This window comes from Panicum hallii, chromosome 1 (assembly GCF_002211085.1).
Source record: "Panicum hallii strain FIL2 chromosome 1, PHallii_v3.1, whole genome shotgun sequence".
NCBI classification, from domain to species: domain Eukaryota; kingdom Viridiplantae; phylum Streptophyta; class Magnoliopsida; order Poales; family Poaceae; genus Panicum; species Panicum hallii.
The window spans coordinates 1,231,022-1,471,789 of NC_038042.1; the positions used below are offsets into that span (position 1 = coordinate 1,231,022).

The 240,768-nt window shown below is 48.2% G+C and overlaps 38 protein-coding genes and 3 non-coding genes across 62 annotated transcripts; 19 read left to right on the top strand and 22 right to left on the bottom strand.

Moving 5' to 3' along the window:
• The first annotated feature begins 10,341 nt into the window (after nt 1–10,341).
• Nucleotides 10,342–13,620, top strand: LOC112883791 (phospholipase D delta-like). Its single transcript, XM_025949020.1, has 5 exons — nt 10,342–11,352; nt 11,468–11,584; nt 11,691–11,885; nt 11,964–12,812; nt 12,909–13,620. Exons 1-5 carry the CDS (start codon nt 10,342–10,344, stop codon nt 13,410–13,412), a joined length of 2,676 nt encoding a protein of 891 aa, XP_025804805.1. The 3' UTR covers nt 13,413–13,620.
• A 33-nt stretch (nt 13,621–13,653) lies between these two features.
• TRNAA-AGC lies at nt 13,654–13,726 on the bottom strand. Its single transcript has one exon. It is a non-coding gene; the product is annotated as a tRNA-Ala (tRNA).
• Nucleotides 13,727–13,825: 99 nt separating this feature from the next.
• On the top strand, nt 13,826–15,916 carry LOC112894450 (methyltransferase-like protein 23). The gene is made up of 7 exons (XM_025962175.1): nt 13,826–13,945; nt 14,385–14,489; nt 14,603–14,689; nt 14,777–14,827; nt 14,915–15,008; nt 15,164–15,248; nt 15,340–15,916. Exons 1-7 carry the CDS (start codon nt 13,838–13,840, stop codon nt 15,494–15,496), a joined length of 687 nt encoding a protein of 228 aa, XP_025817960.1. The 5' UTR covers nt 13,826–13,837; the 3' UTR covers nt 15,497–15,916.
• A 171-nt stretch (nt 15,917–16,087) lies between these two features.
• Nucleotides 16,088–18,636, bottom strand: LOC112894458 (FAM206 family protein). The gene is made up of 7 exons (XM_025962187.1): nt 18,317–18,636; nt 17,630–17,678; nt 17,228–17,354; nt 17,078–17,148; nt 16,913–16,985; nt 16,575–16,705; nt 16,088–16,413 (listed from the first exon to the last, which is right to left on the bottom strand). Exons 1-6 carry the CDS (start codon nt 18,483–18,485, stop codon nt 16,592–16,594), a joined length of 603 nt encoding a protein of 200 aa, XP_025817972.1. The 5' UTR covers nt 18,486–18,636; the 3' UTR covers nt 16,088–16,413; nt 16,575–16,591.
• Nucleotides 18,637–20,153: 1,517 nt separating this feature from the next.
• LOC112900947 (transcription factor TDR-like) lies at nt 20,154–24,228 on the bottom strand. Of its 7 annotated transcripts, none has more exons than XM_025969775.1 (10): nt 24,011–24,228; nt 23,546–23,840; nt 23,255–23,460; nt 22,546–22,977; nt 22,337–22,441; nt 22,148–22,229; nt 21,972–22,052; nt 21,099–21,674; nt 20,527–21,003; nt 20,154–20,443 (listed from the first exon to the last, which is right to left on the bottom strand). In XM_025969775.1, exons 4-10 carry the CDS (start codon nt 22,692–22,694, stop codon nt 20,234–20,236), a joined length of 1,680 nt encoding a protein of 559 aa, XP_025825560.1. In that variant the 5' UTR covers nt 22,695–22,977; nt 23,255–23,460; nt 23,546–23,840; nt 24,011–24,228; the 3' UTR covers nt 20,154–20,233. The 7 variants fall into 7 exon arrangements, with proteins under 7 accessions (XP_025825560.1, XP_025825551.1, XP_025825544.1 ...); XM_025969766.1 differs by having other exon boundaries at nt 23,546–23,669; nt 23,832–24,228; XM_025969759.1 differs by having other exon boundaries at nt 22,546–22,722; nt 23,255–23,281; nt 23,410–23,460; nt 23,546–24,228.
• A 6,140-nt stretch (nt 24,229–30,368) lies between these two features.
• Nucleotides 30,369–33,350, bottom strand: LOC112883831 (probable alpha,alpha-trehalose-phosphate synthase [UDP-forming] 9). Its single transcript, XM_025949080.1, has 3 exons — nt 31,450–33,350; nt 30,728–31,013; nt 30,369–30,647 (listed from the first exon to the last, which is right to left on the bottom strand). Exons 1-3 carry the CDS (start codon nt 33,348–33,350, stop codon nt 30,369–30,371), a joined length of 2,466 nt encoding a protein of 821 aa, XP_025804865.1.
• A 3,521-nt stretch (nt 33,351–36,871) lies between these two features.
• LOC112883624 (ubiquitin-conjugating enzyme E2 28-like) lies at nt 36,872–37,916 on the top strand. Its single transcript, XM_025948965.1, has 3 exons — nt 36,872–37,082; nt 37,204–37,331; nt 37,455–37,916. The coding sequence occupies exons 1-3, from the start codon at nt 37,013–37,015 to the stop codon at nt 37,701–37,703; spliced, it is 447 nt and encodes a 148-aa protein (XP_025804750.1). The 5' UTR covers nt 36,872–37,012; the 3' UTR covers nt 37,704–37,916.
• Nucleotides 37,917–37,982: 66 nt separating this feature from the next.
• TRNAS-GCU lies at nt 37,983–38,064 on the top strand. Its single transcript has one exon. It is a non-coding gene; the product is annotated as a tRNA-Ser (tRNA).
• Nucleotides 38,065–38,133: 69 nt separating this feature from the next.
• Nucleotides 38,134–38,206, top strand: TRNAE-CUC. Its single transcript has one exon. It is a non-coding gene; the product is annotated as a tRNA-Glu (tRNA).
• A 1,048-nt stretch (nt 38,207–39,254) lies between these two features.
• On the bottom strand, nt 39,255–42,695 carry LOC112883617 (rac-like GTP-binding protein 6). Its single transcript, XM_025948953.1, has 8 exons — nt 42,465–42,695; nt 42,216–42,386; nt 41,118–41,205; nt 40,909–41,018; nt 40,512–40,575; nt 39,998–40,062; nt 39,791–39,856; nt 39,255–39,703 (listed from the first exon to the last, which is right to left on the bottom strand). The coding sequence occupies exons 2-8, from the start codon at nt 42,312–42,314 to the stop codon at nt 39,602–39,604; spliced, it is 594 nt and encodes a 197-aa protein (XP_025804738.1). The 5' UTR covers nt 42,315–42,386; nt 42,465–42,695; the 3' UTR covers nt 39,255–39,601.
• An 836-nt stretch (nt 42,696–43,531) lies between these two features.
• LOC112879004 (bifunctional protein FolD 4, chloroplastic) lies at nt 43,532–47,178 on the bottom strand. The gene is made up of 5 exons (XM_025943318.1): nt 46,840–47,178; nt 46,189–46,514; nt 45,431–45,667; nt 45,177–45,344; nt 43,532–44,272 (listed from the first exon to the last, which is right to left on the bottom strand). Exons 1-5 carry the CDS (start codon nt 47,045–47,047, stop codon nt 44,102–44,104), a joined length of 1,110 nt encoding a protein of 369 aa, XP_025799103.1. The 5' UTR covers nt 47,048–47,178; the 3' UTR covers nt 43,532–44,101.
• A 604-nt stretch (nt 47,179–47,782) lies between these two features.
• Nucleotides 47,783–52,105, bottom strand: LOC112874169 (glutamate--tRNA ligase, chloroplastic/mitochondrial). The gene is made up of 12 exons (XM_025937362.1): nt 51,752–52,105; nt 51,184–51,305; nt 50,907–51,089; nt 50,677–50,795; nt 50,541–50,589; nt 50,330–50,431; nt 50,027–50,129; nt 49,848–49,911; nt 49,192–49,306; nt 48,838–48,938; nt 48,516–48,672; nt 47,783–48,261 (listed from the first exon to the last, which is right to left on the bottom strand). The coding sequence occupies exons 1-12, from the start codon at nt 52,086–52,088 to the stop codon at nt 48,028–48,030; spliced, it is 1,686 nt and encodes a 561-aa protein (XP_025793147.1). The 5' UTR covers nt 52,089–52,105; the 3' UTR covers nt 47,783–48,027.
• Nucleotides 52,106–60,151: 8,046 nt separating this feature from the next.
• LOC112875094 (glycine-rich protein 2-like) lies at nt 60,152–61,390 on the bottom strand. Its single transcript, XM_025938804.1, has one exon. The coding sequence runs from the start codon at nt 61,288–61,290 to the stop codon at nt 60,556–60,558; it is 735 nt and encodes a 244-aa protein (XP_025794589.1). The 5' UTR covers nt 61,291–61,390; the 3' UTR covers nt 60,152–60,555.
• Nucleotides 61,391–62,240: 850 nt separating this feature from the next.
• On the bottom strand, nt 62,241–67,430 carry LOC112877496 (U6 small nuclear RNA (adenine-(43)-N(6))-methyltransferase). 2 transcript variants are annotated; one of them, XM_025941814.1, is made up of 8 exons: nt 67,100–67,430; nt 66,184–66,389; nt 65,685–66,075; nt 65,390–65,597; nt 64,801–64,908; nt 64,542–64,664; nt 64,390–64,453; nt 62,241–62,967 (listed from the first exon to the last, which is right to left on the bottom strand). In XM_025941814.1, exons 1-8 carry the CDS (start codon nt 67,330–67,332, stop codon nt 62,897–62,899), a joined length of 1,404 nt encoding a protein of 467 aa, XP_025797599.1. In that variant the 5' UTR covers nt 67,333–67,430; the 3' UTR covers nt 62,241–62,896. The 2 variants fall into 2 exon arrangements, with proteins under 2 accessions (XP_025797599.1, XP_025797607.1); XM_025941822.1 differs by having other exon boundaries at nt 66,184–66,378; nt 67,100–67,246.
• A 1,664-nt stretch (nt 67,431–69,094) lies between these two features.
• LOC112903598 (peptidyl-prolyl cis-trans isomerase-like) lies at nt 69,095–69,988 on the top strand. The gene has a single exon (XM_025972847.1). The coding sequence runs from the start codon at nt 69,186–69,188 to the stop codon at nt 69,702–69,704; it is 519 nt and encodes a 172-aa protein (XP_025828632.1). The 5' UTR covers nt 69,095–69,185; the 3' UTR covers nt 69,705–69,988.
• A 1,520-nt stretch (nt 69,989–71,508) lies between these two features.
• On the bottom strand, nt 71,509–73,857 carry LOC112888429 (uncharacterized abhydrolase domain-containing protein DDB_G0269086-like). 2 transcript variants are annotated; one of them, XM_025954643.1, is made up of 4 exons: nt 73,056–73,848; nt 72,857–72,919; nt 72,614–72,685; nt 71,509–72,198 (listed from the first exon to the last, which is right to left on the bottom strand). In XM_025954643.1, exons 1-4 carry the CDS (start codon nt 73,389–73,391, stop codon nt 71,860–71,862), a joined length of 810 nt encoding a protein of 269 aa, XP_025810428.1. In that variant the 5' UTR covers nt 73,392–73,848; the 3' UTR covers nt 71,509–71,859. The 2 variants fall into 2 exon arrangements, with proteins under 2 accessions (XP_025810428.1, XP_025810434.1); XM_025954649.1 differs by lacking the exon at nt 72,614–72,685 and having other exon boundaries at nt 73,056–73,857.
• Nucleotides 73,858–74,828: 971 nt separating this feature from the next.
• LOC112888392 lies at nt 74,829–81,111 on the bottom strand. 5 transcript variants are annotated; one of them, XM_025954633.1, is made up of 13 exons: nt 80,702–81,111; nt 78,171–78,391; nt 78,023–78,077; nt 77,492–77,619; nt 77,262–77,400; nt 76,927–77,176; nt 76,770–76,848; nt 76,613–76,679; nt 76,458–76,515; nt 76,288–76,369; nt 75,769–76,068; nt 75,507–75,671; nt 74,829–75,360 (listed from the first exon to the last, which is right to left on the bottom strand). In XM_025954633.1, exons 1-13 carry the CDS (start codon nt 80,715–80,717, stop codon nt 75,034–75,036), a joined length of 1,887 nt encoding a protein of 628 aa, XP_025810418.1. In that variant the 5' UTR covers nt 80,718–81,111; the 3' UTR covers nt 74,829–75,033. The 5 variants fall into 5 exon arrangements, with proteins under 5 accessions (XP_025810418.1, XP_025810410.1, XP_025810404.1 ...); XM_025954625.1 differs by lacking the exon at nt 80,702–81,111 and adding an exon at nt 79,529–79,751; XM_025954619.1 differs by lacking the exon at nt 80,702–81,111 and adding an exon at nt 78,617–78,737.
• Nucleotides 81,112–82,248: 1,137 nt separating this feature from the next.
• LOC112903549 (putative HVA22-like protein g) lies at nt 82,249–87,107 on the top strand. The gene is made up of 7 exons (XM_025972810.1): nt 82,249–82,447; nt 83,101–83,140; nt 83,241–83,339; nt 83,418–83,474; nt 83,584–83,647; nt 83,723–83,932; nt 86,286–87,107. The coding sequence occupies exons 2-7, from the start codon at nt 83,109–83,111 to the stop codon at nt 86,673–86,675; spliced, it is 852 nt and encodes a 283-aa protein (XP_025828595.1). The 5' UTR covers nt 82,249–82,447; nt 83,101–83,108; the 3' UTR covers nt 86,676–87,107.
• Nucleotides 87,108–90,441: 3,334 nt separating this feature from the next.
• Nucleotides 90,442–93,425, top strand: LOC112877011 (terpene synthase 2, chloroplastic-like). Of its 2 annotated transcripts, none has more exons than XM_025941211.1 (7): nt 90,442–90,756; nt 90,955–91,180; nt 91,334–91,712; nt 91,939–92,157; nt 92,337–92,475; nt 92,570–92,824; nt 92,977–93,425. In XM_025941211.1, exons 1-7 carry the CDS (start codon nt 90,586–90,588, stop codon nt 93,250–93,252), a joined length of 1,665 nt encoding a protein of 554 aa, XP_025796996.1. In that variant the 5' UTR covers nt 90,442–90,585; the 3' UTR covers nt 93,253–93,425. The 2 variants fall into 2 exon arrangements, with proteins under 2 accessions (XP_025796996.1, XP_025797005.1); XM_025941220.1 differs by having other exon boundaries at nt 90,443–90,756; nt 91,337–91,712.
• Nucleotides 93,426–97,360: 3,935 nt separating this feature from the next.
• On the top strand, nt 97,361–100,527 carry LOC112877004 (terpene synthase 2, chloroplastic-like). The gene is made up of 7 exons (XM_025941200.1): nt 97,361–97,811; nt 98,026–98,257; nt 98,356–98,731; nt 98,880–99,098; nt 99,370–99,508; nt 99,608–99,871; nt 100,006–100,527. Exons 1-7 carry the CDS (start codon nt 97,644–97,646, stop codon nt 100,282–100,284), a joined length of 1,677 nt encoding a protein of 558 aa, XP_025796985.1. The 5' UTR covers nt 97,361–97,643; the 3' UTR covers nt 100,285–100,527.
• Nucleotides 100,528–110,131: 9,604 nt separating this feature from the next.
• LOC112878844 (pentatricopeptide repeat-containing protein At1g02060, chloroplastic) lies at nt 110,132–113,250 on the top strand. 2 transcript variants are annotated; one of them, XM_025943077.1, is made up of 2 exons: nt 110,132–112,310; nt 113,035–113,250. In XM_025943077.1, the coding sequence occupies exon 1, from the start codon at nt 110,175–110,177 to the stop codon at nt 112,044–112,046; it is 1,872 nt and encodes a 623-aa protein (XP_025798862.1). In that variant the 5' UTR covers nt 110,132–110,174; the 3' UTR covers nt 112,047–112,310; nt 113,035–113,250. The 2 variants fall into 2 exon arrangements, with proteins under 2 accessions (XP_025798862.1, XP_025798861.1); XM_025943076.1 differs by lacking the exon at nt 113,035–113,250 and adding an exon at nt 112,415–112,940.
• Nucleotides 113,251–115,911: 2,661 nt separating this feature from the next.
• LOC112888119 (histone deacetylase complex subunit SAP18) lies at nt 115,912–119,530 on the bottom strand. Its single transcript, XM_025954510.1, has 6 exons — nt 119,287–119,530; nt 119,072–119,104; nt 117,305–117,415; nt 117,011–117,106; nt 116,239–116,310; nt 115,912–116,150 (listed from the first exon to the last, which is right to left on the bottom strand). The coding sequence occupies exons 1-6, from the start codon at nt 119,398–119,400 to the stop codon at nt 116,118–116,120; spliced, it is 459 nt and encodes a 152-aa protein (XP_025810295.1). The 5' UTR covers nt 119,401–119,530; the 3' UTR covers nt 115,912–116,117.
• A 992-nt stretch (nt 119,531–120,522) lies between these two features.
• On the top strand, nt 120,523–123,574 carry LOC112880191 (UTP:RNA uridylyltransferase 1). 2 transcript variants are annotated; one of them, XM_025944700.1, is made up of 6 exons: nt 120,523–121,259; nt 121,381–121,743; nt 121,953–122,176; nt 122,248–122,311; nt 122,793–122,989; nt 123,111–123,574. In XM_025944700.1, the coding sequence occupies exons 1-6, from the start codon at nt 120,543–120,545 to the stop codon at nt 123,322–123,324; spliced, it is 1,779 nt and encodes a 592-aa protein (XP_025800485.1). In that variant the 5' UTR covers nt 120,523–120,542; the 3' UTR covers nt 123,325–123,574. The 2 variants fall into 2 exon arrangements, with proteins under 2 accessions (XP_025800485.1, XP_025800493.1); XM_025944708.1 differs by having other exon boundaries at nt 121,384–121,743.
• A 137-nt stretch (nt 123,575–123,711) lies between these two features.
• LOC112880206 (protein DETOXIFICATION 46, chloroplastic-like) lies at nt 123,712–130,731 on the bottom strand. The gene is made up of 14 exons (XM_025944714.1): nt 130,141–130,731; nt 129,761–129,855; nt 129,176–129,284; nt 128,694–128,749; nt 127,916–127,971; nt 127,207–127,345; nt 126,446–126,583; nt 126,302–126,370; nt 126,095–126,205; nt 125,552–125,680; nt 125,309–125,386; nt 124,676–124,747; nt 124,347–124,409; nt 123,712–124,242 (listed from the first exon to the last, which is right to left on the bottom strand). Exons 1-14 carry the CDS (start codon nt 130,493–130,495, stop codon nt 124,141–124,143), a joined length of 1,572 nt encoding a protein of 523 aa, XP_025800499.1. The 5' UTR covers nt 130,496–130,731; the 3' UTR covers nt 123,712–124,140.
• Nucleotides 130,732–130,883: 152 nt separating this feature from the next.
• Nucleotides 130,884–134,077, bottom strand: LOC112880264 (eukaryotic translation initiation factor 3 subunit J-A-like). Its single transcript, XM_025944798.1, has 6 exons — nt 133,761–134,077; nt 132,798–132,919; nt 131,968–132,116; nt 131,681–131,831; nt 131,430–131,589; nt 130,884–131,313 (listed from the first exon to the last, which is right to left on the bottom strand). The coding sequence occupies exons 1-6, from the start codon at nt 133,771–133,773 to the stop codon at nt 131,213–131,215; spliced, it is 696 nt and encodes a 231-aa protein (XP_025800583.1). The 5' UTR covers nt 133,774–134,077; the 3' UTR covers nt 130,884–131,212.
• A 208-nt stretch (nt 134,078–134,285) lies between these two features.
• On the bottom strand, nt 134,286–139,275 carry LOC112880180 (protein ACCUMULATION AND REPLICATION OF CHLOROPLASTS 6, chloroplastic). The gene is made up of 7 exons (XM_025944690.1): nt 138,841–139,275; nt 137,889–138,119; nt 137,554–137,778; nt 136,632–136,892; nt 135,662–136,526; nt 135,293–135,426; nt 134,286–134,811 (listed from the first exon to the last, which is right to left on the bottom strand). The coding sequence occupies exons 1-7, from the start codon at nt 139,117–139,119 to the stop codon at nt 134,518–134,520; spliced, it is 2,289 nt and encodes a 762-aa protein (XP_025800475.1). The 5' UTR covers nt 139,120–139,275; the 3' UTR covers nt 134,286–134,517.
• Nucleotides 139,276–139,678: 403 nt separating this feature from the next.
• On the bottom strand, nt 139,679–141,171 carry LOC112880257. Its single transcript, XM_025944787.1, has 3 exons — nt 140,501–141,171; nt 140,248–140,407; nt 139,679–140,153 (listed from the first exon to the last, which is right to left on the bottom strand). The coding sequence occupies exons 1-3, from the start codon at nt 141,011–141,013 to the stop codon at nt 139,975–139,977; spliced, it is 852 nt and encodes a 283-aa protein (XP_025800572.1). The 5' UTR covers nt 141,014–141,171; the 3' UTR covers nt 139,679–139,974.
• A 3,968-nt stretch (nt 141,172–145,139) lies between these two features.
• LOC112880270 (calcium-binding protein KIC-like) lies at nt 145,140–145,982 on the bottom strand. Its single transcript, XM_025944809.1, has one exon. The coding sequence runs from the start codon at nt 145,746–145,748 to the stop codon at nt 145,299–145,301; it is 450 nt and encodes a 149-aa protein (XP_025800594.1). The 5' UTR covers nt 145,749–145,982; the 3' UTR covers nt 145,140–145,298.
• A 1,130-nt stretch (nt 145,983–147,112) lies between these two features.
• LOC112880216 (histone-lysine N-methyltransferase ATXR6-like) lies at nt 147,113–148,677 on the top strand. The gene is made up of 3 exons (XM_025944724.1): nt 147,113–147,412; nt 147,512–147,828; nt 147,924–148,677. Exons 1-3 carry the CDS (start codon nt 147,121–147,123, stop codon nt 148,395–148,397), a joined length of 1,083 nt encoding a protein of 360 aa, XP_025800509.1. The 5' UTR covers nt 147,113–147,120; the 3' UTR covers nt 148,398–148,677.
• Nucleotides 148,678–149,563: 886 nt separating this feature from the next.
• On the bottom strand, nt 149,564–153,449 carry LOC112880242 (serine/arginine-rich splicing factor RS41-like). Of its 3 annotated transcripts, none has more exons than XM_025944756.1 (6): nt 153,298–153,449; nt 152,074–152,207; nt 150,783–150,895; nt 150,459–150,694; nt 149,933–150,319; nt 149,564–149,846 (listed from the first exon to the last, which is right to left on the bottom strand). In XM_025944756.1, the coding sequence occupies exons 2-6, from the start codon at nt 152,177–152,179 to the stop codon at nt 149,816–149,818; spliced, it is 873 nt and encodes a 290-aa protein (XP_025800541.1). In that variant the 5' UTR covers nt 152,180–152,207; nt 153,298–153,449; the 3' UTR covers nt 149,564–149,815. The 3 variants fall into 3 exon arrangements, with proteins under 3 accessions (XP_025800541.1, XP_025800551.1, XP_025800560.1); XM_025944766.1 differs by having other exon boundaries at nt 153,291–153,395; XM_025944775.1 differs by lacking the exon at nt 153,298–153,449 and adding an exon at nt 151,063–151,400 and having other exon boundaries at nt 152,074–152,211.
• A 320-nt stretch (nt 153,450–153,769) lies between these two features.
• On the bottom strand, nt 153,770–158,028 carry LOC112880224 (ribosomal RNA small subunit methyltransferase, chloroplastic). Of its 3 annotated transcripts, none has more exons than XM_025944745.1 (11): nt 157,773–158,028; nt 157,535–157,684; nt 156,997–157,053; nt 156,674–156,766; nt 156,475–156,570; nt 156,108–156,192; nt 155,239–155,291; nt 155,046–155,129; nt 154,810–154,920; nt 154,576–154,733; nt 153,770–154,422 (listed from the first exon to the last, which is right to left on the bottom strand). In XM_025944745.1, the coding sequence occupies exons 1-10, from the start codon at nt 157,995–157,997 to the stop codon at nt 154,668–154,670; spliced, it is 1,020 nt and encodes a 339-aa protein (XP_025800530.1). In that variant the 5' UTR covers nt 157,998–158,028; the 3' UTR covers nt 153,770–154,422; nt 154,576–154,667. The 3 variants fall into 3 exon arrangements, with proteins under 3 accessions (XP_025800530.1, XP_025800519.1, XP_025800525.1); XM_025944734.1 differs by having other exon boundaries at nt 155,040–155,129; XM_025944740.1 differs by having other exon boundaries at nt 153,770–154,446; nt 155,040–155,129.
• A 703-nt stretch (nt 158,029–158,731) lies between these two features.
• On the top strand, nt 158,732–161,982 carry LOC112897494 (cyclin-dependent kinase A-2). 2 transcript variants are annotated; one of them, XM_025966707.1, is made up of 8 exons: nt 158,737–158,837; nt 158,969–159,153; nt 159,299–159,416; nt 159,596–159,769; nt 160,436–160,599; nt 160,696–160,783; nt 160,956–161,009; nt 161,656–161,982. In XM_025966707.1, the coding sequence occupies exons 1-8, from the start codon at nt 158,829–158,831 to the stop codon at nt 161,740–161,742; spliced, it is 879 nt and encodes a 292-aa protein (XP_025822492.1). In that variant the 5' UTR covers nt 158,737–158,828; the 3' UTR covers nt 161,743–161,982. The 2 variants fall into 2 exon arrangements, with proteins under 2 accessions (XP_025821944.1, XP_025822492.1); XM_025966159.1 differs by having other exon boundaries at nt 158,732–159,153.
• Nucleotides 161,983–164,169: 2,187 nt separating this feature from the next.
• Nucleotides 164,170–168,015, top strand: LOC112896672 (peroxisome biogenesis protein 16). The gene is made up of 8 exons (XM_025965082.1): nt 164,170–164,494; nt 164,916–164,973; nt 166,255–166,468; nt 166,535–166,860; nt 166,981–167,246; nt 167,340–167,407; nt 167,491–167,552; nt 167,637–168,015. The coding sequence occupies exons 1-8, from the start codon at nt 164,426–164,428 to the stop codon at nt 167,696–167,698; spliced, it is 1,125 nt and encodes a 374-aa protein (XP_025820867.1). The 5' UTR covers nt 164,170–164,425; the 3' UTR covers nt 167,699–168,015.
• A 243-nt stretch (nt 168,016–168,258) lies between these two features.
• LOC112895787 lies at nt 168,259–171,401 on the bottom strand. Its single transcript, XM_025964075.1, has 5 exons — nt 169,743–171,401; nt 169,501–169,651; nt 169,251–169,398; nt 168,925–169,170; nt 168,259–168,642 (listed from the first exon to the last, which is right to left on the bottom strand). Exons 1-5 carry the CDS (start codon nt 171,346–171,348, stop codon nt 168,379–168,381), a joined length of 2,415 nt encoding a protein of 804 aa, XP_025819860.1. The 5' UTR covers nt 171,349–171,401; the 3' UTR covers nt 168,259–168,378.
• Nucleotides 171,402–172,934: 1,533 nt separating this feature from the next.
• Nucleotides 172,935–176,164, top strand: LOC112873057. The gene is made up of 3 exons (XM_025936090.1): nt 172,935–173,174; nt 175,423–175,625; nt 175,730–176,164. Exons 1-3 carry the CDS (start codon nt 173,070–173,072, stop codon nt 175,992–175,994), a joined length of 573 nt encoding a protein of 190 aa, XP_025791875.1. The 5' UTR covers nt 172,935–173,069; the 3' UTR covers nt 175,995–176,164.
• A 474-nt stretch (nt 176,165–176,638) lies between these two features.
• Nucleotides 176,639–180,645, bottom strand: LOC112893747 (NADP-dependent D-sorbitol-6-phosphate dehydrogenase-like). The gene is made up of 6 exons (XM_025961217.1): nt 180,251–180,645; nt 178,679–178,773; nt 178,055–178,172; nt 177,830–177,962; nt 177,262–177,481; nt 176,639–177,106 (listed from the first exon to the last, which is right to left on the bottom strand). The coding sequence occupies exons 1-6, from the start codon at nt 180,549–180,551 to the stop codon at nt 176,876–176,878; spliced, it is 1,098 nt and encodes a 365-aa protein (XP_025817002.1). The 5' UTR covers nt 180,552–180,645; the 3' UTR covers nt 176,639–176,875.
• An 825-nt stretch (nt 180,646–181,470) lies between these two features.
• Nucleotides 181,471–185,041, bottom strand: LOC112876637 (NADP-dependent D-sorbitol-6-phosphate dehydrogenase-like). The gene is made up of 6 exons (XM_025940791.1): nt 184,746–185,041; nt 183,488–183,582; nt 183,243–183,360; nt 183,026–183,158; nt 182,031–182,250; nt 181,471–181,896 (listed from the first exon to the last, which is right to left on the bottom strand). Exons 1-6 carry the CDS (start codon nt 184,897–184,899, stop codon nt 181,666–181,668), a joined length of 951 nt encoding a protein of 316 aa, XP_025796576.1. The 5' UTR covers nt 184,900–185,041; the 3' UTR covers nt 181,471–181,665.
• Nucleotides 185,042–186,736: 1,695 nt separating this feature from the next.
• Nucleotides 186,737–188,959, top strand: LOC112902201 (endoglucanase 4-like). The gene is made up of 3 exons (XM_025971143.1): nt 186,737–187,390; nt 187,500–187,592; nt 187,929–188,959. Exons 1-3 carry the CDS (start codon nt 186,737–186,739, stop codon nt 188,769–188,771), a joined length of 1,590 nt encoding a protein of 529 aa, XP_025826928.1. The 3' UTR covers nt 188,772–188,959.
• Nucleotides 188,960–209,602: 20,643 nt separating this feature from the next.
• LOC112903726 (transcription factor bHLH144-like) lies at nt 209,603–212,239 on the top strand. The gene is made up of 3 exons (XM_025972949.1): nt 209,603–209,899; nt 209,988–210,119; nt 211,097–212,239. Exon 3 carries the CDS (start codon nt 211,342–211,344, stop codon nt 212,077–212,079), a length of 738 nt encoding a protein of 245 aa, XP_025828734.1. The 5' UTR covers nt 209,603–209,899; nt 209,988–210,119; nt 211,097–211,341; the 3' UTR covers nt 212,080–212,239.
• Nucleotides 212,240–215,467: 3,228 nt separating this feature from the next.
• Nucleotides 215,468–217,454, top strand: LOC112874212 (transcription factor bHLH144-like). Of its 2 annotated transcripts, none has more exons than XM_025937419.1 (2): nt 215,468–215,589; nt 216,192–217,454. In XM_025937419.1, exon 2 carries the CDS (start codon nt 216,216–216,218, stop codon nt 216,894–216,896), a length of 681 nt encoding a protein of 226 aa, XP_025793204.1. In that variant the 5' UTR covers nt 215,468–215,589; nt 216,192–216,215; the 3' UTR covers nt 216,897–217,454. The 2 variants fall into 2 exon arrangements, with proteins under 2 accessions (XP_025793204.1, XP_025793210.1); XM_025937425.1 differs by lacking the exon at nt 215,468–215,589 and adding an exon at nt 216,006–216,025.
• Nucleotides 217,455–224,776: 7,322 nt separating this feature from the next.
• Nucleotides 224,777–226,653, top strand: LOC112883861. The gene is made up of 2 exons (XM_025949119.1): nt 224,777–224,861; nt 226,364–226,653. Exons 1-2 carry the CDS (start codon nt 224,777–224,779, stop codon nt 226,651–226,653), a joined length of 375 nt encoding a protein of 124 aa, XP_025804904.1.
• Nucleotides 226,654–240,768: the final 14,115 nt, after the last annotated feature.

A 240,768-nucleotide genomic window follows, 5' to 3' on the forward strand; every position in this document is an offset into this window, starting at 1 on the left:
GCAAAATCAAATCATCATGTGCTCCCTAAATAAGTTGCTTTAGGTGTAGAAATTATGACATTTAAAATCAGTAGTTTTTATTTTCTCTCCTCCTTTTCTGGGAGATTCTTGTTTGACTTTTTGTTCTATGCTTATAATAAATTTCACGGCAAAGCTCTTGCCGTCTACTATAAAAAAAAGCTATCTAAATTACAGGCGTGATTCATTAGCTAGACAGCTTGCATGCAAGAACTTCAATTTTCCTTCCTTACAAAGCTTTTGCCCATCCATCTTCTTTTTGTAGACAACAAACAAACCAAAATTTCAAAATAGGAAATGAACTTTTCATATTGAGATTTAAAACCTCATCATAGCACCTATGAAGCATGACTTTTTTACAAGAATTTCGACTAGCACGTTATGTTTCTCAGACAATGGCCCTGACACTTTAAATGCACTTTCTAACTTTTAGAATAAACATAAAGACAAGAAGATCTTCCATGGTGGTCAGCCTAATAAGAAAAGCATAGTCATCAGTTCATGACTTATACATGCTCCATTCTAGAGGTATAAACTCACAAGAGTTTGGAAAAAAATGAGATAAAGCTCTAATAAAGCTGATTGAAGAGGGGAAAAACAGAAAACACAAGAAGAGCGTAAACTATTAGATACAGTTGGGTGACTTTAAAAAACAAATAGCCCACCCTGTAGAGGTAAAATATGAATGAAATCAAATGGAGTCAAATTAGATATTAGGGTTATTGTCATGCACGGATGACTCTACACAACCGCTACTTCAATATGGATAAACATGTGTCCGCTATCAAAAACCCTAGAGGAGGATATGCCCGTATCGATCCGCCGCATCACAGCATATCCACCAATATATGAATTAAGAATGTGATTAGTTAATTCATTAATAATAATTTATTCGAGGATAAGCATTGCTACGTGCGCCCACATGATGACATGAGAGTGTGTCGAGGCGGATCATACGGTTCTCCGCGTCTCAAATAGCTTGTACTTTAATTGAATTAGTTCAGCAATGAGGTGTTGGATGAGCACTCCAGCCCAGCACCGGATCCGCTGGTTTATCGTTGTAGAGGGCACGCGGATACAGTACCAAACCAGCTAGGAAATCGGACATAAAAAATGAGGACATCTATTCCTCGCTGCATGCGAATTAGGGTGGAAGTATCGCAGAAGATTTTTCTGAGGCGGGGCAGACGGAAACGCTAGTGGACCATAACTGGAGGCCTCTATTACTGGAGCGCAGAAACCGGACATGTACTCTTGCACCCAAACACAAGATCTGAACTATTTTATTGATTTTAAACATTTATTGATGTTTAGAAATATTTGTAATTTATTCTAAAATGTTCTGAGTCATTTCAAAATGTTGAATACAGTTCCGAATGTTCCAAATTTTCAAATTTCCTATTTTTCTAGAAACATTCGTAGTTGTTCTGAAAGATTTTGAGACAATTCGAAAAGTTGAAAACAATTTAGAATGTTCTGAATTTTAAAATTTTCTAGTGTTTTGGAAACAATTCTTAATGTTTCGAATAATTAAGACAAAGTTTCAAAGAAAAATGGCCCATAAAATAAACTTAAATGTTCCAAAGAATAAAAACAAAATGTTCTAGAATGAAAAAATCTTTCAAAAAAATATCGTTCAAATATAGTCATACGTGAGTGATCTAGTTTCGAAGATTTTATCGTAAAGAACTCAATGGTATAATCAAAATTCTATTTAGATATCTAATTTGTGAGCTATAGAAGTTGTTTGTGTTCTAATTCAAGCGTTGCACGTACCTCGAGGCATCCAGCTGCAGCAGCCGCGCTTCTGCGAGACGTCAGCGCCCCTTCGGGCGCGCGATGAATAGACATTGCGCCAAAAATGGTTAGACTCTAAAGGATATTGCTAAGTGCGCACCTATTTAAACAATAATTGTCTTATATAATAATTTAACAAATAACTTTTATTTAACGAAACTGTTGGTCAAAAAAATTTCTGTAGATTTGCAATCTTCCCTGTAGTTAATTATTTGGCCAACGACTGTTATTGTTTCTTTCATAGTTCAGTTAGGATATCTCTATCCGGAGTGAAAAATTGATTGGCTATGAAGCAAGTACAAACCAGATGATTATACCATAGGACCACAGGCACACCAAAACAGGTAATACTACAAAATTACCGCATCATAGTGGAAAGGACAAAGTAACCACCGGCTAAATTTTGAAAACATGAATACCCTCTTACAAATCATACCAAGTACCCGGTGCAGATACCTTGAAAAAGGAATCGCCGTATATGATTTGCAGAGAAAGGTTTCAAAATTTCCTCTTAGTTTGGTTTTCACACCTTATTTGTCTCAAATGCTTTTGAGACCTATATATTTGACTGCTACTAGTAGCTATATCATGTGAACAATTATTGTACTATAGCATGCACGCATGAGATAAGCACCAAAGTTATTCTGAATATGGAAGGTGAAGGTTACATGACACGTGGCGTGACGATCTTTGGTGGCCCTACGAGATGCCGACATGAAGATACTTGTGGTTGCCTAGAATAGTTTTTTTTTTCAGACAGAAACACACTAGCTACTGCAAAGTCTCAATTCGCTAACACTACGGGAAACGGTGACTTTGCCGAGTGTAAAAAACACTCGGCAAAACTCAAAAAACACTCGGCAAAGGCTTTGCCGAGTGTCGCACTCGGCAAAGGGCACACGGAAGAGAGATTGTCGGCAAAGGGTTCTTTGCCGAGTGCATTTCGTCGGGCACTCGGCAAAGTCTTTGCCGAGTGCAAAGCGCCACGCTCGGCAAAGTTTAAACGCCGTGACGGAACAGGGATATGACGGCTGGTTTGCCGAGTGCCGAGCGTTTGACACTCGGCAAAGGATGTCACTTTGCCGAGTGTCAGATGAACGGCTCTCGGCAAAGGAGGTCCCTTTGCCGAGTGTCAGATGCTAAGCACTCGGCAAAGATTCTTCACTCTTTGCCGAGTGTTTACACGCGGCAAAGATTCTTTACTCTTTGCCGAGTGTTTACACTCGGCAAAGATTCTTCAGATTTCCCATTTTAATCTGTTTTTTCGATTTCATCCACACATATACATATATATCAGAAAATATTATATCATCACAAAGAACACCAATATCACATCTATATCACAAATATCACATATATACTACAAACACAATTGATTCACATACATATCCCAAAGTTCACACACGTACTATTATTACAGATCATAAATATGCATGTCTCACAATATAGTCCACAGTTGTCCAAAAACATAAAAAGTCTATTGAAACAGGATTAGTGGTAAGAATCATGATCAAGACCTCCAATCCGGCGACCTCCATACCGGCGTAGTTGGAGAAACATGAGGGTCATTTGAGGCCGCCGATTGATTCTGCAAAGAGGAGAAGCGATCACATGTATGAGACAAAATAAGTAAAGGTCAGACATGGCTAAAACTTATCCATACTCACAGGAGTAGAAAACTCCGCAGGAGCTCGAGGTGGTGTAGCGAACAACGAAGGTGGTGGAGCTACACCCGTTGCGGCACCAAGAGTCTGCATGTAGGCAAACATATCCCTCATCCTATGCTCGTTCTCCAGACGTAGCCTCCTCTCTTCTTCTAATTCGGCCTACAAAATTTTCACTCCAATGTTATGATAATACAAAGAAATGGTATACAATAATCAGCGAACGACGAATAAGAAATGACCTGGAGTGCCTGTATGCGGTACTGTGAAGTGTCTTGCCGAGGTCGTATGCCTGGGCTCGCACTCGTGCTCCTTGCTCTAATCTGAGATAGAGTAGGAGTAGAGGACGAGTCGATTGCGCTGTCGGCAATCCAATACCGCCCATGATTCTTACCTCCTCCAACCCTCATGACGACTTCTCCGTCAAGGTCCTCGGTGGCCGGATCAAACTCTGGACCATGGACCTCCCTTGCCATTGTTGTGTACGCATTGAGGCGGGTATGGACCATGGGGTTGCTGTATGCCTCGGGCCCGTCCTCCGGATTGTAGTTGACGTCAGACGTCGCCTTGCCCTTATGGGACATAGCATATGCCTTCAAGAGGCCGCAAGGCTGACCACCATGTGACGACGACTGCAACAAAACAAGCAAGATGATTAAAAATCATGCATAATTGAGTGTTACATTAAATAAATTCATTCGCGTACCCATGCTTCTGCGTATCCGCTGAGGCTGCGACTGCCTTGATGGTGTGTTGCACCTGGCATCAACAAACGTCGCTCCCGACAAGCGTTGTGTGACTCCTCCCACTCGTCGGAGCACCACTTCTGCACCATCTGTCGCCAGCACTCTTGATGCCCGAGGCACCAATAAGGAGTCGTCTACAGGGCATCAAGTATTTGAAATATTCGAAGATGAAATTAAGCCTGCTTAATGTAAACCAGAATGCATATTAATTTTCTTTATTTACCTGCAAATACTGCTCCTCAGTCAAAGACATGGTTCTTGCTTCCGTTTTGGTGACCCTCTGCCCAAGAACGTTGCCGTGAAAACTAATAATGGCCTGGATACGCGCCTCATAGTGCATATCCACGACTCGCTTCTTACGTACTTTGGTGGCCACCACATCAGCTTTGTCCTCAAATCCATGCTCACATCTGAAGAAATCCTGCATGGAAACATGGAAACACGATGTATACCATTCATTTTTTTAAGAATGTGAAATGAATGCAATGTATTTAGCACTTACCCACAGCTCTTGTTTCACCCGCTCCGCCTTGTTGTTGAATACCCTGCCATCCCGATCTTCAGCATCAGGGGCGGCGGCGTAGTGGTCGAACGTATAGGCCGGCTCTGTCACTCCACCGTACTCAACCAGGCCAGGGAAGTGTTCCCTGCACAGAAGACCGAGGATGCCATTGACGGAGCGTTTGTGAGCAGCACTTGCACTCTGCACAATCGTCCAGGACCTGCACAAATGATTAAGACCTCTTAATAGTTTCAAATTTGAATTTGAACATATAACAAGAAGAAGAAATGAAAATATGAAAAGTTACTTACTTTTCCCCTTCGGGTCGAATCAACGGGCGCCTCTCACGAGGTATCGGTCGTCTAGGGAGACTGGCGGGACCTGTACATGTGATTAAGAAAAATTGTTAGTTTCAACTTTGATTATGAACGTATAACATAAAGAAGCAATGAAAACATATAAAGATTCTTACCTCGCAAGTAGACGCTCGACGAACCAGAGGCACCAGAAGCAGAGGCGGTCTGCTGCGCCTCGTCCTCCTCCTGCACCTCCTCCTCCTCCTCCTCCTGCACATGCCCCTCCTCCTCCGTAGCGTCTTGCTGCCCCACCTGCGCCTCCTCCTCCTCCGCCTCCTGTGGGGGCACCTGCGGCGTCCCCCTCCTCCCCCTCCTCCTCTCAGACGGCCCAGATGTAGCTGACCTAGCCCTCTGGTAAAGCGACCTAACGGTCCTCAACCCACTGCCTACCATCTTTGTTCAATCACCTGCAATTAAGAAGAGTAAAGTAATTAGTACATATAAACAAGAAGTACTTAGAAAGAGATGCAAAATAAATTAAACATAAATGCATAATAATATAGTATTACATTGATTAAAAATAATCTTCATAATCGGGATTAGCTGGATCATAAGTCTCATCATCACTATCAATCAAATCATAATCAACAGTATCCGAAGGATCAACGTCATCATTGGCATTGCCTAAATATAATCGTTCTAGCATTTGTAGTTCTTTCACATTTTGGACCTCATCCTCCTCCTCATCAACAACCGTTTCAACATCCATTCTGTCCGCTTCGGTTAAGTCTATCTCAAATCGCCCTTCTAGCCCCTCTTCTTGAAAGAATTCTCCGTCATATGTGTTTGGGTCTAAATTGTAGTCTTCATCGTTTGGAACAGGTACTTTACCGTGTGGTGATACCTTGTGCACAATATACCAACCCTTAAGATGCTCTTTGGTTTGGCACGCATATGGGAGATAATAAACTTGTCTAGCCTGTTGGGCCACAATATACACATCGTCTCCAGGGAAGACGGAATCCTGTCGAATTTCCACTAGTCCAAGATTAGAATATGTCCATCTCGTTACTTCAGGATCAAACCAATGACATTTGAATATGACAGGATTAAGAGGTTTGCAACCATAAAAACTGAGTTCGTATATTTCTTCAATTCTTCCATAATACTCGATCCCATCAAGGCCAGGAGTAAAAACTCCAGTATTTGTGGTCTTTCGATTAGGTCGACTTGCCTCGTAGCTTGCTGTACAAAAACGATATCCATTCACGTCATAAACAGAATATGACCTGACTCTAAGGGCAAAGCCATCGGCTACCTATCTCAACTCAGCATTCATCGTATGGCCCTGCATGTTCAAGCACATTTGATCATTGTATGCCTCGTATATGGGACCAACTTCAAATGACAAACTAAGTACAAGCTAGATTGCATGGTTACCTGCTGTTTGAACCAATGAATGAAATCGGGCGCTCCATTTCCAGCACCCTGGCTAAAAAGGGTATCACATTCCTGTTGGGTAGGTTCCCTTGATCGATACCAGAATTCATGAATAAATTGCTTCATGTACGGCACCACCTCGTCAAGGTTGGTCAACACATATAGCATTATCTGGCGCCACTCTTGATGTGTCAATGTCTTGGTGGTCGAACCACTTGCACTTCCGAGTTGCCCTAGGAAAAGGCTGAGGTTCGAGTCATTTTCACTAGCATTGTAACGAGGGGGTGGATTGTGCACACTAGGGAGGTTGTCACCATAGTATGTTGTTGTGAAGTTTGACACCTCCTCCAGAATGTATGCCTCTGCAATGGAGGCCTCGATTTTACATTTATTTCCACATTTCTTCCGAAGAACCTTTAGAGACCTCTCGATTGGATAGCACCAACGACCCTGAACGGGCCCCCCCATTCGTGCCTCATACGGGAGGTGCAATATCATATGCTCCATCGGATTGAAGAAGCCGGGTGGAAAGATCTTCTCCAACTTACAGAGCAACACCGGTGCAACTTTCTCCAAGTCTGCCACCACGGTCCGAGATAACTCCTTGGCACAAAGCAGGCCGGGGGCGCAGCCGGCGGCGGGGCGCGCGGGGCCGGGGGCGGGCGCGGGGCGGGGGCGCGGCCGGCGGCGGGGCGCGCGGGGCCGGGGGCGGGCGCGGGGCGGGGGCGCGGCCGGCGGCGGGGCCGGGGGCGGCGGCGGGGGCGCAGGCCGGGGGCGGGGGCGGGGGCGCAGCCGGCGGCGGGGCGCGCGGGGCGGGGGCGCGCGGGGCCGGGTGCGGCGGCGGGGGCGCCGCCGGGGCGCGGGCCGGGGGCGGGGGCGGGGGCGCAGCCGGTGGCGGGGCGCGCGGGGCCGGGGGCGGCGGCGGGGGCGGGGCCGGGGGGGCGGCGGCGGGGGCGGGCGCGCGGAGCAGGCGGCGGGGCGCGCGGGGCCTTCTCCGAAATTTTCGTTAAGTGCTGTGCGTGGGAGCGAGCTAGGAGCGGGCCGCGTATATTGAATAGCTTTGCCGAGTGCCAGATCGGCGGCACTCGGCAAAGTCAGCTCTTTGCCGAGTGCCGGATCAGAAGCACTCGGCAAATTGATGTCTTTGCCGAGTGTCAGACGTGGCGGCACTCGGCAAATAAGGAAAATAATGAAAAAAATTTTGTATTTATTGAAAATTAAGCTACAAGTCACTCGAAAAAAGGAAAATAATAAATGAAAAAATTATATTCACGTTATTGAAGGATGCGTTGAGAGGTTATCGAGGAAAAAATCAGAAATTTCAAACTTGTGGTCCACAAAATATGACGACGAATTTCATATCCAGTTATTTTAAAAATGTATAAAAAGCAAATATGGTCGGAAAATTATAAAATTTGTCGAGATTTAATGATATCATATGGGGAAGCTATGATAAAAATATGACGAGGTTTCGTGAAAGTTAAAACATACGATGCTTATAAATTGAAAGTTCTTCAAAGAGATATATGATTTCATGTGACATCCGATTAAGTGTTAAGCATCATAGATGTCAAACTTTCACGAAATTTTATACAAATTTTATCACAATGTTCTCACATGATAACATGACATCTCGACAAGTTTCAAAATTTACCGACCTAATTTATCTTTTATACAATTTAAACACGACTTGAACATAATTTAGTTGCCATGTTTTGTGAATAGTAGGTTTGAAATTTGTGGTCCTTTCTTCGTTGAGGCCTCAAAGCATGCTCGTTAACATGAATAACAATTTTTCATACATTTTTTCCACTATTCAAATGACCACGCAGTTCAAATTTGAATTATTCAGAAAATTCACTACAATGAAATAAATTATCGAAATATACCAAACAATTGGATAAAAGAACCTAAATTACATATATTGTTCAGGAGACTGTAGGAATACAATAGAAAAAATTTTAGACAAATTAAAGAAAAAAAATTTGTATATTTTGCCGAGTGTCTGGAAAAGGCACTCGGCAAAATCTCTCTTTGCCGAGTGTCTTGGACGAGACACTCGGCAAACAGTCACGGCGTGACCTACCGTTACTTCCTGGCGCCTGTTTGCCGAGTGTCATCCTTTGCCGAGTGCATGACACTCGGCAAAGGATGAGTTCACCGTGTGTTGTCCTTTGCCGAGCGCCCGACACTCGGTAAAGGATGAGTTCACCGTGTGTTTGACTTTGCCGAGTGCGGCACTCGGCAAAGGGTCTCTTTGCCGAGTGCCCGATATTTTGCACTCGGCAAAGCGTTCGGCACTCGGTATAGTGCTGGTTTCGGGTAGTGTAACGTTGGTTTAGGTACTGATGATCGTTAATTGACTCCTCCAGTTAACACTAGAGACTGATGGAGAATGTACTCTGATCGAGCTAGCTAGGATATCATAGAAAGACTTTGAGATACACGATGAGGAGGGCAGGAGGCAGCTAGCTCAGGGTGGTAGCAACTGGACGGGCTCGACTGGCCGCGCGCAACCTCGACTCGACTCGACAAGCATGTGTGGACCATCACGGCTCCATGCGTGTGTGTCAGCATACGATGATAGAGATATGCTAGCAATCGGGTAACTAATTGTGGTTTAATTTTAGACTAGCAGTTAATTGTGTTGTGTGGCATGCCACTTTAGTTTAATCTTCTCCCCTGAATTAACCATATATCGTAGTTCGTTTTAGAACATTTTGAATAATCGACCCAATAACCCAAAACAAATTCAGTGAAATTTGCATCCATAAGTACGTTGCATATTGGTAGCATGAAAACCTTCTTCTATTTCGTTATGCCTAGCAGCCATATTGGTACAGAAAGATATTAATATTCTAGTATCTTTGCAATAATTTTAGGGGCATGTATGACCATTTGCTTTTTTTTCTCAATCAAAACTCATATTTTCTAATACCTGGTTGTTAGCGTGCATAGTGTGCTAGCTATGGATAAAACATAGTGAAAGGAATCATTCATCGAGACAGTGAGGGTTTATTTGTTACTTTTAATGTTTTAAATTGCGGCCTATATAATTTAGCGGTAAATTCCAAAAAACGCTATTAGCATCGCTACAGCCGTATACTTTTCTACTGTAGTGGGCATAGCGGCAGCTCTCCGAAACCGCTATAGTGCCGCTATAGCACCACTGTAGCACTGCTATTTTAAACATTGGCTACTTTCATTAGCATCATAAGCTGATTGTAAAAATAAAGGTCTCTTAACCGCATAAGGAAAAGGGCGAGAGAGAAAAAATAGTGCTCTTCATTATTTGCTCCATGATGCTACCTCCAGATCGATGAACGATGGCAGCGCCACCATCACTGTTTTTTTTTTTGGCATGTGGTTCAAGTGCGCTGATATTTGGGCCGTACCGCGGGCCCAAATCTGGAGTAAAATGCTGAGGCCCAGCTCCAGATCGTATGAAGCGGTATAAGGCCTGTGGGCCTGGCGACCTACATCTTCGAGCCCAAAAAAAGATGATCTGCCACAAAAACAAGTGACGTGTTGGGTTACGTGTTTGAGTTTCTACTTGCTTTTTTACGTGTTTGAGTTTGAATTTGAGCTTTACAAAAATGAAAAATTTGAGCTGTTTCAGGAACTCCTAGCTCTAACTCTGTATGAAGCCTGGGCCCCACGCACGCACAAGTTGCCATTACCGGAAAGCACAATCCACCACTCATGTGTTGTTGTCAAAGCCGGCACGCTAAGAATCGCATTCCCCCCTCATTCACACAGCCACACGCCACCTCGTCGTCTTCTATTCTCCAAGCCCTCGCGCGCATGCATGCTCCAGAGAGCCTCTGCTTCCCGCCACGCACCAGAGAGCGCACTCGCTCCGGCCGGCATCCAATCCAATGTACAGCAGCTCCGGCGCCGGCGGGGCGCTGCTTCTCCACGGCGACCTCGACCTCACCATCCACGAGGCGCGGGGCCTCCCCAACATGGACGTGCTCTCCACGCTCCTCCGCCGCCTCTGCCTCTGCCCACCGGCGGCGCGCCCCAGCCGCTCCGCGCCGGACGACGAGAGCGCCCACCACCACCGCCACCGCCACCACCACCGCCTCCGCCGCCGCCGCAAACCACGCCAGCCGCACGGCCACCGCGTGCTCCCGGCGTCCGACCCCTACGCCGCCGTCGTGGTGCCCGGGGCCCCCGCCGCGACGCTGGCGCGCACGTACGTGTTCCGCAACTCCGAGGCGCCGAGGTGGGAGGCCAGCTTCCTGCTCCCGCTCGCGCACCGCGCCGCCCGCCTCGACCTCCACGTCCGGGACGCCGACCCCTTCGGCTCCGACCTCATCGGCACCGCCTCCCTCCCCGCCGCCGCCGTCCTCGCCGCGGCCGACAGGCCCATCCGCTCCGAGTGGCTCGCGCTCCTCCGCCCCGACGGCCGCGGCCCGCCCAAGCCGGGCTCGGCCATTCGCATCTCCGCCAGGTTCGTCCCGGCGGGCCGGACCCCGGCGCCCTGGCGCCCCGGCGGCGGCGGCGGCGTCCCGGCGTTCTTCCCGCCGCGGCGCGGGTGCGACGTGAGGCTGTACCAGGACGCTCACGTGGGGGCCGGCGAGGTGGGCGGCGTGCCCGGGGCGTTCGAGCCCGGGCGGTGCTGGGAGGACCTGTGCCTGGCGGTGCTGGGCGCGCAGCACCTCGTCTACGTGGCGGGCTGGTCGGTGTTCACCAGGGTCAGGCTGCTGCGGGACGCCATGTCGCCGGAGATGGCGGCGAAGGCGGCCGAGGTCAAGGAGCTGGGCGGCGTGGCGGTTGAGGACATGAGCCTGGGCGAGCTGCTCAAGTACAAGTCCCAGGAGGGCGTCCGGGTCCTGCTCCTCGTCTGGGACGACAAGACCTCACACAACTTCTTCCTGAGGACGGTTCGTCATCGTCGTCTACATCAATCTCAACGAAAATTGAAGCAGTTTGATTTCCAGATGAAGAGAGGAAGAAAAAACTGTTGCTTGTTTTGTGTGTTTGTGTGCATTTTTGCAGAGGGGCGTGATGCACACGCACGACGAGGAGACGAAGAAGTTCTTCAGGCACTCGTCGGTGATCTGCTTACTGTCGCCGCGGTACCCCAGCAGCAAGCTCGGCATGGTCAAGCAGAAGGCAAGCGACCCTGCAGCTTTTTCTTCTAGAGGAAAGTTCCTACCACTCGCATTGCAAATGCGAGCTGAGAATGCTGAGTGCGACGTGTCCAGCTGCGGCCGTGCAGGTGGTGGGGACGCTGTACACGCACCACCAGAAGTGCGTGCTCGTGGACACGCCGGCGTCGGAGACGACGCGCCGGGTCACGGCGTTCCTCGGCGGCCTCGACCTCTGCGCCGGCCGCTACGACACGCCCGGCCACACGCTCTTCCGCGGCCTCCACACCGTCTTCCACGGCGACGTCTACAACCCCACATTCGGTGTACGTCACCAATCTACCAGATGTAGTGTATCTTTGGGTGATCGATCACTGTTCCTATGAATTGATTTGTAGGGGGAGGACGCGGCGAAGCTGGGTCCCCGGCAGCCGTGGCACGACATGCACTGCCGGCTGGACGGGCCGGCGGCGTACGACGTCCTCGACAACTTCGAGCAGCGCTGGAGGAAGACGAAGAAGCTGCGGAGGGTGCTACGATTCGGCAAGAAGGCGCACTGGAAGGAGGACGCCCTGCTCAAGCTCGAGCGCATCCCCTGGATCGTCAGCCCAGCCAAGGCTGATGCCGACGACGAGCAGCAAGCCCTGCAAGTCCTGCCGGAGCACGACCCCGAGCGCTGGCACGCCCAGGTGTTCCGGTCGGTGGACGCCGGGTCCCTGAAGCGGTTCCCGCGCCCCTGGGACGGAGAAGCGATGGCGCGGCACCACCTGCTGTGCGACAAGAACCTGGCGGTGGAGCAGAGCATCCACACGGCGTACGTCCGGGCGATCCGGTCGGCGGAGCGCTTCGTCTACGTCGAGAACCAGTACTTCATCGGCTCGTCGCACGCGTGGCCGTCGTACCGGCACCCCGGCGCCGGCAACCTGGTGCCCATGGAGGTCGCGCTCCGGGTGGCCGCCAAGATCCGCGCCGGCGAGCCGTTCGCCGCGTACGTCGTGATCCCGATGTGGCCGGAGGGGGACCCCGGCTCCGGCCCCGCCCAGGAGATCCTCTTCTGGCAGAGCCAGACGATGGAGATGATGTACGGGGTGATCGCGGGGGAGATCGAGCGCGCGGGGCTCAGGGGCGCGCACCCGCAGCAATACCTCAACTTCTACTGCCTCGGCAACCGGGAGCCGGAGGAGGAGGCCGCCGGCGACGGCCACTGCCGGTGGCCGCCGGACGATCGCCGCCCCGACGCCACGAGCCACGCGGTAACCATCATCGCCGTCCACACATATGATCACTGAGCTGCTGTTCGTTTATCCGCTCTGATTTGGCGCTCTCACTCACCTTGCTGACGACACAAGGCCATGGCGCGGAGGCACCGGCGGTTCATGGTGTACGTGCACTCCAAGGGCATGATCGTCGACGACGAGTACGTCATCGTCGGCTCCGCCAACATCAACCAGCGCTCCCTGGCCGGGTCGCGCGACACGGAGCTCGCCGTCGGCGCCTACCAGCCGCACCACACCGGCACACGCCGCCCGCGCGGCAAGGTGTTCGGGTACAGGATGTCGCTGTGGGAGGAGCACCTGGGCAGGGAGGCCGTCCGGCGGTGGTCGGAGGTGGTGCGGCGGCCGGAGTCGCGGGAGTGCGTCGCGCTGGTGAACGGCATCTCGCGGGACAACTGGGAGAGGTACGCGGCCGACGACGGGCGGGCGGGCGCGCTGCGGGGCCACCTCATGAGATACCCGGTGCTCGTCGGCGCCGACGGCAAGGTTGGGGCGCTGCCGGGGCACGAAACGTTCCCCGACGTTGGAGGGAGGGTCCTCGGATCCCCCAACAACCTGCCGGATTACCTGACAATGTAGGCTGTAGCCCTTCCATGGACAGATTACAGAGTGTTTGACAGATCAGTGTGATGGCTAAGAGGAGAAGAGTCACAATGCAAGTAGTAGTGGTGTATCCTTTGATCATTCTTTCGCATCCATTACGATTCAACTGCAAGCGGTTGAAATCATTAGATTCCAAATCAGTTCTTGCCCACCCGGCACGAGATGATCGAGATTTGTAAGAAAAAACTGAAGCCAAAAAAAAGTAAAAAAAAAGAAATGGAGATGCGGGGTATCGATCCCCGTACCTCTCGCATGCTAAGCGAGCGCTCTACCATCTGAGCTACATCCCCAATGATGTGTAGAGATGAAACTAGAAATTACTAGTCGTATTCAGCGCAACGGCTTTTTTGCTTGGCTACCTGGACACCCCTCGCGTCGAGCCACAATCAGAAGCCGTCGCGATGGAAGGTGGCGCTCCCGCTCCCGCGCGTATGACTACGGTGTCGCGGCACTACTTCGGCGGCGGCGCGTCCGAGCGCGATCACGACCTCCGCGTCGACATCATCGAGGTACGCGCGCCGTGCGAGGCTTCGAGCTCGTCCCTCCCATTCCCAACGCGCGCCTCCGATCGCTAGCTAAGAACCACTGCTCAGCCGGCGCCGGACGTTTTCTCCGGATTGGCGCCGCAGCGTGTTTACTGGTTGTCCATCATCGAGCAGCAGTACTGTGACGACGGTTTCTGGCGATTGATGCAGTGCCGGTCAAGTGTTCGGCGAAATGCCGCAAGGGCCTTTGGTGCCTTGGGGTGCTAGATGATGGGCAATTGTCTCACTTGGATTCTTCTTAGTTCTACCCATCGGTTCTGTTGATATTTAAGACGTTCTAGTACTGTCTATGGCTGCATTTCTCTACATGGCTCACTATTGCTAGTATTGCTGACTGGTGCCTTGCTGTGTTCTATATGCTGTGTCCAGTGTCCTGATGAGTTGCCTTTGGTTGGGTTTACAGAATATTGAAGAGGACTACGGCATGTTTGTCTGGCCATGCAGTGTCATTCTGGCAGAGTACGTGTGGCAACAGAGGGCACGATTCTCTGGTTGCAAAGTTGTTGAGGTACTAATCTTTCTTTGGCCTACCCTGAATGTTGGTAGCTCAATAACTCGGAAGTCCCAATTCATGTGGTTAGTATATTTTACGCTTGTTTCTAACTTGCATATGTCTTACAGCTTGGCGCTGGAACCTCACTACCGGGATTAGTAGCGGCAAAGGTTGGAGCAGATGTGACTCTGACAGACATTGCGCATAATACAGAAGTTAGTTCCAATCCATCTTGGAAATCCTTATTATTTGATCCTTGTCAGTGTCTTAGTGATTTTTCCTCTTTGTTTTACACTGACTAGGTGCTGAACAACATCAGAAGAATATGCGCTCTCAATAATGCCAGCTGCACGGTATGGTTTGATTTGGAGGATAGAATTTTACATGTCTGGCGTCTTATCAGAATTCAGAGAGCTTACAGTTAGCCCATAACCATGCAGGTTTCAGGACTTACCTGGGGAGACTGGGACGAACCAATATTTGATTTTCATTCTGACATTATTCTGGGAGCTGATGTACTTTACGATTCAGCAAGTGAGCTACTGCTCTACTCTACTATGTTCATTGAATTACTGTATTTCTTAAATGTCGATAATTGTTTGGTGCCCATTCATTCATTGGCTGCCTGTTTCCACTTTTATTCTCGTCATTTGGGCTGTCTGACACACCACTGTCATCAATTTGGCAAGCTTTTGACAATCTCTTCGCAACGGTTACTTTCCTTCTGGAAAATTCTCCTGGGTCAGTGTTCATAACCACGTACCACAACCGCAGGTACCAAGTTACCATTTCATATCAGTTTCACTTGGATGGAGTGTGTCAAGCTACATTTCTGATAAATCAGTGGATTCTTCTATATATGCAGTGGTCATCATTTGATTGAGTTTTTGATGGTCAAGTGGGGTTTGAAATGTTTGAAACTGCTGGATGGTTTCTCCTTCCTTCCGTCATGCAAGGCTGCTTCACTACAGGGGAACATTCAGCTTGTTGAAATTGTGCTTGACAAGGAAAAACATAAATGACACTCAGATGAGCTAACTATATCTCAATGATCAGAGATTCTGCAACTCAGATTCAGAATGTCTTATGTTTCATAGGCTACAAATTTACAGGAGCTGACTGACAGCAGAGAAACACGACTGACATTTTTCAGTCCTCTGCATACTAATATGTAGTTCTTGGAGCGACACCGCGCCAAGCCAATCGAAAGAAGATTTTAATAAAAGAATAACTTCTGCAAAGCTATGCACTGTGAATTATGAATAGTTTGTTATGTTCAAACTTGTGCCTAAGTAAATTTGCAGGTGTTGACTGTTGACTGACAACACCATGTAGAGCCATCCATACGAACTTGAAAACGTGCGGTAGTGTGTGGTCCAATATTTTGTCTACTATTTGCCTCTTTGGTCCCAACTATTACTACGCACAGATGTACCGTTTGTTTATTCATTGGAAGAAATGCCCCTATCGCAAGAGCATGAATCATTCGATTTCAAAACTCATGTCATCTGTGTACATCAACCAAAACAAAAATCGTTTCGGTTTCACAGGATATTGATCGTATAACAGTTTTGTATTACTTAAAGCTGGAGGACATTGCTAACTTTGATAAATTGGAGCAAAAGCATCTGTTGATACATTGGGAAGTAATGTGGAGGCACAAATGACCGATTCATTGTACATCAATTTTCCAACATAAGAAACAAAGCAACCATTGTCAGTGGCTCTTCACCAAATGAGCTGACATATGAGTCGACTGATAAGTTGAGTAACACCAGTCCAGTTCAGATTCCTTGAGAGGTCAACATGGTCCAAGTTTCCATGTTTTGTGGGCTGAGAAGCATTGAGTAACAGTATCAGTAGCTAACTGAAACTTATAAAGATATCATCACGCCGTATGGTTGAATCACACCTAAGCACTGGTTTATCTTCAAAACTCCTGCATTGATAAAAAAAGAATTATATTGAACACTGCCAAAAAAAATGATGCAATAAAGACAGTACGTATGAAAGTTTCAGATTGTCAATGTTGGAATACATGTTCCTCCAAGTTCATTGCTGGTAGGCAAGCATAAAGGTGAAAAATATGCCACTAGATACCTTTCAGGTGTCTGGGGTCAGCATGCTCCTCTCAAGTTCCTGTAGTCCTTGTAACTAAGAAATTTATCCTTAATCTTGAGCCAATCAGCTGGTTTCGGCTGGAAGATTGCTATATATCCTTCTCTGTCAGCCTAAATGTGAAAAGGGATAGAAGGGTAAGGATGTATGATGCTTGGTATATGGTACACAAAAAATACCGATATAAAAGAACAGAAAGAGTCTCATATTAAATTATTAATATTCAATCTCAAATACATCTAAAAGGGAAAATGAGACTGGACAACAAAGTGCACAAAGAGTCAAATAAATACAATGCCAGACTAACATGATGTACTCACGGCGGTATTAAGAAGATCTGGTTGTTTGATCAATCTATCATTGATCTCCAAAAGGGAGCCTTTAACACAGCACCTGTAAAAGTTTGGCGTAAGCAACACTCCGATGAAGAAAAGAAAAATGATGCCATACATACTTCCTTGGTTTGTAAGGTCAAGGGGAGCAACCTCACGACAAAAGATTTATCATTTACACAAACTTTGCACAGCGCTGAGTTTTCTTGCAAATGTTGTGCATTCTGCAATGTAAAATCAACATCAATTTATGCTGCCATTTACTAAACCAAACAGGAAACATGATTCAAGCATTCTAGTTACCCTCTTGCGTTTGCCCGTGACTTTCATCTCACTGCGATCTGACTTGCCAACATTGAAGTCAACAGCGGTTATACCTCCTTCCTCTTTAAACGCAACGTGGGCTGGAGCTAAACCAACCACACACAATCTAAGTTTTTTAACAAAAAGGAAGCAACCATAAGAATATGCCAAGGCTTGTTCGAAACTTCAGTATGCACTATATCAGGAAACAGGAAGGTATTGGCACTTATCAATCGAAGTTACTGAAGAAAATAAATAAGAACAGATAAATTATTCACAGAAAGAGCAATACCGCCATTATGTAATTAAGCACACATTTGGCATTCTTGGTATCTGCAAACAATTTACTACTTTTTTTTTGGCTAAAAAGCTAATATTGACTTCATGAAATCGAAAACCTACCCGTTTGGATGGCGGTACACATACTGATCATGCCCTGGATTCATAAAATCTGCCAAAGAAAGTGGTGGAGTTGAATTAGAGGACTCGAAGGCTCAAAGCAGACTTCTTCAAAGCATAAAAACATTTTGTTCTTATGGCTCAACATAACAGCTTAAAGTTCTCAACTTCTCAAACATTCCATTCTGTTAACAAACTAAAGTAATAGAACCACACTACCACGGCGCAAATACAACAGGATATTATATTATTCCCTACTTACAATGGGTTACATGAGTAAGTTCCTTCAAAGATTAAGTTGGATGGTGAATTGATGATATGAATACTCCCACAGTGATGCGCTTAAGTGATTAGGCACTTAAATTTGGATCGAAACGAAGATATCAAACTCCAATTACAAAAATGAAACAATATTTCAAGAATACACTGAAAAATGACATAAGAACCGAATTATCAAGCAGTGGGGTTTCAAAGATCAAATGCTCATCTGAAACACTTCGATCCTCTTTATTCTTAATTCCACAGCATTGCAAGGACAACGAATTTTACTCTCTAAAACAAGCATACCTCAGACTATAGCATTGCAAGGACAACGAATTTTACTCTCTAAAACAACAAGCATACCTGAAACTCAAAATAAAAGCTGAAAGCTTTCACACCAATCAAGTATGACAAAGTCAAGCCTTTTACCAGCGATGAAGTAGCGCGCGAAGTTAGCCTCGACGGCAGAGGGGGGAGACGCCGGGAGGTCAGCGGCATCGGGGACGACGAGGGCCCGGGTCTCGTCGTCGAGGGTGGCCTCCCCCAGCGAGGGCCTCTCGAGTGGCGGCGCCTCTAGCGCTGCAGCATCTGCCGCCATCAGTGAGGTTCTCGTGCGTTGCTGTCGATGGTCGATCCGGCGCGGAGCTCGCCGTCTCGGTGGCGGCGGCGAGGGCGCTAGGCGTTGGCAACTCAGAGGGAGGGTCCGGTGTCAAGGTGAGCACCCGTTCAGGGATGCAAAGCACTCAGGCCGTTGGATCGGCTGATCCAACGATCAGGTAAGCTGTAAGCACGCCGGGGCGGGATGGGCTTCGGTGAAATATTTTGCTTGGTCCTGGACTCCTGGTCTCAACGAGCTTGATTCTGTAAAATACAAAGATAATCATAATTAAAAATATTTAATCTAAAAAATTAACTATTTAAACATCAAGTTGTGGTGGCTGTAATGAATTAGTCCCTAATTGCCACATGCATTTAAATTTTGGCAAAATAGCCAAATATGTTCCCTCAACTTTAGTCCAAGAGTCACTTTGGTCCTTGAAGTATTGAATAGTCCACCTAAGTCCTTTAACTTTTCACATTGGATCAAAATGGTCCTTAGGCTGATGTGGCATGCCATGCCATGTCAGTTTTAGTTGTCCTTGGATAGTCAATATGTTATAATGCCTCATTTAACCCTTGTTTCATCCAATTATACATAATACTTTGCATGGATTTGATAGTTTACAAGAAACCTGGGTTAGTGAGTCACCACAAAATCTTATGCCCAATAATAAATAATACCTAGTACACAACCATTATAGTAGGTATAGTGAATCAAAGGGGGAAAATCTACCATTTTATCATGCTGGCTTATTTAAAAGATGTCCTTGATGACATGGCAAGAGCACATGGTATGCCAAGTCAGCTTAGGGACCATTTTGATCCAAAATGGAAACTTGAGGGACTTAAGTGGCCTATTTGATAGTTTAGGGACTAAATTGACCTTTGGAGCAAAGTTCAAGGATGTATTTGGCAATTATGCCTTAAATTTTAGAGCATATCCGGTGAAAACGGCTATAAATTTGTAACTTCAAAGCTCTGTAAGATATCTTTAGAAAATTATAAATTATTTTAAAATCTTACCATCAACCATCGCCTTTGTGAGATAGGAGTACTAACTACAACATTCACAGTTTTCGAATACAAATGCACAAAAGGACAAAACTAACATGTTTTTATCCTTGTGTCCATTTAACATTGAATTGTAAGTTTTATATCCGATAAGTAGGATAGAGTTTACTCTTGAAATTTTGTGCGGAGTCATTATTTGACACCAACTACGGATGGCTGATTTTTTTCATAAAATTTTAAAATCAAACTTACAAATATTTATCGCCGGCGGTTCATATCACGAGCCTTCATGGATAATGATTTCTCCGATAGTGTAGTTAAATTGTTTTAACTTACTAATTCATACCATATACGATATATTTATGGTTCAAATCAAACGTACAACACGCACATATAGTCTTGGTTGTTGCAGCTTCTCCTCCATCTTATCGATCTTGAGACAGAGAGCTGCTTGGTTCGTCATGGCTACAGTGGTCCGAACGAGACTATCCGTATACATATGGACGTTGAAGATGAAGAGATTCTTCCGCGTCCGTGCCCATTATTCGGTATTTTCCGGATAAAAGCCATACTACTCATTTGAATTAGTGTCGGAACTGCTCCGTATCAGTGTCGGAGCAGAAAATTAAGCTTCGTTTAATAACTCATTTAATCAACAGTGTTAATTATACGGAGCCCGTTTATTGATTGATCCCCTTGGGTGAACATGAACAATGGATTGGTAGAGAAAAATGATCAAGCGAGGTATTGGAGGAGATGGTTGTAGCCGCCGTAGTGGTCCTCTGCCGCGGCCTGCGCCTGCTCATCGATGCCGTCGAGCTTGGCGTCGATGCCGCCGCTCCCCACCGGCGGCGCCGACGACCACACGCCGTAGGACTCCCGCGTCACCTCCAGCAGCAAGTCCCTCACCCTGTCCGCCTGCACCGCCACCTCGTTGTCCCGCTTCTGCAACCAACAAGCCAACGTTAGTTCTTGAGCTCGTACGAGCTGCGGCATCAATGGCGGGGTGGTAGGTAGGTTATACGTACGGCGACGCGGAGGACGTTGAGGACGAGGGTCTTGTAGGAGGTGACGTTGACGTTGGTGACCTCGAGGCCCAGCGCGCTGACGGCGTCCATGAGCCGGACGAAGCGCCCGGGCTTGTGCTCGCACAGCACCTGCAGGAAGAACTCGTTTGCCTCCACCTGCCGCACCTCCACCTGCGGCTCCATGTCGTGCCCCTTCTCCTCCTCCGCCGCAGCCCGGGGCCTCTTGCTCCCGGCCTTCTCCTCCTCCGCCGCCCGGGGCCTCTTGCTCCCGGCCAGCGGCGCCGCCGGCTGGTGCAGGCTCGTGCGCGGCGAGTCGTCGTTCTCCAGCCCCACCAGGCTCGCCGGTGGCGGGTGGTCCAGGAGCACGTCGGGGGCGCCGTCCGCCGGGTCCTCCAGCTCGTCCTGCAGCGCCTTCACCTGATTCTGCAGCCCCACGATGTAGTCGATCGCGTCCCCAAGAATCGACGCGCGGTCCATCTGCACAATGCCCAAGGATCAATTCCTCACAGCCAATGATCCATCAAAGAAGCATTTATCCACGGCGATCGATTTGGATATCTCAAGACACGAACCTTGGTGATGTTGGGGACGAGCGACCTGAGCTTGTAGAGCCGGTCGTTGAGCTTCTTCCTCCGCCTCCGCTCCGCCACCAGGTTCTTGCACTGCTGCCGCTTGCCGCCGCCCTTGCCTCCGCCGCCCCGCCCCTGCGCGTCGCCGTCGCCGTCGTCCTCGGGGTCCCCCTGCATGTCGCTCCCTTCGGACCCCGAGTCCGCGCCTCCAGCGCGCGCGGCGCCGTGCAGCTGATGCGGCTGCTCCTGCTGCACCGCCACCACCGACGGCTCGCTCCCGGCCGCCGTGGCGTACTGCCACCCCGCCGCCGCCGCGTCGTCGACCACCCCGGGCGCCGCCGCCAGGAACGGGTCCGCCGAGACGTTGCCCGCGGCGTCGAACAGGTTGAGCGACGGCACCGCCCCGTACATCCGCTGCGGGTCCGCGCCCGCGCCCGCCGCGGCGCCGTCCCACGCGAAGCCCGGCGCCTCCGGCCACGCGTGCACGACGCCGCCGTCGTTCCCCTCGCCGTCGCCCGCCGTCGCCGGCACCCCGCACTGCGCCATGACCAGCTCCGCCATCTGCTCCTCCTCCGCCATCTGCGCACGCACGCACGCACGCCGCGGCGCACCGGCATTATAAGAAGAGTGTCAGCTGTGTCATGTGTTTGGGTGCGCCTGCGCATCCAAATGCAAAGGCTGTGGCTGTTGCGTGCGGTTCACCGCGACATCTCGGGGCGGCGTCGCCGGCTCACGCTGAAGCTGTGTGCTCTTACAACTCTCTAACTACCTTTAGCCTAACTGAAAGTCTGAAACTAATCGCCCCCACACAAAAAAAAAAACCTGAACTTTCTGACGGCGGCAAGAAACCAAGGTCTATGTTCAGTCGTCGCTTACATATCTGGCGGCGAAGAGCTCGACGAGGCCGCCGGCGACCGGCACCAGCAGCCGTGTCCTCGGGCCGCCGGATGTGTGCTCCTGCATCATGTCAAGGGTTCAATGGTTGATCAGGCAGTTCGATGCTTACATGCTTAGGCCTTAGGCAGTGGCGGTTGAAGACGAGCTGTGCTTACACTGGAGTAACTTGCTGGGAGCTCTGACACGCAGCTGGTCTGCCAGATCGGCTGGTTGGACAGCATTGCCTCGGCATGCATCCTGATCGATGTAAAAAAAAAGAACTTGCAATCTATCCTGATTCCTGGCTTCCTGAGTAAGAATTGATTTGGGAAGTAGAACAGCTAGAAAGGCTGTGTGTGAATTACCCTGCAGATGAGGAATCCAGAGGGATTGATGAAGGCAGCTCACCAAGTGCAGAAATCTGTGCCTCAAACTCGCTGCTGCAGCAGAACCCAGTCATCTCCAAGAACCTGCATACAGTTCGTGTCACAGGGGACGACGATGTATCAGCACAGTTCCAGGAAATGTCCGAGTACAGGGAGCATGATCACAGTCAGATCATGAAGCTAGCTACCTCTGGTCAGGAGAGAGCCTCCAGTAGATGCAGTAGTCCCAGGCGTCTGCACCAACAAGGGGCCTCAACGCAGACTCCACGCTGGCGCCTCCATCGCCGGCAGCCGCGGCCGCGGCGGCAGCCATGCACTGGTGATCTCCACCTCCCATAGCACTGAGCAGCAGTGATCACTTGGTCCTAGGAGTGGCTGCAGGCACATCGAAGCAAGAAACCATGTAAATGTAAGCGTCAGTTGCAGCATGCGCGAGGAGTGTCGCTTTCATGCTGTCAGGAATCAGGATTTTTTATTTTTTTGAACGACGGACAGTCAGGAATCAGGATAGGATCTGTTGATGTCATGGTGTGAAGAAAGGCTGCAAGAAACTTCAGACTATGGATGAAGGATGATTCATGCAAGGGTACAATCTGACCCGATGGACCTGTTCATGTGCTCTGTGTCATGTATCATCACTACTTTATGTTAGTACATATATGAACACAAACAGAATCCTACTTGGGAAATGAAATCAGCCCAGTCATCTGAACCTTCATATCTGAACTCTAAACCCTATTTCTCTAAAAAAACTCTAAACTGAAGCAGTCTATAAGTAACTGTAACTTTAATGTACAAGCAAAGGTGAGTAATTCCTTGTGATTCACCAGGATGATGATGTCTAGTGTCCTGCCTAGGTGATCTGTGGCAACAATAAGCAGAGAGAAGAAAAGCTACCTTTCTGGCTTCCAGGTGACCTCCCCTCTGAAGGCAGTGACGAAATCCGGTAATGATTCAGCAGAGGGGGAGAAGTGAATCAGCTGAAAGCTATTGCTAACTGAAGAATCATTTCTATTGCAGGACTGTTGCATCATGAATGCCAGTGCGAGTACCGTATATATAGTCACTCACAGCCCCACCTGCGTCTCTCTTCTCTGAATTACCTGTACCCTCATCCGTAAAGCAGATTTGTTCACTGAAACCGTGGGATTAACTGAAAGCAAACCATGTTTTACTCCATTAGCACACCTGTATTGCTGTGAAGGTTGTTATGGGTAGGTCAGTTGCAAGAAAGGCGTGACCGCGTTTTTCTGAATTGTTCCCCTAATCCCACGGATTTGGCTATACAAATGTACATATCCTGGTGTCTAACCTGTTAAGAAATAAGAACACGCAAATCTGCGATGTTGATGACAGATGAGTTATCTGTCCTTTTTTTTTACAAACAGATTTTTTTTTTAGGTTAAGGAAATAATTCCGGCCTCAGCATTAGCAGTGATGAATGGTAGGTATAATCGTACAAAGAGTGATGAACCTGCAAGATCTGAGGCAAACGTTAGCAGAAACGAAATTGCAGTAGCATCATCCTCCGTCAGGTACAGATAGCACAAAGGGCGAGAGCACAGGGATTTGTTTGGGCAAGGGACCATCATCTTCGCGGACGTGCTCACGCGTAGGATCACAGGGCAAGACGAGAGCGCATCATCGACCAACCTGCCAAGCCCGGCTGCGTGAGCTCAAGCGTGCGCGCGGTTGCTCTCCTCGGCGAGCTCGCTTGGCTCCGATGGCCGCCATGTCGGGGACTTGCTGGGGGGAGGAGAGAGTCAAGGCCGACATCCTAGGGCTTGAGTGCTTCGGATGGTGATGGGGCTTCGCGCTCCCGGCTGGCACGGAAGGTCAGGAGGGCAGCGGCGGCGAGGGGCCGGCGGCGGACGAGCGGGAGGTGGTATTTGTAAATTTAAGGGGGTAAAATGTAAATATCCGGATCGCGATTAGTAGTCACGATCCGAGTTAGGGGTGTATTTGTAAATAACGGGGACTTTTCCGTAAATAATCTGGAACGCGACATGGGAGCCGGCGAGGTCGCACTGCCGCCGGCGACCACCGCTCGCCCCTTCGCGCTGCATCCCCGGCGAGCTTCCTTCAGGTTTGCGCCGCCATCCGCTGCCTCCATCCACCCTCGCAGGTGACAATCGACCCTAAAATCCCCCAAGCCAGATCCTCATGTGCGTGCGTTCGCCATGGGCCATGACTGGCGGGAAGAGGTGCTCAGGCAGTCAACCTACGTTGATCTGGTTCATCGGCAGCAGTGGCAGCCATTTCGGTCTGCAGATTGAGATGCAAGTTGATCGCCGCTCGGAACCAAGAATTCCAGCGGCCCGGGCTTTTCAGCTTCCACCCTCATTTCAGTTTGCAGTTCTTGGAACTTTTGTGTGTCCACTAGGTTATACCGAAGGTTCGATACTTATTACACGGTTTTTGATTTGTCTCGTTGGACCAGCCCTTCAACGATGGTCGAAGGTTTGCGCCTAGCTGATCGCATGAAGGTTACATCGTGACCTTTACGCAAGGATGAACCATCCGTTTGGACCTGTGATTAGCACGTTGGAGGTTAAGGCCGACTCCCTGACGGTGAAAGAATCAGTTGTGCAACCTTTGATGATGTCAAGATCCGAAGGTTTCATGGATCCTTCGATGTCATATGTGTGGCGTGACCATCGTGTCGTGAATAATTTATACACACCAATATCAGGAAATGGCCCAAAAACCAGAATATATGTCGGATATTCCGGGTAGGTAGAGGCATTACCGAAATTACGTAACGAAGGTAAAGAGTATAAATACCCTATCTTTTACTGTAACTGGATGACTTTTTAAATTTTAAGAGTACATATAAGGTTATCCCGTTAAGTTAGAATACCATTTTCACTTTTCTATTTGGAGAAATATTCTTTGGATCCCAACAGCCATCACAACAGATGCAAGAGGTTGTTGGAATGAGAACCGGGAAGTTTGAAGAAAAAAACAAGAGGAGCTTAGCTGGTGAAATCTTTGGTGATGCAAATATGCAATGTCCATGCTTCAGAGCTCTCAACCCAACAGGGACGAAAAAGTGTTAGGTTGATCCCCACTTGGATCGTCCAACAACCAAGCCGGACTCAGTCTCGCGCTCGGATCGGGGGGCGCCCAACCCAAGCATGGTTGGTGGACCCCGTCGCGCAGCGCTATAAATAGAGGTGGGGACCGGCGGCACATAGTACGAGGTTCACCGTACGCCACCAACACCTCACCGAAAATTATAGTCCCGATCCGACCCATGGCAGCGCTGAAGCGGTGGGAAGCGCTGCCACCTCTGCACCGCGCCGCCGTCATTGTCGACTACATCCCCGACCTCGGCCACCGCCCCTGCGCCGCCATTGATCTCGGCCTCACCACCGCCAGATCGACATTGCCGCTATGCACTCCAACACCTTGAAGCCCGTGGTCTCTCTCTCCCTGTCTCACTATCTCCCTCTGTATCTTGGTGTAATCCAAGAACCATGTTGTTTATATTCACGAATTGATGTAAAAGCTCCACTGATCTATTCCTAGATGGTACTGTGTGATCTAACAAAAAGGACAGGCACAGCATACAAGGATGTCTACAGCTTACAGTTAGAAAAAAAAAACTGTTATGATTGTATATTTTCAAACAAGCTCTTGTTAGCAGGTACAAATAGCAAAGAACATGCTGAAACTTTTTTCCAGTTAGCTCACAGTTGAAGAGGCTGGTAAGAGCAACAACCTGCTGTCTACAATGCACAAGGTTTGATCCAAACATATACATGGGCACGTACAATAAAACTAATTCGTTCAATGAAGAACTCGTTAGCTAGCGCTATGGAAAGACTCAGGAATATGCTTAAGCAAAATTGCAAAGTGAGACGATGAAAAATAATTTCAGAGAAACAAAGGCATTCATTCCAATTGTAGTTCTTTCTGAAATTTGTACATGTTGAAGCCTGAATGTACTCTGAAGAAACTGTAAAAAAATAAATGCCAAACTGAATTCTGAGATTTTCCATGGAACGGGCCTCAATAAACTGATTCAGAAGTGTTGTGATACACTGATACATCTGAAGTTCTGAACAATATGCAGATTTGTCAGAGTTGATATGAATCTTGAGTGATACCACAATTTGTCTGTGGACGTACTGTAATTGTTACTTGCCCATGGTAACAAGGTAACCTGAATAATCTAAGGGCAAACGTTGAAAGAAATGAAATTGCAGCAGCATGTTGTGTTAGTTGAAAACTCCGTCAGGTACGCGAGAACAGAGAAATTTGTTTGGACACCAGGACAGGGATCAACTTCTTCACGGACGTTCTCTTGCATGAGATCACAGGAGGAGGAGGTACTCGAAAACCTGCAATGGATGGCTGCATGTGCTTAAGCGAAGGGCGCCGCTGCTCGGTGTACGCGCTCGGCTCCGATGGCCGCCAAACGGCCATGATGAGGACTTGCTGCGTGAGCAGCAGAGAGTGAAGGACTGAGATCCCAGGGCTTGAGTGCATCAGATGGAGATGGGGCCTCGCACTCTCTGCGAGGAAGGAAGGTGGGGAGGGCCGCGACGGCGAGGGGCTGGCGGCGGACAAGCCGGAGGTGGAGCGGAGGGACGGAGAACCAAATTCGAGTTCGCCACCAGGGGGCATTTTGCATATTTTCGGATCGCGATTATTAATCACCATCCAATTCAGGGGTCTATATGTAAATATTAGGGGTAGAATGAAAATATTTGGATCGCGATTAATCCAAATCAGGGGTCTAAATGTAAATAGTAGGGGTCTTATTATAAATATTTGGATGGGGCGTTTCGTAATATTTTGGACGACGCCATCGGAGCCCGCAAGGTCGCCTTGCCGCCGGTGACCACCGCTCGCCCCTTCGCGCTGCATCCCCCGCGAGCGAGCTTCCTCAGTCGCGACCTCCGGCCACCCTTGCAAGCGACGGGGTGCCCTAAAAACCCCCAAGACCAGAAGATCCCACAACGGCCGCTGTCGCCATGAAGGACGATGAGGACGAATCGCACTAATAGTAATACGGCTTATAGGCTACAGCTCGGTGGCGAGATCTGGATTTTGACTCGTTGCTGCACCCATCGTTACAGAGTGAGTGTGGACCGGCCGGAGATCGACGGCAGGGCAGTAGGACACGAAAACTGCTCGTGTTGTCCTCCCGCGTGCGTGATGCATGCATCCGCCATGGCCGCTGGAAGAAGCGCTCAGGCAGCAGTGTGACCGTTGGCCTGATTCAACGTCACCTGTGGCCGCCATTGCAGTTGACAGGTCAGGCCTTTTCGTTCCGTAGACTGCACACGGCAGGTCAGAACTTGGGGCACCAAAAATTTTCCCCGGACGAACAGCTAATTTCAGTTGGCGGTTCTTGGTTCTGAATAGAACAGGCCAGCAATTCAAGATCGAACTAAGGATCTGAGAGGGGAGGGATATGAATGTGAATCTTTTGTTTTGGTCCACCTAGTTGGTTGAAATGGGCAGGGGGGCCTTCTGGTCCCTTCTCAGTGGGAGCACAGCAAACGCAAGAGGTTGTTGGATCGAAGAAGAGATCGATTAGCTGGTGGGATCTTTGGTGATGCAATGCCCATGCGTCAGAGCTCTCAGCCCAACAGTGACGAAAAAGAAGAGCACAACAGAAAGTGATGGCTGAACTTGAGGTTTTGTTACAAAACAACAGCATTCTGTAACTGTTTGTCCCTCCTCTCATTTTAAGTTCGCTCACAATTGAAGATGCTGACAATAGCAGCAATCTACAGCGTACAATGCAACATTTGGTCAAAACAAGTACATGGGCGCGTAAGAGAGAACTCGTCAGCTAGCGCTATATATGAAAAGATTGACGAAGAATATGCTTATGCAAATTTTGAGCACGATGATGGCAAAACAACTTCAGAGAAGCAAAGCCATTCTCCAGGTGGTTATATATGTTAGTATGTTCTTTCTGAAATTTTCCTTTGAAGTTAGAACAGCCTGCAGGCTACAACTACAACCTGATGGGCTGCGTCATTGTTGCTAGGCCGCCGGTCACGGCCTTCTGGATTTGGGCTGAATCCTCAGCACCGCACAGGGAGGGAAAAACTTCAGAGGCCATAACTCTATCTACAACTCTACCTAGATTATTCACAAAAAAAAAAACTAGATACGAGTAGTAGATAGAGGCACACCTACTTGTATCTATCTAGTATTTGTCTGTCTGCATTCAGTCGCGTACGTCTCTGAACGCTATTATCCCAGCTGAATTGTCTGTCCGTGCCTGCGTGTCACGCCCAAGAGATACTTAGCTTTGTCATGGGCTGCGCGCGCACAGGGAACCCTATGCAGTCTGCACGGATCCATCCAGCTACTCAAGGTGTAGTACTCGCCGTCGTCCGTCCGGGCGGTCGCCGGCGCCGGCGGTGGTGATCAATCGACGGCAACAAGGACACGGATCGGAGCCGCCAGTCGGCCGGTTGCTCATCATCATTATCGGTACATGCGGACAGGGGTACCTCCTGCTATTATGTCCAACCCGAAGAGCGTGAGGTTATACGTAACCTGGTACTAAGCCTTTGGGTGACGGAGCGTACGGCCCGGACCTGACAGCTGGGGTCACGGTCTCCTGACCTTATCCCGTGCTCTAGCAGGTCCGGCGCCAGCATTGCTCCCATAAAGATAAGGTGCTCAGGAACGGCCACCGCGGGCCCGAACCGCCGCGGGGTGGTCCGGTGCCGCCACGTGTGGAAACCGGACCCCTAGGGGGCCTGTGCACCTGGGCCGACCTCGGGGTCCCAGACCTCCATTCCCTCCGGGGAGGAGGTCCGGTGCTGCCACGTGCCCCTGAAAAATCGGCTGCTAACCTAGTTCTGCCACGTGTCCGGTGGCGGCCAGCCTTCAGCGGGACGCCAGCCCAACTACCGCATTAAATGCAGGTAGGTGAGATGCGCATGCCCAAGGCAGAGCATGGGTTGCCCACTGACACGTTGGGCAGGTATGCTGATACCACGGTAAGCACGCCTGTTACCGAGGTGGCGCGTCGCATCACCGCGCTGCGCGCGGGCGGGCGGCGTGTAGTCACGTCACAGCGCCGCACACGTGAGCAAAGGGTAATTACGATCTGCTGCTGGAGGGCTGCGGCATGCGCTGCTACAATGTGCGCGGAGGCTACAGCACGGCAGGTCAACGTAGCCCCTTCGCCCTTCAGCGTACTACTACTAATCCGCTCCCCATCTCCTTGTGGTCGGTTTCTCGGTCCGATCGAGACCCGGGAGTCATCGTCATCCTATCCTGGCTGAACACAGATCGATCGAGATCGATTACGGCGTGCTGATCTGTTGTTGCACATCGATCGATCTCCTTCCTAGTGCATGGTCGGTCGCCGATGGGCGTGACTGCGTAGCTAGCGTCATCGCCCCCCTTCTGGTCGCCTGCTGCTTTGCATTGTCAGCTACCGACGACGACGACTTCGGGCGCCGCATATGTAATGTACCTGCGGACAGACAGACAAGACAGATATCTCTAGTCTAGATGCAGGCAAGGCACTCCACTGTCCACTCTTCAGTTCAGATTCATATATATATATATATATGTGTGTGTTCATTGTTCGTTGTTCGTTGTTGTTGCTGTTGGTGTGCTCCCAATCCATCTATCCATGGAAGCCATCGCCATTGATCACGTACACCACCAACTTTCCTGCGTCAGCTACAATGGCATGCAGCCCATAACTGGCATCATCAGACCTCTCCTATCCTGAATTCCTGATGCTTACATATACTCCATATACATACAACAAATTAGCACAAACAAAACATTTATATCATTATATAGTATATTATTGGATGATATATGTCTCTAGTAGCTAGTATATGGAGATTGTTTTTTTGTATATATTATTGTTCTTGCACACCGGTAACAACAAACGAACTGTTCTTAGTTTCTCGATTGAGATCTACTCATGCAATGCCGGTGAGCCACATGTGAGATCGACCTTGATCTCAGCACACGGCCGTCGCTCACTCTCCCACAGCCGGCGAGCAGCTAGCTAGCGGGCCACCAGGGCGGCGAGCAGGCCGACCACGTCCGCGGGCTCGTCCACGTAGAACGCCGCCTTGCTCGCCTTCCTCCCGACGGTGCACGCGAACACGCTCGCGCCCGCGGGGAGGAGCGCGCCTGCGCAGCCGCCGCCGGCGGCCCTCGCCGCCTTTGCGAGGGCCGCGAACATGGCCTCGCCGTCCCCCGCGCACAGCACCATGTCCGGCGCATTCCCGCGGCGCGCCATGGCGCCGAGCAGGCCCTCCACCGCCACGCCCCTGCTCACGCCCTGCTGAGGGTTCACTTGCCGATGAGCCCAAGAAATTCAACGATCAACAGAGAGATGAAACTGGTCGAGACCATCACCACCTGAGGGTTCACTTCCACGGTCTGGCTGCCGATGGCCATGGACGCCGGCTCGTTGGCGAGCACGCCCACCAGGTGGTCGTGGAGCTCCTTGGCCTGGCACGGGCCCAGGACCGGGTCCGCGTTCTGGTAGTGCCACGCCATCGCGGTCTCCTTCATCTCCATGTACGAGCCATGGGTTGCCTCCGAGTACTGCCTCGTCGCTCGCTCGGCCACCGCCTCCCATCCAGTGCCAGACGCCACCTCCTGATGCTTGTCGCTCACCTCCCATGGATCGTCCCTGCTCCACCTGATAGATGGATGCAGATCAAACGCACAAAGAGATCGAGTTAATCAGGTCTCTAGCAAATTGTGAGGATCAATACGAAGCATGTAAGATTAAGATGTGTATATTCTAGTGTGCTTGCGTGTACGCAAGCCTCTGCGTTTGTATTGTGTTTTCTTTATAAAAGAAAAGTATCAGCCTTACATCGGTCAAACCGTCAAAGTTACAAGTGGTTACTAGTTACTAGATCTGGCAAGTTCAGAACATCCTTGTACTTGTGCTCTGATAGCATACAGTATCTTGTACGGTTGTACCAGGTCGATCAGTTTTCCCCAAATCCCAGCGGATATGATAATCAATCAATGTCACAATGCAGGCAGGCTATATCTCGATCTCAAATCTTGACTGATCAGTAACTGAACGCAATGCAGGCAGTGAGTTCATTAAATTGTTGCTTTACCTTGTGAAGTAGCCATGCTCCGCGCAGATGCCGAGCTTCTCGCATGGAGCAAACCACGCCGCCAGTTGATCCTTGCGGCGGCCGCTGACGAGGAAGACGACGTTCTTTGGATCAGCGCACAGTTCATTCAGGAGGCAAAGCACTCCGCCGCTTGGCGCCCTCTTCCCCTCGTCCAGCAGTTCGGGCACCATGGTCCCGTCGTAGCCCAGCAGGATCAGCCTGCGCGCTGCGCGGCGGTAAGCCGGCCGGACGTGCTCCGCCGTGAGCATCTGGAAGCTCGGCCGCACCGCCACGGCGCGGTAGCTCATCCCGAGCCCGAGCCCGACGAACCCCATCGCCGGGTGGTCCCTGCAGGCGACCTGCAGGGCCTCGTCGAACGACCGCGCCCAGGCGGCGGCGTCGTGCGCGCTCAGGTAGCTGTAGTTCGTCCGGTGCCGCGCCTGCTTCTCCTCGGCGCCCATGGTGACCGCGGCGCGCATGGCGTCGGCCAGGGCCTCCGGGTTCCACGGGTTCACGCGGATCGCGCCTCCCAGCGACGCCGAGCAGCCGGCGAACTCGGACAGGACGACGGCGCCGCTCTTCCGCGCGCCGGGGGCCTCCTCCCGGCACACCGTGTAGAAGTAGGGGATCCGGTTGAGCCCGTCGCGCACGGCGCTGACGACGCAGCAGTCGGCGGCGGCGTAGTAGGCCACCTTCTCGGACATGGGCACCAGGCCGTCGATGGTGACGATTCGGGCGGACCCTCCTGCCCCGTCGACCCCGAAGCGCCTGTTGATGCGCTGCTCGATGCGCTGCGTCTCGACGCGGACGGCGTCGACGTCGCGGCCGCGGCTGCGCGCGGGGTTGTTGATCTGCACGAGCACCACCTGCCGGATCATGTCCTTATGCGCGTCCAACATCTTCTCCAGGGCGAGGAACTTCAGGCCCACGCCCTTGAAGAGGTCGACGTCGTCGACGCCCACCATGATCACGCGGCCGCGGTATGCCTCGGCGATCTCCTTGGCCTTGGCGGCGGCCTCCGGCGAGGCCAGCGCAGCCCGGAGCTGGCCCATGTCGACGCCGACGGAGAAGATCTTGACCGGCACGGTCCGGCCGTGGTAGTTGATGCCCATGTGGCCGTGAAGGGAGGTGTTGGAGATGCCGAGGAGGCGCGAACAGCAGGACACGAACTGGTGCGCGTAGTCAAAGGTGTGGAACCCGACGAGGTCGGCGTTGAGGAGCCCGCGGAGGAGTTCGTTGCGGACGGGGACGGAGCGGAAGATCTCGGCGGAGGGGAACGGCGAGTGGAGGAAGAACCCGACGCCGGCGCGTGGGCACTTGCGGCGGAGGAAGGTGGGGAGCGCCCAGAGGTGGTAGTCGTGGACGATGACGAGGTCGCCGGCGTCCGGGGAGATCACCTGGATCACGCGGTCCGCGAACTGCCTGTTCGCCGCGATGAACGCTCTGTACGAGGCGGCGTCGAAGCGCAGCCTCCCGACGACGTCGGCCGGCGTGAACGGTAGCATGTAGTGGAGCAGCGGCCACAGGTAGTGCTTGCAGAAGCCGTCGTAGAACTCGGCGTGGCGGTCGCCGTCGAGGTGCACAGGGAGGCAGGAGAAGTTCTCCAAGAGGTAGCAGTCGAGCTCGTCGGAGGGGACGATCTTGGATTCGGCCGAGGCGGGCAGGGTGCCGATGTAGGTGACCGGCGCCGGGAGGCCGCGCGAAAGCTGGAGCGAGAGCGCGTCGGGGTCGAGGGAGAAGGCGAAGCCGAAGGGCGAGTTCTGGTCCGGCGACGCGCGGAGGGGGAGCCGGTGGGCCACCACGATGCGGCGCGCCGGCGGGCCGTCGGCTCCTGCGACGGGCGGCCGCGGCGCCACCGCCAAGGAGGGGTTGACGCACGCGGAGCTTGAGCTTCCTTGCATGGGACGAGAGAGTGAGGTGGCTGGCGGTGGGGCCTTGCTTCCTTCCGGTGGTGGTGGGGTTGGAATGCCTGTGGGCTGCATGCTCACCAGGGGGGGAGGGGGGATATACCAGTGGCAGGGGCGGCTGGAGGTGCACAGTTGTCAGTGAATTTGCAAACTCGGACCTGGATTTTGTAGAAATTTTAACGAAAGGCTCTTCTCAAGAAGTAGAAGAACAGGATTGGGGGAAGGGATGGGGAATGGAGGGTTTCGAGGGCTCTTATGCGTAAAGGAACACCACGATGGAGAATGTGGTGTTCATGGATTAGGGGTGATCGAGCAACGATCGTCTCATCAGAGAAGTTATCCGGTCGGGTTGTAGAGCTATATACGCATGATTCTTGTTCGTTGATGCTTGGCGTCACGTTTGTTGTCCGATGTGTTTCTGGCGTATTCGGGGCGAGTTGGACCTAATTTGGACGTATTCAGAAGCCGTTCTTTTGGTTGGTACGTGGGAATGCCAGCTAGATCGAGCATAGCAACTAAATGTGTTCGTCGCACTATCAACCAATATGATCGTGAATGGCATGGCGGCTTTGTAAGGTTCTTGCATTATGTTGCGTTTTGGCGTTTGCAAAGATGATGACGCAATGGTGACGCTTTGCGCCATCCAGAAAGCATGTGACATGCTTGGAATACATTGGTTACAGTTTCTTCTGCCAATTATAGATGCTACCATCCAATATATCTACTAATTACTGATGATATGGCCGTTGATCATTGTATGCTAATTTGGACCTTTCAGGATAATAGTAATTGAGTTATATGTATTAGGATTTAGGAATTTACTTAGGAAGAAAATACTCAACCATATTACATAGGTTGAATTTTGAATATGTGTCCCATTCTTTTGACATGAGAATGTACATGTCATAGGGACTAAAATAGAAACTTTAAATTTTATATTAGCTTGGGTGGGAAATGTAAAGTGAACAAACATATGCTTGGAGCTTATTAAATACAAACCTTCCAAAAAGAATCGAAAAGATAAGCTAATTCCACCACAATTAATGCGAGGATCCTTCTTCTTTGCAGGTTTGGTATTAATGAAAAAGGATAGTTACGTGGCTGCAATAACAAATATGATATAGCATTTTGTTGTACCTGGACTGATTGTTTTGGATCGTTCATTTATGCAGGCTCTATGACGTAGCCAACTTATCTTTTATTCGATTGGGGACTCAGTGATATATGCATTTTTACGCTATAATATTAATGATCGTAGACAAAAGATTGGGGAAACTTTGTCATTGTAGATATCCTTTTCATGCAAAATAGGGGGAGATGGTATTAATCCAAAGGATAAGAGGCAATGGTACAGTGTGTCTCTTGAAACGTATTCACCTTTTTCTTTTTTTTGCTTGCTGTTCTCTTTATGTCTGACGAGTCTTCCTCCATTGCCTTTGATAACTTCTTTTATAAAACATAATGCTTAAACCTATGTTATTTACAAAAAAATATTACCTGCAAATCTTGTGATACAATAATTTTCATATGGAAATAGATAGCTTTGAGAGCACTAATGGTTAGATCCAATTGTACAAATATTTGACAGCATAGATTCTAAAATTCATACATGTACAAGTCTTAGAAGTAAACAATACAAGGTGTTGTATTTGTCATTGTGGTTATCTCTGCACTTGTCATTTTAGACATCAGCATAATAGCTAAAAAAAAACAAGCTATTGAGTCCATGTTTCTTAAAAGGTGAAGGCACGACATGTCCATTACATTTTTTTCGGTGGTATGTTAGTTTATCTTGAAGCAGTTTCTTATGACATGTTAGTAGTGCTGAAGCTATTGACGTTCATCCCATAAAGATATCAAATAGATAAAAAGAAAAACTGCACAGCCTGCTTGCCATCGTATACTATCCTATCTCTACATACCATTCTCACACGTCCCTCATCACCTTCTTCCTCCAGATTAGAGAGCTAGGATTCACCGGCAGCGCTGCCTTGTTATTTCCTGAAGATTGTTTGAGGATGGGTATCCATCCCTATCTCCCAAAGTCCCAACTCCCAGGTCTTCTGGTGACGAGGAATCTAGCTAGACAACTTTCTTGAAGATCGATGTTCTAATAATGCAGACATGATAGCTCATACATGCATGGCCAGTAAGATCGCCAGTTGCACAAAAGATCTGGAAGCCATGGCGACCCCGGCGAGCAACGCCGCCCTTCACTTGTCGCTGCTCTCTCGTACCAAAGATCTGGCGCCACTCCTCTCGTCTCCCATGGCGCCGCCGTACGTCGTCAGCTCCGATCCCTGCAGCGTCGGCCGTGCGCACATGTCCCGGGACGGCCGGACGAGGTTGGCCGGGATTTGTGGTGAAGGTGACCATGATCTCGACGGGGTGAAGGTGACCTGGTGGAGCACCTCGTTGCGTTATTGCATCACGCCAGGTTGAGGTCCCGACACCGACACCGCCGGCGGCACGTGAAGGAGGCGGCCGGAGAGGAGATGAGGCAGCCGTGGGTGCAAATTTGGATGGAGTTTGGGTGCTTGTGGGCCATGTAGCCACCATAGAGGCCCAAAGCACGGCAAGCCCACACGCCGCCAGCCCAGGTGCTGCAAGTTCTGGAATCTTGGCGGATGCATCGTCCATGCATCAGAGTTCTCAGCTGACAGTTTCAGAGAATGATAGAGTCAGAGAGCAGCAGCCTCACTTTGTGCATCTGAACAACAAAGTTTCATCCGGTGAAGGACAAGACGGTGGCAAAAAGAATCAGAGAAATACAAAAAAACATATCGTCAAGGTGATTATGTTAAGTTTGACAACTACTACTTCAGCAGAGGGGACTACTACACCCTGAACTTAGTTTCATGAACAACTATATTCCAAATTAAATTATGAGATCCATGTCAGTTTGCATCAACGAGGCCGTGACAGCTACCGTTCGGTACTTCTAGAACATACCGAGGAACCACACCAACAGGGAGCTCGCACTATATGATTTGGCCTCATAACAGCGAAGATGCTACTCGCGATAAGCTAGAACATTTTCGACAGTTCAGGCTACCAAGAACAGGCACCGACCGGATGTCTGACGATATTAGATGCAAAGATGATTTTTTTTTCTTCCAGTGGAAAATCTTCTCTTCGCTTTTTGTTGCCTCTGAAATGTACATGGAGGGATCAAGTTCAACGAACCAGAGCTGTCAGTGGTACAAGTTATGGCACTGCTTTTTCCCACTTGCAATTTCCCTTTTCGTCAGAATCTCACCTCTGTACTAGCTTCATGGTGAATACATCCTTTTGGAGCCCTAAATTCATTCCAGGCACAAGCGCAAATGTGCGACCGCTTATTCAATCTTTGCAGAGAATATTAGGTTTGATATTGTCATTGTTTATTATCATCGTCCTAGCCTTTTGCTTTCTTCTTCCATCTCATTCAAGAATCTAATGCCATTTGACCGTGCCCAAAAGGTATTTTCAGCGGGCAAGAACAAAATTCTTTCTTTGTGTGGGTGTATATATAGAGAGGCCCGGCGATCCTCGGTTCCCGGGCACCGAAACAAACAGGTTTGCTTCATTAGTTGTGTGCAGTTTGAGGCGTTCAGATCAGTAAGGCACACTTCATCTCAAGAACTATCAGGAACTAGTGCAAGGACCCGAGATCGATGGCGCTGCGGAGAATCATCAAGGAGCTCAAGGACCTGCAGAGGGATCCGCCGACGTCCTGCAGCGCAGGTATCGATCGATTTGATCTAGTAGACATGTTCAATCAGAAATACAAGTTCAGACAAACAAAGAAAGTTCGAATTTGATTTTTTTTTTTATGAATTCTGGTTGAGCTGTTCATTACGATCAGGGCCCGTGTCTGATGACATGTTCCACTGGCAAGCGACGATCATGGGCCCGAGCGACAGCCCCTACTCTGGAGGAGTGTTCCTGGTCACCATCCACTTCCCACCAGACTACCCGTTCAAGCCGCCCAAGGTACTTGCTTGCTCTTCTTCATCCGGTCATCCCTGACTGAAGAAAAAAAATCCAAAATTTTGCTGAATGCAATGCTAAGTCTGAGACGACGGCGAACTGAACGAATCTGAAAAAAAAAATCAGGTGGTGTTCAAGACGAAGGTGTTCCACCCGAACATCAACAGCAACGGCAACATCTGCCTGGACATCCTCAAGGACCAGTGGAGCCCGGCGCTGACCATCTCCAAGGTGCTGCTCTCCATCTGCTCGCTGCTGACGGACCCAAACCCGGACGACCCGCTGGTGCCGGAGATCGCGCACATGTGCAAGACCGACCGCCTCAGGTACGAGTCCACGGCAAGGGGGTGGACGCACAAGTACGCCATGGGCTAGGCAGGCAAGCTTTTAGTAGGCAGCAGGGGCCAAGAAGATCGTGAATGTACCCAACATCCATGAACAATAAGATTTTGCTTTAGTTCATCACGATATAACAGGCCTAGAGCTGGGAGATGCTCGGCGGCGCATCCTTCCTCACGAAGGATGATACATAGGATTGAACAATCATAAATTCAATTTTGATCGATCAATGGACGTTTTGTGTCTGAATCCATTGTTAATAAACAAACCGGTTAATCTGTAAAATACGATCTTATTCTTTGGGTATCCAAGAACGACGCTTTGGCCGAGTGGTTAAGGCGTGTGCCTGCTAAGTACATGGGGTTTCCCCGCGAGAGTTCGAATCTCTCAGGCGTCGTATTTGGTTTTTGCCTTTCCCTCTCTCTTTCCTTAATCTTATTCATAAACCATACCTTGGCATCCAACATCCGTTGTAGTCTAGCTGGTTAGGATACTCGGCTCTCACCCGAGAGACCCGGGTTCGAGTCCCGGCAACGGAAATCTTTTGCCAGTCCGTCCTTCCCTTCGCACGAAATTACCATAACACCTCTGCGCTCACTGCATTGGTTTGGGACTGTACACAGCAATAGGATTTATATTGTTTCCGTGAAATCATTTTTTGGTTCTTATAGCTCTGGGCCTGGGTTTGCATTCTGCCTCACTTTTTGCTGGTGTGAATTAAACATTATTGAGAGCTAATTGGTGTCCCCAATGAAATGCGAAACATTTAACACTTCTTTTCAGAAAGTTGATACAGATTCTTTCAACACAATGACGCGTGACAAAACAAAACTGAAAGAGTGAAATTGTTCACTCAAATCAATTGGTTCCAGTCTACTGCTGCGGTGGAAAGAACTAAGGGGGTGTTTTGGTTATATGGACTAAAGTTTAGTCTTTGTTATATCGAATCTTCGGATGCAAATTAGGAGAACTAAATATGAGGTAATTATAAAACTAATAATACAGATGGACGCTAATTCGCGAGATAAATCTATTAAGCCTAATTAATGCATCATTAGCACATATTTATTGTAGCATCATATTATCAAATTATGGACTAATTATCCTTAACAGATTCGTCTTGCAAATTAGCCTCTATTTGTACAATTAGTTTTATAATTAATCTATATTTAATACTCCCTTGGAGAAGCAGCAGTCAAGCACAATTTGTATGGACCACCCGATCCTACGCACATCTTTGGAACCTGGACGTGTGCACCACCACATTCCCCAGCCTAGGAGGAAGTTGTTGCCCTGCCCACATGGCTGTCTAAACATAAGCCGGGCCCTTTAAGGTCTGTTACCTTCTGATATCGTATCAGACGATGAATATTCTTCTGTTGCAACTGCAACTTCCAAACATGCTCTCCATGATCTACACAGTACCATACTATAATTCTGGTGCAAGCTGTAAACCATGGGATCATTGTTGTATCCAAATGAGCAAGTCAAACCGCTATGGATGCTCCATTTGCCAAACAAAATGCATTAAACATGACAGGAGGGCATTCTTTAGGAATGCATTGGCATAGAAGCACGGCCATCATGTAAAGGGAAATATAATTTTCCATTGAAGTGAAATAAGTAAAAATAAACTTAGTACGATTACATCATGTCTACTTATGGAACAGAGATAACAAGATATTTTTTTGCTCAAACACGGGAAATACCTTCTAAGCAAGTCACCTAATTGCCACGACTTGTCAGTCACACCCACATAATCACAAGGCAGGAAGGAGGAAATGAAACAAACGGATCGCTCAATGCCTCGACAAAGAGAAGAACTTGCTGCAGCTGCCAGTAAACCTAGGGGGACCCACCAATGCTGTTTCGCTGGAGCAAGATGCAACGATAATAAACCATGGCAACTTCGCCCTTGTTTCTTTGTCTACTGATCACAAAATGGAGCACGCCCCCCTCTGCGCCTTTTTCTTCTTCTTTGCCTTGGGTGGCTGCAGCACAACCTTTATCGCCGCATCGAAGACACCCTTTACGTTCTGCAATTCAGGTGGGAACAAAAAAAAAGCTGTTAGTAGCTCTCACAATATTGCATGTTTAGCAGACGATTGAGTAGATAGCAATACTAGTTGGGTCTTTGAGCTGCATTCGATGTAGTATGGTGCGCCTATTTGCTTTCTTAGCTCCTCTCCCTACAGGTGGCAAGGTAACCATGTGAGACAACAGACAATGGGTAAGAAGAAAATCAGCACAAGCTTAAAATTCACTAGATCTCAAAGCATTTATGTAATACTCCTATAGCAAACAGGGCAGTAGACCACACATAACCATACCTGAGCAGTAGTGATAGGAACAGCACCAGGGTGGTCCACAAAGAACTGCTTGTCATCTCGAAGATCTGTTAGGGGCAATGCACAATGTGAAAATGTGAGACACAGTGCAGCTGGCAATCTGAAGCTTTATGCCCTATGTGGGTTTATCTAGAAGTTATGCCACTAGTTAAATATTGTAACCACTACAAGAACAGTAGAAGAAGAAGCACTGAACCCAACAGGACAATAGCTAACTGAGGGACAGCTAACGATTACCTGTTGCAATGTTTTTTTTAACAAACAAAGAACAGAAATTAAACAATCAATTCAGACAGTGCTTTTATAGTGTACAGACTCTCATCACATGATATTATAGTAACATTGCCAAATTCATGCACTGTTATCAAAACAACCACCAGACATAATCCTGTCTAACCAGAAACTACAATGATTACTTCCCTCAAAAACTAACATAATGAACCTTACAAGCACAGAAGGATGGATTTCTCAAAGTTTAGAACTGCATCATTCTTACCAAGCTTTGTCCCCACGAGAATTATTGGCACACCGGGTGCATAATGCTTCAGTTCAGGTATCCACTGAAAAATAGAAGGGGTTCAGAGTCAGCAGACGAGAGTCAAGATACTCTGCAACAGAAGTTTGGGAGCCATCTCTGTATTAAATCTTATCCGGAAATTGATTTTGGAATGTGTTTCCAGTACAATTTAGTAGAATTTCTATTACTAAGAAAAAGTAATCACTCAGAATGTGATGGACAAACCAGAGCAACTAATATTATCACAAAATCAGCTAAATAAAGACTATCATGTAAATCATATAAAACATGCATGTCGAGAGAACACCAGGATAAAGTAACATGTAGTTTGTAGTCAAACAAAAATAAATAGAGAAAATAAGAATCAGTGTCTTGCCTTCTTCGAAACATTCTCATAGCTAGCCTTACTGATCAGTGAGAAGGCCAGAAGGAAAACATCAGCTCCACGATAACTCAGTGGTCTCAATCTGTTGTAATCCTCTTGACCTGTTGTAGTTGCAAAGATGGAAGTTTAACCACCTTGAATCCCGGGGGGGGGGGGGGGGGTAGCCATAAGTAGCAAAACAAGACGGAATAGCTAGTCACCTGCAGTGTCCCATAGCCCGAGGTTGACAGTGTTACCATCAACCACGACGTTAGCACTGAAGTTGTCAAACACCGTCGGAACATAGTCCTGGCAAAGCAATGGTGACAACAGTAAGTACACATGACTTATCACTAAAGGCACAAGCCCATGGAAGAAGACAAGACGGAATGAAGGCACAAAGCATCGACAAAGTAAACGTAAAGCAACTAGAAAAGTTTGTCATTAGACCCTCCATGAACATGGAGGGCGGCCCAGAGTGGTCCTGTTCATATACTGGTACGTGGTCACACTTACTCAGGGCTCCAAGCTAATCTACCGCAAAGCAAGCGTGAAAATAAAAATCGCATCTCTCGGAAAAATCAATAGTGCTATGGATATGCTACTACATGGTCAAAAGAATTTGGTAAGAGGAATACTATATTTGCTGTTGGAAAAGGAAGCATGCGTGAAAAGCTAGCGATGCTTTTGTTACAACAACCGGTGTGGAATTGCGTGAAGTGAGACAATGGCATTATGGCAATCCATTTCACCAACCACACGGAAGGCGTGAGTAGCGGAGGAGGGTACAGGCAGGCAGGGTAACTAAAAAGTCGGGAAAGTGATCCTGGTCTGGTCGAAAAGGATCAAGAGGCACGCAGATATTGGGAAGGAAATCTACATTTCCCCCCATTATTTTAGCAACTCCCTCCTACAAATGTAATTTGTACACAAATTCGAAACTCGCCGGGGGGGCGACGCCTCCACCAACCCTAGCGTGCTAAAGATGCCGATTTGGGGGTAGCACAGAAAAGATCCCCTTTCTCCGTGACCAACGGGTAGCTGCTGCGGTATGCGACCCAACCCTAAACATGAAAAGATTGCAGCAATTCGCAGCCGCATTGTCCAGACCGGGGACGAATTAGCAAGCGCGGGGCAAATCAGGCACAGAGGAGTTTAATTCCCCCCAATTCGTCCCCCAAATCCAGCACCCAGATCAAGAATGCCGCCGGAATTCCACATTATCTTTCCCCCAACCAAAACCAGAATCCCGGGACATGGAAATCTTCGCAGACAAGTAAAAAAAAAAAAAGGAGAGGAACGGGGGAGGGGAGGCGTACGGTGGGGAAGGTGTTGGAGGTGTAGGAGATGAGCATGCAGGTCTTGCCGACGGCGCCGTCCCCGACCGTGACACACTTTATGAACCTGGACGCGCTCATCCTCTTCCGCCCTCCCTCTCGCTACCGGTGCAGGGGGGGAGAGGCCTCCTTCTTCTTCCTCCTCCTCGTCCTCTGGGGGAACAAGAAGAGAGATGGAAAGTGGTGGGGGAGCCGAGCGTTTTGGCTTGAGGGGGGGGAAGGAGGGCGGACCAGGGGAAGCCGGGTGGCGGGAGCGCGCGGCGGGTGGTTAAGATCGGGAGGGAGGGGGCCGCGGACAAATGGAGGGAAGCGCGGAGGAGGCGGGGGAGGAGAGGGTTGCGGGCGTGGGGGAAGGGAAGCGGTCTCCGCGCCGGAATGGTGGGTGGTGGAGGTGGAGGAGGGCTTGAGGAGAGAGGAGAGAGAGAGAGTGGGTGGCCCGGCCCGGCGCGGCGCGGCGGTGGGTGGGGAGGGGTGGCCACGGTGTGCGCGCGCATCATTTCCTTCTTTATTGCCCCCGCCGTGACCGTGAGGATATTATTACCGCCCTGCACCTCCCCATTCTCTGCTGTTATTAGTAATCGGAATTACTGGTCAGTTAGTAATTAACATTACGAGAATTTGTACTCTGGGCGGTCAAGATTGTTCTTCTCCTCCCTACAGGAGATCTGGGATTAGGATTTCTGAAATCTACACAAAGAGACCCTCCCCTCTCTTCCCTCCAGCAATACTTTGGCATGAAAGGCTAGAATGCATGCTTCCAAATGACGTCAATTCAGCAACGAAACCCACAACCATTCCCATAATGTTACTTAAGGGCATTCTCCAACTGCCCTACTGTCTCCTCCTCCTCTTGATGATGTCTTTTCCCTAATCATCCTAATCTTTTCCTTTTATATGTGCCTACCAACTGCCCACGCAATACATATATTCTATTTCATTTGGGGTCACCTAGGCACTAGGCATTCTTGCTTCCTTTTCCAGTGAACGGCCTAACTGCCATTGCGTTTAGGTAAACGCTTCTGCACCTTAAAAGATGCTACCACGTACTGTATCCAACAACCAGCAGGTAACACCATCGAGAATGTCCAGAGAAACAGGTAAAGTAAGATTTGTTTGTTGCCACAGAACACAAGGTTCAGTGCTTTCACATCCATCTGATGTGATGTATGAACTACAACTAGATGCATACATACAAGATAAAAATAGCATGCATTTGGTTGTTGCATTGATGAACAGACCAAGCGCTACTACCCACAATTCGTACATGCCATTTGATCCCAAAATTGTAGTACTAGCAATTCACATGACAAACATTTCTCATAACAAACAGCAAACTCCATCCAGCTGTGAAGAGGGAGCAGTTGGGAAGAACCAAATACACCATCATGTGTGTGCAGTGCAGTGTACCACACATAAAAAAATTGGTGCAGACAGCTAATAAAATACAGGATCCAACTGGACAGATTAGATTGGAGCGCTTGTCAGCATTATCCCACATCGACAATGGCACCCACCAGTCACAGTCACAGGTACCCAATCAAGGCATGGAAACAAATTTTGCTGATCTGGTCTGATGCATGCAGCAGCAATATTCATCCCAGCTTACTGACACCTCAACTTACTGACATCTCAGATTCACCTGAATTCCACTGGTGACAAAAATACGGTTCCATGTCACATTATCAAATACAATACTGTATCAGGCCAGGATACAATCTCGTCTGTGTCAAAATTTATTTTTTTAGGGCTCCTGTTGCACTTTTCTGGTCCAACAGAAGGCACATAAAACAGTTGAGCAAAACCTTAGCTTTTAGTCTACATCAAATGTTAGGTGCCCATCCCCAACTTCTTTCTGTTGGATTCTGCAGTTATTTGAATTTGTGGATTCTTTTAGCCGACTCAAGTGTGTTTGACAAAAGCATTGCAATAGTCATCGGCCCAACACCACCAGGAACCGGTGTGATAGCTCCAGCAACCTTGGAGGCCTCCTCGTAACAGACATCTCCGACGAGCCTATAACCCCGAGGGCTCTCTGGGTCCTGCAGCATTCCAAATCACTAAGCATATCAAGCAAGAAAAGCAATATGAAGCCACAAAGGGCTAGGAAAAGAGCAATAGCCACTGAAAGATGCAGATGACATTTAGGATACGACAACATACAGAACCAAGCTCGTGGATAGGACAAATCAATATAAAGAGTAATAATTGATTGATCACCACATGCTGCACAGCATATAATACAATGTGAAGAAATGTCACCTGGAACACTCTAACATGGGGCTCATAAATTTAAGAAGCTAATTTCAGTATTAATAAATGAATTCTGAATGGGGGACCGCAAAGGTAAGTAGGCCCTTTCTGGATTTGATCGATGACAGGAAGAGGGTGGAAAACCACCTTCGCCCTGCCCTCCCCGCTTTCCCCACGAAAAAAACAACCTAGAACTATTGCTGTTCTACGACTGTAAAAGTTCTGCATATCTTCTGAACCAAATGTAATACAAACAAGGGTACCAAGTGCAACCAGTAACTTGCTAGAAATTAGGTGTAACAAGGATGCCAAGTGCAACCAGTAACTTGCTAGAAATTTTCTTTAAAAGAAAATAGCAGGTACACCGGCAGTCGTGTAGGTCACACTAATATAGTGAAATTCAAGGGGGCCAACTAGAATTGGGATTTGCAGTTGAACGTGGCTGATACAGGCTTGTGCTTCCATTTAGAAATACGCATCCAGTTAAAGCCAATGGATTTCTTTAGCATTAAATGAACAGGCACAGAGAAAAGGTATTTGGAACAACAGAAAGTCTTTTAGTCCCCCAAGTAAGTAGGGGTAAACTAGACTACTAGAGATAAAACCCAAAAAGAGTCACACAGACCATAAAAAACATAGAAATAACATAAAATAGAAATATGGTACTAGTAATTATTAAAAAGGGTGTCTTACATCAACTGGGTTGATGCCAACATCAATAATAGCTGCTCCAGATTTTATCCAATTCCCTCTGACCAAGTTCGCAACTCCAACAGCTGCGATGACTATGTCCGCCTGTCTTGTTATTTCCTCAGGGTTCTTAGTTTGTGAATGTACAATGCTGACAGTTGCATTTGCTTTCTGATAATCATATAAAGATGAATTAATCAAACACCACAAAAAAAAGTTGCTCCAACTATTAGAAATAAAGAAGAACCAGTTCATACTTGCAACAATAACGCAGCAGGCATTCCAACAATATTGCTTCTTCCGATTACGACAGCTCTCTTCCCTTTTATTTCGACTCCATATCTGTGCAGCAACTCCATGCATCCTTTTGGGGTGCAAGGAACAAAGAACGGATCTCGACCTTGCATTGCAAGTCGTCCAATGTTCAGGGGATGAAAGCCATCGACGTCCTTTTCAATACTGACAGCATTCAAAATGTTCTCATCGTTCATATGCTGCACAACAGAAATGTCGATTGTTGATGAAATCCATGTACTTATTGATACTACAGGCATTCAGAATGTTCTCACATTTGCAACTGCAACTAATGTAGCATCTAATAGCACTCAAGTACACAACAAAATCCAAGCATCTGCCCAGAGTAAATTTTACTAAGAATGATAACAGCCTGCTTACACCATCACAGAATGCATATTCCAGTTTTAACACTTCCTAAGTTTTTTTACAGAATAATAAGAGGGCTTCCTTTTAACACCTTCCAAGACAAGAAATGGAAACATTTGGGGCTCCGTTACAAAACTCTACCATTGAAGAAGCTTAACAAGATATAGTATGCATAAAACATGTTACCCTGTCATGCCATATAATGTCTAGGCAGGTAATCATTAACAAGCAAAATAAAGTAAACCCGAATATTCCAGTTGGCAGTTGCTAGGAGGCAAAAGGCAATTCTTGACTCCTATTTTGTCGGTTATAGTTACACTAGCCAATAGAGTAGCGACAATCACAAACTCACCCGAGGTAAGGGCAGCTGAACCAAGATGCCATGCACAGATGGGTCACTGTTAAAGCTCGCTATGTGCTTGATAACCTCCTCCTCAGAACTGTCCTCTGGCAAGTTGACCTCATACGACTTTATACCAACCGCCTCACATGCTTTCTTCTTGTTTCGCACATACGTTTGAGAATCCTTCCTCGACCCAACAAGAATGACTGCCAGGCCAGGCACTATGCCGATCGCATCCTTCATCCTGCTGACCTCAACAGCTATTTCTTCTCTTACTTGCTTCGCCACTAACTTCCCATCAATCACTTTGGCAGATGCATCGGCTGAGACAGTTACTATACGTGGAGATGAATAAAAAAAATATTGTCAGTGTGGCACAAAGCAGAGTACAAGACTTAAAAGTTACAAATGTCAAAACAATATTGATCACTTCACTTGTCGCTACATTTAAACCAATAAATAACCATTCCTTCCAGGGAAAACATTCTATGTTTCATTTTAGCATCACCTAAATTTCTTCACACTAGCAAACATTCTATGTTTCATTTTAGCATCACCTAAATTTTAGCCCTAAATTCGACAGAAGACAATACACACGAGCATGTCAAGTGCATGGGGGTGGAAACATCATCCGATGTGAGCATGACTGAGGGCGCGCACCTGACTCGGCGGAAGAAGCGGCGGCGGCGGGGACCGAATCCATGCGGGGCGGGCGCGGGAGCAGCTGGGGTCGGGCGGCGGCGAGGAGGCGCCTGGGGGAAGCTAGAGCCGGGCAGGGGCGGATGCGGGGCAGCCGCTGCGGGAGGAGCGCGCGGCGGAGAGGGAGGAGGCGAGCGGAGGAGCAGTCGGAGAGTATCGAGGACGCCATGCCTAGGGTTTAGGGCCCCGAGGCTGCAGTGGAGGTGGAGGCGGCGGCGAGGAACCCGTGTGAGAGCGGAAAAAGGTTCCCTGCGGAAAGAGAGCGCACAAATTGTGTAGCGTGGCACGCTTCTCCAAGCACTACCATAACCAAGGGTTTACGAGGGTTTAAGGCCGCATCAAGAAAAGAAAGAAACTGAAATCCAACGAAGCCTCCATTCTACTCTTCCCTTCTCCCGGAGAGATTTGAGATCGGGATATTAATTGTTCATGAAGATAATTAGGGGGCAGGGTGATGAGATGGTGGAGGGCGGCGAGGTGGCGGTGAATAATATTAGTTAAGAGTGGAGGTGGTCGAATCTTGACCTGGCGCTACATGATAAGAGGAAGAAAAAGGCCGTGAGAAGGGAGAAGCTAGATCGCTGGGATGAAAATAAATAAATAAATAAATATGAATGGATTAGACGGCCAAAATTCGCATACTTTGGGACACTATTTTCTCGCGTCCAGCATTTTGATTTTTGCCCCTCAGTATAACATTTTAACCATCTGATGCAAAGTTTGGTTTCATAGGCATGGTGCACCAAGATCGAGATGAGAGAGACAATGCTCAGCTCTTGCGACGAACACGGTAACTATATGAAGTAATTTGATTTGGAACTAAACAACTTCCGATCCGAATCCCAGGAGTTCTCATGCCATGTTTAAGAACAGCACGCAAAAAAAGGTTTTGCTTAGGAACATCTGGATTCAGAAAGCAAGATCCTCGTCACCAAATCATTCGATATTGTCCATTACAGCATCAAACTAATAAGATCAAAATTCTGTTATTAACCACTGAACTGCTGCCACTGGCTGGAGCCTCTAGGCAGCCAAAATACAAAAAAAAAAAAGAGGCGTCAAAAAAAGGGCAAAATTCCTCTGGCTCGACATTACACAAACAAAACCCCCCAGTGATTGATACGAACACCTACAAGCACGATCTATCGTCTATGAAGCAGCGGGGACAGCTGATTCAGAAGGGGACTCCTGCTCCTTCACCAACGACTCCCAGTCAACCTCCTTGAGCATCCTGAACCGTTCATCTACAGTTACGAAATTCGACTGAGGCGTCACTGCTCCACAGATGCCAGCTTTGTGTATAAGGGTTATGCTGGCACCCATGTCAGGCCCATGAAGCTTCCCCGTCAACAGTACTCGGAGCGGCATAAAGAGCCCTTTGCCCTGGTCACAAATGGAAAGAAGAAAAGATAAAGCGTGTCAAACATTTGCTATTAATAAGTTTGCTGCTAAATACAAAAGCTTGCTACAACTGTCTGCCAAGGTTTGCATCAAATGATTCTCCTGCAATTCCATGATTCTTGGCATCATTGTTCAGGTGAGACAGGTCACTTGCAGAAGAAGTCACTAATCCAGTGCTAACAAAATCAAAAGCACAACAGAAGAAAAAAAAAAGACATAATAGAGTCACAACGGACCTTTCTTTTGAGAGACTTGCCAAAACTTTTCACCCACTTCTGCCAACCATCACGGCCCTCAGCTAGTGCTTGAGTAAGCTCACCGCTATCATACGCAGAAATAAGACCCAAAGCAACCTCAGAAATCTTGTCTTGCACCACAGGTTTAGCTTCATCACTGAAGAATACAAGTACATAATTAGTGAAGCTGGCCAAGCACAACAAATAACTCATCATAGGAATTTACCAAAGATGACAACATTGCCAACCATGTGCAAGTTGTAGGGAATAAAATAGGAACCACAAGTCAATAAATTTAATCCAGTATATTGTTTTTACGGACCTGCTTAAAGTAGCGTGAAGGGGATACGACAACAAATTTGTAAGAGCTGCATCAGCCTCTGTGATCAAATCAATACCATCCTTCAAAAGCTCGGCAGCTTCCTGAATATAATTGTGTATATCAAAAATAGTGTTTCCCTAAGAAGTAATTTTTCAGATATCATATAATCCTAATTACCCTCTTCTTTGTAGCTTTATTGTGCTTACCATTGCAATTGCCAAAAAGAACTGCTACTGGTATCAAACAGTGTGTTGGATGCTTTGGCATATGTGACCCTTTAATATGTACTTCCAATATAGAGAGACCCCAGGTGCACAGGAGAGCCAAAACGACAAAAAAAGACAACACTTTTACCTTCGCAAAACCACTTTCAGACTCCTGGAGAACGCCGGTATCCTTCCACCGATCTTCAAAAGCCTTGATGAGTTCATCTGTTGGAAATGATCTGAGATGCTGTCCATTCATCCATCTAGAAAAGTACAGAAGTTCAGTATCAAAATATACTGGTGAAGCAGAAAGAGAGTGCATCTTTTAAGGGAATACTGAACAGAAAGATAAAAAAAATGTAGCAAAAGGTGAAGGCCATGGGTCAGTATTAGTGTATGGTTCGATGTGTTGTGCTTCAACACACAACAGAAAAGAGACAACAAAATGTGCTTCGGGCATATCATTAATCTCATACTATTCAACCAGCTTATGAATCAACTGGTTCAATATCTTGAAAGTGACTCTAGAATTTTGCTGCTTTCTTGGTCAACTGTCCAGTGAAACTCATTTGACATCCAGTTTTTTGGAGGTACTCTCAGGAAGTGTCCATGAGCTCCAAGCAAGTTTGTCATGATTATAGTTCTCATATAATCAACCGAAGTGTATGACTTAGTTACAAAAGATTAAGTGCAGCAAACTCCTAGGTTAAATCAGTTTCACTAAAAATATCAAGTAAGCTTAGGATCCTGACATCTCTGTCGCAAAATCTTCCACAAATAGAAACTTGGCAAATAGTATCTTACTTTAATTTTGTTGCATCAAATACGGCTCCGCTCTTATTGACACGATTGATAGTGAATTTTTCAACTGCAAATGGAAAAAAGCAGCGAAAATTAAGAATGAATTACTGAACAAGTGATCATTGACCCTTTTGGAAGGGGCAAAAAAAGAAAAATGATAGAATGAATTATTGAGAACTAACCTAGATCATCAATAGTGAAGAACTCATTTTCAGTACCATCACCCCAGCCCAGTAGTGCTAAATAATTTACCATTGCCTGAGGTAGATAGCCCATCTCTTTATACTGTCCAAAGAAAAAGAAGCTTTGTGTTTTGTTATATACCATTTAAAAGGAGTCATTGTTGGCAAATATGCGAGATTGGAAATAATCACAACCAGCAGCAATAAAGACAAATGAATAGAGAAGAAAACAAAGAGCACGGCCGTTAATCAAAAAATCTGATGCAGATAAACAAGTAGCCTTGTAAATGATCAGGTAGTTACCTGACCCACAGAAGTAGCTCCATGACGTTTCGATAGTTTGCTTTTGTCAGGAGCCAGAATAAGTGACACATGGGCAAATGAAGGCATTGGGAATCCAAGAGCCTGTAGTAGATCATAACGTTACAGCATGCATATTTATGTTGAGATTGCTTTTAAAGAGTCAAGACTACAGATCATGATATACAAGATAAAAACAGATAGAGGAAATTACTTTGTAAATTAGAGCTTGCCGCAGTGTGTTTGGTAAATGCTCTTCAGCTCTGTAAGAAAATACGGTAAAGAAGTCATTACAAGTCTGCTAGACCATTCGAAAGAAATATTGCAACAAGATTGCTTTTCCTTCTTACCTAATAACATGAGAGATTTGCATGGTAGCATCATCAACTGTCACACAGAAGTTATACACAGGTTGTCCATTGCTTCTCATAATCACAAAATCACCAAGCGTGTCTAGGTTCCAACTGACCTTTATGAAACTATCCGCTGATCAGTTCATGTATATCACTTTTTGACAATATGCAATTATCAGTGATGCAATGTAGAGCCAGAGCTTTATGTTCTGGAACTTGACTATTACCTCGCCACGAATAAGGTCATTAATTTTCAATGACCCTTCCTTTGGCACACGGAACCGATAAGTGTAAGGTGTCCCTTTCTCTAGCTCCTGCTCCACTTCAACATCTGAAGCAGTTGCCCACTTGCCCATGTACACAGGAGGAAGTTGCCTCTGCTTTGCGACTTCCTTCATTTGCTCAAGTTCCTGAAGTAAAGACAACAATTATGAAATGGAAGCTGAGGTCATGGAAATCAGCTGCGCTTTGTAACACCTGTATCATGCAAGAGGAGAACGATACCTCGTTGGAGCAAAAGCAGCGGTAAACCGCACCAGAGTCCAAAAGCTTCTCGGCGTACTCCTTGTACAGTGAATTCCGCTCTGACTGGCGATAGGGCCCAAACTCCCCGCCAACATCCGGACCTAACCAAATACACAGAGGAGCAGTCATTTCCTCTACCATTGTAGTACATAGCACCGTTTTGCAGTCAAATTAGCATATCTAGCTTTTCTATCATACGCTTTGCAACCAATGGTTCTTAAAAGCTTCCAAGTCATCGAGTGCGACCAATATACCAATTACCGAACAAATTACCCCTCTGCGCCTACAGAATTCAATTTTAAGGTTGACTCCTGGAGCCACAGCACCAGCCGTAGCTAGCAGCAGGTAAATGAGACAGCAGCATTAAGAGTCGCTGCACGAGGCACTGACTAAATCTACGAAGTAGGAGTACTGATCAAGTTAAGTCAGCGCCCCAACCGCAGGCCGCCAGGCCTAGGAGGTCGAAATGAATCACCACAGAGCTAGGCTCCTAACGAGACGAGAAGCGATTCGGAGTCGTGGAAGTGCGGTGAAGAAGCGGTGCGACCTTCGTCCCACTGGAGTCCGAGCCACGCGAGGTCGGCGAGGACGGCCTCCTCGGACTTCCTGGTGGATCGCTCGAGGTCGGTGTCCTCGACGCGGAGCACGAACCGCCCGCCGTTGGAGCGCGCGAAGAGGTAGTTGAAGAGCGCGGTGCGGGCGCCGCCGACGTGGAGGTTGCCCGTGGGCGAGGGCGCGAAGCGGACGCGGACGGGGCCGGCGGGGTCGGAGGCGGAGGCGCGGGCGCGGGAGGAGAGGGCCCGGCGGAGGCGGCGCGCGGGCCCGTCCGGGCGGAGGCGGAGGCGCAGCCACGGCGAGCCCGCCAGCAGCGCGGTCGCCGCCATCCCTGACGACGGAGAAGATTGAGGGGAGCAGGATGGTAGGTAGGTCTGGTGGATTGGATAGAGGCAGGCGGAGGGGCCCAGACGGGCCGGGGCGAGACGGCGGGCGGGCTCCAATGTAGCCCACGACCGACCGAGGCGGACGAGGCCCAGCTATTGGCAGCCGGGCCGGGCAGAGCAATTGGTAGGGGACGGGAGAGTTTTTTTATAAAAGGGTTAAAAAAATTTAAATTCGAAAAAGGTGTGCCCGTTTGAAAGAATTTGAAAAATGGGTGCCTCCGGCCCGATCAACGGGCGTGAGGCGACATCCTGCCCACCCAACGGGCGGGGGGTTGAAAAAAAGTGAACAGGCCTCCGGGGAGGGGCCTCTTCGCGAAAGAAAACTTTTCTTATTAGCAAAGAGGCCCCTGACGCGGCATCCCGCCCACCCAACGGGCGGGAGGTTCCCCCGAGGGGCATCCCGCCCTCCCAACGGGCTGGACGTCCCCCCCACTATTTAAGCCCCCCACCCACCCCTAATTCTCATAATATTCAGCAAAAATCAACAAAAAAAAGAAAGGGAGGAGAGGAAGAGAGGAGAGGAGAGGAAGCGGCGAAGCCCTGTCGACACATCGGTTTGGAGGTATATTCTCGTTATAGTCGTATAATTATCAATTATTTTTACGAATATTTGTTAGGGTAGTTATACGTAGAATAGTTTTCAGTATTTTCAATAGCTTTTAGAAATATTTGTTTTTTAGAAATATTTGTTAGGATAGTTCTATTTTAAATAGTTCTTAGTATTTTCAATAGTTTGTAAATATATTTCTTAGGGTAGTTATATTTTGAATAGTTTTTATAGTTTCAGTAGTTTTCAGATATATTTCTTCGGGTAGTTATATTTTGAATAGTTTTAAGTATTTTCAATAGCTTTTAGAAATATTTGTTAGGGTAGTTATATTTTGAATAGTTTTTTAGTAATTTTAATAGTTTTTATATACATTTCTTAGGATAGTTGTGTTTTGAATAGTTTTTAGTATTTTTAATAGTTTTTAGGAATATTTCTTAGGGTAGTTATATTTTGAATAGTTTTTAGTAATTCAATAGTTTTTAGTAATTCAATAGTAGATATATTTCTTAGGCTAGTTATATTTTGAATAGTTTTTAGTATTTTCAATAGTTTTTAGGAATATTTCTTAGGGTAGTTATATTTTGAATAGTTTTTAGTAATTCAATTGTTTTTTAGTAATTCAATAGTTTTTAGATATATTTGGTAGGGTAGTTATATTTCGAATAGTTTTTAGTATTTTCAATTGTTTGTACGAATATGTGTTATGGTACTTATATTTTTCATGTAGATATGGCGTAGACACCGGAGCTTCTTGACGCAAACACCGACGAACGGCACAGATCGTACCTAGCAGCGGTGGAGGGGCAGGAGCTTCACGAGTTGCGCCCTCGTGTAGCAAAGGAGTTGTTGCACCTGGATAACCGTTGGCTTGAGAGGTGATACTTTGTATTTTTTTTACGGAACTAATGTATAGCTTGTACGACAATTGTAACAACAATGCAAAATATACAGGTTACGTGAGGCTGGTTTGCTGCCACTCGCACGTATGCTTCAGGCCGGCGACGGCCAAGACGGTGGCGCCAAGAAGCGGATGCAGCTGGACCGCTCTCTACTTGCAGCGTTGGCGGACAGGTGGCGTACGGAGACGCACACGTTCCACTTGCCATGCGGGGAGATGGCCCCCACGGTGCAGGACGTGTCGTACCTGATCGGGCTTCCCATTGCGGGTGAAGCTGTTGGCCCGGTTGCCGTGCCACCTTTCTGGAGGGCGGAGCTTCAGGAGCGGTTTGCTCCAGCGAACCCGCCACTTGTTGTGAACGTACATGATTTGCCCGGCCCCGCCAAGAGTTGGGTAATACAATTTAGGGTACGTGTAATTATTTTTTAATTAATTTAATTGAATCATATGTGACTACCTCTAAGAGCTGAACAAATATATTTTAGACTCAGGATCTGCACCCTCTGGCTGGGCCGTACGAGGTGTCGCGATGCCTGGAGGCATATCTGTTGTGGTTGTTCGGCTGGACTCTTTTCTGCAACTCTACCGGTAAGTATGTGGACAAGGTGCTCATGCAATACGCGCGCGCGCGATTGCGGATACCGAGCCGAGCCAGGTACCTGGGTGGACCTGGGGATCGGCAGTGCTTGCTGCCACGTACCGAGACCTTTGCCAGGTCTGTTTGAAGACGGAGAGGACCGCCGTCATCACAGGCTGCCCACTTCTGCTGCAGCTATGGTCGTACGAGCGATTCGCCATAGCACGCCCCCTAATCAGGGAGGAGCCTTATCCGCCCGAGATGTATGGGATGTGGGACGAGAATAGCCCCACGATGGGTTCGCTTTGGACCGATCGACAGGTAAGCTCTTTAATTTACTGTTGTACGTTTCTGTATATACAAAGTACCGATGCAGTTTTGTAATTTTGCAGATGAGCTGGGCACATCGGCAGGTCCGGAAAGCATACCCGCAGTTCGTGTCCGAATTTGATCGGATGCGGCCATAGGATGTCATCTGAACCCTGTACACCGCTGCGACTATCCAGACACGTGCGCCGCACGGGTTGTCTTCCCTCTGCATGCGTGACGATGAGTACTGGCTCACGAAGGCGAACCTAGTGTTCGATATTCTCGTCGAGCCGTACTGCGTCGAGCGAGTGATGAGGCAGTTTGGGCGATGACAGTACTTCCCTCTTCTACCTCGAGCGTTCCAAGCCGTGCCGCGCAACGTACACGAGTAATGTTGTCTTTCAAATGTTTGCAACGGATATTCGCGCAGGGGATATCATGCCAACAAGATCAACTGGGTCGTCAAGCTGCAACCGTACATAGAAGGGTGGCTTGACGCACGTGACGATGTGTGGGACGAGCCGCAGCCACACACGGAGGCGTCATACGGCGCATACCTCCGCTGGTACCTCCCTCGCACGCGTCCGTACGTCACACTTTCACATATTGATGACGCGGAGCATCAGCACCAGCCGACCATCTCGACACGTATCCCTCATACCGTGATCAGACGCAGCGTGGCGCGGTACGTCTTTCGCAACTTGAATTATTAAATCTTTTTTTACAAAAGATTGATAACAATATTACTCTGCTTCCCATTACGTATGCAGATCGATCTGATCAACTTCGCGGAGGTCGAAGCTTCATCTCAGATCATGTTGCTTGAACGTGGAGTACGTGTGCCGGAGGCACAGTACAAAGACAGCTTGCGTAAGATTCAAGACAACTTTATGCGAGCGTTACGTGCACTTACGTGTCGCGGCAGAGACGACGTGGGGGCCTCCAGTTCATCTCATGCGTCCGCCCACGTGTACACAGCTGGCCCGTCGACCTCTGCAGCACCGCACGCAGCGTCCAGCGGTACTGTCTCTAGTTCAAGCTGTAAGTCCTTTATAATTGCCATTTCAATCACTTTTGATTTACACGACTAATTTCGTTTGTTTTTATAGTCATGCACTCGACGGCAATGGGACCTCCTCCCGCAAGAATGGAGCCTCAGACGTTTGGCGCCTATGCTCCAGGAACGTCTCTCCCGTCGGGTTCGACGCCTATGCTCCAGGAACGTCTCTCCCGTCGAGTTCAATGCCAGCTGCACCAGCTGCACCGTACACTCAGGGCTATCCTTAGCATGCGTGGTCGACGGGAGCTCCTGCATACGGTGGTCCATTCGGTGTGCCGGACTGGGACGACTGGGAGGGCGGCTCCGCCACTTGGTCGGAGTTGGTGGGCGGCGGCGCCGAGCCTGACATCATTGGTCCCTCCCAGACGTATGACGCTCCAGGTGCACAGTCCCAGGATGACCCGTTCACGCCTGCACCTCCTCCGCCTCGTCCTCACCGTGCTCCAGATGCATTTACGTACTCGGAGGACCACATACGCCGACGGGCTAGGACTAGGGGGGTGGACCAAGAGAGCGCGAGGTCCAGGACAGGCGGGGTAGATACTCCTCATTCGGTGGACTTTTCATATTTAAACTATTTTTGTATAATACTATTTTGTTTTTAATTGGTTGATGTATCGTACTATCGTAATATTTGGATTCTACGTTGCAAAACGTTATCGTTTAACCATCTTCATACGAGTTTTACATACAGCAATCTTCTTCGTAAAATTGAATTAAAATTTTATATGTGTACAAAAGAGTATGGCGAATAAATATTGTATTAGAAAAAAGTCTGAATTTCAAATAGTTTGTAAATCATAAATTCCAACAAAAAATTACAAAAAAAATGAGCAGGGAACATCGCGCCCACTGGCCGGGCGGGATGCCTCCCGCCCTCTGGCCGGGCGGGATCCCGCCCTATTCACGAAGAGGCCCCTCAAGAAACTTTCCTATTCGCGAAGAGGCCCTTGGGAGGGGTCTGGAAATATTTTTGGAACCCGATGGATGGGCGGGGTGTCCCCGGCCCCACGCATCCCGCCCGATCAACGGGCGGGAGGCATCCATTTTTCGAATTATTTCCAACCGGCACCCCTTTTTCGAATTTTAATTTTTTTAAACCCTTTTTTAAAAAATTTCGGGGATGGGAGGACTCCGAATATATAAAAAAAATCATGTAGATATATATACACAAGATGAAGATGCGCATGCGATGCGCCTCGGTGCGTGAGAAGAAAAGAAAAGGAAAAGGCATATTTGCTCCAGCTAGTAGGAGAAGAATCATATCTCTCCGGACAAACGAGTGATCCGATCCGATCCACTTGGCAACCAGCGCCATGCCCAAGTTACTACTATCACTGCAAGGCTGATCAGCAAGCAAGCCGGCGGCAGCGGCAGCAGCGCTCGTCCTCGGCTCCCAAGACGACGGGGTCACGGCGAGGCAGGGGAGGGGACAGCGTCGCCAGGTCGTGGGAGGGGAAAGCTGGGACGGCCCACGGGACACATGACTGTCGCCATCGCCGCCGCCTGCAGTGGCCTCCGGCGTCAGGTACCGGCACATGGCCGCGCCTGGCACGCGGCCCTCCCCCCTCCGGTCTCCCCTCCTGCTGAGCAGAGCAGCTGCTGCCCGGCGCCGACGGCCTCTGCTCGCTCGCCGGCACCACCCCCATTTATAGCAAGCCAGGCTGCTGGCCAACCCAACCCGCCTTTACCGAGTACCCCCTCCATCCAGATTTTTCTTTTGTTTTACGAGAAACCGGTCCAGGTTTACAAGGTAGCGTAACGGTGGCACTCCCTTCCTTGGGCGAGTCTTCCGTGCATTGCAGTCCCTTGGTATGGTGGCTGAACCGCCCTAAGGTCGTTTTACTTTCTTATTCTCACCTCTAATCCTCTACCTCCACTACCTGTCCAACCTCATTCTCGCCACGTCGTCTTTGTACGCCAACCCTCCGTTCCCACCTCTTCTCCGACGTGAGTAACCTAGCCCCGAAAGCTTAACCCCACCGGCCTCCATTCTTTGTAGTGGTATTTTGATAAGATCACGACAAATCATGTGCAGAGATGCCGCCTCGACGGCGTCATAAAAAGTCAAGCTCGTGGTGGAAAACGCTCCGGGACGTTGCCAAGTACATTGCAACCGTCAAAACGTAATGCACGTCGCATGCAAGAAATAACCACCTAGCAAACAAGGGTTGGGCCTCTAGTGTTGGATAGTCTCACTAAAGAAAGACGACCTCTATATCAGAAGAAGAGAGGGCATACTAATTCTACCACCGAATAATATAGCTTACCATTTCACCTTGACGGGTGTATGGGTCCCCACCGGGTCTACATTCTGCTGGAACTCTATATAGTATAATGCCACGGCAGGATCAAACGGACCTCCTCCTAGATCGTGACTTTCTCCAGGCCGTCCAGACCCACGATCCCGATCGGTCAGGGACGGTCGGCTGGAGCCTCCGCCCACATCCCCAACTGAGGGGACGACCAATGCCTAAGATCCGTACTATGGTCCTGACGTAAGACACCAAATTCCACCGCGCACGTGTCACTTTCCTCGACTGACGAGGTCGGGAGCTGGCTGAATCTCGCACACTGACCGTCCCCAGAGGCGGTTGCTGAAAATAAGGACGGATGCACCAGAGCCAACCGCTGTACAAGGCCAACCACTCCCCCACAGGGGTTACAGTCCCTCTTACTGCCGCTGCAGAGGAACACTATTTCACTGCCCGTCCTTGCGAAGGGACGGGACGCAACGTCATCACGACGAGGCAGACACACCTCCATCACAACGGAATGATAGGGTGTAGCGCCAGGGACGGAGCGTGACCACCGTACCATACTTATCATCACACGCTCGCCCCCCGACCGACGGAGTATGGCGCACAGGGACAAAATAAGATGGCCACCCCACGATGCAGGATTTGGACGGTAGTCATTGGAAGGCCCCAACTGACAGAGTTGGTGGCCTCAACTGATAGAGCTGGCGACCCCGACCAGCGAAGCAAGGAACACTCTCTCTTTCTATCTCACTTTTTCCAATTTAGGTTCCCCTGTAACTGAGACCTTCCTGTACTATAAAAAGGAGGGAAAACAAGAGAGGGAAAACAAGAGATCCTAACTCCCGATAGATCTCAACCTACTGGATCATCCACTCGCAAGCTTGTAACTTCCCAAACCCTGACCCCGACTGGACGTAGAACACGATTGCTCGAACCAGTATAAATCCTGAGTTATTATGTGCTAAACCTCCTCCGATCACGACGCGCTATACACAATTCGAGTAGGTTTAGTTGTCGGCCATTTCCGAAACCTGACACACCTCTAGCTTGTTTCTAGACTATCTATTACGTTTCATTTGTGGTTTTGTATTATAAGAGTATTATGTCGCTACTATCTATTACGTTTCATTTGTGGTTTTGTATTATAAGAGTATTATGTCGCTATAATAGTACTACCAAATTAACGCGTAGAAGCATGAGCAATAGAAGAGTACAAAATTAATGCATACAAACATGAACAATGTCAAGTAGAAGAGTACTACAAAATAGAAACATGTACAAAGATAAGTGTTTTATGTGTTTACACGTCTTTAAAAGCCATGCCGTGAGAGAGGAAGCCTTCATTCTCTCAATAGCATGTAAAAGAAAGAAAAAGAAATAAATCCTATGTGAATTTATTCAAATTTAAAGATACAATGTACCGGGAATAACATGAGTGGTTGGTAGGCACCGTTTGCTCTATAGATGCGCTTAAGGTCTTATCAACCATCCGTGGTGCATAGAGAGCGTGATAAAGAAAAACTGTGAACAGGATAGACAGGCATCTGACAACTTAATTTTGAAGTGTAAATCGTATGTCCACTACCGTTTGGAGCCACCTGACAAAGCAGTGGAAATATACACATCTAAGCCGGCATCCGGCAATTGGTTAATCCTGAAATGAACTCAAATATCTGTGCAACTAGGCACACCTCTTGTGCTTTAGCAAAAGGAGGCATCTCAAGAGCACCATTTGACAAATCCATATGGCCATTGACAGTGGAGCATGGTCCCTAAGATCCAAACTGGGCTGAGCCTCAAGAACAGAGCTCATGCAGCTGATGGCACCGTGGAATGGAAGGATCATGCAGCAGATGGTACCGTGGAATGGATCATGCAGGGCAACAAGCCAAAACTAGTACCAGTAGTAAGCAGAGAGGGTCAAGAGGTAAGCCCCCCAGACAGAAGACACAAGAGAACATGACAGCAGGCAGGCAGCCATGGCTGAACTGACACCCGTGTCACCCAGATTCCAAGATTGCAGCAAAAAGCTAAACCGCACGCACGACACGAGCAGCGGCAGTGTCGTTGCACCCTACTCATCATCTTTCTCCAGCACTGGAACCACAAGGAAACAAAACAACCTCTTGTTGTTGCAAAGGCACAGCATCATCAGTTCATCACAATCACTCACATCCATCTCCAGGCAGATGAATGAGTAGCAGCAATTCCGTACCACACAAGAACAGGAGCAAAATGTTACTCCCTGTGATCTAACCACCCACCAGATTACCAGTGCCACAGACAATGCCCATGCATATCACAAATCATGCAAGCAACTGAAGCAAATCATAAACACAGTGCAGCAAGGGTAGGATTAATCGAGGATAATAATAATAATAATAATAATCTTTTCCATCAGGTGCAGCAAACCACAAAAAAAGAGGCAGATTTTGTCATCTCCTCAAGCAACACAAAACCAATCCATCTCACTTCATTCTTCTTAACCTTAACGACAACGAACGACGAGACTCACAGCAAAAGCACCAAGCACACGATGATAACCTGAGCGGCAGTTCCCCTACGAACCAAATCCGAGAACAAAAGCGAAACGAAAGAAAAAAAGGCGGCTGGGCTCCTCTATAGCAAGGAGGCGGGCGCTCGGGCCCAGATCGGCAAAACTAAAGCGATACTCCGACGAACGAGACACAGTGAGAGGCTTAGGCGAGATCTATAAGGAGGGCACCACCGGGTAGTGGCGCGATCCGATCCGATCTCACGCGTGGCAGTCGCGGGCGATGTGGCCGGCCTCGCCGCAGTTGTAGCAGGAGCGGTCGCCGCCGCCGCCACCTCCGAACCGGCCGCCGCCGCCGCCGCCGCCGGTGGCGCAGTCCCTCGCCATGTGGCCGGTCTGGCCGCAGTTGTAGCAGGCGCCGCCACCGCCGCCGCCGCCGTAGCCGCCTCCTCCGTAGCCGCCTCCGCCGCTGGAGCAGTCCCTGGCCATGTGGCCAGGCTCCCCGCACTTGAAGCAGCCGCCGCCACCGCCGCCGCCGTAGCCGCCACCGCCGCCGTAGCCGCCGCCGCCGTCGGCGCTGGGGCAGTCCCTGGCCATGTGGCCGGGCTCCCCGCACTTGTAGCACGCGCCGGCGCCGCCCCCGGCGCCGGATCTCCTCCCGCCGCCCCAGCTGCCGCCGTAGCTGCGGCCGCCGCCGCCAGATCCGGCCCCTCCGCGGGAGCCGAAGCCTCCCCCGCCCCCGCCGCCGCCGGAGCCGCCCTTGACGAAGGATCCGTCGGGGCCGGTGACGTCGACGGCCTTGGTGCGGCCGTCGTCGCCCTCCGAGACGGAGAACTCGACCTCCTCGCCCTCGGCAAGGGAGCGGAAGCCCTCGGACTTGATCGATGACTGGTGGACGAAGAGGTCCTCGCTGCCGTCCTCGGGCGAGATGAAGCCGAAGCCCTTGGTGTCATTGAACCACTTCACCGTGCCGCGCTGCCTCGCCGCCGCCGCCATCTCGCCCGAAACCCTAACCGCCGGCTGCTGCTAGGGTTAGTTCGATTGGAGGATGATTTTTTTTCTCTCCCCAACCTCCCCGAGCTCGATCTTATCTACTCGATCCGTGGACTCGGCAAGGGGAGGGGATATTTATAGGGGAGGGCGGCGCATACGAGGAGGGCGGGCGGATCGGACGGCTGGGATGGATTCCGGGGGTGGGCGCGGACGGTCGTGGCGGGGAGGCGGGAACTGGCGCGGTGGGCCCGGGGCGCGCGTGTCACGTGCGGTGTGGCCCGCTGGGCAGGGGCGCGGTCGGGTGGAGTCGATGGATGGACAAGGCCGCGCCAGGGAGGCAGGCGCCGGCCGGTGTTGGTGAGTTGCTGGGGATTATGACGCGTGGGGCCAGCGCGGATGGACGGTTGGATCCGGTATACACGGGCGTGAATGGCCCTCGCGATTGGCATTTCGTCGTCTACCTGGGCTGTTTGCTGTGGCCTGCCCTGGAGAGGGAGAAAGAAATACCCACAGCTCCATTGTGAATGTAGGCGAGTTCATTGCTACAAAAAGAACAACCGCAATGTGTCGAAGGAAGCATGGGTATGAGATCTGCTAGGCAAATGTAAATAGCCAGAGAGTGAAACAGAAAAATCATCCAGGACATACAATGTGTGAAAACTGATAGCACCGACCAGAGAAATGGGTAACAAAAGCGACGTGCAACAAACATCAAACTGCATCTCCTGTGGTTGCGGAGGTGGTGAAGATGGTATTTTTGTTTCCCTTCCAAACGATTGAGACTATTTTCTTCAAAGAAATGAGATAATTTTCCAACTTTTGACGTCTCATAAACCATCTAAACGTAGGTGATCTGAGCCAACAGATCACGCTGCCTTCGTGCTCACAACCCACAATCACGGGTCTGAAATCCGGAGACACACAAAACCACACAGAACATCAGCAAAAAGGGATCAAGGTACCATACAGTTGAACAATGCCGCGCCTCTGAGGTAGGGACAATTACATTAAACTCTGCTGCCGGCAGCAGGTATACAAGCGTTGTACTACAAACATGTTTCACAAACTCATCAATTTCATAGCAGCAGTTTCTTGCACTGTTCCGTTCACTGAAGTTCAGATCATTGACCAGGGAAGCCGTGCAACAAATGAAGGGGGAACAAAATTCCACAGGCAATGCAGTGTATAAGATATCTGGTTTGTACTAATCATCGGTGTTCTATTTTGTCATTCACTCGATGCGTTCAGAGGGTTTATTGTGCGTGATGCTGAAGGATCTTGAAAGCAAGACTCTCATTGTTGACGTTGTCAAGTCATTCTCCAAATCCAGATAAGAAATGAGGCCAGCACACCAGTCACTGTTGCTGGTATTTTCACAACCTTGCTATCAGCGCAGAGCGCACATCAAGAAAAGATGTAAGCAGCAATGACTCCCTGCAGTGCAAGTGCGAGTTTCAATCACAGCTCAGCATCTCTGTCTGTGGCTTCTAGTTAAGCTGTTGTTGTCTCATGATTTCCTCTCGCACGTTCCTTGGCATCCAAAAGACTTATCCGTGCAGAGGCAGCTGATACATCCGTCTGATTAAAGCTCATAACTAAGGACCTTCAACTATCGCGCCTTACTGGGACATTCCATCCTTAATGTATCCTCCAGCTGAGAGAATAATGATGAGAAGGTACCTGCAGAAAAAAGAAAGGAAAACCAGTGTCCTTGTCACCACACAAAACCAACCTAACCCTTGTGTGCCTTACTAATAAGAAACAGAGCCATCGGAAAACACATCCAAAATATCATAGTAGTGTTGTTCGGCTCAGAATTTCTGAGTGCTTGTTTAGGTTCTTAAGAGAGTCCAATGGCATAACAGTTATGAGCTCAATGTAAGCTATGTGAGTGTCTCTGTGCATATGCATATAGTACACAGGAACAGTGCATTCTGTAGCAGTTTCAGCTTCCTGAAACAAATACTCCCTCCATTTTTATTTACATGTCGTATTAGGTTTATTCTAAGTCAAACGTGACTAACTTTGACCAAATCTATAGAAAAATAGAGAAAAACAATACTAACCAACCTATGCACTATCAATATATATTTCATGGCGAATTCAATGAAACAAATTTAATTTTGTAAATGTTATTATTTTTTTCTATAAATTTGGTCAAAGTTGGACAAGTTTGACTTAGGACAAACCTAATATGACATGTAAATAAAAACAGAGGGAGTATAGAAGAATAATTACAAAAGCAAAAAAGAAAAAAATGATGTCCTATTCAACCATAATAGAGAACTTAGCTGGCTTGTCCTATTATCTAGATTTGTTAACTTCATTCTGCAACCTGAATAATTGCACCCTCAAAAGCAAAGACAGTCGATAACAAAAGGACTTGAAAAACCAAATGTCATATGATCCGGATCTACAGGCTCTGCCTCCTACAGACCAACAGCTCAAATTGGTCCCTAAGGCACCCTAGTGACATTTATGTCTCCATTGTGGGATTAGCCACTAGCGTCTGTCTAGAGCCAGTGACAAGCCATATGCAAGAGCCAGCCAGACATCAGTACCACTGCCACTCCCTCTTTACTGGATAGGGAACTATTCCGCAGGACCATTTCATGACTATCGGCCCAGCACAGCTTGGCAAAGTTGTACCAGACATACTACAGTATTTTCATATGCCAGCCTGTACATTTGGCATCTTATTGGTGCATCGAACTTTCAGCCTCTATGATTTCATTATAATAGAGGGCACATGGAGTAGTAAAAGCATCAATTACAAATACAAAAGCAAGACATGATTCTAGACATCCAAGAGTTAATATCATTAACAGAATAAATTCCAGATCTCATGTGTCATGAATTACGCATATCAGATTGTTCATTTGATTCCACTGTTCTATACAGTAGATGGGGAGGACATAAACAGCTCAACATGGAGGCACCATGCTATTTGAGCTGGATTAGATAGGTGTATACCTACACATGAAACTACATGAAGGCCAAGAGCATAAATACATGTCATATCTAAAAGCAATCAGCTAGAGGTGTTTCAGTATGTTTGGATCATGATGTATGCCAACAGTCACATAGAGACCATGGGACTACCTGATAAAGCTTTATTCAATAATGAACCTTTAATTAGGAGGGTCCCAGGAATTTGTTCAAACACCTACACGAGTAGAAAAAAGTTCACTGATAAATTATTTTTGACAAGAAATTTATCCAAGTATAAGGCACGTAATTTGCAGCCAACATACCGTAATACGAAAGGATACTCCCTTAACAACACTTTGTAACTTTGCAGAGCTCTCTTCTAGAGATCCGGCATAATCATCACCATGCAATATTGCAGCTTCAGTCTGCTCATCTGACAACGTGACCTAAACAAATATTTCATGCAAGTATTACCAGGAGAACAACATGCAAAAATACACAGATCTCTCAAGGAGGTCAGTGTATACATCTCTGTTCAGATAAAAGAAACTAAATTGGTGTCATATTAACAAAGAAACTTACATCGACAGAAAAAGACAATGTATCAATTTTGCATGATAGCTTAGAAGCTAGAAAAAAAGCCTCAGTTGACTTCAGAACTTGGAATGCACCATGTTCACGTCGAAGACCCTGATTTCATTACGCCAAATAGAGATTTGAAAACAGAGGGTTAGATAAAGTGCAAATATAGTAATAGAGTAGCAATAATTCTGACATAAAGATAGCCACTCAAGAAATAGGGGAAGTAAACAGGAAGGTTTTTTTGAATGAGCTTAGTCAATAAGTTTACCTCAACCTTATTGCAATGCTAACTATGCAAGGAAGTAATAAAACAATAACGAAACAATCTAAACATCTCAAGCATGCAAAAGTGTGGATACCTGGAGCTTCGTAGAACAGATAATGTGATGGTTAATTATCTAAAAAAAAATGCCCTACATGATGGGGCTAGGGAGAAACTAGGCACTTATGGCTGTACCAGTTGTAGCCAAAATACAGAGCAAATTTGAGCTGAAGTTTTTTTTCTTTGGTTAACGAGTGTTAGTTGGGCAATTTATTAATCTGAACAATAGACACATGGTAAAGGGACAAAAGATGACATGACGCCAACCTGAAGCATGAAGGAATGATGGTTTTTTGCTGGTGTACTAGATCTGAGGACCTTATTTCTTGGAGCAATGAATGACCAAGCAAGACCCCATCTAGCTGTTTGACCTTGCACAAATTCAGTAGTTTTCACGACCGAGGCCCCAACCTTACGAGCTTTTGACACTAATAACTTTAAGTTTGCTTTTCTGCCAACCATCGATGTGAACCACCTAAATAATAAAATAGCAAAACCGTCATAAATAGATGAACACAAAAACATAACATGCATTGCCATTGTAGAGAAAGCTTTGAATCACCTGAAAGAGTTCTTAAGGGAAACACTGTCTTCAATAATATGTGTTACAAAGGCCAGCTCGCCACCAGGGCAAACCATCTCTTCAGCAGTCCCACCACACGATGTTTTTGGGTTAAGACCAGCTTCTTCTATGCTCTCAAAGAATGGAGGATTGCACATACAGAAGTCAAAGCTCTCACTCTCCTTTACAACACCCACAAGGACAGGTGGCTTTGGCATCGCTACATCCTCCGCGGGCTCTAAAACGTTCTCCCTGATAGGTTCCCTGACAATAGCTTCAGATTCAGAGGATAAGGATGCTGCATCTGCATTTCTGATCTCAATTAGCTCTGTTAGGTGCGGGTTGTTCTCCGCATTCTTCTTAGCCCATTCAAGAGCAACATCAGTCACGTCTACAAACAAAAGGCAGTTGCACACTTATACATCTTTCAAATTAACTAGTCAATGACTCCTTGGCCAATGGTTAACAGAACTCGTAGTGCAGAAGCTCAAAAACATACCGGACCCAACAAAGCTCCATCCCAGCAAAGATGCTCCAAGGAGAGGGTAGATGCAATTGGCACCAGTTCCTATGTCAAAGCCCCTCACCCTCCCACTTGAGCTGGATATTGGTGGTATCAGATTGGAGGAGAGAAGATCCTCGATCCAGTGAATGTAGTTGGACCTGTTTGGAACAGTAGGGCAAAGCTGTCCATCTGGAATCCACCTAAAAGTAGATAATATTAAAAAACCTGTTTAAACAATGGTCTGGCACAAACCATATTGCATGCCAAGTACCTCCATAGAGCAAACAGTGTTCCCAGCATACACACTTTTAAACAAACCTTTCTTAATTTTACCTAATAATTTCTGCAAGCAAGGTTACTTGCACTTTGGTCATACAAGTATTTCTATATCAAACAGTCTACCCTTTAAGAGCAGCGAGAAAAATTTACTGAAATGTTTAAGCGCAGAAAATGTGCACAAGAAGAAGAATGAAATATAGCAGAATGCAGCAAGCATGGATAACATGGTGAAGGCAGTTTATTCATATCTGGCAGCTATGAAAATTTTCAAACAATAGCATCAGGATCTATTGTTTTGTTGTGGGCACCTTAGCAGGACAGCCCAGAAAATCTCTTCCACTTTTGTTTAGTGGTAACCAATATTGAATTTTAACAAAAACATTAAAAAAAATCTCGCCCTATATTATCACTTCATCATAGCGTAACATCGGTAGTTTGTAAACCAGAATTGGGCACAAGTATTGGAAGAAGACGAAACTGAAGCAATTCAGACTTCATGCACCACGATGGTTGTTGGTTTCAGGGAGTTCATGAGCAAATTGGAGTGAAGAATTACAATCAGCAGCAAATTCGGCATGGGAATAGGTTAGGGTTCAGTTAAAGGGCTGAAAGAGGAGCCAGTGACACCCACCAGTTGACGCCATGGTCGTGGAGGAGGAGCACGCGCGTGAGCTCCCGCGTGGCGGAGAAGTCGGTGAAATCGACGGACGCGCGGCCGCGCTCGGAGACGGAGACGAAGGGGCGGAAGGACGGGTAGAGCTCCGCCAGCGCGGCGAAGTCCGGCGCGGCGGCGGCGTACCGGTTCCGCGGGTGGATGGAAGGCGCTTCCGAGCCGTCTCGCCGCCGCTTCCGTCCGCCGCCCATCGAGATTGGTGGAGAGTGCCGGACGCCGGCGAGGAGCGGGCTCGAGGAAGCGAGAGGCGCAGCCGCTGACGTCGTCGGACGCGCGGGCGAATGGGGAGCAGCAGCACTCGGTTTTCTGGGCCTTTCAACTTGCACTCGGCCCTTACATCCCCTTTGGGCTTCGTCTGATCATGGGCCGTGCATACTGGGACGGAATCAAGATTGCAGATGGCCCATTCTTCTCATTTCCATGCAATTCCGTCGCCCTCGCCGTTGATTCCGGTATCCTACAAAATCTGTTCCAACTCCCAAAGATTGAAACTATCTTTTATCTATAGTTTAGTCAGATTAAATTTTGAGAATTCATTTAGAAACGAATTGACCCTGAGCTGATCAACCGCTAATACTACTCAACTCACCACTTGTACGTGATTCTATGCAAAGAATTCGTCCTGCCGTCATCATCTCCATGTTCTTCTCATGATGAAGATTGGCATTTTCAAAGGCATCTTTTCTTTTCTAGCCTGAAAAGATGGCAATTGGAATCACAGGGAGCTCTCTATCTTACCACATATATGAACGTAGCTTGCTAGACTATATTATATTATGTATGTAGGAGTACATCAAAAGAAAATAAGTAAAGGCACGTTACGCCATTGCCACACCTTTAGCACCCCTCGATTCCATTCGGTTGAACAGCCAGGCAAGTTATTCTTGTTCCGGGGATATGGACATGAAAAAAGAAATTTGGAGATATGGGTTGCGGAAATTTTCCGACTCCGTGAGCGAGAGAGAGAGAGAGAGAGAGAGGGGGGAATTGACAACGCCAAATGCCCGTTATAGTGAGGAAGATTGGTTCGAGCAAACGAGATGGGAACACGAGCAAAGGGAAGGTAATTGGAATCATACAAATTTGCGATGCAGTTATAGTGAGGAAGAATGGTTCGACCGAAATAGAAGCTCAATGAAAATCTTTGTTGATGCTAAATGTGGCCACATATATACATATTTTCTTTTCGAAAACTTCAGAAAATATGTTGCATGCAAAGAGAGGCTTCATGTTGCTTGGGCCGGCGCGGCGCCAGTAACCGAACCGGTTGGGCGGGTGTTCCCGATCCCGATCCAAGTCGCGTGGATTCCAAGCGGAGCGCCACATGCCGCCCGCCCCTCCCCTCCGGGAATATCTCGCCCACTGGCACGCGGCATATCCCTCTCTCTCCTCCCCCGCTCACTATCATGCAGACACGCGGACCCCGTCCATGCACCGCGCGCCGCTACCCGGGCGGCGCCGCGCCGCGCCCCCCTGGACCACGTCCACCGACCAGCCCCAGACAAATATCCGTTGCCCAGCCGAACCAACCAACCACCACGGTCCTTAACCCAACCCGAGTTACCCCACAGGCCACAGCCCGAAGGAAGAAGAATCCAAAGCCCTCTCCTCTCGCACGCAGCGCGCCGCTACCAGAGCCGGCTGACAATCCTGACCCACCAGAACCGGGGCCCACGCTCGCGTCACCCGGCTCGCCTCCAGCCGCGAGCGCCGAACCGGACCGGACCGGACCGGAGCTGCCCGGCCCGGCCCGTCAGCGGCGGGGCACGTCACGTGCTCCTCGCGGTCAGTCACCGAAGGACCTAACCCCGGTTCGCCTAACCCCACCCACCGCCTTACCACCCCGGGGTTAGCCCTCCCACCGCCGGATCGCGCCGCGCGTCCGCATCCGACGGCCGAGCCGCCCCCCGCCATGGATTTCCGACCTTCGAGCCGGCTATTTAACCGCGCCGGGACTCCCCTCCCCAGATCACCCAGCAGCCGAGCCAGCCATCGGATTTCCTTTCTTCCTCCCCAACCCAAATCCCTAAACCCCCTCCGAGCCATGGCGAACCCCCGCGTGTTCTTCGACATGACCATCGGCGGCGCCCCCGCGGGGCGCATCGTGATGGAGCTGTACGCGAACGAGGTGCCCCGCACGGCGGAGAACTTCCGCGCGCTGTGCACGGGCGAGAAGGGCACGGGCAAGAGGGGGAAGCCGCTCCACTACAAGGACTCGGTCTTCCACCGCGTCATCCCCGACTTCATGTGCCAGGGCGGCGACTTCACCGACGGCAACGGCACCGGCGGCGAGTCCATCTACGGCGCCAAGTTCGCCGACGAGAAGTTCGTGCGCAAGCACACGGGCCCCGGGGTGCTCTCCATGGCCAACGCCGGGCCCAACACCAACGGCTCCCAGTTCTTCATCTGCACCGTGCCCTGCCCCTGGCTCGACGGCAAGCACGTCGTCTTCGGCCAGGTCGTCGAGGGGCTCGACGTCGTCAAGGCCATCGAGAAGGTGGGCTCCCGCGGCGGGTCCACCGCCAAGGTGGTCAAGATCGCCGACTGCGGCCAGCTCGCCTAGATCCGCGCCGATCTGGCCCCGGCCGCCCTCCACCCGCCTTTGTCGAGCCCCCATCGTCCCCTTCCATCCGCTCCGATTCGCGCTGAATAAGATGACGGTGATCTGAGAGGTGCTTCTTCTGAATTGAGTCGTGTCGTTTGTCGTGTGTTGTGCTGGCGGTGTCTAGGGTTTTAGGTGGCGGATCTGCGAATCCGATGGGTCATGGATGGATGGTGTGTCTGCCTAATCTGTGGTATGATGAATTGATGATGATGCTACGAGAACGGAAACTTGTTTCGGAATTTCTTCTCTGCGATGCTTCTTTTCCGGTTTTCCCTACCGTCTGGTGAGTTGTTTGGTTGGGGGAATAAAGAAAGAACTAAAACTCTGTTCATCATTAGCCGGAATGCGTGATTTATCCGGTTGTTGGCGATCAAGCCAGCAGGTAAAAAACTTCCGATTGGATTCAGACTTTGGAGAGAGGCGCGCGATGCTAGCGATCCTGAATGCTGGTGTTGATCTTACGAAAGCAGCAGCCTTATATCTGCCTGAAGGAACTGTAAATCGTACCGAGGAAAGTGACTGACCCCTTATCCGTTGCTGTTCCTTCTGAAAGTACGTGCGGCGCCTGTTTGTTATTTCATCGCAGAGTTAGTACAAACCAACAGGTCCTTCAAAAAAAAGTAGAAACAGGCAGTCGCAGAGTTGGTAATTCTTCTTCAGGCCATGTCTTCACCTTGGGTTTATCAGGTTTCCAACGTACTCCAAGATTGGTTTCGTCCTAGATTCTCGGGGAGGCTGTGCCATTGTTTATTGAGGAAATTCCCAGGATGTCATTAAAAATTTAGCTCATTTCTTACTGGGAAAGGGAGGGCGTGGACGGCTCGAGGCAGGCAGCGCCTCCTCCATTCAGAGCCCCCTGTGTGGGGCGGGGCGGGGCCGGGCCGGCTGCAGGGTCGCGTTGGGGCTACGCAGCTTTGACTGGGCCCTGCCTGCACGGTCGACGATGCCCGTGCCGGACGGGGAAAATGATTGGCCTCCTCGGCGCCATGCTCCCCTCTACGGCTCCACGGCTGCTCAGAGCTCAGAAATGGATGGGAAAAGGATTTTCTTACTAACCTGGCACGCCAATCATCAAGGGGGGAATCCTTCCTTCTTCTTTTCCGAACAAAAGGATGCTGGGCTGTTGGCCACGTGTCGCGTCGCCGGTTGAGCTGCGGCACCCCTTGTTTTCCAGGCTGCAAGCCTGCTCGGTCCGGCGGCCATCGGAGTGCAAAAGTAGATGGATTTGCTGGTCGTTTTCCTGACGCGCCTGTTGCAGTGGCGACCACGACCCAGGCGGCAAGCCTGTTTGGCAGCGACACGCAGAACATGCGTCGGGGTGCCACGGGTGCGAGTGTGCCCCCAACTGAGCTAGTGGGCCTGCCGCAGCCCAGGGTGGGTGGCCTCCTCCAACGAACCGAAACAACAAAAGCAGAAAGGAGATTGGGCCAGTTGTTTCCTCTCTGGCGCACGGAGGAGTAGTTTGTTGTGGTTTGGACCACCACCTTCCTTCTGCCGCCTGCCTGGGCCGGGTATGTATAGTGGGCCGATGTAGGCCCAACCAAACGTGCAGCCGGCGCCGACTTCCGGGCTTGCTTGGTTCCTGAGGCCTAAATACTTCGCGGCCCATACAAGGCGTCCGGTAGCACAGCACAATAGAGAGAGGGCGGGAGGAATGCCGAACGCAGACCAGCCCAGCCCAAGGCCCGCCCCATCGCCCAGCAAATGAGCCAACTGTTACTGTTTGCAGAATCAGGCTGATGAAAAAGAAAAGCAAAGAAAATCAGAACCATTTCTGCTACTGCTCTGGTGAACGGGCTGTGCTGCATTGCCAACCTTACATACAGTTAATAATCAATACTGTCTACTAGTAACACCGATCAAAAATCTCACAATGTTCCAGGACGATCCGCATCGACCTGGCAATGAATACGAATGGGCTTCGACTCCTCCCTCCTACACTCTTCTTCTTCTTCGCCAAAACAGTTTTGATTGCACTACTATACCACTACTACTATAACAAATACTACTACTACAAGCTAGTGCCGGTCCAATTCGACCAGCCTGCTACGCTCAAAACTTGCACACGCGTCAATGGCGCCGCCGCCGCCGCCGGCTGGCCCTCGGCCAGCGCTCACCCCGCCCGCCGCGGCCTGCTCGACACCAGCGGGCAGGCCACCTTGGCCCGCAGGATCTCCAGCCGCCGCCGCCGCGCCCCCGCCGACACCGCGGCCTTCTCCATCGCGGCCCGCACCCGCGCGTGCCGGTACCACTCGGCGGCGGCGGCGGCGGCCACCGCCGCCGCCTGGGCCTGCGCCCTCGCCTTCTCGTCCTCCTCCGGCGCCCGCGCCGGCTCGTTCAGGTCGAGCCCCAGCGCCGCCGCTGCCGCCGCCCGGGGATCCGCTGCGCCCGGCGCCTGCGCCGCCACGCGCGGCCGTTTCCGCGCCTGCTCCTCCTCCTCCTCCCGCTTCACCTGCAAGAGCGACACGTAGCATCCCCGCGTCAGTCTTCCCCCCTTTTCATCTCGCTCAGGTACGCGTCGTCCGTCCATGACGACATGGCGTCGGGCCTAAATCGGGAAACCCATCGCCCAAAAGGGCAAGGACAATCACCACAAGGGAAAGGGAGATTTTTTACTACTCGTGCTATCTATCTATGGTCGATGGCGATGGGAAATTTCCTCTCTGATTTCTCTTCCCTCTGTAGCAATGGAAAAACATTGGATCGGAAAGGTGCCGTCTTTCTCGGGGGAGCAGAGTTGGAGTGGTTGCCGTGCGGCCAGCACGCAAGCGCCCGAGGATTGAGCAGCAAGAAACCACCGTGGCAATCACTGTTTCCTCTAGTGCAGGATGTGGATGGAAAGAACTGAGAGAGAGAGAACACCGCACCTTGTGCAACTGCTTCAAGCTCTCGTTCGTGCTTCTCGAGCTCTGCAGCCGAGCTCTGTACTCCTCGATTTGCTGTTTTTTTGTTGGGCAGGTGAACATAATTAGTAACCAGGGATAAGTGTTTGCAGTTGAAACAGACCGTCACGAATCCTAATCGCTCCAGCTCACTAATCGCGAGGCTAATTACGCAGGCTATCGAAATCTGATCTCGCGAGGAAGAAGATGAGGGGTGCTGGTGCTCACCATGAGGAGATGCGCGTTCTCCTGCGACAAGCTCGCGACCACGCCGTGCTGCTGCTGCACCCACTGCGAGCGGAGACAGATGGATTAGAGTACGGTTTTTTTTCAAAAAAGGAATCGGAAAGCGAAGCGACGACGAAGACTAGCAGCAGCAGCCGCGGCGGCGGCGGCGGCGCGCGCGCAGATCTCGCGGCCGGCTCACCTGTTCGTTCGAGGTGGGCTTCTTGGCGTCGTCCTCCTCCATCGGCGCGTCGTCCCCGCCGCTCTCCGGGTAGGCGAGCGGCGTGTCCGGGCTGGCGGCGCCGTCCTTCTCCGCGACCCCGGAAGCGGGGACGGGAGCAGGAGTGGCGGGCTTCTCCTCCGGCATCGACCGCGGCCGGCGCCGCCCCCACGAGGGGATCTCCGGGGCCGCCTGGAGGCGCTGCATCCGCCGCCGCCGCCGCCGGTCCCGCGCGCGCAGGGTCTTCTTCAGGTCGCACAGAATGGCGGCCACCTCCAGCTCCGCGTCCGTGAACTCCTCCTCCTTCGCCGCCGCCATGGGGATTGGGGATCTTATCCGCCCGGAGGCGAGGCGGCTGCCGAATCGGGCGAGGCGAGGCGGCGGCAGCTGCTGCAGCGCGATGGGAGCGGAAGGAGATGGCTTGCTCGGCTCAGGCCGTGTGGTTTAATAGGGGCGGGCGCGCGGCGTGGCGCCACGTGGCAGGGGCGTCGTGGGGATTGGGTGGCCGCCGGGGCCGCGCGCGCAGAATGACATGTGGGGCCGGGAGGTCGGGGGCACGGGAGTGGCGGGGTGGCCGCGCGGGCTGCGTGTGGGGCCCGCTCAGGTCGGCTGGCTCTCGGTTTCCTTGGCTCTCCCGGTCCCCGCTGGATTTTCGGCTCCGAATTCCGGTAGTGGCAGCGTACAGCCCCCGGTTTTTTAGGTTTCCTTTACGTGTCTGTTGGCTTTCCATTTCCTTACTAATGGATTCATCCGGCTGCAAAGCTGCTTTTCCCTGAGGCACGTACTCGTGAATCTTGTTTCCTGACGATTGCAACGCTACAGTGATACATTATTAATAATAGTAGGTTACTCCAATAACAGCATGACACTCTAAGAATAACGCATTATCAATAGTATATGGCTTCGAGCGACACATAATGTAAGAATATAGTTAGCGGTGTTTAATACGTACTAGGAACCGGTCTACTATAAAATATAGCGTTAGAATGCTACTATAAAAATGAACTAAGGTGTGGCAAGTGATAAATTGAAGTGTTGCAGGCTGAAGTTGTTTCTCCGGTCAATATGATTACAACTGAAAGCACTGTGTTCACTCTTCACACATATTTTAAAGAAACGTTCGAACTCTAGAGGATGTTTTATGTCTCTGAAACTCTCTGCGTACTTTTGAAGCTTCGGCGGTCGGTTTCAATATTCTCGTACTCATAAGTTTTGTTCTATAGCAGTCCAGTCCAGTGCTTTTAGAATGATCCGCTGTCAAAGATATTCTCGGCGTGCACAATTATCTTGACATATCTTTTTATGATCTTATATATAATAGACGAAGGTATATGTAAAATTTGCGTGAAGGAGGCGTAGGTACATTGCCGAACCGTATGGTATCTACAGATGAATCCCATGTCGATCATGGATCATCCATCGATCTTGATCACTGGGACAGTGGGACGGTGTGGCGTCCCAATTGCACTTGTCCCAGCTTGAACACACACGGTACACCGCACTCGCTCCTGCCCCTTGCACCCTGCGCGTGCATGTCACGTGACCCCGGTCGCGCGGCCGTGCGGCCCAGCAACGACCTCGGCCAGCCGAGACGGAGGAGGCGCCCGACCGCCGCGACGTGTACGTGCAAGCAATGCTCGACTACCGAAGCACGCCGCCGGCGAGAGCTCCTGGCGACAAGTGCCCATGTTAATTTGCGCCGTCGATTTCACCCTTTTCTCCTGTACGTGTAAACTGACAGAGAGCCTTGTATCGTTTTGTGCAAATGGGCATGGCAGATTTTGTTAACTACAGTTCAGCCCCCGGTTCAGCTCTAGCACAACCCTTCTTCAGTTCTTCTTCACCAAGTTAATTACTTAAACACTGTAGCATGGATTCCTCTTTGTTTTTTTTTGTGAGATTAACCTTAGCAGCATCCCAGCTATATATAAATTAGTAGTGTATATCTAACACTAGAAGGCTAGATCAACCTGAGCTGCTGTGGCTGCCGGCCGCCGCCGCCGCCCTGGTACGGCGCGCAGAAGAGCTCCATCTGCGGCGGCATCGCCGGGGGAGGGAGCATGGCCATTGTCGGGCGCAGCGAGGGCATGTTGTGCCACGCTGCCGGCGGCGGCGTAGCGTCCGGCCTCGGCTGGTACTGAGAAACATGGTACTGCCACATTTGCTGCTGCTGCTGCTGCTGCTGGGTTGGTATCAGCTGATGGAGCGTCTTCATCATGGCCGACGAGCTCGCCGGGAGGCCGGGGCGCGGAGCGTAGCCCATGCTGCCCATGTACTGCTGCGGCATCTGTCAAGTTCATCCCGAGAAGGAAGATGGAACAAATCAGACGACCCCCATCTTGAAGCATGCAACAAACTACGATTGCTTCTCTGCTTCCCTGCTTTTGTGAGATCCTGACATGTTCAGAAGCGATGTGCAGAGGAAGAGCCTACCTGTTGCAGTGCTGCAGCAGGCGCCAAGTTCCCTCTGCTGTAAGGAAGATGGGGAAACGGGTACGGCATCGCTCCCCGTGGCGCGATCTGGGGGTGCAGGTACTGAAGGTGCTGCGTGCCCGGTAGCGCCGTCGAAGTGGGCAGGTTCATGAAATTACCACCGACCTGAAAGATGCAGCGTAACAGCTTCAGTTCAAAAGTTCAGAGAAATTCAGATAGAGTTTTAGCAGCACCCCGCCGCAGTGAAACTAGCCACGCTCACAATCTTCTGCCGACCAGCACTCGTGTCGCCCATGCCGGCAGATGGCTGAACCGGGACCTGCACGTCGAAGTGCACGGTGTAGAACTTCTCATCCTGTGGGCTGTTCTTGGGTATGGCGGAGCCGTTTGGAGACCTCGAGGGGCGGGCGAGTGGGGTTTCCTCCGGTTTTGCTTGGTTTTGGGATGCCTTCTCCTTGTTCATATGCATCTGGATCACGTGGCTCACATAGACATGGGTGATACTCCTCTTCCATGCCTTTGTTGAGCCCACATTTTTAACCAGTGAAGGCTGCAGATAAGACTGTTACATCCATCAGTTAAATATTCAGAGCCAGTTCGTAGATTTTGTTTTTCAGAGCTAGCTCGACCAAAACATTTGTACAATAGGAAATTATGAAAGCGTCCACAAGTCAATCCTTGACGATGAATTTTAGGTAGGAATCAACCAAGGTCATTCCTATCAAATTTGTTGAATAAGAAAATGAAAGTGTGTAAGCCTAGTATCGGAGATGACACGTACTTTGTCCTGATTTACACGCGCTGTAAATTTGGAGGCTTCAGAAGTAGTATTTTTGTGAGCTGTCAATTTGCATGAAGATGGCCTGAAAAACAGACATACATTTATCATCTCCTTAACAACCCAACTAAAATCTCTGGGAAAAGATGTTATTGGCTTAAACAGAAAATTACTTTATTAAGCACCCATCTGGGGTGAGAGGCAGTGGAGTCTGGACCATAGGCACAATTTCTGATACAGTAGCAGCAAATTTGCAAATAAGTAATAACAATAACAACCAGTATTTAGTAACATGTAGTTCAGCTGTTATGGTATCCTATAATTGTACCTTGTGCGCTGCTATTCTTGGCCTTTTCTCTCTCATGTGGCGAGATATCGGATTTATTAGAATTTACCTGTATAAAAACCGTATTTGAGGAGACCATGAAGCATTAGGACCAAATGAAAAGTACATCATTACTTTCAGACAGATAACAGTGCAGTACCAGCCAAAGAGGAGCCTCTGGTTTCCGTGCTGCATAACTTTGGCTATCATCAAACCGCACTTTCTGCTGCTTTAGCGTGCTACAAACAGAAATAGACATGAGAACGCAGTTTACATAAGGACAAGGGACCAGACAGCATCCGCGAGCAGTTCTCTACCTGTTATTGGAGGAGTCTTTAGACGGGCTTGGCAAATTCACAACAGTTTCCAAAGAAAGATCCTGTATTTGCTCGTTTTCTGACGAAGGTGAGTTAATGTTGCTGGATTGATCTCCAGCACCAGGCACAGGATTTGCATGTGGAACGCTGTTGGTGTGTCCTACTACTTTATCTATGCAGGTAGCTTGGCTAGCCAAATCATTAGCAGGACTTGGCAGTATGACAATTTCGTCAACCCCCCTAGTAGCTCCTGCAGGGGCGATCACACAAAAACTATGAACATTTTATAAAATTGTAATATTTAGCATGATAATAAGAAAAGAGTGAAGACAGACCTTCTGAATAAGAAGTTGAAGCAACATTTGGATTTGAGCTATCTGCTGTAGCCTTGTCAACCGTGAGCTCACTAAGAGAGGATATTTGGGATAGGGACAGCAAAACATCGGCGATTACTTCCTCCTCTTCCGTAAATAACTGTGAAACAAGAATGTTTATCTCTCACATTCAGTTTTCAGTCTTGCTTCCTTAATGAACGATGAAATCATTGCAGCAGGATTCTGTTTACCGAGTTTCCATTGAATCTTGTTTTCTGGTCCACAAAAGAAATTTGAGCACTGATAGCCGAAAGATGGCGCCTCTTTTTGACATGCCGAGATGATGCAGAAACAAATCGATCGACTCGCTTCTTTATGGCTGAAAGTAGGAGGGTAAAACTGTAAAAGTTGAAATATTATCTTAGACCTTAAAAACCTACAACTGAAAGTACCCATGGCATTGTCGCAATTTGCAACCAATTACACCAAAACACTTGGAAAGAAACTTCAGTCGAATATTTAGGTACCCCCAAAACACATAACCAGCTAGGCTAGATTTTAGGTAATAACTAGCAATTGTTCCCTGCCTGACAATACATGGTAGAAATCAATTAACATATTAACAACAATGCTGTTTGTTCACTTAAACTTAAGCCACCGTTCAATCAAAAGTTACAGTATTATTTGTTGAGCATACTGTAAATAAAAAAAATGACAGATGAGGCAGCCAAAATCCCTTTGTCTGGTCATGTAAAAGAAGAAATATAGTTGCTAATTGGTACCTGATCTTAACTTTCTTGGAACTGGAGGATCCACAGCATCACACTGCTCAGCCACCTTTGAGACAGCAAAATGAACACAACGATTAAACATAAAGAACAGAAAGCAAATGACTGAACACGGACAGGGTACAAAGCCAAACAAAAATACCTTCCCAAGGTTCCTCACTCTTTTCCGACTAACCAGGCTGCTGAAGCTTGCTGTAGACAGAGAGCAGAGGACTGTATCATTGTAGACTTCATCAGACCCCCCTGCCTCTACCTTGTTCATGTCGCTGTTGCTTGATCTCCACTTGAACGACTTAGCCTTCAATTTGTTCTGCATCAATGCCACCTTGTGATCTCCGCCTTCACTCTCCTTTCCGGTACAACCTGGAGACAATATGAAATGACAATTAACATTACGAATCACACGAGGATTTAGCAGTTAGAACAGCTAAGCACAGTTTTCAAAGAGCCTTCCTAGCTATTAGGAAAACAGAAAGGAACTTTTGATGCCATCCAGCCTTTTCGAAATAATCCAGGATTATAAAACTTCTATACTAAAAAACAAGACAGCAATACAGTGGATCATACAATTTTTCTTAAAAGAATTACATGATTGCATTACAAAAATCTGAAGAACTGGAGAGAAAAACTCTGAAAGTTGCATGTGTTCACGTTTCATCAGGCTGTGTGGATCCATATATTCCATAAGGAACATCTGTGAAAAGGACAGGAAGCTGAAGCTAATGCCTTGAAGGCTTGCGTGGATATCTATCTACACGTAGGCAGTAGGTGCCAAGCGTTACGACCCAGGCCAACATCACCATATCTCGGAAATTTCTTCACGAAAACTTCACCCAACTGAGCCATCCGAAACCAGAAAAATCTGGAACAGCCCCACAGGAAAGAAAGGTTTCTTGTGGCCAGGGATCACTAGGAACTCAACTAACCACGTCAGAGCAAAAGAAGCACTACAGCCCATCGAGCCAAGATGGCAAAATTCACCGTATGGTTTACAGCTACTGTCGATTTGAGATTCTTTTTGGAGCAATGAAATTTGAGAAGAATACGAGCCACTGTATGATCATCTAGTACTAGTAGATAATTGCTGTTGTGGTCTCTACCCAACACCTAGTACTACATGGTAGTACTTGCTCTAGGCTCGAGCCAATGCTCTTGAGTCATATCGTACTATAGATAGATTAGCTTACTCCTGTAGTCCTGTCCAAACCAATAATAAAATGGGCCAATTTTCCAAGGGGAAAAAAAGAGCGAGAGGAAACCTTAAAACCAATTAACCAATCACAAAGCACACAATACTATATCAAGGTGAGCAGTGGGGCCCAGCGCCCCCACCAGGTGAAGAAAAGACCAAAAAAGTTTTGATCTTTCGAGGGCGCATTAGGAAAAGATAAGGGACATTTTGGAGACGACAGGGATAGAAAGCCCCAGAGTTAGTTCCCTGTGTGTGACCATCTGCTCTGGACATCGGAGAGAAGCACCAATGGAACAGCACGCACATACCACCACCAGCCGTTGGAGGAGACGAAGAGGAGCAGCCACTCATTATCGTGTGTCTCCTTGCGAGCTGCCCAGCCCAACCGCCAGCTTGCCCCTCGTCTCCATATCCACCATCCAATCCAAAAAGGGTTCACTACTAGCTGCAAAAAGATCTCACAGCTCTCTCTCTATCTTTCTCTGGTCTCTTCTATCTTCTCCTATCTCTCTCTACACAGTACACACAAGAAATGCTGGGAGAGAAGAGGAGATGAGGCATGGACGGATAGACATAGTTAGGGCAAAGTGAACAGCTGGGGCTGCTGTGACTGGGACAAGGGGACAGCATCCAGAGGCCAGCAGTATATTGGAAGCAAAGGCGGCAGCAGGAAAAGATAGGATAAATAAAGAGGAAAAAAAAACCAAGCTGCTGCTTGGTCCTATGAATGCAGAGGAATCAGATGTCGGGAAAGGCTGATGAGGGGGATGATGGAAAAGGTGGTGAGATGAAAAAAAAAAGACGGAATTCCTTTTCTGGTGGTCTTTTGTTGCCTGAAAATGATTCAGGGATCTTTAGACCCCATACTTTTAAAAAAAAAAATTTGACCCCCACCCTCCAAGAATCTAAAAAGGAGAGTGCATTTCCAAATCTTTATCCAGATCCAACATATAAAATCTTTTCTGAACCTCTTGAGAGGAAAAAAAAAGAAATCAGATTTTGCTCCTGAGAGAAATAAAGCAGATGATGATAAACTTTCGCTGACAGGCATGTTCATGTCTTACCCAAACAGAAGAAAGGAGATGATGATAACTTTACTCTTTGGGAGCAAGTCCATATCATCATCATAGGGATCGAATTAAGCCCCTTTGTCCATCATTACATTTGACCCCAAATGCTCGGTTCTTTTTCAAGCGGTAGATTTCATAGTAACTGCCGAATTAACCCCGACAGATAGATACCTGAGGTCCCCATCTCGCGATGGGCCGGCATGCAAAGTTCATCGAGCAAAAAGGGCAGCAAGAGAAGAGAAAAATCGAAGTAGTACTAGGGGAAGCTGCAACCGTCGCTTGAAATCCGCGCACGATTCCAGCCGAAATCGCAAGAACAGTGCACGCGATGAGTCCAAAAAATCGAAGCTTTGTCCCCCAATCCGAAACTGAAAAAAAAAACAAGCGTGCGAGCACACGAAGAACACTGACCTCCTCCTATCTGCATCTCCTCGAGTCGTCCTTGCAGCGGCAGCAACAGGGGTCGGCGAGGATGACGCCGCCGGGCAGGGGTGGAAGAACGCGGCCGGCTGCAGGGGAAAGGGAAAGCGGAAGCGGCATGCGAACGAGGGGTGCCTGCTGCTGCTGCTGCTTTGGGTGGTTGCTTGCCTGTGTTCTTCTCCTCCCTCACCTCACCCCCGGTGTTGATGAGCAGCAGCAGGGAGGAGGAGGAGGAGGAGGAATTGAGGGAGGAAGAGGGTGAGTGAGTGGTAAATGCTTGGCAAGGACGGCGGGCAGCAGCAGCAGGCGCCGCGGTGCGGGGACGTGGCCCTTTTTGTTGGCCGCCTTGGCGATGGCGTGGGCACAAACGGAAAGCTGCAAGCCCTTGCACTTGCCTAGTTGCCTTGTCCTGGAGCACCCCTCTCTCTTTATCTCTCTGGGAGGTCTCTCACTCTAGAGAGAGGGGGAGAGAGATGAGTCGGGACATGGTGTAGGACTGACATGGGGATGGTGATTGGTGCGTGGTGATCTGCCGATGCTGGCGCTTTTCCCATTCATCTCACCTGTTAAATAAATATCCCTTTCTTTCTTGCCTGCCTCTGATTAATAATAATCTGCTGCAATCAAGAGAGGCAGGCTATGAACATGAATTCCATGCCTCCACCTTCCATCTGCAAAAGCAAAACCTTCCTTTTTTTTTCGAGATGCATCTGAAAGCTCTTGATCGGCCTGCCTGAACCTGACAGAGAAACAAGCAGCAGCAGTACCAGGCAGGCAGAGTGATCTTGCTCTCGTCTCACCTCATCGCTGCACTGTACCGCGATCTTGCCATTGAAGACGAACATGCAGTGCCGGGTTGGGTTCCTCCCTCAGTTTCTCCTCGTGAGAGCGTTAACGCCTCGTCAGCTTCACCACTTCACGCGTCGTCGTTTCCGGTTGGTAGCTCCTGCAGTCCTGCACATGCGCCATGCTGCTGCTTGCTGTCTGTCTGGAACAAGAAGAGATCATCAGAGCTCCTCCAAAATCAGGGCGCAAATGCAGACACTCGACTTCTTGATGGAGTTAGCCAAAGCTAAACTACCAGTATTTGCTTCTGCACAAACAGGCTCTTCTCGTTTATCTGCTGAGCGAATCAAATCTCCTAGGTGTCCATGCATGCTGTCTGTAATGTTCAGTCGTCAGCAAAAGGAAAAGTGGGATGGGTTACGCGCGCTCCAGCAGTACAAAACAAAAGCGTTGCGGTAGTTCTCCGGTCAAACAGGAAAAAAAGTTGCTGATGCACAAGCACAATCAGGCAGGACACACGGCTCCTTCCTCATGGGCCGGGCCGTGTCAGTGATGGGACCAGGCATCGAGTAGTACAGAGGGGTCCTCTCTGCTGCGCTGCTGCTCCTTCCACGACGCATTTTTCTCTCGGGCCGGCCTAGCCCAATGACGACCCAACCCGTCAACCCCCAGCCCAGAATGGATGGCGCCTCGCCAACTTGAAAGAACTCATCAGCGCAACGGAGAAAAGGATATGCTTGCCCTCCCCGTGTCGGCTCGCCCTCTCTCGCTGGCGGCTGGGCCCGGCTCCTTCCCGAGCACGCCGCCTCCAATTCTTCCCTTCTCCCTCCCCCTCTCCTCGTCCTCCTCGCCTCTGTCGTCTGCTGCTCGGGTGCCGTGGAGCGGCGGGGGTTCCATCTCCGCGCCGCTGCCTGCTCCCCCCACCTGCCGCGCCGGTTCCGTCTCCTCCCGGTAAGGAACCCTAGCTTCCTTGCGTGGGTGCGGATTCGCTCGCTCTTAGTTAAGACTGCCTCCTCCGCCTGTTGCTTTGAATGCGAGCAACCGATTCAAATGTTTCCTCCTCCCCATCCGCTTCGTCGCGGCTCCTCTGCTGCGCGGTACGGCACTAGTCTTATCTAATCTAACCCATCGGTCCGTCGTCGCTGTTCTTCCTCTACTGCGGTTGCTTCTTCAGCGCGCGCGCGCGAGATCGGTTTCAGTTGACCATGTACAGGATAGGATGCATTTCGTAGGATGGCTTCTACCCTAAGCTAGTGCTTCCGCGAGCATTTGTTTTTTGCCAAAAAAAATTGAGGGTTCAAGCCCCACGTGAACTGCCGTGCCCCTATCTAGGTGCTAAAGGGGGCCCCGTCAAGTATGTATGGGTGACTACAAGCATGATTGGGTGATGATTTTTACATGTGTGGTGGTTGCAGTACTGAGTTTGTGGATAGAGGCCTCAATATGAGCTATCAGTTACTAGCCTATTAGCCTCATTCAGTTTATCTGCGTTTCGTGTTGTTGGGGGATTTTGCGGAGCCATGTCACGTTATCTCTGCTTTCAGTTCATTGATGCTGCTTTTTGTCCATTTCTAGTAATCTAACGGGTGTTTAATACAATACAGGTCTCAAGATGATCGGTTCACTCGTTACCGGAGTTCTAACGTAAGCAGTGGGCTGACCTTTTTTTTACCCTCATTCGTTGCAATGGCACAATGTTCTTTGTCAGACCTGTTTGATCTATTTTTATTTTTCTGTCTTGCAGCCTTGTTCTTGGATATGCATACCCTGCCTATGACTGCTACAAGACGGTGGAGCTAAACAGGCCTGAGGTCGAGCAGTTGCGGTTCTGGTGTCAGTACTGGTTCGTTAATCGTGCACCCTTCTGTTTGGGAAATTGCATATGCATTTCACTTCACCTTATAGGCCATGATTTTTGCAGGATTTTACTTGCAGTTCTCACTGTACTGGAGAGAGTTGGGGAAAATTTCGTGTCATGGTAATGCTATCCATGCTCCTTTTGGACTTGCCATTTTTGTTAACCTTTTAAGATGGTTGAAATTGGGGGGATAGCTTACCTGCTTGCCCTTTATTCTATTCTTAAACAGGTTACCAATGTATAGTGAAGCAAAGCTGGCATTTATTGTGTACTTGTGGTATCCAAAGACACGTGTACGATATTCTGTCCCTTTTAATTGTTAAGATATACTTTTCTCATGGTCTGTTTGTAACACAGTCTTGTTTCAGGGGACTGCCTATGTGTACGAGACTTTCTTCAAGCCATACATCGCAAAGCATGAAACTGAGATTGACCGAAATCTGCTTGAGTTGAGGACAAGAGCTGGTGACATGGCAGTTGTTTACTTCCAGAGGGTTGCAAACTATGTCCAGACAAGGTCCTATGAAATCTTGCAGTATATTGCCTCACAGTCACCGTCTCAAAGACCTCGCCCTCAGGTACTGCTTCCTTGATTGCCATTTCTCTTTGCAATTAGAACTATTTAGCGACTAGAGTTGTAACTCATGCAATACAGTTGATGTATGTACCTAAGTGTTCCCTTCCCAGTGCATGAGGCATCAGATATCTGTCCTCTTGTTCTATCTAGCATTCTTTCACTCGCATGAGTGACACCATGTTTTTGACAGTTATAGTACTATCAGGTCGGTTTTCTTGAGATTGCACTCAGATGTCTTAGTCTCATTATGTCACCTGGAATTTAGCTTGTCTTTCTACAAGCATTCACATATGTTGAATTTATAAAATCCACCTGCCCCAGCATACTCTAATTATGTTGCTGGTGCATCTAGTTGCTGATGGAGGATAGAAGAGATACCATTTTCAGATCATTGGTTTATCCAGAACTTTAAAACGTGCTGAAAGTACTTAAATTAACAGAACCGGCTACTTGTTAAATAGCCATGCATGCAGCACGCCTTCTCCAAGAAATTTCACCACATGTCATGTTTACCATTAGGTTTTCCCAATTCCACCATGCTCAACAAACTTTTTCAACCAATGCAAATTATTATGTACCTACAATGAGATTTAACTAATAATATTTTACCAAGCTAACTGATCATTTATTATGGAAAGTTTTGACACATGCATGTCTCAATGTAGGATTTCCCCCTCATTGCTTGAAGAATTTGTGCTACTGATTGATATATTATGAACTTATTCTGGTCTTGTGAGTCTTTTTAATACTAGCAACGAAGCTGAGCTTCACAGCATACTGCATGGTTTCAGAAAGATCTTTAACCTAGTATCTGGTAGGATGTTCACTCAATGGTACCCTTTAGAATAACTTATGTCCAAATCATCTAGGAGCTAGGCTTGAGTTTGTTATTTGTCATGCTCCTAACGTTACATTGATGGCATATTATTTATTTCACTAACTAGGCTGCAAAATAACAGACATTCAGTTCTATGAAATAAAATTAGCTAAATTTTTCAAGATTTTGGACATGGATCTATTGTCGGTTTCTATTGATGGGTGATGGCCCTTGGTATGGTTTATGGTGTCATTTGCCTGTGATTTTGTGTCACTCTCCTATCTTGCGCCTAATTGCTGCAGCTGCCTGGCCCCGTAATCTGCCTAGGCAGTGATTAAGTGCTACGTGTTATGCAGCCACCCGTCTAGTGCCTAGCACATCTTAGAATACTGTGGTTCTGTTGTGCCTGTAAGATACTTTACTGTTATACTTTATCTATTGTGTAAAATCTGCACTAGGACCTTCTATCTGCTTTACTGTTTTAATTCTTCAGTATGAGGTTTCTCTTGGCTCCCATACTGTTGCATCTCATTGCTTGCATGGACATCCCGAAAGTCCAAATGTTTTGGATATTTGGATTGCTTTGTGTAAGCTTTAAGAGGAGGATATCAGATTTCCATATTATTCTTCCTTAAGAAAACTAACTTTTATTGATGCCATTTAGGAGCTTTCATGCTGTAGGGCCTAATATGTGCAGGAAAAAGGTCTTTTCAATGAACCATTCTGGAAATGAATGCTGCTTAATCTAGTTTGTCAGATAGCAAATTCTTTATGGAGTTCAGCGCTTCTGTAGTTCCTAGCATGAGGTGATGGAAAGTTCATGAGATTAAAAACCAAGTGGAGTCATTATTCATCTAGGATGCGCGGTATGATTGTGACATGTCAGTTGACATTTTGTCTTTTTTCCCCAAATGTGCAGTAGTTGACATTTTATCCTTTCTGGTGACTAGTCCCTGTTAAGGGAGGTTCTTTTGTATCTTCTGTTTTTCCGTTTTATGTGTTTCCTTGATTAAGTCTGAGTCTGGCTCTATGACCGACGAGAGGTTTTTTTTTTTGAGCCTTTAGTGGTAGGCTGTGAATCTTCTTTTATGTAGATAAATGAACGATTAATTGATACTTTGCTCTGTGCTGGTTTGGTCTCTACATGGTTTGATCATCCATGAATAATTGTAACAATTTTAGCGTGTAACATTTTCTAGAGTTAGTGACTCGATAAACACAGATTATCTCTCTATTGGATTGTGATGTAACTGATATCTGTTTTACCAATTCATCATGCCTTTTTCTGTTCATTCTAATGACAAATGATGTGTTTCATGATTGTTGTCGCATTATCGGTTGTCCTGTAAGCACGTAGTCATGCTTCCTGGTGTCTGTACTGGATAATAATTTACTCGTTGCAAAATTAACATGATTGTTCAACTCAACTGATGTTTGTAAAGGAGAACCAAACAATTTATTAGAGATGTGTGAGGGTGCCAGTTTACATATTTGCACAGCATACTGAATTGTCTTCACTGTCACTTCCTTTCTGCAGGGACAGCAACAGCAGCAGCGCCCACCTCCACCACGGACTCGGCAGGTGAACCCTGGACCTCCACCTGTTCCTGCGCCATCAGCTCCTCCGATGCCACCACAGCCTGCCCAAGCCCAAGTTCCTCCCGCACCACCAAGGCCCCCAGTTCCAGTTGCCCCTCCTGGTGCAGTGCCTCCCACCCAGCCACAGCCACCACCTGCTCCTGGAGCTGCCGCCACCAATGGTCCTCAGAACACCGAAGCCATGCAAGTCGACCCCCCCCGTGCGTCCACGAGCAGCGCACCGCCACCACTACCATCTGAGGAGACGCTCATTGAGGAGGCGATCCGGCTGACTCGGGGCCGACTCAGGAGGCGCATGGCTGCAGGATCTGGACCACCGCCAAATTAGCATCGACCAAGGTTCATCTCATGCAGGTCACTCTACACTGGGCTGGTTCTGTTGCTCAACTGAAAAGACATTGGGGAATGCTGAGTTGGTTAAACAGATTTCAGTTTCCAAGCATTCATTCCTACCGTACAAACTGGAACCGGTTTGGTGTTGTTTCACGACTCAAATGTGAATAGATTCCCAGGAACAGAAGTGGATTTCGTGATGCTCATAGATCAGTCTGCAGGATAGCACTAGGAAATACGACTGGGCTGCAAACATATGTGAAGTGGGCGGATGCTGCAGGTGCAGCATGTCTGAATACGTCTGGTCTGATCTGGTCTTTGAAGAACAAAAAGAGTGCCTGTACTCTATGCATTAGCATTTAGCAACGATGATAGCACTGAATACAGTAGCTTGGAATCCAAATCTGAAGGAGCTGTTGCAGCACCAGCGAGTGGCTACGTTTGCATGCCTGGTTCAGTGTGGTGTGTCTCAGCATGTGAATCACGTGCTGGCCTGGTATTGCAGGGAACTGGAACTGGAACCCACTGTTCTTCTAGCATCGTAGAATTTGTTATTTCTATGCGAAATAAACGAAGATAATAGATTAAAAAGTCGTGGCTGGGAAGGATATGATAGCAAAAGCCACTGGAATATCATCCGCTTTGTTACTAATTGGACGCCCTGCGCTGGAACCTAAGCACGAAACTATTCAAAACATAGGCACTATGCTGCTGCCTGCTAGGCATCATTTTTTTTAGCTGATGCGTTTTCCCCCCCATACTTCATGGTTGTCAACTGTTCCTTTCTTGTTGCTTTTGTTGGAAATGGACGGTGGCACCCGCCTGTTCCCGGAGGACGCGCTCCAAAGGAGACCGCTGGCTGCTATAGCCAAGGAGAGGAGGATGGGACCAGCTACGGTCTACAAAAGGCATAGGTTTAATGTATAGATCACCATACCATTTTTGCAAGAGATGAAAGTTGTAGCAATGGTGACAATCTCTTGGTTCTATCCGGAGAAAAAAAAAGGGCAAAAATGACATGCACAAAGGGAAGATGCAATGATGTGCCAACCACACCATTCGTGTTTTATGCAAACTAGAGCTAATAGTTCCGATAGGGCAAAGTGAGATCGAGCTTTCTTCTCCATGAAAAACGTGCTTAGACACGTTCTCGGAAAAAGATGTGACACCTACACCATTCAATTAATGATGAACAAGCATCAATGCTATGGCCGGATATATGGATACTGAAGCATTCTGCTTGTATTATTTTGACTTAAAGATATTAGAAATAATATTTCCGTAAAGGGGAGGAAGAATAAATTGCCCCATTTTGGACACGAGAATGAAGCTATTTCGTGTAAAGTCGAGACGTGCTGATTCACACACTAAAACCAAAACAAAAGAAGAGAGAAACAAAAGAAAAATGCACAGGTTGCTGCACCACAGCAAGGCTATTCTCTCCCCATTGTTTGGAGGGTCTGCATGCACCCTATATATATAAGCTAGCGCATACCAATCAGCCAGATCGACACCAAATTGGCCTCACAAGCTAGCGACATGGCTGCTGCAACCGAGTGCGTCTTCTCCTTCCTGCTGCCGCTTCGTCGTTCAGCTTCTCCTTCGCAGGCGTCAAAAAGCTTGCTGTTCAGTGACGATCTTCATCTCCAGGTAGTTTAGCCAGCATATATATATCTATATATATATATAATTGTTTTATTATCTATTTTATGATTACCAAATGGGAAGCCTTTATGTGATCCTCACGAGATGCAGCACTTGAAAAAAAGAGAAACCCTAAAATTTCATATAAAAAAGGAAAACATTATGAAACAAACTAAAGGCAAATTTGTGAGGTTACTTTAGTTTATTCTTCGTACTGTCTTTGAAGCCAGAGGCTGTGTTTCCGTATTTGAGACCTTCCACCATCCCGTGGATCATATAAAAGAATTAATGGCCTGTCTTTTTTTGGCCCTTTTGGTTTCATCTGAAATTCCCACTAGGAGCCAAGCTAAAATTTGGTCACCAAATTGGTGGCCAAGATCATCTTAGCCAACATTAGCATCGTAAATGAACTATGTGGCCGAATGAGAAGAATGGCAAGCCAGATTTTGGCACCTAACTAAACGGTGGCCAAACTTGGTTAAAATAAAGTAGCCAAATTTAGGCTGGCGTCCTTAGACTAGCTGTCTAGCGTACCAAACCAAACACACCTTTTGGCTGTCGAAAGCTGGCCTCTACGAGGCGCTGGAAATATTTTCCAAGCATGCCCTAGGGCACCATGTGTGCCACGTTGTAGGGGCATGCATGCACTCAGAGCTGACTGTGCAGCTGGCTCGGCTAGCGGGCTGGTCGTCGTCGCGTGTCGCTTACTAATTAGCTTGCTCCTGAACTAGTACAATGGATCCGGCCCCCTGATCCAATCAATCCCTCTCTCTTGTTGGTGGCCGGCCACACCCGCATGCATGATGCATCCATCGTTCCGGCCATGGATATCCTGCACAACAGCAGCTAGTGATGTCATCCTACGTACGTAAGCGATGAAGGTAGCAGCAATGGCGACCCCTGTGCTCTGCAACCGTGACGTAACATGCCCAGCCAGGAAAGCCACAAGCAGAGATCACTTTATTTCTGTTCTAAATCAAACTTCTGTAATTTTAACTGAATTTCTAAACACATAATGACATTTTTAGAGATCGACGACCCTACGATCGATGAATCTTTTGATAGGGTTTGTTGGGAGGGCTTTATTTGTGTTGGCAACCTGGTTAGTATACCAAAAATATAAAAAAGATCTTCAAACTTGACCATAAAAAAAAATCTTCTCTGTAGACAGCTCCTTCTCATGTAATAAACGTGTGGGCATCTCACACTGGCCACATATAACTGCTATCACAGTCCTAGACACACATGGGCCTCTAGCTAGTTGCGTTGCATCCACATGCTGTGCTTGCACCAGTCATACATAGGACACATACCAGAAGCAATTATTTTTCTTTCTTTGTTTATAGAAAAAGATACTAGTAACAATTTTAGAAAGGAAAAAGCAAAGAGATAGAAGAATTAACACGTTTGCATCTGTGTCAATTATTATTTGTGGACAAACACGTAATTTCGACTGATCTCGGCCGCATTTGAAATAATGCGGTGGAATAATTGGACTGTGTTTCGTGGAAAATTCATGCGTTCCAAATGAACATGCGATTTATTTGAACAAGGATTGGTAGCTTCTACATCTATGCTATCTATTAGAATATATATAAATGACATCTAGAATGGAGAGTTTAATTGGAAGCCAACCAAACACGACAAATAAGACATCAAAAGGGAACGAGTAATCTCCCCTCCCTCTCCTTGAAAGCGATGGATTACGGGGCCAGCCAATAATCAGCATTTTCATTTTTACCAAAGATATCAGTATGGTGCGAATTTGAGTGGGCCTAATCGCTCGACGTTGCATTCCAGCTGCGTTCCGTTTTTCACATGGGCCTCACCGGTACAGAGAAGAAAAAGTATGAGACAGTGATGTACATGATTTGGACTGCAGTTTGATGCTGGCATTCATTCATCAGAAGCTGATTGCATGGTGTAACACCACAGCAATGCAAATTAACACGGCATCTAGCTCACAGCATAACAATCTTTTTTTAAAAAAAAATTTGTCTCCGGCCTCTGCGTCCGCACACAGCCCACATGCATAGTATCTGCAGAGTGGAGACGAGCGAGACCTAGATACTCAGCCCGCCTCGCTCTCTACCTCCCTATAAATTGGAGGCCCTGCGTTCACCTCGATGCATATCGCTCACAAGCTGCAATTTCACACTGCAATAGGCATCAAAGTTTAGAGCCTTGCTCGCATTATTGTTTTCCGGCTAAGGTTGTCTAGTTTCGAGTCGCGTTATACTACTTGCTACCTAGAGCTAACAATGGCTGCGACACCTGCACGCACCTTCTCCATGCCCTCCGTGGAGCCTCTTCTCCTTTCAGCTTCGCCGGCGGCAACCAGAAACGACCAGCGAGGCCGCTCCCATGGCGGTTCCATCCGCCCTTCAGTGGCGGTGTCCGAAACGCTGCTGCCCAGTGATTTTGATCTCCAGGTAGCTCAATAAGCGAGCTACACATCTCTTTTTCCATGCTTGTGTTCCTCTACCTTAACCCTAATTTGATGTCATTTAATTATTGACGATATATGTGATGGCTTTAATTTGTTACCAAAAAGTGTGAAGTGTTCTGAAAAATATACTACGTCATGTCATGTGTGCTCACTCTCCATGAAACACATACATCTGCTGCAGGAGGGCCTGACGAGCATGCAAAAGATTCTGCAGCAACGCCGGAGCAGCGGCCGGGAGATGATGGCCACCGTCGACAACCTCAAGCGCCTCTGCATCGACCACTACTTCGAGGAAGAGATCGAGAGCGCCATGGGCGCGTGCATGGACCTCCTCCACAGCGATGATCTCTTCGATGCAACGCTTGCATTCAGGCTCGTCAGAGAGGCCGGCCATGATGTTTCACCAGGTCAGTAAAACTAACGTAGAGAAATAATTGGTCGTCTATCTGAAGCATATATGTGAAACCAGAAACTACATTTCAGGACAAATCTAATAATATAAAAGAGAGGGACAAAGTTGTTTAAATTGTTTCTACTGTTACCCACCAATGAATGTGTAGCAGATGATGTTCTACGGAGGTTCACTGACGACACCGGTGAGTTCAAGCTTGCTCTTAGCAAGGACATCAGAGGGCTCCTGAGCCTCCACGACATGTCACACCTGGACATGGGAGGAGAGGCATCACTCCACAAGGCAAAGGAGTTCTCAAGCAAGCACCTCGCATCTGCCATCAGGTACCTGGAGCCAGGCCTGGCAAGGTACGTGAGGCAGTCCCTGGACCACCCCTACCACCTGAGCCTGATGCAGTACAAGGCCAGGCACCACCTCAGCTACCTGCAGAGCCTACCCACTAGGGACACTGCAATGGAGGGGCTAGCAGTTGCAGAGTTCCAGCTCAGCAAGCAGCTGCATCAGGAAGAAATACAGGAGGTTAAAAGGTACCTATATAACAAATAAGCTAAATACTATATCTATGGTGTAATTACTCACATGTACAAATATATATATATGGTCTTGTGCTAGTTCAATTGACATGAGTATTTCATCAGTAATTTACGTAAAAGTGTGTAAAAAATTAAATTATACTCTAGCTTTGTTTTGCTAAGATTGAGTGGTAAATAGAATTACCATTTATGCATTGTAATTGTGAGATGTGTGATGTAGATGGTGGACGGATCTTGGATTGTCTGATGAGATACCAGTGGTGCGGGACCAGGTGCTCAAGTGGTACATGTGGGCCATGACAAGCCTCCAGGGATCTTCCTTCTCCAGATACCGGATTGAGATCACAAAGATAATCGCACTCGTCTATGTTGTGGATGACATATTTGACCTTGTTGGCACACCAGAGGAGCTCTCTCTCTTCACCCAGGCAATCAGAATGTAAGTTTGGATGTAACAGTCTCAAATCTGTACATATATGATAAATGGTTTATAGTAGCTGCTGACAACAGTGCAAGTTCATACAATTGCTGCCATATTTAAAAATAATTGATCACATATTGATATGAATAATTGTTTCATACACTGACACGTTGTCCAAAATTAAATACAATTTGCAGGTGGAACACTGCGGCTGCTGATTCACTCCCCAGCGGCATGAGACCATGCTACAAGGCTATTTACACCACTACGAATGAGATCGCTGATATGGTCGAAGAGGAGCATGGATTCAACCCTGTCAATCATCTCAGGAACGCAGTATGTTATTACAGACTTGTTTTCCCCTTACAATTCTTGCTGATGTCCTATTATTGCTGAGCTTACAAGAATTTCTACCCTTTTTTGCATGCAGTGGGCGGTGCTGTTTGATGGGTTCATGGTTGAGGCAAGATGGCTGGCAACCGATCAGGCTCCTACCGCAGAGGACTACCTGAGAAATGGTGCTGTCACCTCAGGAGTGCCACTTACTTTTGCACACATATTCTCCATGCTAGGGTATGACAAAAGTAACGAAGCTGCAGCAAACCTCGCTGATGACCACATCCCTTCCGTCATCTCTTGCCCGGCTAAGATCCTCAGACTTTGGGATGACATGGGCAGTGCCGAGGTCAGCAGAACATACATATGACGAATTGTCAAGTTAAATAATGTTTTGTTAAGATTTTCAAATCCAATCTGATTTCAGAAAAAAAAATCTACATACAGCAAGTTAAACCCTGATGATCAGTGTTTTTTTCCATGCATGCATGGATTTTGCAGGATGAGGCTCAGGAAGGACTGGACGGATCCTACAGGGATTTCTACCTGATGGAGAACCCTAGCTGCACCCCCGGGGACGCGGAAGCACACATGCGGAGGCTGATCGCGAGGGAGTGGGAGGAGCTCAACAGGGAGTGCTTCTCCAGGAGGACCTTCTCCTCTAGGCTCACGCAGGCTTGCTTGAACGCCGCCAGGATGGTCAGCGTCATGTACTCGTACGACAAGGAGCAGAGGCTCCTTGTACTGGAGGACTACGCGACGATGCTGCTGCTTTGAAACTGTGTGCTCGATGAGAAATTGAGAATAACCCACCTGCTCTGTCGTGGATGATTTATCTTTGCTCTTTATAGTGTAGAAATAATTTCACCGTGTGTGCTAGAATTGCTTGGGCGAGGAAGATAATTAATCGTTCAAAGCTGCAATATTGAGAAGGATAGTTTTTTCTAAAAGTAAAAGGTAGGAGCACCGCCATATCATTTAAGAAGAAGAAGCATGTAAAGATGGGATAGACTTAATACCAGAGAATCTATCTATCTATTATTAATATATTAATAAGGGAGTGTTAAAAGAAGCCACCACGCTATAAATTCCCACGATAATCTAAAAAAGAGAAGAATTTGCACCATTGGATTTTATGAAGATCTAATGGTCTAAATTAATTCAAGAGTCCATATCAAATACAATTAGTAAATAGTTAATTTCGGAATTAAAAAATTATAAAAATAAGGATATGAGCAAAGAATCCATGCCGAATACGATTAGTAGATAGGTAAATTCGAAATAAAAAAATAGGACTTAACCAAAGAGTCCATGTCGAATACCATTAGTAAATAGCTAAACTCGAAATAAAAAGGCAACTTATCCGATCATGGCTCTGTTAGGCCATGATGCTATATCGACTGCTTGGTCTATCAGTGTACGTTCGTGTTGCATCCTTGGCGGCCGGTATACGTGGGTAAAATTTAGTTGCTTGCTGTGTGGATTTGCTGCTTGGCAAGGCGCTACCGGGATCAGAGCATGCATATCGCGCTAGGTGAAAGGAGGGAAACCAAGGCTCAAGGGGAAGGTAACCGTTGATTGTCATCACTAACGACTACATAATTAAACTGGCTGCTATAAATATTTGATCCTCCTATATTGATTCTAAAAAGTCGAGCACGCCAGTTTCGTAAGGACGTTGCATATATCCATATCTGTCCTAAGCGAAGCACGTAGTAATAAAGAGAAAAGATTTGCATCGTTAGATTTGATGAAGATCTAATGGTCCAAACTAGCACAAGAGTCTATATCGAATATGACTAATAAATAGCTAATTTTAAAATAAAAAATAAAAAATTAGGATATGACTAAAGAGTCCATGCCGAATATGATAAATAGATATCTAAATTCGAAATTAAAAAATAGGACCTAACCAAAGAGTACATATCAAATAAGATTAGGAAATATCTAAATTTAGAATTTAAGAAATAAGAAAATTAGCACTTCATAAGAGAGTACATGCTAAACACAATTCGTACATACTTTAACAAAATTAGCAATTAACCAAAATGCTCAAATTGGATATGACTAATAAATAGATAAATAAAAAATTTAAGAACAAAGAAGCAAATTAGGAAGGAAAATATCTAAATAAATAGAAAGTATGTGTCAAATATAATTAATAAAGAACTAAATTTGAAAATAAAATAATAAAAATAGATGGACTGATTTCTATTGAGTTGGCAAGCAAATTACTTATCTAAATAGCCTATGTAAAATAAATTTATTTAAACTATTTTTAAAAGTGTGGCTTGAATCCCACGCTAATAGAAATTGATTTTGACAATAATCTAATGGTTTAGTTTAATTAAAAGAGTTTGGTAAATATAATTAAAGATATATTATAGCTTGAAATTATAATAATACAAAATTTGTATTATCTTGTGTGAATTTGGAAGGAAATAAAAATAAAACGTCCATAAATTAGCATGTGTACAAACACTAAATTACAAGAAAGGTAATGAAAATGATATTTAAGTTTCCATAGATATTTGGAAGAAAATACTTAAATAAAGAATAGAGGTATCTAATTTTTTTTTATATTAGCACCACTATAGGTACGGCTTCTTTCATTGGTTGCCCGGCAATGAAAAGTACACCAACTACATCACGTCAATTGTTACCTTCTAGCTTTTCAGATTTACTACAATTTTAATTTGGAAATCACTAAAATGATAAACGGTCTACGATAAACAAACATTAAACATTATATATCAATTCTCATGGATCCATAGCTAAATAGTGGTTTGACTATAAGATTCATCGAGTCTTGACATGCCCTTCATCTTATTGTTAGAAATAGAGAGGACCAGCCAAAAAAGTGGTTTCACTTGCTTCTCCTCCCTCCTCGGAATCTAAAATATTCTTAGAATTGCCAAAATTATCATTAAAAAGGTGCTTTACCAATTTTTTTAAAAAAATAGCTTCGGTCAAAAAGAATGGTTTCACCAACGAAGTTAATGGTAAAATATTTTTAGAAGGAGCTGAAACCTTACCGGTAAGATCAGGCAGCATGACAACAACATGAAAAATAATTGGAATGGCCATGTAGAAGCACAACTTAATAGCAATAGCTTACGGGAACAACTATGATCAAAAGAAATGTGAGAAAAAAGTTAACATGAGTCAAATTATGAGAGGGTGATGATGACCATAGAGGGTGGTAAGTATGTAGGAGAAGATTGTACTTTATGAGATGTAATAGTGAATTTGTAAACTACGTACGCAGTACGTGATGGAAAAAGGTGCAACAACAGTAAGAAAATATGGGTGTATATATGCATGGAGCTTTAGAAATTAGATATTGGAGAATGAAGAAAAGAAAGAAGATTATTTACTTCTGTCGGTATACATTGAATAATTATTGAGATCTTCTTCTAAAAATTTAAGGATATTTTCATGCACAGTGACAAGTAAAAAAGTGCATCACAAGTTAAAAACTAAAATAATATTTATGGCAAAAATATTTCAATATAATATAAGCTTGAGGTGTCATGAAAATATAAAAATATATATTTATGTAGAAGATTCAATTTTCTTCTAGATGTATATTCCAAAAAATATTTCACAAGATATGATTGGTGTAGAAAATATAGATGATCTCTCAGTTTAGATCATCTGATAAACTACAATAACACCATTTGGAAAAAAATATAAAGATTGAAAAAAAACTAGCTACCCACGTTATTTGCGCGGGTCACACTCGCTAGTTGCTAAGAAGGAAAGGAATATAATAAATCTGCAAAATTACTCTTGCATCCTTTGTCATGATGATATTGAGGAGACAGTTCAACACCTCTTCATGTGGTTGTCGTTTCGGTCGTATAAACAGATATATACATCAGTGAAAGTGAAATGCCTAATTAACCATTGACGGGTTTAACCACGAGAAGTGTGTACACGACCTAAATTTGCACAAGAGGCTTCACAATAAGGAAGTGCGTTGATACATATGCATGGCTGAAAAGGGAAACAAAAGGAGGCAAAGGACACGGGAGGCTATCGCACAATGCAAGCGGGTTGCCATGAACCAAAGAAATGGCGGTTGTCGTATATACCTAGGAATGTGAAATCTAGGCATACGGTATCACTACTCTATTTTTGAGGTCATATAATATGATCTGGTCACAAACTTTAATGCCTAGGAAAGGAGATGATGGCCCCACCCACTTTGCTAGCTCCTCAATTTTGGGAGGATGTTTGCTTCTTCATACGGTTGGGAGGATACATGTCAACATGTGATAGATACAATGGAAAATACAAACCCTCCATGAGAGAGGACGGCATAATGTACATGTATGTGGTTCGCCGGTCCCAAAGCCAGTTATATATATGAAACTATGTGTTTTTCTTGTCACATGATATTTTTTCCTCACTCTTACAGTTTGGGAACCAACTGCTACTGTCACGGTCCCCATCCTATATTATATATGGAGCTTAGGATCTGTTTGAATGTATTAAACTTTAGCATCTATTAGCACTCATCGTACTCTTGCTAAAATTTTTGAATCTTGGTTAAAGTTTAGCCCACCCCATTATTAGCACTCCTGTTTGGAGAAACTAGTGCTAAAATTTAACACTTTTGGGTATTAGCACTTAGATCCAAACACCCCCTTGTAGTTCCATGATATTTATAGGTTATATATAACAGTTTCACTACTTATGTGCACGTGAACACCACGTGTCACCAAACTGCTGTGACGTCCCACAGGATGCTGCTCTGAGTCAATCAGCTCTTGTTTCCCACATGGGAAAGCTGTTATTCACTGGATACAAATTGGATCGAGACACAGTAGCGCTGCAGATTCGCACGGCACGCGGTCCAGAGGAAGAAACACCGAAGGCGGCGTGGTATGTCCTGAAGAATAGCGACACCAGGGGACTTCTTGCATGCCCTCTGCAGCTGTTGATGATGCTTCGATGCAGAACCTGCAGAACCACACCACAGCAGACAGACACTGCAGCGAGCCTAGCTCCTCCTCCTCCTGTCTCTCCGATCCCTATAAATTTGAGGGCCGGCGTGCAAGAGCGAATGCAAGCTAAGAGCACACCGCACAAAGCAAAGCAGTTCGATCGAGTAGTTCTACATAGTAGTAATTGACCACTTAGCTGCAGATCCAGCAATAATAATGGCGGCTGAACTTGCACGCATCTTCTCCTTCTCCTCCGTGGAGCCTCTTCTCCTTCCCGCTCCGCCGGTGGCGGGGAACGGCCGGCGAGGCCGCCTACGTGGCGGTTGCATCCGCTCCTCGCTGGCGTCCAGAACGCTGCTGCCCACTGATGACTTTGACCTCCAGGTAGCTTAGCGCGTGGGCCATCCCTTTTTTCCTTTCATTTCTCAATGAACCCTAATAGCCCTATCTTAGTGATGATTCGCTCTCTTGATGAAAAAGCTTGGCGCGTGTGTGTGTGTGTATATATATATGATGTTCTTAGCACGTCCATAAGTTTCAAGTTTTTTTGAAAAAGAAATGCATTTGGTAACTCTCCATGGAACACACCTGCATGCAGGAGGGCCTGACGACCAACATACAAAAGATTCTGCGTCAACGTCGTCGGCAGAGCGGCAGGGAGATGATGGCCACCATCGACAACCTCAAGCGCCTCTGCATCGACCACTACTTCGAGGAAGAGATCGAGAGCGCCATGGGCGCGTGCATGGACCTCATCCACAGCGATGATCTCTTCGATGCAACCCTTGCATTCAGGCTCATGAGAGAGGCCGGCCATGATGTTTCAGCAGGTCAGTAGACGCAACATGTAAAAGGATACTGATAATGTCCAAAGTTTAAATAAATGGTTTCCATGATTGACGATACTTGTCGGTCCACGATGTGGCAGATGACGTTCTCCGGAGGTTCATCGACGGCAACGGCGAGTTCGCCCTAGCTCTCAGCAAGGACGTCAGGGGGCTCCTGAGCCTGCACAACATGTCACACCTGGACATGGGAGTTGAAGCATCGCTGCCCAAGGCAAAGGAGTTCTCAAGCAAGCACCTCGCATCTGCCATCAGGTACCTGGAGCCAGGCCTTGCAAGGTACGTGAGGCAGTCCCTGGACCACCCCTACCACCTGAACCTGATGCAGTACAAGGCCAGGCACCACCTCAGCTACCTCCAGAGCCTGCCCACCAGAAACATTGCAATGGAGGAGTTGGCAGTTGCAGAGTTCCAGCTCAACAAACTGCAGCATCAGCAAGAAATGCAAGAGATTAAAAGGTAAACAAACAATTGACATGTATGAGGCTTTATGTAGTGATAATTTGCATGTATAGGTGACGTGGAGATAATTATATTATTGTTTTTTATTATTTGTAAAATCGTAACTGTGACAGATTCGATTCATATATTTGGATCGATGCATCAGATGGTGGATGGACCTAGGATTGGCTCAAGAAATACCGGTGGCCCGGGACCAGGTGCTCAAGTGGTACATGTGGCCCATGGCGGTCCTGCAGGGATCTTCCTTCTCCAGATACCGAATTGAGATCACAAAGATAATCTCACTTGTCTATGTTGTGGATGACATATTTGACCTTGTTGGCACACTAGAGGAGCTCTCTCTCTTCACCGAGGCAATCAGAATGTAAGCTTGGTCTTCTTTCTTTCTTTCTTTCTTTCTTTCTTTCTTTTTTGACATAATATATAGGAAGTTCTCTCCTGCTTCTTTTTAATAATTTCAAAACAAATCTATCAAACTTGTATAATATATGTATAAATATATATAGTAGTTGCCAACTTTAAATGCAAAATAACAATAATTTTATCATATTACAAATAACTGATTTAAAGTTTTAGACCTTAATGTATATCAATGATTGTTTCATGTGCTAGCTGATACATGTTGCAATTTGCAGGTGGAACACTGCGGCTCCTGATTCACTCCCCAGTTGCATGAGATCTTGCTACAACGCTCTTCACACCATTACAAATGAGATTGCAGACATGGCCGAAAAGGAGCATGGATTCAACCCTGTCAATCATCTCAGGAAAGCAGTATGTTACTAACTGACTTGTTTTTTTCCCCCTTACATACACTCCTCCATCACTTTGATCTCAGGAAAAACTTAGTAAGATATTTCGTTCACACTGCAGTGGGCAGTGCTGTTTGATGGATTCATGGTGGAGTCAAAGTGGCTGGCAACCGGTCAGGCTCCTGCCGCAGAGGACTATCTGAGAAATGGCGTTGTCACTTCAGGAGTGCCGCTTACATTTGCGCACTTTTTCTTCCTTCTAGGGCAAGATCACATAGCATGCATCGATGAGGATGATGCAAAGCTCAGTGATCACATCCCTCCTGCTGCCGTCTCTTGCCCGGCTAAGATCCTCAGACTTTGGGATGACTTGGGCAGTGCCAAGGTCAGCAGAACGCATACTACTGCTTGTTAAATGTTTTTTTTACCATATAAATCCATAGTAAAATTTTCAGTACAGATCTAGCATGCATAAAACCCCCTTTAACAGTTTTAATTGTTGATGGATTTTATTTGCAGGATGAAGCACAGGAAGGACTTGATGGTTCCTACAGGGACTTCTACTTGATTGAGAACCCTAGCTGCACCCCAGCTGACGCCGAAGAACACATGCGGAGGCTGATCGCGAGGGAGTGGGAGCAGCTCAACAGGGAGTGCTTCTCCCGGAGGACCTTCTCCGGCAGCTTCGCGCGCGCCTGCTTCAACGCCGCCAGGATGGTGAGCGTCATGTACTCGTACGACGAGGAGCAGAGGCTCCCAGTCCTGGAGGACTACATGAGGATGCTGCTGCGGCTTTGAAGCTTTATGGTCAGTTTGCTCCATCTATCTTCATGAGAGCCCATGTGACATGCGTGATTTATCTGCTCCATGAGAATCACGCCTTGCTTGTAAATTAAATCGCTAGTAGTAGAATATAATTATCTGAGTGTCGAAAAGGTGATGACACGCTTAGGGTCAGTTTTTTTTCCTTTTTTTTTAAACATTTCTCTTCTTCTTCTTCTTAATGAAATGCTTGCACGCACGGCGTATGATATTATTCTCTCTTCTTGAAAAGTGAGCTGCTATATATGATGTGTCTGATGTCTTCCTACTACCTAGTTGAAACTAACAATGGATATAATATCGTATATTACATGGTTGGAAAGCTTGGTAGTTACAAGGATAATGACGTGTCTGGTTTGGGAGTGCATTGGCCACTGGACCGAGATGGAGGATGTGATTGTCGGCTAGACACGGAAAGAAGAATATAGATTAGTAGGGAGGGAGCAGCGGCCAGACCTACCCAATGATAGGGGACCCTGTCGGAGATAGGAGGTCCACTGGAAGATGCTAATGCAAGTTTGCTCAAAAGATGCTCTCTCCGTTTCAAATTATTAATCGTTTTAGTTTTTCTAGATTTAGATTTTATTATGCGTCTAGATATAATATATATATATATATTATGTAGATGCATACGAAATCGGGGAATAATCTGAAACCGGCGAAGTAGTTAGCATATTGCTCTCGGTCCGTCTCTCTGTAGAAGTTCGTTCAATGCAGACAAAAAGATTGAATCCACACTGACGTATGAACCAATGATCGATGAAAGCTCCAGCACTTGACACTGACCAGCAGATTTGTATGCGAGGACGACGGCGACATGACTGCCCACCAGAGATATCAAACAGGGGGGTCACATCATCAGAACGTTCGCACCTGAATCTGAATCTAAAAAAATAGAATTCCAAGTCAATAGTTTGGTCATCAGCCTGTGCTACGTACGTTGTGTGGCTAGCAATGCAAATTAACCCCAGGTCAGATGATCAAACACCTTAGCTTCTCCGTAGGATCAAGTTGAACAACATTTTCTTTTCTTTTCTTTTTTTTTTTTGCTATACGATGCTCCTGACAGACAGACAGACGTGTTAGGAATGAAACACATGTCACTGTTATGTGTGAAACCAGTAGCTGGTTGCGGCTTCAGTCACGGTCAGCAAAATGTATGCATCGATAAGTACTACTAGAGGTCTAACACACAGTCTGAATGGACCCTCATGTCTGCAGGCACAAGCAAGTCCAAACTACTAGCTGGCAGCGCGCACACACACACACATCCAAATTGACTTGACCAATTGAAAGAAACCTCGGCTAGCTGATCACCTGAATGGGAATACCCGGATGGAATCTGTCAGGCAGGCTGCGACGCGACATGCATCGCCAGAGAATTGAACCAGCACCCAGATCAAATCTGACTGGCTGCTCTTGCTCGCAATCCATCACAACACTGACGCTGTCGGTGAGGCGGAGTCACACACACACACGCCGGCGGGATAGTTTTCCTTTATCATACGGAGATCACATCTTTATAATTGGCTGCTGGCGCGGAGGCTTAAAAAAAACTAGTAATTAGTAATAGTAAGATGCCTTTTCAGTTTTCGTTCTTCTTCAGTTTTTCCCATTAGGCAGATGGATGTATCCCCGCCTTTTTTACATTTTAACCCTTTTCACGAAAAAAATTTATACCCCTGGTAGACTTATTCCCACTTTTGGACCCTGGGGTCGGCGCCATGCATGGCCATAGTTCATAATAGTCCATACGCGCGGAATAGTCTATACAAGCTGAACGGTCCATAGTATACGTGAACTAACCCTCACTACCTCCTAGTCTTATCCTTGCCCTTACCAAGAGCGTCGGTGCCTGGAGTGTAAGAGTCACGTGGACGGCGCTGCCTACTGTGAAGGCTGTGTGAAAGGAGCGTCTTTCAGCTGAGACACTCCAATCTCCTCGGCTTAGTCCTCCTCCTCGTCGCCACCACTATCCTCAAAAGTAGCCCTTGTTGACATGGACGAGCTCTGTCGTCTGGAGCCTCAGCCTCGCTGCATTGATGTACCGAGGCCTGCAGTGGTGTCGGATAGTCTTGTCGGAGGACCGTGCACGTCCATCGCCGCGCTAGTCCTGCAACCACAACGAGCAGCAGCACGGCGTAGGCGACCTACAAGTCTCTGCATTTGAACATGAAGTTAGTGCATAAGATTAAACGAGAGGTACATGTCCATATCTGTAGTAATTTCAAAAACTTACTCCAAGGAATTTGTTCACTGTCGTCTCGTCCACTCCTCGCCTTGGAAAACATTCGATGTCAAGTACAGATTGCTTCAACATGTTTCCCTGCACTCAAATGAAATAAATGGTTAGTTGTTGTACATGATCATATTATTGCAATGAATCTGAATTGTTACAGAATAGTAGTGTTAGGTGACCATACCACTCGGTTTAGGATGGGTGCGGCCTCGACCACCATCCCTTCCTGTGTCGCAAGGTTGTAAGATGTATCTTCGTCATCCGAAGACTGAATGTCGGCGTAGTCAGCTCCTGTCCATAGGCCCTTCAATTTGATCCATGTCGCAGCTAGGTACCATGATAGGTACGCACGGAAGTTGTAGTCCATATGCTACTGGTCGTTCTCAATCATGTTCTCATGGAAAAGGTCCCACATGTCGATGTGCTCACGGTGCAGCATCTCGAAATCAGTTGTTTTCTTCTGCTTGTGACGATCTATCCTATAACAGCAATAGTGATAACAATAGATAAATCATATAGTCAACTAGGCAGCATTATTGGCAACAATAGATGAATTAAGTACTTCACACTTACTTGTGCAACTCCACGGAGGTCGAGAATGGCCTTATTGGCCACTCCTGTCTAAGCCAAATTGGCATGCAACTCTGTGAGGCAGGTGGTACTCCACAACGTAGAAACAGATCAGCGGGCACGTCATCCTGTACAGGCCCTCATCTATGTAACACGTGGTGCTCAACTGAAGCTGCACCACCCTTATGTCGTTGTACGGCTACCAAGTTACCTGCAAAATATTGAATTACATATAGTCACTAAAACTGCATCTAAACATCAAAATGTAGCATGCATACTATGTAGTCAACTATAGCTAAATCAAAATGAAATGATGAAATGTAATGCAATGAGGGTGTGAGCGTGTCCAACTCATTAGCGTACTCGACGTATGCTCGCATAGTCCTGGCGAAGGGAGCTTTGACCTGGTGAAAGCATCTAGGCCCCTAATTCGAGTTTTGGTTATTAATGATAACGGTTTGTGGATTAACAATTTCTTTTGAGATAATGAGTATAGGTTGATCCACGGATGAATGAGAGTTAATTGTGAACGTGTGGATTTTTGGAGATGATGAGCAAAGCTTGGGCTCAAGGCAAAGGTATAAAATAGGGTCTTTTTGAATTTTACTGGTCACAAGGCGTTTAGTGGATGAAAAGTGACCGGATTTGTTGGATAGATAGCCGTAATATCAAGAGGGGTCATGTACTCGTGCTTGACGGGTCTTTAGTGCCATTTTGCTCAAAATATCTAGGTGCATGCATGAGGGCTAACAACGCTTTTGTCAGGTTTTTGAAAAAAGAACAAGTTAGAGAGCTGACTGCTCAAGCGTGGACGGTCCGCTCCATGCGCGCGGACGGTCCGCTACCGTTACAGTAGGTCTGGTGGAAATCTCATGTGGCTGGCGGACGGTCCGCCACTCTAACTCCTTTTGTTCCAGAAAGGGTGTTTTCTGGTCAGGCTTGTAGTCTGCTCTGCGGACGGTCCATCGCTGGGGCGCGGACAGTCCGCAGGCCTTTTGATAATTTGAACCAGAAACATTGCTGTCTCTGCTTGATTTTCAAGGATGAACTGCAGACGGTCCGCTCGTTTGGAGCGGACGGTCCGCTGGCTAATTTCAATGTTGTACCAGAGACTGGTTCGTCTCTGGTGTTGTGGAACTCTTAACTGCGGACGGTCCGCCGCTGGGGCGCGGACGGACCGCCAGGTCTGTAACGGCTAGTTCTGACATGCATTTAATGCACTCTGTCTCTCTGGCATATAACGGCGGACGGTCCGGTTTTTGAAATCGGACGGCCCGCGATCTCGCAGAAAACAGTGTAACGGCTAGTTTTTGATGGGATGTCTATATATACCCAATGCCCGGCCATTGGATCTCTCTCTTGACCATTTGGACTGCATTCTTGACACAATAGAGCTAAGACATCCCTCTCTCTCACACACTTGCTAAGGGTTTGCATTTTTGAGAGTGTGAGTGCTTCCTAGTGCATTGCATCAAGAGGTTGAGCTTTGTGGCACTAGGGAATCTTCAAGCAAGGATCATTGGCTTGTTACTCTTGGGAGTTGCTGCTCTCTAGACGGCTTGGAGAAGGTGATTTCATGGAGCTTCTTGAAGGAGATTGTTGAGGAGCCCCGATTTCGGTTGTGAGAGGTCTTGTGCTCACCTTACCGGAGTGGTGAAGAGCAACTCTAGTGGAATCGAGGTGTTGAGCGGTTCCTTGGTTCAAGCCGGCTCAAAATCAAGAGGTTCTTGATAGAGGAGCGGTTGATTCTTGGAATCCACCTCAACGTGGATTAGGGGTGACCGGCAAGTCATCGACACCACGGGATAAATTTGTGTGTCAAGCTTGGTTATCTCTCTTGCTCACTTTAATTGTTGTTTTATTTTGAGCAATTTACTCTACTAGAGCTTGATTTGTATCTTGTCACTCTAGGTTGCAAATCTTTCTAGAGGTAGTAGTAGCATGACATAGAGCTTTCTTTTGTTACTAATTAAATTTCTCTAGTGTTGTTGTTTTTAGTTTTAAACCGCCTATTCACCCCCCTCTAGTCGGTGTTCTTGATCCTACACCTGGTCCCATAAGTAAGCAACTGTCGGTCGGAGTTGAGGGGTGGCCACGTCGAACCACGGACGTGGAGCAAGAACTATGGGCCAGCCAATGGGTAGACGAGACCACATCCACAGCTGGAGCAAGTACACACAGCCGCCGATGGACGCGTGTTGTGAAGCTCGGCGAGACACCTCGCATAGGTGGCGGTACAAGAAACTCAACACTCCGGACACCTAGCAGTACATCCCTGCGGCATCCTAGTCTGTCAGGCAAGGTATGTACATCTAAGACGCGCTGTCACCTGTGCTGTCGGGGAAGAGCACAAACCCAAACAAACAAGTGAACTATCCAAGCCTGGCAGTATTAGGCGACTGTTTGCTCATCTACATCCTTCGGACAGTGAGCAAAATGCTGCCGAAGCCAGGTGATAGGTACTCCAGAGGTTCGGGTAGCCGGCACTGCCTCAGTAAGCCCTCTTCCGAGGAAGGCCTCCACACGACCCCTCCAACCATCAGGCCTCAACTGGCCGGTGACTGGACGATCTCTGATACTAAGATCAAGAAACTTCTGAGCGTCCTCCAGTGTTACTGTCATCTCACTACAAGGAAGGTGGAAACTATGAGTTTCTGGCCTCCTCCTACAAAAAAATGCACAGAACTTATGGTGAGTTACCCCGTTGGCCTTGGAAAACGAAGACGAAGTGGATTAGTCGTTAATGATTGTACCTTTCAACCAAAGCTATGATCGCTGCGGGGTTGATGACAGGCAACCTGCGGCTAACCTGGTACGATACGACATCGAGGCCAGCCCTCTCCAGAAGAGGGGTGTACCTGTCATTGTACCGCATGTCGTGGAACTTGTCATGGATTCGAGGATGAAAAAGGGGCAGTTCCTGAAGACATTGAATTATTTTGTTAGTACCTCAACATTAATTTTAAAGAGTTGCACAAACAGATGATGTGGAACATAAATTTTGTTCGTTACCTCCCCTTCCGCAGTGCGTCGTTCTTGGTGGTTCTGCTTGTAGTACGGATCGAGCAGATACAGTGCCTCCATGCTACAAAAATAAGATAGCAATTTAGTGAACATGTATTAGAAAGAACAAATATGAAAATGAAGTAAAACATTCATATACATAAAATGAAGTAAACAATAAAACAAAACGGTAGTGCACAACAGCTATTTGCACCTGACTAAGCGGCCAACTGCATGTATGCGTGTTGTGACCAAGCCTGCTGCATTTACCATATTTATTTTCATCGGGGTCGGAAAGAAAGGGGGTTCCTCTCTTCCGTCTAGTTCTTCCTGAAACCTGATCGATGACCACCTTTTATCTCGTTCTCTTCCTAGTTCTAGGCTTTTTCCAATGGGTCCCTGGATCCGCAATGTATTTCGGATCCGTATACATTGGCCACTATCCCTCATCTAGGTAATGCTCAAACCGGGGAGACCATGTAAGTACAAGGCTATCAACAGTGAACTCCCGCGGTATCCTGCTCTTGTAGGCAAAGTTGCGGTGCCGAGCTGCTACAATATAATAGGAACATAGAAAGTGGTACTACCTTGTTCTCCCATATGTGCATGGAAAATTAGTCAGTATGACAATATAACTCCTCCAAGGCCGCACGTCACCATCGGAAGTTGTACCACCCCTTTCGGTGACCTCATACTTTCCCATCATGTGGTCAAAACATTTGACCTCATGTGTGTGAGCCCTATTCTCTGCCTTAGCAAGATGATGCATAGGTTTAGGGGCCCATAGCTTGCTCTTGCTATATAGTGTCATTGCTTGTGAGTATCTGTCATTAAACCATACAACAAGCCTGTAGAAGGTGAGTGATACGATGGCATTGACTCGGCCATGTTGCTAGTCTGAAACTCATACCTACGGCCACGTACGCCCTTGACCATTTCTCAGGCTCACTCATAACTCCTCTTAGCCAACGCCTACCTGCATCATTTGTTGCCGTTTTTAGCTCCTCCAACTTCACTTGAAAGAACTGCTCCTCAAGCTGGCAAGCAACATCCTTGAATAGAGCAAAATTATCCTTGTTCCCATCTGTATCTAGTAAATTTTGGGCCATGTGCCGAGTGCACCAACGGTGGTGCAATGGTGCATATCCTGGAATCTGCTCCTGTACCGCACTGAGTATACCCTGGTGTCTATCAGATATGATACCAACCTCCTTGCCAGGGCCTACAACATGTATCCGAACTAGCCGCAAAAACCATCCCCAGCTGGCTTTGTTCTCCCTCTCCACCAAACCAAAGGCTAAAGAAACCAATGCATTGTCAGCATTAACTGCAATGGCTATTGATAGCGTGCTCTCGTACCTGCCAATCAGAAAAGTACCATCAATGGATAACACCGAACGACAATGCTTGAAGGCCTCCACACATTGTGGAAAGCACCAGAAAGCATAGAAGAAAATCTACCTCCCATCCTTCCATTCATTCGGTTTTGGAATGTACTCATAGTGCATGTCTGGATTAGCTGCTTTCATTGCATTGAACAGTGTAGGTAGCTTTTCATACCCCTCCTCCCAGTCCCCATATATCATCTTCCAGGCCCGTTGCTTTGCCCGCCATACTTTCCCATACTTGATTTTGTAACCAAATATTTTCTCAGCCATATCCATAATTGTCTTCACCTTCAAATTGGGCTAACCCCCCAATATTGAGTATAACTTTCTAGCAATGAAGGTAGATGTCAACTGTTGATGCCTCTGCTGTAGATCTATATCGGCACAAGTATGTGGATCTATAATTTTTATCATTTTAAACTTTTCTGTGGCCTTCTGTTTCCGAGCAGACTCCAATTGCAATTAGCCTTCTCACACCCCACTGTGTAGCACTGCTCAACATAAGAGTGTCTAACCTTAAATGGTATTTTACGTTTCACATAATACTCCTGTAACCACCTTCTCAATGTAGGCAAGTCCTTAAATAGAAGGTCCTTCTTAATTTTCATGCTATCCCCAGCCTCAGGAGCCTCTAGCAGCTCGCCATCTCTTCCTTCTGCATAAGCAATACGAGAACGACTGAGATCGTTGAATTCATGAACTAGTGGATCACGATCAGGACAAAAAGGTCTAATGTGCTCAATATCTTCTTTGCTCAATGCTGCAACTGGGCGGTCATCATCTGAATCAACGGCTCTTGCATTCCCATAAGGCTCCTCGTCATCATCTATCTAAACATCCACACTATTAGAAGCCCGTCCTGTATTCGAAGACGGAGACAAGGGGGAACACCAATATTATCTGGAATATATTCTGCATTTAAACAACAATTAAAGATGGTATCAGGGCGAATAACATAAGAAAATGTGGTGTTACTACGACACTTACTTGGATGGTTCTGGGTCAAAGTAATCTCCTGGGGGGCCGTATCGACATCATCAATCCGACAATGTACACGATCATCAGGACAAATGCCAAACTCATTCGGGGCGGATTGAGCATCAGGGACTGCAACTGCATCTTTTTGATCCACCTCAAGGTTGTTTAACGGAGGGTCAGCAGGTGGCACATTAGGGGCTAAATGCACATGAGGGCTGGGAGCATTTGAGAACTTCCGCACAACCAAATCCAAACATTGATACTCATTCTTCATGACAGTCTTCATATAGTTCTCCTATTCAACCTCACATGCAATAGCGACCAGCCATCTGAAAATCTAGTCCAATTTACCAAAGTGGACGACCCCTTCAACTGAGATGACATCCTCACTTGAAATGCATTGAAGCTCATCACAAGCTCTACCAAATACCTCACTAAACAACAGCCGATCATTGAATATCAGGGAGACCTCGTGCATTCGATCAAAAGTGATATTCCCAAACACATCTTTCTCGACACTGCCTCCATGATACAAGGTCAATAAATTATCCATCTAGTTCTTATGCACAATATGAAGGTTATGATGGGTATAATATACAAAATTAACTGATAATATTTTCTAACTATCTAAATTACCTAACTAAATACCTAGAATTACTTAAAAAAATACCTAACCAAATTACCTAACTAAATACCTAACCAAATTACCAAACTAAATACCTAAATTTATCTAACTAAGTTACCTAACTTAATACTTACATCTACTGTCTAACAACTAAATACAAGAAATTACTAACTACATTACCTAACTAAACTACTAAAACTAATTAAATAAATTATTTAAAATTATCTAAATTGCTAACTACTATAATACCTAACTAAATTTAAAAAACTAATTAAAAAACCTTACGGGAGGGCCGGGCGGAGGAGGCCGCGCGCCGGCTTGTGGCCGCGCCGGTGCTTGCGCGGCGGTCGGACGGAGGAGGCCGGGCAGGGGTGCCCTCGCCGCCAGTGCTCGCGCGGGGGCGGCCGGAACGAGCGAGCGGTGAGCTAGAGGAGGGGCGGCCAGTGCCGCGAAGGGATGGCCGGAGGAGGGGCGGCCGGTGCAGTGGAGGGGCGGCCGGAGGAGGGCGCCGGCGGCCGCACGACCGGCAAGGGAGAGCAAGAGAGGAAGAGGGCGCCGCGTATAGATACAGGCTCGGCGTCGTGATCTGTGACGTCGAACTCGGCGCTGATACCTCAGCCACGTCAGCGCTGCGGCTAGGTTAGGGATCTCGGCGCCATGGCTCACGGCGCCGAGACATATTACCTCGGCGCCGTGAGTCATGGCACTGACCCATATGGTTCAAATTCGGATATATGTTCTCCAGAGGTCTAAATGTAAATTTTTTCAAGGAAAAGGCTAAAATGCAAAAAGTGCGGGATTTATCCGGTTGTGATAATTTTAGTTGCCAAAGGGTAATTTATCACAGCAAAAACGGAAGATGGAAAACGAAGGGCAGGAAAAATCGAGTGGTGCAACACTCCCATATGTCGTATGATTTCCATAAAACTATGTTACGTTTTGTGCAATGCTCACACTGTCGCAATTTCTTAATCTTTTCTGACATAAAAGATTTTAAATTTTACTCAAAAACAAGTGCAAGAACGAGCACGTTTATTTGGACGTCAATTTCGCCCCCACCTCTATGGGCTCGTCGGGAGCACCGCCGGAGCCGGAGCCGCCGGCCGTGGCGGCGGCGCGGAAGCTGCACCACCTCCTCCGCTCCCGCGACCTTCGCCCGGCGCTCTCCTACCTCCGCACCCTCCCTTCCCCGCTCACCCTCCTCCCCAACCACGCCCTCAACGCCCTCCTCCGCGCGCTCGCCGCCGCCGGCCGCGTCCGCGCCGCCGCCTCACTCTTCCGCTCCATCCCCTCCCCCACGCCGCACTCCTTCAACTCCCTCTTAGCCGCGCTCCTCCGGCGGGGCCGCCGCCGCGGGGCCTCCGCCCTGCTCGCGGCGTTCCTCCGCTCCCCCGACGCCTCCCCCGACGTCACCACCCTCAACACCCTCCTCCATGGGCTTTCCACTGCCTCCCCGCGCCCGTCGGCTCCCACGCTCCTCAAGCTCTTCCGCTTCTTGCCAGAGACCTACGCCTTCGCCCCCGACGCCATCACGTACAACTCTCTGCTATCCGCTCTGTGCCGAGCGGGCGACCTGGCCACCGCGCGCAAGCTGTTCGACGGGATGCGCGCGAGCGAAGGGGACGGCCAAAGTAGCGCCTTCCCTAATGTTGTCACCTACACTACCATGATCAGGGCGTACTGTGCAAGGGGGCTTGCTGACGAGGCATTGGCGCTCTTCAAGGTGATGGCCGCAAATGGTGTGCTGCCGAACAGGATCACCTACAACACGATGGTGCAGGGCTTCTGTGAGGCCGGAAGGATGGAGCTAGTTAAGAAGGTGTTTGAGATGGACTCGTTTATGCCAGACACATGCACATTCAACACGCTAATGGCTGCACATTGCAGGGAGGGGCGGATTGAGGATGCAATCAAGGTGTTTGATCAAATGACTGAGCTTCATGTGAGACGTGACTCTGCAAGCTATAGCATGGTGATCCGGGCATTGTGTGAGAGCGATGAGTTTGGTCGGGCTGAGAAGCTTGTGGATGAGATCTTGGAGAAGGAGGTGCTCAAGAAAAGAGGCGGTTCTGTACCGCTTATCGCCGCGTACAACCCAGTGTTTATGTACTTTTGTGAGAATGGGAAAGCAAAAAAGGCCAGGGTGCTGTTCGGGCAGCTGCTGGATAGGAGGAGCAAGGTTGATTTCCAAGCATTCAAGACGTTGATCCTAGGACATTGTAAGGAGGGAAATTTTGCAGAAGGGTACGAGCTGGTGCTATCAATGTTAAAGAGGGATCTTGTCCCTGACAACGAGTGTTATATTGCTGTAACAGATGGCTTTATGCAGAAGGGAAGGATGAAATCTGCTTGGGAAGCTCTTCACAGGATGTTAAATAGTGGCCTTCAGCCTAGCACAAGTACATTCCACTCGGTTCTTTTGGGGCTTTTGAAGAAAGATGGCTGTGCGAAAGAAGCTGCCGATTTGATTGAGATAATGCTAGAGAGGAAAATCCGGCAGAACGTTGATCTCTCTACTAATATGATCGATGTATTGTTCAAAAGTGATCTCAATGACCGTGCATACAAGATTACTAAGCGTCTGTATGATAATGGCTATTACATCAAGATGGAAAAGGTAATTGCAACACTTTGCGAGGACAAGAAGTTCATAGATGCAGCGGAGTTTACTTTGTTTAGCTTGCAGAAGCACCATGAACTGGGTGTTGCAGTTCACAGTCTTGTTCTGGATGGCCTCTGCATGGACGGTAGAGCTGCAGAGGCATTCCGCCTTTTCTATGAGCTAATTGAGAATGGAAGCACTTCTGCTGTTGCTGCTCCCCGCAGCCTAGTCTTGCTTCATCATGCACTCAAGGAAGCTGGAAAGATGAAAGAAGCTGATTTTGTTGGTAAACAGATGAGACGTGCCACTGCCAGAATTAGGCAAAGGAGCTAAGAATTTACTCCACATTGTTCCAAAGAAAAACCTTGCAAACTCTTCGCAGCTTCAGTGCAGTGTGGTCTGGAAGAGAGAAAGGATGCTGAAACTGGATATCAAGTTGGTTGCCTGATCAGCTGACCAGCAAGGGATTGATGGTTATTCGACAAGGGTTGTTTGATGGTACAGGATTGCATTTGAAATCAAAGGATCGTCAAATAGCTTGATTTTCTTGGAGTTACCTCTATCATCAGATATTCAGATGCAGAAGCACATCTCATGGTCAGTCCTAAAGTCAAACAAAGCCTTTATTTCCTCATACTGTTTTTACATCTCACTATTCCTGTTTAAATGAAGTGCATACTGTTTTTCCACATGTTCTGCAGTTTGATCCTCTAACATACTTGAAACTTACGTCCGAGGGACGTCTAACGCACATCGCTGGTCCTTTAGCATCCGACGGCAAGTGCGAGGGCGCCGATTGCCCCAGTCGGCAACACTGGACAAGCAAGGCCCAACATTTGGCCTCATCATTCCGTGAGACTCTTGCAAAGTTCCGAAGCGCTCGCAGTCACAGCTCCCACTCCCAGCCATCTGTCAGCCGCATCCCAGCTCAGGTTCCCGGCGACATGTGGAGGCTGCGGAGCTAGCGAGTCTGTTTCTCGATTTCACTTGTGCAGAAACCTCTGTGCGGGCAGCAAGTAGGGGCACAAAAAGTCGTGCGAAATTGGAGATTGTTGCTGATGTGAATTTAGAGTGGAGTTCAAGAATCGTGTGACTGAATGTTAAATTCAGGCTGTAACTGATGTGAATTGGGATTGTAACTTGTGATTGTGCACCACTGCTAGCTGTTATCAAACTGCCATTCTGAATTCTGTTATCAAGCTGACAACATCAGTGATATGTTCTCAATTTGATCTGGTGTCAGTTAACATTCTGTATTACCGATGAAACCAAGAAATTGAAGAAATGTTATCTTTCTCTGAAAGTCTTTGTTTGGATGCAGACACTTGTGGTTTGGAGCGGACCTGGCAGCAGCGGACGCCGACGGCAGTGGCACGGCGGCCCCGGTGAGTCGCCAGTCGGTTTGATAATCAATCGGCCTGTGGGCTGTGTTTGCCTACAACCGGACGCACGTGATTAATAGTGAGGTGTCTGCTGTAATTACCGTGATGATGATTACTGTACTACTCTGTGACTGCTCTTCGATGTAATAATAATTTCGTGTAACATTAGTTTGACATCTCGGTGCTCAAGCCTCTCTGCTAACCAATTTCGTTTGACGTATCAATTTCTTCATGTTTGAGTGAAGTATTTGTCATTAAAAAGATAAAAAAAAGTAACCTTTCGATCAGGCCCGTATATTATGCGGTGCAATCAGCGCGACCGCACCGGGCCCCCAAAATCTTGGAGCCCCCTAATTAATCAGCACTTAATTAGGCCCGGGTGATAGCCAGCCGTAGCTTCTAAATTGCTGATTTCTTTCCACAGCCGAACAGGCCAGAGCTAACATCGTTGACAATTCTCCTCCGATGCCCAGAGTAACAGCCTAGAACCGGAAGATGCCCGACGCTTTTCCTCCGCCGCCGCCGTGCATTCTCCTCCGTGTTCACGCGAAATCCGGTCAACACACCGAAAATGCTAGATCGCGCGGGTCGCGAACGGACCGAATCGTCGTGGGGCTGCGCGCAGACCGGTCAGACCGGTTCAGCAAACCGGTCAGACCGGATTCTTCGGATTTGGCTAGATCGATCGTTCCAAGAGGATAACCACCACGCTACGTGATGGAGGCCGGCTAGGTTTACAAGCAAACAAGCAAAGGGATAACCAACGCACTTACACGATGAAGAATGACTAGTTTACGAGCAAAACTAGTAAAAGGTCGTCGATGCTCGTACCCGGGAGGCACCCGGTCAGGGCGTGGATATTGCCGAAGGTGCCCTAGGTCGAACAACAAGCCTAGGACGCCATCAATGGTCGTGGAGATCACGGATGAACAGCAAGAGAAGGTTGGAAAAGAGATTTAGGGTTTAGAAGATAAAAAGTAAAGATACGATTGTTTGATTCGATTGGGTTGCCCTCAATCGGCTGTGGTCTTTCATAAATATAGGGTGGGGAGGTCTGTACCAATAGAAGTCGAAACCTGTACATATCCCGTGTCCAAATACAACTCCTAACTCGGATCGGACTGTTTTGACCGGTCTACCGGTCTGACCGCCCCTGGACCGGTCTGACCCAGGTGTAGGTGTTCCTGCAGTCATAACTTTCTCATCCAGACTCCAAATTGGATGTTCTATATATGCATTTTGATCGTCTCGACGAGATCTACGCATTGGTGCAGTCCAATTGATAATTTGACAATATTTACCAGACCGGTCTGACCGCTTTATATGACCGGTCTGACCGGTTTGCCCAGATTGTCCAGTAAACCTGAATTGTGCTAATTTTGGGTGTCAACACTCCGCCATCGTTGACAGTTCCATGGCCATGAAATCACCGCCGGAGGGGATGGAGGAGGGGCGGGAGGGCCTCCTCGCGCGGTCATGGCGCCGTCGTCCATGCCGATGCAACCACGCACGTCATGGGGCCGCGCCGCGCCGCCTCCCTTCTTCTTCGAGTTTGTGCGGATGCATAGTTTGAGGGTGGAGCTTGGAGGGCCGGACATGAAGTGAGGCGAAGCGATCTCGAAGACGGGCTCGGGGAGCTCGGGCTGCGACTTGGCGCCGGCCATGGCCGCCGGCTGGTGCCATAAGCAGTTTTCAACCTTTTTTCAGAAAGCCCCCTATGCATTACACAAAACCCCTTAAATTGGATCGTGATTATTAATTGCGGTCCGATTTTTAAATCATGATTAATAATCACAATCCGATTATTTACATAAACCCCCTAAATATTTTCAGAATGGTCCCTCCGCCATGAACGTTGACGGGCTCCGCTTCCGGCGCGGCCCCGGCGACTGCCACGCCGCCTCGGCGTCGCGTACGGAGCTCCGCTCCCCCCTCCCCCCCAGCCTCCCCTACCGCATCCCCCTCCCTCCAGCTCACTGCTGACCACATCCCTCCGGCCATCTCTTGCCCGGGCAAGATCCTCAGACTTTGGGATGACATGGGCAGTGCCGAGGTCAGAGCAGAACATACAATTGTTAGATGTTTCTTTCTCTATACAAATATTACAAATTTTCAAATCCAAACTGCCTGAAAATTTAGCAGCAAGGCCTCAGCATTTAAATTTGTGCATGGATTCTCATTCTCCAGGATGAGGCACAGGAAGGATTGGATGGATCATACAGGGATTTGTTCCTGATTGAGAACCCTAGATGCGCCGCCAACGACGTGGAAGAGGCACATGCGGAGGTTGATCGTGAGGGAGTGGGAGGAGCTCAACAGGGAGTACTTCCGCAGGAGGACCTTCTCCTCCGGCTTCATGCAGGCTTGCTTGAACGCCGCCAGGATGGTCAGCGTCATGTACTCGTACGACAAGGAGCAGAGGCTCCTTGTTCTTGAGGACTACGCGAGGATGCTGCTGCTCTGAAGCGTGGCTTCAGAAATCCAAGCAGTAAAATTCGTTTGCCAGCGGGTTTTAGCAGCATGTCTTGATTACTGAAGAAATCTGGAGAGAAGAGAGGAATGAACTCAAAACTCATGCATTGGATCAGATCGACCCTTTCTTGTACTTACTTTGGCTATCTTCGTCAATCTACAACGCAGGTTCGACCAGCATTGCTAATCCGAGATTAGTTGCAACTTGTAACCATATCCATTTATCTAAATCCTACCTCAAAACTATATCGGTCAGCACTCAGCCCTTCTCAGCATGGAGCCATTGACGTACTTCACAATGGAAAACGCACGGTGTTCAGATTTGAAAAACTCCAGGCACCACAGATATAAGTACCATATTAACAAGCAATCACACCATACACCTTCAGCGTTCAGAATGTTTAGTGAACTTTGATCGTACCAGTATTACAGACAATTTTGGTTCCAATTCCTAGTGCTAACACAGATTCATCCCTTGGCTCCCCAGGGTTTTGACTCACAACAGTTGCATCCGGATCGGTGCAGTCGTCGAGTTCAGCATGGGCATTGTCTACATGATTGCAACGCTCAAGTAATCACCAATCTGCAGAACGAGGCAGCATAGATGAGCAATTTGTGCATTGACAAAAGGGATAATAAGGAAAGGCACACAATACAGCATTGGCGCAAACCTGGAACCCGAGCTCTGCCAGAGTTTTAGCATCATCCCCTCTTCCATGACCAAATGCAAAGGTCGAACCCACCTTCAAATATTCAACAAGACAAGAGTTATGAAATGTTAGCGATGCAGTGGAACATGAGTTGTATAGAGAACTTTGTGCGAGTAGGCAGTTTGCTAGCTGTTTGGATGAACTAACAAAGTAACAAACAGCATTTCAGCAAAAAGTTCATGACCACCCTGATGTGAACAGTGAAGTCACTTCAATACACGCATGGAAAGCCTAGAGTTGTGCTAATGCCGCGGGTTGCATATGTAATACCTAAGAACACAATTGTATGATGGCAAAAGTAGCAAATAATTCAACAGGCTATTAAATAAGAGAAGAATAATTATGAGACTAATGAAAAATTAAATGGACACTGGCTCATAATGATAGTTCATGCATCTGTATTGACACCAAGGGTGCTTCTCATTTTAGCATTAACGACACAAGCTCATTTCACAACAGAACTTTGGTCAAAAATAAAGAAGTGGCATTTGCTATCATAAAAAAGGGAATGTAGTGGCATCAGCGTTAAACAATTAACGCCAAGGAGGCTTCACATTTTTGCAACAGTAGCAAATTAATCAATCCATTTCTTAGAAGAAGGTAGATTTGATAATTGGTACATCCTTAGAAGGATAGATTTGGCATTTGGTACAAGTGAATCATGTGGCACTTGTAAATGAAGGGAAGAGGCCGTTATGGCAAGATAAGTAAAAAAACTGGAATAAACTCTTACCTGTCTGACAACAAAACGGCCATTCTTGTCTGGGTACACAAAAGCAAAAGAAAGCCTAGCATTTCTTTTCCTTGCTGGAAGAGCAACCTCTTTTACCTGAAAAAGGACAATCATAATAATAAGATTGCGAGAAATGCAATATACCACTTGGCATGTTATTGGCATGCAGGCTCAGGCCCCACTTGTCATTGTCACACCCAGTGGTATGCAATTAAGACATGAAAACTTATTTTCCTCCAACATTTTATTTTTTCTCAAAATGGCACAAGCAAGTAAAACATGTGAATGACTTACAAGGTCTGTGAGCTCACGGAGCGTGGCATCCTTCCATGTGTAAATCTGAACTTCATCTTTTGGCTCCTTCCCTCTCACCGCAAACTCTTCATTTTGGTGATGGCCAGCAACCTGTAAATAGTCACCAACAATCAATTTTCTGAATACAGTGTTTCCTCATCGAACTTTACTACAAGACATGTAAGCAGATAAAAGGTTCACAACACATGTATCACATCCACAATACATTTGTGCAAATTACCCACAAATAAACTTATATCCTAAGGTCAGAGATTGCTACTATGGTTTCAGGAAATATTATAGGCAGCCAACTTCAGAATAGACAATATAGTTTCCATTGAACAGCACCAGTTGACCCAGTAAGGCAGTAAGCTTCCAGGGCAGCTAAATAAGTATACCATAAAAAAATGTGCTCATAGAGCACAATTCCTTGCCCAGTGAATAGGTAAGATGTGTAAATGTCAATCTAACTTGCAGGGCATATTATGGTGCGGCCCTATAGGGTGAAGCTTGGGTTTGGGGGATTTCTCGGCCGGTAGAAGGTTGAGTTCCTTCTTAATTGAAATACCATGAGGGTGCTCTTCCCCCACCGGCTGAGGGTTTTTTTTTTCTTTTGACGAAACAAGCAGTTTATTCCCTTTAGTTAAGCAGGTCAGCTTTTTCAAGAGTAATTCCAAACGTCAGCCACATTATGTTTGTTCCTCTTTATGCCACTGTGTAAGTACAGCCTAGTGTTCAACTAAACTTTGCTGATAATTCATTACACCATCAAACAGTTATACTGTTATTACTTAGGCAAAAAAGTGCAGCCCATGCTCCTAAAAGGAAGAACAGAACAAGTAAACTGGTAGTAAATTGCATTTTTAATACCAGAGTTCTATGAATAAGGAAAATTTTCTTCCGATTCCACTACGGGCTGTCTATACCATGAATACCATTCAAAAGTTGAAGTCATATACAAACAAAAACAGAATAAATTTGTGCAGATCACCCACACAAAAATTATATCCTAAGGTCTGAGATTGCTACCGTGCTTTTCAAGAGACATTGAGAATGATAGGTGGACAACTTCAGACTTATTTCCTAGGCAATATAGTTCCCATTGAACAGCACCAATTAACCCAGTACAGCAGTAAGCTTCCAGAGCAGCTAAAGAAGTAATAGAGTACCACAAACAGTTTGCTCACAGAACACAATTCCTTGACCAGATTAGCTAAGTTGTATAGCAAATCTTACAACTTGTAGGACAGCTTACTGTGCTCAACAGCTCTACGGATAATCAAATATGAAAGTGCGGGCTTCCCAACATGACAAAACAGTTTATTCCCTTTAGTTAAGCAGATTAGCTTTTTCCAGAGGAACATATTTTGTTTGTTCCCCTTTATGCCACTGAGTAAATACATCCTAGTGTACAGCTAAATTTCACAGTTGCACCATCACACAGTTATACTGTTATGCAACTTTATTTAGCTAGCAAAGTGCAGCCCATGCTTCTAAAAAGATTCCCAGAGCAAGTAAACTGGCAGTAAATTTCTTGTTTTTAAATACCGGAGTTCTATGAGTAACGAAAAGCTTTCTGCCAATTCCACCATGGGCCGTTGATACCATGAAAACCGTTCAAAACGTGAAGTCATATACAAAGTTACAAACAAGAACAAGTGGATCCAGAACACTACAACCTCTCAAGTCTGAACACACTAAAGTACTAATCAGCACATGTAACCAAAAATTTAGAGGGGGCAAAAACAAAAGGACAAGCATGCTTACCCTTGTGAAGACCCTGAGCAGGAGAGGACAGGTCTGCAACAACAAAAGGAATAGCATGGTATCAGTGAGTAATCAGTCAGATTCATGTTCCCCTCGATGCAAAACCTAACCTAATGCCGTGGAATCGCACATCGTTATCCACCTACTTCTAGAAGCATGAGTTGGAAGAGCCCATGAGTTGGGAGAGCGAGATCAGAAGCAAGGGTGGAACTGACCTTCTCGCGGTCTATCGGTTCGGGGCGGAGGCGCGCCATCGGCGGCGGTCCCCGGTGCTGCATCGGCGGGCCCGGCCGCGCCGGCCTCATCGGCATCTCGCCCATGCCGGCCATCCCGCGTCTTCAACAACACGGCTCTAGCTCTCGCTGCCGCCGCCGCCGCCGCGAGGAGAGGTGAGGTCTGAGGTGGGGTGGGGATGGGAGTCGACGGCGAGGATGTGTCTGGAAGCGAGGCAAATGAACCCCTAGACTTCGCAAATCCCCCCCCCCCCCCCCTGATCTCAATGGAAATTGCAATTAGGTCCGCTCCTCAACGTTCCGTGCGGTTGTTACAATTGCGTCAAGTTCCTTCCGTAGTTCCCCTTTGCTACGTTCACACCATCCTTGGCAACGATTATTATTATGGTATCATAAAGTATAGATCAAACTAAAACGGAATTGTTGCATTGCGAGCGCTCTCAAGTCGAGTCTCATGCTATTTAGTTTAAACCTTGCGTGCATGGAACTATGCTATTTCATTTGGCATATAGAAGGTTATATTTGGGTGGGTTTTACCAACTACGTTTTCATCCGTTTGCGCAAATCAAGACACCGTAGCGTAAACCTATTTCGTAAATCAGTTTTTCCGACTTCACCATATTTAGCGCAGAAGCCCTGTCAAAATAGCCCCTAATTCATATTCACTCCACAACCTATCACGCACAAAAGCATATCTCATTTCCAACATCGTCAAATTGTAGAACTCTCAAGATGCATTTGTAGGGCACTTATATGTGCTAAAGGATTTGTATTTAGCTCACATAATGGATTTGTGTATTCCCATGGCAACTCCTCATGTGAGAAGGCCTTTCAATGATACTAACATGCTAGTACTTGCAGCAAATGTATTAACATATGCACACAGACACAGCAAACTTGCATTAAGTGAACCATCTATGCTCATCACTCACGCTCATTATCTCAAAGAGCGCATGCATTTGCTGATTGTGATTGCATTCATACCAGGGTCTCAAAACCCTGTAGAAGAATGGAGCATTGATGGATGCCACTTGCAGTAATTTTGATGAACAACTCTTCAACTGGTTGCAACGTGTTTTACCAGCGGTTGTTTGTCAATGCCAGACGACAAGCCGGTGACTTTCATAGGGCCGCCGCCGCCTTTTCAAAAAGGCCTTCCTTCCCCCAGGCAGGCCCAGTCCACTCACCCCCCAGGCCCCCCACGCCCCTGCTCACGCCTTCCTCGCCTGCCGCGCGCCATGGCCAGCGACGCCCGGGCCGCCGAGGACGGCGGCGCGCCCCCGCCGCGCCCCGTCGCCGACGGCTTCCTCCGCTTCCTCATCCCGGCGCCCAAGCCGCGCCCGGCCGCGCCCACCACGGCTCCCGCGCGCCTCGTGCCGCCGCACCGCCTCGTCGCGCCGCCGCCCGCGGCCCCCGCGCTGCTGCGCCCCGAGGAGCGCCTCCACATCGTCCCGCCCACGCGGCCCGACTGGCTCCCTCCGCCGCCGCCGCGGCAGCCTCCTGCTCCTCCTCTTCGCTCGCCGTCGCCGTGGGTGAGGCCGCGGCCGTTCCCGCCGGCGTTCGGCGAGCCGAGGACGCGCAATGCGGGTCGCTTCGCTGGACAGGTCAACGGCGCGAGGGGGAGGAGCCCAGCGTCCGTCGCCCACAGCAGTGGAGGAGGTCGCTCTGGTTCTCAGAAGCCCAAGGCGGCGGCGGCTCACAAGGAAAAGAAGGCGTGGGTCGCCGTCGAGAAAAAGGGCGAGGATGCCGGTGACGATGATCGGGCGGCGGTGAGCGAAGGGTATTCCTGTGGGGATGAGACGGGCACTGAAGCCGAGGACCAACTCGAACCGGAGGGCGAGCAGGACACCGGTGGCCATCGCCGGGGTCTCGATCGGGAAGACGACGCGAAGAATTCTCTGGACATGGCTGCTAATCAGGAGTGTTCCGGCGGCGGCGGCGAGCGGCCAAGCGAGGTAGGAAATATCTACAATCTCTCCGTCGTGGCAGTGAAAATGCAAACCGTTCATCGATCGATCGCACATGGTTTGTTCATTCGCTTGCTGAATTACCTGTGCTCGTTTATCTGTTCCGCAGCAGCTCGTATGTCAGTCGAATCAAGCAACACATTCGCGGGGCAGAATGGGCAGATCGCAGGTGGAATGCCGCCCCGACATCGACACCTTCACGCCTGGCTTGCTCGCGCTCTACGAATCCCTGAAGCCGTCAGAAGAGCACAAGTCAAAGCAGAAGCAGCTCGTGGACTCTCTGGCGAAGTCTGTCAGCAAAGAGTGGCCCAATGCCCAGCTGCATCTCTACGGATCATGCGCCAATTCGTTTGGAACATCACACAGCGATGTTGATGTTTGTCTTGAGATGGAGATTGGCACCGCGAGCACAGTTGAAGTTCTTCTGAGATTAGCAGATGTATTAAGAGCTGATAATTTCGACAATGTGGAGGTAAGCCTTCGTTGAGTTTTACTATCGCATTATGCAGCATTCTCATCCAAGTTACTTGCGTTGCTACGCACATTGTTGTGTAATTCTTTACTTGTGTGCAATTCGTACTGCACTTGTTATTGAACTCTGATGAACAATTGCCTTCCATGTCTTCGCTTGATTGTCTGTCCATGTTGTTCCTCCTGGTCTCTAACATGATGTTTATGCAGGCCATTACCAGTGCCAGAGTTCCGATTGTAAAGATGTCAGATTCAGGAAGTGGCTTCTCTTGTGACATATGCATCAACAATCTCTTTGCTGTTGCTAACACAAAGCTTCTCAAGGATTACGCCCAGATAGATCAGAGATTGCTTCAGCTGGCCTTTCTTGTGAAACACTGGGCCAAACTGAGGGGTGTCAATGAAACATACCGTGGAACCCTCTCTAGCTATGCGTGAGTAAAAAATGATATTTTTGGTTTTATTAATAACTATGGTTCTAATCTTTATTTACATGAACCCGCAGGTATGTTCTTATGTGCATTAACTTCTTGCAGCTACGAGAGCCCAAGATTCTACCATGTCTGCAGGTTTTGTACTTAACTTTATCAAATTTACTTGTCAATTCCCAATTATATTTTAGGATAAGATCACTCCTGAATTTTCCCAGCATATTGATACATGATGTTGGTAGGCATGCTAAACCAATTATTTACATTTCAACCCCCCTTTCATTTTTTAAACTTTTTTCTTTTTTTTTCCTTTTACTTGATGGTGGAGTGCTATGCTCGATTGGTCCTGGATTTCCACCATTCGACTCTCTCTCCATATGTATACTTCTTTTTGAATGGCTTGCTCATCATTCTACTATGGTTGGTCACCTTTTATTTTTCTTCTTTTTTTCACTTTTGCAGAAAAAGGTAGATCCCTTGTTATGCGCTATGTTTTTTTCCAGCTATATGTCACTGAACTATGAGTGCAGTTAGAACTCTAATCGTTCATATAGGTTGGAAGGAGCATGGAGCAAACATTTTATCCTAATGCAACCCGCACCCTTCCCTCGTTTTTCAGGCCATGGAGCAAACATATACCATGAATGTTGATGGCACCGAGTGTGCATATTTCGACGAAGTTCATCAACTCCAATATTTCGGTGCTGAAAACAAGGAGAGCATCGCGGAATTGCTCTGGGCGTTCTTCCACTTCTGGGCATTCCACCACGATTACAGGCGCGACGTCATCTCCGTTCGCACGGGGAGCACAATCAGGTAATAAGAGCCAACGGTCTTTTTCTGAACAACAAACTTTGAGCGTCGATTTCATCAGATTTCACGTCGGACTTGAAGAATTTTACAAGTTCACTTCACTCTATATGATTTGTGTGAACAGCAAGCAGGAGAAGAACTGGACTACTCGCGTCGGAAACGACCGCCACCTGATGTGCATCGAGGACCCGTTTGAGACCGGCCATGATCTAGGCCGTGTGGTTGACAGGCAGACGATCAGGATCCTCAGGGAAGAGTTCGAGCGAGCTGCTGCCGTGCTGCAGTACAACGATGACCCCTGCGTGGCTCTCTTCGAGCCCTATGACTACGAAAATTAATCAGCATGAAACAACCTGACAAGTAGCTGACAGGACAGTTCAACGACGATGTCCAGAAGTGAGTTCTGACTCGGATAATAAATCATTAAGACATCTGATAAACAAAGTACTAACTGGTTGAAACGTAAGAATTGTGCCGGGTGCAACATCTTGTTGCAACAAGGATATAAGATCTCCTATGTGATAATTTTAAGAAAAAACGATGGTAAGAATTGTAGCAGGCCGTAATGAGTTCCTGTAAGGGCACGCTTGCACGTGAGTGCTCTGCCGTCTGCACCCTGAAGAGGCAAATTTAATTATCTGATTTGGAGAACATGCCATTGATGCCAACACTGATGGCCTGTACTGTAGGCCAATGACGCATTCTTTCAATCTCACTTCCCAGGATTTATGAACAATTTCCATGATATTAGACATCTCGTAATTCTTAACAAAAATAAATAGGGCACCCTGTAAGCTCACTTAAACTCCAAACTTATGGCGTCAAGTGTTTGACAGTGTAATCGCTACCCTTCTCAGTACCAGGAACCTATCACGTAAAATTCCTATTTTCCTAGGGCAAAAGATACTAACAAGAGGATGAGTTCTACCCTAGGTAGCCAACTGGCCTTTTCATGGCCCTAACCTCCTAGGCTAAGTATCAAACCTTGCTTCCAAAGAATACCGCCCACAACTGCACATCTCCCCCAACACAGAGCTAGGCCAAGTGGCCAACTTATGGCACAAAGAATGGCAGCTCTATGATCTTTCCAGGTTTGTGTCTCTCCTTTTGTATCTTCATCATGATCTCACCTCATCAAACGGTATGTACGATCTTCACGTGGCCTTCGTTTTGATATAGTCAACCTGGTTAAAGTTTTCATTGTACAACATGCCCATCGGAGAAATGAGCCGTTGTAAACCACTTGCAAACCGACTCTGCAATGTACAGTTGGACACATTGTTCAAGAAAACCAGATTAGGGCTAGTTAAGACATTAGCTGTTATATGTAAAGATATCCAATATATAGAAATGACCATACCCACTGAAACAAGACGAGTATCCACCAGCATCCTGGCAAGCTACCAAATTTGTTGCGGAGAACCTTTCAAGATGAAACAATAAAAAATATCACCATCATAAAGCCTTGTAATCTCAGACTATGTAGTACGGATTCACGCTCTTTTCCTTGCTCAACCTAATCAACTGACAGCAATCAAAAGTGAACAGAGGGTAGAAAGTACTGTGGTCACATTCTTATTATTGATTGTTCAGACTCCTGTTCCCTCTTTTTAATTGAAGTAGCAGAAAGATTCATGTGGTCTCCCACTAATAACTCACGACAGGAAAAAGGAGAACAAACAGGCATACCATCAATAGAAGGGTTCCAATGCAAAAGCAAACACCCATTGATTGACTCAAATATCGCAGATCCCTTCCGGCCTAAAAGAGGACGAAAACATAAATTATATGTCAGCACATTTTTCAGCAAATGGTAGGCAACAATATGCTGACCTTACAAAATTATGCATGAATATCCCTTCAATCTATTAGATTACACTACCATGCCATAATGTCAAAGATTGTTCAAACTATTACACTACTACTATGCCTTTTTTGCATGGGAATAGTACGAGGGCTCCTCTAGTATGTCATTGCTATGTTTATTGCAAAAGCAATCATACTCAAGCATGCAAATTTATCTGGCATAGTGTGTGTTGGCTTGTGCCCAATCAACATGGCGAACTTTAGGTAGCCCTAGGAGTTCGCACTCTTTGGATGCTCGCCAAATTTTTAGAAGAAACACATAGCTTCATGGTCATACCTCATGCATTTTTCTTTTCAAATGCTTGGCCAAATGCCCGTGAAACCAAAACATTGGCCAAAATTGTTGCCAATGTTTGGTAGGGCTAATTTGAGTGCAAAACAAACGAGTCTGGTTAACCCTTTAAAGGAGAATCAGTGCGGGCCAGACAGAGGAAATAAATCAGATTATCAACATACCAATAATGTTCCTTCAAGGGAGTGTACTGAAGGAGTCACCAGCAATGCACTGAAATATGGAGCCAGTACTCTGTGCATCTGTCGGAAATATAAGGCAGATGTAATGAGTTACAAAGAAAATTTCAAGAATTAAACACTAGCGGCCAGGCAGATGTAATGAGTTACAAAGAAAATTTCAAGAATTAAACACTAGCGACCAAGCATGAATAATATCTAGATTTTTTTTGAAGCGATGTCTCAGACCTGTTGGACAACCATTCTGTCATTGGTGAAGAGACTAGGGAAAAGCCATGGAACAAGTGTCCCTACTGCCCCCAAAACCGCTCCAGCAATCGCTCCAATGATCACAAGTGACTTCAATAGCATCCTTGCCTACAATAAAGTTAGCTTGAGGATCTTTCAGAGTAGTAAGGAACAAAATATTCATACAGTTTAGTGCAGAAATGAATTTGAAGTATGCAGTGTCAACCATTAGCTGTAGCTCTAATGGAGGAGAAAGAAGGTCTGTGCAAATACACTTTCCATGAAAAGTATATAGAACATGAAAGCTCAAAAGAATGTGTCTCTTGAGAAACAAACTGCTGAAGAAAGGCTAACTGTATCAATTGATTCATCAAGTGTAATTAGTTTTCTTTAGCTGAAGTGCTGAACCATATGAAATCATATAAATACAAGTGTGCAAGGACACATATTCATCAAACAACGCATTACTATCAATGCCGGTAAGGGAAACAACGCTATAGCATCGTTATTTACATAAATTTTAACACTGCAATCAATAGGTACCTTGGTCAAATTACGATTAGCACCATATATCAGCTCCGGCATGAATGACTGTGCAGTTTGCGACAGAGGCTCACCCCAAACAGTACACATGCATAAGATATTAATCATAACCTTCAAAAAATATGAAGTAAATGATAAATTCATCAATTTCCCTTTTATTAGTTATTCCCTCGTGAGCAATCATTTTGTAAGTTACCAAGTATAAACCTGGTGTGCTGCAAGAGTTACTGCTCCCAAAGAAGTCGCTGAATATGTGAGCAATGCATAAAATGCTACCTGAAGAGAATTTTGAAATAATTCGTTAGAATGGTATGAAGAAAGTATACAGATTGTCAGACCCCAAAATGATACCTTGGATGTCATTGTCACAAAAACAGGAGCTGCAATTTCAAATATCTGCAGCAGCTCTCTCGCGGATGGAATTGTAAATGAGAAAGCTTGAAAACCCTTATTGTTTAGATTCCGCATCATCATGAAAGCTGCAACAACCTGATAGTATGTCAAAAAAATAGCCATTCAAGAGACAGACCCAACAATCGAAACAAATTGGCTATAGATCAACATTAGTAGCCAGAGGAAGACGGTAGAGTGATCAAATCATGAAGAAAGAGAACTTGCTGGTAAGAAATGAAGTTTATACTTATAGGTTTTAGAGGCGGTCTGGATAAAATAAAATAAAAAAAACTTTTACCACTATGGTATTTCACTTGGGGACAAATCAGAATGTATGCCTATTAATCTATACATCGGATGATCAACAACTTTGTGGAATCATGCTCAAGTTGTTACATGCTTTTTGGGTGACGACCAGCCTAGGCCAAGTCCTTAGCATAGCAAGAAGGAATTATCCATCTAGTTCTTGTGTGCCCCTCATAGATGATCTCCTCTCCATTAACCTTAAATAGAGAGGAGTATCCTGCCATTAGCATATAATAGGCACAAACTATTCTTTTTCAAGTTAAACTAATCTGAGACTTCATTATCTCTCGATTTCTAGCTTAATGTGCAAGACAACATAACAAGTCCATCTTCCACAAAATAGAAAGAGGAAGTCAATAGTGCCACCAGAGATGTGAGATGGTGAGTTGGTGACTGGGAAAGTGTGTCGGTACCTGTGAAACCATAGTTGCCCAGGCCGCACCAGCAATTCCAAAGCCACAAACAGAGCAAAGAAGTATATCACCAACACCATTTACAACAGTAGCAGCTGCCAATGCCTTCAAAGGACCCCAAGAATCCTTCATGCCCAGACTGAGTTAACAAAACACACCATATGATAAGAGATGCATCCAATCAAGATAGTTGTAATATAGATAGCTTATAAGTATTCATTTATATCTGAACCATTTTATTCATGTAAGTGTGTAGCTGTGTAACCCACACATGTTTATTCATGTCAATATGAAGACTAGGTGATTACAAGTGCTGACTATTCTTAATACTACAATTGCCAAATTCAAAGAGATATCTACCAGTGTTCCACTAGTTCTCGCTAAAATGCTCAAGATTTATGCGCATTTTCACTGCTCTGCTACAATTATAGCATTTGGGAAAGCAGTTGGGGATCTAGAGTGGAGATATAGCTTTTAACCCACATTCCAAACTTCTGCTTCATGACTTCGATTAACTTTTAGCATTAGGTTTCTTTTGTGGCTAATTTTACTTTTTTAATCTGAATAAACAAAAGTAATACATTTAGACTTTGACAACCTGCAGTTTGACAAAGAAGAAAGACAGGACAGAATTAGCAGGCACGAAAGTATAACGAGACTACCAACCTATATCCAATAAAATAAGAGAAGGAATGGGCATTGCACGTACCTGGCACTTTGAGCAACTAAGCCCACAAGAACTGCAGGCCATGCAAAGCCTCTTATCTGAAAGTAAGTACACATATTGGTACATGTTATTTCACACAAAAAGGGTAGGTTAACTTTATATCCTATAATATAGGGTATTTCAAGAATTCAACAAGCTTAGAAGTAGGTGTGAAACAAGAACCCAAGTCACCTAGCCAAGTAAGGAAAGGATCTGTCCAGACTGTCTAGGGACAAAGATAATAAACATATAATGGAGACAAAATAGGCAATTCAAAAGATAGTTTTACAGATTATGATAATAAGCAATATCTGGAGCTAAATAAGCATAACACTGTTTGAAAGTTCAATCATGGTATATGCACCTCATCTGCATCAGGTGAGGACGTGACGTGATCACGTCATATCAGTTCACCACATGAAAATATGCAAAAGTACAGCTGTCTCACATGTAGACTTCATATGCAGAAAACATGTCCATCGGGTCTTATCATCCATCATTAACACCCATGTTTACACATAACTCTACACAACTAGTTGAATATTTTTCTGTCTGTTTCCCATTCTCATGCACAAGCCTACGAGGTTTTATTTCATATACAACATAAAGTTGAAATTTGAACCATATCAATTTATGCTAGTAATTTTTTAGTGGTATGCTCAGTAAGAGAAAACTCAAACCATAACATGCTAGCTATATATCCCAGAAATATGGCATTTCCTATAAATTAAACTGGGGAGTAATGTCGCAGAGAGAGAGAGAGATGTTGAACTATACAAACCTGTGCGTATGTATTGGCCGAAGAGATAATTTCATAATTCCCTGATCCAGCAAAAGCTGGAAAGCAGAAAAAAGAAAACAGGTTATATAGTTCAATGGAGGATAGTGCAGGTACCACATATGAAGTTCAATTAATGTATCATGAGTATAGCAAAAGATTATATGTGGAACAACAAACTGACAGGAGAAATATAAGTGTGTACTATCTTTTCTAACCACACATCCTAATCTGAAAATAAGACTAAAATCAGAACAGTAGTCAAGATAAAAGAAGTACATAATCCCTACTTTAAACAGCATTGTGTACTTAGTTGGTTGAGTTTAGGACAAAGCAAAAAAGCAGTAAATGAGATAATACTATGACAAATTAAGTAATCATCAAGGTTTTCATTAGAAAATACAAAATTCTCAACACTTCAAAGGAAGTATGAAAAGCGGGATGATTGTTGTAGCTCCAGATACTATTTTTCTTTAGAGTGTTACCTGACAATGCTTGAGTACCAAAAACTTTGGTGAACAAAAACATTCCTATGCCACAAGCAAGAGCAATAAACAGCAACATAGACACTTGATGTTGTGCAAGTTCTTTGTCCTGCATATAGTAACTGCAACCAGATTAGGTTACCGATACAGTAAGAATGTAAAATCCAAGAAGGTGATTGACATCTGACACTGATAACCATTGAGCACACAAGGTACAACTGTAACAACATGCCAAACTGCCAAGTGCCAAAATTCACGAGAGCTTGGTTTCACATTGGTCTATATACTGCTAAATGGTATCCTATGGAGGGCGTGGTGCAATTTTCTTAATACCAAAAAAATGTACAGTCACATGAAGAGGGAGCAAAGTTATATCACAAGTCAAGCATGCTGGGGAATGAATATCTTTTTTTTTTGTCACAGCTTCCTTAATTTGGCACCTCTAGTCTTTTCAAAAAGGCAAGCATACTAACTACAGTTTTGGAATAACTTTATGGCGCCTTATAGACTACGAGATCAAAATCAGTTCATGTAACATTCTAACATAGAGGCACAGAGCATCTGGGATGGAATCAGAGGATGCACCTTTTTAGCTAAGGAGGTGGCCACCATGTTAGAGGTTGCAACCGAAAGGAACATGAATATGTAGCTTAGGTAGTCGCAGAACACTGTCCCAGGCCCTGAAAGGAATTGAAAGCAAGCAGTGGAATAAGAAAAATGCATTGAGCTTTCTGTCAGATGGGCCTGTTTTACAAATTTTATGGACATCACAACACGTTTATCAAGCGTGCAATCACCGCATTTGGCGATTAGCTCACCACGGGGAACGTGTAAAATCCACGTCGCATTTGGGCAGGGAGATTAAGAGCGATAGGTAGAGAGCCACTGAATATTACTAGTATGCTGCGATATGGCCTGCGCCGTAATGCCGTATGGAGATAGATAGGAAGGCAAAGGAGAAGGACCTAGCGCGGCGAGCTGGAGGGCGGAGGTCTGGCCGATGACCATGGTGTCGATGAGGCTCATGAGCGGGCCGCAGATCCAGAGCCCCAGCGCGGGGCCCGCGAACACGACGATGTCCCGCACCTGCTCCCATATCCCCGCCGCTGCCGCCTGCTCGCCGCCGTCCTCGGCGACTCGCGCGACCGCCGAGCCGGCGCAGCGGCAGCGGGCGGCGCTGGAGAGGCGCGGGCTCTCCTCGAGCCGCGGCGGCCGGAGCAGGCGGAGGCGGGCCGCGGGAGGAGGAGCAGGGAGGCGGTGGAGGGAAGCGGGGGCGGGGATGAGGTGGGCGGCGGAGAGGAGGCGGAGGTGCGCGGACATGGCTGCCGACGCCTGAGGAGTCGGAGACTAGAACCAGTTCACCTCAGCGCCGGCCTCGTCCCCCCTTGTGCTGTGCTGCTCCGGATCGTGTGGAGGGAGGGGACGCGAGCAACCAACGGCCGTGGCTGTTGCTGTAGCTGGCCAGCGTGGGTGTCCAAAGTCCAAAAGAACCGTCCCACTCTTCGTAGCACCTGCACCTTCTTGGCAACTGCCACGATGAAAAAGGCTCGTCCCCTCATGTCTCCTACCCGAAACCGGTCAGCCAGCCAAATCGGCAAGCTACAGTCGTACAGCCAGCTGATTTGGAGCCACTCCAAAATCACAATAGGCAACCAGACTGGACGATCGAGGGACCAGAATCTTCAAGAGGCACTCATACACAGCTCCAGGAACAAGTGAGACACCCTCTAGGATTACTTGCATGACTCTGACTCCAAAGTATAACCGGATACATGGTATATAGTACAGTTGGCAAAAGAATAAACACGAAAGAGTGAAAGAACAAGAATAAGATAACACACTTGTGGGTCCAGACCACAAATGATCTCCCCTGTAGAGTCAAAAATCAACCTCAAATAGATAAGCATGTTCCATGCAAAATAGTTTCAAGTGCCCAGTCCAGGAGCCTCTGGAATGCCAACTATGCCGCAAACTCTAGTAACAATCTCTGCTTGCCAAGGTATACATGACAGAAACCTACTTTCGCTCCCAGCCAAATCACATGAAGTCGTACTCATCCGGATCATCATAGCCGCCACCCCGGCCGGGGATGAAGTCATCGTCTCCTTTCTCGATGTGGAGTTGCTTCTTTTTGGCTCCTGCGAGAAAGAATTTCGTTCAGTGTGAGCATCAGTGATGATGTATTTCAACCTAGGTACTGGTTACAAGATCTGCCTTCAAAATAGAAAAGCACCTAGAGCCCAAGAATTGTTACCTTGTTTCTTTTTGCCTGCTGCAGCTTCTTTCTCAGCCTTGATCTTCTCATTAGCAATTGCTGTCACCGATGAAGATATATCTTTTGCATCAGCACCTTTCAACGATGTCATGGAAAGTCTCATGACATTCTTAAGTAGACCCATGTAGTGAAAGCTTTTCTGAAATTGCAAACATGAAATCAACAAGGCCAGATCCTGCAGAAAAAGGGCAGATATACCAGAGACATAGCAATGCCAATGTTAAACAGACCTCGTACGGTCGTAGTTTATTTGCAATAAGCTCTGCATATTCCGCGAAGTCACTCTCAGACTTTGGGATAAATGTATCTAGTGACTTTTGGTCGCCACCCTTCTTTGCAAAAAGTTCTGTGGTTGACTTGAAATCGGCTTCTTCCACAAGCCTGTAATAAGTAAACACTGTAACCATGAATAAACTTTATAACCATGACAGTTTGAATAAAAGCAATCACACGCTGATGTGCACAAAGTTTCAATATAATTTCCAAAAACCTAACAGTTCATAGAAATAACATATACCTTTGCTGGCGAATTTTCTCTGAAGTGGGACTAAGAGGAGGCTCATCTGGTTCTTCAGCACTAGTAGATGCCTGCTGTTTTACCTTTATCGCACGAAACTTACTGCTAGGTTTCGCCGTGGGCTTTTCTACAGGCGGTGGCTTAGGTTTCTGCAATAGTCATTGCAACAAAAACACCAGTTTTGAATCAGTGGCCATTCAATATTAGCTTATTAAATGGTAGGCATCTAGAAAACAAGTAAACAACTGATAGATATCAGGGTCAACATGAAAATGCTGCTCGTATCTTAGCATATCAAAGCCAGCAATAATCACAAAGGCTTACAATCACCTATTACATTTCCATGAAGTGTATTTTAATGAGAAACAATATATTAAAGGAAAACTACAGTAAATAATTCAAGCTCCTGAGCAATTGTTTGAGCTATTCAACAACTCATGGAATCAGCGACCAGGTATACAAATAGAATGGTATTATGAACAAGAAATCACCCCTATAATGCAAATATAAACCATATCGAACCGAGGCATATAAATCGAGTATCCACCAGATTATTTCCTAAATCAAAGAACCAAAACAAAGGAATGTCTGTGATGTACTCCCTCCGTCCCAGTATATAAGGCGTAACCACCTCTGGTTCAAAGACCAAGGAACATATTTAATTCTCTCTATCAACACTAGTATCACTGCATTGATGTACGTGCATATAGAGAGAGCGTGCCTTATATTATGGGACTTGAGTAAAATGTACGTCTTATATATTAGGACGGAGGGAGTATTAGTTCACCAAGTATGCTTCTAATAAACATGGGTATAGATTTTCATTGTACCTCCTCTTCCTCTTCTTCCCATGAATCTTTTACGTCATCTTCCTCAACATCTTCATCAGCCCACTGATTTTTAAGTGGCTCTGCTTTAATGACAGGTGCGGCTGGCTGAAAATCTTCAGCATCTGAAATGCGGAGTAGATTTACATACATTCATAAGACACTAACAATAAACAGGAAAGTGCCAGAATAAACCGACACCAGAACTGATACTTAAATTCAATGGACTAACATAGATTGACCAAAGGGACCCATGGGAAGTCTCCCTGTACACTCACTTTTCTCTAACAGCAAACAGAAAGATTGAAATTTTCGGAACAAAGACATCAAAAACCGAATACAACAGATAGCAGGTGACCTCAATCTACCTACTGTATTGCGTCACTGTCCCAAACCAAGTGAAGACAATTTGAAGTTGTTCCTCATGTTTAGGTGAAACCCAAACATCCAGCACTCCGCGTGCAGTGCCAAATTCATCAGAAAATTTATAGGAGTAACCTTTTTAACTACCACGTTAAATCTAAACAGAGGGTGCAAATTAATTGGTAAACGCCACACATTTGCCCAAAGATTTAACAGACCTACATAGGAACTGCTCATGAATTAATCCTAAAAACCGTAAGCCCAAAAACTAAACCCCAAAACAATTAGACTTGGGGCAGGTTAAGGTGCTTTTGCTTAGCAACACCTAATTTGACGAATACCGCGTGAACCAATCGCCTACGCATTCATCCAAAGCCCTCCGCTCGAAAATATTCTCGCCAAACGGGGGGCACGGCTTCGCGAGATTCGCAACCGGTCGTGTGAGGCCGGGGTCTCATCACGAAACGCGCGCGCGCATCGGGAAGACGAACTAGCCGCGTCGGACGGCGACCTCCGAGACCGGGAAAACATCGGTGCAGATTCCCACGCACGGAGTCTACTAAGCCGTAGATCGGAAGTCGCGAGAGGTAGAGAGGAGCTCACCCCAGTCCTCCATCGTGGCTCGACGGTCTCGAGATCCGATCGCTTCGGCGGTGTCGGCGGCGGGGACGACGACGGGGGCGCCGGTGGGCGCAGAGGCGGGGAGGACGGCGGCTAGGGTTTTCCCGCTGCTGTGGCGGCGGCTGCGGAGGCGGCGCGGGAGGGGTGAGGAGGGGCGGAAGCTTCTCGAGGGTTGTGGAAGGAGGGGAACCGAAAGGATGAGTCGAGTCGCGCTCTGCTCTGCTGGCTTGGCTGGCGCTTTGGTTTGGTCTTGCTCGCTTCCCGGCTTTGTCAGGGTCACAGCATTGTCCTGGTGGTGGTGCTCTCTTCTGATCCTCCCATTGGACGGCCACGATCCTCTACAGATATATAGTGCTACGGTTTTTTTTTTGGGAAAAATTGCGTAGTGCTACCACATCTGATGCAGTGATGTGGTAAGCAGTGATGCACTTATGCCTCCCACTAGGATCTCATCTCATCTGATCTTGTACTCCCTTTTCCTTACAGGATCCAACCAAAGACACTTCCTAACACAACCTGATCAGCAAGTCTGCCATCCACTTCTTCAAACATCGAAGGGTCTATGCCAAACTATCAACCAATACAAACTAAATGAAGAGCATATGCCTTCGCGACAACTTTGTCCCACTGGCGGAACTCATCTCTGACCAACCTAATCAAGCTCTCTAGGACTGAGAAGAAACCGTTGTATTTACAGCAAAACTGAAAGGGAATTAAGCTACAGCTACAGCACACCGTTCTATGACTTGAGGACTGCTCCTTCGGTTATCCTCCACCCTCCTGATTTCGAGTAGGCCATCTCATAGCGCGTAGTGTACTTTGTGTCGTATGAATCATTGTTCTTAGGGTCTGCTACGTCGGTAAGCTGGCCAACCTCCTCGATTGTCGCCTCCACTGTTGCACGCCGGCCGTCCACTGAGACAGTGACACTGTCAATTGTCACGTCGGACAGTGTGTACTCCCAGAACCAGCCATGGCGGTCAATCTCTGTAGCTCGGTCAGTCCATACCTTCAGCATATTGCCGTCAAGAACCTGTAGGAGTTGGAAACATCAGTACCACCTTGATATTTAGGCAAGGGCAATCAAGCAATGCAAGTACAAGTTAAAAAACCATGCTTGAGCATTTGAATGTCCAGGCTGTTGCACTTATCTCAAATGACTAGGTTACAGACAGTTCTCATTATGAGAATTAAAATTCTAATATTGTGATGAGAATTTTGATAGCCTCCTTAGCAAAAATAAAAGCCAGCAAACTACTTCTTTGTTAGTCACCTATTTTTCTAATGGCAGGACACATCTTAGAAGCACTCAGTATCTTTGAAACAGTGAACTGGCACAAGTACATAATTTCTTGGTGCATTTTACAGTTGTCTTAAGCTGTCAATAGTATCTTGAAGGCAACAGCACGACCTATAGGACTACATCCGAAGTGTCTCTAGCAGCATAAACAGCTGTGCATGGGAGTAAGCACCAGCCAGATAAAAATAAAAAAGGTCAATATTTTGAGCCTCACCTCTTGCAATACTGCAGCAGAGTGTTCTGGACCCAAAGCCTTTGACTTGATACTCTGCCACTTGCGAACAATATCTTCAGCCAACTTTGCGTCCATTCTAGGTATTTCTAGTGGTTCTTCATCTGCTGCTGGACCTTCAACAAACAATAATGGAAGGATTAGTTTTCATGAAGAACATTACACAATTGATGAATAATAAATGGCTTTTAAGCATTTTATATATACACTTGCACATTACATATAGGGCTAGGAAGTATTATGGTTCCAGAAACATTTATGTGGAATTTGGTACATAGATTTGCTGGAAACATCAATGAAAAATCCAATGACTTGAAGAAAGTAATGTTATTTGATCACAAGTTTACTCACCACCAATGGAGTCAGCAACTGCTACAGACCCATGCTCATTCCTAATAGAAGGAAGTGACTTCTTACGAGGCAAGCACTTCAGGCCTATTACTGCAAATAGTGCAAACAATGCACCAGCAGAGATAATCTTCAAAGCAGCATTTCTGGAATCATTGATGTCATCTCCAGTAACATTTTGTGGGGCAAGCTTTTCAGGAGATTTCTCAAGATCATCGCTAGGATTTCCTTTGTCTGATCTGTCTAGCTGTTCTATCAATGGGAAAACCTTGCTGAATGCTTGAAGAGCACTTGATTTTACCGTACCAAGCACAGCTGTAGCTTGAGCACTAAGTTTTGCTATAGCAGCAGCTGCAGCCAAATGAGAAGCCCCACCACCTTCCATCCTTTCTAGGTAGCTTAAAACTTTTGGGTCATCATAATAGTCTCCAAGTCTGAATTGCATCCCACGAGTATCTCTGCTCCTTGGGAAAACCTCAGAGACAAGCCAACTCTCCAAAAGCTTGCATAGCCCTGGAAGAAGATCATTCTCTTCATCAATGCTAGAGTTATTCACCACAAACTCAATAATTTTGGGGTCTCTATATGGCCAGGATTCATTATCAATTCCAAGCCACATTCTGCAATTGCTAATATCTCCCACTAGTAACGAGCAGAGTGCCCGTTCCAACGCAAGGTCCATCTCATTTTCATAAGGATATTGAGAACCTATATTGAACTTCTGAAGTTGTTCAAAAAGATCATCTGCCATCATGATGAATTGTGGCCTTTTACTTGCAATTGCTTGAGCAATATGTGCAAGTGCCACGCTATAGATTTCAAACCATTCTGGTGGTATGCTATTAGGTGTTTTAGAGAAGAAATCCATCTGAGATATATGACAGAAAATGATTAAGGTCTTCTAAAAATTATGTTCAAGTAAAACGTACATACTACAACATGTTGCTGCTCATTAAACTTGGTAGGCACAAACCTGCTCAGCTGATGTCATCCGCAAAAAGGCCTCATTCATGAAGGCCTCACGAGAAAATCCTCCTCCAACAGTAGCAATACCGCCTCTGCCAACACTCCACAATATGTTTCTTGCACCTTGCAGACCTTCTTGGCGTTTATTTTTATGTTTCTCATCAATAGGAAGAGCAAGTAGCTCCAATACACAACGAGGTGTAATTTCCTCCAAAGTTTCATCAATCTGTGATAGCAGATCGGGTGCAAGATTGCTTGCACCATCCTCCTAAAGTACAATGTTTGTATTAGCACTGCTTCCAGAATATCTCTTTAAATGAACCGAAAGCTGATGTTCAAACAACAATCTAGTACCAAATTAAAAATTTGATAGCTAAAAGGCAAATATGTCTTGAGGCTTATGATTATTTAGCAGCAGCCTTTTCAGGTTATAGCAGTTTGCAACAACAGAATGAGGGAATGAAAAGACTGAAGCACTGATTATCTCTAGGCAGCGTTGGCTACTAGCTTAATGCCAATTTGGTTTTACAGCATAACAGGATAACAGCTACGTCATAATGTACACATCGATTTCATTATCTACTAGTAATGATTCATTATCTAATAGTAATGATTAAGACTTAATTGGATTGATTTCAAGCTTTTGAAACTGATAGTGATGCAAGGGCTACAGAGCTTCTTATTACAGAAACATATACGCATCTGATGCTTACAAAAAAAAGGGACTTTGTTTACCAAAGAAAACAATTGGTAATCAGTATTAAGTATTAATAGCAAGAAAACTTGATAAATCTAGAACATGCTGATCTACAACCTATGGTATATACAGTCCTATAGAACACATGTCACATTAAAGTTAATAAACAACTGTGTGTGCAAAGTCACCTCAAGATAGATTTGATATGCGACCTTAAAACAAATTAGTTCACCTGCAGAAGCTTGAGCGCCCTCTCGAGCACCTCACAGCAGCGGATTACATCTGGAGGGCTTGCAGCCATCGCGTCCCTTGATAGGTCCACATAAGCCAGTGCCATTGCTAGCACCACATCCTGCTTGAACCGCTTTGGTGGACGGCCCTGAAGCAACTGCTCTCCTGTTGCAAGAACTAGCTGTGCCTCCCCAGCCTCCTGAAGTACACACAGCACCCCTGGAACCTGCTTAGCAAGTCAACCAAAAGAGGCAGCAACCATCATATCCCAGTGCCATTTGAAATTCTAGAACATCAGACTGCACTGTTTGTCTGTTTGTTGAGCTACAACCCCACCTTATCCCAGGCAACATCCATGGTGAGTGTTGCATCACGGTCCTCAGAAAGTGCACGATCGTACTCAGTACGGGAGCTCTGGTTTGTCAGAGTATCATGGGCAAGCTGCAGCATTTGCCGACGCCCAAGAAGAGCTTCTGTGCTGTAGCCATACTGTGGTGGCTTGGCTATCCGCGCCTCAAAGGCCCTCCGAATGCCATCACCAAGAAAATGTGGCTCCGCTCCGAGAATCTGAGAAGAGCAACTCCAACAGATCATGACCCAAATCCAATATGAAAATTATTTTTGTTCACAGCATTGGAACACTACCAAAATCTCTTCACAATGCCATTTTTTTTTCTGAATTAAGTAGGGTGCGATGTAAGTTGCAGGAATATGACGGACTTGAAACCCAAAGAGCTGACGTTGCTAGTAGTCAACCCAACATCCAGATAACAGTTAAGAATGGAATTTTTCATGATATTGAAGTAGTCAACAGCCTAGTGATAAACATGAAAATGCAGTAATGAAATCAAGTACTAACTTGAAGCTTTTCTACAGCACGGTACTATCCCCGCTAACAAGTTTATCCCCTGTTTTCACATCAAATGGTAACCCCGAATCTGATCAGGGCCGATCAAACAGATTATTTTCCGAAAACCAAATATGCAGGTTCTTTTTTGTAACAAGCATTGGAATGCACCATACAACTCCACATAATGCCACCTTTACAAAGTCATGTAGGTTTCAATTTAAGCTGGAAGATATGGTGGATCCAAAACCCGTCGAATTGGAATTGCTAATTGCTAACCAGTCATACAAAAGCGGTAGTTAATAACCTACTAACAATCCTTGAAATGGAGTAATCGAGCCGAGTGCCCAACCGCACATTTGTACAGGGCAGTATTATCCTCTTTTAGAAGGTTATTAATGATAACCCCAAATCACCCGAGGAACTAACTGGATTACTGACCTTGTAGAAGTCGACAGGGAGGGGCAAGGCGCGGTCGGCGGTGTCGGGGAAGAACGGGACGGACGGGGACGAGGAGGGGGAGGCCGCGGCCGGCGGGTCGGCGGCGGCGGTGGGGAGGAGGTGGAAGTCGGCGAAGAGGCGGTCGGCCCAGCGGCTGGCGGCGCGGCAGGCGACGGGGGCCGGCGGCGGCGGCTTGGGGCGCCGGTGCGTGGCCGGCTGGAGGGAGAAGGCGAACGGCGCGGAGTTGGGCCGGGCGAGGAGGCTGTGGACGCCCTCCATTGCCGGCGGCGGCGGGGGCGGGGGCGGAGGCGGCGAGCTCGTGAGCGAGGGTTTTTGAGGTTGTCCTCCTGTGGAAAGCTGTTTGTTTTCTTCTTGTTGAGTTGTTGGGTGATTAGCACGCAGGAAATGCCAGACTGGAGGCGTATCATGTTCATGTGATCATGTCATGTGTGTGAGTGTGAGTGTGACTCACAGCTCAGGGTTTTTTTCCCTTCGCCTTTTTCCTTTTGGGTGGATTTTTAGGTGGTTTTTAGCCAATTTAAATTTCGTCTGAACACTGAAATTTGTTCCCACTTTTCACGATGAATTGAAAAAAATCCGTATTTTGCAAAGCTGTTACCATGTTCCGAAGATAATGCTAAATTGTAGTTGAAGCTGGTAGAGTTATTTCGTAAGAAAGTATTTTGTTATGATTAGTTCCACAGCAGTACTATCTGAATATAAAAACATTAGCCATAAAAAAAAGAACATAAAGACATTACGTTCCATGTAGAGAGCACATTTATACTCTTTGTACTGATTATTTTATTATTCCATCCACATGTTTAAAATCCTTTGCTGCAAAAAAAAACGAGCTCTTACTCGTGTTTTAGAAAGAAAAAAAAAACTGGGATTCGACGGTCTCGCAAGTCACAACCTTTATGAACATCGACACAGGTCAAGAAAACAATCCTGGCATCCTGCAGAAACGGAGAAAGAAAGAACCGCACTGAACGAGCTGAGCACACACGGCTACCATCAAGTCAACAAACTAACGGGGTGGAAGAGAAGAGACATGCAGAGCGAGGAAGCAGACTAGCAGAGGATGCCCGGGCGGCCGCGTCAGCGATACGATTCCCAGCAAGCAGGCGCTGCTCATGGCCATGTGGTGAACTCGAAGACCTTGCCGACGATCTCGAGCCCGGTGGGGATCTGCCAGATGAAGAGCAGGACGTTGAGCGCGTTGAGCGCGATGTGCAGGCTCCTGGCCGTCTCGTTCCCCTTCTGCATCGCCGGGACCAGCGCCGCCGCGCCCGCCCACAGCACCGTGATGGCTGCATTGCATTGGCCGAGCTCATCAGCAAAAGGGTTAGCTAACTACAAGACATGCCATTGCATCCGCAAGCGTGCGTGGCAGCTCCGGCGTACCTGCTCCGGCGAAGAGGTGGGGTCCCGGGAAGAGCTTGCCGGTGCGGAACCAGGTGTTGAGCGCGCCGCCGACGGACTCGAGCACGCCGAGGCCGAGCAGGATGGACCCCGCGTTGAAGTGCCGGTCCCGGAACGACCCCTTGAGCAGCTTCTTCCGCTCCTGCGTCGACGACCATGCACACGTGTGAGCTGAACAATTCCGTTCCTGCAACAATCGAGCTGTGCCTCTGATGTACAAGGCGATCGGTGTTACCTCGGTGAGCTCGTCGATCTTGATCTCGGCCGGCGACTTGGGCGCGGGCGGCGGCGGCGCAGCGGAGGAGGCGTCCCCGGCCCCAACCGCGGCCGGCGCCGCCGCCGCGGCGGGCTTGACCTGCTTCTTGAGCTCGTTGATCTCGTCCTGGACGGTGCGCACCCGGCGCCACTGCCAGCCGAGGTACCCCGCCCAGAGCGTGTAGCCGAAGAGCCCGCCCATGACGAGCGGGTGCAGCAGCGCGAAGCTCCGGCCCTCGAGGATCCCGAACTCGCCCCCCGCCGCCAGCGCGTCCGGCGGCAGCGCCGCCAGCAGCAGCGGCACCATCGCGGCCGCCGGCGCCGCCGCGGCGCTCAGCGGAGGAGCGGGCAGCAGCCGCGGTACCTGCTGCTGCGGCTGCCTAGAGCTGTTGCTGTTCTTGGAGGGGGCGGTGGACGCGGAGCAGGAGACCCGGAGGAGGCCGGGGCGGACGGCCGCGAGCGGCGGCGCGGCCATGGGTGCAGCGCCCACCATCTCGCGCGCTCTGCTCTGCTTTCCGACGCGGGCGGGCGCGATCGAGGTGTGGCTGACCTGACCTCTGACTGGTTGGTGGGGATGGTGGAGCGCGGGAGAGGACCGAGGAGGAGATAAGGCGGGGACGAGAGCCGAGTGGACGACGAGACAAGTGTGCTGCTGGGTCTCTCCCGAGGAGCGGAGAAGAGTGTGGCAGGCAGGCTGTGTGGGGGAGGCGAGTGAGGGGTACGTGGCGCTCACGCGCGCCCGGCACTTTTTGGCCTCCGCCGTACGTTTTCCTCCGGCGAAAGCCGACGCTGGACGGGGACGTGGGTCGTGGGAGGTGGACGGCCGCGGCCTCGAGCCGACGTGGCCGATGCGTGGCGGTGCCAACTGCCAACAGAGAGAGCGAGAGCATAGTGTATGAGGGGAACGAGCCGGGCCGGCCCAACTCGGTCCTGCCGGATCCTCTTTGTTCACAGCTATTTGGTGGCCCAACCAACCTCGCAAAAGCTCTATGATTTCCCAGTTTCTCTCCATCTCTTGAGTATTTTTACATTTTACATACCATTTTCTTATCTCTTTCCGTTTTGATTGCTGTAGAAAAAAATTGTCCTGTTTCAGAATCATTCCCTGTTAGAGGGGCCCCAGCAATATAAATTAATGTATATTAGAGACTTAATAGGGTGTCCTGTCAAGTTGATATAGGATTCTCAAAATATATTCCCCAAAAAGCCCTTATTAATCCTATTAGATGATGCATTGGCCTGGGTTATCACAAGTTTAGATATTTTCCCCAAATTTGATTGCTGACTTGATTGGCTGCTAGCAGGGTTACAACCATTCACTCTTCTCCAACTCCAGCAAAGGAAGGTCCGGCTACAGCCTCCCATTCTCAGATTCCTCAAAGGACTCCAACAGGTAACTATTTATTTACTGTTTTTTACTACCCAGCAGCCTATTTTTCAGTCACTCCCGACTTCTAAGTTTTCTGACTTGTTATTTCGTCAGATATGGAAGCGTCCAACTTCTGCAAGTTGCAATGTTTGAGAGAGGGGGGAAAGTAGTATTTTAAGAAGATGATGATGCTTGCTATGAACATTTTTTGTTTGTTATCTCTGAGAAGCATAATTTTATGCTCATTCAAAATTTCTCTTTCGTATGGCCTTTGTTTCCAGTTGATATCATGTATATAAGTGAAAAGCATGGCAACTTAGTGACATTCTTAAGGTGCAACCACTACCAGTTTTCCGGGACTTCAGTTGTCATTTTGCAGAACCTATCGTCCTTTCGTTTTGCTAAACCTAGGACTTCAGTTTTGTTTCCCAAGCAAAGCAAACATTTATTTATTTATTTATTCCTGAGGCTTCCTGCAATCCTGCGTCGTGCGTCCTCCTTGGAAGTGGTTCAGTACGTAGTAACCATAAGTTCAGTAGTTACCATCGGCTAGCTCAAAGATGTTTTTCTAGCTAGTCTGAGTCCTGAGCACCGAGATGCAAACAGCATCAGGACATCCAAGAACAGTGACGCGGTGAACATCACGACCTCACAAGCACCACGGAGGGAGGCACGGACGGACGGCGGAACTCAAGGCGCGCCGCCGCGGCGGCGGCAGAGGAGCCCAATGGCTATCGCCTTGCAGCAGGCGAGGCTCTCGTGCCCGGCTGCGTCTCGAGAAGATCAGGCGTGAGTGTGGATGATCAGGGGGGCGTCCGGATCAGTGTCTCTTCTCCAGCGAGGCTTATACCACCGAGGACGAGGACGAGCATCGGGTTTCTCTGAAACTCTGGTCAGGGGCCGACGAGAAAAGCGAAACTGTGAAAGGGTCCCTGACATGTGGGCCAGCGGGCGGGCCACTGATGAAGAAAATTCAGACAGGAAACGTATCTAGATTACTGATTCACTGTGAACAAAATTGATCTGCAGAAACTCAACCTAGATTTGGCTAGAAACTCATACTATGTTGACTCTGAAGCTACGCAGACAGACCAAACAAATTCCAACACCTTCAGGCATAGAGATAGAGAGTCGTCAGAATCATGATATCAATAGACACATACCAGCCGGCTATGGTTGGCGACAGCAAACCTTTAGTTTTGCTGCTGGCTCCAATTTCAGCAGAATGTGAGTAGACTCCTCTTCCACTGATGCACACTCCCAAGTGTGAGTACTAAAATGCAGATTTTTTTCTCTTGCTGGATCTTTCTGCTGGATCCGATGCCCATCGAAAATACTACTTAACTTTATCTTTTTGTTGACAAATACTGCAGCCAACATAAATTAGTTATTTCTTCTGTCTCCCTGCCCGTCAAAATCTACGTGGACAACCATTAGTTCTTGTGCTATAGATATCTACAGGCCAGCATTGCAGCCTGATAGGCTGTTGTTTGTGTACTGAAGAAAAGTGTTCAGGTAAGCCCAGTGTAGGAAACACCAAGGTTGGATTCAATCCGATCACACTGGTAACTCAATGTGGCCTCCCAGTGATGTTTGCTGTTCCCTGTTCAGAGTCTTTTGCAACATTTTTTTCGCCAACGTGCTCGTATTTTATTAAGAGAAAAGCAATACGATCATTACAGATCTTAATAAACAAAGATTATTAAGACGGATACAAGCACCACCAAGCAAGTGGAGGGCGACCTCAACAAACAAGAACCCCAACAATAACGGGGGAGGAAACTCACTGGAATCTACAACCTTATCCACAGTACAACTGAATCTGCTAAAGGATATTACAACGTCAAAAGTGCAAAGATCTACGATGCAATAAAGATGGCAAAACATCCACCGAGCAACCGCCCACGGGGGTAAAGAATCCGTCCGTGACGATTCCTAACCAACACGACGATGGTGGTAAAGCATCCACCAGAATAGAACAGCGGCAAAGTATCTGCGAAGAGAGAGACGGCAAAGCATCCGTCACACGATGACCGACGCAACCCGGAGGATGTTGATGCAACGGATGTAGATGTCTTTTGCAATATCTGAAAACATTTGTTTGGTTTTAGACCAGCATATTGCATATTTGCATTGCTGCGTTTGATGCAACACGGATAACCACTTAGCCAGTTTGGTGGCAGCGAGTAATTTATCCATGCTCTATCCTACAATCCCTTGCTCCAGTGATATGTCGGTTTTGACAGGTGAAGCGAGTGAGAGATTAGTTTCAGAGTCTTGAGCACCGAGATGCAAACAGCATGTCAGCATCAGTACATCGTCGACGACGAGCGTTCGGTTCCTGGCCCCAGCACCAGCGGCGCCGCCTGCCGGCCCCGACAGCGGTTTGGGGCTGCCAATGGCGGAGGGAGCCAAGCGTGGCAGGAGAGATTCGGCGGGGGATGGGGACGGGGATCGGTTGTAGGAGGAGCGGAGCTGCGCACGCGACGACGAGGCGGCGCGTCAGTCGCCGGAGCCGCGCCGGAAGGGGAGCCCGGCAGCAGTAATGAGGAGGGACTTTTCTGAAAATATTCAGGGGGTTTTGTGTAAATAATTGGATCGCGATTAGTAGTCGCGATCCGATTTAGGGGGGTTAATGTAAATAATCGGATCGCGATTATTAATCGCGATCCGGTTTAGGGGCTTTATGTAAATTGATAGGGGGCTTTATGGAAAACAAAGTTGGAAACCGTAAATGGCGCCGGCCGGCGGTTACGGCCATCTCCGGGTCGAAGCCCGAGCTCCCCGAGCCGTCTCCGTGCTCGCGCCGGCTCCGCTTCATGCCCAGCAAGCCAAGCTCCACTCTCAAACCATCCGTACAAACTCGGAGAAGAAGGGAGGCGGCGGCCGGTGGCTATTTCTCGCCGTGACCGCTTGGTCCCGTCCAGTCTGCGCTGCGCGGCTCAACGGCGCGCGCAGCAGCAGTGTGGACGAGAACGCCATGGCCGCGCGAGGAGGCCCTCCTGCCCCTCCTCCGTCCCCTCTGGCGGTGATTTGGTGGCAGTCGGAACGGTCAGCGATGGCAGAGGAGAAGGCACGGCGGCGGAGGAGGAAAAGCGTGGAGCTTGCGTCGGGTATCTTCCAGTGATTTTTCTGCTGCATCTCCCCATCGAAAAGACTACTTTTTTATCTGTTACTGACAAAAAAAAATACTTCACTCAAACATGAGGAAATTGATACGTCAAACGAATTCAGTTAGTAGAGAGGCTTGAGCACGAAGATGTGAAGCAAAAAGTTACACGAAATTATTATTACATCCAAGAACAGTCACGGAGTAGTACTCATCATCACGGTAATTACAGCAGACACATCACAACTAATCACGGTTCACGGCACAGAGACACGCACAGCCCACAGGCCGACTTGATTATCAAACCGACCGGCGGCTCGCCGGGGCCGCCGTGCCACTGCCGTCGGCGTCGGCGAGCCGGGGCTCTTCTCCTCGGGCGAGCTCCTCGGCGATGGCCTCCTCGAGCCACGCCTCGGCGTCGGCCATGATGCCGGGGCTGAGCCGCACCATGAGGACGCAGAACTCGGCCTCGCTGAGCGCGCCGTCGCCGTCGGCGTCGCCCTCCCGCACCATGGCGTCGGCCTCCGCGGGCGTCATCCCGGCCACGCCCAGCGCCGCCGCCGCGCCGCGCCGCAGGCTCTCGGCCGTGATGGCGCCCCGCGCCGGGTCGGCCAGGAGGCGGAACCCCGCCCGGAGCTCCGACAGCAGGCCCGCCGCGCCCAGCCGCTCCCCCATCACCGGCAGCAGGTCCTCGTACGCCTCCGCCGCCTCCGAGCCGCCGCCGCCGCGGGGGCTTGCTGGTGCCGCCATGGTGGGCTGGATCGGTGGCGCGCGCGAGCTGTTCTTGGCTGACGGCTGCGACAGGCGAGGGAGGCAGCGGCTTTATTATTCGGAGGACGAGTTCGATGGTGTGTTGACAATGGGCAGCAGCCTGTGTATAAAAACCCGAGCTTTGGCTGCGTCGGGCAGATGCGATCATCTCATTTGCTTGACTGCTAGTCAGTTTAAACTTTCAACTGCCGTCCATTTTAAACGCGGGAACGAATTCTTTTGAACGATGCTCATACTTCAAACTCACTTTGTTCTAGAACGAGAGATTTCTTCAACAACACATTTTGTTTTTCGAAGTAAACACCGGGACTTGAAACAGCACGGGGTTGGCCGGCGGCGTCAGGACGGGGATCCCATCGGAGGCGAGCTTCCAGGAAGCTTCGGCGACGGCAAGATTTTTGTTTGGCGTGACCCCCCTCCGTCCTTTCTCCTTTGTCAACTTGCCGAGTCCCCCGTCTACTGACTCCACACTGTACGCCCGGCACGGGTCCAGCCACGTCATCACCACGGCGCGCGGGCGCGGAGGAGGGTTTCCCCTTTGGGACCTTCTCGTACGTGCTGCGATGGCATGGCATGCATCCGGAGGGAGGGGAGGAGGTGACGACACGGCCGGTGCGCGTCGCCGTCGGCGGAAGCTTCCCAGAAGCAGGGGATCGGAGTCCCGTGCCGGCAGGGCGGGACGATCCGGCTGCTGGGCTACGAACGGTCGCCGCTAGTAGCGTGGAAACAGTAGAAAAGCAAAGCAGAACCGATCCTTTTGTTTCTTCTTCCCGTGGAGAGCCAACGATCGATCGCAAAGCGAACAGGTCGTCACCAGAATCCAAACAGTTACCATCCAACAATTTGATTCCTTTGAGCTTGCAGGGTTTTTTTGCGTGCTGCAACACAACACACCTCCATTTTTCTGATTTTTTGGGAACATTTTTTTTATTTTTTAAGAGATAAGTACCTATTCCAGGAGTTACGGGGCTCAAATTGGAAGGAATGAGCTCATGGCCCAGCCCATTTAGCGCCAGCCCACTCCACTCGAACGAAGAAAGGCCCATCCACTCGACAGATGGTACCTGGCCCGAAACCGACCCGGACCTACGGCCACGGGTGACGGAGGCAACAACAGCAAAAAAAAAGGCTACACAAAACTTGGCGCGCGCTGACCTCCGCCCCCCGCGGTTCCCGCGAACCCGAGCCCCCGTGCGCGCCAAAACCCCGCCCCTCTCCCGCCGCCGCCCCCGCCCCCGCCCCCGCCTCCATTTCTATTTACCCACCACCTGTCCCTCCTCCTCCGTACCCCACCCACCCCGCTCCCGCTGCCGGCGCCCACCTCACCACCATCCGAGCCAGTCCCCCGCGGATGGGCGCCGCCGGCCAGCTCCGCCGCCGGACGCGCGCGCGGACGCCGCCGAGCCGGGCGGAGTCCCGCGACGACGACGACGTGAGCTGCGAGGCCTGCGGGTCCGGGGACGCGGCCGCGGAGCTGATGCTGTGCGACGGCTGCGACCGCGGGTTCCACATCTTCTGCCTCCGCCCCATCCTCCCGCGCGTCCCCGCCGGCGACTGGTTCTGCCCCTCCTGCCGCTCCCCGGCCCCCGCCAGGTCCAAGTCCGCCGCCGCCTCCTCCGCCGCCACCGCCAGGAAGCCCAAACGTGAGCAACCGCTTCCCTCCCGCTCATCAATTTTGCAATGCTAGCCGTTTGTTTGCTGAATTTGGGGATGCGTCTCTTCCCCCCCCCCCCCCCCTGCAGAGTTCCCGCTTGTCCAGACGAAGATCGTGGATTTCTTCAAGATCCAGCGGAGTCCGTTGGCCGCGGCGTCGACGGGGTCGTCGGAGGCGAAGAAGCGGAAGCGGAAGCCCGCGGGGGCGCTGGTGGTGTCCAAGAAGAAGAGGAAGCTGCTGCCCTTCAACCCCAGCGAGGACCCCGCGCAGCGCCTCCGCCAGATGGCCTCGCTCGCCACCGCGCTCACGGCCACCGGCGCCGTCTTCAGCAACCACCTCACCTACCAGCCCGGCATGGCGCCGCGCTCCGCCAACCGCGCCGCCCTCGAGGCTGGAGGGATGCAGGTGCCAATTTCCTTTCTTTTTTGTTACCGCCAATCTCAGGCACCACCCACCATTGCCTTGTCGCTGAATCGATCTGGATCTCTCCTCTTCGCCAGGTGCTGCCAAAGGAGGACGTGGAGACGCTGAGCCAGTGCCAGCGGATGATGGAGCGGGGGGAGTGCCCGCCCCTGCTGGTGGTGTACGACCCCGTGGAGGGGTTCACGGTGGAGGCGGATCGGTTCATCAGGGACCTGACCATCATCACCGAGTACGTCGGGGACGTGGACTACCTGCGGAACCGGGAGCACGACGACGGCGACAGCATGATGACCCTGCTCTCGGCGTCCGCGCCGTCCCGGAGCCTCGTCATCTGCCCCGACCGGCGCAGCAACATCGCGCGCTTCATCAACGGCATCAACAACCACACGCCGGAGGGGAGGAAGAAGCAGAACCTCAAGTGCGTGCGCTTCGACGTCGCCGGCGAGTGCCGGGTGCTGCTGGTGGCCAACAGGGACATCTCCAAGGGGGAGAGGCTCTACTACGACTACAACGGCTCGGAGCACGAGTACCCGACGCACCATTTCGTGTGACCAGCAATGGAGTCAAGCTCTCCTAAGCTAAGCAAGCTTGGAAAGATAGTTGGGTTTGGGGGATCAGAGTAGCAGTCTCTAACTTGCATATTCATGTAACTGAAAAGGTAGCAATTTGAGCAGAGAGATAGCAGTCTGATTGGTGAAATTGGAGGTTCAAACCGGGGAAGGGGGTTGTATTGTCAGTGATTCCTGTTGTAAAACATTCTGTATGGCTGCTGTATCAACCATCAGTCTGGGAAGCAATGGCAATTGCCAAGAAGGGTATCTGTTCATCTCATACCTGACTGACTCCATCTTCAGTGAAGTGTTCCTACGTATTGTCCAAGTAGAAACAAATTGTTGGCCTGAATACTGTTACTATCTCACTGATAGTATTGTTGCAAGTACAGTCTGAACATTTTGTCAGAGTGAGCTTTTGTGCTTCAAAAGTTCAGGCTGGGGTGCTCTTGCTGACTGGCAATCTTGCATGTGCTGGCTACGGGAAAAGGAGCTGACAGCAGGTCACTACTGGCAGCTTATAAAGCTGTATTAGCAGGTTTATACACAAGCTTACAGCGTTTAACCATAGCAGCTTGAAGTTAGCTTTCGGTGCTATCACGACTCAGTCAATCTTAACTTCTTATCCATTTGGCCCACTTGTTAAAGGCTAATTTTTCCCTAACTTCAGAGGTGGCTAATCATCCTGTCACATGTGTGTATAAGATCAACTTTGGCACCTTAGACAATCATGTACAGCAAAATTGATTGTCAACCAAACCAGCCACTACTTTTGCCTTGCTATGGGCAAAGAGACTTCAATACTCCCTCTGATCAGATTCGACATGGACAAGATCCTCAACGCTCACAAATTACACAACAAAACTATACTATTACGAAACTATTTTTTTTTCCAATATAAATCTGCTTGAGTCATTTTCAAATATCCAATCCGAACACAGAAAAGATAATCTGCAACCTAAGTTTCAATTAATTGGCTTCAAGACATCCAAAATACCAATTGTGTTTGATTAGAGGTACAGGGGAAACGGACTAAGATAACTTCAAAGAAAACGTTGTAAGTGAACTACAGTGAATAAAATGGCTACCGCTGGCATAAATAATACAGCAATAGTGGTAAAACAAACAAGATCAGGCAATAGAGACGTTCACCAGCAACAGCACCATAAGAAGAAAAAAAAAGAAATATCGCCAACAAGAATGTTCAACTGAAGTACTGAAAGCTACCAGTCAATACATGAGTTACATTCTGGAGTTGCTTCACAGAGAAACGGGAAATATTAGCAAACATCGCGCGTTCAATACAAGCTAACACAGATGGTACAGAAGTTTCCTGCTGCCTAACATTACCAACTTCAATATAACATCAGTTGACACATTCATCCAAAGCGGCTGGCTCGAACACAGGCATGGAGTACTTAATCTCTCTCGTCCCTTCCAGGCGAGTTGCTACACAATGCAAACAGGTGATTCAGCGTGATGCCTCAACATTATACTCTTAAGACGTAGCAATATTACGATGACACCAAACATACCTGGGGGGCCTGTCATAGCCAGGACTGGCTTCACGGCGCTCGCGACGAGGGCTGGCTTCACGGCGCTCGCGACGAGGGCTAGCTTCACGGCGCTCGTGGTCATAGTTGGGGCTGCCCCTCTCGTCACCTCTGCCACCACCATTTGAGCCATAATCAGGGCTACGCCTGTCAACTCCCCTGCCATAGTCCGGGCTCCCCCTCTCCCGTCCTCTGCCATAGTCAGGGCTACCCCTCTCCCGTCCTCTGCCGTAAGGACTAGGAGATCGCCTTCTACCTGGGGATCTTTCACGACCCCTCCTGTCTGGGCTGTATCCATTCCCTCTTTCACCTCTTTCATCATCATCACGAAGTGCATATTCAACTGAGATGACCCTGTCCATGAAATGGCTGCCACAAGAATATCAGAGTCAGTCAAGATGTACAGTGCACATACACATTTTCCACTAAATGTGATGCAATAAACTAGCAATAAAACAACATGGCTAAAAAAATCTCAATAAGCAAATGACAAGCATGAGCATATTACCTTCCATTAGTACCCTCCAATGCTCTAGTAGCATCCTCCTGGACCTCAAATTGGACAAATGCAAAGTTCTTTTTGATTCTCACATTCGCGACCCTGCCATATTTATCAAAGTGCCTCTCCAGATCTCGAATTCTTGTGTTGATTGGGTCAAAGTTGATCACAAACAAGGTTTTGGTTGGCCTTGCGCTGGTTGGAGATCTCCTCGAGCTTCCTTTTCGACCAGCACTGCGATCCTCCTGCATAATGGATATGACAATTCAGTAAAACCAGACAATAGGTTATTAAGTGCTAACAGGTCAATATTCTTTTTTCGCATCTGCTCACCTTTGTCCACTCAACTCTGATTCTCCTTCCTTTCCTGCCAAAATCAACTCCATCAAGTCTACCGATAGCATCTTCAGCATCACGTTCGTCTTCCATGTAGACGAATGCAAACCCTTCATGTTGAACATAAAAAGAAGAAGTGATTGATTGTTCAAAGAAATAACAGTATGGTCCAAACCCTGGAGTAAACAATACAAGATGAATCACGATGCAATCTCTACAAGGAAACTTTCACCTCGCAAATGTACAGACTGATACACTAGAATAAACAGGAACCGACCTTGTATATGTTGAACTAAACAATGTCAGAGTACAACAATCCAAACATTCGTGGCACATCAAAGAATTGGTGGTGCAACCTCCACTTCTCTCCAGCCGGCCATGAGATTGGCATGGTTGGATTGGCGAGGAAATGGTGATCGGGCGGGGGAGGAGGGTGCAATGTTGATCGTAAATGTAAGACATCGGTCACGAGGTGGTCGTTGCCAAGTGAACAGATGCCATGGTGGACTGTGAACTCCTGGAGATGGACAAGACATGAGGTGGGGCTCGGGCAGATGCAGGAAAGGTAGAGCCCAGTCCATCAACCAGGAAGAGCACATATGCTCCATGATATTCCTGCGGCAAAGAAATAATTGAGTACTGGACCTAAATTTCAAGAAAAAACTTCTTTTCTAAACTTATCCTGTTTCACACTTGTCCAGTGACTTAACAATAAAACATAAAAACAATCTGACTTTGTTGAAACTCCTCTGGCTTCACAACGGATGAAGTAACAACTTGGTGTATTTGTGGCTTCCTACACCAAGCATGGCTGAAGGAAGATCAACAATCTCTGCCACACCATGGTTATAGCAATTTCCACTTGAACTCACCAGATCATATTAGTGAAATGAACACACTCTTAAGTGGAGTTATGTGAAGATCATGGATTTGTTCACAGCCATACAGGATTGAACCAAAATAGTAAATCAGATGGCAAAACCAAAAAGGCATTGCCTGTTTTTGGACAGCTAAAAATTATTGAAAATTTAAAACAATGCAAATCAAGCAGCATTGTCTTATGAATATATTCGGTAATACTTCAGCATATAAAATGAAGAAACAATTTGGGGAAGAAAGATCAATTCAGAGTCTCAATATCAATAATGTTAGCTGACTCTTGAAGTAATTCACTTAATGAAATAAGGCTCTTGTCCCTTGACCAAAAACAACAGATAGCTAAAGCAGAAAATATTATCTTGCTAACATGCACCATAACTTTGAATAACATGGAAAAGAACAGACTAACCAGTCTTTAGATCCACTCGTTCCACTCTTCCATACTTGCCAAAAAGTCGCTCAATCTCGGAAATGCGAACATCGTAGTCAAGGTTCCCACAAAAAACTGGCCTCATTTTACTGGTTGAGGTTCTATTCCTGAATCTGTATAACATTTTTTTTAAAAAAAACATTAGCTCCTGAATACATAACACAAATCCAAAATTCAGCAAGTTTAACAGCATTTCATCAAAAAGGCCGTTAACATAATAACAGCAGAACATCACTTCCAGCTTTCCCAAATATCAGCAGACTTGTGGTTACTTTTTAGGATACAAGATACGCTGCCTGTCTAAACACATTACAATTTGTTTTGAGTTCACAAACCAATTGCACCTCAAAAGTTTCACATCCCACTGGGTTATAGATTATTTCAAATGGGAGCAAACGAAACTGAACTACCATACAATCAATGTAACTTCTCACGTAAACATTAGCAAAAAAAAAAAGAAGAGCAGAAACAAACACGATGAATACTGAAAGGATCCCTGCCTCTTCTAAGAAGACACAGCCAATTATTTCATAACCAATATAAGCCAGTCTACAAACAAAACAGCAGCTGCAAGGCCTGTTTAACAGAGTACCAGCATAGGGACTCTCCGAACGATTTCAAAACCTTCAACCTTCTTACTGACTGCCAAAGCAAGCATCAAGCAAACAGGAGGGGCAACGGGCTGTATAAAATCAAATCAAACATGATAAACGTAGCTCTATACGTAGCTCTATCGATACATTTGGATCTCCCCTTTCTACAATCCCTAATTCCCAGCAAATCCAACCACTTCATTCTCACCTATACATAATGCAAGCAACGATAGAAGCGAGAGGATATAACTTTCTGGCAATTCCACTTGCCTAAACCAGCCAGCCAGCTACTAAAAACCACAGGTGAAGCGAGAACCCAATCATCAAATCAATCAGTGACCTAATAGTAGTCATCACTTGGCAGAAACCACTAGCAACGCGCTGAAATTCAAATTTCAGACAGCGTAGATTCCTCACAAGCAGGGGGTGGTGCCTGCGTCACAGATCCAGCTACGTTTGCAAGCAAATCCACAACGAACAGGGCAGGTTGGGGCATCGGCCCCAGAGAGGCAGATTCGGATTCGAGGGTTCACAGCAAAGAGAAGAAATCATGCGGAACACAAGGGGTACGAGCAGCTAGGCTAGGCCGCTAGGATTGCTTAACAGTTACCACGGAGGAGCTGCTTGGTCGGTGACTCTCCTCCCTCGCCGCCGCCGAGATGCCGCCGTGGAAGGGGAACGGGGACGAAGGGGGTTAGGGCTGGAGAGGCGACCGAGCAGGAGTATTTCTGATATTTATTTCGTGATTATTACAGGCGTGAACTTTGGACCACTGTTTGATTGTTTTTACCACTTTGCCACTGGGTTGGGTTGGGTTGGGCCTACAGAGCTAAATTTGATCCACTTCGCTTTCCTTCGTTTGAAATTGCGTTGCTGTTTTAACGTTAAAAACACTGATGAAGGTGGCTCTCTAAATATTCGTCCATGTTAAGTAGAAAATACTCTCTCAGTTCATTATATTTTAAGTACTACGAACGCACAGACACCCTTATGAATGCCCACGAGATGCGATTTGTCACAAACGTCTTTGCGGTATTATTAAATTTGTCGTGAACTCTTTAATTATTGTAAAAAAAGGAAAATGCAGGAAATTTGTAGAATTCTAATTATATAGGACAATTTCATACACACGTTTTAAATAAAAGATTGCATCCTATGAAATGCTTATGGATTCACTTCTAAACAAAATGCTTATGGATTCTGACAGGATATGTCCGAATTCATAGGAATTTTGTAAGAAATCCAACATGAGCTGGGCTGGATCTGGATCTCATGGAAACCTTTTTTTTTTACCATCTAAACGTGATTACCATGAACTTTTTTTTTGGCTATCTGAAAGAGAGGATAAAGTGTCCTTTCAGTACAGTTTATGATTGACGTCTAAACCTGGCACCTCTATCTATCAGCACCATACCATGCACCGGCGTGAAGCGTCTTTGCTCTGCCTTAGATTGCTCCGGCATGCATCTTTGGCCTTTACATCGCCTCCTCTATTTGCGAAGAGATGAGCCAGGGTAGTAGATCCAGTATGTACATGGTAGTCATCTAGTCGATAGATCAAGTGAACTGTAAATACGTGACACATATAGCGTCCTTCTTTTCTGCAGGATTGTACAATTTCCACGGCATGGAAAAATATTGCTTTCAAGCTTGAACATCACCATCCATGGAGGAGAACTGCTGATTGCGTGCCAGTAGACCAAACACAACATTGCGGCAGGTGAGCTGGAGGCACCTGTAACCCATGAAGAAAACCCAGCTGGTTACTGGAGGTTAGCAGTATCTCAATTGCTCAAATGTCAGGATCAGAAAAATCTGAACTCAAGTCAAATTGCAAGATCCTATCCTTCTAGCCAATTTACTTCCGGTCTTAAGGGTCAGGTTTTACCTGCAGCGCAACTCTCGGGCAGTCAGGCCCCGCTCACTTCATCATCACGCCAACAAGCAATTCCCTAGGCATTTCGAAGGCACTGCATATAATCAAACTTCCACCAGGTGACTGTGCAATCTCACGAAATCGTCCAACTTCAGGTCAGAAGGTCTAGCCTGCCAGCAGCTGAGCAGTTAGCACATACATGCAGAGAGGGTGGAGAGGATACACAGGAGAGGAGCGAGAGCTTACTGTAACTGGAAGACCAATTTTGTGAAGAGCGGCCTCGATCTCAGAAGAAGAGCATAGGTGCTGAAGAGATTTCCTAAGCATCTTGCGCTTCCCATTAAAAGCAGAATTCACCTGAAAGTCAAGGATGAGAGTTAATCTTCATGGCAGTTCATGTGGGGATTAATTTCAAACCACATAAAACACTTCACATGTAGGGACTCGTTTTTGTGCATCATTTCCCCATGACTCACACTGACCATTGAAAAGAAGCTTTTGGGGGAACCAACTGGTGGATACTCCTCCGCGTTCTTTAGTTTAAAGCTGATAACAGCACCATGAACCTGCGAATGGCATTGGCTAAGAATAGTATAGACTTGCAACAAGGTTTATGAAACCAAGCCTATTCCCCAAAGGCCCAAAGTAAGTCACACATGTAAGAAAGAGATTAACCTTCGGTCGAGGAAAAAAATTCTCTCTGTCTACTCTGAACTTATATTCAGGTTCTGAAAAGAAGAAACAGATTACTTGCTTGTCAGTAAATGCAAGGTAGGAACTGTGATCATTGAATGGACTAGGCATTCTAACTAAACAGTCAAAACTTGGCCGATGTCAGGTGATTCCATGATATTGAAGAACATGGATGAATAGCTACACAAAAATTATTAAGGCACTCTTGCTCACATTTGAAAAGTAATCTTTGAACAGAATCCAAGATACTGGGTTCTCCCAATTTAACTCTAAGCAACATGAATGTGTATCTACAAGTGGAATCCCTAACCAACAATAACATGCTTAACTGTATTATAGTACACTAGAACTAGAACTGATTATAGTACACTAGAACTATTCAAGGTAGAACAAAGTGCTACTGTATTTTTTTTCATAAGACCCTTGTCAGAGCAGCTGCCCAAATCAGAGTAATTGGCAGAACTTTTATGATGAAGCTGTGAAATCTAGGGTGCGAACTAACAGTTGTGGAAGAGGTATCTCCATTGTTTACTTTTGGAAGCGACATTCATTGTTCTATGAGCAACATAGAAGAAAACTTTGCATCATAATTTAATTAAAAAACCTAAGCTCTAAGTTTGTAATTTCCCAGTTTTTTTATTTTTGTCCTCTTCCATCCCTCAGACATTTCACCAAGTGCTTTGTTTATTCTCCCTCAGGACTAAAAAGGGATATCCAGAAGCCGGACTATTTATAAAACAAAATAGATAAGACAGCAAATATACTGCCAAGTGGATGAAGCCTACGAGCATTGTTTACAGATAAATTGGCCAACAAGGAGTCCCTCAAAGTGTTTCATACGAAAAACTTACCTGAGTAGAAATTGACAAACACATTTATAGGTCGGTACTCCGGAGTTTGTATTGAAGAATCTGCAAGGCGTGCTGCCGTTTCATCCTGAAAACGAGAATATGAAAAATGAAGGATAATGCGACACCAAAAATATTAAAAAAGTAATTCATTCAAACCGAGAGAGGAGGCAAAAAAGATAGATTAAAACTATTCCATTTCTAAGTAGATATACACACAAAAACGAGCAGTGTTTCTAAACTCAAGAATACATAGAAATATATGACTATTGGAAGTTTCATATCTTCTGAAGCCTGGACCATCACTGGTTCATAATTAATTTGTGGCAACATTAGCCGTTGCAAGTGAAACATAAGAGTTGGCTCAAACCTGAAGCATAAGCACCACGACAGAGAAAATATCCCCCATTGGGAGAAGTAGTTTGACAACTTCGGTGCTAACATTGTATGGTAAGTTTGAAACAACCTGCAAAGTAGAAAGCGGAACATGATAAGAAAAAACAAGCCTCACTGCATCCAATGGATGTAGAGCTCCATATAAATTCCCTGTTTATGGGCATTAAGTTCACCTTTGCACGTTTTTTGGTGTCATTATATTTCTCCTTCATGAAAGGAAGAAAATGGGAGCGAATGTGAAATTTTGTGATGTCTTCTTCAATGACCTGCACCAGATTTCAGATTTGTACAATCAACAGAGATCATGTGCAAGGCAAGCTTGACTGATAGCAACAAGATTTTGTTGATACATTTTTTTACTTCTGGATTCCTAATTTTGTCAAATGATGAAAATTATTTATCTGTGAAAAATGATGACAGATAGAAATCATAAGCTGTTTACAGGACATCATCATCCATGTTTACACAACATATCAAATGAAGAACTAGATGCTACCTTCAATCGTTCTGTAGATTCAAACCTATCTTTCACAAGGGTAGCCATATGCTTATCCTGTTGCCAAAAAAAAAGGAATAGAACAGATGATGCTGCAGATTATAGATCCTTAATATAAAGAATTTCTAGACTTCAACAGTTAAAACTCCAAAAATGAAAAAGAAAATCACAACTACTTTCTCCATTCCGACAAGGCAAAACATTCTGTAATTTCAAGTTATATTGCCATCGTCAAATGTGAATCTACCAGAAATTTTAAGGAATTAAAAGATACTTGTCAAACAGGTAACTTATTCCAATCTTTCACAAGTAACCCAAACATCACCCTATCGGCACATCATTTCGCAACTCGGTCTCAGGTCAGTCTATATAAAAGTGAGACGCCGATCATACTAGTGTATCACACACAAGAAATGAAATGAACCCTTCACCCCGAACACGCTGAATTATTTCATCACGGGATCTCGGTTCAGAAGCTCTGACTCTCAGCAATCAGCTGTCAGCACAGTTAGTCGGAAACATCAGCAATGTCACGGACCTTCTCGACGGCGAAGACTGTTGCGCCGGCCACGAGCAGCGCGGCGGTGAGCGACCCGGTGCCCGGTCCGATCTCGAGCACGACGTCCCCCTCCTCCACCCCCGCCGCCGCCGCCAGCGCCTCGTTCACCTTGGAGTTCAGCATGTAGTTCTGCGTGGGGGGAACGAGAGGCACGTTGGCACAAGACAGGACTGCAGCGCTTAAGGAGTGAACATTAGGATGAGATGAGCGCCTGGACCTGGCCGAGGGATTTCCGAGGGACGTGGCGGCCGCGCGAGTTGAGGGAGCGGATGGTGGAGTGGTAGTCGTCGGCGCCGGGCGTGGCGTCCGCGACGGCGGCGGCGCGGAGGATCACGCCGCGCGGAGAGTAGGCACGGCCGCGAGGTGGCGGCCCGCGGCGAGGAGGCGCCGGAGTCGGAGACGGGCGCGGTGGCGCTGGGGATAAGGAGGTGAGCGCCACCATTTGCAAACCTCTTTTCCTCCCTTCCTTCCGATTTCTTTTTTTTATTTTTATTTTTAAAAAGCAAAACGATATAATAAACCGCTCAATTGGGCTGTTTTGCTGGGCCGGGCCGGCATCCTAGTACGCAAATGCCCATAAATTGGTGGGCTTTGCATATTTATCCGTAGCTTGATCTGTCTCCAAAATTGGAAGTGTGGGCCCACGTGAATCTCGAGGCGTATCGACTGAACTGAAGTCACCGTTAGAATGAAATATCTAATGGCAATCTAAAACAGCAGACTGAGCATGGGGCAGGCTTCCAGAAACCTAACCACTGGAAGGCCATTGCCACACGTTTCCTTTCGAAAACTAGGAACAAGCGTGGCAGCTCGGTGGTCAAACCCCGACCGGATCCCGGTGTGGTTAGGCGGCTGCGGCGGCTCTTCCCGCGCTAAGCGCGAAACGAAAAGCGAAGCGGGCGGCAATTAGCTGGTGTGGCTTTCGGGGGTGGACTCGGTGTGCCAGGTAATCATGACGCCCATGGGCCTGGCAGGCCGCCCCCCGTGAGCTAAAATAATTTCTTTTTCTTTTGACGGGGTGCGCTAAAATAATTTCGCGGCACGGCGAACTGGTGATGCGCGGATGAAACGATACCCGCGCGAGCCATATGATTTGTGACGGCGACCGCACCGCATCGCAGCGCCAGCCAAGCCGAGCCCGGCTCAACGCGAGTCCACACACACACCCCCCCCCCCCCACCCACCCACGCGCACCACTCCCTCCGCCGCCCTCCCCCCTTCGCCGCCGCCGCCCGCCCGATCCGGCCGCGGAGGACGCGCGGATCGCCCCGCCATGGACCAGGTGAGCGTCCTCCCGCCCCCCCTCTCCGATCGCCCTACCGCCGCCTCCTCCCTCCTCAATCCGCCCCGGAGCGGCGATGGTGCGGGGCTGAGCAGTGTATAATGCGCCGGAATGGTGTGGCGTGGGCGCAGTACGAGAAGGTGGAGAAGATCGGGGAGGGCACGTACGGGGTGGTGTACAAGGGCAAGGACCTCCACACCAACGAGACGATCGCGCTCAAGAAGATCCGCCTCGAGCAGGAGGATGAGGGCGTCCCCTCCACCGCCATCCGCGAGATCTCCCTCCTCAAGGAGATGCACCACCGCAACATCGTCAGGTCACTGCTCTTCTTCTGCTTCTGCTGCTCCCCGTCCCGAGCCGGCCGCTCGACGCACGCGCGACTGGTTGCGTGCGGCGGATGTGTTTCGACGGGCGATATCTTAAACCGGCTGCTTGCTGATCCTGTTGCGCTGCGTGTGCAGGCTGCAGGACGTCGTGCACAACGACAAGTGCATATACCTCGTCTTCGAGTACCTCGACCTCGACCTCAAGAAGCACATGGACTCCTCCTCGGACTTCAAGAACCACCGCATAGTCAAGGTCAGATTCCCCTGCAAAATACTCCGGTCCCTCTTCATTTCGCGCTGCTTTGAATTGAACTGACGTACTAGTAACGACTTACGCCTACCAGATAACAGTTGCTCCTCTTAGGAAGCTGTGATTGATAATTGCGAGATACGAAATGGTAATGCTGAGCTATACCCCGTGTGTGTGTGCAGTCCTTCCTCTACCAGATTCTGCGGGGCATCGCGTACTGCCACTCGCACCGCGTGCTCCACCGCGACTTGAAGCCACAGAACCTGCTGATAGATCGCCGTAACAACCTGTTGAAGCTCGCTGACTTTGGATTGGCAAGGGCGTTCGGCATTCCTGTTCGGACTTTTACTCATGAGGTGCGCTTTGCTGTCACCGACATGCTGTCGGTCTTGCATGCTGATTTAAGGTGCCTGCATGAGTCAAGCCGCGGTTGGTGGAAAATTGCCATGTCGTGTTTGCATCTAGGCAAAGGAATGCAGTTACTTTTAACGAATGCGACAAAATGCTATCATTGTCGCCTTTTTTGCACTACAATTTGTCATCAGCCCATTAGGCCACATACACGCATTTCTTCCTGGTTTACCAGTACAACTGTCCGACTTGCAAATGGATGATTTTGTAACTGCCAGTAACACCAATTGCATTTGCTTTGCTGTCTCATGTATTAAGGTTCTTTATTTTGTCCTGTACAAATGACAGAGCAAGTATCCAAGCTAAAAAGGAAAGAGAAAAAGAACACATGTTTACGCATATACATATCTAAAATATGCTTTCATATAAATTTGGAAAGGCTGTTAAACATGAAAGTTCTAGAAAAACGACCAATCTGTCATCTGCTTGGTGGTAGTGCAGTTCTTTTTCTAGAGACAACAGCTTTCTTGTTAATTTTAGTATCCTCTTTGACTTGAGGCAAACATCATTGGGGCTGCCATTTATATGAATGAACTGTTACCATGATGTCCTGCATCTGCTCCTTCCTTTTGAGCTTGTTTTCATTTAATTGGAACTGAACTTTTCATTAGGTGGTGACACTTTGGTATAGAGCACCTGAAATTCTTCTTGGTGCGAGGCATTATTCTACCCCAGTTGATGTGTGGTCAGTTGGTTGCATTTTTGCTGAAATGGTGAACCAGAAGCCTCTTTTTCCTGGGGATTCTGAGATTGATGAGCTGTTTAAGATTTTCAGGTCTCATTTACAAAGTCTGTCAAACTTCCTTTAGTTTGTTGCGTGTTTTGGAAGAAATACCTTACCTGGGTTGCATGTCCTCTTCTGTTAATGCAGAATTTTGGGCACTCCAAATGAAGAAACTTGGCCTGGAGTTGCTTCATTACCGGATTATAAGTCAACTTTCCCAAAGTGGCCATCTGTGGTAAGTCATAAACGAGTTCTTTTTATTATTGCAAATGGTGGGATTGTGGGTGGGCATGAAAAGTTATATTGTGTTCTGCTCCATAATTAGATAAGTTTGGGATCTCCTTTTTATTTGCCGACATTTCAGTTATTGGCACACTTTTGGCTCTAACATGAGGCTGATGCTGTAGGATCTTGCAACAGTTGTCCCAACACTTGAACCTGCGGGAATTGATCTTCTGTCCGTAAGTCACAGTCACATTCATGAATTCTTTGAATTCCATATACTTGTATTTGCTTATGTTCTCCACTTCTCCTAGTGACACTGCTTTTCATTAGTCCACGAGATCATCTGCCTTTTGCCAATGCCATTAGTTTAGTGAATAGCTGACATGGCCTTCTTTCTGTGGTTTATTCGAGGGCCGAAAAAATTGATGGCATCGGAATAGCTGGGGTCCATCCACTGGAATAGCTATAAGTCTACCCGCTTTTCTGTGGTCACGTCTCTATGCGCTTAACACTTTCTTGTTTGCATTCTTGAAGCTGCAAGTACTGCAAAGCAGGCTAGCAGCATTGTAATGCTGTTGTTCCCACATGGTGTGCAGCCTAATCTGAGCATTACAACAGCTAGTTGTAGGGTTGAATATCAACCTATTAATTCCCACTTTGTAGAGTGCAGCCTGTACTACACCGATCCTGAGTTGCAATACAGCAATAGATCAACATTACAGAACATTTGCTTAAAAGAATTACAGAACATCAATCAAACTAGATTATATGCCCTTGGTACCGTTATTTTCTCATGCTAGCCTATGTTGCCTTGCCCTAAATTCTGTGATTATATTTTGGGTTGTACATTCAAGCTGCTGACTCCTCCCCACCAATTTGCAGAAAATGCTACGTCTAGACCCGAGCAAGAGGATCAACGCCCGGGCAGCACTTGAGCACGAGTACTTCAAGGACCTCGAAATAGCGTAGTAGATCAGTCATGCCAGCTCCCCCCCCCCCCCCCCCTCCCCCTCTCTGTACATTAAGATTGCATTGCTTGGCCCGGCCGAGTCCCTCCTTTTTGGCTGCTGCGTTAATCTAAGATGGTGTCTGCTCCTATTGACTTGTGGTTGTGTAGAGAAATGAGAACAGAATGTTATCTATCCCGGTATGCTTCATTGCAAGTCTTGAACAAAATTGAGAGATCCTTGTGAGAGCCCCATATCGCAATTTTGCTTGGTTTTGTGTCGGGCGCTGTGGACTTTTCTCGTGCCCTGAAATCCCTGATGCTGCTGATGCCCACTTCTGTGTGTCAGCTGGTGCTATACTTGGCTGTCTTTTGTCACAGTTTGTTAACTGACGGTGATGGTGTCTTGTACTTGGGTATAAGCATCGTTGTTGTCATCAAGGGAATCTGCTGCGCCCTTGACATATCGCAATAAGATCTGTGATCAGTGATCAGATGCCGTCATTCTTTAACTGAAAGGCACGATCACATCTGATCGTGATGTGGAATAGACTGTTGCAAAAAAATGCAATATGGCATGGCATCTGTGCTGGGCAGTGTGCGCGTGCTCACGCGCAGGTCTGTACTGGCCCCCTCATGTGGAGGGGTGGACTGGGGGTGGACACAGCCTGCAGAGGCGACGTGCAATTGAATTGAATTAGTTGAAAGATATAAAGACTCATGCAGTACATCCGTGCCAAAAGAGGATATAATGTTCATGTTTTTTTAAACAAAAAGATAGAGATGTTCGTGTGGTAGTACGATTCCAGGGCATGGAAACAGGAAGAACAGGATGACCAAACAGCAGAAAACGGTTGAAAAACAAGGATCATGTGCTGCTGGTAGCCTGTAACTACAGTGTTGGCCATGCTTTGGCTGCAGGCCTGCAGCAGAGAGGGCAGAGGGTCGAGAGGTCAGACGCAAACGCATGGCACCACGAGCTTACTTGGAGACTGTGCAGCGCGTGTCGAACCTGGTCAGCATCGCTTTGGTCAGGCCTCTTTGGAGCAGAATTTTCACATGAATTTCATCTGAAACTGCAGCGCCGAAAATAAATTCCATTAGAGGGCGTACAGCTCGTGCTGAAATCTGGGGAATTTGGACGCTCCAAACGGGTTCTCCAACAAGCAACAAGCGAAGCACTAGGGACAGGGGCCATGATGAAGGAAGAAGCTTTGGTCCGTTTCTGTTGGCAGGGGGGCGGATGGCCAGGAAAATCGGTGAGGACAAGGAGTGGTGAGAGCGACGCGGCATTTATATATTGTTAGTACGGAGACGCATGTGTTTTGTGCTTGAGATAGGTCGTTAGTACGAAGACAGTTGAACGCCGAGGAGTTTATTCTTTTTCCGTGCTTGAACAAATTAGGGATGATCGCAAGCTCATTTGTTTTTTTTTATTGGCAACCTCATCTAGTTAGGTTGGTTCGAGTGTTTTTAACTCTATACAACCCTCGTATCTCGTATTTTGAATTTCTTTTTTTAAAATTCAACCAGGTGATCTATATGGTGATTTCATCAATTTTAAGCAGTCCATCTAGCCATTCATTTAGTTTTCTGGCATAATAAATGTTTGTGTTGCGTTTTAAGGCCAGTTTTAATGGGGTTTTCATATAGAGTTTTATGGACATTAAATATTGCCATATCAGCAAATTTGATAAGCAGTGGCGGATTTAGAATTTTACCATAGGGTATGCCGCCACGATTAATTTTTCATATACAATTTGGTAAAGACATACTATCCATTTATAATTTGGTTAATAATTTTATTTTTTGGCAAATAATTCAGTATATAAGAACAAAACTAATGTACTAAGTCTTAAATCTCTATCTCTATTTTTACTATTCTAAAGCAAGTAATGATTCTTTGGTCCGTCAATCGGAATTCTAATCAGAACCCAGACAAATCAATGGGAATCATAATAAAAAATCGGGCAAATTAATCGGAATCCCAATCGGAACCCGAACAATCAATGCCTCACACGGTCACAGCGCGACCTATACATAGAGTGAAAAGAGCACAAAGTCAGTGATCTCACGTAGATCCGAGTAAACTTTATATTACCCGTAACACCGACATACTGAACTTTATTGGGCCACCGCATACTGACATATACCCCTTGTGGCTCCGCCACTTATTATGAGAGAGGGAGGAGTATTTCATAGAATGAGAGAGGAGTTTTATTACCATAACACTCCTCTAACAATAGAGGAGAGAGAGTTTATAGGATGAGAAAGGAGTTTCATCACCATAACATAACACCCCTGGTAGTAACCAAATTCTCAATCCTAGGGACAATAAAATAAAAATATGCACTGGTCTAAGAAAAATCGGAATTAAGGGAAAACGGTTCTCGAAAATCCAATCCGGCAAGGAGGCGGCCCCACCAGTCAGGTAAGCGAGAGTGCTAGGCTGACGCCGGGATCACCACCACCAGGTCGGCTCCAGCCGGACCACCAATCCTCCCCATCCCGACCGACCGCCGCGGTAGCAAAGCAGAAGTTGACGCCGCCCCACCTTCTCCGCGCCCGCCCCGCTGCCGCCGCGTCCGATCGCAAGCCTCCACCTCGCCCTCCGCTTGCTGCCGGTCTTCCATCCAGCTTCTGCGCGAGGAGAGGGAGGGAGAGAGGGCCCGCGCCGAATCGGCGGCGTTGCCGTCGCTGCCCGCCATGGAGGCGTACAAGCTCTGGGTGCGCAGGAACCGGGACCTCGTCCGCTCCCTCGAGTCCCTCGCCAACGTAATCCCCCCGATCCCCGCTTCCTGCTTCGCTCTCGTTGGGGTTGGGCGCCGAGAAACCTTGCCGCGCTCCTCCGCTGGTCCCCTGAGCTTAATCCGCGTGCGTCCCGTCGATTCGGGTGATGCTTTTCGTACTAGGGATGTGCATCTCGCTTGGGGCTGGCTGAATCGCGCGGTCTCGTGGTTGCTGGGGGCTACTCGGCTGGGATCGTGTGCTTCGGCTGGTCCCTCAGAGCTTCATGTCCTCTTCCTAGCCACAGAAGAGAGTAATAATATCATGATGTGTTCGCGAATTTTGTCTTGGCGATGCTCTGTGGTCGTGGGACTTAGTTGGGATCGCAAGACTTTTGTCAGGATTTCGCGTCTTAATTTGAAGGGTTACGAGTTACCACTTTGCTTATGCTTGCTCGAACTCTTTTCAGGGGCTCACTTGGATACTGCCTGAGCGCTTTGCCAACTCAGAGATCGCGCCAGAAGCAGGTGCTGTCAATGGTCCTTCCTTCAATTGGAGTAACGTTTAGTTCCACCGTGCGGTTTTTGTTGTCTGAATCTATCACTGGTCATATGTATGTTTACCATCTCACCGATTCAGACTCTGAGCTGTGCCAATTTCTTAATGAGATGGAAAATAGGAGCTGCAACTTCCTCGCCACAAATATACTGTGAACTTTTAGAGGTAGAACGGCTGGAATGATTATGATTTAAGAGGTATAGGTTGTACTTTTAAGATACATGGATGCCCAAATGTCAAATTTTGGGTGGGTGAAGTTGGTGTGTCCTGCCTCTGTGCCCGTTACGTCATGTTGCCTGTGATTCATGTGTCCAAGGCCCTTAATTTCTCAGCATTATTAATAAGCGACATAATATAGATAATATATGTTGACACAAAATTTGGCAAGTGTGTTTCCTATTTGGTCATGTTTCCTGTTTGGGTGCTACCGTAAATGCTCTCCTAGGTCTCTGAGATCTTATGTCTACATGCACGGAGGAATACATGATCTATTGTGCTTCAGGTCAAGATGCGATCAATATTATTGTGGCAAAATAATCTGTTTCTTACAAGACCAACAAAGTGCAATCCATCTTTTCCTGTTTGAAAATGCTAATAAAATCACCTAGGTACCAGAAGTCCACTGTGGTCGCTGTTTGAGTTATTTCATAAAGGAAATAAAAGTTATTCATTGCTATCGTCCCTTTATTTTTATGGAATTCATATGGAGCTGCTTTTGATGGCCTTAGCACTAGAGTGATTAAGCTTAGTTCAGAATCTGTGTTCACATTTTTACCCTGGAATCTTCCATTGTTAGCTAAAAAGAGATACTAATGTCATGCTCATTTTGAACTATTCGATGTAAGAGACCATAGAAAGTTTTCTCATTGGCCTGTCTGAAGATATATTAGGGTTTGCATATAATATTCTGTATTGAACATGTTTTACTTCAGGGTATTGTATGTCTTGGGGATTCAAATTTTCTGCTATAACTATATTATAGGGTTGCAGACTGTTTGGCCAACTATTTTTGTTACTAATCCGAGATAAGACATCACTCACAGAGCTTAGCTCTTGAATTTTACTATAATCTTGCCTAGGAAACTCAATCCTGTACGAAATAATTCAACACTTGTTCAGTTCGTAAACATATGCATACTGGCATGACAATGTTTTCAGGACACTTTTGCTCTTCTATTTGATAGAAGTCTGTTGTGAGTGGTACATGCTTTGATTTCTTCATATTAATGTGTGCTTCGTTGTCTGAACAGTATATTCGCTATTGGGTATTGTGAGTTCTGTCAACCAGCACATAATTGATGCGCCCACCGAAAACCACTCATTTGCCTCAAAGGAGCAATCTATCCCATGGGGTCTTGTTGTCTCTGTACTAAAGGATGTAGAGGCGGTTGTTGAGGTTGCTGCCCAGCACTTTGTTGGTGATGATCGCAAGTGGAGCTTCCTTGCTGTTACAGAAGCAGTGAAGTAAGACAGTTGTTGTTTTGTTGGTTGCGTATTCAGACCAACAATAACAATTTTGCAATATTTCAGAGCAGGTGTCAGGTTAGCCGCTTTTCGGGAGAGTGGATACAAGATGCTCTTACAAGGAGGGGAGGTGGCAAATGAAGAAGAGGTGACCGTTCTTGAAGATAATTATGGAGTAAATGGTAATGGAGTTCCAGTCATCTATCCGATGAATGGGCATCCCCAAAATGGTCACCAAGCTGTGACCAACGGTCTGGATGGAAAAAACGAATTTGTATCTAAGAGTCTTGAGAGAAGAGCAGTAGCTGCTTTGAACAAGTTTGGCGAGAATGCAAAGATGATGTCTGATCCTATGTGGATGAGGAGGCTCCAACCTGCGCCCGAGCCAATTGGTAATATATTTTATACTAAATCAAGCATCCATCTATTTAATTATCTTGGTATTTCCATTGGATACTTCTGGGACTATAGTTTTTTTTCTTATAATGAGTTAAATCTTCTGTTCTGTGCAGTCTCAGTTGTCGAGAAGCCAACTTTGGCAAGTATTTGGTCTGCTAAAGGGGGTACTGGGCGCTTATTTGTTTTAGGGGAGGTTGTTCACATATTCAGACCACTGGTTTATGTACTTCTGATCAGAAAGTTTGGAATCAGATCATGGACCCCCTGGTTAGTGTCGCTAGCTGTGGAACTGACAAGTCTTGGCATCCATTCACATGCGACTGATCTAAATCATAGAGGAGGGAAAGTGCATCAGCTCTCCTCAGCTGAGAGGGATGAGGCAAGTTGATTTCAGCTCTCTTAACTAGTTCAGTTTGTTTTACCACATGCTTACTGTTGCTGAACTAGCTATTCTTTGGTTTGATTCCATCAGTTGAAAAGGAGAAAGATGATGTGGGCTCTTTATGTGATGAGAGATCCTTTCTTTGCCAGTTATACAAAGTAATGAACACCCAGCCCTAAGATGCTCATTGCTTGACTGAATTTGAACCTTTTATGCTCATGTGTACATTGCGTCCTGACAGGCGTCATCTCCAGAAAGCTGAACAGGTGCTGAATCCGGTGCCATTGATTGGTTTCCTTACAGGTATGTATGTTTTTCATGCCTTTGATGTATTTGTATTCTGTAAAAACATGCTACAACAAGCTTTTCTTTTTTGATTCATCGCAGGTAAACTTGTAGAGCTACTGGAAGGGGTTCAGACAAGATATACATACACGTCAGGTTCATAGAGATGGCAGGATAGATGTCTGAGCTTGGTTCCTGATTTGGAGGACCTTCATGCTTCGTGTGAGTTGGTTGATGGGTTATGCTTTACTGGCCGAGAGCTTGTGCCCAGACCTGTAGTCCCATTTCCTTGGCAGATGTGGCATTGTTGTCTTGTGACTTATGAGGCTGCTAAGCTGAGGCCACTTTCATCCACGGTGGCAGATGAGAACTAAGAATCTAAGTATATAATTCTAGTGCGGACGTAATGCTAAGAAGCGGCACGTGTATCTGCAACTCATCATGCATGATTTACTGGAAAAGAATGTTGATTATATTTATATGTTTCTTCTCTAATTGCGAAGTTTGTGTTGGATGCCATTAACAGTAGGTGAAAGTTTATCCGAATCGCTCATTGTTTAACTGGTACCAGCCAGATCAAGAGCCAGTCCAGATGGCATTTAACAGGTGAAACTGAGGTCTGTTTGAATTATCACTGCGACATGGATTTTGTAAAATTGTTATCCGAACCCAGAAACACACAGCCTCCTTGAGAAACCTTGCATGTTCTTTTCCCAAAGGCAACTGAAATTTGAAAAACTTATATAATCCTTGCAACATGCATCTAATTTACTCAATTTTGTACGGGCAACACGCATCCAATATACTGCATGATGTACTGATTTTACAAGCATGACAGATGATATCACAGGCGTGCCATAGTTCTGTTCAGGGTCAGCTCATCGCTTGCTACAGATGAAGCATTCGTGGCCTTGCTATGAGACTCGCTACGACTCCACTGCGAGCTGATGTAAGAGAGCGACTGCAGCCACGACACAAGTACCGGCTTCCGAGTGACATCATCAGACTCTGCAACATGGGCGTGCATGTCATCGAGGAGCGCATCCTGCCCTTCCTTCGGTAGCAGAGTCACGAATTCTGCCAGCTCCTTCAGCAGGTAAGGGAATGACTGCAAACAGAAAGAAATCTGAGCTACCATAAAACATAGAATATCTTGGTTTGAGCGTCATCAGGGAAAAGGGACAAGATAGCCTCCATCTTCATAAACATTCAGCTAGCACATGAGAAATATCCGACAGTTTAGCTACTTCAGTCTGAAAAAGTATTCCAACTAAAATTCTGCATGCTGACAAACCAAAACCTGAATGCAACAATTGACATAACTACCAGCCTTACAGAAATCTATTGCTCTACAAACCGTGAGGGGGAAGAAATGGCCATATAATCTAACCTGAATATCCACAAGGAAGATTAGTCTCAGCAACAGATCCAATGTTTTCTTACAAGGTTCTGTGCTTTCTTCCCATGATCTCCATAAGGATTTGTCCTGAACCTTTGCAGTATCACAAAGATCCTTAGCCTTGACAACAAGGCTATGGATACAAAAAAGAATGGCAGGGCTCCCTGCAGGAATATGCCGAACAATTGCTGCGACTCCTGATGCTAATCCATCGAATGGGGTTACCCCAGGATAAGCCTATCAAGGAAGAACATCAGAAAAAATAAGTCATCTTTCAGTCAGAAATCAAATAGAGAAAAAGATGCTGAGTGAACTACCTCCAAAGATCGCTTGATGTAGTAAAAGATAAGTTGCTCTTTCAAAATTGTTCGATCATCCTGATCAGCGTCATTGCCAGATGACAGGAAAGATACCATCACAGAATGTGAAGCACTCGTAACTTTCTCATTTGAATGCTGTAAGTATCTTGTTTATGCTAAGGAGAACATTTTTCAATGCCAAAAATCTTGACAAACAAAGTAACAAATAATAAATAAGAAGACAAAATAATACAATAAAAAAGGATACAAGAACATGATTGAAGCCACTTTATCCCGAATCATATGAGCTGGAATGAGGCCAACACAAGTTGGCACAACCCGCAGGTAAAACAGTATGCGTGATGTCTGAACCTCATCTTTGTGCCAAATATATCTTGTTCCAGCCAAGCTTGGAAAATCTATAGCAAACCAAACACAAATCAAAATTAACAACTGCAAGCACATCCTAGCAATCACAACATAACATCAAGATAGGTGCCATGAAATAACCTGGTTGACTTGTCAATTCAGCATATGAAGGCATTGACTCAATAAACAAAGTAACAGCTGCTGCATTCTCTTGATTTGCGAGTACAGCACGCCGGACTGCCTCAGTGTACTCAGGAAGACGCAGGCGCCTCAGATGCTCCACACATGAGAATGCCACCAAGATTTTAGCAGCAACCTCAGGTTGGAACCCCTCTAAGGACTTAGCAATTAGCCTGTGTTTAGTGACCTCAGCTGCAAAGACTACAACCATAAGAAATGAGGCCTCAGCAATCTTGTCAATTGCAGTAATCAAGTCATCCTGCTTTCCCCGGTGCAGCAGCACTGCTGCACGAAGATGACAATAAATCTCCTGTGCATACTCCCACACACAAGTTTCGACAAACTCTTTAGCCATGCTGCCGGCATATGAGTAGTGATTGCAAAGAACCCCAGTCACCGGGCCAGCCTCTTTGAAAAGGACACTATCCAGGTGTTGGTTGACCTTAGCCTTGACAACATCAGCTGCGTTCCCTTCCACACTTTCAACTGACATCCTGAGCATACCCGGCAGAGGGAGGAGTTCCTTCAGTAATCCCATACAGATACACTGTAACACCGGCTCATGGAACATGACCCGCCCACATTGTGTCAAGCCCAATGTGACACACTGAACAAGGATATGCTGATCATCGGCAGGCCTCCCTTCTAAAACAACCCTCTCAGCTGCAAACCGAATTGTCCGCTCAGGCGCCTCTTTCAACCGTGGATCAAAGTCCAACCGGTACCTCGCCGAAGCAACCCTCAGTGCCCGCAATCCACCGCATGCCGCCATGACCACTGGAAACAGCACATAACCCTCGCTCTCGCACGTCTCTGGCGAGATCATCTCAAAGAGCACCTGAACCTTCCGCATCTTCCTCGACTCGACAAACCCCATTACCAGCCACTCTACCAGCTTAAGCACCCGAACACCGACAGCCAGGTTCCCAATCCTCCCACAAATCCTAAGCAAGGACACAAGAATCCTTCTGAATTGCACCTCATCAGCAGACGCCAGTGCGTAACCAATCCCGGCAAGTGCAAGGTGATCAAGATCATCGATGCTCTGCCCCCCTTGCTCCACATCCTCAAGCATGCGACCCACAGCCAGAACAGGATCATCATCATGGCCACTGGCAGACTCGCCACCGCCGAGATTCTTGGCGGTGGCGCTCCCCAAGCTCGCACCGCTGGGGGGATCCTTGGCGCTCTTGGCGAAGGCGCGGGCGCCGAGGAGGAGGAGGCGAGGGGAGACGGGGAGGGAGTCCGGGAGGGAGGCGGGGAGGAGGTGCGGGGACGTGGCGAGCAGCGGGGCGACGAGGCGCGGATGGAGCGGGAGGAGAGGAAGGAGGAGCGCGACGTGCGCGGAGGACAGGCGGAGCGCGCGGCGGTGGAGGTGGAGGGTCTCGAGTGCGGCGAGGGCGACGGCGGGGGAAGAGGAGGAGGGTTCGCGGAGGCGCGACCACGCTGAGAGTATGGCGGAGGGGGAGGGCGGCGGCGGGGGCGGAGGGGGCGGCGCGAAGGTCGCGGACTCGAGGCGGTCGGCGAGGGGGGCCGCCGGTCCCGGTCGGGGCGGCGGTGTCGCCATGGCAACTGGCAAGTGGGTCCGGTCGGGGAGGAAGGGAAGCAGTTCAGACTTCAATGAAAAAGTCTACTTCACCCCCGACGTACCCAATGCATCACCTCCTCAACTAACCAGATTCTATTTGTATTTGAAAAACCGTTTAAAGCTCCTCTAAAGTGGTTTTACAGGGTGATTTTACCATGGTCGTAGGTTAAAATACACCCAAATACTAATATGGATTGATTGATAGGTAGACCACATCTTGTAAGGTGCAGATCACATCCCTCTCTCCTCCCCTCCTTATCCTCTGGCCACCCGCCTCCTGACCCGCTCCTCGTCCCCACCGTCTGACATGCTTCGCCCTACGACGACGGAGCCGACGCTCGCACACGTCCGTGCCAGTGCCCGACCTGTTCCTCCTCCTCCCCGCCACCCGATCTGCTTCGCTCAATGACGTCGGAGCCCACGCTCGCAGATTTTTTCTACAAAAAAGTCTATATAACCTTCTAAGGTATCGAGGGTTGACTACATCACTCCCTCAACTACAAAATCAGATTTCTTAATCCTTCATCTTTATAAAACCATTTAAAACACCCCCTAAGACGGTCTGGCAGGGTGGTTTTGCCACGCTGGAGCACTAAGGTGGACCAATATGCTGACATGGACCGACTGATAGGTAGGTCCAACTTATAAGTAACAGATTACATTCTTTTCTTCTTATCTCGCCGCCTGACCTGCTCCTCCTCCCCACTGCCCGACCTACTTTACTTGACGATGCCGGAGCCCACGCTCGCACGGGCCCGATCGGCTCCTCCCCGCCGCCCAACCCGCTCTGCGACATCGTCGAAGCCCACGCTCGCGCGGGCCTGCACCAGCGCCTGCGACGCGCATCGCTCCAGGATGCGCCAGACAGGTCCAGCAGATCCCGCAACGCCCTACGCCACGCTCCACTGCCACTCCAGCTCGGCGGCCGCGGCTCGCACCACGACAAGGACGGCGATGCCGTGGCAAGAGGATAAGGAAGGGGTGAAGAGAGGGATGTAATATGCCACTTACAAGCTGGACCAACTTGTCGGTCGGTCTATGTCAGTATCTCAGTCTATCTCAGCACGCTAGCGTGGCAAAACCACCATGCAAAACCATCTCAGAGGGTGTTTTAAATGGTTTTACAAGGATGAAGGGGTTAAAATGATGAGTGATGTAGTCGACCCCCAATACGTTAGGGGTTATATAGACTTTTCCCGACTTTGGATTATGCTGGAGATAGCGTGCACAATCGCAAAAAGCACGCTGAGATCATGCTCCCCTGAAATCACCCATGGAATTCGAATGAATTTTGGCAAGTTTGACTGAGACATTGAAATTATGCTGGAATTTCAAAAGATTCCACCTATACGAATCAGGAAAATTGCCACAAGCTCAGCATATTTCAAATCCTCATTGAAAGAATCCTTGTCTGTCTTCTTTATTCCCTACTCGATTCCCGCCCCACGAATTCTTGCGCGTCACTAGCATCTTTTGTTCCAAACAAAGGAGCCATGTGGGCCCACTTCGCACTCATCAAGCTTGCTCAGCTGCCCAGCAACCTGCTACTGGGGTGTGAGTGGGGGCCGTAGCTATCCCTTTCTTCTTTCCTTGTCCAAACGGATCCCCCAAACGGCGGCAGAGACCAGAGCAAACCCAGCAAGTGCCACCATCCTAGCCGAGGAGGGGAGAGGGAGCCGAGGGAGAGGGTCAGCTCAGCTATGGGGGACACGGGGAGGAGCTCCATCCTGGTGCACATCCTGGTGATCGCCCTCTGCCTGGCCGCCTTCGGCTTCGCCATCGCCGCCGAGCGCCGCCGCAGCACGGTACTAAACACACTCCCGCAAGTTGCTTCATGTTCCTCTTTTGCCTCCCGCATCCGTAAACCAGCAAGCATCCTGCAAGCACCCTGCGCCGCTAGGGCGCGCGGAGATCTGGGGTTGGATTTTAACGCTTGTATTGAAGATTTCCTGCTGTTTGGTTTAACAGGAAGGGTTTTGCGACTAGCTTTTTTCTAAATATTTAATAATGAAATCAACAAACGCCTATCCTGATATCCCAGCCTTAACAGATCCAATCGTAACAGTAGGAGTAATCGCTCGACTGCCGTTCCGTTACTACGTTTTGAGTATCTTGTCTTCAGTACTTGTTTGTTATTCACGATCTAGGGTGGATAGTGCGGGATTGGTGGTGGTAGAGAATACCTCAACATATTATTTTTAGTTAATCTTTTATTTTTTTTAAAGAAAAAGGTCACTCCGCACTGCAGTCCATTCGAACTCGGTTATGCTACTGTGTTATCATGTGCAGATATGTCTTACTGAATTTTGCGTTTGGAACCCTTACTCTTATCAAGATGATATCTTAAACATTGTGTTCGTAACAATCACTTTGCTCATGTTATGTTGAATTGAATGCAAGTAGTCTTTGAGCATAAATTCTCCCTATGTTGAAACAGAGTGGAGCCAGACAGCCAGCCAATCTCTTGGCCAAGGCTTATTCTTTGTTCATTCTTAAAGAAGCAATATATATCAAGCTGCTTACAATCATGAACCAACCAAATCATAGATATTACAAAAAAGAATTATCTTATTGCCAATGAATTAATAAGCTCAGTTACGGCTTCCATGGTTTTAAGTTCGAACTGCCCATCTGGCTCATGCCCTTGCCACAGCTGGCTCCTGGCCCTGGGATTTCTTCATTGCTCCAATGGGGGCCAATTTGGAGGTTTATATTGAAAAGGTTGAATTTAGGCTTGAATAGGGAAAGACAGATTTGTGATTTCACTATAGATATTTGAACTTTGGAAAACAAGCTGGGAATATTCACGCCCCTTAATACTCTGCTAGGTAACATCTTTTTGATCAAGCACCATCTCCACAGCTTGCGTACTACTAGAACCAACAAGGATCCAATTTAGTTTCTTTCAATAAGCTGTATGATTTAAGATAGAGTACTTATGGTTTAGTTACTGGAATCAAACCACGAGGCCACATACAATGTTCCAGACCGTATGATATTTGGTTTTGCGACTATTTTGAGCTATTTGGTTTAACCAAGGGTTTCCCGACTGTCCCTTTTCTTGGGTGATGGAATAAGTAAATTATAAAAAGCGCAGTCTGCAGTCCCAACACATCCAAGACAACAGTTGGACTAACTACTCAAATATGATTGCTGAGTCTTAAGTCTAATTGGCATCACTTGTTTCTTCATGTTTTAGGAAGAACATAGACTGGGTTTGGTAATGGTATAGAATATCTGAAATTTTATTTTTAGTTCATCTGTAACCTTTACAGATCACTCATACTATGCAGTTCACTCATATTCTGTTGTGCTATCGTCATTTTGTTATCATGTGTAGTAATATGTCTTACTGGATTATTTGTTTGGAACCCTTACTTTTATCTGAGACCTTGTGTTTGTACCAATCTTTTTTATCATGCTATGTTGAGGAAAATATTTTTTGAGCGATTCTTTCTATGTTCAGACAGAGTGGAGTGACTCATTCTCTTGGGGGAGGCTTATTCTTTATTGATTATGAATGAAGCAATATATTGGCTGTCTAACAACCTTTTAACAAGCCAAATCTTAGATCTTATTGGTAACAAGTCAATAAGCTCAGCTAATGCTTTACTTGGCCCAACGTTCGGCGTGCCCATCTGGCTCATAATATATAAAGCAATTTAATCTTTATTTTCGTTTGTCAAAAACCATTCAGCATGTGCTGTTGATTATGGTAAAGAATTAAGGCCTATTTGGGACTGCTCTGTTCCACCTTTTTAGCTCCATGGATTGGACTTCCTCCCAAACACCCCAACTCCATCAAACTCTACATCAACCAACTCCACAGAGCTGGAGGCCTCCCTAGTTCATTTTGATGGATTTAGTGAGCAGGTAAAGGTGTGCTCTAGAGATTGGTGGAGCTGCGCCACCGTGGAGTTTTGGAGTAGGCTGAAAATCGTGGAGTTGAAAGCTACCAAACAGGCCCTTAGTTTGCTAGAACATATTTTACAAAGCTGCATGAGAGTCTCTTCTGATCATGAATTGTTGTTACCTTTTACATTTTTATAACAGGGTTCAATAGTAACGGACAGCTCCAATACCACATTTTGTGTTTATGACTCCGATATTGCTACTGGCTATGGTGTTGGTGCTTTCCTGTTTCTTCTCTCAGGCCACTCACTGCTTATGGGTCTTACGAGGTGCATGTGCTTCGGCCCACCACTTGCGCCAGGTGGAAGCAGAGCCTGGTCCATTATATACTTCACATCGTCATGGTTATTTCTGAGCTCCCTTACATATGACCCAAAGAAAAAAAATGATTTTTGTACTTGCCAAGTTTCGTAGCCCAACCATATAAATTTTCTTGGCATATTTGCAGGGTCACATTTGCAATTGCAGAGTCGTGCCTAATTGCTGGAGCAACAAAGAACGCATACCACACCAAGTATAGGGATATGGTATACGCTGGTAACTGGACCTGTCAATCTCTGCGCAAAGGAGTGTTCGTTGCCGGAGCAGTCTTCGTGGTGTTCACCATGATTCTGGACGTGTACTTCTACATGTACTATGCCAAGGCCACGAGCCAAGCTGCCAAAAAGATCAGTAAGACGACCCCCAGCGTTGGCATGACTGGCTATGCATGAGCAACCTAATAAAACTCTCGCCTGATAGAAAAAGAGACTATTTCTATTTCTGGTATTTTCTGTAACACTGCAGTGAGTGATTTTAGGATATGACGTAGTTTCGCGTAAATGTTGCTTACTATATATGTGTATTGTTTAATCCTTGCAAAACCAAAGTACTCTTGTGATCCTATCTTGTCTGCTAAAACATAACAAATATCAAACGTTCGGTTGTGGGGAATTTTCGATGCTGATGGATGGGCCAATCCAACCAATGTTAAAAAAATGTTTGCAGCAAACAAAATGGCCTTGTCGTTTGAGCATTGTGGGTAATGGGTATTGTTGGGGGTACGGGTCACGGACCGGAAAAGCACAGGAGCGAGAGGAGAAGACCCTCTTTCGTACCAGTGCTTATAGAGAGGATTTAGTTTGTTCATGTGCTTAGGGTGTGCTAACAAGGTAGTCGAGCCTGTGTGAGCACCAGTTCGCATTGGAGAGGTTAATATTAACTTCTGTGCACATCTCCTAATTGGACATATACGGACATCTACACCATTTTTCCTACAAGCGACATAAGCGCAAATGGAACATGAACTACAATTAAATTGCCCCCAAAGATAAACCAGAGATACCAATGAATTGAAACAATCGATTTTTTAATCAGCTGCTATATATATGCTTTTCAAATTCATAACAACATGAGATACAACACAACAAACAATCGCCGTCAGATGTTGTGACCATTTTCAATGGAATATGGGAATAGGGTGACGGCCAATAGCATCGAGCTCACTGCAGGAATAAAACACATTATCGATTTTGTTCCAGCCATTAGATGGTGGATGGAGCAAGTTTTCAGAAAGGTCCACACGGTAGCTGAGTGAGATTGCGAGCAAGAAAAGCTAAGAGTAGACGTCGATGCCCCAGAACTTGGCAGGCTGGTTGCTGCGGTGGTTCTTGTCGATGGCCTTGATCTCCTCCATGTCCTCGTCCGTGATGTCGAAGTCAAAGACCTCGAGGTTCTCCTGCAGCCTCTCCACCTTGGAGGTCTTGGGGATCACCACCGCGTTCTTCTGGAGGCCCCACCGGAGGACCAGCTGTGCAGGCGTCTTGCCGTACTTCTCGGCCAACTCCTGCCATGGATTTGCAGCGAGCAAGTTGATCATCAGAAAGGCAGGCTTGCACAATGCAAGGTACTCAAATGGAATGTTCCTCGAACTTAGCATAAAAGTTGGAAAAAAAAAGGCGACAGTGCAATTTAGTAGTGAAGATTTGGAATAACAACCACCTTGATGACAGGGTCGTCGAGGCATGAGAGCGAGCCGAACAGCTTGGCGTTGGCAGTAGAGCCACCCAGTGGGGTGTGAGCGGTGACGCAGATGCCATGCTTCTGGCAGAACTTGACAAGTGAATCGCGCTGGAAGTAGGGGTGCATCTCAATTTGGTTAACAGCAGGCTTTATCTTGGCATAGGCCAAGCAGTCTCTGGTGAGAAAGACACCATAGTTGCTGCAAAAATTGCTGTAATTGTTAGATTTGTGAAGCTGACTTCCTGTACCATGACAAACGTGGAAGTAACAGATTGAGAAGGTGCAGGATGTAACGCAGCTCTTCTTCAGGCTCAGTAACTTGTATTAATGAAAGTACTAGCTCAAATAATTTCAATTATAAGTAAAGCAAACCGTGGCTATCACCAAAAGATAACAATATGGTTATACTGAGCCATGGACCAATTTTTAACATTAACGAATCACATGATACAAGACAGCTAAACATATCAAGGTCAAATATCTCCAAACTTCCAAGTCAACAAACCATAGAAACAGGCGAAAATAGTAACAATAGTCCATTTCATACCTGATTCCAATGCTGCGAACCAGTCCCATATTAACAAGATCTTCCATTGCATGCCATGTTGCCTCCAGTGAGACAGTGGTATCAATGTCTAGCACACCATCTTCACCAATAACACTAGCAACTGTGCCAACTTCTGTAGATAAAGCAGCAAAAAAAAAAGGACCGAGTCAGTCAATGAGAAAATGCTCTTGCTCCTTACCATTTAAATAAGGGTAAAAAGAGTACCAGTGTGTCTAGAAGCCACTGGGAAGTGAATAAGATAGAGATCGAGATAATCTAACTTCAACTTCTTCAAGCTATCCTTACAGGCTTCAATCACATGCCCATGATCTGAGTTCCACAGCTACAGCCACAACAAATACAGATCCTTCAGTCACTTAATTAAGGAAGGAAATAAAGGCTGCAGTAGAATGGAGAGTGCATAGCATTGGGGTTCCAAGTGTCGAGGTGAAAGTCTATCAGGGTCCCAATGGCATCTCACGTGCATCATTATAATTCTAAAAGGTTTAGTGCACTGGAATTTAAGAGGACACAATTCACAGTTACCACTGAGAGTGAGAGCTAATCATGGTTGGGTAAAAGACAGTATTAGTATTTGTATGTCAGTCTAGAGACTGGTGAAAGATTTTAAGACTTTTCAGCTTAGTTAACGCCGGCAATATATGATGTGTGTATACTGACTTTGGAGTAAAATTCAGTGCCAGATTCCCTGATGTTTCTCAGGAGATTGTATAACCTTTATCCTTTGCTATGATTTTAAAAGGTTTGAGGGACATGATTTTCAGTGTTGTAAACCCTTTTCCAAAACAAGACCAAGAAAAGTAGCATTGATTTTGTGATCTGGTTAACCTTGGTTGTGATGAAAAGGTCCTCTCTCTTGACAAGCCCAATTTCGAATGCCTCTGCAAGCGCATCACCAACTTCAGCTTCATTTTGGTATTTTGCTGCAGTCCAGAAAATAAAACATAGTCAAAGATATAGCCCGATAAACATTTTGGTAGGCCAGCAACGGGCTACCAACACGCCATTCATCACAATACCCGTGCACACAATATAATCCGAAATTAAGCGCAATGAGTGTTCATCAACGGGCGAGAGGAGGGGAAAAAACTTCCACTTTCCTAGTCAATCCCAGACGGAAGCCCAATTGGTCGAACAGTTCATGGGTGGTTCGGCCGTTTGGGAATGCAAAGGTATACCTCGCGGGACGGCAGCGTGCGGACGAGTGGCGGAGGCAGGGCGGCGCTCTGCCTGCGTTCGCCGCTCGTGGGGGCGCAGGCCGGCGAGGCCACAGCTCTGCCCACGCCGGCACGCCGCACGATGTCCGCCGCCCGGCTGCTCGCTCACCCGCGCCTGCCCGCCGCCCGCCGCCGCGGCCGCTCGCGCTTTCTCGGTCAAGCCGCGGTGTGGGCCAGGCTGATATTGACTGGTCGCGCAGGCCCGGTGAGCGTGAGTCCTGGGCCGCTAGGCCCCTTTTAGTAGTTGACGGGCTGCTTGAGAACATGGGCTACTAGGCTGATTTTCCATCCTGTGTCCTTTCAGACCTGCTAGCTGGTGATGCACTGGCTACCGGCCCGGCCCGTGTCACAGGGGCCATGTGACTGCGAGGCGGAACCTTGTATAAAGCTCCCCCACCTCCACCGCCGTGGGCCGGCCATGCTCACCCATCCTCCACCTCCGTCGACGCTAACCCAGCTCTCGTCCTCGATACCCGCCTTCTTCTTCTCCCGCTACTGGCCATCACCCATCGGGAGTCTGTCCCACCCATCCGCGGCGCTCCTGCGCCGTCTCGCCTTCACCGGCAGCTGAACCGTCACCACCGCCATCCTCAACCTTCCCTCTAGAGCGCTAGCTATTGGAAGTTCAACAATCTAAAACTTTGATCCCGCCACCTTAACCACCATCCAGGCCACCGGCGGCCGCTCCACCCCCTCCCTACCTCCCCCTCCCTACCTCGGCGGCGTGGCGAGGTGGCGGCGGGCATAGCTGAGCCTTGTGCGATGAGTCGCATGGCATCCGCACGCGTGACCCTAGCATTAGCGCTGTGTCACCCGCAAATTAAAGCCAGCAGCTAGCGGACCTTGCATGCGCATGCGCTCAGTTTAAAATGACGATCTCAAAAGCTCTCGGGTCGAGTGTCTTGCAACACTCTTAGACGACCTAAACCTTTTTCCTCGATTCTTTCTCGACAAAACCTACATATAAGAGCATGCATGCACACAGCATCGTCGACCGTTCGGTCCTGCTCGTGCACGCATGTGTATACGATCGTTAGATGTATTGTGCCCGTGGCCTGCAACGTTAACAATGGTGCTGAAACATTTATGAAGATTATGGATCTTGTTTAATTTAGTTGGCTTTGCATTGGGTCATTTAATTTCTGACGATGGGCACGAACAATGCAGCAATTAGCATGCATACCGGCGCAGTCAAAGTGGCGGTAGCCCTCGCGGATGGCGGCGTGGATGAGGCCGCGGACGTCCGCCTTCTCGATCCGCCACACGCCCAGCCCCACCGCCGGCATCCGGTGCCCGCTGCTCAGCGTCACCGCCGGCGGCATACGCCTGCTGCTGCGGTGTCCGTTGCCCGGCGTCGCCGCCGCCGCCGGCATCATGCTGTAGTAGTGCCCGTTGCCCGCGGGCGCCGCCACCGCCGCCGGCATCTTGCTGATGTGCCCGTTGCTCATCAGTGTCACCGCCGGCGCCACGTCCTTCGCCGCCATATCCTAAGCTACGTACCACTAGCTTGGCTGGCTATCTAGTCCGTCCGTGGGCTCGAATCTCGATCTCGATCTCGTCGCAGCTAGCTGCTCTTTATTTGTTGCTGGGGCTTCGAGAGCATGATGAGCACCGGCCCTTTTATAGCAGCTCTTTAATTTCGTTCTCGACACCAGCACTGTGGGAGACTCTGGCTTACTGGCTTTGCTGCTACCAAATGAGTAAGACTCTGGCTTGCTACCAAATGAGTACTACCGGCGACCTACCCTATGGGGCAACACGTAGGAATCTACCACAGAATTTTCCTCGAATGCTGGCACGCCTACACAACTGGAGTTCCAGACCGCTTTGAGGTTGCTTTCAGTATAGACGACAGGCCGGGAAGGACCTGGTATATTTCTTTTTTCTAATTTCCATAGGGAACAGACAAAACAGTAGACAACGGATCTGTTTCATTTCTTTTCTACACCGTTGACGATTTGTAGTATTTTTACTGGACCTGGAAGAGGAAATAACAAATGGGTTAACATTCAGAAACGTCCACGCGAATGTAGATGCTACTTTGGTTTATGATAAGGTTCAGCTGGGCCACATGATGTTTCCTTCATCAAAAATTAAAAGAAGGGAGACCACATGCATGGTGTTACTTTGTGATGCAACTTTCTGTTTGGAAAGGAGACATATGAAACAATATGCATCACAAGACCATAGATGACCAGCAAGAGCAAAAGGACTTGCATTGTCTACCACAGCCAATGGTTTTGTAGTACTTTCGGTTAAATATCTTGTTTACCACAGCAGTATAATGGGTTGTATGACTAATGTTGTTGGTAATGTTAAAACTGTGAGGGAAGAAATACCCGGTATATAAGAAAGACTGCCAACCGCGTGTAAATAACCAACCGTCGGGAAACAACGAGAATCTTGTAGTCTACATTGGTGAATCTGACTTGAAAGAGAAATGACAAATGTGGGGATAACAAAACAAACCCTAACAGCAATTTCACACGTGATGGAGACGAGGGGATCCTCATTATTGATGCCGTATGGGGGACAGCGGATGGAACAATTATTCATAAATGTCCACATACATGAAAGCTCAGGCGCCATGCAAGTGAACTAAGCATACAGGTCGATGCCCCAGAACTTGGCAGGCTGGTTGGTTCGGTAGTTCCTGTCGATGGCCTTCATCTTCTCCATGTCCTCGCCCGAGATCTCGAAATCAAATACCTCAAAGTTCTCCTGCAGCCTCTCAACCTTGGAGGTCTTGGGGATCACCACCGTGTTCCTCTGGAGGCCCCAGCGGAGGACAAGCTGCGCAGGCGTCTTGCCATACTTCTCAGCCAAGCTCTGTAAATTGTAGTAACCAAGTTGGCAGATTGCATTGTCACCAGAACTGATATTTCAAGGTATCAAAATGCTATGAATTTATTAGAAATGGGTGATAATGTATTGCCGTAATGGAGATTTGGAATAACAACCACCTTGATGACAGGGTCGTCGAGGCATGAGACTGACCCGAACCACTCGGTATTGGCAGTGGAACCACCCAAGGGGGTATGCGCTGTGACGCAGATCCCATGCTTCTGGCAGAACTTGACAAGCGAATCACGCTGGAAGTAGGGGTGCGTCTCAATTTGGTTCACCGCAGGCTTTATCTTAGCATAGGCCAAGCAGTCTCTGGTGAGGAAGATGTCGTAGTTGCTGCATGAATAACTCTACAATTAGATTTGTGAATGTGAATTCCTCTCTCACGAAAAGCAGACCATGAAAATCTCCAAGCATAGCAAAAGTGGGAACAACAAATGAAAATGCATGATTTATTATATTTCAATGGTTATTCCAAATCTGAAATACTCTCCAGGACTAGTAACAGATGATAGCTGACACTCATTTTACAGTTCCTTGAAGAAAGAGCAGCCAGCCAGCCACACTTGTACAAGATTCAACACCATAACAGATTCGCTCCAAAAGGGAAAGCATTGGGGACCAGTGAAAGAGCATAAGCTAATGTTAACGGAAAGTAGGAATTCGTAATGAAGGAAACTAAACTTTAGTTTAAAATGAATAATACCTTCACAAATTTAAATTAGAAGGACAAACTAAATAAATGTGAGGCAAAGTTTAAGCGGGGATAGAAATTTTTTCACAGAAAAATAACTGTGCCCTTTTAACTTCAAAGGGATGATGATAACCTGAGGGCAACAGGAAGTAGGAATGAATTTGAACACAAATGCAACAGCAAAATTGGAAAGATTTGGAAGAACCAAACAATGTTAGAGATGCTGCATATAAAAGGCACATGATCAAGCAAGTTTTTGAAATGGGTAAACAAAGGGAACAAATGAACTACATAATTCCTATCTAGACAAAAATACAACTGCAACTAGAAACAGCGAAATTATATGTGCCACCTAATTTGCAAAAGTAATAAATCATAATGACAAGGTAGGAAAAGAAAAATGTCATTTCAATTTACCTGATCCCAATGCTGCGGACCAGTCCCATAGAAACAAGTCCTTCCATCGCATGCCATGTTGTTTCCAATGAGATAGTGGTATCAATGTCAAGCACACCATCATCACCAAGAGCACTAGAAGTTGTACCAACTCCTGAAGGAAATCAAAATGCTCCATTCAGTGAGACACATATTAAATCTTCCTAAATACTATGCAGAATCAAGAGTTAGAATTTACCAGTATGTCTAGTAGCTACTGGGAAGTGAACAAGATAGAGATCAAGATAATCTAGCTGCAGCTTCTTCAAGCTATCCTTACAGGCTTCAATCACATGACCGTGATCTGAATTCCACAGCTACAGTCATAACAAACGCAGATGTTTCAGTAGAATGAAAAAACAGAAACATTAGTTGTGATCATGCGTAATTCTGAAGTGGTGGTTTCCCAGAATGCAGAGAGTAGCACTTTGCAATTCGGATAACCTTGGTTGTGATGAACAGATCCTCCCTCTTGACAAGTCCGGTTTGGAATGCCTCTGCAAGTGCATCACCAACTTCGGCTTCATTCTGGTAGTCAGCTGCAGACAGAGGAACCAAGCAGATGCAGTAAATCACCAAGTAAAGCAGGAAAATTCCTGAGCCGACACTAGAACTTTGACTCATATTCAGATATTCCGTCCTACCAAAGAAATCTCAGTCATGTACAGTACAGTGCGGTGTCTACGCATGCCTGTATCAATCATACTAACCAGAGAAACATACAAATCAGTGTTCGTCAAGACAAAAACCGAACAGTGATAGTCTGCTTGACAGAAAAACACTCATATGTCAAGTGGCATTGAAAGAAACATTCAATGATTTGATTAGCACAGTGCAACAGACCAAGATTGTGAAAGAAATCCCACTATTGAGCACGCCTGTATCATTCAGACAAGCATACAAACATAGTGTTCGTCAAGATGAAAAGGAACAGTAATCAACACACATACACTCATGAGGCATCAAAAGAAACGTTTTAAGGATCCGATTAGTTCAGTGGAACAGACCAAGAATCGTGAAAGAAATATCACATCCTCACTCATCCACAACGCAACGCAGTGTCCAGGCATGCCTGTATCATTGACAGTACCAGATAACTCTAGAAATCTAGTAGCAAATGCCAGGACACTAGAACCTTTTGATCCGTCTTCAAATGTTACATGCTAGTTAGCCTTATTGCCAAAGAAATCATCCCAGTCTTGTACATCGTAGCGCATTGTTTAAGCATCTGCACAAGCATACAAACCAAGTGGTTTTCAGGACAAAAAAAACGAGCTGTGACTGTCTGATTGACACGCAGACACTCAATCTGGCACCGAAAGGAACATTCAATAATTCGATCGGTACAGTACAACAGCAGACCGTATGATTTGCCAAGGAAATCTCAGTCATATCTCATCAGCAACGCAGCGCACTGTTAAGCACGCCCATATCATCCCTAGCCCCAGACAAGCGTACAGAGTCCGGTAGCATTCGTGAGGACAAAAGCGCGCCACGACGGACAGACGCACACTCGTGTGGCCTCCAACGGAACGCGGGGAATTCGATCCAATTATTACTAGCTATTTATTTATTCGATCGGGTGTACAGTATAGTAGTATACTGTATAAAGACAAGGCCGGCGATCACGGTGGGTGGGCGGTCGGGTTCGCGGGGGGGGGGGGGGGGGGAGGATGGGGGATGGGGGTTGTTGGAGGCTTACCGGCGCAGTCGAGGTGGCGGTAGCCGATGCGGAGCGCGGAGTGGATGAGGCTGCGGATGGCGGGCTTCTCCATCCGCCAGACGCCCAGCCCCACCGCGGGCATCCGGTGGCCGCTGCTCAGCGCCACCGCCGGCGCCGCGCCCTTGGCCGCCATGCCCGCAGGATTCGGCTGCCGCTACTCTACCACTGGGCTTCAGCGCTGCGCTTCGCCTTGCTCTCTTCTCCCTCCCTCGCTGCGCTGGAAGATGCGGATCAGCGGATGGATACTATTACTGCCGGGTCTTTTTTATTTTCTTATTGTCTTTTTTTATGTGAGATGCCGGCCTGACGTGGCATACTCTCGTTCTCAAAACCAGTAGACTGTGAATCTTGGGCCAAGGCCCGTTTAATAGAACGGGCCGAGCCGAATGTTATGCTAATTTAAGGGCCCCAGTTGGGCCATTCGCGGAATCCGCGACCTATGGATGGGCCCTCTCCGGGCAGCTGCTTCCTTGGGCCGTCCGGCAGGCCGAGAAATGGGCCTTGATGTCGGCCCGCGCCCACTCGTGAGTTCATCTTCATCTTCCATGTGTGATCCACCTCCTCGGATCCCGCGCGCCCGTGAGTTGAGCCCCAGGAGCAAGCCGCCGTGATTAACGACGACCGCATGCGGAACGGCGGCGGATTAATTAGCGCTAAAGCAAGCCGCAGATGGAGCCACCAGCTACGATCCTTGCAGGAAGGATCGATGGCTATGGCTACAGCTACAGTATCGATCCGATCATCTGCACCTGCGCCGCCGGCCGGCAGCCGCCGCTAATCCCGCGCATGAGCAACGGACGCCGGGCGGCGGGCGATGGCTGGATCCGCCGTGTCGCCGCCAGCAACTGCGCCGGAATTACCTGACCTGCCCCTGACCCGCGTGCAGGAATGCAGTAATCCTGTCTCTGACCAGCGCGCAGCGACAGGGATTGGCCGGATAAAGCCCCTGTCAATCCGCCGTGAGCTGCTAACAATGCAGTAATCCTGCAGAGACAGAAATGCTTGCGCGTATCTGCAACAAGCAAGCAGAAGTTTACAACAGCGAGAAGAATGTCTGGACAGAGACGCCGGGGGGGGGGGGGGTGGTGCGGGGTTGGATAATGAGGGCAGAGACGTACACATGCGTGCCATTCGTTTTTGTCAATTGTATCGGCCTGCACTCCATTCTTGGACGCCGACAGTACGCTACTCTGCTCGAGACGCGTCAAACTCCGATTGTTAAGAATGAGGGGACAGACGCCCTGGAAGAAGGAACAGCGAGACAAATGTCACCTTAACTACTGAAGAACAACGCCACCTCTCCCCTCCTGTTTCTTCAAAAAAAAAAGAACAACGCCACCTGAATTTCAGCAATTGCACGCAGAGAACCTGAAGAGTGACATGTCATCTGAAGATGCATGATGCATAGCCTGAATGGCAAACTCATCACCTGCTCCAGATGCTAACGCGATACTACACGCCACGATGAAATGGCATGGCTCCTCGTGAGCTCTCCCAGTCCTTTGCATTGGATCGATTCACGGGTCGCAGCACGTCCTCGCGTGGTCCATGGCTGCTACTAGCCCGGCGCAGGACTCCCCGTCTCCGCCGCAAGCCCCGCCGCGCAACGATCGGAGCTACCCCGTGACCCGGCCTTACCCCACTGGCCACTCCCTACACTACGCAGCAGCAGTTTGACCACCACGCGACATGCACTGCACCCAACTGCCCCGTAACAGACGCCACCTTTTCGGTTGCTTCCAACGAACAACTACCATACCTGTCGTCTCCTCCGATCCGCCCAGCATCCTGTACTGACGTCGCCATGCGTCTCACTCACTCACCACCAGCAGGTTGATCTGATCCTGATTGGCCTCCTCGACTCCGCTATATAAACTCCACCGGGTTGACACTAGACAGCATGCACTCATCGTACACACGTCGAGCTGGTGGCGCGCGCACACTTGCTCTTTCTACTAGCTTAGTAGTCAATGGCGGCCGTGAGGGTCTCCGACAAGGCCGCGGCGTCCGTCGCCGTCGTCGTTGTCGTCTTCCTCTTCCTCATGGCCGGCGGCAACGCGGTGGCGGCGTTCAACTACGCGGACGCCCTCGACAAGGCGCTGCTCTTCTTCGAGGCGCAGCGCTCGGGGAAGCTCCCGCCGGGGCAGCGCGTCGCGTGGCGCGGCGACTCCGGCCTGTCCGACGGCGCCGCGGAGGGTGCGGACCTGGTCGGCGGATACTACGACGCCGGGGACAACGTCAAGTTCGGCCTGCCCATGGCGTTCACGGTCACCATGCTGTCGTGGAGCGTCGCCGAGTTCGGGGACGCCATGGCGCGCGCAGGCGGCGGGGGGCACCTGGAGGGCGCCAGGGCCGCCGTGCGCTGGGGCGCCGACTACCTGCTCAAGGCGGCCGCGGCGTTGCCTGGCGCGCTCTACGTGCAGGTGGGCGACCCGTACCAGGACCACCGGTGCTGGGAGCGGCCCGAGGACATGGACACCCCGCGCAGCGTCTACAAGGTGACCCCCGACAGTCCCGGCTCCGACGTCGCCGGCGAGACCGCCGCCGCGCTCGCCGCCGCGTCCCTCGTGTTCCGGGCCTGCGACCCCGGCTACTCCTCCAAGCTGCTCCAGACAGCTCGAAAGGTAACGGCAATCGATCACCCGGTCGATCGCTGAACTCAGCTCTCACATGCATGCCTGCTAGGTTTTACCTCGCCGGCGTCGCCCGTGACATGTCGTGCTCGGCGTGCAGGTCTTCGATTTCGCCGACAGGTATAGGGGCTCGTACAGCGACTCGCTCAGCTCCGTGGCGTGCCCATTCTACTGCTCCTACTCCGGATACAATGTAAGCAACACAAGCTCTTTATCTGTCTGTAGCTTTGACTCCTTTGTCTTCTCTGTCGATTTCAGAATTTCTTTTGTTGTTGCAAGCGTCAGAATTCAGACGCATATGCGTTGCATGCGACACGGCACGGGCCGGTACATCCAAAACTTGCTGTCTCTCAGCACCAGAGGCGGCACATGTCCCTTGCATTTTCTCCGAACCCTTTTCATAGTTCTTGGCAACCAATGACGTCGCAGATTCAGTTCATCTAGATTCTTTTATTTTTTATGGTTAAGCCAAAGCTAGATTCGCAGATCGCAGCTGAATGAAATTTACTGATCAACAACAACCACGTAGGACGAGCTCCTGTGGGCGGCGGCGTGGCTGCACCTGGCGACGACGGCGGCGGGGAAGGGCGGCGGCGGCGCCGGCAGCAACTCGTCGGCCGACGCGTACCTGTCGTACATCTACTCGAACGGGCACACGCTGGGCGCGGAGCAGGACGACTTCACCTTCAGCTGGGACGACAAGCGCGTGGGCACCAAGGTCCTCCTCGCCAAGGGGTTCCTGCAGCCGCGGGGAGGTGGCGGCGACAAGACAGCGCAGGCGGCCGCCGCGCTGCAGCTCTACAAGGCGCACGCCGACTGCTACGTCTGCTCGCTGGTGCCGGGCGCCGCCGGCTTCCAGTCGTCCCAGTACACCCCGGGGGGGCTTCTGTTCAAGTCAGGCGACAGCAACATGCAGTACGTGACCTCCACCGCGTTCCTGCTCCTCGCCTACTCCAAGTACCTCGCCGGCGCCGGCGCCACCGTGTCCTGCGGCGGCTCCGCGGTGCCGCCGCCGGCGCTGGTAGCCGTGGCGACACGGCAGGTGGACTACATCCTGGGCGCGAACCCGGAGGGGATGTCGTACATGGTGGGGTTCGGCGGGCGGTTCCCGCGGCGCGTGCACCACCGCGGCTCGTCGATGCCGTCGGCGCGCGCCCACCCGGCGCGCATCGGCTGCGACGAGGGGTTCCGGTACCTGCACTCGGCGGAGCCCGACGCGAACGTGCTGGTGGGCGCCGTCGTCGGCGGGCCCGACGGGGCGGACGGGTACACCGACAGCCGCGACAACTACGCGCAGGCGGAGCCGTCCACCTACACCAACGCGCCGCTCGTCGGCGCGCTCGCGTTCCTCGCCGGCGGCAGGGGACACTGAAGCTAGTAGCTAGTACAAAGCTAGCAGATTGCACGTGTAAACCAGCTAAACACAATGTTGAAAATAGCATGCTAAGATGTTTAGCGATTAGAGCAAAGGCTATAGCCCGCTATAACCCCGCTAACCTTATTTAGCTGTTTTACAAATTTTTACAAATTAAGTAACTAAATTAAGAATCTGGATGTTCAGAACATCAAATAAAACTGATACAGATCACAAAGTTTATTACATCATCAAATAAGTAAAAAATTTAAATGTTCAACACATAATAGAGATTTAGACAAACACAAAATTCAAATAATACAATGAGTGACCTATCAGTCTAACATAGAACAATTTAGATATAAACTGAAATCTAAATGAAGGCCCAATTTAACGGTTTTAGTGGGCTAATAGCAGCTATTAGCGGAAATAAATAATTAGCACTAAAGGCTAACTATGCTAGTGGAGGGATTTCCTACAGGCTGTAGCTGGCTTTTCAGAGGGTATAGCCGACTATTTTGAACATCAGCTAGACATATCGATCGATAGGTGCTGCTGCACAAAAGCCGCAAGTGCGTGCAGGTTGTATTGTACCCGTGGTGTGCGTTGTGTCAAGCATGCATCGGCGTAAAGGTGGTGTATTGCAAACATTTGCGCGAAACAAATGAATCGCACAGGAAATCCGTCATGTTCGAGTGTCTGAACTCTGAAGCGAATGTCTAACACTGCTGCGACCCTGTGGGGACAGATACGAGACTAGCCGCGGGCCTACCTGGGCCGTGAGAAGCACGCCACCAGCCCACCACAGGGACAGGGCCACTCGGTGCACTTGGTGGACCTCGTCCCCGGAAGAAGAAGAAGAAAGCGGTCACCAAAAGCTCCTAACAATAATGACGCCTATAGATGGTCAAACGGACCGCATGGTCCGATACGGCACGGGCCCGGTAAGGGCACGGCACGGTTAGGCACGGCCTGATTTGGCGCGTTAAGCTAACCGTGCTGTGCCTAATCGAGCCCGTGTCAGGCCGATCCGATCAGCCCGTCGAGCACGACCAGCCCACCAGCTTGTTGTGCTCGTCTCTGGTCACGCGGCAGCGCTGTTGCTACCTTCCAGTGGACCTCGCTTGCCCACGCCGCCGCATCTGGCGCTCGCGCGCCCCACCGTTGCTCACCCGCCGCCCGCGCGCACCGGCTTGCTCGCCGGCCGGTTGTCTCCAGCCCCCGCGCGCACGGCAGCTGGCTCACCGCCCGGCCATCTCCTGCCCCAGCATGCGCCGCTCCCGAAGAAGCGGCATCGGCAGGGAAAGTGAAGGGGTGGAGGAGAGGGCCTAACCGTGTGTTTGGTTGGTGGAATGAGGGCGAACGGAGTGGAACGGTTCTACTCTAGCACACTCTCCAACCAAACAAAAAATGGAATAAAAAATGGAACGGCTCTGTTCTCCTTGCCAAACATAGAACAGAACGGCTCCATCCTCAGAAATCGGAATAGAACTGTTCCATTCAAATTGGCTCCCCAACCAAACGGACCCTAAGGCGCACGTGAAAGAGAAGAGAAAGATGGGAGGGTGGCGGACGGCTGGTAGGAGGGAGTGAGGGAGGGATCGGAATTAGGGTTGAGGGAAGAAGTTTATGGGCCGTTAACGGGTCAGATCATGCCATGCTTAAAATTGTGTCGTGCTCGGCACTACGTGCCGAGGTTGCTGCTCAAGCACGACCTGACTCATCGTGCCCGGCTGGCATGATACTATCGGGTCGGACCGTGCTAGTGTCGTATTTTTTTTATATCAGGCCTCGTGCCATCCGTTGGGCCTAGCCTATTTAGCCATCTATATGGACCCATTGTCTAGCGAAAAGCTCTTTATATGATGCTATAGGTTGGTATGCGTGGCTCCTCGAACCGCCGTATGATATTTGTAAAACTTTCTCTATTTCAAGCAGGGGTAGATCTAAAGGGGGCTAGGGATGCTTAAGCTCCCTATCTTCTTCCCAAGATTAATGGATACCCCTTAAACCTTTCCTCTATTTTTGGAAGAAAAAATGAAGAAGAAGAAGGGGGAGGAAGAAGAAGAGAAGGAGAGAGAGAAGAAGAGCCGTGGTTGGATTTGCCACTGATTTCAAGCTAGTACGGAGGATCCGCTCCCCACTCAAAAATATGACCAAAAGCTCCTAACGCCATTTTAGAATCCTCTAAACGAAAGATCCTTCTTCCTTCAAAGGAAAAGAAGAACAAGTCCAATTCAATTGCAGGGCCAGTCCGCACGCAGCTAGGACAAGACAATTGCTTGGGATCGATGAAATCGAGCAACCCTTTGGATTGGGTATGTGCGCGGCGATGCGGTTTCCTTACGATCACAACGACGGTGGATCGACAGTTCCGATGCTCTTATAACGACCCAACAAGATCAGACAGAGCTTACATTGCTGGTTCGGTGAAACCAACCAATGCAAACACTGGCTGCAGCATGCGTTACTCGCGTCGCGCCGGCCGGCCATCTATAAGTACGACGAGCCCTCTCCATCACGGTGAGCACCAGATCCATCCAGATTCCGATCATCGACTACTGTCTACTATCAGAAGTAGTGGCACAATAATGGACGCGTCTTCGTGGTCGTCGTTGAGGGTGAAGGCGTCGGCTCCGGCGAGCCACCACCCGAAGACGTCGTGGCCGGAGGTGGTGGGCATGGCGGCGACGCCGGCGGTGGAGAAGATCATGCAGGACCGGCCGGACGTGGCCGTGGAGGTGCTCCCGCCGGGCACCCACCTGCTCCCCGGCGCCAACCCCGAGCGCGTCCGCGTCTTCATCGACGCCCGCGGCGCCGTCGCCAAGACACCCCGCGTCGGCTAGCCGCTAGCTGCACGCATGCTAACGCCGGCAGGCGTAGTCGCGCCCATCGATCTGTGTCGTCGTCGTGTGTAATAAAAGTATAAAACAGGCGTTTCGATCTGCTCGTGGTCGGATCGGATTCAATCCGGCCGCGGCCCGGAACGCTTGGCGTACGCGTGCAATTGACAATGTGTGCGCGCCATGTTTGATTTCACTAGCTCGATCACCAGGCTGCTGCTGATGACAACGTGCGCGCCATGTTCTGGCTGCTGTTTTGCTGCGCCCGAGAGGAAGGGAAGCATGGCCGAACAAATAAAAGAGGAGGAGCCCGTGTTAATTCAAGATTACTCGTAGATGAGCGCCGGTGCACGCGTCGAATCGAATCTTCGCTCTGCTAAGCCTCTAATCCTCTTGTTCTCGCCCTCGTTGGTGGTGATCTGGTGATTGAGGCCGCCATGGTTCGGGTTTGAGCTTGGAATGGCCATCCGATGCATCCCTGCTAGGCGACGGCGCCATTGGCCTCCCGGGTCCGGTCTGGCCGTCTGGGCGATGGACGGGGAGAGACGGGGTAGGAGGGAGGGCGTGAAGTGGGAGAGGTGCTGCGGAAAGAGGGAGGGAAGATCTAGCGCGGGTCCACTCGCGACGAGGCGGCGGCCGTTACCGGAGCCGGACGGGAAAGACGCAGGGACTATTTTACAAAATAATATTCTAACTTAGGGGGTTTCTGAAAATAATCGGATCGCGATTACTGATCGCGATCCGACTTAGGGGGGTTCATGTAAATATGTGGATCGAGATTATTATTGGCAATTTCTTTTAGGGGTATTTCTGCAAAAATCTGCATCGCCTCCTCCCTCGGCCGCCAGGGCCGGCCGCCGGCCCCGAGGCCCGGCGAGCCCGCGTCGGTACTCAGGCGCCGCCACCGCTTCACCTCCTCCGCCCAGGTCACTCATTTATCCATCCCAAGCTCCCGTCCGCACTCGGATGAGGAAGAAGAGGATGGCCGCGTCGTCGTCGGCCATGGACATTCTCGCAGCGAGGCGCGAGCTCTAGCAAGGGAGGAACGGCGTCCGCGCCAGCGTGGCCGACGACGCCATGGCTGAGACCTTCCAGCTCGCCCGCTCGTTCGCCTCGATGGTGACCTCTGCAACTGAATCGGAACCCTCATCTCCTGCTGGCGCCATGGAAGGCTTTCTTTCGAGATCATACTACTGACCGACCATCAGATTTCAGAACACACCGACATGAATCTGATTCTGTTAGTTTCTTTCAAGAATTGCCGATATCGTCTCCATTTAGCACGCAAGCAAGAGGCTTGCAACTCCCATCGAGCGCATCAAAGGTCCAGAACCTGCTGAGCCCTGCCAAATCTTAATCTATCTGTGCTCATTTGCGATGAACTTTGCCGGTCTATAATTTTCATATTACTCCGTCCAAAATTATGCAACCTTTGGCAACGTCAATAGAACACCGCCCCCGTCATCTCATATATGTGAAGCTCTAAATCCAAATAATTCATGTCACAAAATAAATTTAGACTTCATATCCAGTGCTGGGTGCACTAATAACCGTAAAGAATGTGAAAAACACTAGCATGGCAAACGCCGGAATGTAGAATTTTAAAACTTTCAGGTACGATCTCTTAATGATTCAACCAAATGATCATCTGGCAGCTGCTACAATCTAAGCAGGCACTGCCTGATGCATTCTGATCCTAGCAGCCTCGTCTCCAACTCCAAATGGCAGGGCGCAGAATTGCGTTTCACCGGTAGATTAGTATCTCATAATAAATGCAAGTATGTTTAGAACGAAGTTAACTTGGTGGGCTCTATCAGCTGCAATGCAGACGAGGAAAACGGACTCCGGGCCTCGGCTGTGGACAGACTGTAACTCGTCCCATAGTGACTCTTTTTACCGGTTTCGGCCTTACGGGCCCACACGTCACAGTTAACGGCCCAGTTGACGTTGTTGCAGTTGCCGATGACTGCCACTATCTTCTCAGTCTTGAGCTGTCGTAAGCTCAGCTTGTGCGAGCTAGCAAAAGACGAGGTTGGTGACCGATCGATCAGCTCCAGTGAGGGCGCCATGGGCAAAACCGATGCTCCATCACCCCATGGAGAAACCCTACAAACACCGCCAAGATCCAAGCTGACTCTGCAGCTTCATCACACCGACCGACCAACAAATGGGCAGGGGCTTGTCATTGCCGCCGCCGGCGGTCGGCGGCGCCGACGAAGTGAACACCTCGTCGTGGCCGGAGCTGGTCGGCAGCCACCTGACGGACGCGGCCGCCGTCATCGAGTCGCAGAGGCCGGACGTCCACATCAAGCTCTTCGGCGCCGCCGACCCCGAGCCGCGGGACTTCGACCCCCACCGCGTCTGCCTCTTCGTCGGCGACAACCTGACGGTCGTCAGGATGCCCGTCGTCGGCTAACAGCTTATCAGGGCGGCCGGCGGCGACGTGCAGTGCGTTCGTTCGATCATTCACGGGTACACGGAGGATGACGATGGCGTATGCCGGCCCGTGTCAGAGTTATAATAAGTACCCTCATGCGTGCGTACTCCGTAGTGTTTGTGGAAAATAATGTTGTGCCTGATCTATCGGTGTGATCCTATATGTTCTGTTACTGCTGCTAGTGTCTAAAGATGATGTGGCTTGCAGCCATTTTGTGCTCGTTTCTGTGTTAGGTCAGTAATGAAATTCGGGTTCCGTCTCGCCATGGAAATATGCTGGATTGACATTCAGTTAAAGCAACGCTGGCGCATCTAATTTTCATGGCGACCTGAATTAGGCAAGTACAGTTTGTTTTTAGCTTGCAAGTTCAGAATTGCACGCAGAAGCTGGGAAAGAAGCAGATTGTTGGGTTGTAGAAATCTGGCCGGTAGCTAATGGTTCGGGATTGAGGTCGGAACGGTTTTCCAATGCATCCCTGTTAGGCCCGGCGGCCTCGCCAATCCCTCGCCGCGCCAGCGATGGATTATTCAGCGGAGGCAAAGAACCTTACCTGCAACGGTCCAATCTGGTCATCTGGGCAATGGACGGGGAGAGACGGGGTACGAGGGACGAGGGAGGGCACGGGGCAGGAGGGGTGCAGCAGGAAGAGGGAGGGAAGATCTAGCGCTGGTCCATTCGCGACGAGGCGGCGGCCGTTGCCGGAGCCGGACGGGAAAGGGCGTCGTCAGCCATGGAGCCGAGAATACCCAGGGACTATTTTGCAATACAATATTCAGCGTTAGGGGTTTTTATGAAAATAATTGGATCGCGATTACAAATCACGATCCAATTTAGGGGGTTTATAAAAATATTTGGATCGCGATTATTAATCGCGATACAATTCAAGGGTGTTTCTGCACAAAATGTGCACCGCAGCCTTCCGCGGCGGCCACGGTCGGCCCGCCGGCCCCGAGGCCCGGCGAGCCCGCGGCGGTGCTCAGGAAGTTGCCGCCGCTTCATCTCCTCCGCCCATGCCACTCGTTTTGTCGTCCCCCAAGCTCCCGTCCGCACTCGGATGAGAAAGAACCGAAGAAGGAGATGGGCCGGTCGTCGGCGGCAACGTACGACGACGTGAACACCGTACCTCGTCGTGGCCGGAGCTGGCCGGCAGCCACCAGACGGACGCGGTCGCCGTCATCGAGTCGCAGAGGCCGGACGCTCACATAAAGCTCTTCGGCGCCGGCGACCCCGAGGCCCGAGCCGCGGGACTTCGACCCCCACCGCGTCTGCCTCTTCAATCTGACGGTCGTCAGGATGCCCGTCGTCGGCTGATAGGCAGCTTATTAGGGCCTCCGCCGCGCCCGATGTGTATTCAGTCGTTGTTGCTGTACCCGATCGACCGGTGTGATCATATGGATTGTTGCTGCAGATCGATAATGCCGTGCCATTTTGTGCTCACTCTCGCTTGCCGTTGCACCTGCTGCTCATCCTTTTTTTTCTTCGAGAACTTACCTACTCATTTTTCTAGGCCTGTAGCTCTCGCTTGCAAGGCTTTCAGGCCATATCTGAAAGAGGGAGGAACGGAAGAGACGAGCGAGAGAGAAGATCTATATCATTCGTTAACAAGACCTCATTTTTCATGGCGTACGTCCTGAATTTTCAGGCACTGTTTGTTTTAGCTTGCAGAACTGTGAACTGCATGCGGAACGAAGCTGGGAAATCAGCAGATTGCTGGATTGTAGCTAGCAATCTCTCAAGCAGAGATCGTTGCAATCTTGTTACGATGTAATTAGTATTCGGTACAAACTTACCCACACCATTGTCAAGTGTTCAATCTCAATCTGTACCTAGCTAGAACGCTACTTGTCGACGACCTAATTAAGCGAGTAAAAACTGACCAATTTTATTACGGAATTATTATATTAGTACACCTTCACCATGAGACCGTGTTGAGAAGAAGAATTTGGTGTGCATCCATCATCTTGTACAATGAAGGTATCAGCAGATAAATTAATCAATAATAATTCGATCAACACACGATAAATGAAATGGTGTACTTTCCTAAAAAAAATGAAATGGTGTACACCCAAGTCTAGCATACATCTGGGCCATGCTCATTGGAATACACGGGGAACTTTACTTTTGTTGTCGCCATTACCATGTAGAGCATGTCCTAGTAGGACCTCCCTCTCAGCAGACAAAACATCACCTGTCCAAACGAGGCATGATGCGTGTGGCATCCAAATTTAGGCCTAGCTAATCACTCCAACGTTAGTTAGTTTCGAGGCAAAACCAGGCATCCGTTCTGCCGCCGTGCAGCTAGCTGCCGCATGCTCAGCTGCTGCTCGAGCCCTTTATAAGCCGGAGATCGATGGATGCTGCAAGTATCTCACACACAGCAGGCTTGAGTGACTGACAGGATCTCTGTAGATCAGCTCAGCTAGCTGCTGTGGGCAAGATGAGCGTTCCGATCCCGGGGAAGTCGTCGTGGCCGGAGCTGGTGGGCGTGCTGGGGACGCTGGCGGCGACGGCCATCGCCCACGACAGGCCCGACGTGGCCGTGGAGGTGCTGCCCCCGGGCGCGCCCATCATCCCGGACTACAACCCCACGCGCGTCCGCGTCTTCCTCGACAACAACGGCATCGTCGCCAAGACACCAGTCATCGGCTAGCACGCACACCAGCTGTATGCTGGTCATGCATGATCTCAAGCTCAAGCTAGCTGCTATCTGTGTCGTCGTCGTCGTCGTCTCTACCGTGTGATGCCAACACGTACCAGCTCATGTGTGCGTGTGTGGCTTAATTATAATGGAATAAAAATACCTACTGGTTATTGCTGTTAAATGTTGTGCTTTGTATGTCCTCGCTCTCATCAGCTGCATGTACGGTCACGGGCAAGTCAAGTACTGTGTCCCCTACTTGCTTACTCCTAGATATTTGCTTTTCTCCTCTCTCTCTCTCTCTCTCTCTCTCTCTCTCTATTGAAGTTGGAACAACAAAAAGAACAGCCATCTCTGCATGCATGTTGTACTTGAATTGTTGGTTACGGATCTTGGTTGCTAATTTATCGAGGAATGTCCATACCAAGCTACAAAACCCTTAGGCCGGGCCCTGTTTGGATACTAAGAATTGGAAGATCCGGATTCGATCTGTTTCCATTTCTCGGTGAATCAAAACCAGCAGTAATTGAATTTAAAAGCTTCATGTGGGCTGCTAGAGCAGCAAAGATGGGGTTCAGGTGGAAAGTAGGTGATGGTAGGAGGATTAAGTTTTGGGAAGATAGCTGGCTAGGCCATACTAGCTTAGCTATTCAATTTTGGGAGATCTACGTTCTAGTCAATGAGAAAGGCAAAACAATTGCTGACTTTTGGGATGGGGTACTGAACCTCAAGTGTACCTTCAGAAGGACAGTGAATGAGAGGTTGGAAAACCTTTGGTTGGATATAGTGCAGCTAGCCTCTACAATTAGCTTTAGCAATGAAGAAGACAGCCTGATCTGGCAGTTTTCTAGTAATGGGGTCTACTCTTCCCAGTCTTTTTACAAGGTCATTAATTTTAGGGGGATCCTACCAGTTTACACCCCAGCTGTGTGGGAGCTTAAGATTCCCCCTAGGGTTCAGTTCTTCCTCTGGCTTCTCTCCAAAAATAAAGTCCTTACTAGAGATAACTTGGCCAAGAGGAGGAAACTGGAAGATGAGTGCTGCCTGTTCTGCTGTGAGAAAGAAACTAGTCAGCACCTCTTCTTTAATTGTGTTGTTGCAGTCAACACGTGGGAAAACATTTCGCACGCGGTAGGTAGGAACATCGGGGGAGATTTTGAGTCCATTGGTACCTGCTGGTTGAGTAACAAAAGGTTTCTGGTGATCAATATGTTGTGTGCGGCTGCACTTTGGTTTTTTTCACTGTGGAAGCTTAGAAATAACCTGTGTTTTAATAATGTGTCTTGGCAGTGCCTGGAAGCTCTCCTGATGAAAATTGTGATGATGGTACAGAATTGGACAATTCTGTGCCCGGACAACATGAAACAAGATTTGGCAGAGGCTATATCGAAGCTAAAACAGCTTGCAAGCAGGCCAGGGAGGCTTACCTGCTGAGTGGCAAGCTAGACGACGACCTGGTGATCTTCCTGTCTTCTCACCCAATGAGAAACCTGGAGGGGTCGCCAAAAGATCTGGTGGACAAGCTCATGCTGAACAATGGGATGCCGGAGATGGAAGCGCAGACGAAGCAGGAAAAATGGTCTGACGAGTCGCTGCAAGAGTTAGGCGTTAGGTTTGGGGATCTGAGCGGGTGTTTCCAGTTCCAGTCTTAGTTTCGTCAGAAGTCCCTTTTTGTTCTGTCTTTTGCTTGTTCGAAAACTTTGGTGACTCTTGCTGATGGAGTTCATCAGCCAGTGCTGTAAAAACATTCTGCTTGCCTGTTACGTAAGGCTGGGGCTAGTTCCCTAAAACTCTAAAAAATTTAAGTTTCAAGTATTCATGTTTGGTAACGCATCTGGAATTGTAAGAAGAAAGCAATCCGAACTCTCCTTCTGCACCATGTGTGATAGAAGAAAATCAATCGGATACTCCTTTAATTTGAAACTAGATCAAGTTCGCAATAGACTGCAACGTAAAAATCCAAACGAAATGATTTAGGTTAGAACTAACTAGCAGGTATGAGACCTCGTAGCATTTGACAAGGTCGTCCATGGCGAAGAGCAAACTGGACGTATAGCGTGTGATGGAGCAGGTGCACAGCAACGCCTGGCATCGAAATTAAATTGCGCATGGCAAGGAAGGCGATGCCATGGCCGCGGGCGCTGATGATGATGGCGGAGTCGCCGGCAAGACACGAGAGGGAAGGGGTGGGCCTCATCATCCGGTACGGTTCGCGAAGGCCGGCGAGCGATCCGTCGTGTGCGAGAACAGCAGCGGCGAGAAATCCGTCGAGCCACGAGAACACGGGAAATTCCACACGAATCAAGCCTAGTAGAGATCATGCAGCTTGGAATTTCAGATGGAAACTCTGATTTTGATTCTACGGAAAGTAGCCAAACGCATTTGTGGAATCAGTTTCCGGTTCCGCAATTCTTGCTCAAGTTGAAGGGATCCAAACGGGCCCTTAGCCATTTGTGAAAAATTACAAAGAAGAACAATATCAAGGTAAAGATCGAGCACATGGTTTGCACTGCATCTGCAAGCATGCAGGAGCATGGGAGGAAGCCATATGTCCGATCGATGATCCTTTGTGCTATGGAGATAGTTGCAGTTCGACGGTCACACTATTGCAAAGAGAGAATGATGACTGGACTTCGTTTCAAAAGAAAGAAGAAGAAAAGGAATGACGACTTGGAACATGCAGCAACGTTAATCTTGCTGATCACAACCACCACCTCTTTAATTTCTCGCTCCACTTGATTCTCGTTCCTCTCCGAGCAGGTACAATAAGACCTAGTCAGCTGGCTATAAGCTTTATTTTATTATATTTATGCTGAGGTGAGGAGAGAAGAGAGAAGAGAGAGAAGGAGCTGGCTGTAGGATAGTAGCCAGCTCATAACTGGCTATAGCACAAATTCTCAGACTGAGGTGAGAGAATGAGAGTATGCAAGTGGGTCTAATATTAATTACGCAACACTCTTTTGGCCAACATAATAGCCAATCTATTATATTTGTTGACTACAATATTAACTTTAGATGACGTAGAAAACTCTTGTAGTTGGCAGCGGGCTAAACTATTGTTCTTGCTCTCATATATATAAACACAACCCCTACCCTACCCTACCCTACCCCACCCTACCCTACGGTATCATAATTAAAAAGGCGCACGAAGCGTAATCGCCATAATCAATGCACAGGCCCAGCAGTCAACCGTACACCATGACCGTAGTAAAAACCTCTTTCAATATGTGTAATTATATAGCAGACACACACAATATCGTAATTACCAACCGCTACATAAGTAAAAATACCAGGACAAGAGTGTTTTTACGTACGGTTCCAGATCCCCAGACTGGTGGTCCTGGTTAGGGAGTCGTGACCGTTTGAAACTCTCGGGAATCACGACGTGGAGTGCGGTTTCCTCCCCCTGCATTCATTGCACTTGCCCAAAAACCAACCGCCCAGGTGCGCCGGCGGATCCGATGGAGCCACGGCCCTCTGGTGCATCCCTCCTAACCACCACCGATTACTACAATTACTTGTTTTTTAGTTAGATGAATTGCAGTACCTACTAGGAGTAATTTCAAGCATTCAAAGAAGTAATTTTGAATCTAATTGGATCCATTTCATTACCATAATTTGACTAATAGGGATTTTAAATGTTTAAAGAAGAAATAACATCTTAGCATGTCATAACCTATGCTACATAAGCTTCCTAGCTGTCATTCTATTCGCCACCATGACCAGACTGCAACCTTTCATGTGTTATACCGTCAGGTCTCAAGGGTAGTCGGATCAATCATTTTGGGAGAAAATGAAGCATTTTAATTGCTACAGGAGCATTATCGTTCTCTTGTGCTGTGCCCACACTGTATTCTTGAAGACTTTCTGGTTTGTTTGAGCATTATGCCATCTAATGGAAGGTTTGTAGATGGCTTTGATGTTTGACAATTTATGTTTCATTGTTAATGTAAATGTTGTAGTGAAGCTATTCAATTGTCCTGTACCATATTCGATGACACTCAATTCTATTATGTTTGGAGCTGAGATCTTCATGGGGTGTTTCGTCACAAAGAGTGGAGATCATCACAATAGATTGATTTGTTCTTCATGTATACTCGGACAACTCAGAAACTGTATTAATTTATTCATGTAGATGGATTACGTGGGATGCCAAATATTTTTATTGGTAAGCAAATCATAAGTTGTCCTTTGTGTGTACTTGGTACACGTTCTGGTCATGTCCCACTTCTTTTGGCACATCTTGTATGAACTCCAAACTAGCTGTTGCTATGTGCTTTATAACACCAGTGACAGGATGAAGCGATAATTAGTGCATGCCGTGATAGTGACCTTGTAGCCACTGCAGCAACTTTTGTCTGAAGCTTGATTGAGTCCATGTTCAGTACGTCAGGTTCTTCCAACAGATATGTATAATTGGTTGCTTTTTGGTCTATTTGATCCACAATACTATGGGTTGTACAAATTGCAAATTAACTTGCCTACACCTATGTGGCAGCAGCTAGGGGCATCGGCAGATGATCACAGCTTTGTCTCGAAGAGGAGCAACTTCTTGAAGATGATCATAGTCTTGCATATACATCGTGAAAATGAATATGCACCAATCTTGACATGAAGGGCCTCATTTTTCCTATATGGTGCCACTGCCTTGACAGGTCCCTGAAATTTGCAAGCACACTATAACCATCTCATTAGGGTTGAGTTGTCAGTTGTTGAACTGCATATATATAATTCAGAGAACCCAAAACTACGTATAAATTTCAGATATTCATAAACTAAAGAAATATTAGAATGCCCTGGGACAATAACTTAAAATTTTGAAAGAAAATAAAAGGATTAAGGATGAACTGAGCAGAGAGCAGCCAGGATCTGAAATGTAAAACTAACGCTGGACGTTGAGGAAATTGGGAATTTCTGCAATTCTTGACCTATCAAACCTATGACTATATTGAACTATAGAAACAAATAAAAGATATTTATGTGTTTGATGAGATTTTGTACAATCAATTTAAAATACAATTCCATGAGTTTGTTGTTGTTCGGATGTCACGTTACGGGAGCTGGCCTGAGAAGCCCCAAGCAGATAGGAGAGGAAAAGTCAAGGAAAAAGATGGACAAGCTAGCAAGTGCACAGTTCCATGCGTGTACGTGCGGCGGCCGAAGCATTTGGCGCCCATGCATGCGTACGGCACCAACGTATGCGAGTACTTAAGCCCTCTATGATACGCGTCGACGTATTGCCGTATACCCGGGCCCGCACGGCAGCCGGCAGGTCCTAGAAAGTTCTAGAAGCGACGAAGGCGAGTTGGAGGCCCGTACGGGCGGCCAGTTCGGAATCTGGATTGGATAAGCAAGCCTGCGGATCTTTCTCGACAAACTGGAGGCGGCGCCGGGAGGATAAACCTGGAGCACGTCACCCAACCCTGGCCTATATAAAGGCCTGCGCGTCCCGTCGCTAGGGGTTTTTTGGAGGGAGGCTTTTTTACGGCCGTGGCACAAAAAAGGTGGATTTTACGGTCGCCGAGGCTTGCCGAACCTCCGGCTGCAACCGTCACCGCCTCACCGGAGCGCTGAATTAAAAAAAAAGCACATTAAAATCGATGCGCAATACAAGTTGGATTTGATTTTTACTACCGCGCATGAAAACGATCAGAGTGCTCGCCGGAGCTCTGGTTGAGGCTCCACCGTACGCGCTCAATAATATATATATATATATATATATATATATATATATATATATCACCGTTGGCGAGTGAGAAATCAAATTATGGGGTAGTTTTTCAGATTGGCCGCAATGTGGGACACGTGGCATCCATCGGGGTGGGACTGCATAGGGTTGGATTTGCACCACGGGTACGTGCACGATTTTTTTTTTGTGCGCACACACACGGTTATTATTGTGGCACTGCATGCTATGCATGAGCAAACTAAATGCTATTTCTTCTTGTGCTTTAGCATACAAAAGATTAGCTGACCAAACGTGTGCCTGCCAAAGGATTAATTCCAACGTTTCTACTTTCTAGCAACGCAGCTAGCTGACGCATGCATGTTTAGTAGCTGCTCGAGGTGCCCTTTATAAGTTCCGCGCACACAGGCGGCGTGACAAGTCGATCTCCCCTAGCTTAGATAAATAGATCAGCTGGTAGGACCGGAGCGGCGGGCAAGATGATTGGTAGTGCTGATCGATCACTAATTCTTCGGTGTCTTGTTTGAGAACTTGTTTTTAACCTCAAGGAAAACATGGACAGTTGCACTGTTACAAAGCAAGAATTAAAAGAAAACGACCGGAACAACAACGCGTTATTCAAAAACTAGCATGCATGCACATGCAAGGTTGCTGCACGCATGAGCACCGTACCGACGACCTTGCACACCACAACACAAAGTTAACAACAAGACACACACAAAACTACTGGATCCCAGCCCGTAATTCCTTCTCGAGCGCAGTACGTGGGCTCCACGCCTCCACCGACCGAGTTTAACCGACCACGGGGGTGTAGAGGACGGGGCCGGTGGCGTCGCCGGCGTCGAAGTAGACGCGGACGCGGCTGGCGTTGTACCCCGGCGCCACATTGGTGCCGGCCGGCACCACCTCGATGGCCACGTCGGGCCTGTCGCTGTTGATCTGCGTCACCGCCGCCGACGCCGGCCACCCCACCACCTCCGGCCACGACGTCTTCTCGCTGCTCATCTTCCCTGATCTCTTCTCCTTCTTCAGCCGCTGGATTTGCAAATCAAATCAGTCTGCAACACACACACACACACAGAGAAAGAGAGTTCGCATACACATTCATCAGCACATTGCCCAACATGTATATTGATTGTTTGGAGTGGGAATGATAAGGCTAACCAAGAAGTTTACCCTACTGCTGATTCAGAACAAGTGTGACTGAGGAGGAAATGAAGCTGCTGGATGCAGATGCATCTCATCCGGACGGAATTTATAGGGGTTTGCTGAAGTTAAGCATGCATGGATTGGGCACAAACAAGAGCCTTGGTTTTGTCACCTCTTCTATTGGCATTTGCTAAATTTTTTAAATTTGCTGACAATCATGTAAGGACACACGGCCGGACAGATTACTGTCCTTTTGCAACATCTAACGTTCGAAAACTGTCATCACAAGAGTGCCAATAAGTAACTGACTGAAGCTAAGGCAATGCAAGCCCCTTTGCTCTCTGAATCGTCGTGTGCAGAAGTAAGACCACACACACACAATGAACTGTGCGCTGATTGGCACAACGTAAAGGCAGAGTTTGATCCGAACATTTCCATGTGGCTCTTCATAAGAAGGCTTTTAACTATTATTCTAATCTTCGTCAGAAAACAATGACTAGGTAATTGACGTTTTGAACTGGTCGTCTTCCTGCTGGCCGGCCTAGCCTGCAGAGAACTAAAAATAATTAAGGTGCCAAACCGTAGAATATACCCCCTCCATTTAACAGTTTTTTTTAACAAAAATGGCTCTGCCTTTACACCAGTCTGCAGGAAACTAATTAAACGAGGTGTTTATCCAAATAGAATTTGAATTTCTTTCACCATATCCTACTCTACTCTTGATCACACTTTTGATGTTTGTGAGAGAACACTGGCAGACCACAGATGTTGGATGTGCACTGCAGCAGAGCAGGCATGAACCCAGCGGCACAGCAGCTGGCAAGGGGTGACACAACCAGAGTTCCGGCCAAGGGCGGCATGCCGGCTGATGCCAGCACAGAAGCACACATTGTTCTGAACGCTGATAACCATATAAACACCGTACAAACTGAAGACATACAGTATCGATCAACAGTACATCAGCTAGTTCGAGGAGAGGTTTTTAGAAATGGCTGGCGCCGATCCGAAGAGGACGTCGTGGCCGGAGCTGGTGGGCATCCCGGCGACGCCGGCGGTGATGAGGATCAACCACGACCGCCCGGAGCTGGCGGTGGAGGTGCTCCCGCTCGGCATCAAGCTGGCCAAGGGGTTCGACCCCAAGCGCGTCCGCGTCTTCTACAACCCGCGCGACTCCGCCGGCCTCGTCGCCAAGGTCCCCGTCGTCGGCTAGTAGCCAGCAGGCCTCTGCTCTGCGGTCGTCGTCCTCGTCAAGTCATCGCTGTGGATGCTTGCCTGCATTTCAATTCGTTAACGTGTTTTGATGCCATTGATCTATCTCTTCGTTGCTAGTGATACAATAAAACGGATCAAGTCATCATGTTTATGATAGCACTGATTTATTTTAGGGATCCTTTTATTTTATACAGAAATTGTGTTGATGCGAGATTAAAGATGGCAACGGGTACAAAATATCCGCGTGCCCGCGGATAGCAAACCCGACGGGCGCGGATACGGGTTTGCATTTATGCCCGCGGGCGCGGGCACGGGTACAGCCTTAAACCCGATGGATATCTGCTAACGGGTTTGCAAAAATAATATCTGCATCCGCAAACCCGTCATACCCGATTTAGCGGCTGACATATTGGTCCTAAACCCCTAATATATAGACTTCATTTAGGGTTTCACCTATCTCCTCATTTCTTTCCTTCTCCCACACCTAGCCGCCTCACCCGAGCGCCCGCTCTTCCCCCTTGTGCGCCGCCGCGTACCGCCCCTTTCCGGTCTTCGTCCTCCTCTCCCCTTCTTGCGTGCCGCCGCCCGCCGCCCCTCTCCTCCTCCTCCTCCGGCCTGTGCGCCGCCTCGGTCCTTCCCCCTCCTCCCTGTGCTGCTCGGGCTTGGCACCGCCGTCCCCATCATCGTCGACAAGCTCCTCCCTGAGTCCTTGTGCGCCACCGTCACCTTCCGTTGTTCCTCCCGCCCGCCGGCGGCCAACATCCTCCCTCCGCCCAGGCGTCGCGACCGCGGCCCGCGCTTCCTGCAGTCCGGCGCGGCAGCGCCGCGTGCAGCTGCGCGCGCCCTTGTGGCACAGGGACGCGCGCCGCAGCCCGCCCACCCACCTCTCAGATCCGGCGCACGGGGATGGGGGCGCGGCACAGGGACACGCGCCGCGGCCCGACCACCCGCCACTCAGATTCGGCGCACGGGGATGGGGCACAGGTGCACGGCCGCTCCCAGGCCTGACGCGGCCCTGCCCTCCCAGGAGACGAGGGCAAAGCCTAGGTCCCCGTGGCGGTGGCGCCCGACGCCCGCGCCGAGGCCCTACGCTAGCCGCGTCGAGGTTCCCGCGCTGGCCGCGCCCAGGCCACGTGCCGGCGGCGCCCGACGCCCGCGCCCAGGCCAGGTGCTCTTCGTCCTGCACGGGTATGGGTATCCGCGGGCACGCGGATATCCACGGGTAGCGGGTACGGGCATTGTTTCCTACCCGTGACGGGTTGCGGGCGCGAGTGCGGGTACGGATTTTAGCATGCAGGTACGGGTTTACGAAGTTGATATCCGCATGGATTTTACCTGTTGCCATCTTTATGCGCGATCTATACAGCTTTGTCATACCAATTTAAAAGTGTAAATAGATACCATATCCTTTTGAGTTCATATAAAAAATCCATTCTACACGCGCTTGTAGCTACTACTACATGTGTATTTTATGATGTAGGGCGTATCTGACACAATGAAAGGTATGTACGAGGTGTATGAGATCATACTGGCTCATCTGTGATGGTATATACTTTAAGTATGTGAAATGGATATACTTATTTTTATATACTACTACTAATGTATAATAATGATATATTTAAAAAATAAGGATGCTTTTGAAATTTTTCGTACATATCCCTTTGAAGTATCTTAGAATTAGTATATGAACGTACTCAAGAGATAAATAAGTATGTGGATATACGCACGGTGGTATACTGATAGTGAGAGTAGATACAAGCGAGTGTAGATAAAACTTATCATATATATATATGTATATCACTACTACAGAAACGATCTTTCGTCCTAGCCATTTGTTCCGACCAGCTTTGGGCCCGGAACTAATAAAGGGTTTAGTCCTAAATACAACGGCTAGGGGACGGTAGGGAGCTTTAGTTCTGGTTGGAGCCACCAACCCGGGCTAAAGGATGAAAGGATGACCCTTTAGTCCTAGTTGGTGGCTCCAACCCGGACTAAAAATGTCTTTAGTCCCGGTCAGTAGCTCCACCCTGGACTAAACGGTCCTTCACATGTTAGTTTAAAGGGTTAATTGGATCCATACCATTACAATTATTCGAGTTCATTGATCTGCCATTACAATTTGTCATATTAGAACTGTGCTATTACAATTCTACAACTCTTCGAAACACACCACTACCTACCCCTTCGATATGTTTCCGAAAAATTTTGGACCAAAATGCCCCCGATCTTCTTCTTCCTCCTCTCATCCCCTCCCTTCTTCCTCTCTCTCTCCATGACGCCCGGCTCTCCATGGCAGCCGGCAAGCGAAGAGAAGCCAAGCTCGCCGCCATCCTTGCTGCCCCGCGCGCGCCAGGCCCGTGAGGCCGCGCCAGCACGGATGCGCCTGCGTTGCCACCCCTACTATGTGCCGCGCGCGCCATGCCCGCGAGCGCGGCCCCTGCTCCGTGCCCTGCGTCGCCACCCCTACTATGTGCCGCGCGCGCCACGCCCGCGACGCCGCCCCTGCTCCTTGCCATGCGCGCTGCGCCCGCGAGGCTGCGCCTCCGCACCGCGGAGAGGAGGGGAGGTGGCGCCGCGGAAGGGAAGGGAGAGGAGGGGAGGAGTCGCCGGCGGTAGAGGAGGGGAGGGGAGGAAGAGAGGAGACAGCTGCGGTAGAGGAGGGGGGGAGGTGTCAGCGATGGCAGAGGAGGGAAGGGGAGGAGACCGAGAAGAAAAAGCTGGCTCCCATGGAGTGCCTGACGCCATGGAAAGGAAGGAGAGAGTGGATGAGAGGAAGAAGACCGGGGTATTTTGGTCTAAATTTCTTTAGAAACACATTGAAGAGGTAAGTAATGATGTAATTCGAAGAGCTGTAGAATTGTAATGGCACGGTTCCAATATGATGAATTGTAATGGTAGACCAGTGAACTCGGACAATTGTAATGGAATAGATCTAATTAATCCTATTTTAAAAGGAAAGCATCCCATTCAAAATCATATATAGTGGTAAAAAAGCTATGTACGAGGTATGAGGTTTTGGATTTGAGTCCTAGGTGCAATCCGGATCTTTTGTTCCAGATTCGTAGTCTCGGTTCCATAACCGGGACTAAAAAGTTAGGAACCGGAACAAGAAGCCAATTTGTACTCAGTGAATCAAGCATAACTTAAGTATTCTTGACCATTATTATCTCATGACGATGCATGTATATGTATGTGGGATTATCGGTCGTCTAGTTAAGCCACAGCTAGCTTTATTTATATAGCCAGCATCTGATGAGGGCCTGGTAGCTAGGTGGTATACATAGTAGACAGCGGATGGGAGCTAGCTACTAGCCGAGCACGGGGGTCTTTGCGACGCGCAGGTTGGCGTCGACGAAGACGACGACGCGCTTGCGGTGGAAGCCCGGGACGGGGTGTCGCCGAGGTTGAAGAAGAACACCGGGACTCCGGCCTGTCGTAGCAGATCCTGAGCCCCGCGTTCAGCTCCGGCCAGCCCACCAACTCCGTCCACGCCCTCTTGTGGTGGTTCGGCGGCGGCGGCGGCACGTCGTCGGCGTCTCCCTGAATTATGGCAGCATGGCCCATACGGAACGGCGGAGCTGTACGTTGTTTACTCTTTTTCTTGAGACGTGTTGGGCTGCAGATTAGGTGACAACCACAAAAAAATGGCGGGGCTGCGCAGTCCGAAACAGATAATGGGCCTCCCAGTCTCCTGGGCCGTATTAGGCCTAGTATCTCACATGGTAGCCGTATGTATTTTGTTTGCCCTTCGAGTTCCATTTCAGTACCTCACTATAGGTCGCAGGAAATATACTGACATGGCATAGCAAAAACTTCCTTTTTGATTGTGTATCATATGAACGATGGTGGCTTGTTTGCTCCAGCATTTCATTTTTTTGCCCTTTTAAGCTGTTCACTTGTTTCTGTTCTTACTGAAACGTGGCTGTTCGTTCATGTTCTCGGAAGTCACGGGATATGGATGGTGAAGAGCGAGGAGAGCTGTCTTCGTTGGGAAGTCGACCTTTTAAATTGCGCTCATATTTGTTCTTCTGGAAAGTGAAGAGGAGAGAAGAAACAAAAAGTATAAAGGGTGGGTCGTGGCCATGATGGATCTTGGATTGTCCTCCGTCCTCGGTCTCCCCGCGCGAGGGCGGGCAGGGGCAGGCCGCAGACGAGGTCAGTGATGGAGTGCGGCGGCACGCCGAGGGCGGAGCGAGCGGGAAGCACTCCGCGCGGCGCCCGATGGCGATCGAGTGCGGCAGCTGGCCGGCCGGCGTCGGGCTCCGGGTCCGTCGGGGAGGGAGACGAGACCGACCGAGCGGCATGATGCCACTCCGCCGCCTGACAGCACGTGGAGTACAATCCGGGCGAAGCAATCCCGCATGTCCGGTGGTCCACCGCCAGCCAGCCTACCTACTCCGTAGCTCGGTTCGGTTCAGCTCCCGCAGCCGGCATCGATGGCCCCCGGGGGCACGCGCCGCGGCGGGGCCCGGCCAGCGGCCACCCCCGGCACGGCAACATCAGACGCCGCCGCCCCGATGCGGATACGACGCCGCCCGCCCGCCTGCCCGCCCGCCCGCGCGCGCGCGCTAGCTACGATCCCCTTCACCCAATCCTCCCCCACGCGCGCCTCATAATGGGATGCTGTTGCAACTCGCGTGCCTGGGGATGGATTGCTCTGCCACGATGCCCACCTCCACTCAGAAGAAGGGGAGAGGAGGAGGAGCACGGCCACGGCCACGGCCGCGGCCAGGCCACGGTGGGAAGCGGCACGCGCACCCATCGAGTGCGCACGCCACCTCATTCATTCGGCTCCCGCCCCCGCCCCCCCACCCCCCCCCCCCATCCATCCATTCCCATCACTGCCGCTGCACGCCGCTCCACCTCCACCACCACCGCCTCCCCCTCCCGCTCTCTCTCTCTCTCTCTCTCTGCATCACTCAAAAGAAGTGCCTCCCTCGCGCAACAGGACCGGCAATCCGAGGGGAGGGAGCACCCGTCCAATCCGGCACCGGCCGGCCTGTTCGTCCGTCCGCTGTATAAAACCGGACCCTGTGCCCCTGCTGGTCTCCTCTCATCCTCTGCCGGGAGGCTCACTCCATCCATCCATCCCGCTCCAATCCGTTCCATCGCTCCTCTTCTTCTCTGCCTCCCTCCATCGGTGCTGTCGCTTCGACGGATTGCCCAGCCTCGATTTGATTGGTATGTCTGGCCCTGATCACCACATGCTGCTGCTCTTTCTTCTGTTCCAAGCTGATCGATTGGTTGTTTGGCGCTGCTGTGTTTTCAGAATTCCAGGCGGACGCCGAGGAAGCCAGGGGGGCAGAGCAGCATGGTCCTGCGGCTGCTGCTGCTGCTGCTGGTGGTGGTGATGTTCTTCCCTGTGATATCGCGCCTGCAAGTTTGACGCAAAGTTTGCCAGGTCAGCGCCCTCTCCTTTCGCCAGCAACAAACACATAGGCAATTCAGGTTACCTCCCCGTCACATTGCTCGATTAGCATATCGTCTGTAAGAATCGGGTCCACGACTGTTGTTCATGTGCAGTAGTAGATGATGAGCAGCCAGCCAACTTGTGTTCTTGGTGCTGTCTGTTACGGCTATCGTAGTCGTAGGTAGATAGGATCGTAGGAAAGCGGTCGCGGGTCCACTATGTGGAGAGCGTGTTGACAATGCTTTGGGCAGTCAAAGAGACGGCGTTCCCTACTTTTCAAGAAACTCGTTAACTTTTTGTCAAAAGTTGCAGCAGTAAGACAGTAACATAAACAAATCTGTACTCTGCCTCGGTCTGGGAAGCAGAGTCTCTTTGTTGCTACCATTTTGAAAAAAGACCAAAAAATTTGCTTCATTCTGAAAATGAAGTGGTACAGTAGTAAACCCTTCTACGTGATCCACCCAATTTATCCTTGTATATGTCATTCCTGAATGCGTCACCATAGCTGCTCTGTTTTTCGCACATACTCTGTTCTTCCTTCTTCTTCACCTAAGAAAAAAACCTCTGTTGTGCTACATTCTTGCACTTTTCTGATGGAACTGCTGCCTAGGATTCTGTCTGTGTCGGCCAGCATAGCCTGCAAAGTTCTGAATCATACATTGTCACTACCCCTAATAGGAAGGGCCTGTTGTTGTTCTTGTTGTTGTTGTTGTTCACAAATTGCTAGATGCGTACTAATTACTAGAGCACTCGTGGTCGCTTTAGCTTTCTCAACTTGCCAAATTACTCCGGTCCTCTTCTCTTTGTGCCCTGTTCTCACCTTGCAAGCGGATCCTATTGTAAGTTTGTAGCACGCTTTAGAACGAAAAAGATTGTAACAAATGCTCTGTAGTCTGTTCGAAAAATTACATTTGCTTTTTACATGCCAATATCACTCTAATTTGTTTTCCAATGGTTACTTGTTGCAGGCCAAATAGAGTTACTTCCTCCAGCTTTCTGAAGCCCGCAACGTCGATTCAGCCATCCAGTCCCCGCCTCACTCCCCTTCAAACAAAACCTCAAACCCAAACCAGACTTCACTGAATCACAGTTTTGAATTCAACCACAAAAAAGCCAGCTCCCAACTCCAGTCAACAAAATTCCCTCGAATTCTTGTTCGATCCCATTCCAATCAGAAGCTCTTCCTAGCACAAACACAAGCAGCACTTCAGCGATGCAGGGAGACCCCGGGTACGGGTACGGTGGCTACGGCTACGGCGGGTACGGCGCCGGCGGCTACGATAGCGACATGGCCGGGTACGGCACGTACTACGCGGCGAGCGACCGGTACCCCGCGGCGCCAGCTGCCTACGAGGACCCGCTCGCCGGGCGGAGGCAGCAGGACTTCCCGGCGCCGCTGACGGGGCTGGAGTTCCAGCCGTCGGACACCTGCCCCAGGAACTACGTCATCTTCGACCAGACGTACGACCGGAGCCGCGTCATGTTCCACCCCTCCCTGGCCAGCAATCTGGGCGGGGGGTACGGCTACGACCACCACTGCTACGGCTACGACCAGGCCTACGCCGCCGCCTATAACGACGGCGGCGGCGCGGCCGCGTCGGTTCGGCAGAAGGAAGACACGGACGAGATCGACGCGCTGATGAGCACGGAGGACGGCGAGGACGAGGACGACGTGGTGAGCACGGGGCGCACCCCGGGGTGCCGCGGCGGGGGGTCCTCCCCGGACTCGACGTGCTCGTCCGGGTACGGGGCCGGCGGGCGGAAGCAGGAGGCCGGCGGCGGCGGCGAGAAGAAGAAGGAGCGGATGAAGAAGATGGTGCGGACGCTCAAGGGGATCATCCCCGGCGGCGAGCGGATGGACACGCCGGCCGTCCTGGACGAGGCCGTCCGGTACCTCAAGTCCCTCAAGGTGGAGGTCAAGAAGCTCGGCGCGCGCGGGTCAAGCAGTTAGCTTCCAAGCGGCGCAAGGCGGCCCACGTATCAGCAGGCATAGAGTTCATTTGTTGTTGTTCCCGGTGGCGGCTTCCTGTACTGTACCCACTCTGCATGCATGCTTTAGACTGCATTACGCGAGAACCAGAATTCAGATAGAACAAGGAAGGTTCAGTTTAGAATGCTATGCAGTTGGATGTTCCCGATGCAATGCAAGTTGAGTGTCAACAATCTTCTTATAAGGAAAAAAAATGGGCTAATGCAGTCTGAAGCAACACCTTGTAACTGCACCTTGTTTGCTCGGATCTTTCACCAAGAAGAAAACGCAAACAGATCGATCTATCGCGGACGGCGCGAGCAGCAGCAAGGAACGCTTTAACATGTGGGTTCGTGCTGGACCGGGCCAGCAGGCCGTTGCTACCGCGGGAGGCGTAGCTGGACTGGACGTGCCCAACAACGGCCCGAGGCACCTTGTTGAGCGTTTGTTTGACCGCTGCTGCTGCTGTCAGCTCGCGACGTCTCCACAGAGCCCATGATGGTTTCCAAGGTCGTATCATGATCGTGGCGAGACCCAACGTGTACCACCAAATGCCTGCTCGGCTCGATCCTTGGCACATTTTAAAATGCCGTAGTACTAGCTAGTAGGAATAGTGGAATACGCGCAGGGAACGATGTGCCGAATCCAGCCGGGTGCCGTGCGCGCGCGCCTAGCAAGGCTGTGATCATAGTAGCATCATGGGCATCCGTTTGGTGGCGCCCGAAGAAGATCCGGCCGTGTCGCGCCATCATCACCGCGCCGCCGGGCGGGCATGCATGGCGCGGCGCGGCGCGCGCAGCAATCGAACCGGCGGGCGACTGCCGCCGGCGCCTAGTGCTCCGTCGAGCTGGTAGAGTAGCAACAGCCAGCGCAATGCACCCACCAGAGCAGCGAGCAGAGCCGCAGTGCATGCTCGCTCCCGACAATGCTAGTGCTACCACGCGACGCTACCCGCCCGGCTCGCCGCGATGTGTGCCGGCCGGGCGGCACTGCCTCGGCGCGAGGTCGCCATGATGGCGGCGATCATGGCCTGCGTGGCCTGGATGCGGTCGCGCGCCGGAATGATGCCCGACCCTCCTCCCCGGTCTCTCGCTCGGCGCTCGGACCGCCGCTACAGGAGGATCACCCTCCACCGCTGGCTGGGGTGCCGTGCCCTCCGCGGCGGCCAGCCTACTAGTGCTGTGCGTGCACGCGCGCGGTCTCCCTCGCCGTCGCCCCCCAGGATGATGCCCTGCACCGCGCAGCGTTCAGCTGATCAAAAATCAAATGGTGGATCGATCGGGGTCGTAATTGAAGATTAGTTTCCCGTAATGGCAGACGCGACTGATGATGCATCATGTCCCCGCGGACCCGGCATGTGGGCCCAACGTGCCCCCCATGTTCTTCTTGCTACTACCAAGCTCATTGCCACTCAAAAGGTTAGTACTGCAAGCATACCACCATCAGTGGAGTAGTACGTTCCAATGTTCCATGCCGTACATTCCCTGGTTGACTGTATCATTATTCATGGGCAGCAAGTTTACTGAGATAGACAAATACTGCGAACTGCCATGATCGCAGGAAAAGAGAATCCTAATCCCATGCCGTAGAGTAGTCTGGCTCTCTGATCAACAAAGCACTAGCATCTCCGAGTGTACATTCAAAATTGGATACGGAATCAATCCAACATTCCGTTTGGATACTACGTAGAATACGTTGAATCCAGGGAAAGGTAGGCTAACCCCACGCGCTAAACTACCACTCACTCCCTTCGTACTCAAAAGAATACAACTATCGCTTTCCGAGAAATCAAATAATTTCAAATTTCATCAGATTTGTACAAAATAGTATTAACATTTATGTCTTGTAGTGGATTTCGTATGAAAATATATTACATGATTAATCTAATGATATTTATTTTGTAACATAAATATTACTAATTCTTTATATAATTGGTTAAAATTGCTCGGAAAGCGAGAGTTGATGGAGTAAGTACCGCTACTAATCGCTATGCTTACCAGGGAGTGGAGTAGTACTGGTATACTCTAGTAGGCTGGTCTCGCTGATGGCCATGATCAGGGCTGCTGGGCAGTGTGCGGACAACCCAAAAGCCAACGCAGCGTCTGAAGGAAGTACACCTCCAAGAGCAGCCTAGTGCGGACCCCGCCAGCAGCGGCATCACGCGGCCCTAGTGGGCGGCCGGCGGCGGCGGCTGTGGTCTGCTCCGGCCATACGGCCGGCCGCGACAGAGGGTTTGCTAGGGGGGCGCAGCTCAGGGGATTGTGCGACGGCGACGAGGCTGATCCGACGACGGCCGCGGCGGCACACACGGCACGGCACAGCCTTTGAGCTGAGCCTGCCGAGGCCTTTAAGCAAGGGGGATGGGAGGGAGCTTTTCCACCACCGGATTTGGCTCTTGTGCAGCAGCCGCATCGTCGCCCAGTGACATGTCAGGCCTTTCGATTGGAGGATGGCCAGGTTCAGATCAATGGCGCCCAGGCAGGCATGCCGTTTTGCTCATGAGACATCCCTGCGCCGCGCCGGCAGGCTGTGGTGCGCAGCCAGCAGCACCAGAAGGCTGAACAAACGGGGCAGGCTGACTCGAGTACATGAGCCTCGCGTGCGCTGGCACGCCAGAATCTCTCTGCCGCGCAGCCGCATCAGGCTAGTCGTGATGCTGCCGCCGTTTGCTAGCTAGGGCCCGGGAGCTTTTGCTGCCTGGAGCAACACAAGACAAGGATGGTGGAGGGAGTGCGCCTTCTTGCTGGCCCGGCCGATCGAGCGCCACCGGGCAGTCCACTGAGCTCGAGGTGGTCTGCCCAGGTCAGGTAAAGTCTAGTCAGCCATCAGACGATCGGATTCCCCACTTGTCCTACTCGCCCCCGTTGGTGGCAGCGGCAGCGGCACGGCGGCAGACGGTGGTGGTGTGACTGAGCCGCAAGCCGCTGGTGGTGCACGGGCACGGCGGCAGGCACGCACGCACGCCGGCCAGAAGGCCACCCACCTCCACCTCCACCTCCATCTGCATCTGCAGGATGCGCGACACGTGGGCGGCGGGCCCGTGGCGCAGGCAGCCGCCGGCGAGCCGAGAGTGTGAGCTGGGCTGCCGAGCCTTTGCGCAGCAGCGGGCGGAGACACGACGACTGCACGAGGCACGCGCGCCCACCACCCCAATCGAGTGCCCACGCACGCAGCCAGCCGCGCTCTCCCTCCTAGTCCTAGTCCTCCCTCATCGATCGCCTTCGATCCCCGCGCCTCTGTATCTACTCGAGAGGAGCGAAAGCCGCCGGCCCGGGCGGGGAGGTAAAAAAAATCAAAGCAGGCCCGTGAAAAAAGGACCACCGCGGCCCATTTATAAACCGGGTGCTCCTCCTCACTCCTCGCTCAGCTCGCCATTTGAACTCGCACCGCTGCTCAAGCTCAGCTCAGCAACGGCCTCCTTCCAGTCCAGCCCCTTCTCTGTGCGCCGGCACGGTGAGGGGAACGGGGTTGCCGGGTGCTCGATCACCGCATGTATTGTCTCTTCCTCTTCCCTCTGCTCTGCTCTGCTCTTCCTGTTCGGTGCTGATGCTTACCATCTGTGCCAGTTGCTCTCTCTGATTCTCTGTTCCGGTTCAGACGAATTCAGGCTTCGTCGTAGCTGGCTAGCTGCATTGGTTTTGGTTACAGTCTTGAGGTTAAACACCTCTGTTTGCCCTGTCATTAGAGTAGAAAAGCTTTGCCTGATGTTCCCTGACGAGCTCGCACGCTATGTGCCGCCGAGACACCCCAGGACCAGGGGACGGGGCCCTGCTTGCGTTGTGTGGTATGTAGGCCAGATCCTGTTGCCACTTGAAAAGTCGCTTTAGCTTCGCATCGTGCGCACCAAGCTCTTTGACTTGCACAACAATGGCACGGCACTGAATTCGCACTTGCGTTTGCATTGGTTGCGTCACCATGGCCTGCTCTGGTTAGTGGTGGCGGTTTTCTTTTCTTTTTTTTTTTCTTTCAGGCTGCTCTGATTAGTGTTGTTGCGCATCGCCTCGCTTCTGCTTGCAATTCGTTCTACTCCTGGTCCTAGCATTATTAACTGGATGCGTTTTGATGCATGTTTCATTTGGTTCGGACGGCTTCAGAACTGAAACGGAGGCGTCAACGCGATGCAGGGAGGCCACGGCTATGGCGCCTACGGTTACGCCGGCTACGTCTACGACGCCGGCGCGTACGCCTCCGCGGGCGGGTACTACTCCGACGGCGGTTACCCATCCGCGCCGGCCTACGAGGACCCGCTCGTCACGGCCGGCCGGCGGGCGCACGACATTCCGGCGCCGCTCAGCGGGCTCGAGCTGCAGCCGTCGGAGGCGTGCCCCAAGAACTACGTCGTCTTCGACCAGACGTGCACCCACAGCCGGGTCACGTTCCACCCCTCCCTGGCGCGCAAGCTCGGGGGTCCGACGGAGTCGCACGGCGCCGGCGCGTGCGCCGCGGACGCCGACGACGGCTGCTCGGCGGTGCGGCAGGAGGAGGACCCGGAGGAGATCGACGCGCTGCTGAGCCTGAGCTCGGAGGACGGCGGCGGCGACGAGGACGACGTGGCGAGCACGGGGCGCGCCCCGGGCTGCGGCCGGGACGACGGGGGCTCCCCGGACTCCACGTGCTCCTCCGGCGTCGGCAAGAAGAAGGCGCGGGTAAAGAAGATGATGCGGGCGCTCAAGGGCATCGTCCCCGGCGCCAAGCGGATGGACGCGCCGGACGCGCTGGACGAGGCCGTCTGGTACCTCAAGTCGCTCAAGGTGGAGGCGGCGAAGAAGCTGGGCGGCGCGCGGGGCTCGGACAGCTAGCCGGGCCGGTGCGTCGATCGGCAACAGCTCCAGTCGGCATGGGCACGAGGCGGCAGCAGCCATGATCTGGCCCAGCTCCTTTTGCTCGATCGCAGCGGCAGCACAGGTGTTGATGATTGCGTCGTGTGCTGCTCGTGATGGCGACGACGATGATGGTGGCACGAGGGCACACTTCCCTTACCCAGTTCCTCGCTGCGATCATCGTGTTCGATCGTTCGTGTCCGGTGTTGGGCACGGTCCAGCTTGCTGCCTTTCGCCTCCGCCGTGCCGATCGAGTATCCTGTCCCTTTTTGTCCAGTGCTAGCTCGCAAGGTCGTCAACCTGATGATGCATGCTTTGCTTTCTCTGTAATGACACTCTAAACAATAGTACTAGTACTACCAAATGCATGGCTGCCTCTTAAATCTTGACTGTAACCTTGATTAGGGCATCGATGGTTGTTGTTCAATTAGACGAGCTTTTAACAGAATTACTGGCCAATGATTGGCTTCAGCTGCTATGTATAAGTGTAACAGTTCGTCCTTGGATAGTTGAATATAGCTAGCTAGGCTTTCTGCATGGTCGAGTAGTGTCACAACCTTTGACACCCCCAAAGCCTTTTCACTTTGCACCTGGCAGTGTCGCCATCCGTAACAGACGGGCCATGTATTGGACTTGGCCAACCAAACATCGTGGCCAGGCCGCCATTTTTTCCCCCTTCAGATTGCTAGTTTTTCTTTGAGGGCTTTCAAATTATCATTTGAACGAGACCATAGCACTGGACAACAACAACAGCCCAGCCCATGTAATCGACCACGGTCCACAGCCCATCATCAGACCCGTACTTGATTGGGCGAACCATCCCCGCACAGCACCGCCTTCCATCCATCTCCATCCTAGCTGGTGCTGGACGTTGATCGTTTGTTGGTTGATGGCACACACACTACTTGTGAGTAAAACAAAACAAAACAAAACAAAAAAAACTTTGCCAGTGTTTATAAAAGAAAAACTCAGCTATTGTTGTTGGTCGTTCATTGGTTGTGCCGCCATGATCTGTCTTAATTAACCGCCGGCCAGCATCAATCATGCATGGATCAAGTCTCGTTTGCTAGCTAGCACATACCGTGCTGACTTGGTCCAGTGACAACACACTTTGTATCACCTGGAGCTATATATGTAATCGATCCATAAATCCAAATTAAAAGGCTCAACGTCTGTCTAGTGGCATTGCATCAACCACAACGCCGGGCGGCCGGCTAGTGATCGAGTAGCCACTCGTCCAGTCCAGAACTCACCTTAACAATACTAACAACAAGAAGCAAGTGGTCTTCGTTCGGCACCTGCTAGCTGAAAAACATCGTCGTCAAGCAAGGCCGGCGGAGCCAATGGCCAAGAGCATCGTGTCCATCAGCTGAGCCGGCCGACGTGTGTCACGATCGAGAGAGTCTAGTGCTGCATGCATGCGTGCGGCCAAACGCCGGCGGTGTACGCGATGCAGGCATGCTGCTCACGTTTATACGATGATGCTCATCTCGATCAGGATCGATCTCATGCATCTTGCTTGGCTCTGACCTAGTCGAGTACTAGCTAGCTTATATTAGTTAGTGGCCACGCTGGCGTCCACTGATGCTGCAGTGGTATAAATTAGCTAGCTAGCTCATCTTGCAGCCACAAGCAGCAGTACTGTCAAGCAGCCACAAGCATAGCTAATTAAGCTAGAGAAGGGCGGAGAGGATAATCATGGGCAGGGCGGCGCCGGCAGTGAACAACGACGACGACCTGAAGACGTCGTGGCCGGAGCTGGTGGGGTTCGAGATGCTGAACGCGGCGGACAGGATCAACATCGACAGGCCCGACGTGTCCGTCGCCTTCTACATGCTCCCCACCCCGCTGCCCAGCGACTACGACCCCAACCGCGTCATCCTCGTCGGCGACGAGCGCAGCGTCGTCGTCAGGACCCCGGTCATCGGCTAGCCCGGCCGCGCCGGCCAATAATGCCTTCTACTGTTCTACGTATATGTGATTGCCACCTACTTTTTGCCTTTGCTTCTTATTATGCCCCGATCTGTTTAATTTGCATGTTTGTTTCCCCAAGCAAGAACAACTACTTATTGTTACGTGCCAGTTTCTTTATTTTATACAGCCATCCGATCGATCTACTACTTATTATGGAAGAAGAATATATATTGCTATTCATCAGTCAACGTACGTAAATGTTTTATGGAGTATGTGTATTGTTCCTTGTGTTATTAAGAATTTCACTTGATATGAGTGAGCCAGTGAGGGCCGGCTGATCAAGCACATCCATTGGGTTGGGCCCAACGATAACGAAAAGGATGCATGCGACAACAGCAGTGCATGCAGCATTGTATTGGTAGAGCGCTAAGGACAACTCCAATGTGTATAGGACCGGCACTATTGACTCTAACATAGAATTAACCCACGGATCAGTCTTGCTCAGAATGTCGAGATGTATAGTAGCTACTTCTAAATAATAAGGAAAACGTCCATTTATAGCCATCGAACTATCGACTGCGTCTGGATTTGACAATGCAACTTTAAAACCAGATTCACAGCCACCTAACTCTCAAAACCGTTTATATTCAGCTATCGAACGGTTTTGCTAGTTGGTTTTGGTGATGTGGATGCCACGTGGTGATGGGTCCACCTGTTAGCCCTCCTCTCTGTTTCTTCTATCCTCTCCTCTCCCTCTTGCTCATGCTACTTCGCCGTGCGAGCTGGAGCTCCACCGCGGGCCCGCGCTGCCGGCCAAGCCACCTCCGCACCGGCTCCGAGACAAATTAACCGCCTTTCTCGCCAGTCTCCCCGCTCTCGCACTCCTCCAAGCACCTCACCTCGAGCTCCTCCCCGGGCTCCTCGGGCCCCGTCTCCCGCGCCCCGCCCGCGCACGCCTCAGGCCTCTCCTCACGACGGAGCCACTCCGGCAAGATCCCGCTCCCCTCCGACGCACCCCGCCCGCGCACGCCTCGGGCCTCTCCTCGCGACGGAGCCACTCTGGCGGGATCCCGCTCCCCTCCGACGCGCCCCCTCGCGGGGCGCGTCTGGGTCGCCGCCGCCGCACCGGCTCCAAGCCCCTCGTCTTCACCTCCGGTGCTAGCGCATGCTCCACTCTGCCACCTCCCCGCTCACCAACGCACTCCCAGCGGGTAACATCTGCCCATGGGCCAGCGCCGCTAGGCAAGCGAGTTGCAGCTTCGCCGCGAGCCAGCGCCACCTTCCGGGCGAGCTGGATCTCCGTCGCAGGCCAGCACCGCTCGAGCTCCGTCACGGACTAGCACCACTGGTCGGGCAGGCTAGAGAGTGAAAGGATCTAGGTGATGCCTAGAGGGGGGGGGGACGGGTTGAATAGGCGTACCTGAAAAACCTGAAAAATTCTTCGCAGCAATTAAATATGTCGGAACTTCTGACACTATGTAGAAAGTTCTGACACTGGACTGAAACTTCTGACAAAATTAAAGTTCTTATATGAAATTCAAAATTAAAGTTGAAACTGCAGAACCTCGCTGAAACAAAAGTTGCACAATGATACTAGAAGACTTCTGCAGGTGATCTTTGCAAGCACAACAACTCGAGTATGTAGATCGGCACAAAACAAACTCTAGGTCAATAAGAACTAAATAAATACAATAAGCATAAGACACAAGAGATTTGCTCCCGAAGTTCACTTCCATTAAGGAAGCTGCTTCTCCGTTGAACAGCTCACAAAGAGCCGGGTCTTCCACCAACCCTTTACCTCACTCAATCAACTATAAAGGAGGATTGAGTTCCTAGAAAATTCACAAAGGATAGGGTAATACAAACTTACCGGGACGCATACACACGAGAGGACGCTCCACGGGCGACACCAAACCGTCTAGAAGCAACCTTCAAGATTAACAAATGCAAATTGAAGGATGAAAATGCTTCAAGTGCTCTTGAGATGAATTTTGGCTGCCCTTTCACTTAAAATAATTGACTCTCACACTTCAATCTTGCTCTCACTCAACGCCTAGCTCAAATCAACTAAACGATTAGCTCAATGAGGGATCAGGGAGGAGTAGTAAATACTCTTGGAGATGTTTGTCTCGGGTTAGATCAACAGCAAATGAAGGAGGGGCTGAGGGATATAAATACCCAAGCACCAAAAACTAGCCGTTAGTGCACTGGTTAAGTGATTGTCGGAACTTCCGACCATTTAAAAATAATTGGCTAAGGACCCCTTGTTGGAAGAATCCAGCTTCTTCCGACAAGTGTCGGAACTTCCGACCTAGGGTCGGAACTTCTGACACACACTGGAATAGTGAGAAAACTAGATGTACAAGTGTGTGATTTTGTGTCTCTAATAGATGGTTAGCATCTCAAATAAGCACTTTAACACCTTCGTACTATCCATTCGCATCCCTCTTAATAGTACGATGTTTCCTAAAATTAAATTCAAAATATAAAATAAGTAAAGATCTTCTTTTAAGTCCAGCATCGTCCTTTAAGCAAATTTGGCGTCTTTTCTTGCTCCTTTTCATTTCATTAAATTTTAACTTGTCCATAACTCAATAAACTCATTAGCTCCTTAATTTTGTATGTCATCAACACCAAAACCCACTTAGGGGGCCAAATGCACTTTCAGAGAGGCGCGTGGGGGAGGGCGGCGGTAGGCACAGGGTGAGAGGAAAGGGATAGGAGAGAAGAGAGAGGGGGAGAGGAGAGAAGAAAGAGAGAGAAGAGAGAGTAGGGTTGACAGGTGGGCCCCACCGCCATGTGGTGTCCACGTCACCAAAACCACCTAGGAAAACCGTCTGATAACTAAATATGAATGGTTTTAAGTGTTGGGTAGGTGCAGGTGTCTGATTTTAGAGTTGCATTATCAAATCCGGACGCTGCCAAAATTAAACTTTTTCCAAATAACTAAGAGGCGGCAACTTTACAACAACTATTTTCCCTATCCATCGCGTCAACAGTTGTATCACACGAAGAGGCGAGAGGAAGCTTTCTTTCGAAATAATACTGTTTTAGTAAAAGTCGTTGGCAAATTCTAGAAATTGTGATTCTAGTGAACATTACCAGCTTTTGAATAGCTTTTTTCTCCTCTATAAAAAAGGCTTTTAAATAGCTGAAAGGTGGGCTTTGGATCAGTTGACTGGGCCCGTTGGTGCCTGTGTGGCCATTCATGGGCTGAAAGGGCCCACCTCAAAGCCCGAAAAACCTTTCGGCTATTATGGGCGGGACCATAGGTCTTGCGCTTGTCAAAGCCCAATGATCGACACGAGGTCAGGGGCCTGCGTTGCTCGTCGGGCACATTCGGCACCAGATTCTTCCGATCCCGTAGGCCTCATTGGCCATTGGGATTCATGTTCATTAACCACCTGGCAGCACCAGTACTGCACGTCTGCACTGCACATATATGGATGCAATGCAAGGGCGGCCAAGAACATCGATCAGATCAGCGCCACTGCTCATTCGGCAAAACGACCGAGGGTTTCTGCGTAGCTTCGTAGAGTATTGCATGCAGTTGAGTTGAGTCCCGGCGGCAAGTAAAGTTGTTGATGGGCGGAGAGCTTTATATTCTCCTATTATGCATCACAGTTCACAAACATCTCTCTATACATCAGAGGTACATATAATCCACAATGATCTCCCTGCTTCTCCGACTAATGTAGTCTGTCCTTAAATATACAATATTTATAGAACAAAGAGATCAGTTTATTTTTAAACTACTAATCTGATCAACTGTATTATATTTTTTGGAAAAAAGTTCGAATTACTCCGGTCAAGTATGATCAAAGTCCAAATAACCTCTTTAACTATTTTTTTATTCATTTAGCCCCTAAACTATGTTATTTGATCCAATTTACATCCTAATACAAATTTTCATTTTTATTTCTCCACACACAAATGGAGTCTTAATTTAAGATTTTGCAGGGTTGTAGTTGACATCATGATGTATGTAAAAAATATATTATAAATTTTTATCATTATTTTCCTATAATTGTGTATTATAATGGTTAATTTGTTATTAAACATCATACCTTATCAAAATAATGATGAAATTTTTTTGAAATAGTTTTCTAAATTATGTTATGATGTCCGTTAATTACCATCATACAAAATTTCAACGTAAGACTTCACTTGTGCATGGATAAATAAAAAGGATAAATCTTACTAAGGGGTAAATTGGATCAAATGATATAGTTTAAGAGGGTATTGCAACTAAGAAATAGTTTAGAGGGTTATCTAGACTTTTACGATACCCGAGGGAAGTAACAAGGACTTCTTCTTTTTCAAAATTAAACGAGGCTCGCACCCGGTTCCGTTCCAAGAGAAACATAATTACACAACTTTATTGTTATATATATGATCAATAATAGATCATCAAACTGTATGGATCGGAGGAGACCTAGTCTTCGTGACCCTGTGAGCACCTGCGGCTGCTAATAAACGCTTGGCGGTCGTAGCTGAGAAAATGCCTGTCTTTTCCTCCAGTTCCATGCTATACCTAGAGGCAGACGGCGGACGCAGGGATCTGAGTTTCTTGAGAACACTATGCTCTTGCGTTGGGATCTAGCAATGCGGAGACGAAGGGTAACTTCGTGTTTACCCCAGCGACGGCGATTCACGCGATGTATTACGTGTGCTGCTGCAATGCTGTACATGTTAAACGTGAATCTCATCATCGACACGTGGCACAGGCTATGCTGGACACGTAAGCGCGCGCGTGCGTTTATATATAGACCATGAATCTAGCTCCCTAGCTAGCTACGACGTCTTCTTCCTTAGCTTCTTCATTCCCTGCAGGTTTATCCTTGCTTACTTTGCAGCTTATTTGTAAAGTTGTTGGGAGGATCCAAACGGGATCGAATAAGCACCGTAGAATCATGTATCCTAGCTACCATTAACAATTCTTGTCGTCGTCGTTAACTCTTGCAGCGTGCGTACGTATCCACCGGAGGAGCTAGCGTAGCTAGCAGATCGAGCGAGATGTCAGGTGGTTTCCTGAAGACGTCGTGGCCGGAACTGGTTGGCACGCCGGGCCACTACGCGCACGACATGATCCACAAGGACCGGCCCGACGTGCAGATCCCGGTGCTGGTGGTCGGCACGCAGGTGCCGCCGGGCTTCGACGACAAGCGCGTCCGCCTCTTCGTCCACCAGGACTTCAACCTCAAGGTCGCCCTCACGCCGGTCGTCGGCTAGCCTGCGTGCATGCATTCTCTCCCCGGGCCCGGCCTCGTCTCAGCTCGCTGGCTCTACTGCTTTATTAATTATCTTCATCATACCATCGTGTACCGATGAATAATGGGGTCGAGTGGGTGTAACATCGATCGATCGGTCGGTCGGTCGGTCGGTCGCCATGCATTCTCGAGTCATGTTGTCGTGTGTGTGACAGCTCAACTGATTACAGGACCTATATATAGAGTCAATGTATGAAGATAATTAGTCGTGTGTTCTCAATATAATAATGTTTCTACTCAAGTGTTTTTCTCCTAGCTCTGTGATAGAGGAGCACACATGTACATGCACGCAGCGCCACCATTACCCTTTCTCGCACGTGCTTGCATATGCATGCATCATGAGTGGACTAGTGGAGTCACCGCCATAGATGGCCAAAGGTCCATAGTTTAGAAATATACCATCAAATAAAGCTACTTTTTCTTTATTATTTTATTACCTGTCCGGAGCACACGATGAATGCGGCAAGACCGAAGCTGAAGCAGTTAAGCTAAAGGCCGAGCACACGCACGTCTCCACATCATCTATGAACAAGGAACGATTTTTTACGCATGCATTATTCTCATCGCCACGAGGCGAGCTACGCTACGTAAGCACGCGTGTATTGGCAGGCTTGGCCATAGTCCATGCATGTCTATGTATGAGCACCATAACCGCAAGCTAGCTAGACGACGACAATGGCGGACGACCCCGAGAAGACGTCGTGGCTGGAGGTGGCGGCCTGCTGGCCCGTGCACCCGCCGTCCACTACCACCGGCGATGGTGCTCGGCAAGACCCATCAAAGCTGTGGATCGAGGTCCATCGGGTCGGCGAGAGCGTGCCGCCTCTTCGTCAACCTGGACGGCAAGCACACACCTAAATTAAACGCCTGTGGTCAGCCAGCCTGCCCTGCCTGGCTATGAGTTGAGTTGGTATATCGGAGGTTAGCAACCGACCGAACAGTGCGAGAGGTTGCGATACTGACCAGCATGTATGCATGCATGGCGGTCGATATCACGCTCCCTCGCATTATTCTGTTGCTTGCTAGTCCTATAAATATCATGCAATAAATATATAGAGCTAGTATAAATAAAGATGGATATGCTGCCTGCATCGACGACGTTGGATGAAAATAATAAATTGTATTATTATATATCTCAGGATATATTTCTCGATCTATTTGTAGAACAGGGGCACACGTACGTATGCATACTCACACTAGTCATCACAGGTTTATAGTCTTATTTTCCTGCAATCATTGATTCAGCTTCTCCACATAAAAAAGAGCCAAACAACAGCACACTGAGGGCTCCGTTTCTCCAATGCATATATGCTTATATGGTCATATATATGAGCGAGACGGACAAGCTATGCCGCCGACGTCCAAGGTGCTGATCGTTGATAATGCCGAGACGAACCTGACGAGAGGCCGTGAGCATGGCGTGGGTCGGTCCCGTTGACGAACCCAATCATCATTCAGACCGGACCCGGAGTGCGTGTTTGAGCTTCTCGGCAGCTTTTCCGCGTAAAAAAGCCAGAAGCTCAAACAGACAACAAATTTCTTGTGCAACTTTCGGAAAGCTAAATGTTTAGAAAAGCTGAGTTTATATAGAAAGCTGCAAAGCTCAGTTTTCTAAGCTTAACTGAAAACGTAGCTGAATATAGGTGCCTTACATGTTGAAGTTGAAGTTAGAGTGAAAGAATATATATAGCCCCTTCCTTTATTTCTTTTTTAAAAAACACTTAGTTTGCTTAGCTAGCGCTATAAGCAGGTAACTAGCTAGCATCGTGCACTGCAAGCTCTTCTAGACATGCGAAACCGATGTCGGATCAAGAAACAGTATCGTACGTGGCACTTGCGGCATTATGGCATCACGCAGGTAGGTATATGCATGCATCCATGCACACGCATACGTACGGCATACATGCCGGGCATTGGGCTCGTTTTTTGTCGGCGAACAAGAAGCACGCAGAATCGACAAGGCAGAGACGACGAGGTCGTTAATACCAGTGAGGGCGATCTGCGCAATGACCCTCTGATTATCATTTCGCAGATAATAATGCGTGCATTATTACCATCGACACACAAGACAAAGCTAGTCTACTACGTGTGTGCACTGTATATATAGAGAGAGCACATGCATGGTACCAGCTACAGACACAAGCTCTGATCTACAACGACGTCCTTCTTCTGCAGGTACGTGTTGCACTGGCAGCATCATGCAGCAGACGAGATGTACTAGCTCTTCTGCATTCATTCTACAACAACTGAATGTTTGAGCAGGATCTATCTATCGGAAGACGATCGACATGATGCCGACGAGCAGGATGGCGATGATGAGCGGCGGCGGCGGCGGCGACGGCGAGGACCGGCTGAAGATTTCGTGGCCGGAGGTGGTGGGCATGGGGCTCCTTCTGGCGGCGCGGAAGATCCGCGGCGACCGGGCGGACGTGCGGCTGGAGGTCCACAAGGTCGGCGACGGCGTCGAGCCCGGCCGCGACGACAAGCGCGTCCGCATCTTCGTCAACATCGACGCCACCTACACCGTCGCCCTCACGCCCTTCGTCGGCTAGACCACCTACTGCTGCACTGCAGCAGGCTCTCTCGGCTCGCTCTATCTATAGATGTTTAAGCTGCAACCGCGCGCGATCTAAGCGAGCGGCTACTGAATAATGCGAGAGTGTGTGTGATCGATCGCCATGCATGCATGTCGTCATGCGTGGCATCGAGCATGTATGCACGCTAGCACCTCCGGCTGCTGGCAGGCATGCATGCATGCTTGACTCTTATATTTGCATATGTAACTGTGTGAGTGATCAATAAACAAACCAACTCTATTTCCTTGCAAATATATATGGAAGTAGGTACGAATACGTGTAGAATGAATTTTCTATATATATATATGGTCTATTTACCTTGCAACGAGCTTAATAACAAACATTCAGAGCGCATGGTGGTGCTTCCAGGCGGAGGTCCGGCGAGCCATTGGACCGTAAAAATCTGCTTGTTATGTGCTACAACCATAAAAATTCATCGTGACCGTAAAAATCATGTGTAAGATCTTTCTTGCATCCGTTTTGACGTGTCGATGATCCATCCTGTGCATGGCATGAGGACGGCACGGTAGGACGTCAGGGGTAATTACTATAGAAACAAGGAGTACTGAACTGCTTATGCATAACAGTATGAGAAATAAGTTTCCCAATGGTACTTTCAATTTAAAAAAGTAGTTCAAATTTGGTACATTATCTTTATTAACATAATTATTGTTCGAAGAAGTAACTTTCAAACATAAAGAAGTAAATATCTTGATGACTTTAAGTAATTTTTAAAATTTAGGGCAGTATTTTATCTATGACTTGACAGTAATAATCTTTTGAACCTCACAATTGTGCCACCAAACAAGAAGTAGTATCCGCTATATGGAATCACAGATCTTAAAAATCACTATGTGATCACATAAAATTTGACTCAACAAAGATTAAGTAGCGGACAAGCTGAACACACAAACCATCGCTTGCTAGAGTGAGGACAAAAATCGTGTGGATTTCGCCATCGCTTGCTGCCATTCACCTTGAATCCCATTGCCACGAGGAGGAAACAAAGCCGGTAACCATAGAGGATCGCAAAATGATTTTTTTTTTGTCTTAACGGGATGCATTGCTTCTGCCCTCCAGATTCTACAAGAAAGCTGACGCGGATAGATCAGAATGTGAGATTGCTAACCGAGGGCATGCCGTGGAGATTTAGCAGGATATCCACCGCCTGAATGTTTCCCTTTGATTTAATCAGCTGGCACACACGGAAGAATAAGGATTTTTAGTGTGTGTTTGATTTTGACTAACCTGCCTGGTACAGAGCGGAGGAACTGCAACCGGTGCCTGGAAGTGATCCCGCCGCCGTCCCATGACGAGCTGAATCTCGCGTGACGAGAACCACGGGGAGTAGCGGCTGACGGGAGGGTGAGCAGCGGGCTAGCAGTTACCGCATCGTGGGGAATCTGGAGTGGTCCCACTTCTCCACAACTGCTGGGCTGGAGACCGATCACGACGTCGCCGTGCTTGAGGGGGGAAGGCCGCCGTCATGCTGGTGCGGGCGGCGTCTCCTAGGCTGGGGCTTCCACCATCAGACCTAGGGAGCTTGGCCACGCGCCGCCTTCCGCGCCTCATCTTCGCAGTGCCCGACCTCGAGGGCCTGCCGGATCTGGGGTGCTCGCCTGTGCAGCCATCCACGGCCGTCCCTTTTCACGAGGTCCATGCTGCTGCCATAGATTCGGTCGCGGGAAGCAGGCCCCGAGGAAGCTCCGACCACGCCGCCATGCGTTGGAATGGGATGGGCACGAGGGAGAACGGCGCTGCCTGGGAGCTCTGGTTTTTGGGAGGAAGAGAGAGGACGGAAAAAAAAAGGAGAGAATAAAGAGAGGATGGGGAGCTTTATTGGCTCATATTAATGCTGTGGGAGTAAATTGACGACTTGTTTTAAGGCAGCGGGATTTTCATGGGCTGGAGCTGGGCCGAGACTTTGAATAATATTCAACACGTTGTGAGTAGAATAGACAATTTGATTAATATATACTCACGAGCTATTCTACATCTTAGGTGTAGCTACACCTAACTAATTACTGAACACTATTTTACTGAACGTGATTAAGTAATTCGGCAACTTGGCTCAGTGATTTCTGGTCAGTTCGGTCTGTAATTTAACTGCTGGGTGCAGAATAAACGTACACTTAAGATGTAGAATAGTATTATCGTGTGTGTATATATAGCTAGTATATGACCGTCGGAAAAAGCTCAACGTACGCTGCATGCGCGCCTTGCTTGGAAAGTCAACACATCCGGCCCTCACTACTGTGCACACAGACCCATCGCCGCCGGGTCAAAAGTGTCATTATCGCCGGTTCCAAGATTTGTTAGATAGGGTCGACGGTGATGACTTGGATCATCACCAACGGTACTTCACCTAGCAGCGATGGACTTGCCACAAAACAAAAAAATGTCATCGCACCCCTGCTTGGCGCCGCACGCAGCAGCTTCGCGGCGCCGCCCCGCTGGCCGCGCCTCTGTGCCACTTCCCTTCTTGCCGTGCCGCTCGCCGCGGGGGAGGGGCTGGAGCGCCGCTGCCGCCGCAGTACCGTGCCCCCTCCCGTAGCACGCCGCGGCACCACGCCTCCGCGCTGCTTGGCCGCTTGCCCGCGTCGCCGCGGATCCAGACGCCCGCCGCTCGCCGTGGGGGATGGGCCGCAGGGGGAGGGAAGGCTCCGCGCCTCTGCCGCCGCGGCACCATGCCGCTGCAGTACCGCGGCCCCTCACGCATCACGCCACAGCTCCGCTTCGTAGAGTATTGCAATTAGTTGAGTCCCAATGGCAAGTAAAGTTGTTGATGGACGGAGAGCTTTATATTCTCCTATTATGCATCACAAACATCTATCTATCCATCAGAGGTACATATAACATCTAATCCACAATGATCTTCCAGCTTCTCCGACCAATGTACTCTCTCTGTTCTTAAATGTACAATGTTTATAGAACAAGGAGATCAGTTTATTTTTGAACTACTAATCTGATTCTCCTAAACTACTATATATATTTAAGGACAGAGAGGTAGTGCATACATTTGTTGGCATGCAGATGAGCATTTGCGAGAGGAGAGGCAGGAGCCTCCAACAACAAATGTATCCACAACTTTATTATATTTTTTTTGGAAAAAAGTTTCAAATTACTTCCGTCAAGCATGACCAAAGTCCAAATAACTCCTTTAACTATATCTTGATTCATTTGGCCCCTAAACTATGTCATTTGATCCAAAATACAAATTTTCTTTTTTATTTCTCCACACACAAGTTTTCATCATTATTTTCCTATAATTTTTGTATTATAAGGGTTAATTTATTATTAAATATCATACCCTATCATAATAATAATGATTTTTAAAATAATTTTCTAAATTATGTTATGATGTCCGTTAATTACCATCCTACAAAATTTCAACGTAAGACTTCACTTGTGCATGTCCGCTCGGGGAGGCGTGGCAGGAAGGGAAGGGGACAGGGCTGCGTGGGACCACCGGCGAGGGAGGGGAGGGGAGGGCAGAGGAGGGAGGCGGAGGAGGTCAGGGGAGCAGTGGGGGAGGAGAGGGAAGGAGCTGGGGGGGGTGGGAAAGAAGAGGAGCGACGTGGGAGTGATAAGGATGACACTTGGGAGAGAATGAGAGGAGGGTAGGGAAATAATGAGTGGTGAAGATATCATCGTCGGCTCGTAAAACGATCGGCGGTGATGCCCATCGAGTCTATCACCATCAGTTCGTGGTCGGTTCGTAGTACGAACCGGTGGTGATGCCAACTATTACCGGAACCGGCGGTGATAGACTATCACCGATGGTTCAGTTAAAACCGGTGGTGATAAAGTATTTAGGATGTACTGTTCTGTAGTAGTGACTGTAAGAAAACAACAACTGCATCTTAATTAGATTTTTAGGGATGAGGCCCACGTCAAAAATCTAACCGGAAATGTCATTTCCAATTTTACCTTTCTCATACTTGTCGTCTTTACTTATTGGAACAAATTGTGAGATTTTGATTTATATAAAGTCCCCGTTTGGATCCTTTCATTTTGAGGAATTGGAATCTACTTAGGCTATTTGTCTTAGAATATGGTATTCCACAACTTTCCAAAATATATATATAAGCTTATCACAAATCCATGGGGGTGGAAGGTGAAAATTAATTCTATAGATCCTCTTGCTATGTTTCTAATGTACAATTTATAGCACACTCTTCAATCCGCTTCCCTATAGCAAAGAGTGCAGTGCATAAGCAATAATAATATACAAATATATTATACATACAACTATATTAGTTCAAACAATTTATATCTAAATTATGATTATTAGAATAAAATTCAATTCTAAGGATCGAAACGGTCCTAATTTTATTTGATGTTTCTAACTGGTTATGCCACGCGCTGTCATTATTAGCGTCGCAAACCGACAACCAAGCCCAAGGGAAAAATTAAGGGAGATGCTACATTATTACAGGAATATGATTTTGGGGGGTTTTCTTATTTCCAGGTGACAAATCTCGGCGTTCCTTCATTCTTTTTAACCAGGATTAATATCGATCATTTCCATCTCATAATATACGGCTAATCGCTACATCCCGTTCGTTTTTTTTTCTTGAATACGCAGGAGATCTGCGCATTATTGTATTAAGATTGAAGTTTTAGAAGTTATACATCACGCTACAACTTCGTACGCCGGTCTGCGATTACAAATTTGCCCGGGCCAAGATTTGACTGCTCCTGCTTCAATCCAAAGCTCAGCATCCCTCTTGATGTGTGCGAGCACCTGTTGGACTGAAGCTTCTGCTCCTCTGAACACCCTAGCGTTCCTTTCCTTCCAAACTTGCCAAGAGACAAGTGCGAAGAGAGAGTCAAAACTTTTTTTTCTTGCTATCCGGGCACTGCCTTCTATATGTTTGGTTGGAGAGCGAATCGGAATGGAACCGCTCCGCTCCTTTTTTTCTAAAACATTTGGTTGCAATCGAGAAAGAACAGAGTGGCTCCAGGAGCCAAAACATGCGAATATTCCGCTCATACGCGGAACCATCCCGCTCCCCAAATCCGACCGGACGCGAGCACTCCTTTTCTTCTCTCCCGCGCGCGTGAGATAGGGGCACCGCTCCCTCTCTTCCCCCGCGCGGCCTGCTCCCCGCGCCGCCGGCCCCCCGCGGCCTGCCCCCTGCGCTGGCGCTGGACGCCCGCAGCAGCGTGGCGATGTCGGCCGCGCTCGACGGGTAGAGCACGGCCGCCGGGCGCACGGCGTCCACGGACGACGCGTTGGTGCCGAAGTCGGTGGGCCGGCGGCGGATCCCAACCCCGCGTGAGCTGCTGCTCGAAGCTGGCAGACAGCCTGATGTTGTGGGAATATCAAATTAGCCTATGCCTGTTCTGTTTGCATACGCTAGATGGTGCGGTAGGAAAAAAGGTGCTGTGCGAGCTGATGCTCTCGAGGCTGGCTGTGGGAAGATCGAGTTGGCTTATGCCTCAAGACGATGCTGTATAAGCTGCTACACTGTGATGTATTTACAACCAAGTAATACCACAAGCATCTATACGTCATCAGTTCATCATAGAGCAAAGCTTGCCTTGATTTACTTTTTGGATGGTGTGGATTGTAACCATTTTTTCTAAAAAATCCAAGTTTAGGGTGAGAAAGTTGTGGTGCATAGTCGCATAGATGGTAAAATTGTCAACCAGTTGATGCATTTTAATTGAAATATGATGGTAAGCTCACCCCAACAAAGAATGAGGTAACTACACTCACCTGACTCTCCAACCAAACACAGAATGGAATGGTTCTGCTCAACCGCACTCTCCAACCAAATAAAAAATAGAATGACTCCGTTCTGCTTACAAAACGTAGAACGGAGTGGCTCCATTCTCAGAAATTGGAACGGAGCCATTCCATTTAAGTTGACTCCCCGACCAAACACACCCTAAGTTGGATCCAGCGTTCTCTCGTAGAACCTTGATCAGGTGTTGCTGGCAACTGATCCTCAACGATCTGAATATCTCCCACCAGACCTGCTTAATGTATGAGCACGAACAGAGGATGTGATCAATGGTTTCAGGTTCTTGGTCACACAGCAGGCACGTTTCACTGGCTTCCAGGTTGTGCCTGATCCGTCTGTCGGCCGTCCAATGTCTTCTTCTGAAAGCCAGCCACAAGAAGATCTTCATCCTCATCGGAGCCCAGGTTTTCCAAATTAAGAGCTGCCAGGGAAAGGAGTCGAGCCTGCATGAAGCATTCTACAGGCTGACCTTGCCGTATACTCCCCGGTTGGTGTCCACTTCCAGATAAAACGATATGTTATTTCCTCCCTCAAAATCACTTCTGAAACCTTATCCCAAACCTGCAGATATTCAGTTATAGCCGGCACAGACAGACCACCAGTTATCTTAGTGATCCAGGTGGCATTGAGAAGCCATTGGTGCACCGTTTGTGTTTTGATCACCCTCTTGGAAACTGCATTGATCAAAGTTGGTGCCATGCTACTGACACTTATGCCATCAATCCAGTTGTCGGTCCAAAATAAGGTTCTTTTGCCATCACCTACAATCACTGAAATTGAGGCGTGGAAGAATGCTTGTACCAGGGGATCAACTTGAATGGGTAATGCTGACCAAGCCCGGTCGTGGTCAGTCTTTTGTAGCCAAAGCCATCTTGTTTGCAGACCGAAGCCGGTCAGCTTAAGGTCAGCCACTCCAAGACCGCCGAGAGAAGTAGGTCTTGCCACCACTGGCCAAGTGACCAAGCATTTCCATCTGACTGACGAATCTGACCCTGCCCAGAGGAAGCGTCTGCAAATGCTCTCAACTTCCTGCCGTGCCCAGGCAGGGAGGTTTTCTGCCATCATGGCATAGACTGGGGCTGCAGTTAGTACTGACTTCACCCAAATCAATCTGCCACTTCTTTGCATCAGTGGCCCTTGTCTCGGTGGCAGCTTCCTAGCTACTGCATCCACCACTGACTCTGAAAATGTGCTTTCGGCAACTTCCTAGTGCTGAGGGGTAAGCCAAGATACCTTATTGGGAACTGGTCAATTTTGCATTGCAGGATTTCCTGAACGTCCCTTAGCACCGTCTCATCTCCAAAAATAGGAGTGATAGAGCATTTTTGCAAATGTGTCTTGAGTCCAGATGCTTCACTAAACACACCAAGAATATGCTGAATTGCCAGTGCGTCGGCTGTTGTCGGGCTAATGAACAGTATCACGTCATCAGCGTACATGCTGCACTGGAATTTGATTTAAGGTAACTCCAGTGCTTGCAATGCTCCCACTTCTCTTGCCTTGAACACCATCTTGTTTAGGGCCTCCATCACCAAGATGGACAATAGGGGAGAAAGTGAATCCCCCTGTCTAACACCTCTCCCATGTTTAATTGGAGGGCCCGGGTATCCATTAAGAAGAATTCGTGAGGAAGCAGTCGAAAGCAAGATCGAGATCCATTGGCACCATCTGTTCCCAAACCCAAAAGCTCTCAGTACCTAGAGTAGGAAAGGCCAAGCGACGGTGTCAAAGCCCTTTGAGATGTCAAGTTTCAGGAGCAGCTTGGGAATTTTCCTTTTCCTCAGCAACACTGCCGCCCTCTGAACATATTTGAAATTATCGTGGATCGAGCCGCCCTCTGAACATCCCGTTCGTCTTCATCCATTCGTCTCATAAAATCACTCTGAGTCGTCTTGCAAGGGCCCAAACCCCCCATCCGGCCATCCCTAACCTTGGCTGATGATGACATGGAAACTCATGGTGTGTTCGCACTTTGTAATTTAGATCACATGAAATTTCAAGCGACCCAACTATATAGGAGAGGTGTGGAAACTTGAAGGCTAAGTTTTTTTCTTTCTTTCTGTTTGTAGATCCCTGTTTTGTGGTCGTCATACTGATTGTACTATATTAGCCTATGGGAAAACATGTATCATTAGCTATGCACACTCCGTGTACGCGGCCCATCAGACAATTGAATACAGCTAGCTAGCTGCTTAGTGCTTCTGTCGTCGGTAAACAAGGAAATACACGGAAAGCTTCATTATTATAGTATCACAAGGATCGGAGTTACCACCAAAGCTTCATTATTATTGAGTTTCGACATGATCCGGCAAGGGCGTCATGACCAATGAACATGCACGCCTACTTGTTCACGGAGATCCCTATATATATACACCACATCCAGTTGAGGAGAAGCATGCACTCTCTATCCAACCCACCACTACCAGCAGCAGCAGCAGTGCAGCACTGCGAAGATCTCGATCGATCGCGTGAAGAAGAAGAATGAGCACTGCGAAGACTTCGTGGCCGGAGGAGGTGGGGTGGCCGGCGACGGCGGCGGTGACGCGGATCAACGGCGACAGGCCCGACGTGGCGATCGAGGTGGTCCCGGCGGGCGCCACCGTGTCGCCGGGCTACAACGCCGAGCGCGTGCGCGTCTTCTTCAACGCCGGCAACTCGCTCGGTCCTGTCGTGTTCACCCCCATGGTCGGCTAGCGTATCTAAGCGCGTCGTACCTCCGAGTCCTTCCAAAGAAAAAAGAGTACGTCTAAGTGGTGTGGGGTCATCAAGGGCGTCCTTATTTATCTATGGAACATAGATATAAACCCTACTATATAATTGCGTGATTAATACGGTACCTACGTACTCGCTACTGCAATATGTATTATGGGCCTATTTAGTTCACTTTGCATTTTTGCCAAATTTTACTGTAGCAAAGGAATCTTGCTAATTTGAAGTACTAAATGAAGTCTATTTGCAAAACTTTTTGCATGGATGGGTTGTAAATCGCGAGACGAATCTAATGAGCCTACTTAATCCATGTTTTGCAACAGTGATACTACAGTAACCATCCGCTAATTATTGCTTAATTATGGATTAATTAGCATCATTAGATTCGTCTCGTGATTTACCACCCATCCATGCAAAAAGTTTTACAAATAGACTTCATTTAGTACTTCAAATTAGCAAGATTTCTTTGCTACAGTAAAATTTTGCAAAAATGCAAAGTGAACTAAACAGGCCCTATATATATATAATTCATTCTACACGCACTTGTAACTGCTCCCACAATATGTATCTCATGCATAGGATGTATCTAACCCAATGAAGAGCATATACGTAAAATACGTGATCATACTAGAACATCTATGATGGTACATACGTTGCGTATGTGACCATACATACAGTATATGGACATACTAATTTTATATACTAGTACTAAGGTATAGTTATAATATATTTAAAAAATAGGGGTGCTTTTGAAATTTTCTGTATATATCCTTTTGAAGTATCTTAGAATTAGTATATGAACCTACTCAAAGTAATAAATGATTATGTGGACATACGCACAGTAGTATACTGATGGTGAGAATAGCTACATGCCAGTGTAGATAAAACTCATATGTGTATCTCACGCATTTGTAGCTACTCCCACATGTGTATCTCATGACGTAGGACGTATCTGACCCAACGAAAAGAATGTACATGAAGTACTTGATCATATTAGAACATCTATGATGGTGTCGGAGGAATTCTCCAGCCGGGTGGCGGAAAGCACCCGCCTAATCCTAGTTAAGGATGGGTTTGGAGGAGACTTAGGAGCACTCGATCGGTGGACAGATGAACACAGGAAGGACACGAAGATTTAGAGTGGTTCGGGCCGCCGGAGCGTAATACCCTACATCCACTTTGGTGTTGTATTGGCTGTGTTTCTGATCGTTGAACCTTTTTCTCTAACGAGTACACTCTCCCTTTTATAGTGCAAGGGGAGTGCTTACATCGTGCGGGACCCCGACAGGTGGGCCCGGCCAATAGGAGCTGTTCTACGAGAGATATAGAGGTCATCTCCTCGAGCTCCTCTCCGTAGTCCTCTCGATCGAGAAGTTGATGTACGTATCTACAGCCAGGATATGGCCGTGTACAGCCTTGTCTTGTACAGTGTCCGGCGTCAGCGTTACCCAACAGTGAAGCCGTGCTGTTACTGTTGGGATGGGACCTTCGGTCAGAGGGCGAGACGGGGCTGTCCTGTGGCGCGCGCACTGTTACAGCGCACGCCTTGGCCCACCTATTACAGGCCATCATCACGCGCGTAGCGCCGTGACGGGACTGCACACAGTCCGCGTACTGTGCGCGGTGATACGACGCGCCACCTTCAGAACGGGCGGGCTTACCGCGGTGTCAGCTTACCTGCCCCGTGTGTCAGTGGCAGGCCGCACCTTTTGACTTTGGCGCGCCCGACTCAGCTACCGCATTGAATGCGGGTAGGTGAGGAGGCGACCCGTAAGGGGCCTCCGGCCGCAGGCACGCGGCGGGGCCAGCCCCGCTCCTCCCGCTGGGCAGCACATAGCGGCACCGGACCCCTTCCCGGGGGAAAGGGGGGTCCGGGGCCCCCGTGGCTGGTCGGAGCGGGCCGGCCTGTGATGGTCTGGCCATCACACGTGGCGGCTCCGGACCTCCCAGGGGAGGCCGGGTCTGCAGGAGCTACCCGAGGGCTCTCCCGCCCGCCTGGGTGTGCAGAGGCCCCGGATCTTATGGAGCTCGGGGAGGGTCCGGAGACCGTGGTCCCAGCAGTCAGGCCCGGAGGCCGTATGCCACGTGACTCAGAGGTGAGGGGGTGTTCATGGATTATGAGAAGCCAAGGGCCTGGACACCCTAGCAGGAGGTACCCCTATCTGTGTGTACCGACAGATGGGTATGTGACCATACATACAATACGTGGACATACTAATTTTTATATACTAGTACTAAGGTATAAATATAATATATTTAAAAAATATGGGTGATTTTAAAATTTTTGTTATACATATATCCTTTTGAAGTATTTTAGAATTAGTATATGAACATACTCAAAGTGATAAATGATAAAATGACAAATGAGTATACGGACATACGCTCGGTGGTATATTGTTGGTGAGAGTAGCTACACGTGAGTTTAGATAAATATATATCTCAGTACAAAATAATGAAGGAACTAATATTTTTGTTCACGTGTAAATCTGTGTATCATCATTGTTTATAGCTAATTCATCACTAGCTATAGTATTTTAATCTAAATTTAGTTATTACAAATTACATTCTATATGAGTCATTTGTTTAGGTCTTTTTTATAATACTCATTTGGTTAGCCTTTTGTTATTATAAAAACTTAGGTATTTATTTATATCTATTTGGTGTACACACAGTCTTATTCAGTTATTTTTATTTTTCTAAGCGGTATGCAAACCAAACTGCTAATTGTAATTTTATTGTTTAATAGTGCTCACTATGGATCTTTAATTTTTAGAAAATTCAAAATTTTAATTCATATACTATTTTTACAATTTCATGAAAATTGTTTAACTCTTTATTGGGAATTTTACTCCTCCAGGCAGAGAAGAGAGAGAGAGAGGTATAAAGGGTAACAAATGAGAGGTATGAAGATACAAAATAAGAGAGCAAGTGTGTGGAGTGCTCAAGTGAGTCCCATCCTCATGACCCCGGATCCTTTATAGAGGAGGGAGGGATGACAATTTGCCGCCAAATCCTTAGTGGATACAACATTTATAAATAGGCTTCTGACCTTTACATGAGACCCATTTCTACGTAGGCTGGACTATGCCCCCAACGCTCTTAAATTATCTTAAAAAGGAATAGAAAATATGCTCTCGAAATACACCATAGGCCCTCTATTATCGGTTATCATCTTCCCTATGGGAAAACTGATTTCTTCCTTTCATTCTCTATCTTCGAGCCTTTCTTTCTGTCTCTCTAGCGTCCACTAAGGCCTTATGGATCTAGCCATGATTAAGTTGGAAATTTAGATTATAGTGGGTTGTCTAAATTCTAGTATTCATTATTTAGATCACAACTAAGATGGAAATTAGATTGTAGTGGATATTTCCTCAACTCCACTTTATCACTACAACATCTTTCAAACACATGCAGTATTCCAGTAGCCTCGGTTTCGTGTCCCTAAGATGTGTGTGACACATACAAGGTGGCATTTCGCTTGTAGCCTCGGTTTCGTGTCCCTAAGACGTGTGTGGCACATACAAGGTGGCATTTTGCTTGGTCATTGGCATTGGGCTAATATGGTTCCATCATCGACCGCTCATTCTTTCTTCCCATTGTTAGAGCGCCATCACACTTGACACAATCGTAATGTTGCGCGTTGGGTTTGTTTATCTTACCCTTCGTGGCTAACATGTGTGCCACATGGGCTATGCACTATGCAATGTCGTCGTTTCCGTCATGTCCCCTTATTCCACCTTCCTTTTCCTCTCCTAGTTCTTAGGTGCATTGTTGTTCATAGATGCAAGTCCATATCTCTCATGTGTTTTCCTTCCTTATGATGCAAAGCTTTATTTAAATGTGTACCCCAATACTTTACTTTTCCATCAGAGTATGTCAAGTTGTTATGACGTGGGCCACTAAGATCAATATGAGAGATATTTCTATTTTTTTTGCTGATTAACATGGTAACCTATAGGTCGGAGAATTAAACATAATATCTTCATCTAACACTCTGGTATAAAAATAATTAACACATAAATTTTTTGTGTCAACTCGGGATGCTACTTTTGTAATAATTTAACTTACCATATATAACTTTGAGTGATAATGTCTTCGTACTCTCTATGTACATCAAATTCTCAATTGCAAACCCGTGGATCTTTCCATATCAGAATTACATCAGAGTTGTGCTATGGTCACGGCATACCTTTCACTGATATTTTCTTATCGTTTCGACCACATCTTGAGCCGACGTATATTTTTAAAATATACTTTTAAAGCTAGAAACAAGGCATTTTTTGCTACTAATAGGGAAAATGCCTTGTTTCTAGCTTTCAAATTAACGTTTTCTCTAGGTCAACTATGGACTTATTAATTTGGGTATAAAGAAGCATTCCAATTTGAATGAATACGAAAGGCAAAATATTCTTTTTCCTATAATTAGGAAGAGGGAGGGTCTTAGGACTTGGTAATGTTGTAGTCTGCTATATATCAATCAATGATACATTTAATTTTCTTTTATTCTAAATTTATATATTTATTACGCGTATTCCATATGTACCTTTTAGGTTAGTTTGCATCGTTAAATCATTATAAGATCCAACAGTGTATTTTTTTCTTCAATTAACGTGGTAATTTTTAGACCTCTTAGTAAATGTGGTGATTTTTTTAACTCTGTTATATTAAGATAGCGGATATATATTTTCTTTGTTCTTAAGTGGAGTACAATGCACCTGCTGCCGTGTAAGAAATCAATCAGTTTCATAACCGTTGGCCCCCCTTCGTTTTCGTATGGTTGATCCGTACGTCCGGTAAGCTGCATATCTGCTCCAGATCAGTTTGTAACATGGATTACGTAAGCACAGTGCCAGGGGACCTATCTTGACTCCGATCCGGCCGTAAGGTGACAGCCGCGACCGGCCGGACGTCGCCGTCCAGGTGTCGTGTTCCTTGTCAAGTACAGGCAGGCAGGCACGGGTGGGGTGACGTGGTCGCGTCCGCGTCTGCTTCAACGCGTCGCTTTTAGGTTTTCACTTCCCTTGGTCGATGGCCTGGCGCGGCAGCTCTGTAGCAGCAGGAGCACGTGCACCTTCCTATGCACCCACCATGCAAGCGCTGCGCGGTCTCAGAGGTTGTCAACTTAATTGGACTAGCACAAGATTAGTATACATACATCCTGGTGCATGCACGCTTGATTAGCACATATTGAACACAAGAGGCATGCAGGAGATCCATGGCTCGCCAAGTACATACAATGCCAATTCAATTCATCACTAGCGATAAGAAAATGCATTGATCAGTGCGGACGAAGGAAAGACCGTCTCCCCCGCGCCCCTCAGCCTCGCCGCAGCCCCCTTCCTGCCCCTCGCCGCCGGAGCATCAAGCTAGAAGTCCGTGCGTATGCCACGACGGCGACGGCGGGGCTCTCCGCCTTCCACACCACACCCGCTCCCCTCCTGTCGATATTTTACCGTCATGCCCACCAAAGGATACTCCTGAGGTGGTGAGTTTGTAGATAGAGTGTCGCCGAGATCAGAAACTTGAAGGTGCAAGGAACACAAGGTTTAGACAGATTCGGACCGCCGGGAGCGTAATAGCCTATGTCCTGTGTGGTTTGTATTACCTTTGATGGTGATCGGGTGATCTC

Bases quoted from the DNA above. Each gene is read 5' to 3' on its own strand.
- LOC112883791 (XM_025949020.1), top strand. From the start codon at position 10,342: ATGTACAGCAGCTCCGGCGCCGGCGGGGCGCTGCTTCTCCACGGCGAC. The intron at 11,585-11,690 runs GCAAGCGACCCT...GCGGCCGTGCAG, and splicing joins TCGGCATGGTCAAGCAGAAG to GTGGTGGGGACGCTGTACAC. The intron at 11,886-11,963 runs GTACGTCACCAA...TTGTAGGGGGAG, and splicing joins TCTACAACCCCACATTCGGT to GACGCGGCGAAGCTGGGTCC.
- LOC112894450 (XM_025962175.1), top strand. From the start codon at position 13,838: ATGGAAGGTGGCGCTCCCGCTCCCGCGCGTATGACTACGGTGTCGCGG. The intron at 14,690-14,776 runs GTTAGTTCCAAT...TACACTGACTAG, and splicing joins ACATTGCGCATAATACAGAA to GTGCTGAACAACATCAGAAG. The intron at 14,828-14,914 runs GTATGGTTTGAT...ATAACCATGCAG, and splicing joins TCAATAATGCCAGCTGCACG to GTTTCAGGACTTACCTGGGG.
- LOC112894458 (XM_025962187.1), bottom strand. From the start codon at position 18,485: ATGGCGGCAGATGCTGCAGCGCTAGAGGCGCCGCCACTCGAGAGGCCC. The intron at 17,355-17,629 runs GTAGGTTTTCGA...TAAAAAACTTAG, and splicing joins GTGTACCGCCATCCAAACGG to ATTGTGTGTGGTTGGTTTAG. The intron at 16,986-17,077 runs GTTGCTCCCCTT...AAACTTTTACAG, and splicing joins GATAAATCTTTTGTCGTGAG to GTGCTGTGTTAAAGGCTCCC.
- LOC112900947 (XM_025969775.1), bottom strand. From the start codon at position 22,694: ATGGGAGGTGGAGATCACCAGTGCATGGCTGCCGCCGCGGCCGCGGCT. The intron at 22,053-22,147 runs GTAAGCACAGCT...GACATGATGCAG, and splicing joins TCCCAGCAAGTTACTCCAGT to GAGCACACATCCGGCGGCCC. The intron at 21,675-21,971 runs GTAAGCGACGAC...GTGCGTGCGCAG, and splicing joins AGCTCTTCGCCGCCAGATAT to ATGGCGGAGGAGGAGCAGAT.
- LOC112883831 (XM_025949080.1), bottom strand. From the start codon at position 33,350: ATGCAAGGAAGCTCAAGCTCCGCGTGCGTCAACCCCTCCTTGGCGGTG. The intron at 31,014-31,449 runs GTAAAGCAACAA...TCCATCTATCAG, and splicing joins GAGCATGGCTACTTCACAAG to GTGGAGCAGGGACGATCCAT. The intron at 30,648-30,727 runs GTGGTGATGGTC...AACCCTCAGCAG, and splicing joins CCGTGGAAGTGAACCCTCAG to GGCGTGAGCAGGGGCGTGGC.
- LOC112883624 (XM_025948965.1), top strand. From the start codon at position 37,013: ATGGCGCTGCGGAGAATCATCAAGGAGCTCAAGGACCTGCAGAGGGAT. The intron at 37,083-37,203 runs GTATCGATCGAT...CATTACGATCAG, and splicing joins GCCGACGTCCTGCAGCGCAG to GGCCCGTGTCTGATGACATG. The intron at 37,332-37,454 runs GTACTTGCTTGC...AAAAAAAATCAG, and splicing joins ACCCGTTCAAGCCGCCCAAG to GTGGTGTTCAAGACGAAGGT.
- LOC112883617 (XM_025948953.1), bottom strand. From the start codon at position 42,314: ATGAGCGCGTCCAGGTTCATAAAGTGTGTCACGGTCGGGGACGGCGCC. The intron at 41,206-42,215 runs GTACGCCTCCCC...TTGCTTTGCCAG, and splicing joins CCTCCAACACCTTCCCCACC to GACTATGTTCCGACGGTGTT. The intron at 39,704-39,790 runs GTATTGCTATCT...CCTGAATTGCAG, and splicing joins GCAGCTCAAAGACCCAACTA to AACGTAAAGGGTGTCTTCGA.
- LOC112879004 (XM_025943318.1), bottom strand. From the start codon at position 47,047: ATGGCGTCCTCGATACTCTCCGACTGCTCCTCCGCTCGCCTCCTCCCT. The intron at 45,345-45,430 runs GTATGAACTGGT...TATGATTATCAG, and splicing joins CTGCTGCGTTATTGTTGCAA to AAAGCAAATGCAACTGTCAG. The intron at 44,273-45,176 runs GTAAGACACCCT...GGAATGCTGCAG, and splicing joins TTGGCATCAACCCAGTTGAT to GACCCAGAGAGCCCTCGGGG.
- LOC112874169 (XM_025937362.1), bottom strand. From the start codon at position 52,088: ATGGCGGCGACCGCGCTGCTGGCGGGCTCGCCGTGGCTGCGCCTCCGC. The intron at 50,432-50,540 runs GTAATTTCCTCT...GATCTACTACAG, and splicing joins GGCAAGCTCTAATTTACAAA to GCTCTTGGATTCCCAATGCC. The intron at 49,912-50,026 runs GTTAGTTCTCAA...TTCCATTTGCAG, and splicing joins CTTCACTATTGATGATCTAG to TTGAAAAATTCACTATCAAT.
- LOC112875094 (XM_025938804.1), bottom strand. From the start codon at position 61,290: ATGGCGGCGGCGGCGAGGCAGCGCGGCACGGTGAAGTGGTTCAATGAC.
- LOC112877496 (XM_025941814.1), bottom strand. From the start codon at position 67,332: ATGGGCGGCGGACGGAAGCGGCGGCGAGACGGCTCGGAAGCGCCTTCC. The intron at 66,390-67,099 runs GTGGGTGTCACT...ATCTACTTTTAG, and splicing joins CACGACCATGGCGTCAACTG to GTGGATTCCAGATGGACAGC. The intron at 64,665-64,800 runs GTAAGTTTCTTT...ATATTTGTTTAG, and splicing joins CATTGTCTTTTTCTGTCGAT to GTCACGTTGTCAGATGAGCA.
- LOC112903598 (XM_025972847.1), top strand. From the start codon at position 69,186: ATGGCGAACCCCCGCGTGTTCTTCGACATGACCATCGGCGGCGCCCCC.
- LOC112888429 (XM_025954643.1), bottom strand. From the start codon at position 73,391: ATGGCGGCGGCGAAGGAGGAGGAGTTCACGGACGCGGAGCTGGAGGTG. The intron at 72,920-73,055 runs GTGAGCCGGCCG...CTCCGCTCGCAG, and splicing joins AGCCCACCTCGAACGAACAG to TGGGTGCAGCAGCAGCACGG. The intron at 72,199-72,613 runs GTGCGGTGTTCT...TCGCTCTTGCAG, and splicing joins GCTTGAAGCAGTTGCACAAG to GTGAAGCGGGAGGAGGAGGA.
- LOC112888392 (XM_025954604.1), bottom strand. From the start codon at position 78,722: ATGTTCCTTATGGAATATATGGATCCACACAGCCTGATGAAACGTGAA. The intron at 76,849-76,926 runs GTAGAGAACTGC...TTCTGTTTGTAG, and splicing joins AAAGACTCCTCCAATAACAG to CACGCTAAAGCAGCAGAAAG. The intron at 76,680-76,769 runs GTACTGCACTGT...GTTTTTATACAG, and splicing joins CAGAGGCTCCTCTTTGGCTG to GTAAATTCTAATAAATCCGA.
- LOC112903549 (XM_025972810.1), top strand. From the start codon at position 83,109: ATGATCGGTTCACTCGTTACCGGAGTTCTAAC. The intron at 83,340-83,417 runs GTTCGTTAATCG...TGATTTTTGCAG, and splicing joins CGGTTCTGGTGTCAGTACTG to GATTTTACTTGCAGTTCTCA. The intron at 83,475-83,583 runs GTAATGCTATCC...ATTCTTAAACAG, and splicing joins GGGGAAAATTTCGTGTCATG to GTTACCAATGTATAGTGAAG.
- LOC112877011 (XM_025941211.1), top strand. From the start codon at position 90,586: ATGGCTGCGACACCTGCACGCACCTTCTCCATGCCCTCCGTGGAGCCT. The intron at 91,181-91,333 runs GTCAGTAAAACT...ATGAATGTGTAG, and splicing joins CGGCCATGATGTTTCACCAG to CAGATGATGTTCTACGGAGG. The intron at 92,825-92,976 runs GTCAGCAGAACA...TGGATTTTGCAG, and splicing joins ATGACATGGGCAGTGCCGAG to GATGAGGCTCAGGAAGGACT.
- LOC112877004 (XM_025941200.1), top strand. From the start codon at position 97,644: ATGGCGGCTGAACTTGCACGCATCTTCTCCTTCTCCTCCGTGGAGCCT. The intron at 98,258-98,355 runs GTCAGTAGACGC...ACGATGTGGCAG, and splicing joins CGGCCATGATGTTTCAGCAG to ATGACGTTCTCCGGAGGTTC. The intron at 99,872-100,005 runs GTCAGCAGAACG...TTTTATTTGCAG, and splicing joins ATGACTTGGGCAGTGCCAAG to GATGAAGCACAGGAAGGACT.
- LOC112878844 (XM_025943077.1), top strand. From the start codon at position 110,175: ATGGGCTCGTCGGGAGCACCGCCGGAGCCGGAGCCGCCGGCCGTGGCG.
- LOC112888119 (XM_025954510.1), bottom strand. From the start codon at position 119,400: ATGGCCGGCATGGGCGAGATGCCGATGAGGCCGGCGCGGCCGGGCCCG. The intron at 119,105-119,286 runs GTCAGTTCCACC...TTGTTGTTGCAG, and splicing joins AACCGATAGACCGCGAGAAG to ACCTGTCCTCTCCTGCTCAG. The intron at 117,107-117,304 runs GTAAGTCATTCA...GTCCTTTTTCAG, and splicing joins TCCGTGAGCTCACAGACCTT to GTAAAAGAGGTTGCTCTTCC.
- LOC112880191 (XM_025944700.1), top strand. From the start codon at position 120,543: ATGGCCAGCGACGCCCGGGCCGCCGAGGACGGCGGCGCGCCCCCGCCG. The intron at 121,260-121,380 runs GTAGGAAATATC...TCTGTTCCGCAG, and splicing joins GCGGCGAGCGGCCAAGCGAG to CAGCTCGTATGTCAGTCGAA. The intron at 122,990-123,110 runs GTAATAAGAGCC...TTGTGTGAACAG, and splicing joins CGCACGGGGAGCACAATCAG to CAAGCAGGAGAAGAACTGGA.
- LOC112880206 (XM_025944714.1), bottom strand. From the start codon at position 130,495: ATGTCCGCGCACCTCCGCCTCCTCTCCGCCGCCCACCTCATCCCCGCC. The intron at 126,206-126,301 runs GTTTATACTTGG...TATTTTTTGAAG, and splicing joins TAACTCTTGCAGCACACCAG to GTTATGATTAATATCTTATG. The intron at 124,748-125,308 runs GTATGTTGATAA...GTCCTCTTTTAG, and splicing joins CCCTTGAAGGAACATTATTG to GCCGGAAGGGATCTGCGATA.
- LOC112880264 (XM_025944798.1), bottom strand. The intron at 132,117-132,797 runs GTACAATGAAAA...TGACTATTGCAG, and splicing joins GGGAAGAAGAGGAAGAGGAG to AAACCTAAGCCACCGCCTGT. The intron at 131,590-131,680 runs GTCTGTTTAACA...TTGCAATTTCAG, and splicing joins ATAAACTACGACCGTACGAG to AAAAGCTTTCACTACATGGG.
- LOC112880180 (XM_025944690.1), bottom strand. From the start codon at position 139,119: ATGGAGGGCGTCCACAGCCTCCTCGCCCGGCCCAACTCCGCGCCGTTC. The intron at 136,527-136,631 runs GTTTGTGCCTAC...CATATATCTCAG, and splicing joins GGATGACATCAGCTGAGCAG to ATGGATTTCTTCTCTAAAAC. The intron at 134,812-135,292 runs GTGAGGCTCAAA...CAACTCCTACAG, and splicing joins CTGCTGCAGTATTGCAAGAG to GTTCTTGACGGCAATATGCT.
- LOC112880257 (XM_025944787.1), bottom strand. From the start codon at position 141,013: ATGGTGGGCGCTGCACCCATGGCCGCGCCGCCGCTCGCGGCCGTCCGC. The intron at 140,408-140,500 runs GTAACACCGATC...TCGTCGACGCAG, and splicing joins AGATCGACGAGCTCACCGAG to GAGCGGAAGAAGCTGCTCAA. The intron at 140,154-140,247 runs GTACGCCGGAGC...AATGCAATGCAG, and splicing joins CCACCTCTTCGCCGGAGCAG to CCATCACGGTGCTGTGGGCG.
- LOC112880270 (XM_025944809.1), bottom strand. From the start codon at position 145,748: ATGGCGGCACCAGCAAGCCCCCGCGGCGGCGGCGGCTCGGAGGCGGCG.
- LOC112880216 (XM_025944724.1), top strand. From the start codon at position 147,121: ATGGGCGCCGCCGGCCAGCTCCGCCGCCGGACGCGCGCGCGGACGCCG. The intron at 147,413-147,511 runs GTGAGCAACCGC...CCCCCCCTGCAG, and splicing joins CACCGCCAGGAAGCCCAAAC to AGTTCCCGCTTGTCCAGACG. The intron at 147,829-147,923 runs GTGCCAATTTCC...CCTCTTCGCCAG, and splicing joins TCGAGGCTGGAGGGATGCAG to GTGCTGCCAAAGGAGGACGT.
- LOC112880242 (XM_025944756.1), bottom strand. From the start codon at position 152,179: ATGAGGCCAGTTTTTTGTGGGAACCTTGACTACGATGTTCGCATTTCC. The intron at 150,695-150,782 runs GTGAGCAGATGC...TCCATTATGCAG, and splicing joins TCAGAGTTGAGTGGACAAAG to GAGGATCGCAGTGCTGGTCG. The intron at 150,320-150,458 runs GTAATATGCTCA...TTCTTGTGGCAG, and splicing joins TTGGAGGGTACTAATGGAAG to CCATTTCATGGACAGGGTCA.
- LOC112880224 (XM_025944734.1), bottom strand. From the start codon at position 157,997: ATGGTGGCGCTCACCTCCTTATCCCCAGCGCCACCGCGCCCGTCTCCG. The intron at 157,054-157,534 runs GTCCGTGACATT...TTTTGGCAACAG, and splicing joins CAGTCTTCGCCGTCGAGAAG to GATAAGCATATGGCTACCCT. The intron at 155,130-155,238 runs GTTAATCTCTTT...TGCCATTCGCAG, and splicing joins ATTTTTTTCCTCGACCGAAG to GTTCATGGTGCTGTTATCAG.
- LOC112897494 (XM_025966159.1), top strand. From the start codon at position 158,939: ATGCGCCGGAATGGTGTGGCGTGGGCGCAGTACGAGAAGGTGGAGAAG. The intron at 159,154-159,298 runs GTCACTGCTCTT...CTGCGTGTGCAG, and splicing joins CACCACCGCAACATCGTCAG to GCTGCAGGACGTCGTGCACA. The intron at 160,600-160,695 runs GTCTCATTTACA...CTGTTAATGCAG, and splicing joins GAGCTGTTTAAGATTTTCAG to AATTTTGGGCACTCCAAATG.
- LOC112896672 (XM_025965082.1), top strand. From the start codon at position 164,426: ATGGAGGCGTACAAGCTCTGGGTGCGCAGGAACCGGGACCTCGTCCGC. The intron at 167,247-167,339 runs GCAAGTTGATTT...TGATTCCATCAG, and splicing joins CCTCAGCTGAGAGGGATGAG to TTGAAAAGGAGAAAGATGAT. The intron at 167,408-167,490 runs GTAATGAACACC...GCGTCCTGACAG, and splicing joins TTCTTTGCCAGTTATACAAA to GCGTCATCTCCAGAAAGCTG.
- LOC112895787 (XM_025964075.1), bottom strand. From the start codon at position 171,348: ATGGCGACACCGCCGCCCCGACCGGGACCGGCGGCCCCCCTCGCCGAC. The intron at 169,652-169,742 runs GTTATTTCATGG...GGTTTGCTATAG, and splicing joins TGAATTGACAAGTCAACCAG to ATTTTCCAAGCTTGGCTGGA. The intron at 169,399-169,500 runs GTATCCTTTTTT...AGCATAAACAAG, and splicing joins GTGGCTTCAATCATGTTCTT to ATACTTACAGCATTCAAATG.
- LOC112873057 (XM_025936090.1), top strand. From the start codon at position 173,070: ATGGGGGACACGGGGAGGAGCTCCATCCTGGTGCACATCCTGGTGATC. The intron at 173,175-175,422 runs GTACTAAACACA...TTTTTATAACAG, and splicing joins CCGAGCGCCGCCGCAGCACG to GGTTCAATAGTAACGGACAG. The intron at 175,626-175,729 runs GTTATTTCTGAG...GCATATTTGCAG, and splicing joins ATATACTTCACATCGTCATG to GGTCACATTTGCAATTGCAG.
- LOC112893747 (XM_025961217.1), bottom strand. From the start codon at position 180,551: ATGGCGGCGAAGGACGTGGCGCCGGCGGTGACACTGATGAGCAACGGG. The intron at 178,774-180,250 runs GTATGCATGCTA...TCTGGACTGCAG, and splicing joins CCGCCACTTTGACTGCGCCG to CAAAATACCAAAATGAAGCT. The intron at 177,107-177,261 runs GTGGTTGTTATT...AATCCATGGCAG, and splicing joins TCGACGACCCTGTCATCAAG to GAGTTGGCCGAGAAGTACGG.
- LOC112876637 (XM_025940791.1), bottom strand. From the start codon at position 184,899: ATGGCGGCCAAGGGCGCGGCGCCGGCGGTGGCGCTGAGCAGCGGCCAC. The intron at 182,251-183,025 runs GTAAATTGAAAT...TTATTCATGCAG, and splicing joins GTCCGCAGCATTGGGATCAG to CAACTACGACATCTTCCTCA. The intron at 181,897-182,030 runs GTGGTTGTTATT...TACAATTTACAG, and splicing joins TCGACGACCCTGTCATCAAG to AGCTTGGCTGAGAAGTATGG.
- LOC112902201 (XM_025971143.1), top strand. From the start codon at position 186,737: ATGGCGGCCGTGAGGGTCTCCGACAAGGCCGCGGCGTCCGTCGCCGTC. The intron at 187,391-187,499 runs GTAACGGCAATC...CTCGGCGTGCAG, and splicing joins TGCTCCAGACAGCTCGAAAG to GTCTTCGATTTCGCCGACAG. The intron at 187,593-187,928 runs GTAAGCAACACA...ACAACCACGTAG, and splicing joins GCTCCTACTCCGGATACAAT to GACGAGCTCCTGTGGGCGGC.
- LOC112903726 (XM_025972949.1), top strand. From the start codon at position 211,342: ATGCAGGGAGACCCCGGGTACGGGTACGGTGGCTACGGCTACGGCGGG.
- LOC112874212 (XM_025937419.1), top strand. From the start codon at position 216,216: ATGCAGGGAGGCCACGGCTATGGCGCCTACGGTTACGCCGGCTACGTC.
- LOC112883861 (XM_025949119.1), top strand. From the start codon at position 224,777: ATGGCGGACGACCCCGAGAAGACGTCGTGGCTGGAGGTGGCGGCCTGC. The intron at 224,862-226,363 runs GTGCTCGGCAAG...ATGTTTGAGCAG, and splicing joins GTCCACTACCACCGGCGATG to GATCTATCTATCGGAAGACG.